The sequence below is a fragment of the Maylandia zebra genome, linkage group LG20, assembly GCF_041146795.1.
Source record: "Maylandia zebra isolate NMK-2024a linkage group LG20, Mzebra_GT3a, whole genome shotgun sequence".
Lineage (NCBI taxonomy): Eukaryota > Metazoa > Chordata > Actinopteri > Cichliformes > Cichlidae > Maylandia > Maylandia zebra.
Window position 1 is genome coordinate 22,453,580 of NC_135186.1, and position 277,795 is coordinate 22,731,374.

The window sequence follows — 277,795 nt, forward strand, 5'->3', positions numbered from 1 at the left end:
AGTGCTGGATGACCTGCAAATTATCTGAAAAACATCTGCAAATATTATAATAATAAATTAAGATTTCCAGCAGTTGGCTGAAAAAATGAGCTCAGAAAACACACAGTCATATCTTCACTGTTCTGACTGTTTAGATAGATTTAGAAATTATATAGGATGTTTAGGACTTTTTGGCTCAACACAAGTTATCAAGTTATGCGGCACTAATGAGACAAAGCATAGTCTCAGATCTCCTGCTTTTGTATTTGGGGCTTAACTGTTTTGGATTTCCCTCATTCTGGATCTGAGGTTTGCATAACGTTGTTTAAATTGCTTTTTAAAATGCATCTTTTAAAAAAGAAAAAGCATGCACATTTATCAGTGTTTTATTTCTGTCTTGTCTGATTTATTATTATGTTTAATAATATTTTAATCTCATATTATTGTTATATATGATAAGTTTTTATTTTATTGGATTTTAATTAAACAATGTGATTAAACTGTGGTTAAACGATACATAATTCTTTGTAACTTTATTTTGAAAGGTGAATAATAATTGTGTTTAATTGTAATTATTATTTGCATTGTTGTGGGAATGGGATGTGGAAGCAAATTAAATTTAAATTGAAACTGCAGTAATTATGAACGTCACCAAGCACAATCTTGTCTGGCATTTGGACACGTCTGATTAATGACTACTGCGAAAGTATTGTGATTTACACATTTGCCTAATAGGCAAAAGCTCTCTGGTTTGATCCTGTGACGAGACACAAATCTTTTGGGGTTTTGTGTTAGGAAGGACGTTCGGCATAAAAATTCTGCCAAATCAAACACATGGAGCTACCCGCTGTGGCGACACTTTGTGAATAAGGGAGAATCTAAAAGTAGCTTCTTTAAGTAAAACTGATTCACAGTTAGATGGATAATGATGTCAAGCAAGTTCTTTTGTGTGTGTGTGTGTGTGTGTGTGTGTGTGTGTGTGTGTGTGTGTGTGTGTGTGTGTGTGTGTGTGTGTGTGTGTGTGTGTGTGTGTGTGTGCTGCTGCCTGGAAGTACTTCCAGTTGTTTGAGCTACTCAATAAATTATAAAGAAATCTGCAGGACATCACTTTCTGATTTGTTGAGAAGACACAATCTTTGTCCATTCTAATTATATGTGGCAGCCCTGGATTTGTCTTTAGCATTTAACAGCTTTTTTAAAAAGACCTTAAAAAATATGGCCCAACAGACCAGCTGTTTTACTATTTACTTCTGCAGTAGCTGTACTGACTAGAAAGTAGCTTACAAAGTGTCATGCTGCTAACATGATTGGAGAGTGATTTGTTAGACTTTGAGAGACTTAGAGCTTTTTATTGTCATTGTGCAGTTTCTTGCACAGCGAAATTGGGTAGCTGGACCACAAAGGTGCTAAAGTAAGAAGAAGAAAAACCAATACACAACGAGGGGGGGAAAAATAAAAAATAAAATAAATAGAATAAAATAAAAAGCAGTGTATATGTATACATATGTGAGTGGAACTATATACATGGTGTACTGTATGTGTAGGAAACATTGAAACAGACTGGGACCAAAATAATTGCACATGAGCCAAAAATATTGCACAGAACATGGAAAGACTGAGATATTGCACATAGATGATCAACAGCAGTGTCAGGGTGGATGTGTTGGGGAAGTCTTTACACACTCTTAGTTTGCATTAAGAGTTCTGACAGCCCACGGGAAGAAGTTGTTCTTTAGTCTGTTGGTTTTGCACCTGATGGATCTGAGCCTTTTTCCAGAGGGCAGGATGTTGAAGAGGTGGTGGTTAGGATGGAGGTGGTCCTTTATAATTGCCCTGGCTCTGGAGAGACATCTTGAGCTGGCAATTAAGTCCAGGGAGGGGAGTGGACAGCCGATCACCTTCTCTGCAGTTCTGATGACCCTCTGTAGTCTCTTCTTGTCAGCTGTTGTGCAACCAAGGATGGCGTGCACCAGCACACTCTCGATAGTGGCACGGTAGAAGGACACTAGGAGTTCAGTTTGCAGCCTGTTCTATCTCAGAACCCTCAAGAAATGGAGGCGCTGCTGGGCTTTCTTTACTAGGGCTGATGTGTTCATCAGCCCTAGTATCATTTGTGACATACAAATGATTTGTGCATTTGTATGTCACTTTACTCCTCACCCCTTATTCCACATAATTACTGCTCTTCTACTTTGTGCTTGCACAGCTTTTATTTTAATATCTGTAACTTAGCTTTAGGAGTCAGTTTGATCTTTCAACACTTACCAAAGATGAAGGAAAAGAAGAGTTTTGTACTGCTCAGAACACTTTTGCATCATAGCTAAATGAGCACACATAGGATTAGCTTGCTCTTGCAAATTACCAGAACAGTCAAAAAGTAGTTCTGAAGTCGAACTGTTAATGCTTTTTTATTTTTTTTTATTTCATGCTTCTGCACGAATGACAAGCTTCAGAGTCCAGTGTCTGATGTCTACACTAACACTTTTGCTGTCAGCATAACTTGTGATTTTGTTTTCATAAGCACTGACCTGCGATGATGTACAGCAGAGGTGGATTCAGATTTGACAGAAGGATTGTGATAAATGTTTTATTTACAAGGGCTAGATGTTGGCAATAGCTTTGCACTTTCTCATGCGCTGTATTTAAACTGCATGTTAAACTGCATCAATACTATCCCATAAGATTTAATAATAAAAACTATCTCTGAGATGTTTTTCTCTCACCACTTCAGTGAGCTGTTTCGACACACCCAGACAGTAAATCATGATAGACAACTGCTGCTTTGAAGTTCTAGGTCAGTATTTATCAAACTGATTTCAAGTTGACAGTGCAGTACATGGAGAAATGAAATGGGCAGTGCAACAAGTTAATACGTAAAATTTCAGAAGCAAACACAAACAAACAAAGACAGAGTTAGTGGCAGTTTGGGAGTAGCACTTTCTGTAATTATACATACATTTAAAAAACAAGTAAATAAATAATAAAAAAAAATGTTATCCAGAACAAATCCAGTGTATTCATACATGTAGTTTCATAGTTTGAAGGGAAAACTGACAGATATGACAGATCCAATCTAAGCAATGTAAATCGTAAATGTGCTGTATTTATATAGCGCTTCACTAGTCCCTAAGGACCCCAAAGCGCTTTACACATCCAGTCATCCACCCATTCACACACTGGTGATGGCAGCTACATTGTAGCCACAGCCACCCTGGGGTGCACTGACAGAGGCGAGGCTGCCGGACACTGGCGCCACCAGGCCCTCTGACCACCACCAGTAGGCAACAGGTGAAGTGTCTTGCCCAAGGACACAACGACCGAGACTGTCCAAGCTGGGGCTCGAACCGGCAACCTTCCGATTACAAGGCGAACTCCCAACTCTTGAGCCACGTAATATCAGTGGTTTAAGACATCAGTATACATGTATTATGTGTATCATCATGCCTGAACATGTACCTACTGGCCAAGGGTTTAAGTAAAAAAACAAACAAGGAAAAACAGTCTTAGTGAAGAATCTCAGCGACTGTGAAAGTTGACAGGCCGAAAGAAAATCCATTTTTAAATCTTTGGATGCATTTCCAAGTATTACCTCTGCTTTGTGTAGGCTAAACTACAACGTGCTCTTTCGTGACCCTCGCAATTTTTTTTTTTATCAGACTTATTACTCCATAATCGTTTGGCTCCTGAGAAAGCATCGACAAGAATTGACATTTTCTTAAACATACTTTTGAAAAGTTGAACAAAGTTCTGAGTTCAACTTTTACATACAAAAGAATTAAAAGGCATTAAGTACGGATAAATCACACTGATATTTCTACTGTCTCTTTTTTGTCTCTTCATCTGTAACTTGAAATCAAACGTGGACTGTGTGTCAAATATGTGTTCTGGAATCAGAACATCATATTTTTGAAATCTTCACTTAATAGCATTTCACAGGTAATAAATGTAATCACTATTAAGCATGTTTTGTGTCATAAACACAGTATATAAGTTCACTGATTGAGGTTCTAAACTACTGTTTCAGATATTATTACAGAATGTAATTAACGAGCATGGACACCTTGTGCTCACTGTTTTTAGATTTTCCCATGTGTACTATTTTCCTCTTTGTCCAGTGGACTTGCACCTTGATTTCAAATAGCAGAAAAGTTGGACTGGTTTTAAAAACTTTGAATTTCTCAATATGGTCCTGGTTCAACATACTCCCCCTTCTTTGCTTCTTCTATTGACTCTTACTGGGGATTTATGCCTCAGCAGGAAATCTACATCTATAAATATGTCATTATAACAAACCCCTTTCAAACCCTACAAAGTAGCTTATGGTGCAACATGACATGCATCTCCCTAGAAATGCATGTCAGGTTACACTACCCTTTGGGTCAATGCATTTGTGATTGACCTCTTCTTTGCATTTCCAGGTTTTCGCCGCAGTTTTATAATTAATCAGTGAGAGAATACCAGTCGCTAATAACAATCAATATAAGAGTCAATATAGGAGAAAAACAATAAATATAAGAAAAAAATAATAATAGCATAAAAGTCAGAAAACTCCTGGAGAGAAATGCTGAAACAATTTCTCAGAATAGAAATAAGAGAATGTACAAAAAGAAATGGAAAAATTTTTGAGATGAATTTGTTTACCCCTATGAAATATTTGTATGTATTAATAACATTGTGGTCCTGCCAAAGTGTTTTATATGCGGTGCATGCCTTTGTTGTGATCAATTCAAAAACTGCAGTGATGAATTAGATTAGGTTCATTTTTTAGCATAGCAGGAACTGACGATACTGAACAAAGTAGTTGTGGACAGTATCGACCCAACATGCAGTTACATTTCTGGAGAGGTGTATGGTTGGTTAGACTGGAAGTTACAGCATAGGGTATCAGATAGGTTTGTGGTTACAATTTCCCTCTGAAGTATAAATCCCCAGTAAGTGTCAAACTTGTCAGTCCCCATTTACAGACGCATGCACAGACCCAGAAAGCCAGTGTTAACAAAGAAAGGTGATAACCCCTGTTATGATACTCGATCTTGGATTGCTTATATGGGATTTTGTTGAGTAGACTAACATGAAGAAAGCTTTCCTAGATCCCTAAAGGTAAATCAAAACAGTCACTAAAGGTGAGAAAAAATATGGGAAAAGGAAGTCAAACAAACCGGCCCCCATGAGGGTCAAGATCTTTCTGTTAGCCAATCAGTGCTGAAGGGATTCAATACAGTGTCTGGCTGATTGCTGAATAATAAATCATGTTTTATAGTTAAACATATAGCTGCAAAGATGAAAATAAAAATAAATACAAGACAATATTTCAGCATTACATTTGTGTTCTTGGAATTTCCCCTCATTTTCCCTTAACTTTATTTGTTTAATTGTTAAAGAGGTTCTTTTTTTATGCAGCAGTGATTCACAGATCAGTATTAAGTGGATAAATAACCAAAAATAACCCATCCCTCTCAAAATAATCAGGTACAAGAATTGGATGAAAATGGGTGAAAAGCAGCCAGTTTCCCAAATGTCTAGGAGAAGTTGCTCAAGATGACCATAAAACTATTTCAAAATCTGGCTCCTTGGAACCAATATTAAAAAACAAGGGGTGCATTAAGACTTTTGCACAATGCTGTATGTAAAAATGTGCAATTTGTTATGTAATGTGCATTATATAAGCAGCAAAGGAGCATTATGTATGTTGGATACAACAGAGTGAAAGTTCAACGTGAAGTATGTGTGTGTGTGTGTGTGTGTGTGTGTGCACGCGACAGTGGCTTTACATCTGTTGTTGAGTATAAGTTTAGGCCGTATAAGAGAGAACAAGAGAGACGGCTTGATTTTGCATTTCTTGATGCGTAAGAAACCCCTGACACGTTCTGAAAAAAATGAAGAGATGAGACATAATAAGATGGCTATAACAACCCAACAGAGAGCAAATAGAATTTGAAGAATTTGCTGGAGAGTGAGAGAACTGAGAGGCAGGGAACAAGAAGGAGATGCAGATCAATAGAAGCAGTCAGAAAAAGAGCTAAAACGCCTGAGTGATGTGTGGAAATGGAGTCAATGAAGGACAGATGTGCTGACAGAGAGTGAGACGAGGAGTGACAGCGGAAGAAGCCAAGACGGGGAGAGGGAGAGTGAGTGAGAGATTGAGGCTAGGCAGGAATAAAACGGTTGGATGAGAAGAAGGGTGGAAGAGGGACAGACCTGATGGCTACAAGTCAGACTTTCACCGAACATGAAAACAGAAAAACTATTTCCTAGATTCCTCCAAATCATCATCAGACCCATTCTGCTGTTGTACCACATACAATAATACTGTGAGACATCTAACACTTCATAAAAGTAAGAACAGTAACATAGAAATACAGATAAAATATGAGGAACAAAAAGGAAAGCTGAGAACTTAAACCTCAATAAACCTCAATAATCTTTTATGTTTCTTTGGCAAATGTTGATGCTTGCAAATCTGAAGTATATAAATATTGCAAATATTATACTGTGGCTTTTACAATCACCAGACAGAAAACATTTAATAGACTTTCTTAGACAGTAGCCTTCACACTTTCCATGTTTTCTTACTAGATAAGTAACCTTGTAAACCTAGATACACCTAGATACCTTGATAGAATTCATCCCTCGGCTACAGTTTACCATTGGTGCTTTTAATATTGGTAAGTGCTTCTTTTATTACAGAAAAAAAAGTAAATTTCCTTATTAAACACCCCTTGGTAGAAAACACCTTCAGCCTTGTTCTGCATTTTACAAGCTGTTTTATGTATGAATTTTTAAAGCAGACTACTTTAAACACACACATGGGGGGAGCAACAGCTGTGCAATAAAGGCAAACCTGGCTGCAAGGACACAGTGAAATGTATGTCCTGATCAATAAATATTCCATCATTATTACTATACTATTGATTATACTGTTATTGCTCTATAGGTGGCCCAAATAAAGTATGGCATTTATCTAGAAAAAAACTATTTCAGCTTACCAAGCAGCTGCATGATCAGCAACACAAGGAGGGGCCCATACAGTCTTATTTAACTCATATGGCAATGTTCTTCAGTAGTTTAATTTACTTTAGTGCCAGCTGTTCCTGTGTTGTTCTGGTCTTTGTAATATTGTGGAATAGAAATTGTGTGTGACTGAGTAAAACAGATTTCATTCATTACAGTTGCAGCTGATGCCTTGTGACTTCTAGTAGGTGGCACAGACCTAAAGTCCTTAGTGGAAACTTTAAGAGATTCAATTTAGTAACTACTATACTTCTCCTCCAGTACTGACGTACTTACGTTATTGTGCCCACGCAGTCAGAAATAGCATGAAAGGAGGAGCTATGGTGTAGAATGCATGCCGCCTAAAGCTTCTCATTTGTGTCTTCTAAGTGAGATTTATATTGGAGGATATCAGCTAAGCTATCACCTAATGATAGCTTAGCTGAAACCAGCTGACATGTTGGAGCTTGGCTTTGTTGTCTGCCTGAATGAACAACATGATGACCATGTGGAGTTGTCTGGTAAACAAATCAAAGTCAGGTTATACATAATTCGTGATACTGCAATTGTAGAGTAAAATAGAATAGAATAGAATAGCCCTTTATTGTCATTGTGCATGTACAAATTGTGAGCGCTCCACACCAACTGTGCCAGAATAAAATATAAATAGTAGACAGCAGGAATAAATAGCAAATGGGAGAAATATGTACAATCAAGAGGGATGTATACAAAAATAAGAGAAATGCACACACTGGAGAACAAAATAGTTGCAAAGTGCTCGGAGGAAGTGGAAAGAAAAGAATTGGTCTGAATTGGATTCATGTGTGAATGGCCAGAGTGATGAAGGTAACAGACCATGGCTCAGATTAGTGAGGTGGGTGGGCAGGGGTGGGGTGTCAGGGGATGGTGTTTGTTGACAGTCTGAATGGCCCTGGGGAAAAAGCTGTTTGTGAGTCTATTGGTGTGGGACCTGATTGACCTGAGGCAAGGATCAGAGGGCAGCAGGTTAAACAGGTGGTGGGTGGAGTACAGGGGGTCACCTGTGATGGCCCTGGTTTTCCAGACACAGGAGGATCTGGTGATGGTCTCCAGGGGTGGCAGAGGGCAGTGGATGATTTTTTTGGGCGGTGTCAATTTCCTTCTGCACAGCCTTCTCTACAGAAAGGTGTTTTCAACCACTGCTCCTGTGCAGTCCTGTCAAATCCCAACTGCATGTTGCTGGAATAGAGAAGAAATACCAAAGAAAAAATTCAGATAAAAATGCAGTGTGAAAGAAACAGACAGTGGCTTCAGTTCACACTTTTCTTTTTTTTTTCTTTTTCTTTTTCTTTTTTTTTTGCCTGTCCCGTTTGGCTCTTTTGCCATCAGAATTGTTGTCTAAAGGCAAAGAAAGATGCCCAACAGATTTACTTTACCAAACTGACCATCCCAGCCTTGCCGTAATGGTCCATTTGATTCACCTTTTATTGTTTATTTTATTTTCACTTACTGAATACGGGACAGACTTGACTGGGGGAAAGAAGGGGAGAAAGAAAGAGGGAAAGAGAAACAGCTGAGAAGAGGGACGGGGGAGAAGGGCAAAAGACAAAAACCAACAGAACGGGCAGAGAAAAAAAATGCATATATCAATCACCTGGATCACCTGCTGAGAAAGAAAAAAGAAAGCAAGCAGAAGCGAACAAGAGTAATAGAATAAACAACATCACAATGATATATGGGAATATGACAGTAAATACTAAATGTTAAACATTATTGTGCAGCACATAAGATCAACAGAACACAGTGTGCTTTGAGGTAGGAGCCAAAAAGGGTGTAGTTTGTGGGTGTGATCACCCGTGTGTACACCTGTGAGCATGGACGCGCTTGTTTTTTGTTTTTTTAAAAGGTTCCTTCATGTAATAATCTGCTAGAGGGTGTGGGGGGGCCACAGCCCCGTCCTCCAGGGCGTGAAGCAGGTGTGGAGGAGATCAAAACTCCAGACATCCAGAGGCCCCCAGAACACAAGAGACCAAGGAAGACCAACAGAGGGGCAGCTGCGCCACTGTCCCGGTAAGAGCTGAGGAGAGTCCCAGATGAGGGCTCACTCAGCAGCCGCGGAGCAGAAGCCAGGGGGAGTTGCAGTGACGCGCCCGTGAGCTCCGCCGGCAGCCAGCTGCGCCTGAGTGACCGAGCCCCAGGCCGAGAGGCCGGGGGCACCCCACCTCCGAAGTGGCCCGAGCGAGCCCCAGGCTCCAGGCCCCGATAAGCGGCCGCCAAGGAGTGAGCCGGTGTGTACCTGGACGCCCATCCCCGGACACAAAGAACCACCAACGCACCGATGTCTGAGGGGGTCCGCCACTGGCAGGGGAAGTGGTGGTAGGGGGAGATAGGCCTCCAAACCTTGGAGGGCCTGAGATGTCCCCAGAGAGGTGGCGCCTGACACCCAACCTGACATATAGACACAGACATACAGGCACACACAGATACAAACATCCATTCCCACCCTCATGCTCTCATATGCACTTACTCCACACTCAACCAACGTGGAGACAGACATAAAGAGACGTTGTACACACGATCACACTCCCCAAGCGTACTCTACAAACCGGGTCTAGGTGCCCCCGCCCCTGGAGGGGGGAACTGCACCCAGACCCAGGTGGTGTTTCCCTTTTCCCTGCGGTGGGGGGAGGCAGACCGCCCCGACTCCGCAGCAGCAGGAAGGCTCCACACTCCAGACCGCAGTCGGACGGCCAACTCCTCCTCCTAGTCCTAGCCCCCCCCGCTCCAGCAGGTCGCAGAGAACGGGGGTGAGAGAAAACTCCAAACCTCCCTCCACCCGCTCATTGTAATGTTGATGCATGTGTGTTCTAAGGTGCATTTAAAACCCAGGAGGGCTTGGAGCTACCTGCCAGAGAGCAGCAGGTAAGCGCATGGTCCCTCCTGCTAGCCCTCAATGTCTACGTGTATTTAAAATTGAGAGGTGGGCAACGATGCCAGGGGTGGGGTGTACACCCTGATGGTACTTTGGACTCCGTGTATCGTGCCCACGTATGTGTAATGAGAGTGTGAGTAATGTGAATGTCTAAGTTGTGGGATAAAATTGAGGCAGAGGCAGCCAGAAGGGGACAGAGGGGGGGGGGGGGGGGGGGTAGCCTCCTCTGCACCCTGGTGACATACCCCTACTCCAAGGCCCTGCATGTGTGGGTGGTTGTGGTGGAGCGGGAAGAGGGAGGCAGCTGGAGATGGGGAGGGAAGGAAGGGAGGGGCAAGTGACCCCTCCCTGGGGCCAGCTCCCCCGCTGACCCCAGTAGGCACCCCCATACTCCGCGACCCGCCAGGGAAAGGGGGCCCAGGCCCATCCAGACCGGGCCCAGTGCAGCAGCGCCGCCCGGCCCCACAGAGCCCGGGACAGTCCACCCAACCCCACCACAGAGAAAACTGCACCCACCCCACCATCCACTCATCTTCCAGACTACATAAGACAATAAACACCCAGGCTGAGATCTTCCTCCACCTCTCCTGTATCTCCCCCTCCTGCAGAGGGAGCTCCTGAGGAGAGGAAAGCTCCTGCAAGATGTGACAATCTCCCCCACCAGTTGAAGAGCCCCCCAGGTGGCTCGACGCACCGGCGGCACCCTGCTCCAGGGCTGGGCCCCCATGCACCCACCCGCCCACAACCCCGGCAACACACCAACCGGAGAGCCAACAGAGCCCCTAACCGGACATGACCGCTACCCCGGGTTGAGCCCCCCACTTTTCACTGTTTTAAACACTGTTCCACTCTTGACTTTACTCAGCACATACAAAAATGCTCTAAAACATGATTAAATTTGGCTGTTTTGACTGAATGCAGAGGTTTTTTTGGGTTAGCACTTTGGCCAAAAATATAAGATCCTAAGATCCTAATATGACAAAAACACACTGGATAGATTAATCAAATAAACCAAGAAAACAGGTGTTCTGTGTACTGTGTTAATGTTAGAATAATTAAGACATTAGCATGCAACCGCTGTAATGATGCATGAGATTATTTAATCATTTTGCATTAAAATTCATAAAACTATCAACTGTGTCTGTTATCTCAGATAGTGATTCCAGTAAATTGCCTCCTGTGTGAGAGGTTTCTCTCATCCATGCCCTTTATTCTCCTTCACATTATTCATGTCTTCTGTTGGGGTCACGTTTGCCTGAGCAAACGTGAAAAAAGATATGTTCAGTAAAAAGCAAATCAAGATAAGCTGTAGCTTGATGAGTGAGTAGAGAGATTAGGACCACAACTGCTCCACTAAGAAGTTAATTGTATAGCAGCTTGTAGTGGAAAGTAAATCCATATATGGGAGATAAGTTATATTCTGTCTGACAGCTGGAAGCCTTATCACTGCACTGTTGCATAATTAAGAGGGGATCATTTCTAAAGATCCCTATGATGGCAGTCAGAAGGGACACAGTGTGTTATGGAAAAATCTTCACTCTATTTATATCATGAGCAACTCTGTCTTTGCATCAGGCCACTTTACCAAACTTGTATTTGAGAGAAGAGCTTGCACATCACCAGGTTACTGGACATACTGGACATTTTAAGCTCATAGATTTTAATTTTTTCCAAATGAAAAGCTGCACACAAGTCATAGTTAATGTCTTCATCAAAGCATTTTTTTGTATCTTTGATATTTTATCAGAAACCAGATATTTTCTAATGGGGCTCTTTATCTTCTGTGCAGATTCAAGCAGAATATATTTATGACGTTTTTATTTTTTTTCTGCAAGTGCAAGAAATTAGAAATAACTAAATACATAATCATGCTTTTGATTCTACAGGGTGGGCCATTTATATGGATACACCGTAATAAAATGTGAATGCTTGGTGATATTAAAGTCCTGTTTGTGGCACATTAGTATATGTGAGGGGGCAAACTCCTCAAGATGGGTGGTGACCATGGTGGCCATTTAGAAGTCGGCCATCTTGGATACAAGTTTTGTTTTTTCAATAGGAAGAGGGCCATGTGACACATCAAACTTATTGGTAATGTCACAAGAAAAACAATGGTGTGCTTGGTTTCAACGTAACTTTATTCTTTCATGAGTTATTTACAAGTTTCTCTTTCTTCACAGCCATTGACATGTCGAAGAGGTTAACACATGAGGAGCAGATCGAAATTGTGTTGATATCTGGTGAACGCAGTAACCGGGTCATTGCAGCAGATTTCAATGCAAGACCCCCTACGAGACCACTCATCTCACATGCTACAGTTAGCAAACTGCTTGATAAGTTTCGTGAAACTGGTTCAGTGTTGGATTTGCCAAAACGTGGATGTAAGAAAACTGTCACTAATGAAGAAACATCAGTGCCTGTCCTAGCTTCATTCAGCAAGAGCCCAGTGTTGGATTCAGTGAGGACCAACTCCTCTGACTAAAAACCTCAAGTGACATATAGTGTCAGATTTTACAAATACCAAAAGTTTGCACATTTTTTTCCTTGTCTTTTTGCACAGTCTGTACATTCCCTTCAGATTTGCAGTAGTAAATCTGAGAGGTTACTCTGGGATACCACATAAACTAGGGGCTGCAATCGCTGCACATTCTTCAGGGAGCTACTGCACACCAGCTTATGACCTGCAAACACTCAAATTATGCATGCACAATTAAGCTTGTTGACAGTTTGTGTTAAGGTCTCGTTTTTGAAAAACACAGTGAAAATCAAAGTTCGACACCAGTAAAATTAGATGCCATTCTTGGTTTCAGTTTCTGGTGAAAATAGTCAGCACTGATACTGCTCTTTTATTCAGAACACTTTACAGTCACACCAAAACCACTCACAGCAAACAAGGGACTGTCATATTTATCAGAAGACTCTGGAGTTCTGCATTTCGTTCAGGGGCATTTTGACATGTGGACCGGAGGGGCTGCCCTCAGTTTTGGAAAAAGTGCTGCAATGCTCTGTCATCCAAAAACCAAACAGAATTATATTCAACTGTTCAAATAGAGCTCAGCAAGTACAGGTCTGAAACATGGATGTGCAGAAGGGCAGCATAAATAAATATTTTACTCTGTGTTCCATATGTTAAAAATGTGATTTCCTAAATATGATCAAAACAGGATGTGACTCATAACACGCGGGGTGAAAGTATGTCATTTAGAAATTCACTTGTAGTGTTATGAGTCATTACGGGGGTTGTGAATGCGGGGTGAAATTAAATGGGGAGCAAAAGAGAGGGACAGAAACAGAGACATATGGTGCTGTCACAGTAACAGACGGGGTGTAGACATGCGGTAAGTTGCGGATGTGAACAAAGATGCAGGGTTTCATACACACATACACACATACAAAAACCACATCTCTTCATCTTGCAAAGCTTCTGTATTTAAAAAGCATAACAATGCTCCCACTGACTGACAATAAGAACTGCTAAAAAGATTATTCAGCTTACTTTTCATTATGCACATTTTCTAAAATACAAACAGAGTGAATTATTGGGGTTTGGTTCTCTAACTCAAATCAAATCAAATCACTTTTATTGTTACATCACATGTGCAGGTACATTGGTACAGCACATGTGAGTGAAATTCTTGTGTGCGAGCTTCACAAGCAACAGAGTTGTGCAAAATACAATAATGTAAACAAGCAAAATACAAGAATGGCTACATCTGAAACTAATAAATATATGTACAATATATAATAGTATATGCATTTCTGGATGTGTATACTAAATGTTTTTCTACGTGTGTGTGTGTGTGTGTGTGTGTGTGTGTGTGTGTGTGTGTGTACACATATTTTACAAATTAAATAGCGTAAACAATAAATAAAATATATAAAATATACAGAGTGAGACATGTGCAAAACAGTGGCATTACTGTACAGTATGGAGTGCATAATGTTAAAGTTCCAGTAGTGAAGCTGAGGTGTCTATGACGTGTTCAGCAGTCTGATGGCCTGGTGGAAGAAGCTGTCTCTCAGTCTGCTGGTACGGGACCGGATGCTGCAGAACCTCCTTCCTGAGGGAAGTAGTCTGAACAGTTTATGGCTGGGGTGACTGGAGTCCTTGATGATCCTCCCCGCTTTCCTCAGGCACCGCTTCCTGTAGATGTCTTGGAGGGAGGGAAGCTCACCTCCAATTATCCGTTCAGAGCACCGCACTACTCACTGGAGAGCTTTGCAGTTGTAGGCGGTGCTGTTGCCGTACCAGGTGGTGATGCATCCAGTGAGGATGCTCTCAATGGCACAGTGATAGAAGGTCCTGAGGATGCGGGGGCTCATGCCGAATCTTTTCAGTCTCCTGAGAAAGAAGAGGCGCTGCTGCGCCTTCTTCACTGTTTTGTTTGTGTGTACTGACCACGTAAGATCCTCAGCCAGATGTACTCCAAGGAACCGGAAGCTGCTCACTCTCTCCACAGCAGCGCTGACTCAATGGCATTATTAGCATTATTCTTCCTGTTTGCATTCCCAAAGCTTCCAAATTATGGAAATAGTAGTTCCAAAAATCACAGCAAGATGATCCACCAACCATAAGTAATGCAAATAACAACAGGACTGGCAAGTCCCTTCATATTGTAATTTTTGTAATTACTCTCCATTATTATTTTTTCATATATTACTGTAACTGTAGCACTCTTATATATTAATTTCTAAAGTACAGCTGCTCTGCAAGGTTTCAGAGATTGATGGGGAGTGTGTTTGTGTGTGTGCCTGAGCGCGTGTGGTGGGAGGCTTTTCTAGACTTTCCAGAGCATACGTGACCCAAACTGACGCAAAAGCGGCCTCATGATCTGTCAGATCAGATGATGCATGAGCCTGGTTCATGTAAAATGACTGAGGCTAAAAACAGGGCAGTGATGGGAGAGATGAAAGGAGAGGCATTTACCCATTTTAAGGTCTCTGTGGAACAGTTTGAACCAGGGGTGTCGAACTCCAGGCTTCGAGGGCCGGTATTCTGCAGGTTTTAGATCTCACCCTGGGTCAACACACCTGAATCAAGTAATCAGTTCATTACCAGGCCTCTTGAGAACTTCAGGACATGTTGAGGAGGTAATTTACCCATTTAAATCAGCTGTGTTGGATCAAGGAAACATCTAAAACCTGCAGGACACCGGCTCTCGAGGCCTGGAGTTCGACACCTGTGGTTTGAACAGTGTGTCCTAGCTATACCAAGCATGCAAGAATTTCCATTCAAAATGGTCTTCTCAGTAACCAATAAGCTGTTGAATAATGGAACTCTTCTCACTTCAGAATTTGTTTCTCCAGTTAATATAAATTCATTGTCCTGTATAATACATGTAGCATTATATCAAAAATATTATACCTTTCCAGTATATAGGATTAATATCTATGTGTATGTCCCAAAACGGTTGATTCTGTTCATCTGGTCGTAGAGGTTCTTCACTTGGATGAGTGACGAACCGCTACGACTTACCTGGATGATTGAGCATACATCAATATATCTGATATGATCTGCAATGCGTGGAGGTATTATTAGATGCTTATTAGATATTATTACATTAAAGAAACCCCATGTAATATTAATTTAGTTGTTGTCTCCATAGCCCTGCTGTTATATACAGTAAAGGAAAATAAACATAGAATTGGCTGATACTGCCAAAGGATGCCTGCTCTGCAAGAGAGAGCCACTGTAAAATCACAGCAGGAGGCATCACAACCCTGCAGGGACATCAGGCAATTCCACTTCAGGCATAGCAGGACCAGCAGCTGCCAGACATGTATGTCATTTTATAATAAATTTGTTATCCATCTCCAACATTTGTTTGGCTGTGTGAAGGAAGTTACCAGAAGGCAGAATGCCTTGTACCAGTTACAGAGAGATTATAATAGAGTGGCAGAAATTCCCCTGAGACTTTCCCATGTGAGCATCTCCATCCCAGACTGAATGGGAATGTTACGCTCCAGCAAACGCCATAGTAGTATGTCCAATACCATTGCCATCCTGTGGCTATAGAGCACTGGATATTCACTCACCTGGAAATAAATAAAATTTTACTTTTTTTTTTTCCTGGCTGTCTTCAAGCCCAGATGGCATTCTGGCTCCTACAAAGAACTATTCAAAAGTTAAATGCTGTGTTCTAGAAATGCTGCCATGAGTTTCTCGAAGACTCCTCCAACGGTAAACCCTTTGGTGTGAAGACAGACACCAACTTCATGGCAATCGTGGTATATATGAGCAGTCAGCCATGTCTCGCATAAAGCTAAAACAAAGTGCTCATGTGAAAATATTACATCTACCAGAAAAAACTGAAAAAACTGTACTTCATCTGCAGAAAGCTTTTGCAATGTGTGGCATACCATAGAGATACACTCACTGTGCAAAAACTATGAAAGACCTTCAGAAAACCTCGAGAACAATTGTTTACTTGAAAAACTTACAAAAATGCACTGATAATTCTTGGAAGAAAAGCATGAAGAAATTAGGGATGGTTTAAGATTTTTTCACAATACAAGGCAAGATTGTGCCAAAAAATACTCTTTTGTTCATTGTTTTAGCATGCACACCCTCTCTTCAGAAAGTATTCATGGTACTTATTCATTTTTCAAGTTGTACCTTGACATAGAGATAATGGCTTATGTTTACAGAAACTGTTTTTCAGTGAAAAAAAGTGCATTTTTGTACCAGATATAAGAGGTACTTGGCTTCTGTGCCAAGTGCCTTTGATGGGCTTGAAATCATCACACTTCATCAGACATCAACCGGAGACCATTTAAAAAATTAAGGCCATGATCTTGGCCTTAATTTGTTCTGTCCTTAAGGACAGGACAAGCTTACAGTTTTAGTGACACGGAGATAAAGTGCATCAGATATCAGATCTTGTGCTCCAAATAACAGCAGATGTTTTTCATGCTAGTCAAAGAATCCTTTCTTATCCTGAATCAAATGCTGCATGCCTAAAATTAACAATTACCATGCCACTTACTTTTTTTTTAAGATTCTACAAGGAGATACAGATTAATTAGTTACTTCTGACTGATATGTTAAGCATCCAAATTTAACATGGTACATTATATTAATAAAAACATAACCAAGGTGAAGTAACATTTGTAGTAAATCAGTTTTATGTCAGGGGAATATAAATGTTGTTTATAGGAGGTGGCTTAGAAAGGCAGATGGGCTATATTTAAAATAGAAGCTATAACTCAAAAGAATCAAAGAAGCCATGATCAAGACAATCTTCTTGTCATATAATGCTGAATTGTACACTTAAGTCATGTGTGCAAATGCAAGCTAATTAGACTGGATGTTAGGTGAAACTGGAATGGCAGATGTGCTTTATGAGGCATGTCTGCCTACAGTGAGGACATTAAAACATTCAGTTTAAATCATAAAATGTTCTATAGTCTCCTCAAATAACACAGCTGACAAAGTATCTGTATTAAATCCTTTCTAGGCAAGTGGGACTTCAGCAGCTCATTATCTGAATCAAGCATCGTGGTGGCTCAGAGTGAGGCATTTCTGTGGGACTCTGCATGCAGGGCTGCACAAGAACTAGAGTTGGCCCCAGGGCATCTCCTAAGATCTCATAATGATGTAAACATTTCACACAAGTTGTAAGCATTTTTAAAAACAGGATTAATGCTATTCATCATGTTTTCTATCATGTCTAAGTAGTCAAAGAACAAAGGATTTTTAACAGTCCAGGGTGTAATTATTTTCTGAAGAGACAGCACTGTAAGCTGTGAATGTCCTCCACGTGACTGTGTGTGTTATCTCCAGGCACTTTTTCCTACAGTCCAAAGACATGTGGTTAGTCGGGTAAACTGGTGAGTCTAAACTGGCTGTAGGTGTGAATGTGAGCGTGAATGGTTGTCTGGCTCTCTGTGTTAGTACCGTGACAGACCAAGTGACCTGGGATATGCTCCAGCCCCACTATGAGCTGAAATTGGTTGAATGGATGTATGGAAGGTGTATCTGGTGTTGTTTGTCTCTTTAACCAAGAAAAAACCCATATAAACAATAACAATTTATAAATAATAAATAATAAAGCTAAAATAAATAATAATAATAATAATAATAATAATAATAATAATAATAATAATAATAAAAAGAAACAAACATGTTCTCTCACTGTGACTGTAGTGAATGTTGTTATTGTTTCTGCTGGTCTTTACTTCCTCCATTAACATGGTCTGACTTGTATCACCTGATTCATGTTAATGTACATGAACAGGGTTAACATTTGGAGGCTTGAGGCTAAAGACTTCAGAGTTTGATGTGTCATAAATTATTTTGTGAAATAACCATAGTCCCCACACGCAGCTGATTTACATTTCATTATCTGTGTTTAAGTTAAAATTCAGGGACTGACACTTTTTTCTCAAAGCTTTGGTTCTTGGTTGCCATGGTGATGAGTGCCCTGTGGAGAGTCTAAAGAAAAAGTACATGCTGCATGGATGAAACATACTTACTCTTGAAATACATTCATTGTTTGCTAACTGTATCCACCACATTGGTTTTTACACAGTCAAGATGTGATTGAAGTGCAGACTTTCAGCTCTATTTTAAGCAGTTTAACAAAAGTATTTTATAAACTTGACAGACATTATTGTCTTTGAAAACAGTCATTTTCAGAGGCTCAAAAGTAACAGGAAAATTGTATTGTATGAGTAGCAGAGTCCTTTTTATTCCACGACAAACTAGGCAGGCAAAAGATGTTGAGTTGAACTTTTTGTTAGCAGTTCACTGGAAGTCAATGATGCAGTTGATGCACATTAGGGAAACCATCATCATTAATCTGACAAAATGCAAAACAGAATAAACCTACTCAAGAACAATCAACAATCTGGTACATTCTCAAAAATGAATGAATGCACTGGCCATGATAACGGCCCAAAGCTTGGTGCAAAAGTGGCCCAAAAGTTTCTCAAGGCAAATAAATTAAATATCATTCAACGGCCAAGCATGCTTTTCAGATACTGAAGACAAAACTTAATGCAGAAAGACCCACAAACAAGGAGCAACTGGAAGTGGCTGCAATAAAGCAGAGCATCTCAAAGGAGGAAACACAGCATTTGGTTGTGCCCATCTGTTCTACGCCTCAGATGGTCACTGACTACAAAGGATTTGAATCTAAGTATGAAAAACAATCCTTATATTTAACATTATGTTTGTGTGCCCAATTAATTTTAAGTCTCTGAAGACAGTGGACTGAACTGGGTCCAGTTCCTCAAGAGTTAATGCAATATTTTGTTAAACCCTCTGCACGTCAATCACATCTAGATTGTCTTAGTTAAAATAAAAAAAATGTCCAAAAAGTTATGAACATAAAAGCTAAAACTCTTTATGGAATATTATGCAGAAACACAATATTCCTCAAAATGTCCCAAATCAGAATCAGAATCAGAATCAGAATACTTTATTGATCCCTGGGGGAAATTATTTTTTGTTACAGTGCTCCATTTTAAACCAACATTAAGACAAGACAGACAATACGCTAACTAAGAATAGTACAATATATACATATATATACATACATACATACATAAGTCACTTATAAATAAATATTTGGAAAAGAAACATGTGTAGCTGTAGCAGCAAACAGTGTGTTAAGTGGATGCGTTGTACAGGGAGATGGCCACAGGCAGGAATGATTTCCTGTGTCGTTCAGTGGTGCTTTTCGGTAATCTCAGTCTCTCACTGAACGAGCTCCTGTGACTGACCAACATGTCATGGAGTGGGTGGGAGGTGTTATCCAACATTGTCTTTATCTTGGACATGATGGTAATCCGTCAGACTGAGAGCTTAATTTACTGCTTGTTAGTAAACTGTTGTTGATTTGTGAATGAGTGGATAAAGGGATGATTTTGAACACAGTCCAGAGGCTTTATTAAATCAAGTAATCAGATTTTCACTAAATGCTATCATGAGAAAGTATAACGTGTTTGGCTGAAGACTGACAGAAGCTCTTATTCATCGTCAAATGAAATGTTTGAGAGATGAAACAGAGATATCAGCGGCGGAGAGAACATTTACTTTACCCCCCTAAACACTTACTTGCTTAGGTCCTGTTTTGATCCTGAAATGACCTGTATCCCCTCAAAAGGAGTCCTAGAAGTACACATACACACATCTGTTAGTGTTTAAGAGACTATTTTGAGATGCTCTCCAGGCTTAAATGTTTAATCCAGTTAAATTTGTACTTCTCAGATTGTTAAATCCACCATGTGGAATGTCAGCTGAGTGTACAAGGTCAGCAAAACGTTGAAAGTAATTATTCAGTGAAAGAGTAACACACTTTTTCTCCTGCTTCTGCCTCAGCCAGAACCAGTTAAATCTAGTTTCATTTACTGCCCCTACATGTTTTTCAGTAAAGTGAGCTTCTGCTACCTTTATAAATACCTTTATAAGCCTGTAATGATCAGAGCACCCAGAAAAAAAACAACACACCTACAGCAAAAGATGGATTACAAATTTAGACAACACTTTCAGACAAAAGAAACATTAAAACAAAAGCAGCCGTCACTTTCAGTTAATTAATAGTTAAATAAAATGAAATTTAATACAATATACTGTCGAGTGAGTTCATTTTTCTAGACATGTAGAAAGTTAAATCACCACCACATTTTAAACAGCTAACTAAAGGTCCGTGTGTTTTCCAGGTTCATAGAACAAATCTTGCAAAATGCCACCTGAAAGCAGTTGTGTGTTACATGAATGCATTGAACTGATAGATGTTTTTTTGCCTTTGTAAGTCTATGTTGAACCAACCCCTTTTTCTCGTACTACAGAAGTGACTTTCACTTTCCCACACTGTCAAGCTGATTGTGACATCATTGGTCTAATCCAATCATCTTTCTGCTGACCTTCTTCTGGCCAATCAGCCTTGACACTGCATAAATCTTACTTTGGATCTGTCATTCTCCCTTGCTGACGCATTTGTGCAACCCACCTCCTCCCCATCACCGCATCTCCATCATCACTCAGACTCCATTCAAGCCTCCATCTTCATCTCCAGCACCAACGTCATGACTCCAGGGAGTCCTGCACTAATTCCTATCACTGCTGGGATTCCATTCTGCTGTGAAGGTCCGTCGGAGTCTAACCACAAAATACTTCAAACTGAATTCTGTACATCAATAAATCATTTTCAGTTCCTTCTAATGGCCTCTACTTTTTGAAATACAAATACTAATAGTAAAAATGTTGTATTGTTTAAAAACTACACAAAAAACACTGAAAAGTAATAAATAAAGTGGAATCATTGTACAAAGAACAAAATGGAAACATTATTCATAGAACATTACTATTCATAGTATAGTATAAACAGTAAATTACTATCATGTTCAAAGATAAACTGAATGTAAAGTGTAATGTGATTCAACAGTAAATTATGTCTACTGCAGTTACAGAAACTGTACTAGACGGTTGAAGGACTTTAGCAGGAAGTTAAGCTCCTCCTTGAATCGCTACCTTATCGTGGTGGAGGGGTTTGTGTGTCACAGGGATCCCAGGGGCTATGTTGTCTGGGGGCTTTTGCCCCCTGGTAGGGTCTCCCATGGCAAATTGGCCCTGGGTGAGGGACCAGACAAAGAGCGATTCATAAGACCCTTATGAAAAGGACACCGAGGGAACAGTTTACCCTGCCCGGGATAGGGTTACCGGGGCCTCGCCCTGGAGCCAGGCCCGGGGAGGGTGCCCGAGGGCGAGCGTCTGGTGGCCGGGCCTTAGTCCATGGGGCCCGGCCGGGCACAGCCCGAAGAGGAGACATGGGCCCATCCTCCCGCAGGCCCACCACCCGCAGGAGGCGCCATAGGGGTCGGGTGCATTGTGTGCCGGGTGGCGGCCAGGAGCGGAGGCCCTGGCGGACTGACCCCCGGCTGCCAAGACTGGCAATAGGGACATGGAATGTCACCTCTCTGGTGGGGAAGGAGCCTGAGTTAGTACGTGAGGTTGAGAGGTACCGGCTAGATATAGTCGGGCTCACCTCTACACATGGCTTGGGCTCTGGAACCAGTCTCCTGGAGAGGGGCTGGACTCTGTCTCAGTCAGGAGTTGCCCTTGGTGAGAGGCGGCGGGCTGGGGTGGGTATCCTAATATCCCCTCGGCTTGCTGCCGGTACGTTGGGGGTACGAGAGGGTTTGTTCCCTGCGCCTTAGGGTCGGGGAACGGGTCCTGACTGTCATCTGCGCTTATGCGCCGAGTGGCAGTTCAGAGTACCCAGCCTTCTTAGAGTCCCTGGGGGGGGGTGCTGGAGGGTGCTCCACCTGGAGACTCTGTTGTCCTGCTGGGAGACTTCAATGCTCACGTGGGTAACGACAGCGAGACCTGGAGGAGCGTGATTGGGAGGAACGGCCTCCCTGATCTGAACCCGAGCGGTGCTCTGTTATTGGACTTCTGTGCTAATCACAGTTTGGCCATAACGAACACCCTGTTCGAACATAAGAGTGTCCATAAGTGCACGTGGCACCAGGACGCTCTAGGCCGTAGGTCGATGATCGATTTTGTAATCGTATCAGCAGACCTGCGACCATATGTTCTGGACACTCGGGTAAAGAGAGGGGCTGAGCTGTCAACTGATCACCACCTGGTGGTGAGTTGGATCAGGTGGCGGGGGAAGACGCTGGACAGACCTGGTGCACCTAAACGCGTAGTGAGGGTGTGCTGGGAACGTCTAGCAGAGGCCCCAGTCCGCGAGATCTTCAACGCACACCTCCGGCAGAGCTTCAACAGCATTCCGAGGGAGACTGGGGACATTGAGTCCGAATGGACCATGTTCAGCGTCTCCATTGCCGAAGCTGCTGCATTGAGCTGCGGCCGCAAGGTGGTTGGTGCCTGCCATGGTGGTAACCCCCGAACCAAATGGTGGACACCAGAGGTGAAGGGAGCCACTAGGCTGAAGAAGGAGTCCTATCGGGCTTGGTTAGCCTGTGGGACTCCGGAGGCAACCGACAGGTATCGACAGGCCAAGTGGAATGCGGCTCGGGCAGTGGCTGAAGCAAAAACTCGGGTGTCGGAGGAGTTCGGAGAGGCCATGGAAAAAGACTTTCGGACTGCCTCGAAGAGATTCTGGCAAACCGTCAGATGTCTCAGGAGGGGAAAGCGGTGCTCTACCTGCACTGTGTATAGTGCTGGCGGAGCGCTGCTGACGTCGACTGAGAAAATTGTCAGGCGGTGGAAGTAATACTTCGAGGACCTCCTTAATCCCACTGACACGTCTTCCGAGGAGGAAGCAGAGTCTGGGGATGAGGGGAATGACCCGCCAATTTCCGGGGGCGAGGTCACTGAGGCAGTTAAACAACTCCTTGGTGGCAGAGCCCCTGGTGTTGATGAGGTCCGCCCCGAGTTCCTGAAGGCTCTGGACGTTGTAGGGCTGTCCTGGTTGACACGCCTCTGCAATGTTGCGTGGAGATCAGGGGCAGTACCTGTGGACTGGCAGACCGGGGTGGTGGTCCCCATCTTTAAGAAAGGGGACCAGAGGGTGTGTTCCAACTACAGGGGGATCACACTCCTCAGCCTCCCTGGGAAAGTCTATGCCAGGGTGCTGGAAAGGAGAGTTCGTCCGTTAGTCGAACCTCGGATACAGGAGGAACAATGCGGTTTCCGTCCTGGTCGCGGAACACTGGACCAGCTCTTTATCCTCTCCAGGATACTTGAGGGTGCATGGGAGTTTGCCCAACCAGTCTACATGTGTTTTGTGGACTTGGAGAAGGCATTCGACCGTGTCCCTCGGGGTGTCCTGTGGGAGGTGTTGCGGGAATATGGGGTGTCTGGCCCATTGCTACGGGCCATTCGATCCCTATACAACCGTTGCAAGAGCTTGGTTCGCATTGCCGGCAATAAGTCGGACTCGTTCCCGGTGGGTGATGGGCTCCGCCAGGGCTGCCCTTTGTCACCGGTTCTGTTCATAATTTTTATGGACAGGATTTCTAGGCGCAGCCAAGTGGCAGAGGGCTTTCGCTTTGGTGGCCTCAGAATCTCATCTCTGATTTTTGCAGATGATGTGGTTCTGTTGGCTTCATCGGGTGAGGGCCTCCAGCTCGCACTGGAACGGTTCGCAGCCGAGTGTGAAGCAGCGGGAATGAGGATCAGCACCTCCAAATCTGAGGCCATGGTTCTCAGCCGGAAAAGGGTGGAGTGCCCACTCCGGGTCGGGGATGAGTTCCTGCCCCAAGTGGAGGAGTTCAAGTATCTCGGGGTCTTGTTCACGAGTGATGGGAGAAGGGAGCCGGAGATCGACAGACGGATTGGGGCTGCAGCTGCAGTAATGCGGACGCTGCACCGGTCCGTCGTGGTGAAGAGGGAGCTGAGTGTAAAAGCGAAGCTCCCAATTTACCGGTCGGTCTACGTCCCTACCCTCACCTATGGCCACGAGCTGTGGGTAGTGACCGAAAGAACGAGATCGCGGATACAAGCGGCAGAAATGAGCTTCCTCCGAAGGGTGGCTGGCCTCTCCCTTAGAGATAGGGTGAGAAGTTCGGCCATCCGGGAGGGGCTCAGAGTAGAGCAGCTGCTGCTCCACATCGAAAGGAGCCAGCTGAGGTGGTTCGGGCATCTGACAAGGATGCCCCCTGGGCGCCTCCTGGGTGAGGTGTTCCAGGCATGTCCCACCGGGAGGAGGTCCCGGGGCAGACCCAGGACACGCTGGAGAGATTATATCTCTCGGCTGGCCTGGGAACGCCTTGGTATTCCCCCGGATAAGCTGGAGGAGGTGGCTGGGGAGAGGGAGGTCTGGGCCTCTTTGCTTAGGCTGCTGCCCCCACGACCCGGCCCCGGACAAAGCGGATGAGGATGGATGGTTAATGAACTGAGATCTCCAAATTTTGACAGCATCCACCTCTCTACATCTGTATGCAGAGGGTAGAACTCCACCCTCAGGACTAAGCTATTGCCCACCTTCACCAGACCACAGCATAGAAAACAGCATTCACCACCACAGTGTTAAAACTTTTCACAGCATCTACTAAAGACTCACTTACTTATATTGAAATTTTGAGGCATTGCCTGCATTGAAGTTAACATTACAGCTAATATTACAGTTTTTATATTTCTAATCACTATTGTCTGTGGCCTCATATTTATAATAAAAGTACTATAGATAGATAGATAGATAGATAGATAGATAGACACTATCTCTACTTTCAAGATTAGGCTTAAAACTTTCCTTTTTGCTAAAGCATATAGTTAGGGCTGGACCAGGTGACCCTGAATCCTCCCTTAGTTATGCTGCAATAGACATAGGCTGCCGGGGGATTCCCATGATGCATTGAGTTTTTCCTTTCCAGTCACCTTTCTCGCTCACTATGTATTAACAGACCTGCATTGAATCATATCTGTTATTAACCTCTGTCTCTCTTCCACAGCATGTCTTTTATCCTGTCTTCCTTCTCTCACCCCAACCGGTCGCAGCAGATGGCCGCCCCTCCCTGAGCCTGGTTCTGCCGGAGGTTTCTTCCTGTTAAAAGGGAGTTTTTCCTTCCCACTGTTGCCAAAGTGCTTGCTCATAGGGGGTCATATGATTGTTGGGTTTTTGTCTGTATCTATGAAGCGCCTTGAGGCGACTTATGTTGTGATTTGGCGCTATATAAATAAAATTGAATTGAATTGAATTGAATTGAATAGATAGATAGATAGATAGATAGATAGATAGATAGATAGATAGATAGATAGATAGATAGATAGATAGATAGATAGATAGATAGATAGATAGATAGATAGGTAGGTAGGTAGGTAGGTAGGTAGGTAGGTAGGTGGTGGTGTGGTGGTTAACACTGTTACCTCACTCAGTACTGAGTTTGACTCTACCATCTCCACTACAATCCAGAGATGTGTAGTTAGTGGGGTCACGTTAAATGGTGATTCTAAATTGCCCATAGGTGTGAATGAGAGTGGTAATGGTTGTCTGTCTTTCTGTGTAAGCCCTGCAATAGACTGGCGATCTCTGGCCTTATGACTGTTGGGATAGGCTCCACCCCTGAAAATGTTGAATTGGATAAAGGGAAGAGAATGGATGGATGGATGTACTCTAGATACTTACATTCTTGATCTCTCATATATAAAGGGCTAAACATCCTTGAACTAATCAGTTATAGTGCATTTTAGGAGGCACACATACTTTCCCACACAAATTTCACAGGCTACGATTTAAGAGAAGGATTTAAAGATTAGAATGATGGAACAAGACAGATGGTCAACTATATAGCATTGCCTGTCCAGTCCTGATAATCACATCTGACACTGACATGCTATTATGAAATCATATCATCCCACTGCAAGAAAAATTCTGTTTCTGAACTGCATGAATACTGTTGATCGTTGCAAAATGATTCCTTGTTCCACCTTACAGTGAAAAAACAACGACCAAAAAACATGCAAATATTGCAGATAATCATCAGGAGGATTTACACACATCAATAAGTAACTGCAGGCACTGACAATAGTCTGCCCAAAGAGATGAAAAATACCTGCTTCTGGTTTCCAAATCTTACCTTATTCTACCTGAACATGACAGCATTTTAATGACCAATCATTTTCCCCGATCAAAGACAAGTGTCTACAACACCTATATTATAGATGTATCATTAATATTAAAGACATACAGTAGATTAGAGGCATTGGCACTGTCACACATCATTTGTAAAATTAGTTTTGAATGTCTACATGAGGAAAATATGCCCTGTCATTCAGTAACTAGGGGGAAATTACATAATGTCCATGTGAATAACAATAGGGGCTTCTCCAAATGTGGACCTTAACATGAGTGTGTATTATTAAAAATAGATCAGAAATGGCCTCTTTAAAGCCTGATCCATAAAACAATTGCCGGAAAAACATGTTTATTGATCACTCTGACAAATTAAAAAAATCTGGGGAGGGGCATCACACTGGTGATGTATGTAGAAGTGTCAAAACTCACAAAAAATGCCATATCAATATGTCACACATGGCATTGCAAGATTATACACCAGTATAAGCAGTATGGCAAACAGCAGTAATAGTATAAATAGATGTTTTTTCATTTGACAGCGGATTGCAAGTAGTTGTGGAGTGGTTGAGCAACATCCTAAACATCTGGTTACTGCTTTCAATCGATTTTAGATTTTTGTCTAATTCATAAACACAGACAGTGCAATCAGTCTGAGACGGTCTGCACCAATAAGTGCAGCTTGTCTGGGACATCTGCCTTTGCAGTGGGGGACTGGACTGAACAGGTTTCCAACAGGTTGGATTCTGATTATATTTCCATAAAAATGAAAGCTGCTGTGTGCCCACTATATGGTTTGGTTGCTACCAGCTGACCAACTTGCCAACCGGTCAGAGAGTAGACATGTTTCCTTGGTGATTGGAGGTTGCCAGGGGTTGCTGACTGGTCGCTTGGCTTATGTGACTAATTGCTTATTTAACTTCACTCAATCATGATTTATTGAAATTATTTAAAAAAGACCCTGTGGCTGCTTATTATATGGGAAATAATCACCAACCTTAAAACCAGAATATTTATTACAGTGTATTGTTTTTAATAGTCAGTGTTTTGGGCTCGAGTCTTAGAAAACCATTTAGCCTTTGGCACAGTTAATTGTACAGTAACCTCAGTGGCTGTGTTGTTATTGCAGCTGCAGACTGGTTCACTCATGTGTTGCACTCACATTTAAAAAATTTCTGTTTGTGTTTCTGTATATTTTAGGGCGAGTTACTGCAAACTACAATTTACATACTACATGCTATTTTCTAAAGCACCCAAAATGTTTTGGGAGTGTATAAATTAAATCTCATACCAATTAATCTGTCAGAGCAATAATTTGTAAGTCATGTACACATTATTTTCTTCTTTTATGCTCTTTGCTTAAGCACAGAAAGGTATGAGTTTTCTTCTGAAAGTCTGGTGGGAAAACATTAATGCTTAACACAAGCATGCTACAAAGTAGGCAGCATCTCACTCTGTCTGAGGCACAGGAAATATCCATAAAACCTCTCAGAGGTAGCAATTATCCAAACACACTGATGAGCTCAGAGCACTTTGAATATCACTTCATTTCTACACATATTCTCAAGATATTAACGTTTGTTGAAACATTCTGGGTAATCTTTGTGTTGAAAAATGTAAATCCTATTTAACTTTTCCTTGCAGGTTGGGAATGTAAATAAAATACATAGTGTGGCTTGGACCCAAATTTGATGTCAGGAAAATCTTCAGAATGAAACGAGTGATTCATTTTGGCTTCATATCACTGTCACCAGGGTGCAGGATCTTAAAAATGAGCTAACTGTTGTTGGCAATATTATGACAGATGTGACTAGAAGAGACATACTGGCCCTGGATGATGCTCAGGCAACTGAATGGGAAGATTAAAATGACAGTACTTCTTTGGTTTTCAGGTGGGTTCTTCTTTGTTCACTACCGCTGGAAGGAAACAAAAATAGTGTTTCTATTACAGCTTTTTAATTAACTCTCTGTCCTGCGTTACTTTCTTCCTCTTACTTGATTTGTGGCAGCATGCCTTGCAGGTACAGGAGGGGAGGTGTTGGCAGATGATAACACCTCTAAAACTGACAACACCTGAGCACAGTGATCCATTTAAAACAGTTCTTGAAGCTCAGTTTCTGTCCTAGCTGACACTTTTTTTGCACCATACTGCATCATACTCAACATTCTATCCCACCCATCTTCTCACAGCTTGTCTTAAACAAATTGGCTTGTTCAGTGACTTCTGCAGTGACAGACTTCTACTTTTACAAAGACAGCATACAGAAAGAGACCACCATTGTGTTCCTTTCTGAATTGGTTGGTTATTTCAGTTGTGTCTAACCTACTTTAATACTATTCCAGCCAGAAAATCTAATTAGACTAATATCCTGTGTTCGTGGATGACTTATTCATGTATGGGAGATTGGATGTTATTATTCATTGATGAAATTATTGTTACTGGCAGTGTAGTGTAGTTTGAGTCACTACAGCATGCAGACTGTGGAAGTGAAGACAAGGGTAGGGATTCTAAATGAATTTTAAGCAGGAAATGATGACTTGGCTTAGGTCTTAACGAGGACATTTTTCACATCATAAGATGTGGAACCAGGATCAAGAGAAGAAAGAATCCAACAAGTAAATAAAATGCGAGCATAAGTGTGAAAGCACAAAGGATTTGATCCCTGAAACTATTAAAAACACTGCAAGTACTGGCACTTGGAGAAGAAATTTATGATTAAAAGCTGTCCCTGAAACTGAAGCCTTGTTAAGATTAATTGTACTTCATTACTTTGAAATAAAGAAGGAGGAAAATGTAATAAATTCACATTTTGCTGCTTTTTGCTGACAGTGTATACAAGGACCTTGGGATTCATTTACATATGCTCAGCCCTGTTTACACAGCTAGTTCACTCATTATTTGGCTCACTGAAGTAAACTTTCACATAAAGGGACAACAGTCAGGCACCCTTCCTGGTGCCTTGGGCAAGATTAGGATTTGATGTGCAGCGATTTAGGTAATTAAGTAATTTATTATTTATATTCTTCACAAAACAAACCAGATGATGTCTGTTAATCTGGATTCTTATTGATCGACCAGCTGCAATTACCATCGTAACAAAGGCTGTGGGAAAGTTGCTAGATGATAGTGTTGTCAATGTGTCAGGACAAAAACGCGGAGGACAAGCTTGTTCCAGATGGAAAAAGTTTGCTTTATGTGTTTGAATGTGAAGTGAATGTGTGCCTATATAACCTGTATTTATTTATTTTTATTTTTAGTAAATCTAACCTCAAAGTTTCTGATAATGAAAACCTACAAAGTAGAAGGATGCATGAGATATAATCTTGTTCCTTCTAGCTGAAAATCCTAGTTTAAACCACCACCTCATGTGTCTCCAGTTGTAAACTTTGCTTAGTGTGTTTGTGCTTTCTCATTTGCATTTTGCTTTATTTCAAAGTACTACCCTGCGAGGGGAAAAACACTGCTAAAGGGGTACCCAGTTCATTGAAGTATAACCAAATGGGGTCAGAATGTGACGAGCCGGCAGTGAGAATGTGTTGACTTAGCTTCTGCAGTCACTCCACGATCATACTTGCCTCCCCATCCTGCTACTGGCAGAGTGTAGCTATTTTGGCAGATGGCGTTCAGCAGGGACATCTTGTTCAGGTGAGGTAGCCAGATCACGTCCATCTGTTTGCATGGAGTGCAACTGCTCTCAACTATATCTAAATCTGCAGGGTTAATGCAATAAGCCAGGTGTGCAAGGAAAAGAATGGGAAAAAAATGATGGGCAGAAACAACAGCAGCTGATAGTGTTTTCAATCTCCCATAAAATAAAATGGGGAAAAAATATTTGGCTTTTTAACGTTGTTTCAAGGTCAAAGATGTTGCTAAAACATAGATTTAAATATATGAGCTCAATTTTCCTTTTTCACGTTCATAATATATCCACGCACACAAGAAAGGAAGTTCATGTAAAAACCTCTCATTTTAGGTGAATAGCTGACAAATAATCACCACTGTCAGTCAGGATTCGTGTTTTGGAAGTGCACACCGCTGTTGTAAAAGTCAATTATGACTAAAAGTCCATGCCATCCTCTTAATGAAACCCCAATAAAACATGATGTACATGTTTGTGTGTGCACACAAGCAGGACATAATACAAGAAAATAGGGATAGACACAAGTTACAAGTTAGCAGAGACAGAGAGAGGCTGACCTTCACCTCAGGCAATGCTTTTCCTTAGAACATTTTTTTTCCTCAAACTGAAGGCTGATGCTCAAAAATACACGGATCAGTAAAGTAATCTAGTTGGCGGTCACTTGACAGGACCGTCTGAGATGTATGGCTACAAGCTGATATGACAAAAAGTCTATTATTGACCTTTGGCCTAGGGTACTGCAGTGACAAGTGCACTCATAAGCTACTTCATGCTTGAACATGATATTTGCGATAGCTTTTTAATGCTTAGTGCAGAACAATCAAAAGCTGCTATGTTTTAGGTCAGGGAGGCCAATCTTCCCATTACTAACCTCCATGTTTTTCTACTGAAGATGAATGAAATCCCCACATAAAGACAGATATATGGAACTACTACCATATTATGGTAAATGGCCTGTATTTGTATAGCGCTTTACTAGTCCCTAAGGACCCCAAAGCGCTTTACACATTCAGTCATCCACCCATTCACACACACATTGGTGATGGCAAGCTACATTGTTGCCACAGCTACACTGACAGAGGCGAGGCTGCTGGACACTGGCGCCACCGGGCCCTCTGACCACCACCAGTAGGCAACGGGTGAAGTGTCTTGCCCAAGGACACAACGACCGAGACTGTCCGAGCCGGGGATCGAACCGGCAACCTTCCGATTACAAGGCAAACTCGTGGTTGGTAAGATCCAGTAAGTTAAAGTGAGGTAAGGCTCTCCAGGAAAAACACCAGAAAAGCAGTAGTGATCAGCAGGGGCTTGTGGCTATCCCGTCACAACAAGAAGCCCTGCCTATGTCTGATGCCTGAACTGCACTGGACCCAGTTTCAGTGTTTATGGTTGGAGGACTAAGTTGTGTCTTTTAGGGCTCTGTGTATAGTATTTAAAAGTAGTTAAAGAAAACCCCAATTAAATACCAAATAATATTTATTTATCATTCCATTTTACTTCTGAACAAATGATATTGCATTGGCTAAATATATGTTACACTTTTTTAAACAATCTTTAATAATTTTAAAACAAGAAACAAAAGCTGTAAACATTTTCACAGTGCATCTGAAACATCACTGACAACAATGAGAATAATTTAATACATCTAACGCATTTGTTCAAGCCTATGTAGTTAGACAGAATTGTTTTCATATACATACATACAGACACACATATACATATTTACACAACACATTCAGCTTTGTTTGTGTCTAAAAAGCTGAAGAAAGGTGCATCAAAACTCCTGGTGTTTGTGTACTCATGAACAAAACTGCATCTCAGAAAATAAAAAGGGAAACATGGACTGATTTAAAGACTTGGCTGTTTTAGTCAGAAAATTCTAGTTGCATTGCTCAATTACATTAATCTTTATTTACAATGCATTAATACAGCTATTATAACACAGTGCAAACAGAATGTAACGTAATATTCTGACCAAGCATAGACTCAAAGGTTTTTGCCATGTTGCCAGGCTGTATCTTGACAGAATATAGAGATACAGAAGATACAGATACAGAAACCTTCAGAAAGAAGGTTAAGATTAATATGATTAGCAAAAGTTTTAACACACTCTAATGGTGGGAACAGGATTTATTAATGCAAGGACTAACTATAATTGCACCAAGCTTGAACTTTTTCAGACAGCTCAGACATATTGGCACTAAATGTAACCTCCCTCATTGTAAAATGCTCATATAAGCTTGTTTAACAACATTAAAGCCTTCAAAGTACTTAAATCTTTCAATTCAAGTTCACCAGATGCATGCACATTAACATCATTATAGATAAGTTTTCCACTTGGATAATGGGCTTTATATTATGGCCAATTGAATATCCAGCCTTTTTTCTCTTTTCTATAGACATTAGAAGGGGGAAAAGGAAGTAAGCAGCTCGTTTGGACTGAAACTTGTTTGGACTGCATTTAAAACATCAAGAAAATAAAAATCATCACCATTTCAAGACACTGCAAGGTGTTGCTCCATCTCTATTTTCATGTTTTGACTGATATTTATAATAACATACATCATAATTAGGCATTTGTACAAACACGTATTATCTTCATCCATGCAAACAATCGACATGAAATCCCTGACGTCAGATATATACAATGCAATATTATTTGAAGGAGTAAAGTCAGTGTAGATTACCCAGGTGAATGGCTAGTAGTACAGACTGCACACCTAGGTACTTGCAATATTTGTTCATAGAGTAGAACAGAATAGAAAAAATAGACATCAGAATCAGATTTTCACAGTTATGTTTCCTGTTTTGAATGTCCTTTTTTTGCCCAAAGACTGTGGGCAAAACAGAGCCTATCAAGCACTGGACTTGAAGCCGAGTCTTTGATATGTTGTTTTTCATTTTCTTTTCTTTTTTATTATGTTAACCTGGATATTGGTAGAAAAATATGACAGTCCAAGACAGTATTTTTTTTGGCTTTGACAGTTAGTGTAAAGGTGACTGTAACCTTTGGTTGCAGCATGACAAGCAGAAACTTCACACACTTCAGTTTTTATACTACTTTTCTCATGTTTAAAATGTTATAGTTACTATGAAACCACCATCATTAGTCACATAACAGAAAAATAAGTACAATCATTTGTTTCTTTCTAGGAAATGTTTACCATACCATCCTGCACACAGTTCAAAGGCTTTGTGTCACTTTTTTTTTTTCCAACCTGGAGGTTGTGGAGCAAGAAACAGCAATGAGCTGCTTACCCTGAACATCCAGGAAATCTTTGATATATAAATGAAAAGCTGAAGATAATGTTGTCTACAACATCCTCATAAAAAATAAAAAACTGACTCTATGAGTCCGTGGAGAGCCTGTTGTTGTCTTTGCAAAGGGAGCAAGTTTTCACATGTACATGAGTCAGCTGAAATAAACTCGAGCTCCAGACGGCCCGAGGCTTTCCTCACCTCATTTCACAGTTAGCTCCAGGTTCAAAAGATTCTCAAACTTGAACTTCACAACACTTGACGTGTATAACTCTTTTAATATGGCCAGACTCGAGATTTTCCATTGCTTTTATTCTCGTGAAACCTCACAAAATAGTTTTAAGAACAATCAGAGTTATATCACAGCAAATACTACAGATCTGGGCTTTGTAAACTCTGAGCTGAAGGTTGCCTGGGGTTATCCCACTTTAGAGACTGAAGCAGCTGTCATTTGGTGTTCAGCCAGGAAACAGCACTGCAGTAGAAAACGCAAAAGGCTGCACTGTTGGTGGTGTGTTGCATGAGGATGAAGACGCACCAACCTAGTATCATATCGCATTAAAGTACCTCCTGACTGATCTTTAGTGTCGGTGTGGGAGAGAGTTTTTATGCGATGCAGAAAGTGTTGACCTTATTAGCTTTGATTAGTCGCATAACCAAAATGGATACAATCATACTTATGGCCTTCCCTTATCTTAATGACATTGTAGTTAATGAATATTGTAGGAAATTATATATTCAATAAACTAATAAGATGTGACTAACTAATAAATAAAACTAAACTAATCATAAAGTCAGTAGTGGATCTGATTGAGTAACATATTCATGCAAAGCTGGTTTAAGTAATAGATGAGTCCCATCAGATGGCAAAAAACTGTGAAGTAATTCCTAACACCGAGACAAAAGTTAGAATTACAACACTATGAGACATGCTTCTGCAACCTACCTCTCTCATATTCTGCATTGCTGTCACATATTTAATGAGTATCTAGTGAGTTATCACATTTAATCACTATTCTGCCCTAACTTGTGTCTTTTCTTTGCAGAAGTAATTTCTTTAAAGGTGGAGAATCTGGCACTCGTTCATATCTGTGACATATATAAGTAAGTATGACTTACTTTAATTTATTCAAACTCCCTGGATTCACAGTGCTCATACGCGTTTCAGAAAGAATTCTGCTAATATTTTAAAAAATTCCTGGATTTTGAAATAGTTAATAAGTTTGGCAGTGTTTTTTGGGACAATTTTATTAAAGCTGCTTAATAAAATAAATTGGACTTCCCCCTCCTTTTCTTTCCTGGCTTGTCCAAGGTTATACAGTTTACTGCCTGTGCACAGTGCCAGAGCAAGTGAGGAAATACTGTGCAGCTGCTGTTTTCGGCATCATCCACATTTGAATAATATTGTGTGCGGCTGTGCATATTCATTTTCATATTCAATAGACCTCACCACAAAGTTTTACATGCACAACACCAAAAAGAGAAGTACATAATTCTGCTGAATCTCCCACGTATCAGTGTTCTAGCCTCAGCAAACTGAGCAATGCTAATGTCAGCCTGAACACAACTTAAGTTCACAACTGAGAAATAAGCCTTGAGCTAACAAGCGTCTAAGCCCAGGGCTAAGTGTCTTGTGAAAAGCCCATGTGGAGTATTATAGTTCAGGTGGTATTAGTAATTTTGAATCCATTTCTCAATAAACTGTCCCGACTGAGGCTAGAGGAGTTATTGTAGCAAACAGCAGAATGCACCACATGTGCTGACCTGGTTGTTTTGCATGACTTTAAGCTAATTATTCCATGCCAAACTGAACGTGAAAGCAGAAAATCTGAAATGCTTTTGTAGTTTTTGTGTGTGTGTGCGCGCTTGTGTGTAAACTGCACAGAACTGCAGTCTTCGGTCTCAGCCTTTCTGTAAGAAAGGAATCATGGTATCAAAGTCATGCCAGTTAATCACAAGTTGCACTCCAGCACATCCAATTAATTTTGCCCATGGCAGGTCGTTTTGTACTTTTGAGTTGATGGCCTATGCTGTCGGGAGGGAGGTGGTATAAAATTGCTTGTTGGACAAACATTTCAGTTAACCTCATCCATCCTCACTATGCTTTTTTTTTTTTTTTTTTTTAAATTAAAATAATGTTGATGGGTGCTGAGGCAAAGCCTTGTGTCTCTCACATTAAAAACAAGCAAAAGAAGTACTAAAGGCAAGCGTTCTATCCACAGGCAGGCTTTTTTCTCCCATTTTGTTAAAATGGCTCTGATTAAAAGATCGCTCAGCTTTATTACAATTTTGGGTCTTAGTCTCATAGGTTTGGTGCTCAGTGAAGCCAGTAATAATAACACACTAACTTGTTTATTTGCGGAAATTTGGAACAGGACAACATTTTTTTAGTACCCTGATTAAAGCCTCTTTCCAAGCCCTAAGGCAACCAAAGATAATGAAAAAGTTTGTTTTCCTAAAGTGCTTGTTTTAAACCAAATAACCATCTCACTTTTTCCTTGGCTAGTTGGGCTACATTGTAGAGATGCTTCTGTGACATGAAAAAAAATCCTAACCCAAAATATGAAAAATAAGCTTTTAAGTTCTAAATGCTGCAGGTGTTTGTTTTTTTCATTTTATTTATTTATTTTTTCTTCTTCTTTTTGAAAAGAATGAAAATATGACCCAGCTCTGCCACCAAAGGCAACCTTATAATCCCAGGCTCAGAATTCAAGATAAATAAATCATCAATCAGCCTTTTAATGAGTCTTTTCCACAGTTAATGTCATAAAAGATACTAATTCATTTGCAGCAGAAATTCTGCACAAAGAAATTTCTTTTTGCTCTTTTAAACTGGTCTTCAGAAAGTGCTAAAACCACCCAAACAGAATCACTGACAGAGTTCAATGTAGTTCTGATCACAAACAGTTAGTGTCCATAAGTATTTGGACAGTGTTTTCTTTTTTTTTGGCAATTTTGCCTCTGCACACCATCACGGTGAGTTTTAAATCAGACAAGAAGTTTAACAAAAGTAACTGCAATAACCTAAAGTTTAAGTTCAGAAATTACAGTCATTTTTATTGTATTGTATTTTATTTTATTTTATTTTTTCAACTTTATATGTCCCTCAATTTTAGAGGCTCAAATGTAACTGGACGATTTACTGTCAAAAGGTTTCATGCCCAGATGAGACCTGTTCCATCGTTACTCTACGACAAATTAAAATTGATGAAAGAATTGGAGTTAATTGCTGAACATGCTTTTTGGTAGCTGTTCACTCTAAATGTTGATATTTTCTTTGTAGATTAGCCTAAAAAGTCATATAAAATCTATCAGAGAGATAGTCTAAGGAGCTTGGAAAGAAAGTGGCTGAACTTCTTTAAGTTTTGTGAAGATGTTGCATGAAGACTTTTCACCTCTTCAGTTCTATCAGAAAAAACATTAGGACCGGTGAAATCAACAACCTGGTGACGTCCATGTTCTAGATTTCAGCCAATGATTGACTGCAGCGTATTTTCATCGAAGTATTGAAAACAATAAAATTATGTTAGTTAGTCCAATTACTTTTGAGTCACTGAAAAAGGGCTTATTATAAAAAATGGCTGAAACGCCTAAACAGCTGACACTCTCCACTCCATCAAAATCTTCTTGCCTGGACAGAGGTGACTAGGAAAAATGGAAATAGAAGACAACATCTCCTCCTTGCAGATGTACCTTCTGGACAAAAAGGTGGCTCACCAAGCCAAATCTTTCCCTAAGTGCTTTGTATTAACACCCAAAGTGTCTGCTTTAACTATAGGAGTAGAGGTTTTGATTTCTCCTCGACAATGAGGTGAAAGCACTCTTTTCATTTTAGATACAACAACAAAGACAACAACAACAACAATAACAATAACCCTGTGGTCCTTCAATTTGAGGCATACATAAATACATAATATTTAAATACAGTACTCATAATAAACAGATAAAATGTGGTTCAGGGAGTAGGAAGTTTCATCGTCAGTTCCTCCCTCCAAGCCCAGCGTAAAATGACTTGCATGGTGACTCTTCAGTCTTGGTTTACACTTGAACTGATCACATAGTTGCTGACACTTGTTCATTTGACCTGATAAAATGCTGATGCACACACCAGTGAAATGTTTGGCTTGCTTATCCTCCTGTATTGGCTTTTAACCACATATTTTTTTGGCAATATCACATATTTGAGGCATGAAAGTAGTTTTAAACTTTTTATTTCTTTTAAATCAGTCTTACCATTTTTGTTTGTTTGATTGCATTTTCACTTTCCCCCCAACTTGCACTTACTGTTATTTGGGCTTCATTCGTGCCACTTTTTGCTTCATACTTCATTTTCCACTTGTTCCTCTAGAGAAAGTCACTCTGCATCTCATTGGAGAGCTGGCTGACAGCCACTTCACTGTGTACGGATCCTTGAAGAATCCTGGCGGTTTGCTGAGGACTGTAGTCTATACAATTTTCTCTATTACCGTTGTCTGTTTCTGGGCAAGGACAGTGTCTGCAGGTCCTGTGGTTCTCTGGTAACCCATTGGATAACCTTGTAGAGTTGCATTCTTCTTTGTGATGGGACTGCCTGCAAATTCCCTTCTCTGCAGAGCCACCCTGGCACAAACATCCACAGAGTCTCCTTCTGCAATTCGCCACATCTCGACACAAGGACTTGCGAAAATTGGGCTTGAAAGCCAGGTAGACGATAGGGTTGTAAAGGGTGGAGGACTTGGCAAAGATAGCTGCCACAGCAAAAGCTATAGGTGGTACAGTTGTTGAGTTACCAAACGCTGCCCACATAGACACAATAGCATATGGACTCCATGCTGTCAGGAAACCGATGCAAACTGCCACTGAAAGCTAAAAAATAGACACAACACAGCAAATAAAATGCAATGCAAACATGAATTCATGAAGGAAATAATATTTAGTATAAGTCATTTGAAAAGAAAATAATGCACGTACCTTAACGATAAGCGCTTGTGCATTGGTGATCTTGTTCTGTGGGGACATATGCTGCTGCACAGCCTGGTGTGAGCCACGGACAGTCAGCAGGATGAATGTGTAGGAAAGAAAAATTATAGTGCAGGGCAAAATATAGCAGAAGAAGAAGAGACAGATGATGTAGCTCATAGCTGCAGAATTATAGTTCGGCGCATGCCAGTTGATGCAGCATGCTGTACCATAAGGCTCAGGCCCGTACTCTCCCCAGCCCGACAGGGGACCGACAGCAAAGACTCCAGCGTAGCACCAGATGCCTGCAACCAGCAGGCATGCATGGACATATGAAAACTTGTTACCTAAAGACGAGTGTGAGAAGGCAGAGGGAGGACAAGAGAAAAGAGTTTTAGAATTGATTATTGACAGATAAGGACATAAAGAAGATATAGTAGGCTCCATTTAAGATACACTGTGATTTATTAACATACTACAAGTAGTACTGCACTTATCCAGCAAATAAGGGGCTCAGAAAAAAATGCCAAAACAACCCTGGCAACTAGTGATGTGCGAGACCACTGATTTCCTTTCCGATCCGATACCAAGTAAAATTCAGGGTGGTATCAGTGATACTGATCCGATACCGATACTTTGTACAAAAACATATTTTATTTATTGTATCTTTTACTGTATCTCAAATTATAGCTTCATAATGATTACGGGACATCAGACTACTTGTTCTTATCGCTTAATAATGCAGAATTGTCATATAGAAATAAAAAAAAACTGAAGTTGTGCCTACTTGAAAACATTGCCTGTAGCACTAAAGGACTCCGTGAGAGACGTCTGTCTCCCTCTAGCACCACCTGTCCCTCTCCTCCTCTTCAGTTCGCCTCAACATACACTCGTCATATTCTGTGATACGATTTACTGTGAGGTGTTTGATGAGGTTAGTGGTGTTGCCACAACACCTCACTGTCTTGCCACATGTATCGCAAACCACGTCTCGGCTGTTTGTGGAGGTAAAATACATCCATGCATGACTCCATTTACGCTCAGTCATTGTTGTGAGTGCGCACGCCAAGGGGCTGCGACACATTTATACAGCCGTATTTCACACATGACTATGAAAGGCGGAACATGAAGTAGTTCCTTCAAAAGTAGACAATTATATAGTTTCTTTCCACTGTGTTCCTGTTAAAGATAAACTACAAATTTACCCTAAATTACCAAAATATCGATATTTTAATATGAGAATCGATTCTAGAACATAAATGACTGGTATCGGAGGAATCGATATTTCAGTATCGATTCGCACATCACTACTGGCAACACTCTTCTAAAGTTGTTGTGAGTGAAGTGAAGATGAGAACAGAGGAAACCTTACTCATGACACCACACAGCCCCTTCAGCAGGATGCCAGCCCTTTTTTATGGTTCAAGCTGATGGTGGGGGGTCATTTTGCCCCAAGGCACTCACTCAACTGTGTCAGCAATTACAGTTGGCTTTTATCTGATTTTGGCCACCCCTTTCCCAATCAGAACTCCAGCTATCCACGTGGCACATGAAGGAATTATTATTTCTAAGAAAGTCCTCAACTCTCCCTTTTATAGTCTAGCCCACTGGAAGCTATTAGAATCATTCTTACATAAAGTAGCGTGAGACCAAGGATTTCTGAGGCGCAAATATGTTGGAGGCTTGCTCTGAGTCAATAAATTACACTTATTCTTGGTCTAACCTTCTGCTAGCAGATGGGATAAGTTGGTGTGAAACTCCTGTCACTGCATGTTTGCAATTATTGTCTGGATCCAAACATCCACATTGTTTTGTTTGTGTGCTTGTTTGACTAGGAGGGCTGTGTAACAGTGTATAAAAGCAAGAAAACAACACATTTGAACAAAGTTTCTTGCAGGAAAAAATATATGACAGTGTAATTATTTGTGCTCATTTGCATTTCAAACACATTTGCTTGTGAAGCTTGTAGTCTCTTGGCTTTTATTCTCTGCATTATAGACTGTGCGCCACTGAAAAACAGACAAGAGGAGCTATTTCATAACACAGCCTTCAATTATAATGTGCCTATTAGCCAAAGTTAGGACAAATCCTGAAATATCTGCATCATATACTGTAAGTGGACACTTTTCATTAGATGTATATAATCTCCACCTGCATCTCATAACTCATCCTGCAGCACTACATTAGTTTTGTGCTCTCTGTGCTCTTTTTTCCATTTGTTTTGATTTTGTTTCTTGAACAGCTTGACCTGCTTTTCTATTATATTAAAGTACTAGAACATGCCTGTTAGGCAGGGTTTTACTTAGTGGACTATAAAGATGATCGATGCAGCCCCCAGTTCTGTGATCCCTGCAGTGTGTATGGGCAAGTGTGCAAAGGATATAAATGAGAATATTGCTTAAATCTGGCACTTAATCAGCACACCCATTCATCGAGTGAGGATAGTAATAAGGGTTCCTAATTAAAACTAAATTACAGGTTATCAATTAATTTATGCCTGCATATTCAGTGTTTTTTTAAATTATGATTTATGAATTATAAATTATGAATTATAGTCAAGTGCTGCTTCGGATTATCAAAGTTTCAAATATTAAAGAAAAGAATGGTTTAATGAAGCACATACAAGTAAATGATAAGTCTTGAAAATTAACCTTTATCAACCATGAATTCAGTGCTTTTTGGATGTGCTAACGGTGTATTGAAATGTTACACTGATCCAGAATCAGCTATTTGTGCTGGTTTGGCTTAGTCATAGATAACTGTGTAGAACAACAAATTCTCAGAGCCCACAAAACGTAACTGTGCTTTTTAACATTTTGTGGAGGAGTGCAGCAGCAGAATTTCCCTCAGTTTATAGTGTCCCATAAAACCCTTGGTTTCTATGGATTCAAGTGGAAAGGGCACCATATTACCATCAGATTTGTAGCAGTACAAACGCCAGCATGATGGTGAGAACTAAAGAGGTAAAATCCAGGATTAAAAACAAAATGCTAACTGTGAATAATTAATATATACAGCGGGGAAAATAAGTATTTGACACATCAGCATTTTTATCAGTAAGGGGATTTCCAAGTGGACTATTGACACAACATTTCCACCAGATGTTGCCATCAAGCCAAATATTGACGTCATACAATCAAATCAGAACATATAAGTATACAAGTTAAACCATAATAAATAAAGTGAAATGACACAGGGAATAAGTATTGAACACACTTTATTCAATACTTTGTAGAAAAGCCTTTGTTGGTGATTACAGCTTCTAGACGCCTCTTGTATGGATAGACCAGTCGTCTGCATTGCTCAGGAGTGATTCTGGCCCATTCTTCCACACAAACGGTCTTTAAATCTTGAAGGTTCCTTGGGCCTCTTTTATGAACTTTAATCTTCAGTTCTCTCCATAGATTTTCTATGGGATTTAGGTCAGGTGATTGACTGGGCCATTCAAGCAACTTGATTTTCTTTCTTTGAAACCACTTCATTGTTTCCTTGGCCTTGTGTTTGGGATCATTGTCTTGCTGAAATGTCCACCCTCTTTTCATTTTTAGCTTCCTGGTAGATGGCAGCAGATTTTTATCCAGAATGTCCCGGTACATCTCTCCATTCATCCTGCCTTCAATAATATGGAGTCTGCCAGTACCCCTTGCTGAAAAGCAGCCCCAAACCATGATGCTTCCACCCCCAAACTTGACTGTTGGTATGGTGTTCTTGGGGTGGTGAGCAGTGCCATTTCTTCTCCAAACATGGTGTGTAGAATGACTGCCAAAAAGTTCAATTTTGCTTTCATCTGACCATACTATAGTCGTCCAATAATCCACAGGCTTCTCCAAATGCTGTTGCGCAAATTTTAACCGAGCCTTGACATGCTTTTTGTTCAGCAATGGAGTCTTGCGTGGTGAGCGTGCATGGATGCCATGGCGGTTCAGTGCATTGCTTATAGTTTTCTTTGAAACAACAGTACCTGCTGATGCAAGGTCTTCCTGAAGTTCTGTCCGAGTGGTTCTTGGCTCTTGGAGAACCCTCCTGATTATTCTTTGGACTCCTCGGACAGGGATCTTGCGTGGAGCACCTGATCGTGGCAGGTTTATGGTGAACTGATGCACTTTCCATTTCCGGATAATGGCCCCCACAGTGCTCACAGGAACATTCAGCATTCTGGAAATGCACCTATAACCATTCCCATCAAAATGCTTTTCAACGATAAGATTACGAAGCTCTTGAGAGAGTTCTTTGCTTTTACCCATCATGAAGTCTTTCCTGTGTGCCTTCTGGGTAATGAGGAGCCTTTATAGGCCATCAATTAGGACTAAAGCAGCTGATATCAATTAGTACTGATAGGGGACAGGATTTCTCTATCAATACTGACAGATTTCAGGTGATCTCCTGGCTTTCTATGTCATTTTGCCCCTTGTTATCTCCATGTATTCAATACTTATTCCCTGTGTCATTTCACTTTATTTATTGTGGTTTAACTTGTATACTTATATGTTCTGATTTGTTTGTATGACGTCAATATTTGGCTTGATGGCAACATCTGGTGGAAATGTTGTGTCAATAGTCCACTTGGAAATCCCCTTACTGATAAAAATGCTGATGTGTCAAATACTTATTTTCCCCGCTGTATGACACAATGAAATTTTAACTGGTTTATACTGTCCAGCTACACAAACATGAATGTTGCAATAAATGTTTCTCTTCCCTAATTCTGTCCCTGTTTTGAGAATTTAATTTCAAAACTTCAGCATTTCTAAATCTGGTCTTTTTTTCAATAATCAGTCTACTTTTACCCTTTTACTGCTGCTAATTAGCAAATAGCTGAACCCTTTTAGTTGTGACTGGAAAAAATCTCATTATTCTATCTGAACTCAATGGGAATTTTATCTAAAACTTTTAGACTATGGATGCAAACCCACAAATAAAAGAAGGTGAGTAGAAGTATGATTAGTGAAGCTTCGCATAGCAATAACACTAAGACTCTATTGGTATATATTGAAAAAAATTACTCACTTTAACCTGTGTAAAGAGCTGATGCTTTGAAGACGAAACTATTATTATTATTATTATTATTATTATTATTATTATTATTGTTGTTGTTGTTGTTGTGCAGCCAACTCTATGATTACCTTAAGTACTTGTATGAATACGAAGCAGACCTTGAGTTAAGCTAATACAGATAAATAATAAAGAAACGGTGAAGAGGTTTGAAAGTGAACACGTAAGGACCATCGTAGCTGAACTAAAAGAGCTTTCAGACAAGCCTGGCACACAGTTTTGAAAGGTTGAGATCAAGGAATCAACACCTTGATTTTTAACCCAGAATAAAGATGCCTTTGATGCTTTCACGATATTTAGATAACTGAAATACTGAAATGTTACATTCATTACAGTTTTTAAGAACAATTACCAGTTTTTCTATAACATCTGAAGTGGTAAAAATGCACATGTGAACAACTAACATTTTAAAACACACAATGAATGACAGGAAACACAAACTTTTATGTATTACAATTATTTGGATTCATTCAATTCATCTATAGAAGCCTTTCTTGCTGCTAAAGCTGCAGTCATTAGTTGTTTTCGGACAATGACACATTTCGCGTTGTAATTTCTGTCTTTGTACACACCAGAGTGGATGATTAAATAAATTGTGACAAAAGCGCAGACTTTCAGCTTTAATTCAAGGGGCTTAACAAACCATTAAAATAGTACAGCTATTTCTGGCCTTCATAATCTTCAGTGTAACTACTAATATAAACCTTGAGGAAACCCTCTTGTTATCTAGTCATGAAGACATATATTGACTATAGACATATCTTGATTATAAACCTTAACAATGACACGCAAACTACCGTGGAGATGGAAGAGTTTTTCTTAACCATGGAAATAATTCTGTCATCACGCACTTTAGTTCTCTTCTGTGGTCTCTCGTGCCTTTTGGTTGTCTGGTGGTTTATTTCGATTTTTCAACCTATACAGTGGGGCAAAAAAGTATTTAGTCAGCCACCGATTGTGCAAGTTCCCCCACTTAAAATGATGACAGAGGTCAGTAATTTGCACCAGAGGTACACTTCAACTGTGAGAGACAGAATGTGAAAAAAACAAAAATCCATGAATCCACATGGTAGGATTTGTAAAGAATTTATTCGTAAATTAGGGTGGAAAATAAGTATTTGGTCACCTCAAACAAGGAAAATCTCTGGCTCTCACAGACCTGTAACGTCTTCTGTAAGAAGCTTTTCTGTCCCCCACTCGTTACCTGTATGAATGGCACCTGTTTGAACTCATCATCTGTATAAAAGACACCTGTCCACAGCCTCAAACAGTCAGACTCCAAACGCCGCCATGGCCAAGACCAAAGAGCTTTCGAAGGACACCAGGAAAAGTATTGTAGACCTGCACCAGACTGGGAAGAGTGAATCTACAATAGGCAAGCAGCTTGGTGTGAAAAAATCAACTGTGGGAGCAATCATCAGAAAATGGAAGACATACAAGACCACTGATAATCTCCCTCGATCTGGGGCTCCACGCAAGATCTCATCCCGTGGGGTCAAAATGATCATGAGAACGGTGAGCAAAGATCCCAGAACCACACGGGGGGACCTGGTGAATGACCTGCAGGGAGCTGGGACCAAAGTAACAAAGGTCACCATCAGTAACACACTACAACGGCAGGGAATCAAATCCCGCAGTGCCAGACGTGTTCCGCTGCTGAAGCCAGTGCATGTCCAGGCCCGTCTGAAGTTTGCCAGAGAGCACATGGATGATACAGCAGAGGATTGGGAGAATGTCATGTGGTCAGATGAAACCAAAGTAGAACTTTTTGGTATAAACTCAACTCGTCGTGTTTGGAGGAAGAAGAATACTGAGTTGCATCCCAAGAACACCATACCTACTGTGAAGCATGGGGGTGGAAACATCATGCTATGGGGCTGTTTTTCTGCCAAGGGGACAGGACGACTGATCCGTGTTAAGGACAGAATGAATGGGGCCATGTATCGTGAGATTTTGAGCCAAAACCTCCTTCAATCAGTGAGAACTTTGAAGATGAAACGAGGCTGGGTCTTCCAACATGACAATGATCCAAAACACACCGCCCGGGCAACAAAGGAGTGGCTCCGTAAGAAGCATTTGAAAGTCCTGGAGTGGCCTAGCCAGTCTCCAGACCTCAACCCCATAGAAAATCTGTGGCGGGAGTTGAAAGTCCGTGTTGCTCGGCGACAGCCCCAAAACATCACTGCTCTCGAGAAGATCTGCATGGAGGAATGGGCCAAAATACCAGCTACTGTGTGTGCAAACCTGGTAAAGACCTATAGTAAACGTTTGACCTCTGTTATTGCCAACAAAGGTTATGTTACAAAGTATTGAGTTGTATTTTTGTTATTGACCAAATACTTATTTTCCACCCTGATTTACGAATAAATTCTTTACAAATCCTACCATGTGGATTCATGGATTTTTTTTTCACATTCTGTGTCTCACAGTTGAAGTGTACCTCTGGTGCAAATTACTGACCTCTGTCATCATTTTAAGTGGGGGAACTTGCACAATCGGTGGCTGACTAAATACTTTTTTGCCCCACTGTACATATATCACACAGAACCTTTGGGGATGTATGATACAGAATAAGAAAAAAACCCTTCTGCAACAGTAATTTTTTTTGGTCTTCTTAGAGCTACGCTGGAATTAAGCTATATCTACACTGGAAGCATCATACAGCCAGCCCTTTGATTCCTTGACCAAGTCAAATAAATAAGGTAATGCTAGCTAAGAGGCCAAATGTGGATATCAGATATGACTTGTTCATCCTAAACTGTAACAAGAATGGAACAAAGTATTGAATCATGTCATTCAATGAAGAAAGAAGAAATATCTGTTAAATGTGCAGGAATGAAACAGGGAAAAAAGAGAGATGCATCAGTTAGGTCTCATTCCAAGGGCATGAAACACTGATGTTGTGTCAATTTGGTAGCATCTCACAGATATGCGCCACGTGTCGTTTTTTTTGTCAGCGCCTTATGTGCACAGTCTAGGCAGCAGTGAGACAAACCTCTCACTCACATGCTTGTAATAGACTCCTGCATATCATTTTAATGGAAGGGGTAAACACGCATTGAGGTAATTTCCAGTGCCAAAGCCTATTTTCTCTATCTTCGCCCAAGGAAGTACTCTATACAACACAACCTAACCAATGAGTTAAGTCCATCCATTCATTCTTCCACTCAATCAAATTCAGGGCTGGAGCCTATCCCAGCTGTCTTAGGAGAAGAGGCACCCTGGGCCTGGACAGGTTTCCAGTCTGTCACAGACCTAACAGTAGATTGCTCACATTCACACCTGTGAGCAATTTAGATTTACCAGTTGACCCCAATAATTGGATGTCTTTGGACTGTGAGAGAAGCCAGAGAGAACCCACACAAGCACAGGGAGATGCACATGCAAACTCCACAAAGAAAGGCCCTGGCCTGATGGTGGAATTGAACTCAGGACTGTCTTGATGTGAGGCACCAGTGAGTCAGGTGAGAATAAAAAATAGCCACAAATGAAATAAATAAAAGGGTTAAAACAAAGCCAAAGCTCCAAACTCAAATATCCAAAAGGAGTATAAACAAGAAACTAGCATACTCCACCACCACTCCTCTCAATGCAGACTTTTTCTAGTAACATCCAATAATGCTGCTGTTTTGGCAGCCACTTAAAAAGCAACAACGACAACAAAAAAGAACAAAACAAAAACACCTTCTGGGTTTGTTTGTGATGTTATCTGCGTCTAACAAAAGAATATTACTTGATGCACTGCAATGTGTACGTGTTGGTAGTGTATGTTGTCTCTCTATGCTTTTCTTTCTCTCTTCTTCTCATACTCCCCAATGGCTACAGCAGATTGCTCTCCCTCCCTGAGTCTGGGTCTGCCAGAGGTCTCTTCCTGTTAAAATGAGTTCTTCATTCCCACTGCTGCCAAGTGGCTGCCGGGATAGTTGGATTGTTAGGGGGCCTTGGAATAATACTGTAGAGTCTTTAGTTACAATATAAAGCATCGTGAAATAATTATTGTGAAGTGATACTGGAAAGAGGCAGGGACACTTGCATCTTATGCCAACTGCATCCTGAGAACTCCCATAGAGAAACAGTTTGACACAGCAAAGTGGTTCATGTGAGTGAGTGAGCATAAGTTTGGTTGTGATTCAAAATGAGTTGCAGAATGAAAAAATGTTAAATGGAAAACACCTGAAAAGTTGCAAAAGGTTTCTGTAGATCATCCATGGAAAACAACCAATAATGGAATTACATTTCAAGTAAACTCACTGAGATCACACAGAATCTTATTTCACTGGTTTCACAATAACCCTAAACAACCATGTCTTTGATTTTCTTTATTGCCTCAGTTTGGGTCATTCTCGCGGGTCACTAAATTCCTTAGTGTTAAAATAGTGCATTGTTTTGCAATGTAAAGCATTAAAAACTGGTGTTGTTACCGTAGTTAGGACAGCAGACCTTGAGCCAGCAGACACAGGAGAGCACTGTTAGGTTGGTCAGACTGCACAGGCCAAACAAAACACCACAAAAGGCATACACAGTACAGGCTGTCTCATTAAACAACCACCTGAATGGAGAGAGAAAGAAAACAGAACATGTGTTACTGTGTGATATTAAGTGAGAGTTTGCCTGCAAATTCCCTTTGGTGAATTTCAGTCAATGAGACTGCAATACATTTTCTGGTCTCCTGGATCATATTCAACTGTAGCATGCGGTGAAGCACTCTGACCCAATAATGGTGCATATGACAGCTATCAGCGGCGAATGGTCAGAGAATAAGACAGCAGGCAGACAATCATAGGAAGAGACAGAAGACAGACAAAGGTATTATGTAGGATGCATGAACAAAGGAGACATAAATGCTTTCCACATTATCTAAAACATTTTTATCAGTGCAACACATAGAAAATATTACAAAAATAGGAAACATGTTATTGTCCAAAGCTCAATGACAGTGGAGTTAAAAAGACATTTGCATTGTTTATTGTTTTTTGCACAAATACTACTTAAAATCATACACCTGGAAACTTCACACAGAGTTAAACTGAAAATTCTGGCTTTTCATCTGCACTACACAGGGCCTTGCTATGCTACTTGTGTCTTTTTCAGCATTTTTTCCAACCTTGAGTAGCATCTGTAGTCATCTTTTGAGGCTGCAGTTGGGCTCAACAACCTTGTAAAGCCTCAGAGGCAAAACTCTGGCCAAAAAGTCAGAAATCACTTACTGCTTCTTCCCAAGGTCTATGCTATGAGCACACAGCAAGAATTACAAGCAAAAATGATCTCAAAATTAGAATATCAACGTTTTCATAAATGTGGAGGGTTTTTTCAAATTTTGATTGCTGAAGTGACAATATCAGATATACCATTAATGTGTTGCAAATCTAGCATGATAGTATATTTCCACCTCCATTTTATACAAATGGAAAAATCACAAAATCCTTTAAAAATGCATTTATTTGTATTTTATCTGTCGTATCCACAAACAATCAAATATGATGAATTTATGTCTGCAAGCATCTGCTTACAAAACCTTAATTTGTCTTTTAATGCATGTCGTAAACTACTGCTCAGGCTGTTAAAGCCCTGGTTTTCGTCGGCAGCTACAGCCTTGCCTTTCAAACCACTCCTCTAACCTCACTCTTCATCTGTCTTTTTCCTTCTATCCTTGTCTCTCATGAAGATAAAAATGTGAAGATGACATAAAAGAGGACTAGATGAAATGTGAAAAAAAAATTGAAAACCTGAATTGTCACTCACATGTGTGTGTAGGTTGAAGGTATTGCAAATGGAAACAAGGTTACGGTCATGCTCAGGTCACTGATGGACAGGTTTACCACAAAGAACTCTGCTGGCTTCAAGGAGGACTTCTTTCTATAGGCCACGAACAGCAGGATGCCATTTCCAAGCACCGACAGCACACCTAGGACACAGAGCAATATAATGTAAAGAGCTGAAGAATTTGAGTCCACATTAAAAGGATTGACCTTGGGGGGATAAATCACTCACCAAAAATGGTGTAGAGCGTTCCCATGATGAAGTCATTGTCTTTTGATATTTTAGACATGAACAGAAATGTTTCGGAGGCATTTCCCATCTAGAACAAAAATAGAAAAACAGACGGGTATAATAAAAAGGAAGAAAAACACAGAATATGTGTTTTCACCCTCAGGCATAAAAACACAACGGCAAAAATATCTGCATTAAAATGTTACATACTGACATCTTTGGAGGATTGAACACAACAACAAAATAGTTCACCCTGATCAACACTGTGTAAATAGGAGGCCATATCAAGCATATTTCATCATTTACATCAGACAGTCATTAAACATATCAGCCACATAAGTAAGAATTCCTTGAAGTTGATGTGTTGGAGGGCAAAAATGGATAAGGATTGTAACTTAAGGTGACTTTACATGGGTCAAGTCATGTTGGGGGCTGCTACTAATTTTCATGGTTAGTACCTTCCAAAACTTGTCCAAGGAAGATCAACTGATGAAGCAACAGTGGGGACATTGGTGCCCAAGGAAAAGAGTGCCAAAACTGCATACTGCAAACCATTTTGTTTCACACTTAAATGTGCTTGTGATGGACATCAGGACTAGACCATAGGTCAACGAAAGACAGTGAGGGTGGTCTGATGAGTCATGTAATTCTTTTTCAGTATGTTTACAGGCATGCTGCTGAAGTGCTGGCTTGTCCTTTCAGTTCTCCAGATGTTAGCCTGGTCATGCATCCATTGGATGTGCAAAAAAGTTATCCTTGTAACTTATTTTTCTTGCTATACTTCAAGAGACCAAAAGTCTTTTGGTTGCATATTGTGATTCTACAGAAGAATAGGCAAGTGGCTTTAATGCTTCCCCCTGCTTCTTTTTGAAACCTTCAGAAAATTCGCGCAGTCTCATCAAAGACTAGAGCAGAGAAGAGAAGAGAAGATGGTGCAGAAATCCGATGCCACCCTTCACTTCATAATCACTCTTATCTTGAAAGGCCGGCAGAGATGTGCATACACAGCATGACCCACTGCCAATACAGTTTTCATTGTGACCAACACAAGTTGCTGATGTAAGCTTTCTACAGAAAATTATGGGCGGAGATAAGATGGAAATATATTCATAGCCTTTCTATTTACTCAATTACTTCACCTGTACTGAGGGGCACAGGCAAGTTAAATCACCTGGGGTTAAGAGTTGAGCTGCTTGTGTATAAATCCCTATAACCATTCACACTAGAATTTATCTTCAAAGAGCCAGAGATTTCTTTGTGTGGGTTTTCTAATTCAATTTTATGTGGCCTTATGTGGCCAAGCATAGCTTGTAAGTAGATACAGTCCTGCTCAAGTTTGTGTGTAAGTGTAAACACTTGCTTTAGTATTTGCATAAGTATTGAGATATGCAATTTCAGTATTTAAGTAGATTTTTTCTCATAAACTGCTGGATGTAATATGTGACAAGCTGTAGTTACTACATCAGCTGATATACTTTCAAGCCAGCCATGTTTTGTGACATATGATTTTTCGCCTTTTCCCTTTTAATTTGTTTTTTAAGATTAAATAGAAATATGACCTGAAACATCATATTTTAAAGTCCTAAAAGTTAAATGTGAGAACCTAATTAATCAAATTATGTGAAACCATTACACTTGTTCATTTACCTAAGAAAAATAATTATACACTTCACGTTTGCAAAGGGCCATAATAAGTGAATCCCAGATTTATCAGTATGTTTGGTTAAATTAGAATTAGGTGTTTTCAATGGCACTAGTGACAACTGTTCGTAGGAAACAATTTTTATTTAAGAAAGAAGGCTCTAAAAAAATTTGATCTTCACTTCATACCATGATGGTATCAAGATGGCGCCGAGTATGGCAGCCTCGTCGCGAGCTCCCCCAAGCAACGGCTTTCTTCTGTGTTTAATTTTACTTTTCCTTTATTTTTTCACGAGCAGCACTTGTCTCCTTGTGTACGACCGACAAACCTTACTGGACATAAAAGACGGTCTTTCTTATAACTTTCCGGAGTTCAAGTTTTGCAACACGGACGCTCCGTTTGCAGACCCCCCATTCATCTCACCTGAGACGCCTTTGTTCTCTGGCCCTGGAGGCCGCAAACGCCGACGCAGAGGGAGAAGATCTGGCGTTCTGGTTCGACTGAGACGGCGCACTTACAGACCACCGTTACCCAGTTTATTACTGGCTAATATGCAGTCTCTGGAGAACAAGCTGTGCGAGCTTCGGGCACGGATCTCATTCCAGCGAGAGATGCGGGACTGCTGCGTGATCTGCCTCACAGAAACCTGGCTATCGGACAAAGTACCGGACTCCGCAATACAACTGCCGGGGTTCTCTGTGCACCGCGCGGACAGGTCACAGGATCTTACTGGGAAAAGCAGAGGCGGTGGTGTGTGTTTCATGATCAACAACAGCTGGTGTGATTATGCGAACGTGCACCCGGTCAAATCCTTCTGCTCACCGGACCTGGAGTACCTGATGATTAAGTGCCGGCCATTCTGGCTACCGAGGGAATTTACAGCAGTGATTATTACGGCCGTTTACATTCCCCCACAAGCCGACACTGACCGTGCACTCAGGGAACTGTACAGCGCGATCAGCAGCGAGGAAACCGCACACCCAGAGGCAGCGTTTATCACAGCCGGAGACTTTAATAAGGGAAACCTGAAGAAAGTCTCACCAAAACTCCATCAACACATCCTTTTCAACACACGTGGAAACCGGCAACTCGACCACTGTTACACCTCTTTCCGGGATGCGTACAAAGCCCTCCCCCGCGCCCCATTCGGCCAATCAGATCACTGCTCCATCCTGCTCCTGCCCGCCTACAGGCAGAAGCTGAAACAGGAAGCTCCAACCCGGAGGGCGGTGCACTGTTGGACGGACCAATCGGAGTCTGCGCTGCGGGACTGTTTTGATCACGCGGACTGGGAAATGTTTCACGTGGCCGCCAGAGACATTGATGAATACACAGACTCAGTCTGTGGATTTATCAGGAAATGCGTGGAAGATGTCGTCCCATCCAGAACAGTCAAATCCTTCCCAAATCAAAAACCCTGGATTAACGGAGATGTTCGCGCGGCACGGAACACCGCCTTTGCCTCCGCGAACACATCGGACTACAAACACGCACATTACCAACTCCGGAAGACGATCAAAGCAGCCAAACGTGAGTACAGGGACAGGGTGGAACAACAGTTTGACAACCCTCGGAGTATGTGGCAGGGACTAATCAAGATCGCAGACTTTAGAGGGAAAACCAGCACACCGCAGACCACGGCCTCTCTGTGTGAGGATCTAAACGTATTCTACGCTAGATTCGACACAGCGAACACCATGAGACCGGACAGTGTGCGCACCGCGGATGACGTCAGTGCGCACACTGTGTCTGAGGAGGATGTGCGGAAGTGCTTCAGGAAGGTGAACGCACGCAAAGCTACTGGTCCGGACGGGATTCCCGGCCGCGTCCTCAGGTCATGCGCGGCTCAGCTGGCTGGAGTGTTCACACACATCTTCAACCTTTCCCTCTCCCTGTCTGTAGTCCCAGCCTGCTTCAAAATGGCCACCATCGTCCCTGTACCCAAATCCTCCACCATCTCCTCATTGAACGACTGGCGACCTGTAGCCCTGACCCCCATCGTAAGCAAATGCTTCGAGAAGCTGGTCAGGGACTTCATCTGCTCTGCACTACCCGACTCACTGGACCCTCTACAGTTTGCATACCGCCACAACAGGTCCACTGATGATGCCATAGCCCTGACACTACACACTGCCCTGTCACACCTGGAGAAGAGAGACACGTATGTGAGGATGCTGTTTGTAGATTACAGCTCAGCATTCAATACCATCGTTCCCTCGAAGCTGGACAGGAAACTGCAGGATCTAGGACTGAGCAGCTCCCTCTGCAGCTGGATCCTTAGCTTCCTGTCTGACAGACGCCAGGTGGTCAGACTGGGCAGCATCACCTCATCCCCCATCACACTGAACACTGGTGCTCCACAGGGGTGTGTACTGAGCCCTCTCCTGTACTCACTCTACACCTACGACTGCACGGCCACTAACAACTCCAACATCATTGTGAAGTTTGCGGACGACACTACAGTGGTGGGTCTTATCACCAACGGTGATGAGACGGCTTACAGGGAGGAGGTCAGCGCCCTGACCCACTGGTGTCAAGACAACCATCTCACCCTCAACGTCGCAAAGACAAAGGAGTTGATAGTGGACTTCCGGAGGTGCAGAGAAGTACACACCCCCATCACCATCAACAGCGCTGCTGTGGAGAGAGTGAGCAGCTTCCGGTTCCTTGGCGTACACCTGGCTGAGGATCTTACGTGGTCAGTACACACAAACAAAACAGTGAAGAAGGCCCAGCAGCGCCTCTTCTTTCTCAGGAGACTGAAAAGATTCGGCATGAGCCCCCGCATCCTCAGGACCTTCTATCACTGTGCCATTGAGAGCATCCTCACTGGATGCATCACCACCTGGTATGGCAACAGCACCGCCTACAACTGCAAAGCTCTCCAGCGAGTAGTGCGGTGCTCTGAACGGATAATTGGAGGTGAGCTTCCCTCCCTCCAAGACATCTACAGGAAGCGGTGCCTGAGGAAAGCGGGGAGGATCATCAAGGACTCCAGTCACCCCAGCCATAAACTGTTCAGACTGCTTCCATCAGGAAGGAGGTTCTGCAGCATCCGGTCCCGTACCAGCAGACTGAGAGACAGCTTTTTCCATCAGGCCATCAGACTGCTGAACACGTCATAGACACCTCAGCTTCACTACTGGAACTTCAACATTATGCACTCCACACTGTATATAAATGCCACTTGTTTTGCACATATTCAACTCTGTATATTTTATATATTTTATTATTATTATTATTATTATTATTATTATTTTATTTTATTTTTTTACTATTTAATTTGTAAAAATGTGTATACACACACACACACACACACACACACACACACACACACACACACACACACACACACACACACACACACAGGAAAATATTTAGTATACACATCCAGAAATGCATACACTATTATATATTGTACATATATTTATTAGTTTCAGGTTGGCCATTCTTGTATTTTGCTCGTTTGTGTTGTTGTGTTTGCACATCTCTGTTGCTTGTGGGGCTCGCACACAAGAATTTCACTCGCATGTGCTGTGCCAGTGTGCCTGCACATGTGATGTGACAATAAAAAGTGATTTGATTTGATTTGATTTGATGGAAAAAAAGGAGAAGGCTGGTCACGTAGTTGATAAATACTCCACTTAGACAGGGTATACACATGAAGGAAATTCAAGACTATTGATCTGCTCTTCATGAGCGATCAAACGTCACTCCAGAAAGAGTTCACAAGGAACTACAAGCCTGTCCCATATTTGCTAATGTTCATGTGTCAATAATCGTGAGAATACTGAGCAACAATAAAGCACTGCGTCCCAAAAAAGAGCACATGTGCACATCTGTTTTCTGCTAAAAATGAAATGATAGGCTTTTGGAATAATGTTTTGAGGACTGATGAGACATAGAGCGTATTGTCTTATGTCTAGGGAAAGAAAACCACTGCATTCCCATTTGTGGAAAATGGTAATGGTTTTCAGCCTGGAGCTTGAACACAGAGCAAGTTGGAGCAGGTTATACTGTATGTGGAGCATAGGCTACCATAGTGATATATCCTAGAGTGATCTACCCGAAGATACCAGACTAACGGTCTAACCCTGCCACACACTACAGGCCCATTTTGAAACTGAACCTTGACAGGGTCGTACAATTTGAAGGTGGAATAGAAGACAATACTAAAATAAAACTAAAAATGGGGAACAAGTATAATTGGGTGGACAGTAGCCAAAAGAGGGATGGTAACCAGGGAGTCAGGGACCAAGCTGAGAATTAAAAAGTTGATTGATATACAAATTAGTTTTTCAGAGATTCTAAAAAAAAAGAGGCAATCTTTTTTTGCATGTTTTATAATCAGGTGCAGAGAATGGTGGTTCAATTTTTGTATGATGAGCAGAGAGCTGATTACAGTTTTTAGTGACGAAAAAAATGGTCAGCATGCAAACATAGAGGTATAAAGGAACCCAGAGTGAATGTATGCTGACCTCAAGTCCAGTAGCGAGAGCAAGAGGAAAATACTTACCAATGAACAGCAGAATTAATGAATTAATGAAAATAAGTTGATGAACTTCTAGTGCATGAACTTCTTTAAATTAAGATGCATTTTTTAATGTTCATTGAAAACAAAGTGTTTTTTTTCTCTTGATAAGTGAACAATTACACAATAACAATTACTCTTAGCAAAAATAATTGTTAAATTGTCATCATCACTGAACACGTTGCTGTTAAAAAACAAAAACAAATTCTGCTTTATAGCTTGTCTTTTTATTCCATTCATGTAATGTGATCCCAAAGCAAAAGTATGCTGCATTTTCAGTCTCCTTGATTGACCTGAAATTTCAGAATCAGTTCAATAATCCACAGAATGCTTAAATCTTCTGCTTCTCATTCTCCTTCATCTCAACCTGACTCAAGTTTGACGACTTATCACCAAGGCAGCACCAAATGGATATCTCACACATGAAAAAAAACAAATGCATATTTATACCCTTTTCCTGTTTCGTGTAAAGCAAAACATCCCAAGACACAGCATTTGAAAATGAATGATGGAATAAATGTGCTCTTGTTGTGCACTCAGACTTTCAGACTACATTTTATGTGCAGTTCTGAGTATGTGCAACAAGTTAAGTGTACATGGGAGCCAAGCCAAACTTCCATTAAGGTTTTTTATGCCTTAATGAATAAACACTGAATATTCAGCATTCAGACATTTGTATTCAGACTTCATACCATGGCTGGACTATCAGCAAGTTGATTCTAAATGATTGCAAATGATAAAAAAAAAAATACTCTACCATCACATGTTGGAACAAAGTTTGTGCTAAAGCAAGGATATTTTCACATGGGCTGTCTATGTCTATGGCCCGAAGGGAGGTAAACTACTGTACTGGTCAACCTGAGTTGTTTGTGACTGCGATTATGGGTCATGAATGAGGAGATACTAATGATTTTATTGGCTAAAAAGAAGAAATAGTTGGTTAGGGTACATGAGAAGATGTGAGTTTGGACAAACAAATAGGTATGGACAAATACTTTATTTGTAATACTTGGGTGTTGCTGTTCACTCTCCATTATATCATTTTAAATTTATATTAGTCTTAATAAAAAAGTGTGTTGGTAGCTCTGGTTTCAAAAACATATATTTCAATTGGCAGTCAGTTCAGGAAATGAACCATTTAAATGAAGAATGTGGCAAAATTGAAAAGATCAAATAATGACATACAGCATACCTGGGCCTCAGAGACGCAGCTATGCAGACCTCTACTAAAATGTTAACAATTTAGTGTGATCCATTTTTAAAACATTTTCATGTTTGTTTTGGTTCTTTTGACGAGTTATTAATAGGGATGGGTATTGTTTAGGTTTTATCCGATACCGGTGCCAAATCGGTACTTTTGAAACGGTGCCGGTGCTCAAACGGTGCTCAAACCGGTGCTTAAAGAATGGAGAACACAAAATTGGTCCAAAAACCTCTCATGTTCAGCTGTTTTTTGTAAAAATATAACAATGTTAGCCTTTTCTGCAGCTATGGGGCATATATGGTATCACTCTTAGCTGGAAGCAGTGCTTAAACAATGGAAAAAACACAAACTTTGTCCTAAACCTCTCATGTTTAACTGTTTTCCACTTTTTCTTTGGTCATTTTAGCCTTTTTAGCCAGGGTGAAGGGAGTATCTGCCATCAAACAAGAGGACAGCCGCATGTAGCTATGATGATGTTTGCTAGTTCACCTTACATGCATTAATGTAATAACGTGGTTAGCCTACTCAACGTAAATTAGCTACTCACGCAGAGAAGAACGGCTGCTGCCACCATCATCCGTCATCATTTCTGCTACACTGGCAGGGCTAGGGGCCAGGACTCTCCTCTTCGTGTTTTTGGGGGATGTTGCATAACAGGCAACCCACCCGCAGTAGATGTGCTCGGTGTGAGGTCTCGCAGCAAGCTATCAAATACAGCGCATTTCTGGGCTTTTAAAAAAAAACGCTATGCGTCGCCAGGTGTTTCATCGGATTTGAGGTGTTACCTCCTTTGACAGTATCACAGTATCAGCTTAAAGCACTTGTTGCAGGCTGCTGAGTTTGCATCTTTTGCTGTGAAGTACAGCCAGACTTGAATGGGTGGATGACTGGATATGTAAAGCGCTTTGGGGTCCTTAGGGACTAGTAAAGCGCTATATAAATACAGGCCATTTACCATTTATTCCTTGTAAGGGGTAGAATTTGAAGTGTGATTTCATCTGGTCTACTCTAAAGAATGCAATATGCCAACAAAAAGAAACACTGAAAGAGCACAAAACAGAAAAGAAAATTCAGTACAAAAGGCTGAAAGAATGTAAAGCAGCTTTAATACGTGTAATTTTAAAGAATCTGGTTAAAGATAGACAATAACAAAAGCAATAAGGTTGCTCATTGTTTCAGCATAATAGGTGGTTTATGTCAGGTCTGAAAGATACCTAATAGCAGGGCTGAGCATCTGGGGTTGCCTAAGAAATAGATTAGAAAAGTTGTAAATGAATTCTTTACACAAGACAGGATTTGAAGGTTTCTTTATTGAAAAGATAAAATTGAAGGTTTTCTTTAGCACGCAAACAAACAAAACAAAACAAGAAACAAAACAAACAAACAAACATCTTTGCTACTGCTGAAGATTTATCCAAAAAATAAATAAAAAAATAAAAAATAAAAGAAATCAGACTCTAAATCTACTGCTATTGGGTCTACTGCTGAAGATTTCTAAATCCCTCATCTTTAATAGCATGTTTATGCTTTTGCAAATAGTTTGAAAAGAGCCAAAGAACGGACTGTTCAGTTTTTGTCAGACTCTTATAGGAAACAAATATAATAGTAGCTGCAGATTTGGAGCCAAGTTATGCAGTTATTCTCAAACAATTTCAAAATGTGAGAATATAAGCATTCTCACCCAGGCAAATTGGCCCTGGGTGAGGGACCAGACAAAGAGCGATTCATAAGACCCTTATGAAAAGGACACCGAGGGAACAGTTTACCCTGCCTGGGATAGGGTTACCGGGGCCCCGCCCTGGAGCCAGGCCTGGGGAGGGTGCCCGAGGGCGAGCGTCTGGTGGCCGGGCCTTAGTCCATGGGGCCCGGCCGGGCACAGCCCGAAGAGGAGACATGGGCCCATCCTCCCGCAGGCCCACCACCCGCAGGAGGCGCCATAGGGGTCGTGTGCATTGTGTGCCGGGTGGCGGCCAGGAGCGGAGGCCCTGGCGGACTGACCCCCGGCTGCCAAGACTGGCAATAGGGACATGGAATGTCACCTCTCTGGTGGGGAAGGAGCCTGAGTTAGTGCGTGAGGTTGAGAGGTACCGGCTAGATATAGTCGGGCTCACCTCTACACATGGCTTGGGCTCTGGAACCAGTCTCCCGGAGAGGGGCTGGACTCTGTCTCAGTCTGGAGTTGCCCCTGGTGAGAGGCGGCGGGCTGGGGTGGGTATTCTAATTAGTGCTGTCAAGAGATTAAAAAAAAATAGAGATTAATTAATTATGATTTTTAATTAATTGATCTAATTAATCTCTTTTTTAATCTCACCTAAAAATAGCTGAGGAAAGCCCTCAACTTATTGTGGCAGACCAAAAGACTGATATAACAAAGAAAGTGACTTTATAAAGTCATTTATTGTTTAACAAACGTTAAACAGATGCAACCATTTACATACTGTTGTATTCTTTTGTAAAATAAGTGGAAAAATAAATACAAATAAAATCAAATAAATTAAGTGCTGCAAGTTAGCACATCAGAGTTGCTCTTTTCTGAGCAATACAGCACTGAAATTCCTCTGCTTCAGATAATGAAAAATAAAACTGACATTGCAGTGCTGCAAGTTAGCACATCAAAGTATTCTTCCATCACAAAAAAAAGTGCTGAACATCAAGCAATCTATTCTAGTAGGCTACAAATGACACAGCAGCTATGCTGACCACATGTGTCTCATTTCTTCTTCCTCAGCCAGTCGCTAAGACACACCAGCCTGGTAACATTTTCTGGAAGCAAGGCTGCCCTTTTCTTTTGCACTATGTGGCCTGCAAGGCTAAAGAGTCTCTCACAGGGTACAGAGGTAGCTGGGGAGGCCAGGTACTTTTGTGCTAGGACTGACAGCTTTTCATAGACTCCTGAGTGAGCATACCACCACTGCAGGGGACAGTCATCAATACTGATGCTGGGTTCTGCTCTGTAGCGCTGCAGCTCTCCAGACTCAATTCCATCTTCTGAGTCAGAGTCAGACCCCAGAAGGAGTTCGCTCCTCCTCTTCTTCTGAGCTGGTCCATCATCCTCTGTGGAGGGCTGGAGACTATCTGCTCTTCTGGGCTCTGCTGCCTGGAGCATATTCTCCAGAATGGTCCACACCTGAATGAATGAATGAATGAATGAATGAATGAATGATTGTGATTAAAACTAAGTGCTTTTTTTTAATTTTATTTAATCTTGTAAAGAACTTTGTGTTCCATATAATAAATAAAAGTTTGATTTGATAATGAATTGGACTCATTAGTCCAGCTTAACCTTATTGTCCTACCTGTTCCCTCTTTTCTCTTGGAAGACATTTCAAATCCTTAAACCGTGGATCCAATGCTGTGGCCACCTCGAACCATATCTCGTTGCCATTAGCTCGTCGTGCTGCCAGATCCTTCTGGAAGGCATTCTTGAACTTCACCACGTAGGCAGGATCATCATCAGTAATGTCCATGACACGGTACAGATGGCGAAAAGCAGGCAGCACTACAGAGCAAGAGACGTAGGCCTCACCACCCAGCAGCTCTGTCACATACCTGCAGAGGTGGAGAGGTTTGCTAAATAAACCTAGCTGGATTCATTTAAATCAAAGTGTAACTGATTTCCAATTTAATTGTCCTTAAAAGTTCCTTGTTATGTTCATTAATTTTGATTTTACACATGTAACAGTAGTTTATATAATTAAAATGGGAAGGTGTTTATTTGAACTTACTTGCATGGTTCAAGCAGGAGCTCCAGCCTCTGCAGTTTCGCCCACTCAGCTTCGGTTGGCAAGACCAACCTGTGGTTCTGTTGGTCCAACGTAGCCTGGACAGCCTCTCGGTTACATAGGAGGCGTGAGACCATTGCGAGAGTCGAGTTCCACCTGGTGGGTACATCCTGTATAAGTTGATCGCTCTTCTTTCCGAGTGCTACTTGTTGTTGGTTAAGTTCTGTGGTACTCGCAGGGCTTTGTTTAAAATGACCAACAATCTTGCGGCACTTTGCCAGTACACCGACAAAACCACTGCTATCGAGACATACCGTGATGGTCCTCTGGAGAATGTGAGCATTGCAGGCGATGTGCTCATATGGAAGTGCTCTCATAGCAGCCAGCATGTTTGCTGCGCTGTCTGTGCCAATGGTGGATATCTTGTTTTCAATACCCCAGTCATTTGCTACCTTGAGGAACTGTTCGGCGCATTTATCAGCAAAGTGCCTGGTTTCTGTTCTCATGACGGTCAGTGCAAATGAGTTGAGGTTCCACTCACTATCAATAAAGTGTCCAGTCACCCCAAAATAGCTGTGGTTGCCAGCTGAGGTCCAGTGATCTCCGGTTATAGCAACACAGTTGGGAGAATCCTCCGCCAAAATCTCAAGTTTGTTTTTCTTTTCGCCGTCGTACATTTTGCTGATTTTGGTCGTTACTGTAGTCCTGCACGGCGGCTTGTATGACGGGTCATTGGACGCAATTTGCAACACCTCTGTCAATCCTTCGTCCTCTACTATATTTATCGGCCTACAGTTCATCGCTATCCACTTGGCAATAACATTAGTCAGCCTGTCGGTCGCAGACTTGCTCATACGAGGGGTATTCTCTAGTTTTGTTTGGCGAAAAGCTTTGCTCTGGCTTGCTATATTGCTAACGTCTTCACTGCTAGCTGTTGCTGCACTCGCGGCTGGGTGCTTTGCGTTGAGGTGATAGGCCAAACTTGAGCTGCTTCGGTGGTAAGCAAACTCCTTCTTACACTCTAGGCAGACCACTTTACCTTTGTCAATGGTGCCGTCGGGGCGTTTATGAAATACAAATTTCCCGTTCATTGGGCCAACAACTCTCAGATGCGCCTCCATATCCACACTGTAAGCTAATCACCACTTCTCACCTTGACCTCACGACGTGACTCCACCCCCAACAAGTCAAGCACAAGGAGCCCAGCACATAAAAACGGATTTTATAACATAGCAACTCTCATACAAAATCAATGACGTCAAGAGATTAAAAATTAGATTAACGAGATTAAAAAACATAACACGCTAAATAGCATTGTAATTAATTAATCGCAATTAACGCGATAATTTGACACCCCTAATTCTAATATCCCCTCGGCTTGCTGCCGGTACGAGAGGGTTTTTCCCGGTGGACGAGAGGGTTTGTTCCCTGCACCTTAGGGTCGGGGAACGGGTCCTGACTGTCATCTGCGCTTATGCGCCGAGTGGCAGTTCAGAGTACCCAGCCTTCTTAGAGTCCCTGGGGGGGGGGGGGGAGGTGCTGGAGGGTGCTCCACCTGGAGGCTCTGTTGTCCTGCTGGGAGACTTCAATGCTCACGTGGGTAACAACAGCGAGACCTGGAGGGGCGTGATTGGGAGGAACGGCCTCCCTGATCTGAACCCGAGCGGTGCTTTGTTATTGGACTTCTGTGCTAATCACAGTTTGGCCATAACGAACACCCTGTTCGAACATAAGAGTGTCCATAAGTGCACGTGGCACCAGGACGCTCTAGGCCGTAGGTCGATGATCGATTTTGTAATCGTATCAGCAGACCTGCGACCATATGTTCTGGACACTCGGGTAAAGAGAGGGGCTGAGCTGTCAACTGATCACCACCTGGTGGTGAGTTGGATCAGGTGGCGGGGGAGGATGCTGGACAGACCTGGTGCACCTAAACGCGTAGTGAGGGTGTGCTGGGAACGTCTAGCAGAGGCCCCAGTCTGCGAGATCTTCAACGCACACCTCCGGCAGAGCTTCGACAGCATTCCGAGGGAGACTGGGGACATTGAACATGGTCCATTCGGACTCAGAGTCTCCATTGCCGAAGCTGCTGCATTGAGCTGCGGCCGCAAGGTGGTTGGTGCCCGCCGTGGTGGTAATCCCCGAACCAAATGGTGGACACCAGAGGTGAAGGGAGCCACCAGGCTGAAGAAGGAGTCCTATCAGGCTTGGTTAGCCTGTGGGACTCCGGAGGCAGCCGACAGGTATCGACAGGCCAAGCGGAATGCGGCTCGGGCAGTGGCTGAAGCAAAAACTCGGGTGTGGGAGGAGTTCGGAGAGGCCATGGAAAAAGACTTTCGGACTGCCTCGAAGAGATTCTGGCAAACCGTCAGACGTCTCAGGAGGGGAAAGCGGTGCTCTACCTGCACTGTGTATAGTGCTGGCGGAGCGCTGCTGACGTCGACTGAGAAAATTGTCAGGCGGTGGAAGGAATACTTCGAGGACCTCCTTAATCCCACTGACACGTCTTCCGAGGAGGAAGCAGAGTCTGGGGATGAGGGGAATGACCCGCCAATTTCCGGGGGCAAGGTCACTGAGGCAGTTAAACAACTCCTTGGTGGCAGAGCCCCTGGTGTTGATGAGGTCTGCCCCGAGTTCCTGAAGGCTCTGGACGTTGTAGGGCTGTCCTGGTTGACATGCCTCTGCAATGTTGGGTGGAGATCAGGGGCAGTACCTGTGGGCTGGCAGACCGGGGTGGTGGTCCCCATCTTTAAGAAGGGGGACTGGAGGGTGTGTTCCAACTACAGGGGGATCACACTCCTCAGCCTCCCTGGGAAAGTCTATGCCAGGGTGCTGGAAAGGAGAGTTCGTCCGTTAGTCGAACCTCGGATACAGGAGGAACAATGCGGTTTTCGTCCTGGTCGCGGAACACTGGACCAGCTCTTTATCCTCTCCAGGATACTTGAGGGTGCATGGGAGTTTGCCCAACCAGTCTACATGTGTTTTGTGGACTTGGAGAAGGCATTCGACCGTGTCCCTCGGGGTGTCCTGTGGGAGGTGTTGCGGGAATATGGGGTGTCTGGCCCATTGCTACGGGCCATTCGATCCCTATATAACCGTTGCAAGAGCTTGGTTCGCATTGCCGGCAATAAGTCGGACTCGTTCCCGGTGGGTGATGGGCTTCGCCAGGGCTGCCCTTTGTCTCCGGTTCTGTTCATAATTTTTATGGACAGGATTTCTAGGCGCAGCCAAGTGGCGGAGGGCTTTTGCTTTGGTGGCCTCAGAATCTCATCTCTGATTTTTGCAGATGATGTGGTTCTGTTGGCTTCATCGGGTGAGGGCCTCCAGCTCGCACTGGAACGGTTCGCAGCCGAGTGTGAAGCAGCGGGAATGAGGATCAGCACCTCCAAATCTGAGGCCATGGTTCTCAGCCGGAAAAGGGTGGAGTGCCCACTCCGGGTCGGTGATGAGTTCCTGCCCCAAGTGGAGGAGTTCAAGTATCTCAGCGTCTTGTTCTCGAGTGATGGGAGAAGGGAGCCGGAGATCGACAGACGGATTGGGGCTGCACCTGCAGTAATGCGGACGCTGCACCGGTCCGTCGTGGTGAAGAGGGAGCTGAGTGTAAAAGCGAAGCTCTCAATTTACCGGTCGATCTACGTCCCTACCCTCACTTATGGCCACGAGCTGTGGGTAGTGACCGAAAGAACGGGATTGCGGATACAAGCGGCAGAAATGAGCTTTCTCCGAAGGGTGGCTGGCCTCTCCCTTAGATATAGGGTGAGAAGTTCGGCCATCCGGGAGGGGCTCAGAGTAGAGCAGCTGCTGCTCCACATCGAAAGGAGCCAGCTGAGGTGGTTCGGGCATCTGACAAGGATGCCCCCTGGGCGCCTCCTGGGTGAGGTGTTCCAGGCATGTCCCACCGGGAGGAGGCCCCGGGGCAGACCCAGGACACGCTGGAGAGATTATATCTCTCGGCTGGCCTGGGAACGCCTTGGTATTCCCCCGGATAAGCTGGAGGAGGTGGCTGGGGAGAGGGAGGTCTGGGCCTCTTTGCTTAGGCTGCTGCCCCCACGACCCGGCCCCGGATAAAGCGGATGAAGATGGATGGATGGATGGAGAATATAAGCAGTGAAATGACTGGACTTTGCATTGCTGCCACAAGATCTGGGCAAATTGGGCACTGAGCTGACCATGAATTCAGGTCAAAGTTCCTCTACAGCAATGTGAAAGACTGATATGGAAAAATAATACTTCAAGTTATTGCTGCTAAAAGTGCCTGTTAGTGTTCTTAGATTTCTATACACTGCTTTTGTACATTGGCTTAGTTTGTGTTAAATAAATAATCACACTGTGGACCAGATATTTTCTTATATGTCGTAATATGTAAAACTTTAGAATTAATGGAAGGTGTACTTTCTTTTTAACCATGGTTATACGTACTGGTTTTACCTTGAAAGATCAATAATGGAAATGTTCCACGTTAGGTTCTCTCTTTCTATATTTTAGCAATTTATTGGCAGTCTTGAGTCAAGCACTGGCACTGGAAGCTGATCTATATCACGCATGCTGATTTATGGAGGTGATTTATGGATTATATGTTATCAATGAGACCAGTATGAAGGTTCATAAGATCTCACAGAATGTGATCGTTTAGTGTGAAACCATTTCCTTAAATCGGGGTCACATCTAACAGAAAACATAACTCTCTGCTGACTTTTTATCAACACTGTGAAGGGTGCTAAAACTGTCTTGACTTCAGCTTGCCCTCTTTCCATACAAGTGACAAGCTTCAAAACAGAAGTACTGTACACAGAGAGAGAGAGAGAGACACACACACACACACACACACACACACACACACACACACACACACACCCACACACACACACACACACACACACACACAGAACAGACCTTCACATGACACCACGTCTGCCTGTCTTTGTGATTATTTACGTTACCTCCCACTTCCTCCCTTTTACAATCTGCTCTTCTTGCGGCAATGTCAGGGGTACAAGGGGCAAGACTGGATTAGCAGTCCGAGAAGATGAAGTCAAGGCAGAGACACTTAAAATGAGAAAATGAAAGGGGAGGGACGTACAGCAAGATAGGAATGCATGCTCACCCCCATTAGTTTGAAAAGGGGAAAGTGCAATAAAATGTAAGAGAAAGTCATAACATGATTGTCAGCTTCTAGCCGAGTTGTGGAATTGGAGCTAATCACTGTAGAGAACGTCTTGGACAGTTTAAGCCTTGCTGTCACACAACCGGAACTTACAGTCTTCACGAATTACATGTACAGACACAAGGTTCAACAACAAAGAGCAAGGGCAAAATTTTCAAGGAGACAAAGGGAGGTGGAAATGTTATAAAAGGATTGTAGGCTGGGACAAATAGGCAAGGACAAGTGTAGGATGAGGGAAATCCTATAACTGAAATTGTCAGAAGCATCGAGGGCAGAATGATGGAAATTAGTCAGAAGAAATATGAGACAAAGAGAAAATTTTGTAGAAATGAAAACATCCAAGCAACTCTCACATATCATTGAATCCCCTTGTGGAAAGAAAAGTGATTAAGAGAGCTGGACACTAAAGAGTCCAGCTTTTCTTCTGAAGTTATTTGGAAAACAGATGACTGTTTCTCATTCACTGATCCCCTGAGTCTGATATCAAAGACAGCAGTAGGGGAATAACAAGTTGCACATATTTGAATTTGCAAGTCTTGAGTCTTTGGAATAGTGGTGTTTAGCTCTCTATGGCATGGCGTCGCTCTCAGGCAACAAACCACATTTATTGGATGAAAAGAGTTTGACCTTTGACCTGAGTGTTTATTCTTCAGGAACCAAATCTGCACAGGATGCAATGTCAGCTACTTCTAACGCTAATATCATTTTTGAAATAAATATACAAAAACATATGTGCGTGTACATGAGTATATGAAGAAGAATATTTTGGTGTTTTAAAGACAAATTTTGATTTCATTTATTTATTCAAATAGCATATTTTTTTTAACCTTTGTGTTCCAACATTATGCAGTTGGAACACTTTTTTAGGGCAATGATGCTGAAGCAGTCAGTGATTGATATATCAATCCCAAGAACCTCAAGCTTCTAAAAATGAGGGTGAAATATTTTTTTCTCAGAAAAAGACAAAAACAAAATTTAAATTTTAGCTTTGAAAATTAGCAAAACCAGCCTTTCTTGAGTTGTTTATAATACTGTAAATTGCTTTATTTGTTCTTATATATGCTGCATGTAACAGACAATACATTTAACTCTACATATCTTGTTTCTCAGCAACACTGTGCTTTAATGTTACTCGCTACTGTGATAAGGACAGCGTAAATAAACAACATCACAATTTCCTGAGTGAAATGCTTGATTCACAATGAATAAAATTATCTAGGGAAGAGCTATTACACACATGATTGAATTAGCATTAGTGTTGCTCATAATTAAAACATGCTAATAAGAGGCAACCTGCTAACAGATAAATTGATGTTTTGTTTTGGAAGAAATTACTGCTTTAATCATCTTTGGTAACATGTAGTCTTCAATTGTTTGCCTTCTTTCTTCTTTGTGCAAAGGGTTTTGATATTACATACTGAAATTCTGCAACCTTCTATGCTGTGTTGTTAATTTTAAACTATCAAAGAACTTATTGATTATTGGTTTAATCGTTACTGAAGTATTATAACAGAATATGATTTGCATGTAAATTCTATGTTCACTTTTCAACATTTATTTTTTATCATCTTCTATATGTGGTGTGTATATGTTAAAATTGCTGTGACATCCCTTATGCCCCAGTTATGCAGGCCTAGCGACTGGTTAACTACTGCCTGGTCATCACTGGTTGCTAGGAAAATGTTTATTCCCTGACCGGTTGGGAAGTGGTTGTGGGAGGTTGTTAGCAGTATAGGTGAACTCAATCACAAAGGAAGAATACAATGTTGCACTGAAAACCTCAATCTGATTGCTTTGGTCACTTGCAGTTTGCTGTGGTCATCCTTAGTTAAAGATGCTGACTTTAATTCAATTCAATTTTATTTATATAGCACCAAATCGCAACAAAAGTCGCCTCAAGGCACTTCATAGGTACAAAGAAAAACCCAACAATCATATGACCCCCTATGAGCAAGCACTTTGGCAACAGTGGGAAGGAAAAACTCCCTTTTAACAGGAAGAAACCTCCGGCAGGACCAGGCTCAGGGAGGGGCGGGGCCATCTGCTGCAACCGGTTGGGGTGAGAGAAGGAAGACAGGATAAAAGACATGCTGTGGAAGAGAGACTGAGATTAATAACAGATATGATTCAATGCAGGGAGGTCTATTAACACATACTGAGTGAAAAAGGTGAGTGGAAAGGAAAAACCCAATGCATCATGGGAATCCCCGGCAGCCTACGTCTATTGCAGCATAACATAAATCTTGAAAGTAGAGATAGTGTCTGTCTCCAGAATCCAAACTGGAAGCTGGTTCCACAGAAGAGGGGCCTGAAAACTGAAGGCTCTGCCTCCCGTTCTACTTTTAAATACTCTAGGAACAACAAGTAGGCCTGCAGTGTGAAAGCGAAGTGCTCTAATAGGGTGATATGGTCCTACAAGGTCATTAACCCTTTAGAGCCGATCGGAGCGGGCACGCTCTGTTTTGCGTAACTATTTTTAAATCCCAGAAGCACTGCAACCACGTAAGCTAGCGCAAAAATTTTTTTTCATATGAAACCGGAGGAGTTGTACTTACATCTTATGCCATCAGCTTGTCCTAGGTCACGGTTTCCTTCCACATAAAGCTTTGCAAAAACTTCATAAAAAGCGCTTGCAGGAACAAAAACATAACATTCCAGAAACACGCTTTGCCGATCAGATCAGCTGTTCATAACACTTCCTACGTTGGAATAGACATCAGCGCGAACTTTTGCATTTCCGCCATTACCTGCCCGAAACCGGAAGTGACGTCATTTTCGCGGAAATGTAGTCTTTTTTTACCATCAGGGCCTCAGGGCCTATACTGGTCTTTTTAAAAGTTATCTTTGACTTTATGACTTTCTGTGTCGTTTCTGGGATGCTTAGGACTCATATTGCACTGCTGGAAATAGTTTATTTTGATGCATATGCTGCTTTTTTGCAAATTTGCAGTATAATATTTATTTTCGTTTTTCCTTCAGTGTATAAAAATTGGTGTATTTCAAAAATAAAACTATGAAGACACTCAAAATAAATTTCCTGTGGTGGGAAACTATGTTGTGCAACTTTTTTGTATTTACAGTATTGAGGGATAAGCCTCTTAAATTTCTTTAAGTACAAATATATGTTAAAAAAGCAAAAACGATTTTCAATTTTTTTGTAGTTTATTGCACTTTTTTGCAATTTATGTAATTACTATGCACTTAATGAATACATATTATTAAAATCTGGGCTATAATGGTTGTATTGATGTATAGCAACTTGAAATGCTCCCAAAAATGGCTCCACAGCATGTAAAAATATAATATAAGCTCTGGCGGACTTGGTTCTATGGTAGGTCTTAAAGGGTTGTGTATATTTCCAGTTTTTATCTGTTGTACAGTGTCCTTGGGTGCTTTGAAAGGCGCTATTTAAATAAAATGTATTATTATTATTATTATTATTATTAAGATAAGATGGGGCCTGATTATTTAAGACCTTGTATGTGAGGAGCAGGATTTTGAATTCAATTCTGGATTTAACAGGAAGCCAATGAAGGGAAGCCAAAACAGGAGAAATCTGCTCTCTCTTTCTAGTCCCTGTCAGGACTGTTGCTGCAGCATTTTGGATTAACTGAAGGCTTTTCAGCGAGTTTTTAGGACTTCCTGATAATAATGAATTACAGTAGTCCAGCCTGGAAGTAATAAATGCATGAACTAGTTTTTCAGCGTCACTCTGAGACAGGATATTTCTAATTTTAGAGATGTTGCGCAAATGGAAGAAAGCAGTCTTACATATTTGTTTAATATGTGCGTTGAAGGACATATCCTCGTCAAAAATGACTCCAAGGTTCCTCACAGCGTTACTGGAGGCCAAGGTAATGCCATCCAGAGTAAGAGTCTGGTTAGATACCATATTTCTAAGATTTTCATGGCCAAGTACAATAACCCCAGTTTGATCTGAATTAAGAAGCAGAAAGTTTTCGGCCATCCAGGTCTTTATGTCTTTAAGACATTCCTGCAGTTTAACTAATTGGTGTGTGTTATCTGGCTTCATGAGCTGGGTGTCATCTGCATAGGAGTGAAAATGTATGTACAGTGGGGCAAAAAAGTATTTAGTCAGTCACCGATTGTGCAAGTTCCCCCACCTAAAATGATGACAGAGGTCAGTAATTTGCACCAGAGGTACACTTCAACTGTGAGAGACAGAATGTGAAAAAAAAATCCATGAATCCACATGGTAGGATTTGTAAAGAATTTATTCGTAAATCAGGGTGGAAAATAAGTATTTGGTCAATAACAAAAATACAACTCAATACTTTGTAACATAACCTTTGTTGGCAATAACAGAGGTCAAACGTTTACTATAGGTCTTTACCAGGTTTGCACACACAGTAGCTGGTATTTTGGCCCATTCCTCCATGCAGATCTTCTCGAGAGCAGTGATGTTTTGGGGCTGTCACCGAGCAACACGGACTTTCAACTCCCGCCACAGATTTTCTATGGGGTTGAGGTCTGGAGACTGGCTAGGCCACTCCAGGACTTTCAAATGCTTCTTACGGAGCCACTCCTTTGTTGCCCGGGCGGTGTGTTTTGGATCATTATCATGTTGGAAGACCCAGCCTCGTTTCATCTTCAAAGTTCTCACTGATGGAAGGAGGTTTTGGCTCAAAATCTCACGATACATGGCCCCATTCATTCTGTCCTTAACACGGATCAGTCGTCCTGTCCCCTTGGCAGAAAAACAGCCCCATAGCATGATGTTTCCACCCCCATGCTTCACAGTAGGTATGGTGTTCTTGGGATGCAACTCAGTATTCTTCTTCCTCCAAACACGACGAGTTGAGTTTATACCAAAAAGTTCTACTTTGGTTTCATCTGACCACATGACATTCTCCCAATCCTCTGCTGTATCATCCATGTGCTCTCTGGCAAACTTCAGACGGGCCTGGACATGCACTGGCTTCAGCAGCGGAACACGTCTGGCACTGCGGGATTTGATTCCCTGCCGTTGTAGTGTGTTACTGATGGTGACCTTTGTTACTTTGGTCCCAGCTCTCTGCAGGTCATTCACCAGGTCCCCCCGTGTGGTTCTGGGATCTTTGCTCACCGTTCTCATGATCATTTTGACCCCACGGGATGAGATCTTGCGTGGAGCCCCAGATCGAGGGAGATTATCAGTGGTCTTGTATGTCTTCCATTTTCTGATGATTGCTCCCACAGTTGATTTTTTCACACCAAGCTGCTTGCCTATTGTAGATTCACTCTTCCCAGTCTGGTGCAGGTCTACAATACTTTTCCTAGTGTCCTTCGAAAGCTCTTTGGTCTTGGCCATGGCGGAGTTTGGAGTCTGACTGTTTGAGGCTGTGGACAGGTGTCTTTTATACAGATGATGAGTTCAAACAGGTGCCATTCATACAGGTAACGAGTGGGGGACAGAAAAGCTTCTTACAGAAGACGTTACAGGTCTGTGAGAGCCAGAGATTTTCCTTGTTTGAGGTGACCAAATACTTATTTTCCACCCTAATTTACGAATAAATTCTTTACAAATCCTACCATGTGAATTCATGGATTTTTTTTTCACATTCTGTCTCTCACAGTTGAAGTGTACCTCTGGTGCAAATTACTGACCTCTGTTAAGTGGGGGAACTTGCACAATCGGTGGCTGACTAAATACTTTTTTACCCCACTGTATGTCTTCTAATGATGCTGCCTAAGGGAAGCATGTATAATGTAAACAGAATTGGTCCTAGCACTGAACCCTGTGGAACTCCATAATTAACCTTAGTGTGTGAAGAGGACTCTCCACTTACATGTACAAATTGGAGTCTATTAGATAGATATGATACAAACCACTGCAGCACAGTACATGTAATACCTACAGCATGTTCTAATCGCTCTAATAGGATATTATGGTCAACAGTATCGAACGCTGCACTGAGGTCTAGCAGGACATGTACAGAGATGAGTCCACTGTCAGAGGCCATAAGAAGATCATTTGTAACCTTCACTAAAGCTGTTTCTGTGCTGTGATGAGCTCTGAAACTTGATGTTTGATATGAAAGGAAGTTGGAGATTGGCCTATAATTAGCTAAGACTGCTGGGTCTAGAGATGGCTTTTTGAGTAAAAGTTTAACTACAGCCAGCTTGAAGGCCTGTGGTACATAGCTGATTATTAGAGATAGGTTGATCATATTTAAGATCGAAGAATTAATTAATGGCAGGACTTCTTTGAGCAGTTTTTTAGGAATGGGGTCTAAAAGACACGTTGATGGTTTGGAGGAAGTAATTGTTGAAGTTAACTCAGAAAGATCAATTGGAGAAAAAGAGTAACTTAACAAGTACTACTAAAGTACTAAAAGTAGCTGTAGATAATGTTACATCTGTGGGATGATTATTGGTAATTTTTTCTCTAATGATAAAAATTGTATTTGTGAAGAAGTTCATGAAGTCATTACTAGTTAACGTTAAAGGGATGGTTGGCTCAAAAGAGCTCTGCCTTTTTGTCAGCCTGGCTACAGTGCTGAAGAGAAACCTGGGGTTATTCTTATTTTCTTCAATCAGTGATGAATAGTAAGATGTTCTGGCTTTGCGGAGGGCTTTCTTGTAAATCAGCAAACTATTTCTCCAGGTTAAATGATGATCTTCTAAATTTGTGGCACGCCATTTCCTCTCCAGCTTACGAGTCATCTGTACTGCAAACGCTCACCAACGAGTGCTAAAGAAATAGCCAAAATTGCAACGTAAACTGGAAACAGAGAGGGTTTGCCTTCAATCTCAGAATTGAACCTTTTGAGATAAGTTGGTTTCATTAGGAAGGTGCAATGCCAAGGTGTTAGCCAGATGTGCCACAGGGTTGTAACAGGGTCAGTTATAACAATTTCTGAGTTCCCATTTCTTTCATGTAATCTTTTCACTACGCTCTGTTTGTGAATATAGCAAAAACTTTTATTTTTCTTTTTTACACCAAAACCCAGTTTACACTGCACAACACGTTAGTAAATCTGTAATACCCAAACTATAGCAAACATCTCCACACAGCCAGTTAAGGACACCTGCTTTTACAGCACCAAAGCTGATAATGATTATGGTAAATGGCCTGCATTTGTATAGCGCTTTTCTAGTCCCTAAGGACCCCAAAGCGCTTCACACTACATTCAGTCATTCACCCATTCACACACACATTCACACACTGGCGATGGCAAGCCACATTGTAGCCACAGCTGCCCTGGGGCGCACTGACAGAGGCGAGGCTGCCGGACACTGGCGCCACCGGGCCCTCTGACCACCACCAGTAGGCAAACACGGGGTTAGTATCTTGCCCAAGGATATTTGGCATGCAGCCAGGAGGCAGCCTGGGATCGAACCACCGACCTTCTGATTAGTGGCTGACTTGCTCTGCCACCTGAGCTACAGCCACCATATTAGAACAAACTCACTAGAGAACTGGACTCACATGAATCTTTTACAGTTATGTTCTTTTCAGTGATGTATATTCTCTGCTACATTAAACCAACCCTATTGTTCTTCAATACTGGATGCCAGTATGAGATTAAATAATGATGATCGTGTTCATTTCCTTAGGGACTCATTCATCCAGCTGGCCTATATCCTTTTCAGCTTGAAGCCATAATTTATTATTGTATGCCTCATTTTGTTTTCATGCAGTTATCCTTCAGAAGCGCTATCTCCAGTATGCAGTTGGCATACTGTAGTAGACAAAGTTACTAGATGAACAGAAAATGAATGATTGCCTTTGAATGAACATTTCACCTTGGAATGAAGAGGATTGCAAAGAACTTTCCTGCTTTCCCCCCTATTTTATTATGATTTTCATACCTTTATCATAGTTTTTATTTATGCAGTCTCATTCAGAATAAAAATGCAATTTTCAGAGAGATCTAAGGTTGAAATTGCAACAATTATTACACACGTTAAGAAACAATTCAACTGACATTCAATACAGGCAATTAAATACAAAGATCTGATTCATGTGCAATTACACATGAAGAGAAAAAGCAACACTCGCCAAAAGAACTATTTAATCAATCCTTTAAAATGATTGAAAACTCATTACCAGTCCTGACAATGTGAAGTCCTTGAAACAGGACAAGCGTATTTAAAAGCCTTATCCCTCTTAAAATTATTCTGATTCTCAGGAGAAACATTTGTAAAATATTGTGAGAGCTGTGCTGATTGTACATTTTACACACATATGCAAACAGATTGGAAAGAAGCAGCCGAAGAAGAGATTTGTATATAAAATTCAACCAATGGGAAGGTCTGCAGACATACAGAGATGACCACTTAGCAGCGACATACATAGAACAGGGATATATACTCAATTTCCACATCCACTAATAAAATGTAAAGCATACTGGTCTCTAAACTCTTTAGGTTACTGACCAGGTGCATTCAAAAGAGCAGATCACAGTAATACAGTAAAGGTATAAATAACTAATAAATAAATAAATAGTAGAGACATTAAGTGTTTCCTTACTTGGAGAGAGAGAGAAACAAAGTCCTTAAAAAACAAGAAATGTAATTTAAGTTTCAGCTTGGACTTACACACTTCTTGTCAAAACACTTGGAGATAAAAGGACATAATGAAACACTGCAAACAATCCTTTGTTGAAAAAAGGCTTTTTGCCAACAAAAACATACACACTTTGGAATACTTTATTAAAGCAGTAATAACACAGTCATATATTTTAGGCAAAGCCAACAAAGTGACTCTAGGAGCCTGTGGCGGGGACTAAGGACAATAACGGATTATAAAGCACCAACAACCGGTATGACGAACGCGGCCGTGACTCTGGCAGACGAGCTGAACACTTTCTATGCTCGCTTCGAGGCTACAGCTAAGGACTCCAACAATGCTAGTGCTAGCGGCGCTAACGGCTGCAGACAGGAAGATACTGCCAGCACCGGAAACGTGCTCGTCATCTCCGAGCATGAAGTAAGGAGAGCCTTCAAGAGAGTGAACACCAGGAAAGCAGCAGGACCAGACGGCATCCCAGGTCGTATCCTCAGAGACTGCGCATACCAGCTAGCTCCTGTGTTCACTGAGATATTCAACATCTCTTTATCTCAGTCGGTGATCCCCACATGCTTCAAAGAGTCCATCATTGTTCCTGTCCCGAAGAAACCCCACCCTGCCTCTCTCAATGACTATCGCCCTGTAGCCCTCACCTCAGTAGTGATGAAGTGTTTTGAACGCCTGGTCAGAGACTTCATCATTTCTTCACTACCAGACACACTGGACCCACTACAGTTCGCTTACCGTCCAAATCGTTCCACAGACGATGCCATCTCTCATCTCCTCCACACATCACTCACTCACTTGGACACTAGAAGGGGGAATTATGTTAAAATGCTCTTCATAGACTACAGCTCTGCATTTAACACCATAATTCCCTCCACACTCACCACCAAGCTGGAGCATCTGGGACTCAGCTCATCTATGTGTCAGTGGATCTCCAACTTCCTAACTGGCAGACCACAGGCATTAAGGATGGGCGGACATGTCTCAGCCTCCACCACTCTCAGCACTGGAGCCCCCCAGGCAGGGCCGGCCCGTGGCATAGGCCGTATAGGCAAATGCTAAGGGCGCCGTCCATCGGGGGCGCCACGCCAGTGCCACAAATGTTGAAAAAAAAAAAAGTTGGTACTATTATTTCTAAATACATAAAATAATCCCACGTTAATTAAAATGCAAAGTAAAGCTTATTTAATAGAAATATTATTTGTTACAACATTACACTACACTGCTGATGTAGGGGGGCGCCACCTAAAATCTTGCCTAGGGCGCCAGATTGGTTAGGGCCGTTTCTGCCCCCAGGGGTGTGTTCTGAGCCCCCTGCTGTACTCTTTGTACACATATGACTGTGTGGCCACTACCAGCTCCACCACCATCATCAAGTTTGCTGACGACACCGTCGTGGTGGGCCTGATCTCTGATAACAACGAGACGGCCTACCTGAAGGAGATTAGGAATCTGGAGAACTGGTGCCAGAGGAACAACCTCCTTCTAAACGTCAGTAAGACAAAGGAGCTGATAGTGGACTTCAGCGCTAAGCAGGAGAGGAACTACCAGACCCCCGTCATCAACGAGTGCCCAGTGGAGAGAGTGGACAGCTTCAAATACCTCGGAGTTCACATCACGCAGGACCTGTCATGGTCCTGTCACATCAACACCGTGGTGAAAAAGGCCCGTCAGCGTCTCTACCACCTCAGACGCTTGAGAGACTTCCAACTGCCCTCCAAGGTGCTCAGGAACTTTTACTCGTGCACCATAGAGAGCATCCTGACAGGAAATATCATAACCTGGTTCGGGAACAGCACCATGCAGGACAGACGAGCTCTACAGAGGGTTGTGCGGTCAGCTGAGCGCACCATCCGCGCCGAGCTCCCTGACCTGCACTCAATCTACAGCAGGCGGTGCTGGACCAAGGCCAGGAAGATCGTGAAGGACCTCAGCCATCCCAATGTAACCTGGACGTGTGTCCCTCTATCTATAAAGAGATGATCTATACTGCTCGCCCAAGTGCAATGTCTACAATATCCGAATCTAGGTTTGGGAAGGAGATTGGCGGTAGCAACTCTGTAAGAGCAATGAGACTTCCAACCCACATAACACGCACGACCACAGGTTTATGAAACAAAGTTTGCTTTATATATTTTCTTTTGGATCAGTTCCCTTTGCTCATCCTCAATGTAGGGATACCTTCAAATGCAGTAACCATCTCAAATGCATCACAAAAATAATTGAAACAATCAAAATAGATGTAAGACAAGAAACACAATATTTCAACACCCCAAAGAAAAGGAAAAAGAAAAGAAAATAGCATGTGAGTGTCCAGTTCCTTATGGTGTCAGTTTATTCAGTTACCCACTGTCCTGGGTTAAGAACTGAAAACGACCTGAATCTCAGGCGGAGAAAAAGTAGCAAAGAAAATGATAAGGTATCTCTCAGGTGGGCTTCCTTTTGTTTTTTTCCCTACCGCCCTCCTGGTACGGCAGGCATCAACGTGTCGGCGTCCTGACACAGAGAAGGCCTCCACAGCAGCAACAGTGTCTTAGACCCACGATACCAGCTCCTCACTTGGCACCCATGGAACTGTACCTCAAAAAAAAACCAGTCTGCACACAAATACGCAGAATGTTAGATGTCCACATTCCTTAAATGTCCTTGTTCCTAATGTCCTTGGTTCTTTTGAAATATTAAAATAAATTTGCATCTTGTGACACATTAAAAGTAAATACACCGTATTACTGTGCATCACCCGCAGTTACAGTAACAGCACAGCTATTGCACGTGAACTGCGCATAACCACTTAGCTGGCCGCGGCTGAACTAGCAGGCCCAAGAAAGTAAAAACATTAGACACTCATAATAAACAAAACTGTCACAACATTGCAATACTATGAAAACACATCTTAAACATCATTAAACACATTTACTACTATTCTGACTGGTTAGTTATTTTTTCCAGTGCATTGAACTGCAATAGCGGTGCTAAGCGAGCTAGGCTAACTCACCAGAATAGTTCAAAAAGTTCAAAGAAATACTCCGACTCCTTTCAGGTAGGTACCCGTCTGTGGTTCACCGCTAACGACAGCTCTCTCACAAATGTTAATTAAACCTCTTTCCTCTCTTTCAACTGGAAAAAACCGTGCTCCGCGGCAGCATGGAGTTTTTCCTTGCCGTCCTTTTTCCTCTACACCACACCTTCACGCGCACGGAGCTGCAGATGGTGCCTTCAGGGCAAGCCCGGAAATTAAACTATCAGACAAGGACTACGATGCATTCAAAGAACCCTGTACTTCTGAATGCTGTAAATCTTACCAGGGTTACACCAACAACAGACTGTTCTCTCTGTTGAGGTCAGGAAAGCGATTCCGCTCCCTGAAGACCAACACAGAGAGACTGAGGATGAGCTTCTTCCCGCAGGCGATACGGTCTCTCAATCACACCACCACACAGTACTGACCCACACATATGGTTCTTACACACACACTGGACATTCTGGACATTGTTTTCACTTCATCACTTAAATCACTTTAAGCATATTTGCACTGCACAAGAGGATTGCACAACACTGGTGTTACGTTCTGGTCCCGGCAAGTAAATAAACGCCCAGTTAGCTCCTAGCATTTCTCGACAGCTCTGCCTCGTTTTTGACTGCCCGGGACATTTAAACAATGGATACCTCCGTATACAAACAAATTCATGCCTTTCTCCTCAACGGAGAATAACAAAATAAGAAGAATGGCGCCTAATTACAGACTTAATAATACAGACTTGGTAATATTACACGTGAAGACTCATCAGCCAGATTAAGTGTAGGGATGGGTACTGGTATCCGGTGCCATTATGGCCGGTTCTGACATAAACGGTAGTAACCAGACCGAAAAGCAGCGCACATTTCGGTGCTTTTTTTCTTGAGATGTCATTCTAGCCAATCATTTTACCTTTCCAAGGATAGTAGCAGGATAGCAGGTACGTACGTTCTTTTAGAGCAGAGCTACAGATTAAAAATGCCCAAGGCGAAGCAGTCAAAAGTCTTGCTGTACTTCACAGCAAAAGATGCAAACACAGCAGCCTGCAACAAGTGCTTTAAGGTGATACTGTGCAAAGGAGGTAACACCTCAAATCTGATGAAACACCTGGCGATGCATAGCATTTTTTTAAAATCTGAGAAATGCACCATATTTGATAGCTTGCTGCAAGACCTCACACCAAGCACATCTACTGCAGGTGCGGTGCCAACCCGTTCTCACTCCCAAAGCGTAACATTTTACGCTAGGTGACAAATCGTCACCATATTACGTTTTCGGCTACCCACCACGTTCCTAAATGACGACCTCGGAAAAAGAGGAAATATGAGAACCATCTGGACTGAACCTACACATGTTCGCTCTTTTTCTTCAAATCGCTTAGAAACACGCTATTTAACATCATTAAAGTCCTGGATAAGGTCAGGAATAAGGTTATGGTCAGGGCTAGGGATAAGGTTAGGTTTAGGGCTGGAATACAGGGCTGGAACGTCTACTACCGCGGGAGCGTCATTGCACTGGATTCCAGCCATAACCCGCCGCGTACCATAAGAACGCCGAAGGTCTCCTTTCGCGTTCCTCAGGAACGCCGTGGGACGTGACAAAACGTCGACATGTTACGCCTCGGGAGTGAGAACGCTCTGGCGGTGCCTGTTATCGGACCCGAAGTTAGCAACATCCCCCAAGAACCCGAAGAGGACAGTCCTGGCCCCTAGCCCTGCCAGTGTAGCAAAAATGATGACGGATGATGATGGCAGCAAACATCATCGTAGTTACGTGCAGCTGTATTCTTGTTTGATAGAGTGATATTATATATGCCCTATAGCTGCAGAAAAGGCTAACATTGTTATCTTTTTAGTAAAAAAACAGCTAAACATGAGAGGTTTTAAGACAAAGTTTGTGTTTTCCATTGTTTAATTACCGGTGTTGTATCAACAGAAAAATTTTGCAGAAAAAAAGAGACTGCTAAAACTAAAAACATAAGAGGTTTTTGGACAAAGTTTGTGTTCTCCATTCTTTAAGCACCAGTTCGAGCACCGGTTTAAGCACCGGCACTGTTTCAAAAGTACCAGTTTGGCACCGGTATCAGATAAAACGATAACCCTAAACGATACCCATCCCTAATTAAGTGTTTACTGACAATTGACAGTGATAGCGGACATCATCATCACAATTCCAACAATCCTCTCCACACAGACGAGCATAAACATACTCGACTATCACTAAATCAAATTTAACATGCATACACAAACACGATTTGTTATGACGCAAGTTCAGTTTACAATAGCGCTCGCTCATACGCTTTCTGGTTCACAAAAGTGGGGTGGCTGTAGATCAGGTGGTAGAACAGGTCATCCACTGATCGGAAGGTTGGTGGTTCGATTCCTGGCTTCCCCTAGTCTACATGCCAAATATCCTTGTGCAAGATACTAACCCCAAATTGCTCTCTGATGCATCCATCGGAGTATGAATGTGTGCAAATGTCACCTATGAAGCACTTAGAAAGATGTGCTTGTGCGAATGGGTGAATGCACAAGTTGTGTAAAGCACTTTGAGTGCTCAGATGAGTAGAAAAGCGCTATATAAGAACCAGTCCATTTACCATTTACAAAATAAACTTAACATATTTTCAGGCGAGAATGTGGGTGTGTAAACTTCAAATATCTGCTTGTTTTATCAAGACATCACATATATGCAGAAGTGCTCCGACGTTTTCGGACATGTCTGTTACCGACCACATCAATAGCTAGCCGGGGGTTCAAGGGTCACTAGAGCTGGTAAGAACAGCGGATTCCCGGCACATCATTTTCAGACCTCCCATGGTCCTTCACTTCTCAAGTTAAACATGATGTATAAGTCAATTAGATAACTTAAAAATATTATTGTTTGGCTTTTTTCAGTGTTTTATTTGTTCCTGAGTAAATCGGTTTGGCTGACATTAAAGTTATTAGATTCGATTAAATAAAACTTTATTAATCCCTTGGATGGGTTCCTCCGGGGTTTTCACACGGCTGAGTAAACATCAAACAGAAAACTGATTAAACAGAAGTGTGAAATGGTCGAGAATTTACACCAGTGTCCTGTTATATTTTAGATAATAAGGAGCAGACGGCTGAATTTATTAAACTCCACCAAGACAATGGTACGCAAAGACAATGGTACGCAAAGACAATGGTACGCAAATCTGAAGGCTAGACCATCCCATTTCACAGCCTCGTACTTCTGGCCTTCTCAGTCTTCGAAGGACCCAGTCCACGTAGACTGAGAAGGCTGGGTCCTCCGAAGGATGCATCGTAGGTTTTTGGACACAACTTGTGTCTTTACGGTTTTTCTAGCTTAGCTTACCTTGTAGTCAACTCGCTAGTAGACCTCACACCGGCACATCTACTGCGGGTGTGGTGCCTGTTATCGGTCCCGGAGTTAGCAACATCCCCCAAAAACCCGAAGAGGAGAGTCCTGGCCCCTAGCCCTGCCAGTGTAGCAGAAATGATGACGGATGATGATGGCAGCCGTTCTTCTCTGGGTCAGCAGCTTAATGTCGTTCGTGTGTAATTTATGTTGAGTAGGCTAACCACATTATGTATGTAAGGGGAACTAGCAAACACATCATAGTTACATGCGGCTGTCTTTGTGTTTGATGGCAGATACTCCCTTCACCCTGGCCAAAAAAGCTAAAATGACCAAAGAAAAAGAGGGAAACAGCTAAACATGAGAGGTTTTTGGACAAAGTTGGTGTTTTTTTCCCCCATTGATTAAGCACTGCTTCCAGCCAAGAGTGATACCATAAATCCCCTATAGCTGCAGAAAAGGCTAACATTGCTATCTTTAAAAAAAAAAAAAACAGCTAAACATGAGAGGTTTTTGGACAAAGTTTGTGTTCTTCATTCTTTAAGCACCGGCTCGAGCACCGTTTAAGCACCAACACAGTTTCAAAAGTACCGGTTTGGTACTGGTATCGGATAAAACCTAAACGATACCCATCCCTACTCGCTAGCAGCATGGCCTCTTCACGTCCCTCCTGCACTTTCCTGCTCAATTGCGTCAGATGTTTAGTTACTCCTTGGCAATAATCATACCTGTAATAAGTGTAGCCTGTTTGCACCTCTGGAGGTCAGGATCACTGAATTGGAGACCTGGCTTTGCACCCTTAAAAAAAACCCATAACTAGCCAAGCCCCTGTGGCTGGTGCAGCCAAAGGTAGTGCAGGCCCCACTAGCTGCCCCCCCCTCGAAAGACTGTCCTGAGCAGCTGGAGAAACAGAATGGCTGGGTGAGGAGGAAGCATAATCCTCAACAGAAGTCCCTGGTACACCACCAGCCCATTCATGTGTATAATTGTTTTTCCCCACTTTCAAAAGTGCCTCAGAAAGGAGAGACATCTAAGGCAAGAAGAGGGGTCCCTATTTGCCTCCAACTCTCTCAACAACACCAACGACCAGGACAAGGGACCACGACCTTCCCCAGTCTCCCAAACCCCTGACAGGCCATCACCCTCCTCCCCCTCCCTTTCTCCCTCCTCCCCACACCTGAAATTCACTGAGGAGATGATGGAGCGGGTCAATGCTGGGCTCAGATCTACCCCCCGTCCCAATCCCTTTTTGTCCCCCATAAACCCCCCACCAGAGCGGCCAAAGGTTCGCCATCGAGCCCCACCCTCAACAGAGCAATCGAAGTCACATTGCCCAGCCTCGCCCCCCTTAGTTCCTCTTCATGCCCTGTCTCCGCAGTCTGATGCGTGATGTGTGAAGGGTCCGGGCTGTGAGGATTATGGCAGTGATGACTTTTCCCAGGAGAAGCTGGGACCCTGTTTACTAGAAGGTTTTAAAATTTCTGTACTTTTAGGTGACAGGAGACATGTGGCCTGGTCAAAACACAGAGAGCTGCACTCTAAAAGATCTTTAAACATAGTAAACATACCTTGTGTGCCACAGACTGCTCCCAAACACGAGGGGACAAGTAATACCTCTAAAACACTTACCGTAATTGTCGGGCTATAAGCCGCTACTTTTTGCACAAGCTTTGAACCCTGCGGCTTTTAGTCAGGTGCGGCTTTTCTATGGATTGTCCATGAGCGGATTTGTTTTGTTTGTTCCGCTGTTGTATGGCACTACGTTGCCTGGCGGAAGGATCGGAGTTCAAGAGTGGTATGTTAGTCACATGTCCATCCGCCAGGCAACGTAGTGCCGTACGAAGTAGCGCGAAAAACAAACTTCAAAGTAGCGCTACGCGTTCAGCTGGAGGCGTGGATGATGAGCGGCGATAAACTTGCAAAAAGCAAGTTATGCCCAACTCCACCACTGGATTCTGACAGCGTGGGAAAGTGTGAAAACATCCACGATCACCAACGGATTTCGAAGGGCTGGACTGCTGCCTGATGGAGAGGAGGCTCTTCAGAAGGTGTTCGACTCTGACACTGACAATGAGGATTTCTTTGGTTTTGAAAGTGACAACGAAAGAAAGGAGCTGAGAGTGGATGATGAAGCCACCCTGAGCCTGTTCGTTTCCGACACTGGAGGAGAGGACTTTGGTGGTTTTAGTGCGCAGGAAGAAGAGAAAGATGGTGGTGAATGACTGACTTTTCTTCTTGTTAAAGCCGTGTCACTGCACCTGAGCCTAAAAGGTAGTCTGAATCTATTTTTCTGGTGTGCTGTAGGTTATTGTTATGTACTACATTTGTTACTCATTTATGAAGCACAGTACATGTTTTGTACTTGTAATTACCACTACTTGTACACATACCCTAAAAGGTTATGCAAATATGTACCCATAACTTGTTTTTCAAAATATTAATAAAAGTGGTGTGTCTCCAAACAGCCATCTCTTTCCTGACAATTCGATTTGTGCATATTCTCTTACATATGATAAGTCAACATTGAAACACCTGCGGCTTTTAGTCAGGTGCGGCTAATGTATGTACAAAACAGGATTTTCCCCTGCTTTTAGCTTGTGCGGCTAATATTCAGGTGCGCTCTGTAGTCCGGGAAATACGGTAAGTTGGCTTTATTAAACATTAGATCTCTAGCTGGGAAAAAATTTTTAATTACTGATTTAATCACTGAGCACAGCCTTGATTTTATGTTTTTAACTGAAACTTGGTTGGACCAAAGTAACAGTGGAGCTGTTCTCATCGAGAGGACCCCTCCTAACTACAGTTTTATCAGTGAGGCCAGGGTGAGCAGGAGAGGAGGAGGGGTTGCTGTCTTATTTAATGAATCATTTCAATGTAAGCAGCTATCTCCTGGAAGTTTTCAGTCTTTTGAATATGTGGCTTTACAGCTGAAGGCCCCATCCAAAGTTGTGTTTCTTAATGTTTACAGGCCTCCCAAATACTGCACAGACTTTTTTAATGACCTCAGTGAACTGCTGTCTGTGATCTGTGTTGATTTTGACTGTGTAATTATTGCTGGGGATTTTAACATTCATGTGGACAACCCTCAGGACAAAGGGACTAAAGACCTGAGTAACACTCTGGGCAACTTTGGGCTGACTCAGCATGTAACAGAGGCCACACATAATAGAGGACACACTCTTGACCTACTGATCTCCAAAGGCCTGAGCATTTCAAAGGTTACTGTGTCTGATGTGGGCCTGTCTGATCATTACTGTGTTTTCTTTGAAAGTAAAATCTCAGCCCACACAAATATATCAACAACAGTGATCACAAAACGGTGTATAACTGAACACAGTAGTGCAATTTTTAACCAGGTCTTCCCATTAACACCTGACCTGTCCAGAGGGTCAGTCAATGAGCTCGTCAATAGCTTCAATGCTAACATGTTAAATGTAATGGACACTATTGCTCCCATTAAGGTGAAGGTTATCTCTGGAAGGAAAAAGTCTCCATGGAGAAACTCCACACTGGTGAAAAATGAAAAAAGAGAGTGTAGGAAAGCTGAGCGCAGATGGAGAAAAACAAACCTCCAGGTTCATTATGACATTTATAAAGAGAAACTTCACAATTATAATTTACAACTGAGGAATGCAAGGAGGTCCTACTTCTCTGACATCATCACTAAAAACAGCCATAATGCTCGGGTCTTATTTTCTACAGTTGACAGGCTAACAAACCCCCCTGTGTCAGTGGCAGCTGAACTTCATTCGACCATGGCCTGCAATGACTTTGCCAAATTCTTCACTGAAAAAATCCAAAAGATTAGACAAGCAATTGGTACATCAACAGCAGATCCAGGATATGTACTGTGTCCACCAAAAAACTGTTTAAACACCATGAAACAGTTTCAACCTATTAACAGCAAAGACCTGGAGGACATCTTAGGTCAACTGAACTCCTCCTCCTGCTGTTTAGATGTCCTGCCAACAAGTTTTTTCAAAAAGGTCTCAAAGACTTTAGAGTCAGACCTGTTACAGATCGTCAACTTTTCTTTATTATCAGGTGTGTTTCCAGAATCACTAAAAACTGCTGTAATCGAACCTATACTGAAAAAGGACAATCTTGACAAGACACAAATGAACAACTACAGGCCGATCTCAAATCTCCCGTTTTTAAGTAAGATCATTGAAAAAGCAGTTTCTCAACAGCTCAGTTACTTCTTAAAACAGAATAATTGCTACGATGCCTTCCAGTCAGGTTTTAGACAGAACCACAGCACTGAAACCGCTCTGACCAAAGTGTTTAATGACATATGTCTGAATACAGACAGTGGAAAAATGTCAGTCCTAGTTTTACTGGATCTCAGTGCAGCATTTGATACAGTTGACCACAACATATTACTCAAACGACTGGAGAACTGGACAGGTCTTTCAGGAACTGTACTAAACTGGTTCAAAACATACGTAGAAAACAGGAAATACTTTGTATCAATAGGTAACTTCACATCTGAGCAGACAAGTATCACATGTGGAGTTCCCCAAGGTTCCATCTTGGGACCCCTTCTGTTTAACATCTACATGCTCCCACTGGCACAGATTATAAAGAACAACAAAATAAACTATCACAGCTATGCAGATGACACACAAATATATATCACAATGTCACCAGGAGACCGAGGCCCTGTACAGGCTCTTGGTAAATGCATTGAGGAAATCAATGACTGGTTGTGCCACAATTTTCTCCAGCTAAACAAAAACAAAACTGAGGTAATAGTCTTTGGCGCCAAAGAAAAACGATTACAGGTCACCAGAGAACTTCAATCTATACATCTAAAAACCACAAACCAGGCGAGAAATTTGGGTGTAGTGATGGATGCAGACCTAAACTTAGAAAAACACATTAAGACAATAACAAAGTCAGCTTACTATCACCTCAAGAATATATCAAGGATAAAAGATCTGATGTCTCAACAGGACCTGGAAAAACTAGTCCATGCATTCATCTTTAGTAGGCTTGATTACTGTAACAGCATCTTTACAGGTCTACCTAAAAAATCAGTCAGACAACTACAGCTCATTCAGAACTCTGCTGCTCGAGTCCTCACTAAGACCAAAAAAGTGGACCACATCAGTCCAGCTCTGAGGTCCTTACACTGGCTGCCTGTCTGTCAGAGGATAGACTTTAAAGTTCTGATGCTGGCCTATAAAGCTCTGAATGGTTTAGGACCAAAATACATCAATGACCTCCTGACCCAGTATGAACCTTCCAGATCCCTCAGGTCATCTGGATCCGGTCTTTTATCAGTTCCCAGAGTCAGAACCAGACACGGAGAAGCTGCATTCAGCTTTTATGCTCCTTATATCTGGAACAAACTCCCAGAAAGCCTCAGATCAGCTGAAACACTCAGTTTATTTAAATCCAGGTTGAAGACTCACCTGTTCTCAGCTGCATTTGAATAAAGCACCAAATCCACACTTTAAGCTTAAATTTCAAAACTTACATTTAACTACTGATTTTATCTACTGTTCTGATTTTATCTGTTTTGATTTTATATACTGTTGTTTGTTTGTTTGTTTGTTAATTAGTTAGTTAGTTTATTTGCTTGTTTTAATCAATTTTAAATCATGCTTTTTATTTGTTTTTGTTTCTAATGTCTCTGTAAAGCACTTTGAATCACCTTGTTGTTGAATTGTGCTATACAAATAAACTTGCCTTGCCTTGCCTTGCCTTGCCCACTATGTGACACACCCACTGGAGATCAAACTCTGGTACGATTCTGGACTGAGACATGTGAAGCTACAAACATCAGCAACCATAGTCAATTGTCTTCCAGGGGCCAGAGCAGGCGACATTGAAGGAAATTTAAAACTGCTGGCTAAGGGTAAACGTAAATTCTGTAAAATTATAATTCATATCAGCAGAAATGACACCTGGTTACGTCAATCAGAGGTCACTAAAATCAATATTGAATCGCTGTGTTACTTTGCCAAAACAATGTCAGACTGCAGTTTTCTCTGGTCCCCTCCCCAATCTGACCAGGAGTGGTATGTTTAGCCGCATGTTCTCCTTAAATTTTCTGAGTGGTGTCAAAAAAACAATGTGGGCTTTGAAGAAAATTGGGAAACCTTCTGAGGAAAACCTGTTTTTTTAGGAGAGACAGCAACCATCCCACTTTGGATGGAGCATCTCTCAATTCTAGAAATCTGGCTAAATTCATTAACCCAAAATATGACTATTGGGCCTCTCTGCAGTTTCTCTCCTCCTGTTATCCCCACAAAACCCTTTAGAGACTGTATCTGCTCAAAAAACCAAAAAAATCACAAAGAAAGAACAATATTGTATCCACAGCTGCACCAAAGAGTAAAACACTGAAATGTGGATTATTAAACATTAGATCTCTTTCTTCGAAATCCCTGTAAGTACATGAATTAATAATTGATCAACAAATCAATTTACTCTGCCTTACAAAAACCTGATTACAGCGTGATGATTATGTTAGACACAGAAACTGAACCCCCTATGAGGGTTCAGTTTCCATGATGATATGAGTATTGGGATTTTCTCTGTTTTCTTTGTATTATTGTAGGGTCTTTACCTTACAATATAAATTGCCTTTAGGCAACTATTGTTGTTATTTGTTGCTATATAAAAATTAATTGAAATACAATTGAAAAATAAAATAAAATTGAATTGCTGTCGGTTAATTTATAAAGGGTATCACACTGGCTCACTACTGCACAATCACATACAGCAGTACAGGTAATACTGCTGATGCTGCCAAGCTCAAGGCAACATGCATGTGATGTAGAGAAAGTTTTATGACTAGACCATTAACCAGAATTTTTTTTTCCTTTTCATTTCTTTCTTGCACATTTTTATTCTGCTTCACTTTGTTGTCTGGGTACTCTTAAATATAAATAAGCCCACTCAGTGTAGGCAGAGATAAGTGTTAAGTTATTGGATTTTGATAAAGCTACACAGCTGCATACTGGATCAACTGGTCTTTCTGGTTTGTACATCAGTCCAGCTGTAAAGTAAAAAGAATTTACAAGTCCATTAAAAGACAGAAAAGAGAGGAAACAGGCGCGCGCACGCGCGCACACACACACACACACACACACACACACACACACACACACACACACACACACACACACACACACACACACACACACACACACACTCCTAGTAGCTGTGTGAGGTCAAGCAACTAGAAGCTTGGCACTTACCGAGCCATTACAAGCCTAGTTTAACTTATTATTAATAATTGCAAATCTTGCTACATTGACCCTAAAGTGTGTATGCTTTAAATCCAAATGCACAAAAAGGAGCATAAATAAAATACCCAGCCCGAGGGATGCATCTTTGAGAACTGAGCAGAGTCTAAACCAGAAGGAAATGATACAGTGGGAGCTTGTTACAACAAATAAGCACGATTATGTAAACAGGACATGAGTGATTATCTCCCAAAGCCCCCCTCCTCCCCCCTACATCCAGATAAGAAAGCCATGGAACATGAAGAATCCAGTCCTATGATTGCCCCCCCCCCCCCCCCCCCCCTTTTTTTTTCTTTCCCAGTGTTTGTGTCTTACCCTTCTATGATTAAAAACTCATCAATCATTCTTTACTCCGTAACCCAGTAACAAAATGCTGATGCATTCCTTGCTGCTTTCCATTTGCAACACATGAACTTGTTTAAGGTGTGAAAGGTGACCCGAGCTCCCTCTGGTCACATCACTGGTAGATTTTGAAAAATCACGGTTGTCAGAGAGCCAGAAATGTGGATATAACACATCATAACTCACAGTAAGTGTCACTGTGAATGCAGTTTCATACTTGCAACATTAGCAGTTAAAGCCAGCAGTATTTTCAGTGTCCAGTGATGTAGCTCAATCCAGGCTTGAGCTACATCACTTCTGACAGGGCCACTTTATCAATAACATACAATACTGTGCAAAAGTCACGAGTCAACCCACATTTCTTTATACTTTGCTTCCAAGGAGCCAGACTTTCTGTCAATATTTAAAGTGTACGTGAGTAATAGCTCTCCAGGCACTCTGGAGGTTTTTTAAAGTTTTTCTTTGAACATTTGCTGCTTTTACGACTCATTTTCACTCTTGTCCTTGTGCCTGACCATTTTGAGTGGAACGCTTTTTTTTGTTTGCTGAACACTGACCTATGAATCATTCAAGCGCAACATCCAAAGAAGAGCTTTGTCCTTGAAGAAGCCTTGAGAAGATTACTAAAAGAAATTACAAGATAGTTTAGATAAGAACAAAGGTGGTCATACAGAAAGACTTTAAAGCTTAGTAGAATTGAACAAACTCTGTTTTTTTGTAGTTCCATAGATATTTGCAGATGTTTCCCTAGAAAAACATAAAGAAATGAAACGTGACTGCACAGTACTGTGTATCAGTTATTGAGGACAGAGGATAAACTACCCAAGACAAGTTCCATTTGGGGTTATTCCCTTCATTCCTCAACTCTGTTCCTGTTGTTGCTTCCTGCAATATGGTTCTTGATGAGCGAAAGAGAACGAAAAGAGAAAGAAGTTAAAATGTTTGTAGATGTATCCCATTGCTCCTCTTCCCTACCACAACCTCCTGTCTTCATCATTTAACCTGATGTTCCATTATCCCTAAATGCTATTCATTCCTCTAGCACCCTATTTCAGCCTGTTTCTCTTACATAAATATGGTTTCATTCTTTTTTCATCAGCCTGATATCAGTTCCATTGCTGTGAAGGCAGAGTAAAAAAAAATTCCATCGATATCTTCTGTTAATATGATGTTAAAATGGGGACAAGGGTTGAAATGTAGCAACAGCCATAAACTCTATGTGCAGCACGTCAGTTTCATTCTCCATACTGGAACTACATTAAACTGCATTTTTCCTTTTAAATAAATAAATAAAATTAAATATCGTTAAACTGAAAACAACACTCATAGAGACAATAGTTTAGTGTCTGTGTGAGTGACTGAGTATCTTGAGGATTGAATTTGTAGGCCACTGAAAATCACTGGTGTGTTTTATTGACATAATCTGTCTCCATTCCTATTCATTAAGTTTTTAAGATACCTGGTGGTGGGGGAGTCTATGAATTTGTCCAAAATATGCAGAATCTGTGCAATTAAAGAAAAAATCTTCTCTGAATACCAACACATGTATTGTTGTGTAGTTTTAACAACAATATATTTTAGGTAGCATTTTAAGCAGATTTATCAAGTTTTTTGTTTATTTTTTGTCTTTTTAGATGATGATGGTTTAGCTTTATAATTGTCATATTTTTGTCGGATTATTACTGAGAGAACTACTATATTTCTTGATACCAGTTGTTAGAAAATCTAATAAACTGTAACTGTTAGAACAGAGGAGTTTAAATTGTGAAGGAAATGCTTCCTTGGTCTTGTTCTTCACTCGTATACATATCTTAGTATAACATGAACTGTTGATGAATGAAATGTAAAGGAGTGCATTGTTTCTTTTTTGCAAATGGGCTGAAAGGTGCACAAGGGTGGCACTGTCAGAACCCTGGAAATAGGTAAAGAGCTGTTCCCTTATTTCATCCCACGTGTAACCTGCTTTCCTGTCATCTTCCGCGACCACTTTTTGGGCCTTTTTTTAAAAATTTGTATTAGTTTTGCCTGTGCATTTCCACTTGCCACCCTGTGATTAGGTATGAATAATTACTTCAGTATTAGTACATAAATGTACAGCTCAATCCTAAAACACAAGCAAACACACACAAGTAAAAAAGAATTAATAGGGAGGCAATTACGCTGACTTAAATTGATGGTGAGCGAAGACTGTGTTGTTGTGCCCTGCTGGGCACCAGTGCAAGATGGCACACTGGCATGCTCCATCATTGAGTAAAACTCCTCAGCGACAGTTTGAGCCTTGGGGACTGATTCACAAGGCTCTTGAACACTTGAAAATCAATTTAAAAAATAAACAAAGTCAGATTGCTCCAGGTCCCACTCCTACCCTGATACAAAGCAGGCATAGCTAGCCTATGCAGCCCAACATTGGGAATATTATCAGTGATAATCCTTGAAATGAAAGTCAGGTCACTTTGACAAAGAACTCGTTTGCTTTCTACCCAGGTCGGTGATTCTCATGCACAAAGGGACAGAATGGGAATGCCTGGAGGAACATGTCTAGATTGCTAAATGCATAGCTGCCATGTGATCAGCTGATTAGACATTTGCATTAAAGAGCAGTTGCTCAGGTGTACTTCACAACGTGTGTAAGTAGTGTGGATTTTTGGCCATGTTTAGTGTAACTGATGTTAGCTGGATGCATCTGTTTCCTGATGTCTTAAAGCCTTTCTGGGGTGACAAAGAAAATAGAGCAACAGGAATATCCCACTGTGCTTCAATTAATTCAGTTACCAGTAAATATCAGTAATTATAATTTAAGTAAATATCAGTTGACTGGCACATTTCTCTAATGAGCAACCCAGGACCAAACTTAATCTTAGGTTATGAAACATTGCCACATGAAAATACAGGTTTGCATGTGGGGGGTCGAGTAACAGCAGAATCCAAAGCTTTGATCCTGCTGGTTCCTTTTTAAATGAGAATAGCTGATGGCAAGACTTGTAGACTGAGAGCTGCGCTGGCACACAGCCAGTATGCTGTATAAACAACTGAATTTCATGAAATTAATTACTATATGCAAATGTGTAGTTAATATATATTATATGTAAATCATTTTCATCTTGAAGTTGCAGTAATTTCAGACTTTTTCACTTTGAAGTTACTGTAGGGTGTACTATTTTAGCTATTAGCAGTTGGCTAATCATTTAATTAGATCCTGGACTGGACTGGACTCGCCACAGATCCAATACAGTGGGTCATATTTTAAGTTAACTAAACTTAAAATTAACAAACCTTTTAAAGTAACAAAACTTCAGTTATTAAAGATAAGTAGACTGTACTTAGTTCCTACATGATATTTTACAACGTACCTGTTCCTCTTTTTGCACATCCCTTCTTCCCTTTCATTGTGCCTGTTCCCCCTTTGATCCACAACCTGCTTTTGACGTCCCTGACAGTATTCCTTTGTTGGATTTGTTTGCCCCCACTACAAATCCACCAGGATTTGTAGGATCCCGCACCTGGCAATAAAGTCTTTGAACTGTTCCTGCTTCTTAGATAATCATTACTTCAGCCACGTGTCAGGTACATTCGACCAAGACATGATTCTGTTTGATTATTTTTGCTTAAGAAATCTTAGGTAATGCTGACTGTTTATTTAAATTACTTTAAATTAATGTGGGAAATCGAAACATGTTGTCTTTTAATGGCTTGTCCAAGAACAAGTGAACTATGACATTTAGGTAAACCATGTTTGTAGTTGTACTACACTAAATCTTTTTTTTTCTTATATTCACACCGATCAGTAGATAAGTCTGTCTGATCTTTTAATCCCTGCAGATAACTGAAAAATAAAACATGCCCTGCATGTTTACCTGCTCCCCATGCAAGAATTTGAGTTTTGGAAATAACTTCAACGCCTCTACACATGACAGCCATCTGTGTTTGTATTTACTATGTCCAAATGCTTCACACATTTCAGTAGACTGCTGCAGCTTCCTGTTCCTGTTTTTTGTAGGGGGCACCGGATTACAGAAGCAAATCTGTTTTGTATCTTATTGCTTCTTTTTTGAGCTTTTTGTAGCAAAAGTAACATGTTTAATAAAAGGTGTGTTAAAAATTCAACATTTAAAAGTAAAATCTAAAAAAAATGATAATTAGATTACAACAGAGAAAGTAAAGCTTTAGTGCATGGTGATGTAGATGATCTCAAGACAGTAATGTAAAAACAACAGAATTCACATTTTTCTTGAATCCCTTGAAAGCGAGTGATTCCAGCTCATGGTCATCTGGTCAGCTGAGGACTCAGATGACTGAACTTATCACTTGTTGCCTCTGGTAGTGAACAACTGCTACGGTTGACTCTTTTGTTATGTCACCTCAAGATAGCCTGCCTGTCAGTGTCATGATTACCAGTGTAGTGAAAGCAAGCTCTAGGTTGGGCAGATAAAAACCTGAAAAATGGTCTTAAATTATGAAAAGAATAAGCAGGGTGTTACAGAGATTTGTCTTCAGTTGATCTAATAGAAAATGACATGATAGCGATCATATAATATGCTGTAAGCTGTATAAGTGACTCTAAGACCATGAAATGCTTTCAGATCCTAAAAAGTACATTTACTCCTTAGCTAATAGAGTGAAACACAGTCATATTATTAAAAACAAAAAACTGTGTTTTCTTTTTTGATGGTGTGAGTAAATTCACACAGCATGTAGTGATGTTCATTGTCCAAAGGTGCACAACCTTCCATAGTGCATGACACCATGTGTGTGTTACTCCAAACAATGAAGCTCATGTAAATCAAATCCTTTGCTAGGGTTGCTTGCGCTACACATATACTCTGACTTCCACCTGTTATATCTCCATCTGTTCACCAGTTTGTCTCTGACAAATTTCAAATGGCACAACAACACTCATCATTAGTGATTCCTCTTGGTGTTCTTACTTTGTCTGTAATATCAGTGAATCCAACAACTCTTTCTTTACTGAGACAATAGACGGGGGCGATCGTGGCTCAAGAGTTGGGAGTTCGCCTTGTAATTGGAAGGTTGCCGGTTTGAGCCCCGGCTTGGACAGTCTCGGTCGTTGTGTCCTTGGGCAAGACACTTCACCCGTTGCCTACTGGTGGTGGTCAGAGGGCCCAGTGGAGCCAGTGTCCGGCAGCCTCTCCTCTGTCAGTGCGCCCCAGGGTGGCTGTGGCTATAATGTAGCTTGCCATCACCTGTGTGTGTGTGAATGGGTGGATGACAGGTTGTGTAAAGTGCTTTGGGGTCCTTAGGGACTAGAAAAGCGCTATACAAATACAGGCCATTTACCATTTTACTGTCCCATCTTCTCACCTCAAGTTAAGCTTTGGGGTGCTGTAAACACAAGGCTTGGGTATTTATTTACACAAGGGTTTTTTTCTTTGTGGCAAAGACATATAGATGTATCTTGTTTGTTTGTTTTGTGTGTGTGTTTGTGAGTGCAAAGGAACAGGCTAGACTTGGGCTTCATTTCTCATAGAAACAAGAAAAGAGTTTTTGATTGTTTACCTCCGAAAACCAGGGTTCAAGCAGCATCATTCAGAAATGGCAAGTTCTGCCATGTGTACGAAAGAGTTTCAGGCTAAAGGAGAACAAAGATTCTTCTCCTCCTTCATAAATCATCTTCATGTTGCTGGCTTTTTCCTACAATGTGGTCTCTTTCCAACCTCTGAGTTGAAAGGCAGCAAAGAAATATACTTATGAATAATTGTCTGTTTAAATTTCAGTAGGTTAATCTAAATATGATAATTGCATGGCACAGAAAGAAGGAAAACATTTCAGTTTGATGGGCAGTTCTCCAACAAACCACCACTGCTGAATACATCCCAAACAACATGCAGGTGTTTGGTAAAAAGACACAGTCAAACCTGAATCTCATTACATGCTGAAAGAGCAGCATGCAAAGAAAAGGGATAAGGAACAAATCTGTCACAGGTGAAAAGGAGACTGCCAACGAGAGAAAAATGTTTATGTCCCAAAATGCAGTTTCACAAATTAGAAAGCTGATACGTTTGCTTCTTTCCAACTTTCTACAAAATGTTAAACATTCGTTTGAGAAAATCGTGATTAATGCGGATTGATGTGCACTTAATGAATTATCAGTTACTGTTAAAACCAGTTTAATTATGATACAACCAGTCTTGTTGCAAGGCAAACATTAATGCTGTATTGTGTTCAGGGGAAGTGCTCTAAATATTTTAACAACAGGAAAGATCAAAGGAATGGGTTACTGGATGGAGGGAGAAACATTTTCCAATGCCGTATCCCTTACATAACATATTTCAAGTGCTTTGAGTGTTTCAAAATAAAGTTTCCATCTTTAGTTGGCGTGAGTGTACATATTTCAATTTTGCAGGAAAAACGAAAGACATTTTTTCATGTTCAGAATATATATAGATTTAATAATTTTCTAACATGGCAGATACCTTTTTTAATGATGTATTCTTATGTTAATATATAAAAAAGTCACTTCTCATAACATACTTGCTGCTACAAATTTCCAGTTTCTCCTCCAAAAATAATTACAGGAGACAGATTTGCCGGAGGAGGGTTTTGTTCAGATTGGTAAACAAATTTGTTGTTGTTTGTTAGTTTGTTTTTCAATGCTGTCTTCAATTAAACGACAGCAGTGAACTACTTCCTTCATCTCTTATGGGAGGTTTGTTTAGTTCATTGCACAAATGTGCCACCATATAAACACAGTATTGTTGCAATGAAACTCTCTAGAACATCATACACACTTTAAATACACTGTGAATATGTTTACCGTTTCTATTACAATGCATATACTCTTGCTGAGGGTTTGCTCAAGTTTAACTGGTTGACGGTAGGCATATATGTTCATTTTAAAACTTAATGGAACATTGTGCAGTATGGTGGTATTTTTAAAACTTCAGGGTTTTGCTCGTTATTTTCCTGCATGCCTGTATCCACCATCCACCTGCTGCCACTGTTGGCAGCTTTTGAGAAGCTACACTTCAACCACAGCATGCATCTGTCGGGTCTGAGTCTTGTGTCCTAAAGGTAAATTACGTGAGGTTAAAGTCGAGTTGCACATATATATTCCATGTGAGTTGGTTATGTTAAATACATTTAACTGGCCTCATGCATGCTGTATCACATTAATATTTACATTATTTATGAGCCTTTAGGAATTCCTGCTTCTTTGCAAACCTACATTTATGCAATTAAAAGAAAACACTGAATGAGACTAAGACTGACCATACATCCATCTGCTAAAGGAGACATCACAACCGTTATGGAGACCAGTTTTAGTCCCTCAAATGTGAAAGCTAAACCTGAAGACTTATTGTCATAATATCAAGAGTGTTATCCTTGTTACAAAAAACAAAAACAAAAAAAAACAACAACAAAAAAACAAAAATAAATGAAAACAGAAACAATTTAGAAAAAAATAAAAACTAGTCCAAAGGAAATGAGGAGTAAACTAGAACATCCAGGGAAGGCATGCCAGCAGGCAAAGACCACAGTACAAATCAGCAAAGAACAAGAGGATGACTAGGCTGTTTATACACAGACACATAAACAGTGGAAAGAAAACAGATGAGTAATGAGAAGCAGTGATAACTATCAGAATACAGTGAACACAGAGACAGGAAGTAAAACTTACACACAAAATGAAAGAAAACAAACCTTCCAAAGTAAAACACTGTAAAACTGAGGAACGCTAACACAGACATTCATACCAATACAACACAAAAACAACCTACAGGATACATACTGAACACGACCACATGAAGACTTACACTACACCTAAACATAGAAATGACACACACACACACACACACACACACACACACACACACACACACACACACACACACACACACACACACACACACAGAGAGAGAGAGAGAGAGAGAGAGAGAGAGAACAACTAATACCACAAATATTAACAATAACTATATTTGGATGAAAATCAAACTAGTAATCCAAACCCTAAGAATAGAAAGCCTATAATATAGCAAAGACTCTAGATTCAAAACAATGCGGGAATAATGATAAACAGAGAAAGACTAAGGGTAAAACAGAAAGAGAAATAAACACTGCAAACAAACTGTCAAAATTAGGAAAAAGTAAAAAAAACTCAAGGTTACAAGTACAAATATAAGCACATGAGGACTCCAATCAGCAAATATCAAGAAAAATAATGCTACAAAACCCAACAAACAGACCAAAAGTACATGTAAAGGATGCCTGCTAGGTTATAATTACCCAAAGAAACAAATACCATAAGCATAACTAGCTCTTACAAAGGTCAAACTTTAGATATGAATCAAATCTAAAGTGAGAACTGAACTCCATAAAACTTGAAACCCTGGAAGGAATAAAAACTTCACTAGAAATAAATCAAAAACCAGAAACTAAGAAACAAAAAGCCCAGAATCCAAATATTAAAGAATACTAAACTCAACACCTAGTGACACATGCCACCAGTGCACTATGTATAAAGTTCAGTTTGGTACAAGACAAAATGAATAAGTTTAACATTTGTGTAACATTGGCGTATTAGAAACACTAAATCAATCTCTAATAATATTTTTTCTTAAATTCTATAAGAAGTCAATTCATTATCGACAGATTAACTTGTTGATCTCTGGGATTTTGAATGTTTTTTTGTCTTCCATTCTCAGCTTTTGACCACTTCTGGCTCTGTGATAAGGGTCAAGAATACAATGTAGCTCGCAGTAATTAAGCACACACAGTCTCTCACCATTTATCATTGTGGTCAACATCTGGTTTACAGTAAAAACAATGCAAATCAGAAGAAAATAACTAACAAAAAAATAAATAAAAACAAAAAACTTGCATGACTGTCATTTCTAATTCCTCATCTGTCAGAATCCAAATTCATTTCCCATTTCCATAAAGTAGAAGCACACTTCTGTGTGTCCTGAAAGGCCGCACGAAACAACTGTGAGAAGAGCAAAATACATGCACACAAGGTAGAGATTAAAAAGAGCCATGTCTGGAGTGCAAGTAAAATATATAACTTTGTTTAGAACTGGTAATTTTCTTAGAAGTCCTTGGGCTTTAAATAATGAAATAAAGATAAGACAGTGAAGGCAGCGTGTCTCTGCTTCTGTTTCTGGCATGTGGCTGATGGCAGCCCAGACTGCGCTTCTATTCTCTAGTTGATATCCTGAGATCTCAGTGCAAATAAAAAAGCTTTCAGAAACACTGCACCACTCCTCAATATACAAACAACACACACATAACACAGCCTGCAAGATTAGCTTTGAAAGTTCATTTTATCAACAAGCGCGAGCCAAGCTGAGAGACAGATATAGGTACGGCAATGAGACAAAGAAACATACTTCCGCACTGCTAGACAGGACAGGTGTGTATTTGCCCACATGCTTTGCCTAAACAGTGTATCCATATCTCATAAAAGAATGATTTGTTACTAATTACAAGCATGATTCATTACTAATCAAAAATGTGAACATGACTCGTCACCACATGCCCTGCTTGTTTGTCATGGCATTAGGGTATTTTTAATTCTAGATATAGTGATTGAAGACATGTTTTTCACTTGGAGTGCTTAAACTTAGGGGTGGGTTTTTATAATCGATTCATCGATTAAAATCGATTCTGGCTTGGATAACGTAAAATCGATTCATTAAAATCCTGAATCGATTTTTTTAATATAAATTTATTTTGCCCGAAATGCCAGAATCTCTGGTGACAGCTCGCTGATTCTGATCTGTCGGCGGGTCCGCGCTTTGTGAGCCGATTCTAAAGCTGTTAGTTTGATCTCTCTCCAAACAATATTGACCGAACCAGCAGCAAAAGAAAATCCAAACGCTTCACATAAACATCGTCATGAATTCACTCTGACTTTTACTGTTTTTCTTCCACCGCGATGCACAGCTCTCTCTCTCTCTCTCTCTCTCTCCCTCCCTCTCTCTCTCTCTGTACTTCAACAACAATTTCCCCGTCTAAAAATCTATTTTCTTCATTATTCGCTTGCTTGTTACGCACAAGTCTACTGTTGTTTACAGTGCTGTCAGCCGCTGTTTTTTTCCCTTTTACATTCTTCCGAAAAGAAAGCCTAATTTCTGCCGTTCATTACTGAACAAATTTAAACTTTTTAAAATTATTCAAAATGCAAAACGCTCAGCTGTGTCTCTAATAAAACCACTGTAACTTCAGAGATAATGTTCATATGTTGATTAATGGTTTTCTTTCGTTTTTGATGTACTGCAGAATATTTTTATAAAATCCCAGGCCAGGAAAATCACCTTCATGTTTTTCTGTGTTTTATCTTCAGCTACTTTGACACAAAGGCATCTGCTGTGACGCTCACACCTTTGATAAAGTCTTCCGTGTGTCAGCTTCCTTTTTATTGATACAAAAATATGTAAATGTACTGATCTGAATTATAATATTTCTGACTGTCAAAATTTCCCAGATTTAAATCGAATCGAATCGAATTAAATCGAATCGTGGATCGAATCGATTCGGGACCTTGTGAATCGGAATTGAATCGATTCTAGAAATTAGTGACGATACCCAGCCCTACTTAAACTGTGCCTTTACTGTCACAGCGTGGCCATCAGGAACAATAAGTGGACCCAAGAGCAGATTCAGAATGGAGGCTTGGTAGCATGAACTGAGTGCTTTGTTTACAAAGTGAACACAAGAAAGGCATCTTGAAAACATGAACTAAAGCTCTGAACATGATTATGAATGATTAACATGAACTATGAGATTCTAGACCGAGATTAACTAAATGCAATACACATGGACAGTGAGGTTCTGGGCTAGGGCGACTGGATTCAGGTGCTCGAACTTGACAAACAAAATGCGGATCGAGAGCTGGTGGTCTAGGCCACTGAAACAGAGGGGGTCAGGGCGGTTCCAAGGATTGAATGAATACTGTTCCGGTTGTCTGCAGGTGAAGTGATGCAGGAGGAGGAGGACGTGAGGTAGAGACCTGGGTGAGTCCAGTGGAGAATTGTTCAAAGGTTTTCAAAACAGAGGAGTAGGGAGGCAGGCAGGTGAGGCTGAAGAGCATGCAAAGAAATGTTACCAGCTGTGGGTAAGCAGAGGAGACCAACATCCAGGCGTCAGAGGCTATGGCAGTGGTTCCCAAACTTTTTTTGCTGGGCCCCCCTTGTTTTACAAGAAAAATGTTCGCGCCCCCTGTCTCGCGCGTGCACGAGCACAAACACATTCTCCAACCACACACACCCATATTTCACACCTCAAACATTTAGTAAACAATTAAGCAAATACAAGTAATCTGCAATAAATTACAGGTAGTAATAAAATAAACTACTAACTATGTCCACACGTACACGGGTATTTTTGAAAACGCAGCTGTTTCGTCCACACGTAAACGGCGTTTCAAATCACCGAAAACTGAGATTTTTTAAACTCCTTTTTTGCATTTACGTGTGGACGAGGAATACAGAGTTCGTCACGCAACGTCAAAGGGATGTGCCTTTTTTTCACGTCACGCTGTGCGCAAATTATTTTTTACATGAGATGAATTGCAGAATGGCAGATAGAGACAAAATACTGTTAATCTGACTATTTTCAGGTTTTACACGCTTACATATACACACGCAGTTACTGTCCCTCCTAGGGATGGGTATTGATAAGATTTTAACGATTCCGATTCCATTTTCGATTCTGTTTAACGATTCGATTCCTTATCGATTCTTTTTTTTTTTTTTAAAGGAGAACACTAAAGTCGATTAGCTTAGAACTGTGTTTTATATCTTCTCTTTGAACAAGATAGAAATTTAGGAGTAACATGGCCTTACAAACCCAACAGTGAGATCTTAAGAGAGCCACAGCCTACGGCTCTTCAATGGGGTGTCACAGGGTCCCCAGGAAAAAAAATGTATATGTAAAATAATAAAATAAATATTCTCCTGTAGCAATAACAAAGTTTAACATAAATTATTCTGTAGCAATTACACAAGAATATCCAGTAATGTCCTGCCTACAATTAAACACATTCACTTACCAAAGTGAAATCGGGGGCATCTGCTGTGGCAAATGGGTGCAAGCCTTTGACCACAAACTTAGACACTGCTCGGTGACATTCGTCTATCCTGGCCTGAAAGGAGACGCTACCGGTAGACTGCAGCGAGAACTGCCAGCATCTGAGCCAGCCAGACTCTGTCTCTCTCATCATGGTTATCTAAATGCAACGCACAGTAATAGCAGGTTTTGTAATAAGGTAAATCGCGCTAACATAATATGCAATGCTAATTGATTAGTTACCTGCAGTATAGAATAGAATAGAATAGAATAGAATAGAATAGAATAGAATAGCCTTTATTGTCATTGTACAGAGTACAACGAAATTGGAGTGCCACTCCCTTGGTGCAAGTTTCAACAATAAATATAAATGTAAAATATAAAAAGTACAAAAAAAACAATCGTAAGTACTCAAACAATAGTATGTACAATATATACAGGATAGCAGCATTAATATAATGACAGTATGAATAGCAGCATAATATAATGACAGTGACGGTATGGAATAGGTTCAATTGTTTTTGTGCTTATTTACTACGGTGATAGCTCTGGGAAAGAAGCTATCCCTGAATCTGTTTGTCCTGGTTTTATGTGACCTGTACCGTCGGCCTGATGGTAATAGTTCAAACAGTTGGTTGCTGGGGTGAGAGTGGTCCTTGATGATATTGCCAGCTCTGCTGAGGTACCGAGAGTTTGCAGTGACCTCCAGGCTGGGCAGAGAGCAGCCAGTGATCTTCTGGGCTGTGTTGATGACCCTCTGCAGTACTTTCCTGTCTGCAGCTGAGCACCCTGCATACCATGTTGTTATGCCGTACGTTAGGATGCTCTCTATGGTGGCTCTGTAAAATGTCACCAGCAGCCTCTCCTCCAGGTTGTTCCTCCTGAGCACTCTCAGAAAGTGGAGACGCTGCTGGGCCTTTTTAACCACCGCTGTAGTATTTGCAGTCCAGGAGAGGTCATCAGATATCTGCACGCCCAGAAACCTCATGGAGTGTACCCTCTCCACACAGCTCCCGTGAATGTAAAGTGGGGCCGGGTCTGCTCTGCCCTTCCTGAAGTCCAAGATAAGTTCTTTAGTTTTCGTGGTGTTCAGTTGGAGGTTGTTAACTGAACACCACTCAGTCAGTCTGTTGACCTCATCTCTGTAGTCCGACTCATCCCCCCTTGAGATGAGTCCAACCACTGTGGTGTCATCCGCGAACTTTATGATGGTGTTTGAGAGATGGGTAGGGGAGCAGTCGGATGTGTAGAGCGTAAACAGGAGGGGACTCAAAACACATCCTTGTGGAGACCCGGTGCTGAGTGTGATGGTGCTGGACCGGTGGGGGCCGAGTCTGACAGACTGTGGTCTATTTGTCAGGAAGTCCTTGATCCAGAGGCAGATGGGGGTGGAGAGTCCCAGGTGAGACAGTTTCTGGACCAGGATCTCCGGGATGATATGATTGAATGCTGAGCTGAAGTCCAGAAAGAGCATTCTCACATAGCTTCCTCGGTGCTCCAGGTGACTCAGCGCAGTGTGGAGTGCTATGGTGATGGCGTCCTCGGTGGAACGATTTGTCCTGTAGGCAAATTGGTGGGGGTCCAGAGTGGGAGGCAGACCGGCCCTGATGTGCTGACAGACCAGTCTCTCAAAGCACTTCATCACTACAGGCGTAAGTGCAACAGGCCTGTAGTCATTTGGGCTGGCCACAGCTGTCTTCTTGGCGATGGGGATGATGGTGGAGGTTTTGAGGCAGGGCAGGACGGTGTTTGATGACAAGGAAAGGTTGAAGATTTTAGTGAAGACTCCGGTCAGTTCGTCAGCACATGCTCTGAGAACCTTTCCATGTATTCCATCAGGACCTGCCGCCTTCCTGGGATTCACTGACCTTAGAACACACCTCACTTGGTGCTCCCTAAGTGTTAGTGTGCCAGTGCTGGGGGTGGGTGGAAGTGGTGTGGCAGCTGAGGGCTTGGTCGTCTCAAAGCGGGCGAAGAAACGGTTTAGATCCTCAGCCAGTGAGGCATCAGTCCTAGATGTTGCCTGGTTATTGCTTCTGTAGTTGGTAATGTGATTGATCCCCTGCCACATTTTTCTGGGGTCGTTGTCAGCAAAGTGATCTTCAATCCTCCTCCTATAGGCAGCCTTAGCTTTCCTGATGCCTCTACTCAGGTCTGCCCTGGCCGCCCTATACGCAGCCCTGTCCCCTGACTTGAAGGCAGTGTTGCGGCTTTTTAGGAGGGATTGCACTTCGCTATTCATCCAGGGTTTTTGATTTGGAAACACCCTGACCCTTTTGTTGACGGTGACATTGTCAACACAGTTCCTGATGTACGAGAGTACAGTGTCCGTGTACTCCTGGAGGTTGTGGCTGGAGAATAAATCCCATACAGTTGTTGAGAAGCAGTCCTGCAGTTGAGAAAGGGCTCCTTCAGGCCAGGTTTTTATTGTCTTTGTCTGGGGCTTTGTTTTTCTCAGCAGGGGGGTGTAGGTGGGGGTGAGGGACATGCAGAGGTGGTCAGATCCAGCCAGGTGGGGGAGGGGTGTCGCTCTGAAAGCATGCCTGATGTTTGAATAGACATGGTCCAAAGTGTGTTCTCCTCTCGTAGCAAAGTCCACGAACTGGACAAATTTAGGAAGCACAGTCTTTAGGCACGCTTTGTTAAAGTCGCCGGCGACAATAAAAACCCCATCGGGGTGGGCAAGCTGTTGTTTGTTTATGGTGTTGAGCAAGAGGCTGAGAGCCATGCTAACGTTAGCATCCGGCGGTATATAAACAGCTATCACAATAACTACTGTAAACTCCCTCGGGATGTAAAAAGGTCTGCACGAGACTGCCAGAACCTCCAAATCAGGAGAACAGTGTGTGTGAATGATCCTGCTGTTACAACACCACTCGTTATGCACGTAAACACATAGCCCCCCTCCTCTGCTTTTACCTGAGTTGCTGTTTTGTATTTTTGTAAACAGTATTAACGGGAGAGGACGTGGAAACGCTACCGCTGCTGCTGGGTTGAGCTTCGCTAGTCCGGAGCGGATCAAAAACACGACATTCGTTGAAAGCAATCGCGTGTTTTTTGAGCAAATGCTTTTGCATATTCGTAGTGTTTCCTCCCTTTGATGAAATCTCTACTTTGCAAGTATTGCAAGTTGCCCTGTTGTCATCCTTTCTCATAAAGTGTAACCAAACTTTTGAGCGTTTGTGCCGCTCAGGCGCCGTGTTTCCTACTGGGTAAAAGACGCTACTCAACGTGATGACGTCATTCGGGGCGACTGGAATCGATAAGGGAATCGTTTTTAAAAGTGGCAAACGATTCCAAGGAATTGAAACAGTGGGAACCGGTTCTCAACAAGAACCGGTTTTCGATACCCATCCCTAGTCCCTCAATTTAGAAAGGCAGAGGCATCACGGTGTAATTATTTTACGTGTAGTTTTTTTTTTCATGTGTAATAATATTCAACATTGCTGTCAATACATTTTTCAAAAAATGCCTCTCTGTGCAAAATGGGTTTAAAAACAAACAACTGTGGGATAATGTTTGTCTGTGATTTGAACAGCCCAGCGCTGCTCCCGACGAAGGAAAAAACATTTCTGCAGGGGAGACCTACCTCGGCACTTCTGCAGGTGAAGCCAAAGGGAAGATATGCTTCACCATATTTTCTAGTCTTTGGCTTAGAATGAAGTTGGTTTGGAAACATATTCAGATATGCTTCATCTCATGCTTTGCGTTTCTGTGGGCGCCCCGTGCTAGCAGTGTCCAAGCGTTTTGTCCCCCCCCCTCTTTCATTCCGCGCCCCCCCTGCAATGGCTCTGCGGGCCCCTGGGAAGGTCTGGGTTATGGCAAGGTTGGTTAAGTATTTTCCATGATCCGAATTGGTTAGCAGACAATCTGGCAAAGGCTGGTTGAGAACAGTCGTCTTAAATACAGCTATGAAGCGATGAAGGCTCCACCCAGAGGGGGAATTACTGTGACTCACCCAGACTATGATATTTACTTGTTTTTGCTAATGAAGAAAGGTAGGCCTAAGAAGTACAACAAGCTGTTCATACCTGAGGCCTTAGAAACTCCCAAGAAAATACTCACAGCCTTGACAAGCTGTTCTCCACTGAACCATCCGAGGTGTACTCTCAGTAAAAATCTGAAAACAGCCCCACCAAGGCTGGAGACGGAGCAATACTGGAAGAGCATATTGGAGGACACAACCCATAACAACAACGCCCACAGACCACAGCAACCTTCCTGAACAGAATCAAGTAACCACCATAGCTGCAGACATCCAAGAAAGAATCTCAAGCATGAAGAGTTGGACAACACTAGGCCCTGACAAGATTTACCTCTTGGCTTAAGAAGCAAACTGCACTCCATGAGAGTTCGGCAACAGAAATGAACCAATTGCTAATGGATGAGACACACCCAGAGCTGCCAAAAGCCAGACAGTTCTGATCCCCAAGGATCCACAGATGTGATCAGTCAATAGCCTCAGCACGGCATGCAAGCTCCTGTTGGACAGGCACATTGCTCAGTCATTACATGAGCAGCGTTGAGAAAGTGGCAAAACACCAGAGGGAAAACACAAACTACTAATAGACTGATAGAGCACCCACTGAAGAGTGTAAGACCAGACTGACCAATCTGTGCATCTTGTGTACTGACTACAGTAAAGCCTCAAAAGAATGCCTCACACATTGATCCTGGAGAGTCCAAAACTATACATCAGGGGTGCTCAATACGTCGATCGCGATCGACCAGTCGATCGCAAAGGTAGTATTGGTAGATCGCATGGCATTAAAAAAATAGATGCCAGCCTATCATCCATCCCGTCACTTGATTGATACAGGGAAGCCAGTCAGATGACAGCAGATTTTTTCTGACGCTTAGGTCGCTGCGCATGCGCAAACAGCGGCGCGAAGTGTAGTAAAACTGACAAGCTAGTCAGCGAGTTAACTCCAATTTTTAGCTCTCGGTTTTTTCTCTTAAACCTGGCCGTCAGCAGCTACTGTCCGGACTATGCATCCCTGGCTGATTCAATTCAGTGCAAGTCATCAGAGTAAACTCAGGTAATGACAAAAAATTTACATAGTTAATTGTGTTGTGAAATATTGGATATTGCGGTTATGCATGTATATACATTGTAGATATAAAGAATCCTCAATATATTTATAAATAAGTATATGTTTTGGATTTTTGTAGTGGGTAGATCATTTTGACTTGGTCATTTTATAAGTAGCTCACATGCGGAAAAAGTGTGAGCACCCCTGCTATACATGATCAACAGGAGCAGTCTCTTGGTCTACCACACCAGGAAAACCCCCAGACAATCCATCACATGCACATACTGTAACAGCAGGGTTCAAGATGCTAGCTGGCAGGGCATCCAAGATCTCTGTCCAGAAGAGCGCAGTCCTCAGGAAAAGTAAAGACAATGCAAAGACAAAGAACAAGTCAGGGATGAAGCAGGAATGACCTGACTTTTAATGAGTGCTTTATCAATACTAACTTCTGATCCAAAATTTAGATAATGTTGATACCAATTGTATACTAAAGAACTGATGGAGAGATAATATTTAATAAATGTAATAATTCACAATTTTCCCTTTATTCATTTGTCATTTCAGACATACAAATTATTTTGAATCATTTTATCCTGAAGTGTACAACCATCTCGTGTTTTCAGAAGGACTAATGGCATTGACCATTCCTTTTAGTTTATTCGTACTGTGCTTACAAGATAAGTTACAAGGTAAGTTATTAACTGTGCCCATAATTCAGTCATATTGCAATTCAGTCAGAGCATGCTGGAAAAAAAACTTTAGCATGCACCCATGGCTTACTCTGAGGCAATGAGTATAATGTGAATACTTTTTAGTACTTTACATATATTTAAACGTTTCTTACTTGTTTTTATTTCTTTACCTTGTATAACTTATAATGTAGATATAGCTCCGAGCAGAAAATACTTCTCCTGGGACTGCAATAATAAACGGTAAAGCAGAACAGATAGCAGATCACTCTTTCAAACTTATTTTAATTTAACTGTGTAACCCACAGTGTTAATTTCATTTTGTATAGCCTGCAGCAGCTCTGTTTGTAATTACACCCACTGTAATCAGTGCATAAAAACTTGCATTAATTCCAACATTATGTTCCTCAAGCCTTGTATGCTCCATCTCGAACGCTAATATTAAAAAAATAAATGTTTTGCTGAAGTGAAGTAATGAATTAATTAGGTTTTGTAATGCACAGTTTTAAATACCACACCCCTGAAAACAATATTTTGTACTCTTAAATGTTTTCATGCGTGCAAATAAAAATAATTATGTTATTCTGGCCAATTTATTATAAAATAGTTCACTTTTTATGACTGTTATTTGACTGTTATTATAGCCAGCCAGCAGTTTAGGAAATTGTTTTCTGATAGATTTTCACTGGGTTATCAGCTGGGAGTTAAAGAAGACTGTTCACTCTTGCAGACAGAAATAGGCCACTGGCTTCCTTCGCTAAGAGTTAGAAACAGTAACTCTAGTGAGCAAATAACAGCATCAAACTGTGGCTGATCATGTGGATTTTATGGCAGATCTGTGCTGTTTCGATGTGTTCACAAGGGGAAGGTTTTTGACATCTGAACAGAGCGCCTTTCAGGAGCACTCTCTGACCTATGGAGAAAGGAAAGAAACACGGGGACAGTCTCTTCTCATATTTTTTTGGATTTCTGGATGCACAACTTATTATGGTAAAAAAAAAAAAAAGAAAAGAGAAAAGAAAAAAGAACGAAAAAGTGGAATTTGAATAATATGTCCCCTGTGAATAAGTAAATGCCTACCTTATCATCTCAGTGTTTTCCAATTTCCTTGGCTTGAAGGACATTTGTGGTGATGGCGTGTGAAGATTAAATATCAAAGTTTAGTTGCTAGAGCCTGGGTTTGTTTTCCACATCAGGTTTCTTTAAAAATAATCAAACTCTGAACAGAAGATGATTTCTGTGAAGCTGTTTTAGTAACTGGCCAGTTTTGTTTATTATTATTGTGAAAAAAAGAGGGTCTCAAATGAGACATCAACTGATACACTCTTCTGACTGGGCTATCATGCACATAAAGTATCGTGTGCATGATATTACAGAGACTCTGTATCTGGCTATTAAAGTAATATTGTTTGTTTGCAAAACATGAATTTAACTGTACAAATGCATTAATGAAAAGCTTAAATTTAATAAAACAATCTTCGCCCATTTAATCTTTTGCTTGCTTCCAAAACTTCAAATGTCTTACTTGCATGTACAAAATTACACAAAAACGTCCATAAGGTTCAAGGCAGTATAAAGAAAAAGCCTTCTTCTGTTCTGTCTGCAACTTTTTAAGCTAATCTGTTGAGTGCAAATGCCAGCCCTTGTGACTGGAGTTGAGGAGCAACTTTGGCTCAGTCAGGACATATAATGGGTGCTCAAGTCTCCTCTTGTCTGGGCAGGAGACTGAAACCTTAGTTGCCCCTGATGCGACTGATGTGTGAATTTTAGATTAAAAGTGCTCAGATGTTGTACAAAAATCCTTTGAGGGCTCAAATAGAGTTGAAAAGTGCTACACAAGTACCAGACTATTTACTATTTAGTACACTTAATATAGCATGAGTCATCTGTTGGACATCTGGTAGATCATGACTCTATTGCATCTGACAGGCCAGTTGGGCTATTGATGTCACATGTGACATCAATAGCCAACCCCTTTTTGACATTTCAGTATTTGAATGTGTGCTGGGAATACTTTCTAGAGGGCAGCGGATGTGTCAGACAGCTGCAGAAAGTTAACATGTGATTAGTTAAATTAAAAAGCTGTCAGTGTCTGCTGTGCAGTGGGGTTTTTCTGTCTTGTTAAGGTCAATATTCATATTACTGCAACTGTGTACTGTCAGAATATTAGATTTAAAAAAAAGTCTTGCAGTTGTCAGTGTTTTGTGGTCTTTGTGGGCATGGATTTTTTGCATGTGTGTGTGCCTGTGTGCATTGCTCATTGTTTTGGTGCTCTGCATTGCATTAAGTGTTTTGGGAATTTAGGGTTTCAGCCTTTTTCCATTATGCTTCTGCACGAAAAGAAGTCAAACAGTGGCATTTGGTGCAGAGAGAAGCACAAGTCTCAGGTGTTATTTTATTCTGAGTGGTAGAATGATGGTGGTTGATGGTGATTCTAACTATGAGTGATGGACAGGTGTTTATTTCTAACACCTGCTCTCACCTGCTCCTCAGCACGCAGAACTGTTTAAGTCAAATCCCCAACTGCAGTTTTGTTCAGGATTATTTTCTTATGCACCTCTGAACTCTCTTTATTAGTGTGAATGCTTGAAAAGCATTCACAGTATTGTTCTTCTAATCTTTATTATTAGTGTGAATGCTTGAAAAGCATTCACAGTATTGTTCTTCGAATCTTTATTAGTGTGAATGCTTGAAAAGCATTCACAGTATTGTTCTTCTAATCTTTATTATTAGTGTGAATGCTTGAAAAGCATTCACAGTATTGTTCTTCTAATCTTTATTCTATTTTTTTATTTATTATTATTCTGTATTCCGTACGTTTTTTGTAATCTATCTCCTTCAAAACCGTTCAACTTAGAAAAACCATTCAAACACCGTTAGATTCCTATTCTTTTGGACAACACTGCTTCTATTTTTCTCATTTTTAACATTTATATTTTTTATTTTATTCAACTTTATTTAACAAAAATTTATAATGTATTTCAATGGAGAGACCCTTCAAATTCTCATTCAAATTCCTCCTCTTTAAACTGTATCTACTTCCACATACATTGACATAGAGCCACCATTCAAACTTTAAAACGAAGACAAGACATTCAACTATTCAACTTGTATTTATCTTTTCAATATCTATTATACTTTTTCTTCAGTTCCAGTTTAAGTTTCATGATGTTTTTTCAGCCGTTTCAGAGTTTATAATGGGTGTGTATGGGACGGAATGTTGGGGCTAGAGTGAGACAGCTCAACTGCTAGAGTGAGAGGAGCAAAAAAATTAATCTTAAAATCTTTTTTTAAAACTGCTGCTGTGTCCGCAGCGTTTGCTCTACAGGTATGATTTTACCCTCAAAACGTAGCCATGGCTGTCCTCTTTCATCCAATGTGTTTACTATTGTTCTAGGTGTTATGGTTCTTTCATAAATGTCACCAATGCGCAGCCTCCTCCCTCCAACTCTTCCATAGACTCTAATGTTAAAATGGCTCAGAAGGTTCGTTTGAAAATCAGAAGAGCATGGTGTCTTTACACTGTCACCACGTCCATATAATAAACTCCACAGGCATGAAAACTGAGAATTTGGTAGACTAGACATTGCTGTCGCTCACGGTGAAAGAATTTTGTCAATACGACATGTACTTTTCATTTGGGAAGAATTTGTTTGGGCCTGACTTTTCTGTTCATTTTAAGCAGCAAAAGTGAGGTGCATGTCTGTGTCGTGTGTATGGAGCCATTGGGTGCAGTCACTATAGCAACCAGGCTCACACCTGCCTGCTTAACGAGCTCTCTCTCTCACTCTGCCAAGATTCATCTTAAACACTTCTCTTTCAACTGCTGCTGTCTCCACAGTGTTACAGCCATCATTTTACCCTCAAAACGTCGCCATCGTTGTTCTTTTTCCAACATCTTGTCTTTCAAAGCTCAGAGATGTAAACTTTTTAAACTGTGTGGGTCCAAGTGGAGGGATCACATTTGAGTCATTCAGTGATTCAAAGAATATGACCTTTTAATATTCATTCAGATGTTTTCTGACTCTAAATGTTCTTTTCTCATTTCTTAGGGTTTTCTAATTTACATTTAAAACATTTTCAGTTTTTTTCCAACTTCTTCTTCTGTGTAACCTTCAGCTTTTAGCAGTTCAGCACCTTTGTTTTCAGGTTAAATTCAGGTTGTTGTTTTTTTTTTTATCTCATTCAAAATTTTTAACTCAAAATTCAGCAATTAATTCATTTCAGTCCATACATTCAGATTCAAGCATTCACACTGCAGTTTCTTCAGAAAATGCACTTTCTAGTTATTTTCTATTCCGTACGTTTTTCGCCGACTATCTCCTTCAAAACCGTTCAACTTAGAAAAACCATTCAAACACCATTAGATTCCTCTTCTTTTGGAATGGTGTGCTTCTATTTTTCTCATTTTTAACATTTATATTTTTAATTTTATTCAACTTTTTTCAACAAAAATTTCCCATGTATTTCAATGGGGAGACCCTTCAAATTCTCCTCCAACTCACTCATTTTTAAACTCTTACTACTTCAACATACGTTGACATAGAGCCACCATTCAAACTTTAAAACGAAGACAAGACATTCAACTATTCAACTTGTATTTATCTTTTCAATATCTATTATACTTTTTCTTCAGTTCCAGTTTAAGTTTCATGATGTTTTTTCACCCGTTTCAAAATTTATAATGGGTGTGTATGGGACGGAATGTTGGGGCTAGAGTGAGACAGCTCAACTGCTAGAGTGAGAGGAGCAAAAAAATTAATCTTAAAATCTTTTTTAAAACTGCTGCTGTGTCCGCAGCGTTTGCTCTACAGGTATGATTTTACCCTCAAAACGTAGCCATCGCTGTCCTCTTTCATCCAATGTGTTTACTATTGTACTAGGTGTTATGGTTCTTTCATAAATGTCACCAATGCACAGCCTCCTCCCTCCAACTCTTCCATAGACTCTAATGTTAAAATGGCTCAGAAGGTTCGTTTGAAAATCAGAAGAGCATGGTGTCTTTCCACTGTCACCACGTCCATATAATAAACTCCACAGACATGAAAACTGAGAATTTGGTAGACTAGACATTGCTGTCGCTCACGGTGAAAGAATTTTGTCAATACGACTTTTACTTTTCATTTGGGAACGATTTGTTTCGGCCTGACTTTTCTGTTCATTTTAAGCAGCAAAAGTGAGGCGCATGTCTGTGTACGTGTGTATGGAGCCATTGGGTGCGGTCACTATAGCAACCAGGCTCACACCTGCCTGCTTAACGAGCTCTCTCTCTCTCTCTGCCAAGATTCATCTTAAACACTTCTCTTTCAACTGCTGCTGTCTCCACAGTGTTAAAGCCATCATTTTACCCTCAAAACGTCGCCATCGTTGTTCTTTTTCCAACATCTTGTCTTTCAAAGCTCAGAGATGTAAACTTTTTAAACTGTGTGGGTCCAAGTGGAGGGATCACATTTGACTCATTCAGTGATTCAAAGAATATGACCTTTTAATATTCATTCAGATGTTTTCTGACTCTAAATGTTCTTTTCTCATTTCTTAGGGTTTTCTAATTTACATTTAAAACATTTTCAGTTTTTTTCCAACTTCTTCTTCTGTGTAACCTTCAGCTTTTAGCAGTTCAGCACCTTTGTTTTCAGGTTAAATTCGGGGGTTTTTTTGTTTTTTTTTAATCTCATTCAATATTTTTAACTCAAAATTCAGCAATTAATTCATTTCAGTGCATACATTCAGATTCAAGCATTCACACTGCAGTTTCTTCAGAAAATGCACTTTCTAGTTAGTGTGAATGCTTGAAAAGCATTCACAGTATTGTTCTTCTAATCTTTATTAGTGTGAATGCTTGAAAAGCATTCACAGTATTGTTCTTCTAATCTTTATTCTATTTTATTCTTCCGTACGTTTTTTGAAAGCCTACTCCTTCAAAACCGTTCAACTTAGAAAAACCATTCAAACATCGTTAGATTCCTATTATTTTGGACATGACTGCTTCTATTTTTCTCATTTTTAACATTTATATTTTTAATTTTATTCAACTTTATTCAACAAAAATTTCCCATGTATTTCAATGGGGAGACCCTTCAAATTCTCATTCAACTTACTCATTTTTAAACTCTTACTACTTCCACATACATTGACATAGAGCCACCATTCAAACTTTAAAACGAAGACAAGACATTCAACTATTCAACTTGTATTTATCTTTTCAATATCTATTATACTTTTTCTTCAGTTCCAGTTTAAGTTTCATGATGTTTTTTCACCCGTTTCAAAATTTATAATGGGTGTGTATGGGACGGAATGTTGGGGCTAGAGTGAGAGAGCTCAACTGCTAGAGTGAGAGGAGCAAAAAAATTAATCTTAAAATCTTTTTTAAAACTGCTGCTGTGTCCACAGCGTTTGCTCTACAGCCGCCATTTTACCCTCAAAACGTAGCCATGGCTGTCCTCTTTCATCCAATGTGTTTACTATTGTCCTAGGTGTTATGGTTCTTTCATAAATGTCACCAATGCACAGCCTCCTCCCTCCAACTCTTCCATAGACTCTAATGTTAAAATGGCTCAGAAGGTTCGTTTGAAAATCAGAAGAGCATGGTGTCTTTCCACTGTCACCACGTCCATATAATAAGCTCCACAGGCATGAAAACTGAGAATTAGGTAGACTAGACATTGCTGTCGCTCACGGTGAAAGAATTTTGTCAATACGACTTTTACTTTTCATTTGGGAACGATTTGTTTCGGCCTGACTTTTCTGTTCATTTTAAGCAGCAAAAGTGAGGCGCATGTCTGTGTACGTGTGTATGGAGCCATTGGGTGCGGTCACTATAGCAACCAGGCTCACACCTGCCTGCTTAACGAGCTCTGCCTGCCACTGTACCAAGATTCATCTTAAGCACTTCTCTTTCAACTGCTGCTGTGTCCACAGTGTCACAGCCATCATTTTACCCTCAAATTGTCGCCATTATTGTTCTCTTTCCAACACCGTATCTTTCAAAGCTCAGGCATTTAAACTTTTTAAACTGTGTGGATCAAAGTGGAGGGATCACATTTGAGTCATTCAGTGATTCAAAGAATATGACCTTTTAATATTCATTCAGATGTTTTCTGACTCTAAATGTTCTTTTCTCATTTCTTAGGGTTTTCTAATTTACATTTAAAACATTTTCAGTTTTCTGTGTAACCTTCAGCTTTTAGCAGTTCAGCACCTTTGTTTTCAGGTTAAATTCGTTTTTTTTTTTTTTTTTTTTTTTAATCTCATTCAATATTTTTAACTCAAAATTCAGCAATTAATTCATTTCAGTGCATACATTCAGATTCAAGCATTCACACTGCAGTTTCTTCAGAAAATGCACTTTCTAGTTATTATATTTTCTTATTCCGTACGTTTTTTGAAGTCCTACTCCTTCAAAACCGTTCAACTTAGAAAAACCATTCAAACACCGTTAGATTCCTATTCTTTTGGACATGACTGCTTCTATTTTTCTCATTTTTAACATTTATATTTTTAATTTTATTCAACTTTATTCAACAAAAATTTATAATGTATTTCAATGGGGAGACCCTTCAAATCCTCATTCAACTTACTCATTTTTAAACTCTTACTACTTCCACATACGTTGACATAGAGCCACCATTCAAACTTTAAAACGAAGACAAGACATTCAACTATTGAACTTGTATTTATCTTTTCAATATCTATTATACTTTTTCTTCAGTTCCAGTTTAAGTTTCATGATGTTTTTTCACCCGTTTCAGAGTTTATAATGGGTGTGTATGGGACGGAATGTTGGGGCTAGAGTGAGACAGCTCAACTGCTAGAGTGAGAGGAGCAAAAAAATTAATCATAAAATCTTTTTTAAAACTGCTGCTGTGTCCGCAGCGTTTGCTCTACAGGTATGAATTTACCCTCAAAACGTAGCCATCGCTGTCCTCTTTCATCCAATGTGTTTACTATTGTACTAGGTGTTATGGTTCTTTCATAAATGTCACCAATGCACAGCCTCCTCCCTCCAACTCTTCCATAGACTCTAATGTTAAAATGGCTCAGAAGGTTCGTTTGAAAATCAGAAGAGCATGGTGTCTTTACACTGTCACCACGTCCATATAATAAACTCCACAGGCATGAAAACTGAGAATTTGGTAGACTAGACATGGCTGTCGCTCACGGTGAAAGAATTTTGTCAGTACGACATGTACTTTTCATTTGGGAACGATTTGTTTCGGCCTGACTTTTCTGTTCATTTTAAGCAGCAAAAGTGAGGCGCATGTCTGTGTCGTGCGTGTGTATGGAGCCATTGGGTGCGGTCACTATAGCAACCAGGCTCACACCTGCCTGCTTAACGAGCTCTGCCTGCCACTCTGCCAAGATTCATCTTAAACACTTCTCTTTCAACTGCTGCTGTGTCCACAGTGTTAAAGCCATCATTTTACCCTCAAAACGTCGCCATCGTTGTTCTCTTTCCAACATCTTGTCTTTCAAAGCTCAGACATTTAAACTTTTTAAACTGTGTGGATCCAAGTGGAGGGATCACATTTTAGTCATTCAGTGATTCAAAGAATATGACCTTTTAATATTCTTTCAGATGTTTTCTGACTCTAAATGTTCTTTTCTCATTTCTTAGGTTTTTCTAATTTACAATTAAAACATTTTCAGCTTTTTTCCAACTTCTTCTTCTGTGTAACCTTCAGCTTTTAGCAGTTCAGCACTTTTGTTTTCAGGTTAAATTCGGGGTTTTTTTTTTTAAATCTCATTCAAAATTTTTAACTTAAATTCAGTAATTATTTCATTTCAGTGCATACATTCAGATTCAAGCATTCACACTGCAGTTTCTTCAGAAAATGCACTTTCTAGTTATATTTTATTATTTTTCCGTACGTTTTTTGAAAGCCTACTCCTTCAAAACCGTTCAACTTAGAAAAACCATTCAAACATCGTTAGATTCCTATTATTTTGGACAACATTGCTTCTATTTTTCTCATTTTTAACATTTATATTTTTAATTTTATTCAACTTTATTCAACAAAAATTTCCCATGTATTTCAATGGGGAGACCCTTCAAATTCTCATTCAACTTACTCATTTTTAAACTCTTACTACTTCCACATACATTGACATAGAGCCACCATTCAAACTTTAAAACGAAGACAAGACATTCAACTATTCAACTTGTATTTATCTTTTCAATATCTATTATACTTTTTCTTCAGTTCCAGTTTAAGTTTCATGATGTTTTTTCACCCGTTTCAAAATTTATAATGGGTGTGTATGGGACGGAATGTTGGGGCTAGAGTGAGACAGCTCAACTGCTAGAGTGAGAGGAGCAAAAAAATTAATCTTAAAATCTTTTTTAAAACTGCTGCTGTGTCCGCAGCGTTTGCTCTACAGGTATGATTTTACCCTCAAAACGTAGCCATCGCTGTCCTCTTTCATCCAATGTGTTTACTATTGTCCTAGGTGTTATGGTTCTTTCATAAATGTCACCAATGCACAGCCTCCTCCCTCCAACTCTTCCATAGACTCTAATGTTAAAATGGCTCAGAAGGTTGGTTTGAAAATCAGAAGAGCATGGTGTCTTTACACTGTCACCACGTCCATATAATAAGCTCCACAGGCATGAAAACTGAGAATTAGGTAGACTAGACATGGCTGTCGCTCACGGTGAAAGAATTTCGTCAATACGACTTGTACTTTTCATATGGGAACGATTTGTTTCGGCCTGACTTTTCTGTTCATTTTAAGCAGCAAAAGTGAGGTGCATGTCTGTGTCGTGTGTATGGAGCCATTGGGTGCAGTCACTATAGCAACCAGGCTCACACCTGCCTGCTTAACGAGCTCTCTCTCTCACTCTGCCAAGATTCATCTTAAACACTTCTCTTTCAACTGCTGCTGTGTCCACAGTGTTAAAGCCATCATTTTACCCTCAAAACGTCACCATCGTTGTTCTCTTTCCAACACCGTGTCTTTTAAAGCTCACACTTTTAAATTTTTTAAACTGTGTGGATCCAAGTGGAGGGATCACATTTGAGTCATTCAGTGATTCAAAGAATATGAACTTTTAATATTCATTCAGATGTTTTCTGACTCTAAATGTTCTTTTCTCATTTCTTAGGTTTTTCTAATTTACAATTAAAACATTTTCAGCTTTTTTCCAACTTCTTCTGTGTAACCTTCAGCTTTTAGCAGTTCAGCACTTTTGTTTTCAGGTTAAATTCGGGTTTTTTTTTTTATCTCATTCAATATTTTTAACTCAAAATTCAGCAATTAATTCATTTCAGTGCATACATTCAGATTCAAGCATTCACACTGCAGTTTCTTCAGAAAATGCACTTTCTAGTTATATTTTATTTTTCCGTACGTTTTTTGAAAGCCTACTCCTTCAAAACAGTTCAACTTAGAAAAACCATTCAAACATCGTTAGATTCCTATTCTTTTGGACAACATTGCTTCTATTTTTCTCATTTTTAACATTTATATTTTTAATTTTATTCAACTTTATTCAACAAAAATTTATAATGTATTTCAATGGGGAGACCCTTCAAATCCTCATTCAACTTACTCATTTTTAAACTCTTACTACTTCCACATACATTGACATAGAGCCACCATTCAAACTTTAAAACGAAGACAAGACATTCAACTATTCAACTTGTATTTATCTTTTCAATATCTATTATACTTTTTCTTCAGTTCCAGTTTAAGTTTCATGATGTTTTTTCACCCGTTTCAGAGTTTATAATGGGTGTGTATGGGACGGAATGTTGGGGCTAGAGTGAGACAGCTCAACTGCTAGAGTGAGAGGAGCAAAAAAATTAATCTTAAAATCTTTTTTAAAACTGCTGCTGTGTCCGCAGCGTTTGCTCTACAGGTATGATTTTACCCTCAAAACGTAGCCATCGCTGTCCTCTTTCATCCAATGTGTTTACTATTGTCCTAGGTGTTATGGTTCTTTCGTAAATGTCACCAATGCACAGCCTCCTCCCTCCAACTCTTCCATAGACTCTAATGTTAAAATGGCTCAGAAGGTTCGTTTGAAAATCAGAAGAGCATGGTGTCTTTCCACTGTCACGACGTCCATATAATAAACTCCACAGTCATGAAAACTGAGGATTCAGTAGACTAGACATTGCTGTCACTCACGGTGAAAGAATTTTGTCAATACGACTTTTACTTTTCATTTGGGAACGATTTGTTTCGGCCTGACTTTTCTGTTCATTTTAAGCAGCAAAAGTGAGGCGCATGTCTGTGTACGTGTGTATGGAGCCATTGGGTGCGGTCACTATAGCAACCAGGCTCACACCTGCCTGCTTAACGAGCTCTGCCTGCCACTGTACCAAGATTCATCTTAAGCACTTCTCTTTCAACTGCTGCTGTGTCCACAGTGTTACAGCCATCATTTTACCCTCAAATTGTCGCCATTATTGTTCTCTTTCCAATATCTTATCTTTCAAATCTCAGGCATTTAAACTTTTTAAACTGTGTGGGTCCAAGTGGAGGGATCACATTTGAGTCATTCAGTGATTCAAAGAATATGAACTTTTAATATTCTTTCAGATGTTTTCTGACTCTAAATGTTCTTTTCTCATTTCTTAGGGTTTTCTAATTTACAATTAAAACATTTTCAGCTTTTTTCCAACTTCTTCTTCTGTCTAACCTTCAGCTTTTAGCAGTTCAGCACTTTTGTTTTCAGGATAAATTCGGACTTTTTTTTTTTATCTCATTCAAGATTTTTAACTTAAATTCAGCAATTAATTCATTTCAGTGCATACATTCAGATTCAAGCATTCACACTGCAGTTTCTTCAGAAAATGCACTTTCTAGTTAGTGTGAATGCTTGAAAAGCATTCACAGTATTGTTCTTCTAATCTTTATTATTAGTGTGAATGCTTGAAAAGCATTCACAGTATTGTTCTTCTAATCTTTATTATTATATTTTATCTATTCCGTACGTTTTTTGAAAGCCTACTCCTTCAAAACCGTTCAACTTAGAAAAACCATTCAAACACCATTAGATTCCTATTATTTTGGACATGATTGCTTGTATTTTTCTCATTTTTAACATTTATATTTTTAATTTTATTCAACTTTATTCAACAAAAATTTCCCATGTATTTCAATGGGGAGACCCTTCAAATTCTCATTCAACTTACTCATTTTTAAACTCTTACTACTTCAACATACGTTCACATACAGCCACCATTCAAACTTTAAAACGAAGACAAGACATTCAACTATTCAACTTGTATTTATCTTTTCAATATCTATTATACTTTTTCTTCAGTTCCAGTTTAAGTTTCATGATGTTTTTTCACCCGTTTCAGAGTTTATAATGGGTGTGTATGGGACGGAATGTTGGGGCTAGAGTGAGGCAGCTCAACTGCTAGAGTGAGAGGAGCAAAAAAAAAAATCTTAAAATCTTTTTTAAAACTGCTGCTGTGTCCGCAGCGTTTGCTCTACAGGTATGATTTTACCCTCAAAACGTAGCCATGGCTGTCCTCTTTCATCCAATGTGTTTACTATTGTACTAGGTGTTATGGTTCTTTCATAAATGTCACCAATGCACAGCCTCCTCCCTCCAACTCTTCCATAGACTCTAATGTTAAAATGGCTCAGAAGGTTCGTTTGAAAATCAGAAGAGCATGGTGTCTTTCCACTGTCACCACGTCCATATAATAAACTCCACAGACATGAAAACTGAGAATTTCGTAGACTAGACATTGCTGTCGCTCACGGTGAAAGAATTTTGTCAATACGACTTTTACTTTTCATTTGGGAACGATTTGTTTCGGCCTGACTTTTCTGTTCATTTTAAGCAGCAAAAGTGAGGTGCATGTCTGTGTCCGTGTGTATGGAGCCATTGGGTGCGGTCAAGACAGTGTGTCTACAAAGACCAATTCTGACAGTGTCAAACAGGCAGGTCAACATGTTCCTGCACATGTACAACAGGTATCTTATGCTGATGCTGTAAAGAGTGGACTGCAGCATAAAGTTAATGAACAACATGAGGTGTCAAGTGCCCCACAGGTGGGTTATGCTGACTTTTTGAAAAGAGGCTGTCACAGTGATGTGGCAGGACCATCTCATGCAGAAAGAGTGAACCTTGAAAACCAGCCCTCTATTACACTTGTCTGTGCATCTCACAGCCAGGCACATCCTAAATATGGAGACTCCAGAAACAAGCAGTGCACATGCAACTCACTCACATTTCTTGCATTCCTTCATGAGAATGAAAACATGACTACAGCTGACCTTAATCTGGTCTTGGATAAAGGTGATGTGATGTACAAAGAGGCCAAGAAAAGATTTCCTAAAAATATTCATTTGGCAACCGATGAGCTGCCAGACAAAGTTGATGCTCGCTGGTCTATGTATGATGTCGACATGACACAGCCTTCCCGGTATGGGACATTTGAAGAACCTCCAGAGGAGGCAGTAGATACCTTTCTCAGCTTAGAAGCAGGACTGAGCTGCCTGTTGTCAGATGTGCAGTATGCCTTATTGATTATGAGTGGATTGTGTATCGCAGTGTTCAGATCCACATCAGGCAAATATGGTTTCTTTGATCCACACTCCAGAACACCCAGTGGTCTTCCTCTATTACTACAGTCACGTAATCGTGGTACAGCAGTGATGCTGAAATTCACACTCCTCAGTGACATGATTAAGAGGATCCAAGATTCTTATGAAATGATGGAGATATCACCCTCTTGTAACTATGAACTGAAGCCTGTGCAGTTCTACAGTATGAACACAGTCAACCTGAGTGATACTATCACAGACACAGTCTGCAGACCAACAGCTGCCACTGCTGTGGCACCTACTCACTCTGATACAACTGTTGATGAAGCAAACTCCTCTTCTCCAAGGAGAAACACAACGACTGATCTGACTGAGAACATCTTTTGTCAAATGTCCATTTGTACGCCACCGGTGAAACAAAAAGAAGTTCACGTGACTCAGTTCACATCATATGAAGATCAGAATGAACCTCCTAATATACCAACTGAAGAACTATGCAGTGAATTAAGTTTCCTTCCATCAAGGGATGCTTTTTTATGTCAGTCAAATGCTGCAATAACAAATGTTGCTTCCTGTGATCTTTCTGATATAGTTTTACAAAAACTGAAAAAAGTTAATAAACAACAAAGGCACAAAATGAAAAGAAGATTAATGGCATCAGTGAAACCCAGAAATCAGAGAAAAGAAAACCAAAAAAGGAAAGAACGACAAAAGTATGCTTCAAACAAAGAGTACAAAGAAAAGAAAAAGTCTTGCACAAGCGAGGCATATAAAAACAATCCTGAAGTCAGACAGAAAAAACAACAGTATATGAAAAGACGTTATTGTGAGAATGATGAATTGAGACAGAAACAACAGAGATATATTAGAAGACGTTACTGTGAAAATGATGAATTCAGAAAGAAACAAAAACAATATGTTAAAAAACGTTTTTCTGAGAATGCTACAGTTAGAAAGAAACAACAACAATATATTAAAAGACGCTACTGTGAGAACGATGAATTCAGAAAGAAACAACAACAATATATTAAAAGACGCTACTGTGAGAACGATGAATTCAGAAAGAAACAACAACAATATATTAAAAGACGCTACTGTGAGAACGATGAATTCAGAAAGAAACAACAACAATATATTAAAAGACGCTACTGTGAGAACGATGAATTCAGAAAGAAACAACAACAATATATTAAAAGACGCTACTGTGAGAACGATGAATTCAGAAAGAAACAACAACAATATATTAAAAGACGCTACTGTGACAATGCTGAATTTAGACAAAAACAAAAAAACTATATAACTAAAAGGTATCAAGAAAACCCTGAATTCAGAGAGAGACAGAGATCTCGAGTGACTCAGCGTTATGCACGTGATAACGCATTCAGAGTAAGACACAGACAACTAATGAAAAAACTAATGCGAGACAGGTATCAAAGTAATCTTGCATTCAGGATTATGCACAACATGAGATGTGCAATGAAAATAAAAAGGAAATACAGATGGGTGAACAGACAAACCCAAGAGAGTGACAACAGTGTGATCAACGAGGCCATATCTGTGTTCAAATCACAAATCAAAGCTGGACCATCATACCCATGTACTGTATGCTTCAAGGCTTCATTTCCAAACCAAGTACGACCCTGCAGAAGGTCAAATTATGTCAAAAACCCACATGTGGTTGCAACATGTTTGACAGGAAAGTATGTTCATGTTTGTGATGAAAACTGCAGAAATGAGCAGTGCAATGTGCCCGATGAGAGAAAGAGAGAGTGGATTTGTCACACCTGCCACGATCATCTTAAAAATGGATCCATGCCAGCACTTGCTGTTGCCAATAAACTGAATCTTGCTGATATTCCAGCTGAATTGTCTGATCTCAACATACTGGAGAGACATCTCATAGCCAAGTGCATACCATTTGCCAAGATTATTCCTCTTCCCAAAGGCAGACAAAGAGCAATTAGAGGAAATGTGGTCTGTGTCCCATCAGAGGTACAGGAAACTGTTGAAGCACTGCCTCGATTGAGAATTAATTCTCAGGTGATGAGAATAAAATTGAAGAGACGCTTGTCTTACAAAGGTCATCAGCTGTTTCAGACTGTAAGCTGGTCTAAACTTGTGCAAGCACTGCATAAACTCAAGCAGATTCATCCACAGTATAAGGATGTGAGCATCAGAGATGATCCTGAGCTGTGTGACCCAACACTTCCTGATGAAGATGATGAGGAGGAGGATGATGAAAACATGAATGAGGACGATTATGATGAGGCTGATTTAATGGAAATTGACAGCTGTGAGAAAAATGCACTGAGTGAAACACAAAATAAAAATGAACAGGATATTGACATGTTACCCTGTGATGGTGAACAATCGCATGAACAGATGAGAGATGATTCAGAGCAAGCAGATGGACTGACTAATGGTGGTTTTGCACTCGAGTCCTGTTTGCAGCCCCCTGATGTGGCTGAGGAGATATTATGTTTCAGTGAAGGAATCTACTCTGTTGCTCCTGCAGAGAGAAACAATCCAATAAGTTTTTTCAAAACACCTAAACTGGAGGCCATGGCCTTCCCTGTGCAGTTTCCTACAGGCCAAAACACACTTGATGAAAGAAGGCTGATCAAAGTATCCCCCAGTGGGTATTTCAAATCAAGACTTTTCTGCATTGATGATCGTTTTGCCAAAGACACAAACTATTTGTTCTTTGCACAGTTTGTGACTGAAATACACTTGGCTACATCCAGCATGACAGTACAGTTAAGGAAGGCAAAGCCTCTGACCAGAGATGGTAGAAAAATAACCTCAGGCATGTTACAAGATAAACATGAGGTGGAGAAACTGGTGCGAAATAAAGATGCAGTGAGATTCATGCAGCCTCTGAGAGGAACCCCAGCCTATTGGGAGAAAACAACAAGAGATCTTTTTGCCATGATCAGACAGTTGGGAACTCCCACGTTCTTTTGCACATTTTCAGCTGCTGAAATGCGCTGGCCTGAAGTGATCGAGGCAATAACAAGGCAGCAAGGTGAACAAGTGAATTTTGAAGGACTCGACTGGTCAGCAAAGTGTGACATCCTGAGAAGCAATCCTGTCACAACAATGCGCATGTTTGACAAGAGAGTTGAAGCATTATTCAGAGATTTACTCTTATCTCCCGCAGAGCCACTTGGCAAAGTCATTGACTACTTTTACAGAGTTGAGTTTCAGCACAGAGGAAGCCCACACATACACTGCCTCCTGTGGGTAGAAGGTGCTCCTGTGTTTGAGGAGGATGATGAGCAAACTGTTCTTGATTTTATAAACAAATACATCACAGCTCAGCTGCCTGATCCACATAAACAACCTGAACTGTACAAAAAAGTAACAGAAGTGCAAAAACACAGTAAGAACCACACAAAGACGTGCTTTAGGAGTTTAAGCTCCGGGTGCCGTTTTGGTTTTCCCAAACCACCCTGCAATGAGACAATGATCACAAGACCCAGTGAGGATGATGCACTGGAAGTAGAAACGGCAAAGAACAAGCTCAGACCACTGAACCAGCTGCTGAATGAACCTGAAACTGCTTCCATGAGTTTAGAGCAGCTCTTGGAAAGATGCAAGTTGACACATGCAGAATATCAGAGATACCTGAATAAAATGAACATGAGGAGTACGATCATACTAAAGCGTGATCCAAAAGACTCTTGGATAAACGGCTATAATCCACATCTGCTTGAAGCCTGGAACAGTAATATCGACATAAGCTTTGTTTTAGATGCTTTTGGTGCTGCAAATTATTTAATGAAATATATATCAAAAAAAGAGAGCGGGCTATCTGAGTACCTGAAAACTGTCATTGAGAACTCCCATAAAGACAGTGTAAATGAGTGCGATGAAATGAGAGCCGTCATGCAGGCATATTCAAAGAAGCGAGAGATCAGTGCACAGGAGTGTGTTGCTCGTGCATGTGGTCTTCACATGAAGCAATGCTCACGTGCTGTAATATTCATTCCAACTGATGATAATCCTGTGAAAATGAGTCGTCCCCTGTCAGTTCTGGACAACACAACACCTGAGTCTTCCAATGTTTGGATGACATCTTTGAATGACAAATACAAAGCCAGACCTGAAACACCAGAGTATGAGGAGATGTGCATGGCAGACTTTGCTGCTACTTGCAGGATTGTCTATGGCCAACAGAAAAAAGGTAAAGATGTTTTGCCCCTTCTCAATGAGATGGGGTTTGTGCAAAGGCGCAAAAACGATAAGCCTGCTATCATCAGATTTCACGGCTGCTCACAAGAAAAACATCCAGAGCAATATTACGGAAGACTGCTTAAACTGTACCTTCCTCATCGTTCAGACCACGAACTGAAAACACCATCGTTGCCAACCTATCAGGCTTTCTATGGTGCTGGCTGTGTACAGCTACCAGGTACTGACCATCTTGAGTACGTGCAACACATTGTCAAAAGAAACAGAGAAAAATATGAGAAAAACAGTGAGGAGATCGAGAGCGCTGTTGAGGAATATGAGCAGAACAGAGGTGTGACTGACGAATGGTGTAATCTGGCACCTGAATCAGATCTCGTAAGGTTGCCACTTGTCGAACAAGAAAGAGAGCGAGACAATGAAAATGAACAGGAAGATGTGCCCGACTACAGCCGTCAGGCTGATGCTTCAACAGAAGTCAGAGCCATCAGGGAACCCCCTGCTATTGATCCCACATTGTTACGTCAGATGTTTCAGAATCTGAACAAGAAGCAAGCCTGCATATTTTATGCAGTTAGAGACTGGTGCATTAAAAGAGTCTGTGCTCTAAATCCAGAGCAGTTTTTCTTTTATATTAATGGTGGTGCTGGAACAGGAAAATCACATCTTATCAAATGCATCTACTCAGAAGCATCTAAGATACTGAGCAAAGTGCCCAGATATGCAGACGACGTTGACATATCAAAACCCACTGTCCTGTTAACTGCTTTCACTGGGACTGCAGCTTTTAACATTTCTGGAACAACACTGCATTCTCTTCTCAAGCTGCCGAGAAGCTTAAAACCTCCCATTCAGGGACTTGGCAATCAGCTGGATGAAGTCAGATCAGAACTTTTGAATGCTGAAATAATCGTCATTGACGAAGTGTCTATGGTGTCAAGACATCTCTTTGCATATGTAGATGCAAGACTCAAACAGATCAAAGGGACTCGGAGACCCTTTGGAGGCATGTCAGTCATTGCTGTCGGAGACTTCTATCAGCTACCCCCAGTGCGACAGTCTAAACCTCTCTGTGTGCACGACCCGTCCGAGATCGACCTGTGGCGGGAGCATTTTCAGATGATCACTCTGACTGAGATTATGCGTCAGAAAGATGATGTTGTCTTTGCAGAGATGCTGAACAGAATTCGTGTGAAAGGAAAGTTGGATGAGCTTTGCGAAGCAGATAGAAATTTGTTGTCACAGGCCATAACTGAACCAGCCCTTTGTCCAACTGATGCGTTGCACATTTTTGCAACTAATAAAGAAGTGGATGCACACAACTCTGCAACACTGGCTCTGCTCCACACTCATATCATTGACATCCATGCAGATGATTATAGAAAAGATCCTAGAACTGGCAGAATGGCACTTCAAGACAGACCATTGAAAGGAGGTAAAAACGAGTTACCAGACACACTGAAAGTTGCAGAAGGAGCTCGTGTCATGCTCACCAGAAACATTGACATACAAAATGGTTTGGTTAATGGAGCTTTTGGAAAACTACTTAGAGTAGTTCACTCTGAAAACGACCAACACATCATCAAGCTTGGACTTAAAATGGATAATGAGACATCTGGAAAGAATAACCGCACACCAGCAGACGACATGGTGTACATTGAGAGAGCAGAGGAGAATCTGAAGCAGAAAGGAGTGGTACGAAGACAGTTCCCAGTGAAGCTGGCCTTTGCATGTACAATACATAAGGTACAGGGTATGACAACTACATCAGCTGTTGTCTCTCTTAAGAGCATTTTTGAGCCCGGCATGGCCTACGTAGCTGTCAGTAGAGTGACGTCTCTCAGTGGACTGTATCTTCTTGATATGGAGGAGAAAAAAATATTCACCAACCCAGAAATCACTGCAGCGCTTGAGAACATGAGACAAGCCAACCTTGATGACATGATGCCTCTTCTACACGTGAGGCAAACACTGAGCAGGTCAGAGGTTTTCACCATTGTTCATCATAATACAGAGGGACTGCCAGCTCACATTAATGACATCAAAAGTCACCATGAATTGTGTCTAGCAGATGTTTTGTGCCTAACAGAAACACACCTGCGGGGCTCTTTTGTCGCAGAGAGTCTCCACTTGGAAAATTACAATTTGTTCAAACGCAACAGACACCTGTCCTACACAAACTTTCCCCAGGTGGCAAACAGAAGTGGTGGTGGAGTTGCTGTTTATGTGAAAAGTGACATTCAAGTGCATGAAAAACAGTACATCCATAATGTAACTGACCTTGAATTTCTGGCTTTAAAGGTTGAAGCACCAGTCAGTGCTCTGATTGCAGTTGTATACAGACCTCCAGACTACACTCTGAGGCCATTCCTGAAAAACCTGGTAAGCCTATTAGACTCATTGGAGATCATGGACTGTCATCCCATCATAGTTTGTGGTGATTTTAATGAGAATGTTTTATCCAGTGCAAACAAACCAATCCTGGAGCTGTTTGAGTCTAGGGGATACGCACAGGTCATCACTGCCCCTACCACAGAGAAGAACACACTGCTTGACCTAATTTTCATTTCTCAGTCAGATCGATGTCTCCATTCTGGAGTCATGAAGACATACCATAGTTACCATGACCCAGTATACTGTGTATTGTCCTGTGATGATTCATGATCTAGATCTTTGAATACAGTAAGTAATTTCTATATTTTTGAATGACTTAAGAAAGTAGAGCGATATTTAAAAGTTGACGCCCTGCATTGCAGTATAATGGTTGAATTGTTTACATAAAATACAATTACATGAATTAAGTAATGATATCAGTAAAAGATGACAATTTTATTTATTACAGAAAATCTAAAATTCACTAACAGTAACCTATAAATGTCAGAAAAATCAAATATAGCAGTTTGAAACGAACAGTGTAGGCATATCCTCTCTGCAGCCAGGCTTCAACATCCTGCCAGGCTGCCCCAGTCTCACCGTGGCTGGGAGGGAGGGAGGGTGGACCAGAGGATTGCCTACACAACACATAAATGTTCAACAGCTTCTTCATTGTTTCTGAGAGAACAATAATGACTAAAGGTTGCTTTTTAAAAAAACAAACAAACAAACAAACAAACAAACAAACAAACAAACCTAATTACAGCAATAATGACAGTTAAGCCACTTTATGTGTGCCTCTATTTTGAAATACTATTTACAAAAATGTTATTATTTTGGTTTGTTATAAACTTTAAACTTTTTCAAAAGTATACGATTATATTTTTGGACAAATCTTTCGATGAAACATACATTTTTATGAGCTTTTATCATGTTTCGGCCAGTGCAATCATCAGGGTGGGTCTGGGTTGATAACTGCACATTTCTGGCCAGAAATGTTTCAGCAGTGTTACATATGTAGTGCATATGTTACACTTGCTTTCTGTTACCAGCTGATACCCTACATTTGTATAGACATTGGATGGTGTGAGGTTGGGGAGTTGAGTGGGGGGGGGGGGGTTACGGTGGGAGCTGAGGGGGGGGGTGTTAGGTTTCCTTTTTTCTTTTTCTTTTTTAAGAGAGACACAGTCCTCCTGTGTCTTCTCCAAGCTTCACATGTAAGATCCAACAGTGTGAAGCACATAGCAGCTAGAAACTGTAATGCCACAGATCAGAGAGGCTTCATCATCACCATCTTCATCGCCGTACGATCAGAGCGTGAGACTTCACATCTGGAGCACAGGAGACATTCTGTGATAAGTCCTCCTTCTAGCTTGTCCCACAAGCAGTCGGTGAGATTTACTCACAACAAAAAGGGTTAATGACATAATTTCCATGAAAACATGTATTCATTCTTTGTAAAGTGTTTAAATTGTGTTTTCACTTGACCTTAGGAGTGTTAGAGTGTATTGTAATGTCTGTACTCAGGTGTTTCCCTCTGTGATCCATCCCCATCAGAGCTGAGACACTCAGGACTGAACAGACTGCACAGTTTCTGTGACCGAGCCTCCAAAACACCTTCTTTGAAACCACTCATGATAGAAGGGCTTCATATTTGCAGCAGCACTACTACAGGTATTCAGTTTATTACAGGATGTGTTTGTTTCTTAGGACCAGCTCTGAGTGCACACTACCTAACATATACACCTTTCTGTTCATTACAAACCAACTACTCTGGATCATATGGCCAGTTGGCAGGAATGTTGCTGCAGGAAAACATCCCTGGAGATCACCATCATTGTCAGACTGACTGTGCCTCCTCTGTGCAGTGTCAAGATCCTCTCTAAATGAGTGTGTAAGTTAACATTTTCATTATTTTATTCCCTTTGACAAGACAAGTATCACTGATATTTACATTTACAACTACATATGTTCCCGTTTTCTGCTCTTCTTTTAAAGTCCTCAGCTATCCCGCTTCTGTGCTGCTTGCCACACATCAAACACTGGCCGGATGACAGGGAGGATCCACTCTGAAGTCACTGGACATGATGAGGATCATATGGGACTTCATAGTTTCACAGAAACATTGTGCTCTGTGATTACAGGTTTTAAATGGACATAATGACTGCCTCTCTCTGATCAACAGGCTAAAGGATTGTTTTCATTGTTAGTGCTCTGTACAATGTATGCTTATTTAATATTTCATCACAGAGCAAACCTTTATTTATTTAACATTTTTTTATTTTGTTTTAATGTTGAATTAACTGTGGGGATTTTTTTAAGTGGGCACTTGGGATGTCATATGACCAGAAATGTGGTAACTGGAATTCAACAGTATGGAAGAAAAAATCTGCTGAGAACGAAACACATACAAAAACCCCCAAGAAAATTCAAATTCATTCCATGTAATCCAATCTAAAACATTTTAAACTGCTGAACAGCAACACAAACAGTGTTAAAAAACAGTGTTAACAGAATGATTATGATGATTTTGTACCAAAGTTTCAGGTCACATGGCACACCTAGTGTGTAGTGTGGGGTATCAGCTGGTAAGTATAGGTTTTTTCATATTTGTGTCCTTAGAGTTTAGATAGATAAAGCCTTGTGTATAATAATTAGTCATAACCACAACTCAAAGTCAGGGACTAACTAAATTTGGGACTTTGTGTCTGAGCCCAGGTTAAAACAATGTGTAAAAAAGCATTTAGCGGCATGGCTGAACAATGCTGTAAACTATTGATACTTATTTATCCATGTTCACAAAAAGGACTAATGTGTTTATTTGATTATTTGCATGTGTTAAACTGTGTCACCACCTTAGGCTTTCATTTGAGTTTACTCACAAATCTCTATACAGTTCTCTTTTACCACTGTGTGGACTCTGTTTACATTAAAACATAAAAAAGAATGAGTAATAAAAAGATGTGTAGACAGATCAGAAGATTAAGTAGACCGATAGAAACAGCTGTTCAGCCATGTTCTAAGAAACCAACACAATTTAAAGGTTCAGGATTGTGGTTTTAAAAGTTGAATTTTCATGTATTTCATATGTTGCTCATTATTTTTTATTTAGTTATTTAATTTAGTTATTTTTCTTTATTCTACCAGTCCTTTTCAGAAAGAAGCTGTAAAATATGACTTAAGATTTTTATGTTATTTTCTATGACATACAAAACAAATTGATGTATGTAATACTATTAAACATGATATACACATGTGTATATGTCTGAAAAACATCATGCTGTATATTAAAGTTTGTATTTTCTGCAGAATGTTTGTTCATCTTTTAAGTTCATTTCAATTAGAAGAATATGAACTTTTAATATTCATTCAGAGGTTTTCTGACTCTAAATTTTCTTTTGTCATTACTCATCTTTTTATTATTTACATTTTAAACATGCTTAGCTTTTTCCAACTTCTTCTGTGTGAACATCAGCTTTCAAAGGTTCTGCACTTTTATTTTCAGGTTAAAAATTCTGTATTTTCCAGCTCATTCAGATTTTTAACTTAACATTCAGCAATTAATTCATTTCAGTGCATACATTCAGATTCAAGCATTCACACTGCAGTTTCTTCAGAAAATGCACTTTCTAGTTCCATTTTATTATTATTATCTATTCCGTACGTTTTTTGAAAGCCTACTCCTTCAAAACCATTCAACTTAGAAAAACCATTCAAACACCGTTAGATTCCTATTCTTTTGGACATGATTGCTTGTATTTTTCTCATTTTTAACATTTATATTTTTAATTTTATTCAACTTTATTCAACAAAAATTTCCCATGTATTTCAATGGGGAGACCCTTCAAATTCTCATTCAACTTACTCATTTTTAAACTCTTACTACTTCAACATACGTTCACATAGAGCCACCATTCAAACTTTAAAACGAAGACAAGACATTCAACTATTCAACTTGTATTTATCTTTTCAATATCTATTATACTTTTTCTTCAGTTCCAGTTTAAGTTTCATGATGTTTTTTCACCTGTTTCAGAGTTTATAATGGGTGTGTATGGGACGGAATGTTGGGGCTAGAGTGAGACAGCTCAACTGCTAGAGTGAGAGGAGCAAAAAAATTAATCTTAAAATATTTTTTAAAACTGCTGCTGTGTCCACAGCGTTTGCTCTACAGCCACCATTTTACCCTCAAAACGTAGCCATCGCTGTCCTCTTTCATCCAATGTGTTTACTATTGTCCTAGGTGTTATGGTTCTTTCATAAATGTCAACAATGCACAGCCTCCTCCCTCCAACTCTTCCATAGACTCTAATGTTAAAATGGCTCAGAAGGTTCTTTTGAAAATCAGAAGAGCATGGTGTCTTTCCACTGTCACCACGTCCATATAATAAACTCCACAGGCATGAAAACTGAGAATTCAGTAGACTAGACATTGCTGTCGCTCACGGTGAAAGAATTTCGTCAATACGACTTGTACTTTTCATATGGGAACGATTTGTTTCGGCCTGACTTTTCTGTTCATTTTAAGCAGCAAAAGTGAGGTGCATGTCTGTGTCCGTGTGTATGGAGCCATTGGGTGCGGTCACTATAGCAACCAGGCTCACACCTGCCTGCTTAACGAGCTCTCTCTCACTCTGCCAAGATTCATCTGAAACACTTCTCTTTCAACTGCTGCTGTCTCCACAGTGTTACAGCCATCATTTTACCCTCAAAACGTCGCCATCGTTGTTCTCTTTCCAACATCTTGTCTTTCAAAGCTCAGAGATGTAAACTTTTTAAACTGTGTGGATCCAAGTGGAGGGATCACATTTGAGTCATTCAGTGATTCAAAGAATATGACCTTTTAATATTCTTTCAGATGTTTTCTGACTCTAAATGTTCTTTTCTCATTTCTTAGGGTTTTCTAATTTACATTTAAAACATTTTCAGCTTTTTTCCAACTTCTTCTTCTGTGTAACCTTCAGCTTTTAGCAGTTCAGCACTTTTGTTTTCAGGTTAAATTCGGGTTTTTTTTTTTTATCTCATTCAAAATTTTTAACTTAAATTCAGTAATTATTTCATTTCAATGCATACATTCAGATTCAAGCATTCACACTGCAGTTTCTTCAGAAAATGCACTTTCTAGTTATTATATTTTATCTATTCCGTACGTTTTTTGAAAGCCTACTCCTTCAAAACTGTTCAACTTAGAAAAACCATTCAAACACCGTTAGATTCCTATTCTTTTGGACATGATTGCTTGTATTTTTCTCATTTTTAACATTTATATTTTTAATTTTATTCAACTTTATTCAACAAAAATTTCCCATGTATTTCAATGGGGAGACCCTTCAAATTCTCATTCAACTTACTCATTTTTAAACTCTTACTACTTCAACATACGTTCACATAGAGCCACCATTCAAACTTTAAAACGAAGACAAGACATTCAACTATTCAACTTGTATTTATCTTTTCAATATCTATTATACTTTTTCTTCAGTTCCAGTTTAAGTTTCATGATGTTTTTTCACCCGTTTCAGAGTTTATAATGGGTGTGTATGGGACGGAATGTTGGGGCTAGAGTGAGGCAGCTCAACTGCTAGAGTGAGAGGAGCAAAAAAAATAATCTTAAAATCTTTTTTAAAACTGCTGCTGTGTCCGCAGCGTTTGCTCTACAGGTATGATTTTACCCTCAAAACGTAGCCATGGCTGTCCTCTTTCATCCAATGTGTTTACTATTGTACTAGGTGTTATGGTTCTTTCATAAATGTCACCAATGCACAGCCTCCTCCCTCCAACTCTTCCATAGACTCTAATGTTAAAATGGCTCAGAAGGTTCGTTTGAAAATCAGAAGAGCATGGTGTCTTTACACTGTCACCACGTCCATATAATAAACTCCACAGACATGAAAACTGAGAATTTGGTAGACTAGACATTGCTGTCGCTCACAGTAAAAGAATTTTGTCAATACGACTTTTACTTTTCATTTGGGAACGATTTGTTTCGGCCTGACTTTTCTGTTCATTTTAAGCAGCAAAAGTGAGGCGCATGTCTGTGTACGTGTGTATGGAGCCATTGGGTGCGGTCACTATAGCAACCAGGCTCACACCTGCCTGCTTAACGAGCTCTGCCTGCCACTCTGCCAAAATTCATCTTAAACACTTCTCTTTCAACTGCTGCTGTGTCCACAGTGTCACAGCCATCATTTTACCCTCAAAACGTCGCCATCGTTGTTCTTTTTCCAACATCTTGTCTTTCAAAGCTCAGAGATGTAAACTTTTTAAACTGTGTGGGTCCAAGTGGAGGGATCACATTTTAGTCATTCAGTGATTCAAAGAATATGACCTTTTAATATTCTTTCAGATGTTTTCTGACTCTAAATGTTCTTTTCTCATTTCTTAGGTTTTTCTAATTTACAATTAAAACATTTTCAGCTTTTTTCCAACTTCTTCTTCTGTGTAACCTTCAGCTTTTAGCAGTTCAGCACTTTTGTTTTCAGGTTAAATTCGTTTTTTTTGTTTTTTGTTTTTTTATCTCATTCAATATTTTCAACTCAAAATTCAGCAATTAATTCATTTCAGTGCATACATTCAGATTCAAGCATTCACACTGCAGTTTCTTCAGAAAATGCACTTTCTAGTTATTATTAGTGTGAATGCTTGAAAAGCATTCACAGTATTGTTCTTCTAATTAGTGTGAATGCTTGAAAAGCATTCACAGTATTGTTATTCGAATCTTTATTATTATTATTATTATTATATTTTATCTATTCCGTACGTTTTTTGTAATCCTATAACTTCAAAACCGTTCAACTTAGAAAAACCATTCAAACACCGTTAGATTCCTATTCTTTTGGACAACACTGCTTCTATTTTTCATATTTTTAACATTTATATTTTTAATTTTATTCAACTTTATTCAACAAAAATTTATAATGTATTTCAATGGGGAGACCCTTCAAATCCTCATTCAACTTACTCATTTTTAAACTCTTACTACTTCTACATACATTGACATAGAGCCACCATTCAAACTTTAAAACGAAGACAAGACATTCAACTATTCAACTTGTATTTATCTTTTCAATATCTATTATACTTTTTCTTCAGTTCCAGTTTAAGTTTCATGATGTTTTTTCAGCCGTTTCAGAGTTTATAATGGGTGTGTATGGGACGGAATGTTGGGGCTAGAGTGAGGCAGCTCAACTGCTAGAGTGAGAGGAGCAAAAAAATTAATCTTAAAATCTTTTTTAAAACTGCTGCTGTGTCCGCAGCGTTTGCTCTACAGGTATGATTTTACCCTCAAAACGTAGCCATGGCTGTCCTCTTTCATCCAATGTGTTTACTATTGTACTAGGTGTTATGGTTCTTTCATAAATGTCACCAATGCACAGCCTCCTCCCTCCAACTCTTCCATAGACTCTAATGTTAAAATGGCTCAGAAGGTTCGTTTGAAAATCAGAAGAGCATGGTGTCTTTCCACTGTCACCACGTCCATATAATAAGCTCCACAGGCATGAAAACTGAGAATTAGGTAGACTAGACATTGCTGTCGCTCACGGTGAAAGAATTTTGTCAATACGACTTTTACTTTTCATTTGGGAGCAATTTGTTTGGGCCTGACTTTTCTGTTCATTTTAAGCAGCAAAAGTGAGGCGCATGTCTGTGTACGTGTGTATGGAGCCATTGGGTGCGGTCACTATAGCAACCAGGCTCACACCTGCCTGCTTAACGAGCTCTGCCTGCCACTGTACCAAGATTCATCTTAAGCACTTCTCTTTCAACTGCTGCTGTGTCCACAGTGTTACAGCCATCATTTTACCCTCAAATTGTCGCCATTATTGTTCTCTTTCCAACACCGTATCTTTCAAAGCTCAGGCATTTAAACTTTTTAAACTGTGTGGATCAAAGTGGAGGGATCACATTTTAGTCATTCAGTGATTCAAAGAATATGACCTTTTAATATTCATTCAGATGTTTTCTGACTCTAAATGTTCTTTTCTCATTTCTTAGGGTTTTCTAATTTACATTTAAAACATTTTCAGTTTTTTTCCAACTCCTTCTTCTGTGTAACCTTCAGCTTTTAGCAGTTCAGCACCTTTGTTTTCAGGTTAAATTCGTTTTTTTTTTTTTTTTTATCTCATTCAATATTTTTAACTCAAAATTCAGCAATTAATTCATTTCAGTGCATACATTCAGATTCAAGCATTCACACTGCAGTTTCTTCAGAAAATGCACTTTCTAGTCTTTATTCTATTTTATTATATTTTATTATTATGGATTCCGTACGTTTTTTGTAATCTATCTCCTTCAAAACCGTTCAACTTAGAAAAACCATTCAAACACCGTTAGATTCCTATTCTTTTGGACAACACTGCTTCTATTTTTCTCATTTTTAACATTTATATTTTTTATTTTATTCAACTTTATTTAACAAAAATTTATAATGTATTTCAATGGGGAGACCCTTCAAATTCTCATTCAAATTCCTCCTCTTTAAACTGTATCTACTTCAACATACATTGACATAGAGCCACCATTCAAACTTTAAAACGAAGACAAGACATTCAACTATTCAACTTGTATTTATCTTTTCAATATCTATTATACTTTTTCTTCAGTTCCAGTTTAAGTTTCATGATGTTTTTTCACCCGTTTCAGAGTTTATAATGGGTGTGTATGGGACGGAATGTTGGGGCTAGAGTGAGGCAGCTCAACTGCTAGAGTGAGAGGAGCAAAAAAATTAATCTTAAAATCTTTTTTAAAACTGCTGCTGTGTCCGCAGCGTTTGCTCTACAGGTATGATTTTACCCTCAAAACGTAGCCATCGCTGTCCTCTTTCATCCAATGTGTTTACTATTGTACTAGGTGTTATGGTTCTTTCATAAATGTCACCAATGCACAGCCTCCTCCCTCCAACTCTTCCATAGACTCTAATGTTAAAATGGCTCAGAAGGTTCGTTTGAAAATCAGAAGAGCATGGTGTCTTTCCACTGTCACCACGTCCATATAATAAACTCCACAGGCATGAAAACTGAGAATTCAGTAGACTAGAAGCTGCTGTCGCTCACGGTGAAAGAATTTCGTCAATACGACCTATACTTTTCATTTGGGAACGATTTGTTTCGCCCTGACTTTTCTGTTCATTTTAAGGAGCAAAAGTGAGGCGCATGTCTGTGTACGTGTGTATGGAGCCATTGGGTGCAGTCACTATAGCAACCAGGCTCACACCTGCCTGCTTAACGAGCTCTGCCTGCCACTGTACCAAGATTCATCTTAAGCACTTCTCTTTCAACTGCTGCTGTGTCCACAGTGTTAAAGCCATCATTTTACCCTCAAAACGTCGCCATCGTTGTTCTCTTTCCAACACAGTGTCTTTCAAAGCTCAGAAATGTCAACTTTTTAAACGGTGTGGATCAAAGTGGAGGGATCACATTTGAGTCATTCAGTGATTCAAAGAATATGAGCTTTTAATATTAATTCAGATGTTTTCTGACTCTAAATTTTCTTTTCTCATTTCTTAGGTTTTTCTAATTTACATTTAAAACATTTTCAGCTATTTTCCAACTTCTTCTTCTATGTTAAACGTCAGCTTTTAGCAGTTCAGCACTGTTGTTTTCAGGTTAAATTCAGTTGTTTTTTTGTTTTTTTTTATCTCATTCAAAATTTTTAACTCAAAATTCAGCAATTAATTCATTTCAGTCCATACATTCAGATTCAAGCATTCACACTGCAGTTTCTTCAGAAAATGCACTTTCTAGTTATATTTTATTCTGTATTCCGTACGTTTTTTGTAATCCTACTCCTTCAAAACCGTTCAACTTAGAAAAACCATTCAAACACCGTTAGATTCCTATTCTTTTGGACAACACTGCTTCTATTTTTCATATTTTTAACATTTATATTTTTAATTTTATTCAACTTTATTCAACAAAAATTTATAATGTATTTCAATGGGGAGACCCTTCAAATCCTCATTCAACTTACTCATTTTTAAACTCTTACTACTTCCACATACATTGACATAGAGCCACCATTCAAACTTTAAAACGAAGACAAGACATTCAACTATTCAACTTGTATTTATCTTTTCAATATCTATTATACTTTTTCTTCAGTTCCAGTTTAAGTTTCATGATGTTTTTTCACCCGTTTCAGAGTTTATAATGGGTGTGTATGGGACGGAATGTTGGGGCTAGAGTGAGACAGCTCAACTGCTAGAGTGAGAGGAGCAAAAAAATTAATCTTAAAATATTTTTTAAAACTGCTGCTGTGTCCGCAGCGTTTGCGCTACAGGTATGATTTTACCCTCAAAACGTAGCCATCGCTGTCCTCTTTCATCCAATGTGTTTACTATTGTACTAGGTGTTATGGTTCTTTCATAAATGTCACCAATGCGCAGCCTCCTCCCTCCAACTCTTCCATAGACTCTAATGTTAAAATGGCTCAGAAGGTTCGTTTGAAAATCAGAAGAGCATGGTGTCTTTACACTGTCACCACGTCCATATAATAAACTCCACAGGCATGAAAACTGAGAATTCAGTAGACTAGAAGCTGCTGTCGCTCACGGTGAAAGAATTTCGTCAATACGACTTGTACTTTTCATATGGGAACGATTTGTTTCGGCCTGACTTTTCTGTTCATTTTAAGCAGCAAAAGTGAGGTGCATGTCTGTGTCGTGTGTATGGAGCCATTGTCACTATAGCAACCAGGCTCACACCTGCCTGCTTAAGAGCTCTCTCTCACTCTGCCAAGGTTAAACCTAAAAATGTTAGATTGTAGTAAGATTAACTTTTTCAAAAGTACAATAAGACAGATTTGACAGGGTTTTGCCACAGATTAATAGTTTGTCACTAGTTAGTATATGCCAACTAAGTAGAGCATTGTGATTGGCACAAAGGTTTTTCAGATCTGGGCAGTTGGAGTCAGTTGATGACTTCAAAATCATCCTTTCTGACTGGATAATTAAAGCTCTCAGCATCTATCGGTCTGTAGTTAATTTCCCCACCTTTTAACTAACGTTTAACTAACCTAATCTCATTTAATGTCTCTGTTTATAGTCTGTATAGTTTATCTCCCCACGAATACACTCAAAGTAGTCTTAAAATAAAACCCACAAAACAGTTCAAGATTTAATACTTTTTATTTGCTCATTTAATGCCAGTTGCCCTGTTTTTCTGTATGTCACTCATTCGCTTATACTTGGGCAAAAAGGACCAATTTTTACACTAGTATAGTGTATTTTTTCCCTCTATCTCTCTATGTCTGTCACACACAGAGACCAACACACAGACATGTATATGCTCATTATTGCTGTTCAAACTGATGGTCAAATTTCCAAGCACCACCTGAACGCCTCATCTGTTTTTAACCTATCACTGGACCAACTGTCGTCATTCCGCTTTGCTCTCTGCTGTGGTAAGTACAGTACACTCAGTACTGCAGTGTTTTATTTTTATGATGGAAAAAATACATGTTTGACATTTAAACTCACATATCAAGTCCAACAGAGTTAAAAACAATTCAAAGAAGAAAGAAAGAAAAAAGAATAACCTTCGCTATCATTTATATACGTTTATTACGTTTTGCTGTTAGCAGCAGTGCTAACGCTAGCTTCAATGCTAATGCTAGCAACAATGCTAACGCTAGCTATAGTGCTAACACTAGCCTTAGCAGTTGTTAACTGACAAAAATAATATTCCTGTGATATTTCTTGCCGGTCAGTGAGACAAAAGTAAGAAATTAGCTTTATTATTGCCATTGTGGCTCAGTTTTAACAGTAAGAGTGCTAGCGCTAGCAGCATTGCTAGCGCTAGCAGCATTGCTAACGCTAGCTGCAATGCTAACGCTAGCTGCAATGCTAACGCTAGCTGCAATGCTAACACTAACTGAAGTGCTAATGCTAGCCGGAATGCTAGCGCTAGCAGCAATGCTAAGGCTAGTAACAGTCTAACAGTAGCCTTACATAAGTGGCAATACTTCAGTTAACTAGTTTGAATTGTAAAATGACTGCTGTATCAGTTGGTGTGCTATATTACTCTATAATTACCCTGCTGACTAGAAGTTCAGTGTATCATGTCGTGTGGGCTTTGTATTTCTGTTAGTCTGATAACACTGTACAGACAACTAACGTATTATTTCTCGTTTCTTTCAGGAACCTGACTGACACTGTGCTTTGCCTGGTAGGTGTGCACATACTGTAAGAGAAGTAGACCAAAATAAAAAAATTATATGACTAATATAAGCTGTAAAGTGATGGGTTCAAACTTTGTGCTAGACCTTTTAAACACAATTTTATAATAAATACACATAAGTGCAGCTTAACAATTGGGCTAAAATATTTTTTTCGTACATTTTTGTAGTCATACTACATGTGATTAATTAATGATTCACTCAATCATATTTGTATTTAAAAATATTATTGCTGAATTTAATTAAATATTTATTCTTTTAAAAAGTGCCCAATTATGCAACTTTTTGCACATGGCAGCCGACAACAGTTTAGCTTGAATATTTGTTTTGTCCTTTTGCAGTAGTCACATTTAGTTCATACAATTACCATGTGATATAATTTTAATAAAATTATTTTTTTTTCTTGTTTTTTGTTCAGAGTGTGTAGAAGAAGAAGAACAAGGACCAGATCTCCAGTCTTCTCTCTCACATCCCAACCCCCCAACCCCTCTATCCTCTGTCCTGCTCCACCTATTGTCTCTGCCTTCTTTCCATCTGTATTTCACTCTGTGGTTTGTGAGAAATTTTGCCAAACCAACAATCCTTTTGCGGTTTGATTTAAAGCCGTGTCTCTCCTGCTCTGTCTGTTCTCTCTGCTAAATTTTCTCTCTACCTGTTTTTCACTCTTGGCTTGCTGCTGAAAAACGCCAAGCCAACAAAGCAATAAAGAGTGCATATTTTGCCTCAACCTATGAACAAACTGAACAAACAAAGAAAAATCTGCGGTTTGATTTAAAGCCGTGTCTCTCCTGCTCTGTCTGTTCTCACTGCTAAATTTTCTCTCTACCTGTTTTTCACTCTTGGCTTGCTGCTGAAAAACGCCAAGCCATTAAAGCAATAAAGAGTGCATATATTGCCTCTACCTGAGAACAAACTGAACAAACAAAGAAAACTAATTCACGGTTTGATTGTGATTTCCCAGCCGTGTCTCTCCTGCTCTGCCTGTTCTCTCTTCTAAATTTTCTCTCTACCTGTTTTTCACTCTTGGCTTGCTGCTGAAAAATGCCAAGCCAATAAAGAGAGTGCATAATATTCTCTCAACTGAAGAACAAACTGTCAAACGAAAGACAACTGTTTAAGACAAATAAAAACTGAAATATAAAAACAAAGACAACATCTCCTGGTGTGTGCCACTCTTATCTTGTGAACATATTTTCTAAAGACTAAGAAACACTTGCAGGTGTGTGAAAATGCCAAGGAAGCAGAAAAAGTCACAAGCTGCAAAACAACGCTGGAAGAAGTTTCATGAGTTTCACAAAATACCAACATGTGAACAAGCTGAGTTTGATTTTCCTCAGAGCTCTGCAGAAGACAGTGTGTCTACAAAGACCAATTCTGACAGTGTCAAACAGGCAGGTCAACATGTTCCTGCACATGTACAACAGGTATCTTATGCTGATGCTGTAAAGAGTGGACTGCAGCATAAAGTTAATGAACAACATGAGGTGTCAAGTGCCCCACAGGTGGGTTATGCTGACTTTTTGAAAAGAGGCTGTCACAGTAATGTGGCAGGACCATCTCATGCAGAAAGAGTGAACCTTGAAAACCAGCCCTCTATTACACTTGTCTGTGCATCTCACAGCCAGGCACATCCTAAATATGGAGACTCCAGAAACAAGCAGTGCACATGCAACTCACTCACATTTCTTGCATTCCTTCATGAGAATGAAAACATGACTACAGCTGACCTTAATCTGGTCTTGGATAAAGGTGATGTGATGTACAAAGAGGCCAAGAAAAGATTTCCTAAAAATATTCATTTGGCAACCGATGAGCTGCCAGACAAAGTTGATGCTCGCTGGTCTATGTATGATGTCGACATGACACAGCCTTCCCGGTATGGGACATTTGAAGAACCTCCAGAGGAGGCAGTAGATACCTTTCTCAGCTTAGAAGCAGGACTGAGCTGCCTGTTGTCAGATGTGCAGTATGCCTTATTGATTATGAGTGGATTGTGTATCGCAGTGTTCAGATCCACATCAGGCAAATATGGTTTCTTTGATCCACACTCCAGAACACCCAGTGGTCTTCCTCTATTACTACAGTCACGTAATCGTGGTACAGCAGTGATGCTGAAATTCACACTCCTCAGTGACATGATTAAGAGGATCCAAGATTCTTATGAAATGATGGAGATATCACCCTCTTGTAACTATGAACTGAAGCCTGTGCAGTTCTACAGTATGAGCACAGTCAACCTGAGTGATACTATCACAGACACAGTCTGCAGACCAACAGCTGCCACTGCTGTGGCATCTACTCACTCTGATACAACTGTTGATGAAGCAAACTCCTCTACTCCAAGGAGAAACACAACGACTGATCTGACTGAGAACATCTTTTGTCAAATGTCCATTTGTACGCCACCGGTGAAACAAAAAGAAGTTCACGTGACTCAGTTCACATCATATGAAGATCAGAATGAACCTCCTAATATACCAACTGAAGAACTATGCAGTGAATTAAGTTTCCTTCCATCAAGGGATGCTTTTTTATGTCAATCAAATGCTGCAATAACAAATGTTGCTTCCTGTGATCTTTCTGATATAGTTTTACAAAAACTGAAAAAAGTTAATAAACAACAAAGGCACAAAATGAAAAGAAGATTAATGGCATCAGAGAAACCCAGAAATCAGAGAAAAGAAAACCAAAAAAGGAAAGAACGACAAAAGTATGCTTCAAACAAAGAGTACAAAGAAAAGAAAAAGTCTTGCACAAGCGAGGCATATAAAAACAATCCTGAAGTCAGACAGAAAAAACAACAGTATATGAAAAGACGTTATTGTGAGAATGACGAATTGAGACAGAAACAACAGAGATATATTAGAAGACGTTACTGTGAAAATGATGAATTCAGAAAGAAACAAAAACAATATGTTAAAAAACGTTTTTCTGAGAATGCTACAGTTAGAAAGAAACAACAACAATATATTAAAAGACGCTACTGTGAGAACGATGAATTCAGAAAGAAACAACAACAATATATTAAAAGACGCTACTGTGAGAACGATGAATTCAGAAAGAAACAACAACAATATATTAAAAGACGCTACTGTGACAATGCTGAATTTAGACAAAAACAAAAAAACTATATAACTAAAAGGTATCAAGAAAACCCTGAATTCAGAGAGAGACAGAGATCTCGAGTGACTCAGCGTTATGCACGTGACAATGCATTCAGAGTAAGACACAGACAACTAATGAAACAACTAATGCGAGACAGGTATCAAAGTAATCTTGCATTCAGGATTATGCACAACATGAGATGTGCAATGAAAATAAAAAGGAAATACAGATGGGTAAACAGACAAACCCAAGAGAGTGACAACAGTGTGATCAACGAGGCCATATCTGTGTTCAAATCACAAATCAAAGCTGGACCATCATACCCATGTACTGTATGCTTCAAGGCTTCATTTCCAAACCAAGTGCGACCCTGCACAAGGTCAAAGTATGTCAAAAACCCACATGTAGTTGCAACATGTTTGACAGGAAAGTTTGTTCATGTTTGTGATGAAAACTGCAGAAATGAGCAGTGCAAAGTGCCTGATGAGAGAAAGAGAGAGTGGATATGTCACACCTGCCACGATCATCTTAAAAATGGATCCATGCCAGCACTTGCTGTTGCCAATAAGTTGGATCTTGCTGATATTCCAGCTGAACTGTCTGATCTCAACATACTGGAGAGACATCTCATAGCCAAGTGCATACCATTTGCCAAGATCATTCCTCTTCCCAAAGGCAGACAAAGAGCAATTAGAGGAAATGTGGTCTGTGTCCCATCAGAGGTACAGGAAACTGTTGAAACACTACCTCGATTGAGAATTAATTCTCAGGTGATCAGAGTGAAACTGAAGAGACGCTTGTCTTACAAAGGTCATCAGCTGTTTCAGACTGTAAGCTGGTCTAAACTTGTGCAAGCACTGCATAAACTCAAGCAGATTCATCCACAGTATAAGGATGTGAGCATCAGAGATGATGCTGAGCTGTGTGATCCAACTCTTCCTGATGAAGATGATGAGGATGATGATGATGAAAACATGAATGAGGAAGATTATGATGAGGCTGATTTAATGGAAATTGACAGCTGTGAGAAAAATGCACTGAGTGAAGCACAAAATATAAATGAACAGGACATTGACATGTTACCCTGTGATGGTGAACAATCGCATGAACAGATGAGAGATGATTCAGAGCAAGCAGATGGACTGACTAATGGTGGTTTTGCACTCGAGTCCTGTTTGCAGCCCCCTGATGTGGCTGAGGAGATATTATGTTTCAGTGAAGGAATCTACTCTGTTGCTCCTGCAGAGAGAAACAATCCAATAAGTTTTTTCAAAACACCTAAACTGGAGGCCATGGCCTTCCCTGTGCAGTTTCCTACAGGTCAAAACACACTTGATGAAAGAAGGCTGATCAAAGTATCCCCCAGTGGGTATTTCAAATCAAGACTTTTCTGCATTGATGATCGTTTTGCCAAAGACACAAACTATTTGTTCTTTGCACAGTTTGTGACTGAAATACACTTGGCTACATCCAGCATGACAGTACAGTTAAGGAAGGCAAAGCCTCTGACCAGAGATGGTAGAAAAATAACCTCAGGCATGTTACAAGATAAACATGAGGTGGAGAAACTGGTGCGAAATAAAGATGCAGTGAGATTCATGCAGCCTCTGAGAGGAACCCCAGCCTATTGGGAGAAAACAACAAGAGATCTTTTTGCCATGATCAGACAGTTGGGAACTCCCACGTTCTTTTGCACATTTTCAGCTGCTGAAATGCGCTGGCCTGAAGTGATTGAGGCAATAACAAGGCAGCAAGGTGAACAAGTGAATTTTGAAGGACTCGACTGGTCAGCAAAGTGTGACATCCTGAGAAGCAATCCTGTCACAACAATGCGCATGTTTGACAAGAGAGTTGAAGCATTATTCAGAGATTTACTCTTATCTCCCGCAGAGCCACTTGGCAAAGTCATTGACTACTTTTACAGAGTTGAGTTTCAGCACAGAGGAAGCCCACACATACACTGTCTCCTGTGGGTAGAAGGTGCTCCTGTGTTTGAGGAGGATGATGAGCAAACTGTTGTTGATTTTATAAACAAATACATCACAGCTCAGCTGCCTGATCCACATAAACAACCCGAACTGTACAAAAAAGTAACAGAAGTGCAAAAACACAGTAAGAACCACACAAAGACGTGCTTTAGGAGTTTAAGCTCCGGGTGCCGTTTTGGTTTTCCCAAACCACCCTGCAATGAGACAATGATCACAAGACCCAGTGAGGATGATGCACTGGAAGTAGAAACGGCAAAGAACAAGCTCAGACCACTGAACCAGCTGCTGAATGAACCTGAAACTGCTTCCATGAGTTTAGAGCAGCTCTTGGAAAGATGCAAGTTGACACATGCAGAATATGAGAGATACCTGAATAAAATGAACATGAGGAGTACGATCATACTAAAGCGTGATCCAAAAGACTCTTGGATAAATGGCTATAATCCACATCTGCTTGAAGCCTGGAACAGTAATATCGACATAAGCTTTGTTTTAGATGCTTTCGGCGCTGCAAATTATTTAATGAAATATATATCAAAAAAAGAGGGCGGGCTATCTGAGTACCTGAAAACTGTCATTGAAAACTCCAATAAGGACAGTGTAAATGAGTGCGATGAAATGAGAGCCGTCATGCAGGCATATTCAAAGAAGCGAGAGATCAGTGCACAGGAGTGTGTTGCTCGTGCATGTGGTCTTCACATGAAGCAATGTTCACGTGCTGTAATATTCATACCAACTGATGATAATCCTGTGAAAATGAGTCGTCCCCTGTCAGTTCTGGACAACACAACACCTGAGTCTTCCAATGTTTGGATGACATCTTTGAATGACAAATACAAAGCCAGACCTGAAACACCAGAGTATGAGGAGATGTGCATGGCAGACTTTGCTGCTACTTGCAGGATTGTCTATGGCCAACAGAAAAAAGGTAAAGATGTTTTGCCCCTTCTCAATGAGATGGGGTTTGTGCAAAGGCGCAAAAACAATAAGCCTGCTATCATCAGATTTCACCGCTGCTCACAAGAAAAACATCCAGAGCAATATTACGGAAGACTGCTTAAACTGTACCTTCCTCATCGTTCAGACCACGAACTGAAAACACCATCGTTGCCAACCTATCAGGCTTTCTATGGTGCTGGCTGTGTACAGCTGCCAGGTACTGACCGTCTTGAGTACGTGCAACACATTGTCAAAAGAAACAGAGAAAAATATGAGAAAAACAGTGAGGAGATCGAGAGCGCTGTTGAGGAATATGAGCAGAACAGAGGTGTGACTGACGAATGGTGTAATCTGGCACCTGAATCAGATCTCGTAAGGTTGCCACTTGTTGAACAAGAAAGAGAGCGAGACAATGAAAATGAACAGGAAGATGTGCCAGACTACAGCCGTCAGGCTGATGCTTCAACAGAAGTCAGAGCCATCAGGGAACCCCCTGCTATTGATCCCACATTGTTACGTCAGATGTTTCAGAATCTGAACAAGAAGCAAGCCTGCATATTTTATGCAGTTAGAGACTGGTGCATTAAAAGAGTCTGTGCTCTAAATCCAGAGCAGTTTTTCTTTTATATTAATGGTGGTGCTGGAACAGGAAAATCACATCTTATCAAATGCATCTACTCAGAAGCATCTAAGATACTGAGCAAAGTGCCCAGATATGCAGACGACGTTGACATATCAAAACCCACTGTCCTGTTAACTGCTTTCACTGGGACTGCAGCTTTTAACATATCTGGAACAACACTGCATTCTCTTCTCAAGCTGCCTAGAAGCTTAAAACCTCCCATTCAGGGACTTGGCAATCAGCTGGATGAAGTCAGATCAGAACTTTTGAATGCTGAAATAATCGTCATTGACGAAGTGTCTATGGTGTCAAGACATCTGTTTGCATATGTAGATGCAAGACTCAAACAGATCAAAGGGACTCGGAGACCCTTTGGAGGCATGTCAGTCATTGCTGTCGGAGACTTCTATCAGCTACCCCCAGTGCGACAGTCTAAACCTCTCTGTGTGCACGACCCGTCTGAGATCGACCTGTGGCGGGAGCATTTTCAGATGATCACTCTGACTGAGATTATGCGTCAGAAAGATGATGTTGTCTTTGCAGAGATGCTGAACAGAATTCGTGTGAAAGGAAAGTTGGATGAGCTTTGCGAAGCAGATAGAAATTTGTTGTCACAGGCCATAACTGAACCAGCCCTTTGTCCAACTGATGCGTTGCACATTTTTGCAACTAATAAAGAAGTGGATGCACACAACTCTGCAACACTGGCTCTGCTCCACACTCATATCATTGACATCCATGCAGATGATTATAGAAAAGATCCTAGAACTGGCAGAATGGCACTTCAAGACAGACCATTGAAAGGAGGTAAAAACGAGTTACCAGACACACTGAAAGTTGCAGAAGGAGCTCGTGTCATGCTCACCAGAAACATTGACATACAAAATGGTTTGGTTAATGGAGCTTTTGGAATACTACTTAGAGTAGTTCACTCTGAAAACGACCAACACATCATCAAGCTTGGACTTAAAATGGATAATGAGACATCTGGAAAGAATAACCGCACACCAGCAGACGACATGGTGTACATTGAGAGAGCAGAGGAGAATCTGAAGCAGAAAGGAGTGGTACGAAGACAGTTCCCAGTGAAGCTGGCCTTTGCATGTACAATACATAAGGTACAGGGTATGACAACTACATCAGCTGTTGTCTCTCTTAAGAGCATTTTTGAGCCCGGCATGGCCTACGTAGCTGTCAGTAGAGTGACGTCTCTCAGTGGACTGTATCTTCTTGATATGGAAGAGAAAAAAATATTCACCAACCCAGAAATCACTGCAGCGCTTGAGAACATGAGACAAGCCAACCTTGATGACATGATGCCTCTTCTACACGTGAGGCAAACACTGAGCAGGTCAGAGGTTTTCACCATTGTTCATCATAATACAGAGGGACTGCCAGCTCACATTAATGACATCAAAAGTCACCATGAATTGTGTCTAGCAGATGTTTTGTGCCTAACAGAAACACACCTGCGGGGCTCTTTTGTCGCAGAGAGTCTCCACTTGGAAAATTACAATTTGTTCAAACGCAACAGACACCTGTCCTACACAAACTTTCCCCAGATGGCAAACAGAAGTGGTGGTGGAGTTGCTGTTTATGTGAAAAGTGACATTCAAGTGCATGAAAAACAGTACATCCATAATGTAACTGACCTTGAATTTCTGGCTTTAAAGGTTGAAGCACCAGTCAGTGCTCTGATTGCAGTTGTATACAGACCTCCAGACTACACTCTGAGGCCATTCCTGAAAAACCTGGTAAGCCTATTAGACTCATTGGAGATCATGGACTGTCATCCCATCATAGTTTGTGGTGATTTTAATGAGAATGTTTTATCCAGTGCAAACAAACCAATCCTGGAGCTGTTTGAGTCTAGGGGATACGCACAGGTCATCACTGCCCCTACCACAGAGAAGAACACACTGCTTGACCTAATTTTCATTTCTCAGTCAGATCGATGTCTCCATTCTGGAGTCATGAAGACATACCATAGTTACCATGACCCAGTATACTGTGTATTGTCCTGTGATGATTCATGATCTAGATCTTTGAATACAGTAAGTAATATCTATATTTTTGAATGACTTAAGAAAGTAGAGCGATATTTAAAAGTTGACGCCCTGCATTGCAGTATAATGTTTGATGACAATTTTATTTATTACAGAAAATCTAAAATTCACTAACAGTAACCTATAAATGTCAGAAAAATCAAATATAGCAGTTTAAAATGAATAGTGTAGGCATATCCTCTCTGCAGCCAGGCTTCAACATCCTGCCAGGCTGCCCCAGTCTCACTGTGGCTGGGAGGGAGGGAGGGTGGACCAGAGGATTGCCCACACAAAACATAAATGTTCAACAGCTTCTTCATTGTTTCTGAGAGAACAATAATGACTAAAGGTTGCTTTTTAAAAAAACAAACAAACAAACAAACAAACAAACAAACCTAATTACAGCAATAATGACAGTTAAGCCACTTTATGTGTGCCTCTATTTTGAAATACTATTTACAAAAATATTATTATTTTGGTTTGTTATAAACTTTAAACTTTTTCAAAAGTACACAATTATATTTTTGGACAAATTTTTCTATGAAACATAAATTTTTATGAGCTTTTATCATGTTTCTGGCCAGTGCAATCATCAGGGTGGGTCTGGGTTGATAACTGCACATTTCTGGCCAGAAATGTTTCAGCAGTGTTACATATGTAGTGCATATGTTACACTTGCTTTCTGTTACCAGCTGATACCCTACATTTGTATAGACATTTGATGGTGTGAGGTTGGGGAGTTGAGTGGGAGGGGGGGGGGGGGGGGGGGGGGGAGGGTACGGTGGGAGTTGAGGGGGGGGGGGTTCCTTTCCTGTTAGGTTTCCTTTTTTTTTTCTTTTTTTTTTTTTAAGCAAGACACAGTCCTCCTGTGTCTTCTCCAATCTTCACATGTAAAATCCAACAATGTGAAGCACATAGCAGCCAGAAACTGTAATGCCACAGATCAGAGAAACTTCATCATCACCATCTTCATCGCCATACGATCAGAGCGTGAGACTTCACATCTGGAGCACAGGAGAGATTCTGTGATAAGTCTTCCTTCTAGCTTGTCCCACAAGCAGTCGGTGAGATTTACTAACAACAAAAAGGGTTAATGACATTATTTCCATGAAAACATGTATTCATTCTTTGTGAAGTGTTTAAATTGTGTTTTCACTTGACCTTAGGAGTGTTAGAGTGTATTGTAATGTCTGTACTCAGGTGTTTCCCTCTGTGATCCATCCCCTTCAGAGCCGAGACACTCAGGACTGAACAGACTGCACAGTTTCTGTGACTGAGCCTCCAAAACACCTTCTTTGAAACCACTCATGATAGAAGGGCTTCATATTTGCAGCAGCACTACTACAGGTATTCAGTTTATTACAGGATGTGTTTGTTTCTTAGGACCAGCTCTGAGTGCACACTACCTAACATATACACCTTTCTGTTTATTACAAACCAACTACTCTGGATCATACGGCCAGTTGGCAGGAATGTTGCTGCAGGAAAACATCCCTGGAGATCACCATCATTGTCAGACTGACTGTGCCTCCTCTGTGCAGTGTCAAGATCCTCCCTAAATGAGTGTGTAAGTTAACATTTTCATTATTTTATTCCCTTTGACAAGACAAGTATCACTGATATTTACATTTACAACTACATATTCCTGTTTTCTGCTCTTCTTTTAAAGTCCTCAGCTATCCTGCTTCTGTGCTGCTTGCCACACATCAAACACTGGCCGGATGACAGGGAGGATCCACTCTGAAGTCACTGGACATGATGAGGATCATATGGGACTTCATAGTTTCACAGAAACGTTGTGCTCTGTGATTACAGGTTTTAAATGGACATAATGACTGCCTCTCTCTGATCAACAGGCTAAAGGATTGTTGTCATTGTTAGTGCTCTGTACAATGTATGCTTATTTAGTATTTCATCACAGAGCAAACCTTTATTTATTTAACATTTTTTTATTTTGTTTTAATGTTGAATTAACTGTGGGGATTTTTTTAAGTGGGCACTCGGGATGTCATATGACCAGAAATGTGGTAACTGGAATTCAACGTTATGGAAGAAAAAATCTGCTAAGAACAAAACACACACAAAACCCCCCAAGAAAATTCAAATTCATTCCATGTAATCCAATCTAAAACATTTTAAACTGCTGAACAGCAACACAAACAGTGTTAAAAAACAGTGTTAACAGAATGATTATGATGATTTTGTACCAAAGTTTCAGGTCACATGGCACACCTAGTGTGTAGTGTGGGGTATCAGCTGGTAAGTATAGTTTTTTTTTTTCATATTTGTGTACTTAGAGTTTAGATAGATAAAGCCTTGTGTATAATAATTAGTCATAACCACAACTCAAAGTCAGGGACTAACTAATTTTGGGACTTTGTGTCTGAGCCCAGGTTAAAACAATGTGTAAAAAAGCATTTAGTGGCATGGCTGAACAATGCTGTATTGATACTTATTTATCCATGTTCACAAAAAGGACTAATGTGTTTATTTGATTATTTGCACGTGTTAAACTGTGTCACCACCTTAGGCTTTCATTTGAGTTTACTCAAAAATCTCTATACAGTTCTCTTTTACCACTGTGTGGACTCTGTTTACATTAAAACATAAAGAAGAATGAGTAATAAAAAGATGTGTAGACAGATTAAGTAGGACGATAGAAACAGCTGTTCAGCCATGTTCTAAGAAACCAACACAATTTAAAGGTTCAGGATTGTGGTTTTAAAAGTTGAATTTTCATGTATTTCATATCTTGCTTATTATTTTTTATTTAGTTATTTAATTTAGTTATTTTTATTTATTCTACTAGTCCTTTTCAGAAAGAAGCTGTAAAATATGACTTAAGATTTTTTTTTTATTTTCTATGACATACAAAACAAATTGATGTATGTAATACTATTAAACATGATATACACATGTGTATATGTCTGAAAAACATTATGCTGTATATTAAAGTTTGCATTTTCTCCAGAATTTTTGTTCATCTTTTAAGTTCATTTCAGTTAGAAGAATTTGAACTTTTAATATTCATTCAGAGATTTTCTGACTCTAAATTTTCTTTTGTCATTACTCATTTTTTTATTATTTACATTTTAAACATGTTTAGCTTTTTTCCAACTTCTTCTGTGTGAACATCAGCTTTCAAAAGTTCTGCACTTTTGTTTTCACTTTAAAAATTCTGTATTTTCCAGCTCATTCAGAATTTTTAACTTAACATTCAGCAATTAATTCATTTCAGTGCATACATTCAGATTCAAGCATTCACACTGCAGTTTCTTCAGAAAATGCACTTTCTAGTTAGTGTGAATGCTTGAAAAGCATTCACAGTATTGTTCTTCTAATCTTTATTATTATATTTTCTTATTCCGTACGTTTTTTGAAAGCCTACTCCTTCAAAACCGTTCAACTTAGAAAAACCATTCAAACACCATTAGATTCCTATTATTTTGGACATGACTGCTTCTACTTTTCTCATTTTTAACATTTATATTTTTAATTTTATTCAACTTTATTCAACAAAAATTTCCCATGTATTTCAATGGGGAGACCCTTCAAATTCTCATTCAACTTACTCATTTTTAAACTCTTACTACTTCCACATACATTGACATAGAGCCACCATTCAAACTTTAAAACGAAGACAAGACATTCAACTATTCAACTTGTATTTATCTTTTCAATATCTATTATACTTTTTCTTCAGTTCCAGTTTAAGTTTCATGATGTTTTTTCACCCGTTTCAAAATTTATAATGGGTGTGTATGGGACGGAATGTTGGGGCTAGAGTGAGGCAGCTCAACTGCTAGAGTGAGAGGAGCAAAAAAATTAATCTTAAAATCTTTTTTAAAACTGCTGCTGTGTCCGCAGCGTTTGCTCTACAGGTATGATTTTACCCTCAAAACGTAGCCATCGCTGTCCTCTTTCATCCAATGTGTTTACTATTGTACTAGGTGTTATGGTTCTTTCATAAATGTCACCAATGCACAGCCTCCTCCCTCCAACTCTTCCATAGACTCTAATGTTAAAATGGCTCAGAAGGTTCGTTTGAAAATCAGAAGAGCATGGTGTCTTTCCACTGTCACCACGTCCATATAATAAGCTCCACAGGCATGAAAACTGAGAATTAGGTAGACTAGACATTGCTGTCGCTCACGGTGAAAGAATTTTGTCAATACGACTTTTACTTTTCATTTGGGAGCGATTTGTTTCGGCCTGACTTTTCTGTTCATTTTAAGCAGCAAAAGTGAGGTGCATGTCTGTGTGCGTGTGTATGGAGCCATTGGGTGCGGTCACTATAGCAACCAGGCTCACACCTGCCTGCTTAACGAGCTCTCTCTCTCACTCTGCCAAGATTCATCTTAAACACTTATCTTTCAACTGCTGCTGTGTCCACAGTGTTACAGCCATCATTTTACCCTCAAAACGTTGTTCTCTTTCCAACATCTTGTCTTTCAAAGCTCAGAGATGTAAACTTTTTAAACTGTGTGGATCCAAGTGGAGGGATCACATTTTAGTCATTCAGTGATTCAAAGAATATGACCTTTTAATATTCATTCAGATGTTTTCTGACTCTAAATGTTCCTTTCTCATTTCTTAGGGTTTTCTAATTTACAATTAAAACATTTTCAGCTTTTTTCCAACTTCTTCTGTCTAACCTTCAGCTTTTAGCAGTTCAGCACTTTTGTTTTCAGGTTAAATTCGGACTTTTTTTTTTATCTCATTCAAAATTTTTAACTCAAAATTCAGCAATTAATTCATTTCAGTCCATACATTCAGATTCAAGCATTCACACTGCAGTTTCTTCAGAAAATGCACTTTCTAGTTATTATATTTTATCTATTCCGTACGTTTTTTGAAAGCCTACTCCTTCAAAACCGTTCAACTTAGAAAAACCATTCAAACATCGTTAGATTCCTATTCTTTTGGACATGATTGCTTGTATTTTTCTCATTTTTAACATTTATATTTTTAATTTTATTCAACTTTATTCAACAAAAATTTCCCATGTATTTCAATGGGGAGACCCTTCAAATTCTCATTCAACTTACTCATTTTTAAACTCTTACTACTTCAACATACGTTCACATAGAGCCACCATTCAAACTTTAAAACGAAGACAAGACATTCAACTATTCAACTTGTATTTATCTTTTCAATATCTATTATACTTTTTCTTCAGTTCCAGTTTAAGTTTCATGATGTTTTTTCACCCGTTTCAGAGTTTATAATGGGTGTGTATGGGACGGAATGTTGGGGCTAGAGTGAGGCAGCTCAACTGCTAGAGTGAGAGGAGCAAAAAAAATAATCTTAAAATCTTTTTTAAAACTGCTGCTGTGTCCGCAGCGTTTGCTCTACAGGTATGATTTTACCCTCAAAACGTAGCCATGGCTGTCCTCTTTCATCCAATGTGTTTACTATTGTACTAGGTGTTATGGTTCTTTCATAAATGTCACCAATGCACAGCCTCCTCCCTCCAACTCTTCCATAGACTCTAATGTTAAAATGGCTCAGAAGGTTCGTTTGAAAATCAGAAGAGCATGGTGTCTTTCCACTGTCACCACGTCCATATAATAAACTCCACAGACATGAAAACTGAGAATTTGGTAGACTAGACATTGCTGTCGCTCACAGTAAAAGAATTTTGTCAATACGACTTTTACTTTTCATTTGGGAACGATTTGTTTCGGCCTGACTTTTCTGTTCATTTTAAGCAGCAAAAGTGAGGCGCATGTCTGTGTACGTGTGTATGGAGCCATTGGGTGCGGTCACTATAGCAACCAGGCTCACACCTGCCTGCTTAACGAGCTCTCTCTCTCTCTCTGCCAAGATTCATCTTAAACACTTCTCTTTCAACTGCTGCTGTGTCCACAGTGTTAAAGCCATCATTTTACCCTCAAAACGTCGCCATCGTTGTTCTTTTTCCAACATCTTGTCTTTCAAAGCTCAGAGATGTAAACTTTTTAAACTGTGTGGGTCCAAGTGGAGGGATCACATTTTAGTCATTCAGTGATTCAAAGAATATGACCTTTTAATATTCATTCAGATGTTTTCTGACTCTAAATGTTCTTTTCTCATTTCTTAGGTTTTTCTAATTTACAATTAAAACATTTTCAGCTTTTTTCCAACTTCTTCTTCTGTGTAACCTTCAGCTTTTAGCAGTTCAGCACCTTTGTTTTCAGGTTAAATTCGTTTTTTTTTTTTGTTGTTTTTTTTAAATCTCATTCAATATTTTTAACTCAAAATTCAGCAATTAATTCATTTCAGTGCATACATTCAGATTCAAGCATTCACACTGCAGTTTCTTCAGAAAATGCACTTTCTAGTTAGTGTGAATGCTTGAAAAGCATTCACAGTATTGTTCTTCTAATCTTTATTAGTGTGAATGCTTGAAAAGCATTCACAGTATTGTTCTTCTAATCTTTATTAGTGTGAATGCTTGAAAAGCATTCACAGTATTGTTCTTCGAATCTTTATTCTATTTTATTATATTTTATTATTATGGATTCCGTACGTTTTTTGTACTCTATCTCCTTCAAAACCGTTCAACTTAGAAAAACCATTCAAACACCATTAGATTCCTATTCTTTTGGACATGACTGCTTCTATTTTTCTCATTTATAACATTTATATTTTTAATTTTATTCAACTTTTTTCAACAAAAATTTCCCATGTATTTCAATGGGGAGACCCTTCAAATTCTCATTCAACTTACTCATTTTTAAACTGTATCTACTTCCACATACGTTGACATAGAGCCACCATTCAAACTTTAAAACGAAGACAAGACATTCAACTATTCAACTTGTATTTATCTTTTCAATATCTATTATACTTTTTCTTCAGTTCCAGTTTAAGTTTCATGATGTTTTTTCACCCGTTTCAGAGTTTATAATGGGTGTGTATGGGACGGAATGTTGCCGCTAGAGTGAGACAGCTCAACTGCTAGAGTGAGAGGAGCAAAAAAATTAATCTTAAAATCTTTTTTAAAACTGCTGCTGTGTCCACAGCGTTTGCTCTACAGGTATGATTTTACCCTCAAAACGTAGCCATGGCTGTCCTCTTTCATCCAATGTGTTTACTATTGTACTAGGTGTTATGGTTCTTTCATAAATGTCACCAATGCACAGCCTCCTCCCTCCAACTCTTCCATAGACTCTAATGTTAAAACAGCTCAGAAGGTTCGTTTGAAAATCAGAAGAGCATGGTGTTTTTACACTGTCACCACGTCCATATAATAAACTCCACAGGCATGAAAACTGAGAATTAGGTAGACTGGACATTGCTGCCGCTCACGGTGAAAGAATTTTGTCAATACGACTTTTACTTTTCATTTGGGAGCGATTTGTTTCGGCCTGACTTTTCTGTTCATTTTAAGCAGCAAAAGTGAGGCGCATGTCTGTGTACGTGTGTATGGAGCCATTGGGTGCGGTCACTATAGCAACCAGGCTCACACCTGCCTGCTTAACGAGCTCTGCCTGCCACTGTGCCAAGATTCATCTTAAGCACTTCTCTTTCAACTGCTGCTGTGTCCACAGTGTTACAGCCATCATTTTACCCTCAAAACGTCGCCATCGTTGTTCTTTTTCCAACATCTTGTCTTTCAAAGCTCAGAGATGTAAACTTTTTAAACTGTGTGGGTCCAAGTGGAGGGATCACATTTTAGTCATTCAGTGATTCAAAGAATATGACCTTTTAATATTCTTTCAGATGTTTTCTGACTCTAAATGTTCTTTTCTCATTTCTTAGGTTTTTCTAATTTACAATTAAAACATTTTCAGCTTTTTTCCAACTTCTTCTTCTGTGTAACCTTCAGCTTTTAGCAGTTCAGCACTTTTGTTTTCAGGTTAAATTCGGGGTTTTTTTTTTATCTCATTCAAAATTTTTAACTTAAATTCAGTAATTATTTCATTTCAATGCATACATTCAGATTCAAGCATTCACACTGCAGTTTCTTCAGAAAATGCACTTTCTAGTTATTATTATTATATTTTATTTTTCCGTACGTTTTTTGTAAGCCTACTCCTTCAAAACCGTTCAACTTAGAAAAACCATTCAAACACCGTTAGATTCCTATTATTTTGGACAACACTGCTTCTATTTTTCATATTTTTAACATTTATATTTTTAATTTTATTCAACTTTATTCAACAAAAATTTATAATGTATTTCAATGGGGAGACCCTTCAAATCCTCATTCAACTTACTCATTTTTAAACTCTTACTACTTCCACATACATTGACATAGAGCCACCATTCAAACTTTAAAACGAAGACAAGACATTCAACTATTCAACTTGTATTTATCTTTTCAATATCTATTATACTTTTTCTTCAGTTCCAGTTTAAGTTTCATGATGTTTTTTCACCCGTTTCAGAGTTTATAATGGGTGTGTATGGGACGGAATGTTGGGGCTAGAGTGAGGCAGCTCAACTGCTAGAGTGAGAGGAGCAAAAAAATTAATCTTAAAATCTTTTTTAAAACTGCTGCTGTGTCCGCAGCGTTTGCTCTACAGGTATGATTTTACCCTCAAAACGTAGCCATGGCTGTCCTCTTTCATCCAATGTGTTTACTATTGTCCTAGGTGTTATGGTTCTTTCATAAATGTCACCAATGCACAGCCTCCTCCCTCCAACTCTTCCATAGACTCTAATGTTAAAATGGCTCAGAAGGTTCGTTTGAAAATCAGAAGAGCATGGTGTCTTTCCACTGTCACCACGTCCATATAATAAGCTCCACAGGCATGAAAACTGAGAATTAGGTAGACTAGACATTGCTGTCGCTCACGGTGAAAGAATTTTGTCAATACGACTTTTACTTTTCATTTGGGAGCGATTTGTTTCGGCCTGACTTTTCTGTTCATTTTAAGCAGCAAAAGTGAGGCGCATGTCTGTGTACGTGTGTATGGAGCCATTGGGTGCGGTCACTATAGCAACCAGGCTCACACCTGCCTGCTTAACGAGCTCTGCCTGCCACTGTACCAAGATTCATCTTAAGCACTTCTCTTTCAACTGCTGCTGTGTCCACAGTGTTACAGCCATCATTTTACCCTCAAATTGTCGCCATTATTGTTCTCTTTCCAACACCGTATCCTTCAAAGCTCAGGCATTTAAACTTTTTAAACTGTGTGGATCAAAGTGGAGGGATCACATTTTAGTCATTCAGTGATTCAAAGAATATGACCTTTTAATATTCATTCAGATGTTTTCTGACTCTAAATGTTCTTTTCTCATTTCTTAGGGTTTTCTAATTTACATTTAAAACATTTTCAGTTTTTTTCCAACTTCTTCTTCTGTGTAACCTTCAGCTTTTAGCAGTTCAGCACCTTTGTTTTCAGGTTAAATTCGGGGTTTTTTTTTTGTTTTGTTTTTTATCTCATTCAATATTTTTAACTCAAAATTCAGCAATTAATTCATTTCAGTGCATACATTCAGATTCAAGCATTCACACTGCAGTTTCTTCAGAAAATGCACTTTCTAGTTGTGTGGATGCTTTAAGCATCCACACTATTGAGTTCCTGTTTCTCTTTATTCTTTATTATTATTCTAGTTGCTTCCGTACACTTTTCGCCGTTTAACTACTTCCACAATTTTTGTGCTATTTTCACCGTTCAAACTTTAAACTATTCAGCTATTTTTGCTAATTCCTGCTACGATTTTTGCTATTTTTAACTATTATACTTTTTAAAATATTAAGCTTTTTTCCTTTAATTTGTCCCATTGAAATGAATGGGAAACTTCTGCAATTCTGCTAAATTTTGCCTGTTTTTGAAACTTAACTACTTCCTCATATTTTTACCTAGAACAACCATTCAAATTTTAAAATGTTCACAAATTATTTGGCTATTCAGGTATGATTCAGCTTTTTCAAATCTTCTACTGTTTTACTTTTATGCCTCTTAAAGTTTTGAGTTGCAAAATTGTGATTTTTCACAAAATACATGTGTTGTTATGGTTGCTATGCTCTTGGCTTCCAGTGTGCCACTGAAGGTTTTGCAATTTTCACTTCATGTCCGAACAACTTCCTGCTACTTGCTCAATTTTCACTCAACTTCCACAAATTATACATCAAAACGTAGGTATTTTTGCTGGCTTTCAGAAAATGTCACTATCATTGTTGTGGGATTTATAGAATTTTTGCAAATCTCCTCAGACTAACACAAGGTCAGAAAACTCTCCATATAAAGTGAATGGAGAGCTTGTTCAAAATCACCGCTGCATTTCTGTAATGAGAGGCATATTCGAATCGTCATATCTCCTTAACGAAGCAAAGTTAAGACATGAGGCTTGTCCCCGAATATCTTCAGACACCCCTGACGCTCACAATTCAAGAATTTCTTTCTCACCTATTACCGTTCTGAAATGAGTTGGACTTGTTTGAGGGTAGGAAATTCGTCCTTCGCTCAGATTTCTTCAGATTTAAAACTGTGGAAATGAACCACTTTTTTCTCTCGTCATAACTTTTTGTTGGATTTCCACAGAGACCTGAAAATTTCCATGATTGTTCACCAAAGCCTGCTGTCTCTTACGGTGAAAGAATGATATCGATACTCCAAATAGATTTCGAGTTAGAAAGCGTTGTTTGAGGGCAAGTCAAGGCAGTTTTTGCTTCGCTCTACTCAGTTATGGTGCATTAGAAGTCAAATATCTTTAATAATTCATATTTTAATGATAAATTGTAAACACTGGAAGATTCCCCCATCTCTTCTGAACAAAACGGTGTAAGAATGACCGCTCTAGCCCCTACGGTTTGGAAATTATGGTCATTTGTTTGAGGGGAGTCCTCACTATGAGAAATAGGCTGCAATAATCCTGTGCCTCTCTGTGCTGCGTGTGTAAAAAGAGGCACATGTTTTGGCGGGAAAAAGTACACAGGCTCTCTGATTGGTGGATTCAAATTCAGCAGCTCCCAGGCTGACCTAGAAACTTACTTCTCTCTCCCTGTGCATTTTTTTGCTGATTTTTTCATTTAACAAGTATATTTGAGGGACCCTCAGCATGTTCAGCATTTTTTCAGCTGTCCATTTTGCTTTTCCAATTTTTCTGTTTAACTTATTACTATTGTGCTAAATAATACTATTTCTGCTATTTTATAAGATTTGTGCTTAATATAGTATTTCTGCTAAATTATAGTATTTCTGCTTTTTATACTATTTGTGCTAAAACATAGTATTTCTACTAAATGTAGTATTTATGCTTAATCATACTATTTCTGCTTTTTATAGGATTTTTGCTCAAACATAGTATTTCTACTAAATGTAGTGTTTATGCTTAATCATCCTATTTCTGCTTTTTATAGTATTTGTGCTAAAACATAGTATTTCTACTAAATGTAGTATTTATGCTTAATCATAGTATTTCTATATATTTCTGCCAGGTCCCCAGGCAGCCAATCCTCTGTGAGGACTGAGAAATTCAAATTTTCAAATCAGGGCCTGCACGGCTTCCCAGCCAATCATATATGTGTCCTGAGGCATTCAAATTTGCATATTGGGGCCTTCATGGCTTCTAAGCCAGCCAATCATATCTGAGGGCTGAGGAATTCAAATCCACAAATCAGGGCCTGCACGGCTTCCCAGCCAGCCAATCATATATGTGGTCTCAGGCATTCATATTTGCATATTGGGGAATTCGTGGCTTCTAAGTCAACAAGTCATCCATGTCATATATCTCTAAAAATTCACATTTTAATGATAAATTGTTAACACTGGAAGATTCCCCCATCTCTTCTGAACAAAACAGTGTAAGAATGACCGCTCTAGCCCCTACGGTTAGGAAATTATGGTCATTTGTTTGAGGGGAGTCCTCACTATGAGAAATAGACTGCAATAATCCTGTGCCTCTCTGTGCTGCTGCGTGTGTAAAAAGATGCACCTGTTTTGGCGGGAAAACGTAAACAGCCACTCTGATTGGTGGATTTAAATTCGGCAGCTCTCTCCCTCTGTGTGTGTGTGTGTGTGTGTGTGTGTGTGTGTGTGTGTTTAGTGGGAGAGAGAGGACCCTGCCCTTATTTGGCAGCATGTCATTGTAGGATTTAAATTGAATATAGTTAGACTGGTTGACTGGATTAGAGCCTGTGTTTGTGTGTCCCTCTGTGCATTTGTGTTTCAATATGCCTCCATATTTGTAATTTTGTAAGTTATTACTTTTCTGCTAAATCATAGTATTTCTGGTACTTTTCGGTACTTGTGTTAAATACAGTATTTCTGCTAAATCATACTATTTCTGCTTTTCATAAGATTTGTGCCTAATATAGTATTTCTGCTAAATTATAGTATTTATTATTTTTATAGGATTTGTGCCAAACATAGTATTTCTGCTAAATTATAGTATTTCTGCTTTTTATACTATTTGTGCCTAATATAGTATTTCTGCTTTTTATAGGATTTGTGCCTAATATAGTATTTCTGCTAAATTATAGTATTTATTATTTTTATAGGATTTGTGCCAAACATAGTATTTCTGCTAAATTATAGTATTTCTGCTTTTTATACTATTTGTGCCTAATATAGTATTTCTGCTTTTTATAGGATTTGTGCCTAATATAGTATTTCTGCTTTTTATAGGATTTGTACCTAATATAGTATTTCTGCTTTTTATAGGATTTGTGCTTAATATAGTATTTCTGCTAAATTATAGTATTTCTGCTTTTTATAGTATTTGTGCTAAAACATAGTATTTCTACTAAATGTAGTATTTATGCTTAATCATAGTATTTCTATATATTTCTGCCAGGTCCCCAGGCAGCCAATCCTCTGTGAGGACTGAGAAATTCAAATTTTCAAATCAGGGCCTGCACGGCTTCCCAGCCAATCATATATGTGTCCTGAGGCATTCAAATTTGCATATTGGGGCCTTCATGGCTTCTAAGCCAGCCAATCATATCTGAGGGCTGAGGAATTCAAATCCAAAAATCAGGGCCTGCACAGCTTCCCAGCCAGCCAATCATGTATGTGGGCTCCAGGTATTCAAATTTGCATATTGGGGAATTCGTGGCTTCTAAGTCAACAAGTCATCCATGTCATATATCTCTAAAAATTCATATTTTAATGATAAATTGTCAACACTTGAAGATTCCCCCATCTCTTCTGAACAAAACGGTGTAAGAATGACCGCTCTAGCCCCTATGGTTAGGAAATTATGGTCATTTGTTTGAGGGGAATCCTCACTATGTGAAATAAACTGAAAGAAGCAGGTCTATGTCTCTGTGCTGCGTGTGTAAAAAGATGCACCTGTTTTGGCGGGAAAACGTAAACAGCCACTCTGATTGGTGGATTCAAATTCAGCAGCTCCCAGGCTGACCTAGAAACTTAGTCCTCTCTCCCTGTGTGTGTGTGTGTGTGTGTGTGTGTGTGTGTGTGTGTTTAGTGGGAGAGAGAGGACCCTGCCCTTATTTGACAGCATGTCATTGTAGGATTTAAATTGAACATAGTTAGACTGGTTGACTAGATTAGAGCCTGTGTTTGTGTGTCCCTCTGTGCATTTGTGTTTCAATAAGTTATTACCATTCTGCTAAATCATAGTATTTCTGGTACTTTTCGGTACTTGTGCTAAATACAGTATTTCTGCTAAATCATACTATTTCTGCTTTTCATAGGATTTATGCCTAATATAGTATATCTGCTAAATTATAGTATTTCTGCTTTTTATAGGATTTGTGCCTAACATAGTATTTCTGCTAAATTATAGTATTTCTGCTTTTTATAGGATTTGTGCCTAACATAGTATTTCTGCTAAATTATAGTATTTCTGCTTTTTATACTATTTGTTCTAAATTATAGTATTTCTGCTTTTTATAGGATTTGTGCTTAATATAGTATTTCTGCTAAATTATAGTTTTTCTTCTTTTTATAATATTTGTGCTAAAACATAGTATTTCTACTAAATGTAGTATTTATGCTTAATAATAGTATTTCTATATATTTCTGCCAGGTCCCCAGGCAGCCAATCCTCTGTGAGGACTGAGACATTCAAATTTTCAAATCAGGGCCTGCACAGTTTCCCAGCCAATCAAATAAGTGTCCTGAGGCATTCAAATTTGCATATTGGGGCCTTCGTGGCTTCTAAGCCAGCCAATCATATCTGAGGGCTGAGGAATTCAAATCCACAAATCAGGGCCTGCACGGCTTCCCAGCCAGCCAATCACATATGTGGTCTCAGGCATTCAAATTTGCATATTGGGGAATTCGTGGCTTCTAAGTCAACAAGTCATCCATGTCATATATCTCTAAAAATTCATATTTTAATATTAAATTGTCAACACTTGAAGATTCCCCCATCTCTTCTGAACAAAACGGTGTAAGAATGACCGTTCTAGCCCCTACGGTTAGGAAATTACGGTCATTTGTTTGAGGGGAGTCGTCACTATGAGAAATAGACTGCAAAAATCCTGTGTCTCTCTGTGCTGCTGCGTGTGTAAACAGATGCACCTGTTTTGGTGGGGAAAAGTGCACAGCCTCTCTGATTGGTGGATTCAAATTCACCAGCTCCCAGGCTGACCTAGAAACTTACTTCTCTCTCCCTGTGTGTGTGTGTGTGTGTGTGTGTGTGTGTGTGTGTGTGTGTGTGTGTGACAGAGAGAGAGAGAGAGAGAGAGAGAGAGAGAGAGAGAGAGAGAAAGGCTTTTAATGGGATGATCTCATTCTAAGATTTAAATTCAATATATTTAGACTGGTTGACTGAATTGGATCTTGTGTGTGGGTCTCTCTGTGCATGTGTGTTTCCTCATGTGTACATATTTGTGATTGTGTGGCTGTAATAAATTTTTTTGCAGATTTTTGTCATTTAACAAGTATATTTGAGGGACCCTCAGCATGTTCAGCATTTTTTCAGCTGTCCATTTTGCTTTTCCAATTTTTCTGTTTAACTTATTACTATTGTGCTAAATCATACTGTTTCTGCTATTTTATAAGATTTGTGCTTAATATACTATTTCTGCTTTTATTTCTTCTTTTATAGGATTTGTGCTTAATATAGTATTTCTGCTAAATGTAGTATTTATGCTTAATCATACTATTTCTGCTTTTCATAGTATTTGTGCTTAATATAGTATTTCTGCTAAATTTAGTATTTCTGATTAATTATAGTTTTTCTACTAAATCATAGTACAGTATTTCTGCTTTTTATGGGATTTGTGCTAAAACAAAGTATTTCTACTAAATGTAGTATTTGTGCTTAATCATACCATTTCTGCTTTTTATAGGATTTGTGCTTAATATAGTATTTCTGCTAAATTATAGTATTTCTGCCAAATTATAATATTTGTGCTAAAACATAGTCTCAATTTAAAATTACAATATTCATAGTTCATCACAGTGTCTCTGGTAAATCACAATATTTCTGCTCTGTTGTACTATTTTTCTAAATCATAGTGTTTCTGTAATGTTTAAGTATTTTTGGCTAAATATATTTTCTGTTATCTTATACTATTTCTCCTAAATTCTTGTATTTTTGAGAAGTTATCATGTTTCTGGTAAGTTACAATATTTCTGCTAAATTCTGCTATGCTATTGTATTTCTGCCAAGTATTATGTTTCCTCTAAGATATTGCAGTTCTGCTAAGTTATTCCATTTTAGCAAACTTTTTTTGCTTCTGCAAAGTTTTTACAATTTCTGCAACTTTTCAGCTTTTTCAGCTACTTTTTGCATACAGCTTCAGCTTTAAGCATCCACACTGCATTTTCGCAGGAAATGCAAATTTTTCTAGTTATTATTATATTTTATTTTTCCGTACGTTTTTTGAAAGCCTACTCCTTCAAAACCGTTCAACTTAGAAAAACCATTCAAACATCGTTAGATTCCTATTCTTTTGGACAACATTGCTTCTATTTTTCTCATTTTTAACATTTATATTTTAAATTTTATTCAACTTTTTTCAACAAAAATTTATAATGTATTTCAATGGGGAGACCCTTCAAATTCTCATTCAACTTACTCATTTTTAAACTCTTACTACTTCCACATACATTGACATAGAGCCACCATTCAAACTTTAAAACGAAGACAAGACATTCAACTATTCAACTTGTATTTATCTTTTCAATATCTATTATACTTTTTCTTCAGTTCCAGTTTAAGTTTCATGATGTTTTTTCACCCGTTTCAGAGTTTATAATGGGTGTGTATGGGACGGAATGTTGGGGCTAGAGTGAGACAGCTCAACTGCTAGAGTGAGAGGAGCAAAAAAATTAATCTTAAAATCTTTTTTAAAACTGCTGCTGTGTCCACAGCGTTTGCTCTACAGGTATGATTTTACCCTCAAAACGTAGCCATCGCTGTCCTCTTTCATCCAATGTGTTTACTATTGTACTAGGTGTTATGGTTCTTTCATAAATGTCACCAATGCACAGCCTCCTCCCTCCAACTCTTCCATAGACTCTAATGTTAAAATGGCTCAGAAGGTTCGTTTGAAAATCAGAAGAGCATGGTGTCTTTCCACTGTCACCACGTCCATATAATAAACTCCACAGACATGAAAACTGAGAATTTGGTAGACTAGACATTGCTGTCGCTCACGGTGAAAGAATTTTGTCAATACGACATGTACTTTTCATTTGGGAAGAATTTGTTTGGGCCTGACTTTTCTGTTCATTTTAAGCAGCAAAAGTGAGGTGCATGTCTGTGTACGTGTGTATGGAGCCATTGGGTGCAGTCACTATAGCAACCAGGCTCACACCTGCCTGCTTAACGAGCTCTGCCTGCCACTGTGCCAAGATTCATCTTAAACACTTCTCTTTCAACTGCTGCTGTGTCCACAGTGTTACAGCCATCATTTTACCCTCAAATTGTCTCCATTACTGTTCTCTTTCAAAGCTCAGGCATTTAAACTTTTTAAACTGTGTGGATCAAAGTGGAGGGATCACATTTGAGTCATTCAGTGATTCAAAGAATATGACCTTTTAATATTCATTCAGATGTTTTCTGACCCTAAATGTTCTTTTCTCATTTCTTAGGGTTTTCTAATTTACATTTAAAACATTTTCAGCTATTTTCCAACTTCTTCTTCAGCTTTTAGCACTTCAGCACTTTTATTTTCAGGTTAAAAAATTTTTTTTCCAACTCATTCAACATTTTTAACTTAGAATTCAGCAATTAATTCATTTCAGTGCATACATTCAGATTCAAGCATTCACACTGCAGTTTCTTCAGAAAATGCACTTTCTAGTTATTATTAGTGTGAATGCTTGAAAAGCATTCACAGTATTGTTATTCTAATCTTTATTATTATTATTATTAGTGTGAATGCTTGAAAAGCATTCACAGTATTGTTATTCTAATCTTTATTAGTGTGAATGCTTGAAAAGCATTCACAGTATTGTTCTTCTAATCTTTATTATTATATTTTCTTATTCCGTACGTTTTTTGAAAGCCTACTCCTTCAAAACCGTTCAACTTAGAAAAACCATTCAAACATCGTTAGATTCCTATTATTTTGGACATGACTGCTTCTATTTTTCTCATTTTTAACATTTATATTTTTAATTTTATTCAACTTTATTCAACAAAAATTTCCCATGTATTTCAATGGGGAGACCCTTCAAATTCTCATTCAACTTACTCATTTTTAAACTCTTACTACTTCCACATACATTGACATAGAGCCACCATTCAAACTTTAAAACGAAGACAAGACATTCAACTATTCAACTTGTATTTATCTTTTCAATATCTATTATACTTTTTCTTCAGTTCCAGTTTAAGTTTCATGATGTTTTTTCACCCGTTTCAGAGTTTATAATGGGTGTGTATGGGACGGAATGTTGGGGCTAGAGTGAGGCAGCTCAACTGCTAGAGTGAGAGGAGCAAAAAAATTAATCTTAAAATATTTTTTAAAACTGCTGCTGTGTCCGCAGCGTTTGCTCTACAGGTATGATTTTACCCTCAAAACGTAGCCATCGCTGTCCTCTTTCATCCAATGTGTTTACTATTGTCCTAGGTGTTATGGTTCTTTCGTAAATGTCACCAATGCACAGCCTCCTCCCTCCAACTCTTCCATAGACTCTAATGTTAAAATGGCTCAGAAGGTTCGTTTGAAAATCAGAAGAGCATGGTGTCTTTCCACTGTCACCACGTCCATATAATAAACTCCACAGGCATGAAAACTGAGAATTCAGTAGACTAGAAGCTGCTGTCGCTCACGGTGAAAGAATTTTGTCAATACGACTTTTACTTTTCATTTGGGAACGATTTGTTTCGGCCTGACTTTTCTGTTCATTTTAAGCAGCAAAAGTGAGGCGCATGTCTGTGTACGTGTGTATGGAGCCATTGGGTGCGGTCACTATAGCAACCAGGCTCACACCTGCCTGCTTAACGAGCTCTGCCTGCCACTGTACCAAGATTCATCTTAAACACTTCTCTTTCAACTGCTGCTGTGTCCACAGTGTTACAGCCATCATTTTACCCTCAAAACGTCGCCATCGTTGTTCTCTTTCCAACATCTTGTCTTTCAAAGCTCAGAGATGTAAACTTTTTAAACTGTGTGGATCCAAGTGGAGGGATCACATTTTAGTCATTCGGTGATTCAAAGAATATGACCTTTTAATATTCTTTCAGATGTTTTCTGACTCTAAATGTTCTTTTCTCATTTCTTAGGTTTTTCTAATTTACAATTAAAACATTTTCAGCTTTTTTCCAACTTCTTCTTCTGTGTAACCTTCAGCTTTTAGCAGTTCAGCACTTTTGTTTTCAGGTTAAATTCATTTTTTTTTTTTTTTATCTCATTCAAGATTTTTAACTTAAATTCAGTAATTAATTCATTTCAGTGCATACATTCAGATTCAAGCATTCACACTGCAGTTTCTTCAGAAAATGCACTTTCTAGTTATTATTATTATTATATTTTATTCTGTATTCCGTACGTTTTTTGTAATCCTATAACTTCAAAACCGTTCAACTTAGAAAAACCATTCAAACACCGTTAGATTCCTATTCTTTTGGACAACACTGCTTCTATTTTTCATATTTTTAACATTTATATTTTTAATTTTATTCAACTTTATTCAACAAAAATTTATAATGTATTTCAATGGGGAGACCCTTCAAATCCTCATTCAACTTACTCATTTTTAAACTCTTACTACTTCCACATACATTGACATAGAGCCACCATTCAAACTTTAAAACGAAGACAAGACATTCAACTATTCAACTTGTATTTATCTTTTCAATATCTATTATACTTTTTCTTCAGTTCCAGTTTAAGTTTCATGATGTTTTTTCAGCCGTTTCAGAGTTTATAATGGGTGTGTATGGGACGGAATGTTGGGGCTAGAGTGAGGCAGCTCAACTGCTAGAGTGAGAGGAGCAAAAAAATTAATCTTAAAATCTTTTTTAAAACTGCTGCTGTGTCCACAGCGTTTGCTCTACAGGTATGATTTTACCCTCAAAACGTAGCCATCGCTGTCCTCTTTCATCCAATGTGTTTACTATTGTACTAGGTGTTATGGTTTTTTCATAAATGTCACCAATGCACAGCCTCCTCCCTCCAACTCTTCCATAGACTCTAATGTTAAAATGGCTCAGAAGGTTCGTTTGAAAATCAGAAGAGCATGGTGTCTTTCCACTGTCACCACGTCCATATAATAAACTCCACAGGCATGAAAACTGAGAATTCAGTAGACTAGAAGCTGCTGTCGCTCACGGTGAAAGAATTTTGTCAATACGACTTTTACTTTTCATTTGGGAACGATTTGTTTCGGCCTGATTTTTCTGTTCATTTTAAGGAGCAAAAGTGAGGCGCATGTCTGTGTACGTGTGTATGGAGCCATTGGGTGCGGTCACTATAGCAACCAGGCTCACACCTGCCTGCTTAACAAGCTCTGCCTGCCACTGTACCAAGATTCATCTTAAGCACTTCTCTTTCAACTGCTGCTGTGTCCACAGTGTTACAGCCATCATTTTACCCTCAAATTGTCGCCATTACTGTTCTCTTTCCAACACCGTATCTTTCAAAGCTCAGGCATTTAAACTTTTTAAACTGTGTGGATCAAAGTGGAGGGATCACATTTGAGTCATTCAGTGATTCAAAGAATATGACCTTTTAATATTCATTCAGATGTTTTCTGACTCTAAATGTTCTTTTCTCATTTCTTAGGGTTTTCTAATTTACATTTAAAACATTTTCAGTTTTTTTCCAACTCCTTCTTCTGTGTAACCTTCAGCTTTTAGCAGTTCAGCACCTTTGTTTTCAGGTTAAATTCGTTTTGTTTTTTTTTGTTTTTTTTTAATCTCATTCAATATTTTTAACTCAAAATTCAGCAATTAATTCATTTCAGTGCATACATTCAGATTCAAGCATTCACACTGCAGTTTCTTCAGAAAATGCACTTTCTAGTTATTATATTTTATTCTGTATTCCGTACGTTTTTTGTAATCCTATAACTTCAAAACCGTTCAACTTAGAAAAACCATTCAAACACCGTTAGATTCCTATTCTTTTGGACAACACTGCTTCTATTTTTCATATTTTTAACATTTATATTTTTAATTTTATTCAACTTTATTTAACAAAAATTTATAATGTATTCCAATGGGGAGACCCTTCAAATCCTCATTCAACTTACTCATTTTTAAACTCTTACTACTTCCACATACATTGACATAGAGCCACCATTCAAACTTTAAAACGAAGACAAGACATTCAACTATTCAACTTGTATTTATCTTTTCAATATCTATTATACTTTTTCTTCAGTTCCAGTTTAAGTTTCATGATGTTTTTTCAGCCGTTTCAGAGTTTATAATGGGTGTGTATGGGACGGAATGTTGGGGCTAGAGTGAGACAGCTCAACTGCTAGAGTGAGAGGAGCAAAAAAATTAATCTTAAAATCTTTTTTAAAACTGCTGCTGTGTCCGCAGCGTTTGCTCTACAGGTATGATTTTACCCTCAAAACGTAGCCATGGCTGTCCTCTTTCATCCAATGTGTTTACTATTGTACTAGGTGTTATGGTTCTTTCATAAATGTCACCAATGCACAGCCTCCTCCCTCCAACTCTTCCATAGACTCTAATGTTAAAATGGCTCAGAAGGTTCGTTTGAAAATCAGAAGAGCATGGTGTCTTTCCACTGTCACCACGTCCATATAATAAACTCCACAGGCATGAAAACTGAGAATTCAGTAGACTAGAAGCTGCTGTCGCTCACGGTGAAAGAATTTTGTCAATACGACTTTTACTTTTCATTTGGGAACGATTTGTTTCGGCCTGACTTTTCTGTTCATTTTAAGCAGCAAAAGTGAGGCGCATGTCTGTGTACGTGTGTATGGAGCCATTGGGTGCGGTCACTATAGCAACCAGGCTCACACCTGCCTGCTTAACGAGCTCTCTCTGCCACTGTACCAAGATTCATCTTAAACACTTCTCTTTCAACTGCTGCTGTGTCCACAGTGTTACAGCCATCATTTTACCCTCAAATTGTCGCCATTATTGTTCTCTTTCCAACACCGTATCTTTCAAAGCTCAGGCATTTAAACTTTTTAAACTGTGTGGATCAAAGTGGAGGGATCACATTTGAGTCATTCAGTGATTCAAAGAATATGACCTTTTAATATTCATTCAGATGTTTTCTGACTCTAAATGTTCTTTTCTCATTTCTTAGGGTTTTCTAATTTACAATTAAAACATTTTCAGCTTTTTTCCAACTTCTTCTTCTGTGTAACCTTCAGCTTTTAGCAGTTCAGCACTTTTGTTTTCAGGTTAAATTCGGGGTTTTTTTTTTTAAATCTCATTCAAAATTTTTAACTTAAATTCAGTAATTATTTCATTTCAGTGCATACATTCAGATTCAAGCATTCACACTGCAGTTTCTTCAGAAAATGCACTTTCTAGTTATATATTCCGTACGTTTTTTGGCATCTAACTCCTTCAAAACCGTTCAACTTAGAAAAACCATTCAAACACCGTTAGATTCCTATTCTTTTGGACAACACTGCTTCTATTTTTCATATTTTTAACATTTATATTTTTAATTTTATTCAACTTTATTCAACAAAAATTTATAATGTATTTCAATGGGGAGACCCTTCAAATCCTCATTCAACTTACTCATTTTTAAACTCTTACTACTTCCACATACATTGACATAGAGCCACCATTCAAACTTTAAAACGAAGACAAGACATTCAACTATTCAACTTGTATTTATCTTTTCAATATCTATTATACTTTTTCTTCAGTTCCAGTTTAAGTTTCATGATGTTTTTTCAGCCGTTTCAGAGTTTATAATGGGTGTGTATGGGACGGAATGTTGGGGCTAGAGTGAGACAGCTCAACTGCTAGAGTGAGAGGAGCAAAAAAATTAATCTTAAAATCTTTTTTAAAACTGCTGCTGTGTCCACAGCGTTTGCTCTACAGGTATGATTTTACCCTCAAAACGTAGCCATGGCTGTCCTCTTTCATCCAATGTGTTTACTATTGTACTAGGTGTTATGGTTCTTTCATAAATGTCACCAATGCACAGCCTCCTCCCTCCAACTCTTCCATAGACTCTAATGTTAAAATGGCTCAGAAGGTTCGTTTGAAAATCAGAAGAGCATGGTGTCTTTCCACTGTCACCACGTCCATATAATAAACTCCACAGGCATGAAAACTGAGAATTCAGTAGACTAGAAGCTGCTGTCGCTCACGGTGAAAGAATTTTGTCAATACGACTTGTACTTTTAATTTGGGAACGATTTGTTTCGGCCTGACTTTTCTGTTCATTTTAAGCAGCAAAAGTGAGGTGCATGTCTGTGTGCGTGTGTATGGAGCCATTGGGTGCGGTCACTATAGCAACCAGGCTCACACCTGCCTGCTTAACGAGCTCTCTCTGCCACTCTGCCAAAATTCATCTTAAACACTTCTCTTTCAACTGCTGCTGTGTCCACAGTGTTAAAGCCATCATTTTACCCTCAAAACGTCGCCATCGTTGTTCTTTTTCCAACATCTTGTCTTTCAAAGCTCAGAGATGTAAACTTTTTAAACTGTGTGGGTCCAAGTGGAGGGATCACATTTTAGTCATTCAGTGATTCAAAGAATATGACCTTTTAATATTCTTTCAGATGTTTTCTGACTCTAAATGTTCTTTTCTCATTTCTTAGGTTTTTCTAATTTACAATTAAAACATTTTCAGCTTTTTTCCAACTTCTTCTTCTGTGTAACCTTCAGCTTTTAGCAGTTCAGCACTGTTGTTTTCAGGTTAAATTCAGGTTGTTTTTTTTTGTTTTTTTTATCTCATTCAAAATTTTTAACTCAAAATTCAGCAATTAATTCATTTCAGTCCATACATTCAGATTCAAGCATTCACACTGCAGTTTCTTCAGAAAATGCACTTTCTAGTTATTATTATCTATTCCGTACGTTTTTTGAAAGCCTACTCCTTCAAAACCATTCAACTTAGAAGAACCATTCAAACACCGTTAGATTCCTATTCTTTTGGACATGATTGCTTGTATTTTTCTCATTTTTAACATTTATATTTTTAATTTTATTCAACTTTATTCAACAAAAATTTCCCATGTATTTCAATGGGGAGACCCTTCAAATTCTCATTCAACTTACTCATTTTTAAACTCTTACTACTTCAACATACGTTCACATAGAGCCACCATTCAAACTTTAAAACGAAGACAAGACATTCAACTATTCAACTTGTATTTATCTTTTCAATATCTATTATACTTTTTCTTCAGTTCCAGTTTAAGTTTCATGATGTTTTTTCACCCGTTTCAGAGTTTATAATGGGTGTGTATGGGACGGAATGTTGGGGCTAGAGTGAGGCAGCTCAACTGCTAGAGTGAGAGGAGCAAAAAAAATAATCTTAAAATCTTTTTTAAAACTGCTGCTGTGTCCGCAGCGTTTGCTCTACAGGTATGATTTTACCCTCAAAACGTAGCCATGGCTGTCCTCTTTCATCCAATGTGTTTACTATTGTACTAGGTGTTATGGTTCTTTCATAAATGTCACCAATGCACAGCCTCCTCCCTCCAACTCTTCCATAGACTCTAATGTTAAAATGGCTCAGAAGGTTCGTTTGAAAATCAGAAGAGCATGGTGTCTTTCCACTGTCACCACGTCCATATAATAAACTCCACAGACATGAAAACTGAGAATTCAGTAGACTAGACATTGCTGTCGCTCACGGTGAAAGAATTTTGTCAACACGACATGTACTTTTCATTTGGGAAGAATTTGTTTCGGCCTGACTTTTCTGTTCATTTTAAGCAGCAAAAGTGAGGTGCATGTCTGTGTCGTGTGTATGGAGCCATTGGGTGCAGTTACTATAGCAACCAGGCTCACACCTGCCTGCTTAACGAGCTCTCTCTCACTCTGCCAAGGTTAAACCTAAAAATGTTAGATTGTAGTAAGATTAACTTTTTCAAAAGTACAATAAGACAGATTTGACAGGGTTTTGCCACAGATTAATAGTTTGTCACTAGTTAGTATATGCCAACTAAGTAGAGCATTGTGATTGGCACAAAGGTTTTTCAGATCTGGGCAGTTGGAGTCAGTTGATGACTTCAAAATCATCCTTTCTGACTGGATAATTAAAGCTCTCAGCATCTATTGGTCTGTAGTTAATTTCCCCACCTTTTAACTAACGTTTAACTAATCTAATCTCATTTAATGTTTCTGTTTATAGTCTGTATAGTTTATCTCCCCACGAATACACTCAAAGTAGTCTTAAAATAAAACCCACAAAACAGTTCAAGATTTAATACTTTTTATTTGCTCATTTAATGCCAGTTGCCCTGTTTTTCTGTATGTCACTCATTCGCTTATACTTGGGCAAAAAGGACCAATTTTTACACTAGTATAGTGTATTTTTTCCCTCTATCTCTCTATGTCTGTCACACACAGAGACCAACACACAGACATGTATATGCTCATTATTGCTGTTCAAACTGATGGTCAAATTTCCAAGCACCACCTGAACGCCTCATCTGTTTTTAACCTATCACTGGACCAACTGTCGTCATTCCGCTTCGCTCTCTGCTGTGGTAAGTACAGTACACTCAGTACTGCAGTGTTTTATTTTTATGATGGAAAAAATACATGTTTGACATTTAAACTCACATATCAAGTCCAACAGAGTTAAAAAGAATTCAAAGAAGAAAGAAAAAAGAATAACCTTCGCTATCATTTATATACGTTTATGATGTTTTGCTGTTAGCAGCAGTGCTAACGCTAGCTTCGATGCTAATGCTAGCAACAATGCTAACGCTAGCTATAGTGCTAACACTAGCCTTAGCAGTTGTTAACTGACAAAAATAATATTCCTGTGATATTTCTTGCCGGTCAGTGAGACAAAAGTAAGAAATTAGCTTTATTATTGCCATTGTGGCTCAGTTTTAACAGTAAGAGTGCTAGCGCTAGCAGCATTGCTAACGCTAGCTGCAATGCTAACGCTAGCTGCAATGCTAACGCTAGCTGCATTGCTAACACTAACTGAAGTGCTAATGCTAGCCGGAATGCTAGCGCTAGCAGCAATGCTAAGGCTAGTAACAGTCTAACAGTAGCCTTACATAAGTGGCAATACTTCAGTTAACTAGTTTGAATTGTAAAATGACTGCTGTATCAGTTGGTGTGCTATATTACTCTATAATTACCCTGCTGACTAGAAGTTCAGTGTATCATGTCGTGTGGGCTTTGTATTTCTGTTAGTCTGATAACACTGTACAGACAACTAACGTATTATTTCTCGTTTCTTTCAGGAACCTGACTGACACTGTGCTTTGCCTGGTAGGTGTGCACATACTGTAAGAGAAGTAGACCAAAATAAAAAAATAATATGACTAATATAAGCTGTAAAGTGATGGGTTCAAACTTTGTGCTAGACCTTTTAAACACAATTTTATAATAAATACACATAAGTGCAGCTTAACAATTGGGCTAAAATATTTTTTTCGTACATTTTTGTAGTCACACTACATGTGATTAATTAATGATTCACTCAATCATATTTGTATTTAAAAATATTATTGCTGAATTTAATTAAATATTTATTCTTTTAAAAAGTGCCCAATTATGCAACTTTTTGCACATGGCAGCCGACAACAGTTTAGCTTGAATATTTGTTTTGTCCTTTTGCAGTAGTCACATTTAGTTCATACAATTACCATGTGATATAATTTTAATAAAATTATTTTTTTTCTTGTTTTTTGTTCAGAGTGTGTAGAAGAAGAAGAACAAGGACCAGATCTCCAGTCTTCTCTCTCACATCCCAACCCCCCAACCCCTCTATCCTCTGTCCTGCTCCACCTATTGTCTCTGCCTTCTTTCCATCTGTATTTCACTCTGTGGTTTGTGAGAAATTTTGCCAAACCAACAATCCTTTTGCGGTTTGATTTAAAGCCGTGTCTCTCCTGCTCTGTCTGTTCTCTCTGCTAAATTTTCTCTCTACCTGTTTTTCACTCTTGGCTTGCTGCTGAAAAACGCCAAGCCAACAAAGCAATAAAGAGTGCATATTTTGCCTCAACCTATGAACAAACTGAACAAACAAAGAAAAATCTGCGGTTTGATTTAAAGCCGTGTCTCTCCTGCTCTGTCTGTTCTCACTGCTAAATTTTCTCTCTACCTGTTTTTCACTCTTGGCTTGCTGCTGAAAAACGCCAAGCCATTAAAGCAATAAAGAGTGCATATATTGCCTCTACCTGAGAACAAACTGAACAAACAAAGAAAACTAATTCACGGTTTGATTGTGATTTCCCAGCCGTGTCTCTCCTGCTCTGCCTGTTCTCTCTTCTAAATTTTCTCTCTACCTGTTTTTCACTCTTGGCTTGCTGCTAAGTTGTGCCAAGCCAATAAAGAGAGTGCATAATATTCTCTCAACTGAAGAACAAACTGTCAAACGAAAGACAACTGTTTAAGACAAATAAAAACTGAAATATAAAAACAAAGACAACATCTCCTGGTGTGTGCCACTCTTATCTTGTGAACATATTTTCTAAAGACTAAGAAACACTTGCAGTGTGTGAAAATGCCAAGGAAGCAGAAAAAGTCACAAGCTGCAAAACAACGCTGGAAAAAGTTTCATGAGTTTCACAAAGTACCAACATGTGAACAAGCTGAGTTTGATTTTCCTCAGAGCTCTGCAGAAGACAGTGTGTCTACAAAGACCAATTCTGACAGTGTCAAACAGGCAGGTCAACATGTTCCTGCACATGTACAACAGGTATCTTATGCTGATGCTGTAAAGAGTGGACTGCAGCATGAATTTAATGAACAACATGAGGTGTCATGTGACCCACAGGTGGGTTATGCTGATTTTTTGAAAAGAGGCTGTCACAGTGATGTGACAGGACCATCTCATGCAGAAAGACTGAACCTTGAAAACCAGCCCTCTGTTATACATGTCTGTGCATCTCGCAGCCAGGCTCATCCTAAATATGGAGACTCCAGAAACAAGCAGTGCACATGTAACTCACTCACATTTCTTGCTTTCCTTCATGAGAATGAAAACATGACTACAGCTGACCTTAATCTGGTCTTGGATAAAGGTGATGTGATGTACAAAGAGGCCAAGAAAAGATTTCCTAAAAATATTCATTTGGCTACCGATGAGCTGCCAGACAAAGTTGATGCTCGCAGGTCTATGTATCATGTCAACATGACACAGCCTTCCCGGTATGGGACATTTGAAGAACCTCCAGAGGAGGCAGTAGATACCTTTCTGAGCTTAGAAGCAGGACTGAGCTGCCTGTTGTCAGATGTGCAGTATGCCTTACTGATTATGAGTGGATTGTGTATCGCAGTGTTCAGATCCACATCAGGCATATATGGTTTCTTTGACCCACACCCCAGAACACCCATTGGTCTTCCTCTACTACTACAGTCACGTAATCGTGGTACAGCTGTGATGCTGAAATTCACACTCCTCAGTGACATGATTAAGAGGCTACAAGATTCTTATGAAATGATGGAGATATCACCCTCTTGTAACTATGAACTGAAGCCTGTGCAGTTCTACAGTATGAGCACAGTCAACCTGAGTGATACTATCACAGACACAGTCTGCAGACCAACAGCTGCCACTGCTGTGGCACCTACTCACTCTGATACAACTGTTGATGAAGCAAACCCCTCTACTCCAAGGAGAAACACAACCACTGATCCGACTGAAAATATCTTTTGTCAAATGTCCATTTGTACGCCACTGGTGAAACAAAAAGAAGTCCACATGACTCAGTTCACATCATATGAAGATCAGAATGAACCTCCTAATATACCAACTGAAGAACTATGCAGTGAATTAAGTTTCCTTCCATCAAGTGATGCTTTTTCATGTCAATCAAATGCTGCCATAACAAATGTTGCTGCCTGTGACCTTTCTGATATAGTTTTACAAAAAGTGAAAAAAGTTAATAAACAACAAAGGCAAAAAAGGAAAAGAAGATTAATGGCATCAGAGAAACCCAGAAATCAGAGAAAAGAAAACCAAAAAAGGAAAGAACGACAAAAGTATGCTTCAAATAAAGATCACAAAGAAAAGAAAAAATCTTGCACAAGCGAGACATATAAAAACAATCCTGAAGTTAGACAAAAACAACAACAGTATATGAAAAGACGTTACTGTGAAAATGATGAATTCAGACAGAAACAACAGCAATATATTAGAAGACGTTACTGTGAAAATGATGAATTCAGACAGAAACAACAGCAATATATTAGAAGACGTTACTGTGAAAATGATGAATTCAGACAGAAACAACAGCAATATATTAGAAGACGTTACTGTGAAAATGATGAATTCAGAAAGAAACAAAAACAATATGTTAAAAAACGTTTTTCTGAGAATGCTACAGTTAGAAAGAAACAACAACAATATATTAAAAGACGCTACTGTGACAATGCTGAATTTAGACAAAAAAAAAAAAACTATATAACTAAAAGGTATCAAGAAAACCCTGAATTCAGAGAGAGACAGAGATCTCGAGTGACTCAGCGTTATGCACGTGACAATGCATTCAGAGTAAGACACAGACAACTAATGAAACAACTAATGCGAGACAGGTATCAAAGTAATCTTGCATTCAGGATTATGCACAACATGAGATGTGCCATGAAAATAAAAAGGAAATACAGATGGGTGAACAGACAAACCCAAGAGAGTGACAACAGTGTGATCAACGAGGCCATATCTGTGTTCAAATCACAAATCAAAGCTGGACCATCATACCCATGTACTGTCTGTTTCAAGGCTTCATTTCCAAACCAAGTGCGACCCTGCACAAGGTCAAAGTATGTCAAAAACCCACATGTGGTTGCAACATGTTTGACTGGAAGATTTGTTCATGTTTGTGATGAAAACTGCAGAAATGAGCAGTGCAATGTTCCCGATGAGAGAAAGAGAGAGTGGATTTGTCACACCTGCCACGATCATCTTAAAAATGGATCCATGCCAGCGCTTGCTGTTGCCAATAAACTGGATCTTGCTGATACTCCACCTGAACTGTCTGATCTCAACATACTGGAGAGACATCTCATAGCCAAGTGCATACCATTTGCCAAGATCATTCCTCTTCCCAAAGGCAGACAAAGAGCAATTAGAGGAAATGTGGTCTGTGTCCCATCCGAGGTACAGGAAACTGTTGAAGCATTGCCTCGATTGAGAATTAATTCTCAGATCATGAGAGTAAAACTGAAGAGACGCTTGTCTTACAAAGGTCATCAGCTGTTTCAGACTGTAAGCTGGTCTAAACTTGTGCAAGCACTGCATAAACTCAAGCAGATTCACCCACAGTATAAGGATGTGAGCATCAGAGATGATGCTGAGCTGTGTGATCCAACACTTCCTGATGAAGATGATGATGATGATGAAAACATGAATGAGGACGATTATGATGAGGCTGATTTAATGGAAATTGACAGCTGTGAGAAAAATGCACTGAGTGAAGCACAAAATAAAAATGAACAGGACATTGACATGTTACCCTGTGATGGTGAACAATCACATGAACAGATGAGAGATGATTCAGAGCAAGCAGATGGACTGACTAATGGTGGTTTTGCACTCGAGTCCTGTTTGCAGCCCCCTGATGTGGCTGAGGAGATATTATGTTTCAGTGAAGGAATCTACTCTGTTGCTCCTGCAGAGAGAAACAATCCAATAAGTTTTTTCAAAACACCTAAACTGGAGGCCATGGCCTTCCCTGTGCAGTTTCCTACAGGCCAAAACACACTTGATGAAAGAAGGCTGATCAAAGTATCCCCCAGTGGGTATTTCAAATCAAGACTTTTCTGCATTGATGATCGTTTTGCCAAAGACACAAACTATTTGTTCTTTGCACAGTTTGTGACTGAAATACACTTGGCTACATCCAGCATGACAGTACAGTTAAGGAAGGCAAAGCCTCTGACCAGAGATGGTAGAAAAATAACCTCAGGCATGTTACAAGATAAACATGAGGTGGAGAAACTGGTGCGAAATAAAGATGCAGTGAGATTCATGCAGCCTCTGAGAGGAACCCCAGCCTATTGGGAGAAAACAACAAGAGATCTTTTTGCCATGATCAGACAGTTGGGAACTCCCACGTTCTTTTGCACATTTTCAGCTGCTGAAATGCGCTGGCCTGAAGTGATCGAGGCAATAACAAGGCAGCAAGGTGAACAAGTGAATTTTGAAGGACTCGACTGGTCAGCAAAGTGTGACATCCTGAGAAGCAATCCTGTCACAACAATGCGCATGTTTGACAAGAGAGTTGAAGCATTATTCAGAGATTTACTCTTATCTCCCGCAGAGCCACTTGGCAAAGTCATTGACTACTTTTACAGAGTTGAGTTTCAGCACAGAGGAAGCCCACACATACACTGTCTCCTGTGGGTAGAAGGTGCTCCTGTGTTTGAGGAGGATGATGAGCAAACTGTTGTTGATTTTATAAACAAATACATCACAGCTCAGCTGCCTGATCCACATAAACAACCCGAACTGTACAAAAAAGTAACAGAAGTGCAAAAACACAGTAAGAACCACACAAAGACGTGCTTTAGGAGTTTAAGCTCCGGGTGCCGTTTTGGTTTTCCCAAACCACCCTGCAATGAGACAATGATCACAAGACCCAGTGAGGATGATGCACTGGAAGTAGAAACGGCAAAGAACAAGCTCAGACCACTGAACCAGCTGCTGAATGAACCTGAAACTGCTTCCATGAGTTTAGAGCAGCTCTTGGAAAGATGCAAGTTGACACATGCAGAATATGAGAGATACCTGAATAAAATGAACATGAGGAGTACGATCATACTAAAGCGTGATCCAAAAGACTCTTGGATAAATGGCTATAATCCACATCTGCTTGAAGCCTGGAACAGTAATATCGACATAAGCTTTGTTTTAGATGCTTTCGGCGCTGCAAATTATTTAATGAAATATATATCAAAAAAAGAGGGCGGGCTATCTGAGTACCTGAAAACTGTCATTGAGAACTCCCATAAGGACAGTGTAAATGAGTGCGATGAAATGAGAGCCGTCATGCAGGCATATTCAAAGAAGCGAGAGATCAGTGCACAGGAGTGTGTTGCTCGTGCATGTGGTCTTCACATGAAGCAATGTTCACGTGCTGTAATATTCATTCCAACTGATGATAATCCTGTGAAAATGAGTCGTCCCCTGTCAGTTCTGGACAACACAACACCTGAGTCTTCCAATGTTTGGATGACATCTTTGAATGACAAATACAAAGCCAGACCTGAAACACCAGAGTATGAGGAGATGTGCATGGCAGACTTTGCTGCTACTTGCAGGATTGTCTATGGCCAACAGAAAAAAGGTAAAGATGTTTTGCCCCTTCTCAATGAGATGGGGTTTGTGCAAAGGCGCAAAAACAATAAGCCTGCTATCATCAGATTTCACCGCTGCTCACAAGAAAAACATCCAGAGCAATATTACGGAAGACTGCTTAAACTGTACCTTCCTCATCGTTCAGACCACGAACTGAAAACACCATCGTTGCCAACCTATCAGGCTTTCTATGGTGCTGGCTGTGTACAGCTGCCAGGTACTGACCGTCTTGAGTACGTGCAACACATTGTCAAAAGAAACAGAGAAAAATATGAGAAAAACAGTGAGGAGATCGAGAGCGCTGTTGAGGAATATGAGCAGAACAGAGGTGTGACTGACGAATGGTGTAATCTGGCACCTGAATCAGATCTCGTAAGGTTGCCACTTGTTGAACAAGAAAGAGAGCGAGACAATGAAAATGAACAGGAAGATGTGCCCGACTACAGCCGTCAGGCTGATGCTTCAACAGAAGTCAGAGCCATCAGGGAACCCCCTGCTATTGATCCCACATTGTTACGTCAGATGTTTCAAAATCTGAATAAGAAGCAAGCCTGCATATTTTATGCAGTTAGAGACTGGTGCATTAAAAGAGTCTGTGCTCTAAATCCAGAGCAGTTTTTCTTTTATATTAATGGTGGTGCTGGAACAGGAAAATCACATCTTATCAAATGCATCTACTCAGAAGCATCTAAGATACTGAGCAAAGTGCCCAGATATGCAGACGACGTTGACATATCAAAACCCACTGTCCTGTTAACTGCTTTCACTGGGACTGCAGCTTTTAACATTTCTGGAACAACACTGCATTCTCTTCTCAAGCTCCCGAGAAGCTTAAAACCTCCCATTCAGGGACTTGGCAATCAGCTGGATGAAGTCAGATCAGAACTTTTGAATGCTGAAATAATCGTCATTGACGAAGTGTCTATGGTGTCAAGACATCTCTTTGCATATGTAGATGCAAGACTCAAACAGATCAAAGGGACTCGGAGACCCTTTGGAGGCATGTCAGTCATTGCTGTCGGAGACTTCTATCAGCTACCCCCAGTGCGACAGTCTAAACCTCTCTGTGTGCACGACCCGTCCGAGATCGACCTGTGGCAGGAGCATTTTCAGATGATCACTCTGACTGAGATTATGCGTCAGAAAGATGATGTTGTCTTTGCTGAGATGCTGAACAGAATTCGTGTAAAAGGAAAGTTGGATGAGCTTTGCGAAGCAGATAGAGATTTGTTGTTACAGGCCATAACTGAACCAGCCCATTGTCCGACTGATGCATTGCACATTTTTGCAACTAATAAAGAAGTGGATGCACACAACTCTTCAACACTGGCTCTGCTCCACACTCATATCATTGACATCCATGCAGATGATTATAGAAAAGATCCTAGAACTGGCAGAATGGCACTTCAAGACAGACCGTTGAAAGGAGGTAAAAACGAGTTACCAGACACACTGAAAGTTGCAGAAGGAGCTCGTGTCATGCTCACCAGAAACATTGACATACAAAATGGTTTGGTTAATGGAGCTTTTGGAAAACTACTTAGAGTAGTTCACTCTGAAAACGACCAACACATCATCAAACTTGGACTTAAAATGGATAATGAGACATCTGGAAAGAATAACCGCACACCAGCAGACGACATGGTGTACATTGAGAGAGCAGAGGAGAATCTGAAGCAGAAAGGAGTGGTACGAAGACAGTTCCCAGTGAAGCTGGCCTTTGCATGTACAATACATAAGGTACAGGGTATGACAACTACATCAGCTGTTGTCTCTCTTAAGAGCATTTTTGAGCCCGGCATGGCCTACGTAGCTGTCAGTAGAGTGACGTCTCTCAGTGGACTGTATCTTCTTGATATGGAGGAGAAAAAAATATTCACCAACCCAGAAATCACTGCAGCACTTGAGAACATGAGACAAGCCAACCTTGATGACATGATGCCTCTTCTACACGTGAGACAAACCCTCAGCAGGTCAGAGGTTTTCACCATTGTTCATCATAATACAGAGGGACTGCCAGCTCACATTAATGACATCAAAAGTCACCATGAATTGTGTCTAGCAGATGTTTTGTGCCTAACAGAAACACACCTGCGGGGCTCTTTTGTCGCAGAGAGTCTCCACTTGGAAAATTACAATTTGTTCAAACGCAACAGACACCTGTCCTACACAAACTTTCCCCAGATGGCAAACAGAAGTGGTGGTGGAGTTGCTGTTTATGTGAAAAGTGACATTCAAGTGCATGAAAAACAGTACATCCATAATGTAACTGACCTTGAATTTCTGGCTTTAAAGGTTGAAGCACCAGTCAGTGCTCTGATTGCAGTTGTATACAGACCTCCAGACTACACTCTGAGGCCATTCCTGAAAAACCTGGTAAGCCTATTAGACTCATTGGAGATCATGGACTGTCATCCCATCATAGTTTGTGGTGATTTTAATGAGAATGTTTTATCCAGTGCAAACAAACCAATCATGGAGTTGTTTGAGTCTAGGGGATACGCACAGGTCATCACTGCCCCTACCACAGAGAAGAACACACTGCTTGACCTAATTTTCATTTCTCAGCCAGATCGATGTCTCCATTTTGGAGTCATGAAGACATACCATAGTTACCATGACCCAGTATACTGTGTATTGTCCTGTGATGATTCATGATCTAGATCTTTGAATACAGTAAGTAATTTCTATATTGTTGAATGACTTAAGAAAGTAGAGCGATATTTAAAAGTTGACGCTCTGCATTGCAGTATAATGGTTGAATTGTTTACATAAAATACAATTACATGAATTAAGTAATGATATCAGTAAAAGATGACAATTTTATTTATCACAGAAAATCTAAAATTCACTAACAGTAACCTATAAATGTCAGAAAAATCAAATATAGCAGTTTAAAATGAATAGTGTAGGCATATCCTCTCTGCAGCCAGGCTTCAACATCCTGCCAGGCTGCCCCAGTCTCACCGTGGCTGGGAGGGAGGGAGGGTGGACCAGAGGATTGCCTACACAACACATAAATGTTCAACAGCTTCTTCATTGTTTCTGAGAGAACAATAATGACTAAAGGTTGCTTTTTAAAAAAACAAACAAACAAACAAACCTAATTACAGCAATAATGACAGTTAAGCCACTTTATGTGTGCCTCTATTTTGAAATACTATTTACAAAAATGTTATTATTTTGGTTTGTTATAAACTTTAAACTTTTTCAAAAGTATACGATTATATTTTTGGACAAATCTTTCGATGAAACATACATTTTTATGAGCTTTTATCATGTTTCGGCCAGTGCAATCATCAGGGTGGGTCTGGGTTGATAACTGCACATTTCTGGCCAGAAATGTTTCAGCAGTGTTACATAAGTAGTACATATGTAACACTTGCTTTCTGTTACCAGCTGATACCCTACATTTGTATAGACATTGGATGGTGTGAGGTTGGGGAGTTGAGTGGGGGGGGGGGGGGGGGGGGGGGGGTTTACGGTGGGAGCTGAGGGGGGGGGGTGTTAGGTTTCCTTTTTTCTTTTTCTTTTTTAAGAGAGACACAGTCCTCCTGTGTCTTCTCCAAGCTTCACATGTAAGATCCAACAGTGTGAAGCACATAGCAGCTAGAAACTGTAATGCCACAGATCAGAGAGGCTTCATCATCACCATCTTCATCGCCGTACGATCAGAGCGTGAGACTTCACATCTGGAGCACAGGAGACATTCTGTGATAAGTCCTCCTTCTAGCTTGTCCCACAAGCAGTCGGTGAGATTTACTCACAACAAAAAGGGTTAATGACATAATTTCCATGAAAACATGTATTCATTCTTTGTAAAGTGTTTAAATTGTGTTTTCACTTGACCTTAGGAGTGTTAGAGTGTATTGTAATGTCTGTACTCAGGTGTTTCCCTCTGTGATCCATCCCCATCACAGCTGAGACACTCAGGACTGAACAGACTGCACAGTTTCTGTGACCGAGCCTCCAAAACACCTTCTTTGAAACCACTCATGATAGAAGGGCTTCATATTTGCAGCAGCACTACTACAGGTATTCAGTTTATTACAGGATGTGTTTGTTTCTTAGGACCAGCTCTGAGTGCACACTACCTAACATATACACCTTTCTGTTCATTACAAACCAACTACTCTGGATCATATGGCCAGTTGGCAGGAATGTTGCTGCAGGAAAACATCCCTGGAGATCACCATCATTGTCAGACTGACTGTGCCTCCTCTGTGCAGTGTCAAGATCCTCTCTAAATGAGTGTGTAAGTTAACATTTTCATTATTTTATTCCCTTTGACAAGACAAGTATCACTGATATTTACATTTACAACTACATATGTTCCCGTTTTCTGCTCTTCTTTTAAAGTCCTCAGCTATCCTGCTTCTGTGCTGCTTGCCACACATCAAACACTGGCCGGATGACAGGGAGGATCCACTCTGAAGTCACTGGACGTGATGAGGATCATATGGGACTTCATAGTTTCACAGAAACATTGTGCTCTGTGATTACAGGTTTTAAATGGACATAATGACTGCCTCTCTCTGATCAACAGGCTAAAGGATTGTTTTCATTGTTAGTGCTCTGTACAATGTATGCTTATTTAGTATTTCATCACAGAGCAAACCTTTATTTATTTAACATTTTTTTATTTTGTTTTAATGTTGAATTAACTGTAGGGATTTTTTTAAGTGGGCACTTGGGATGTCATATGACCAGAAATGTGGTAACTGGAATTCAACAGTATGGAAGAAAAAATCTGCTGAGAACGAAACACATACAAAAACCCCCAAGAAAATTCAAATTCATTCCATGTAATCCAATCTAAAACATTTTAAACTGCTGAACAGCAACACAAACAGTGTTAAAAAACAGTGTTAACAGAATGATTATGATGATTTTGTACCAAAGTTTCAGGTCACATGGCACACCTAGTGTGTAGTGTGGGGTATCAGCTGGTAAGTATAGGTTTTTTCATATTTGTGTCCTTAGAGTTTAGATAGATAAAGCCTTGTGTATAATAATTAGTCATAACCACAACTCAAAGTCAGGGACTAACTAAATTTGGGACTTTGTGTCTGAGCCCAGGTTAAAACAATGTGTAAAAAAGCATTTAGTGGCATGGCTGAACAATGCTGTATTGATACTTATTTATCCATGTTCACAAAAAGGACTAATGTGTTTATTTGATTATTTGCATGTGTTAAACTGTGTCACCACCTTAGGCTTTCATTTGAGTTTACTCACAAATCTCTATACAGTTCTCTTTTACCACTGTGTGGACTCTGTTTACATTAAAACATAAAAAAGAATGAGTAATAAAAAGATGTGTAGACAGATCAGAAGATTAAGTAGACCGATAGAAACAGCTGTTCAGCCATGTTCTAAGAAACCAACACAATTTAAAGGTTCAGGATTGTGGTTTTAAAAGTTGAATTTTCATGTATTTCATATGTTGCTCATTATTTTTTATTTAGTTATTTAATTTAGTTATTTTTCTTTATTCTACCAGTCCTTTTCAGAAAGAAGCTGTAAAATATGACTTAAGATTTTTATGTTATTTTCTATGACATACAAAACAAATTGATGTATGTAATACTATTAAACATGATATACACATGTGTATATGTCTGAAAAACATCATGCTGTATATTAAAGTTTGTATTTTCTGCAGAATGTTTGTTCATCTTTTAAGTTCATTTCAATTAGAAGAATATGAACTTTTAATATTCATTCAGAGGTTTTCTGACTCTAAATTTTCTTTTGTCATTACTCATCTTTTTATTATTTACATTTTAAACATGCTTAGCTTTTTCCAACTTCTTCTGTGTGAACATCAGCTTTCAAAAGTTCTGCACTTTTATTTTCAGGTTAAAAATTCTGTATTTTCCAGCTCATTCAGATTTTTAACTTAACATTCAGCAATTAATTCATTTCAGTGCATACATTCAGATTCAAGCATTCACACTGCAGTTTCTTCAGAAAATGCACTTTCTAGTTGAAACTGCTGTTTTTACGTCTCTTAGTGGAAGTCTTGCAATGTGCCTCTGCAATGGGTGCTGGATCTTCTCTAGTGTCAAAACAGCAAGAAAAATAGTAAGAAAGATAGTTACGGGTAGCTAGCAAACGATTCAGCAGGAATTTTAAAAAATTGTGAAACTGTCAAATGTTCTCACCAGGGGTGATTTTAGCCAAAATGAAGTACCCCCAAAGATATCTTCCTTTTTTTCACAATATTTGCTGTTTGTGTGACACACTACTAAAAATATAAAAAGATTACAGTACTTGGTTGAAACGTAACATTTCAACAACGAAAGTATAGATACACCCCCCCCCCCACCCCAATGTTCCCTCTAGCTTTTCATGTGTCTGAGCGAACACACAAACTCCCTGAGCGGTCCCTTGGATCACTATGAGCGACATCAGACGTGTGCGCTGTGGTCACACCGGCATCTAATCCATCCAAATTACATGGTTTATTAAAATAATCAAATTACACCATTTACATTTATGTTAGACTATTTTTAATTAACTGCTTTAACCCACTTACAATGAAAATTTAAAACAAAATCTAGTCATTGACCTGTGTAGCATGTTACTAATATTGGAAGTAAAAATAACTTGAACTCCAATTTCGAAAACACAACTTACTTTTTTCTTTTCTTTTCTTTTTTATAAAGCTCTGACTTGTATTATGAGTATGAGTCTGTGGTCTGGGAGAGGGTCCTGTCTGCAAAATATAGTATATAATGACCAATGCTGGGCAATTAATTATATAGTTACTTTTTCAAAAAAGTAACTCAGTTTGGCAAACAGCAAAGTTTTTTGCAGCTATATTTTTTTAAATGCAGCCAAGGCATTTTTAAATAAACATTTCAAACTATTTACAGAACAATCAGTTGTTCTGCGTCAAATTTGATGCCACACAAATCATTTGTGACACTCCAAAAAATATTTCTGTCCACTATGAGATAAAGGAGAACAACAGTCTGATACCTGCTGATACCTGCAGGCCTGACAACAGGAGATGTGTCACCTGTAACATTCAGCAGTCGCCTCATTGTTCTGACACACAACAAAACTACACTACACACTAACTACACAAGATTTGCGCTAAACGTCTTAAATGTCTCACATCTCAAAGCACCGCCGTCACTCCTAAAACTTCCCCCCGTTTCTTAACAACTAGATGCCACGTTGCCATATCATTTTTTGATTGGTCGACATGGTACTTTTTTGGACGAATAGGAAAGGGAGAGGGGGGTTGAGTTTGTTTTTGCTCACAGGTGGAGAGCGCTTTCGAGCCTTTTTTCTTATAAAACGCAGTTTTTACCGTTTCTTCCCGCAGTAAATATAAACAACGGTAGTATTCAGCAAGGAAACCAAACATTGCAGATATTTTTTATCATAACTCTGGTTTTACGTGGCCTATCAACACAATTTAAAAACTGGTATAAAGTCCACACTTTTTCCGTCAATTGTTCCATCTGTCCTGCTCACACATCTCCAATGGTTGTCCACGTTGTTATTAACGTGGCTTCACTCCACATCAGCCACGCCGCTTTGCTAGCTAAAACACGGGTGTCGGCACATAAGGACGCTGTCATAGTCTGTCAACGACGTTGATTAGCTGCATATATACAAATGTAAATCGCATTACAAGGGTTACAAGTTAGTTGACTGTTGTGTTATCAGTGTTTTGTGTTCAGAATTGCCAGTTACTTATGGCATTTGGTACCAAACCAATTGGTACCAAGTGTGCTGTGACGGGGGTGGAGGAACGGCCATCCAGTCAGAGGCTGGATGCAGCGGAGTGGAGACGTCAACAGGAGGAGGATGCTGACATCAAGCCAGTGCTTGGGTGGATTGAGGAACAGCGACAACCCCAATGGGAGGAAATCGCCATGTTGTCACGGGCCACAAAGGGACTCTGGTCCATGTTTAATGCCTTGCGGCGGCACAATGGAGTGCTGCAAAGGGACTGGAAGGAACCGGCTACGGGCGAGACGAGGTGGCAGCTGGTTGTCCCGCGGGCCCTGCAGGAGATGGTGCTTCGCGCAGTGCATGGGGCCCCAGGGTCTGGCCACTTTGGTGTCACCAAAACACTCCGCCGCCTCCGGCAGGGGTTCTATTGGGCCCGACATAGACGGGATGTAGAGGACTTTTGCCGCCGCTGTGACAGCTGTACAGCACGGAAGGGACCCACAGCCAAATCCCATGCCCAACTGCAACAGTTTCCTTCAGGGTACCCTATGGAGAGGGTGGGGATGGACATCCTGGGTCCTTTTCCCCGCACAGAAAGGGGAAACCGCTATATCCTCACAGCTATGGACTATTTCACAAAGTGGCCAGAGGCATACAGTTTACCTGACCAAGAGGCCGAGACAATTGTGGATGCCCTGGTGGAGGGGATTTTCAGCAGATTTAGGGTGTCTGAAGTAATCCACACGGACCAGGGCAGGAACTTTGAGTCCCGTGTGTTCGCGGCCATGTGCGAGAAACTAGGCTCCCATAAGACCCGTACAACTCCCCTCCACCCACAGAGTGATGGACTCGTTGAGAGATTTAACCGTACACTGGCAGAGCAACTGGCGCTAGTGACGGCTAAACACCAACGTGACTGGGACAGTCATGTTCCCCTGGTCCTCATGGCATATCGTTCGGCGGTCCAAGACTCCACTTCGTGCTTCCCTGCCCTTTTGATGTTGGCCAGGGATGCTGATGGGGACCAACCAGGTCCTGACTATGCGAGGAAGCTCCAGGATCGCATGGATTCTGCTCATGACTTTGCTAGGAGGAAACTGATAAGTGCGGGGGCGCGGCAGAAGAGGAACTACGACGTCCATTCCAGAGGCCGACATTTTAAGGTGGGGGAACTGGTCTGGGTGTGCAGCCCCCAGGGGAAAAAGGGCAGATGCCCTAAGCTGAACAGTGACTGGGTTGGACCCTGTAGGGTCTGGAACGTCTGGGGGAAGTGGTGTATAGGGTAACTGCCCCCAAGGGGACGGAGAGTCGCCCTGCACCGGGACAGACTGGCTCCCTATCGGGGTGCGGCCACTTCACTGGCACAACAGGGTGGGCCGCAGACGGACATGGACTCCACCCATACAGACTCTGCCACCACCATTGGGACAGCCCCTACTGTGAGTCCTGTGAGCCCTGGGCCCACAGCCACTTTGGGCGTGGCCCCTCCCCCACCTCCCTCCGGGCACCTTCGCCCAAGGAGGCACCATAGAGTGAGAGACTTTATCCACCCTCGTGGGCGAGGGACTTTGACGGGTCGGGGTAATGTAACGGACTGGGTTACAAGTTAGTTGACTGTTGTGTTATCAGTGTTTTGTGTTCAGAATTGCCAGTTACTTATGGCATAGTTGGACCACACCCGCAGCATGGTGATTTACTGAGTGTCCTTGAATGTGCAGTAGTCTAGAGGCCGGTTGGCCTGTCAATCAGATCAGCTACCAATGACAGAGAGTCTGGAGGAGAGCAGGTGTGTGGTTGGCTGAGAGTGTTCGGGGGGTGGGGGTTAGAGAGTGTGTGTGGCGGAAGAGAAGGAGAGTGTCGGGGGTTGTGCTGTTGCTGAGAGGCACTTTTTCGCTGTTGTTTTGGCGTTGGCTACGGCCCACAGTAGCCCGTGTTACTCTTCTAAATAAACACCGGTAACTGGAACGCTGATCGTCTGTGTCTTCTGTCGAGGGACGCTACATTACTTTCAATTCAGGTTAGATTTTTTTGTGCGCAACGCAGATTTTCTGTGCGCAGAGACCGTGCCAGCAGTGCGCAATTGCGCACGTGTGCAGCTTAGAGGGAACATTGCCTCCCCCCTTCCCAAAATGGTTTGTTTTGCGGAGCAGAGGTGTGAGTGCCTGGCTTAAAACAGGACATATTAGCTGCATTTAACCTTCAGTTACTCTTTATATAGTTAGGTTGGAGTCAGAACATGTTTCTTTTTGTCATGGTCCTGGGTCGGTGACCCAGCGCTTTTAGTTATCATTTTCTAGTTTATGATGATGATTATTATTGTTTGAGTTCTATGTGTTATATTTGGTCTGCCTTTGAGTCTGTGTCTCTGTCTGTCTATGGTGTCACCCCATCTGTTTGTGAATCTGTCTGTTTAGTTCAATGTCTTGTCTGGTTCCATGTGTCTGAGTTTCCTGTTTTATTGTGAAGGTCTGTCGTATGTGAGTGTGCTCAGTTTACGTTTCCCCTGTCTCGTCAGCTGTGATTTCTCCCAGGTGTGTTCCCCTCCTGTCTCTCATCCCTTGATTACTGCCATCTGTGTATTTAAGCCCTGTGTTTCTCTGTGTCAGTGTCGCGTCGTACCCTCAACATGCAGACCTCGTGTAACCACACCAGCCCAGGACCTCCACATCCAGCAGGTTCACCTCCAAGATCGTCTGAGACCAGCCACCCAGACAGCTGCTGGAACAATTGGTTTGCACAACCAAACAATTTCTGCACAAACTGTCAGAAACCGTCTCAGGGACGCTCAACTGCATGCCCGTCGTCCTCATTGGGGTCTTGACCTGACTCCAGCTCGTCGCCGTAACAGACTTGTGTGGGCAAATGCTCACATTGCTCACATGGCGTCTGGCACGTTGGAGAGGTGTGCGCTTCACGGATGAATCATGGTTCACATTGTTCAGGGCAGATGGCAGCTGAGAATGTCCCAGTTCTTGCATGGCCAGCATACTCACCGGACATGTCACCCATTGAGCATGTTCAGGATGTGCTTGACCGGCGTATACGACAGCGTGTACCAGTTCCCACGAATATCCAACAACCTCGCACAGCCATTGAAGTGGAGTGGACCAACATTCCACAGGCCACAATTGACAATCTGATAGACTCCATGCGACGATGTGTTGCACTGCATGAGGCAAATGGTGGTCACACCAGATACTGACCGGTTCTGGGTCCCCAGACCCCCAATAGCGCAAAAAACTGCACATTCCAGGGTGGCCTTTTGTTGTGGGCAGTCTGAGGTACACCTGTGCACTACTCATGATGTCAGATCAGCATCCTGATGTGGCACACCTGTGAGGTGGGATGGATTATCTCAATATAGCAGATGTGCCCACTACCACACATTTGGACTGATTTGTGACCACTGTTTGGGAGGGATGGTTATATTGTGTATCTGGAATGAATTTTAGGTCTCTACGTCCATCCCATGGGGAATGGGAGCAGTAACAAAGGTGTTGCGTTTATATTTTTGTTGAGTGTATGTTCCTAGTGTTTGGTCTCCTGCTCCAGTTTAGTGTTTCTTTCCAGTGTTTCAGTCCTTGGTTCCTCTGTTCTGACTTTTGGTTTTCTTTTGGTGAGTTTAGTTTGTAGGAGGTTTTTCCCAGCAATAAAGCTGCGCTTTAAGTTTCACTTCCGTGTCTGAGTTCTGCATTTTGGGTCCACCACTCCTGCTTGCCTGCCACACAGCGATTCATGACACTTCTTAGCTGAAAAACATTACACCCAGGTAACCTGCAGTGTTGAAAACGACGATGTTTGCTACCCTACAATCCGTCCTGCTCTGTAGTAAAATCAGCGACATTTGACCGTCCTGTTGCTCCCATTGAAATTTATAAACTATTTAAAATCTAAAACCTAAAATTGTCCTTAGCCTACTGTTGTTACCACTGTCCTGTTTGAAATGGATACTGTGGCGTGGGTGTGGTCTCTGGCCGGCTGCAGAGGAGGGGTGACGCAGTGAGCTCCCGGGGTGGCGCAGGGGCGGGGTGAACAGGTGTGCTGAGAAGTGAATGTGATTGTCACTCTTTATATGTTCACAGTGACAGTCGGAGGTGGAAGGGCGGACGTGACAGCAGAGAGCGGGAGTGACTGTGTCCCAGTGAACTGAAAACCACAGTATTAATAAAAGTATTGCTGTCCTCACACCTGTGTCCTGTGGCTACTTTACAGGACAGTAGCTAACTGACTGGATGCCCATTAACCTCATAACTCCTGTTGTGTGTGTGTGTTTGTGTAGAGAGAGACAGCCAGGTTTATAATGGATATAAGGAAGTCACATTCAGGTAAAAGTGTAAAATCAAATGATCCGTCAATCAAGAATAATGTTGGATCAGTGTTTTAATATTTATATCTTTTATTAGATGTTCATGTGGTTTGGTTATTTGCCTTTTGGTTGAAAGTACACTGAGAGAGGACTTTTTGTTAGTGAGCTTAATAGTTTTTTTTTCATATTAATGTCATTTTTCATCTAATTGAATACAATCTGTGTATGATTGTCAGTCCGAACAGGGAGAGAGGAACGAGGGGAATGTGAGGAGAAAGGGCAAGGTCAGGAAGAACCAGGTAAGAAAACAGACAGGGAACAGTGACAGGCAAAACAAAAACTGTTAAACCGACAAAGTGAAAAAACCTGATTTTACTCAACACAATCTGGAAGTTGTGTTCTCCCTATATTAAAGCTGCTATACAGAATCTGCAAAACAAACTGGGTTGAAACATTTTGACCCTCTTTAACAACATTCCAACATAACATTATAATTGATTGGGGAGATGAAAATTAATGATATATTTTTATGTGGTTCAGCCACAACTCTACTAAAACCTCAGCCAGTAATAGGTAGGCCAACTTTTGGACCGTCCAGTTGTCTCTATGACTGCCGCAGTACGTACGTGAGGAGCTGTAAAGAGAAGCAGAGTGCTCTGTTTATAGTCTAGCTAGCTTGTTTCAAAGACTATGTACAGCAGCTTTAAATGTTTTCCAAAAGCACACATACACTTACTTTATCAGTGTTTCTCAAACTTTTTACAGTGTGTACCACCTGATAAAAAATGTCAAGCTCTCCTAAGTACCACTATGAAAGCATGAAAGTCATAAATCTTACAACACAAAATTAGTATTATTAAATTAGTCAAATTAGTATCTGCAGTAAAGATTTTTTCATGCATTGTATACGTTCACCACAGGCAAAGTTGCCTTTATTTTTATTTTTTTTTTTCTATATATTTTGTAATAATTTATTTGTAATAATTTATTCTGTTTTGGGAGTGTTTTTTATGCATCTGTATTGGATGCATAACTGATGCAGGGACTGACAGAGACAGGGAAGAAGTCTCATTTAGGGCTGGGTATCGTCACTTTTTCCTAGAATCGATTCGATTCCGATTCACAAGGTGTCGAATCAAATCGTGGATCGAATTGATTCAATTTGATTTAAATCTGGGAAATTTTGCCTCAGACAGTTAGGAATATTATAATTCAGATCAGTACATTTACATATTTTTGTATCTATAAAAAGGAAGCTGACACTTTCCACACTTTATCAAAGGTGTGAGCATCACAGCAGATGCCTTTGTGTCAAAGTAGCTGAAGATAAAACACAGAAAAACATGAAGGTGATTTTCCAGGCCTGGGATTTTGTACAAATATTCTGCAGTACATCAAAAACAAAAGAAAACCATTAATCAACATATGAACATTACCTCTGAAGTTACAGCGGTTTTATTAGAGACATGGCGTTTTGCATTTTGTATAATTTTAAAAAGTTTAAATTTGTTCAGAAGACTATTGAACGGCAGAAATTAGGTTTTCTTTTCGGAAGTAAGTAAAAGGAAAAAAACAGCGGCCGACAGCCTGTAAACAACGGTAGACTTGTGCGTAACAAGCAAGCGAATAATGCAGAAAACAGATTTTTAAATGGGAAACTGTTCTTGAAGTATACTGAGAGAGTAAGAGAGAGAGAGAGAGAGAGCTGTGCATGAAGTGTGGAGGAAGCAAAACAGCAAAAGTCAGAGGGAATTCATGACGATGTTTTTGTGAAGTGTAGTTGGGATCTTCTTTTGCTGCTGGTTCGGTCAGTATTGTTTGGAGAGAGATAAAACGAACAGCTTTAGAATCAGCGCAAAAAGGGCGTAAACACAAAGTGCGGACCCGCCGAAACATCAGAATCAGCGAGCTGTCGGCTTTCAGCCCCGACCGTGTCCGTGCCGTCGGGTGAGAAAGGTGGCATCTCACTGATTCTGATCTGTCGGCGGGTCCGCGCTTTGTGTTTACGTCTTTGTGCAGAATCCGTGTACCTGCTCTCATTTACTGTTTTAGCTGTTTGGTGGTTGTTGAAATTTTGTGAGGTTTAACCTGAGATTCTGGCGTTTCGGGCAAAATCGATTCAGGATTTTAATGAATCCACATCACGTTATCCAAGCCATAATCGATTTTAATCGATAAATCGATTATCAAAACCCACCCCTAGTCTCATTGTGACAAGTAAAGTGTATCTTGGCTGGCTGGGCAGCTCTCTGGGTGCTCAGCACCCCCAAAGCTCTGATCCTAGAATCGCCCATGGTTCTCACCCTTCACCTTCTACACTATGGTGGGCTGTTTAACTGAAATGTTTTTGCTGTAAACGATTCTCAGTGATCATCCTTCACATTAAATTCAGGTCAGTTTGAAGCAGAAGTTGGAAGTGGTGCAGCAGTTCAAGTGGTTAGAACGTCCAGGGAGTATCATAAAAATAAGAACCACCCTGGAAGCTTTCTGGACATGTCTGAGAAGATAACCACACACTTTTGAAATGCCAACTGTCTGCAGAGAACCATTTCAGATTGGAAATCAACATTTTTGATATGCACACATTTCTGTCATGACAAACGCAAAGCATAAAGGAACCAACTTAAATAAGTTACAAATACTAAGGACTTTTATGGGGAATATTTATTCTGTTTGGGTATTCAAACTGTATTGTATAGTACTGTATGCACACCAGCCACACTATCAAAACCACTGACGGGTCAAGTGAATAATGCTGATGCTGAAGCTATTTTCTGCTGGATATTCTTGGTTTCTGGCATTCATGTCTATATTATTTTGGCATGCATCTAAACTCCATTTCTCCCCAAGCAAACCCACTCATGGGAATGGCATTCCCTGACACTAGTGACCTTCCTCTAGCATGATAATGCACCCCACCACACTGCTCAAGAATAGCTAGAAAAAACAGCACAGCAAAACTGCCCTGATCCCCATCCGACCGAGTGTACAAGTGATGCACCAGAACAACCCTGATCATAGAAGACTTTACACACAGATCTGCTGCAAACATGTGACACCCACTGTGGATGTTATCAGTCCAGATCCTGTATCCACGTGTCAATGTGTGAGGGGCTGTTTAGTCATGTAACATGACCAGTGAGGACAATGACTGCATTATTTCACATCATCACATCACCCAATGACAGTATTCTGGTAAAATAAAAAGCATTTCAAAAACAGGATCACTTGCAAAGGAAACACTTTTAAGCATGTCATTGCAATTACCATGTAAACCACATCTCTGCAAGCCACCACAACTTTCAGTAATCCGTTTCCCCGATTCGCTACAAAATGCTCTGTTGTTCCAAAATAAATAAATTATAAATTTTTTTTTATATTACATTACAAGTTAGCCAGTCATGAACTTCAGCATAACGGCCTTCAAGGCTCTAACATCCTGATTGCAATGGAATGAACAGAAAACAAAAAAGCAAAAGACGACTTACTAAATTAATCCAAGAAGACATTATCACTGTAACCTCAGGCAGAGTCACTGCTCTACAGATCTCCTTAGATGAGGTCAAGATAGATAAGATTGAACACTTCAGATCAGTGCTTTATTTTAACCTCACAATAAACAACAAATGAAGTATTTGGCCTGCTGTTTTCCACGAGGATATCACTGAGGAAGAATAAAACCAAAACACACAATAGCATTTTTGTTTGTTTTCTATGAACTGCTGAACTGACCAGTTACACAGAGAGAGGGGAAAAGGGGGTCACAAATGCTTTTATAATATACAAGGAGCCTTGTGTAAGACAACAATGAAGAAACTGTTTCAAAAAGTGTACAAATTTCATAAGACACTGCTTAATTTTGCAATTCAATAAGTAAAACTTTAATGACAATCGCATATTTACGTACATCAAACCCATGTTTATATCATGGTTAAAAGTTACAAGTATCTCCATATTTCACTGGTTATAAGAACAGGCTGTGAAGGATTACCAAAAAAAAGGGCCCAAACATACAAACACATCCAAAACTTGCGTGCCATTTTTATATACCATTTTCCTTGTTTGATGGACACTGTTAAAAATGTTTTCTTAAACTCTTAAACTATCTCTTTCTTAAACTATCTATGCATTTAATCAATAAGATAAAAGAGAAAGAAGGACAATTTCAACAGCATCTCTTAGTTTCTACGTGATAAAGAAATGCTCCTGTAGTGAATGAAAAAATTGTAAATTTACTTCCTAAATTGTAAGCAGTAAAATGGAAAATCACAGAAATCTATAAATTAATTATCTTGGTGTATTGTGAATGGCTATGGGGGAAGTCCAAAATTTGTCCTACTTCATATTGTCCGAAGCCATCCAGCGGACCAAAATTGAATCTTTATCAGACCAATTCTGACCCCCGGACACTAGATTTGACACCCCGGCTATTCACCCCTAAGAAAAAGATTATGGAAAGAGGACACCTTTATAATAAAACACAAGACAAAAATATCTCATACTTGAAGGAACGTATACCTTTACGTGTACCTTTATGTACTCTCGAGTACTTGATAAGAACACTGCATATGAAGGATTCATGCATTCAGGCTATTGTTTAACGTCCACATGGGAGCTGAACAATAGGCTATACTGTGTCATAAGAGTTCAGCCAAAGGAGTCTTCTTGAACTATAATAGTTAATTCAGTCAGCTGATGACAGAATGAGGACATTAATGGGATCCTTTTTTAGCAGTATTACACAATCAATGACTTTATTCAATGATGTGGTTCTTTCCGTTACAAAGAAAACTCAAATCCTTGTTTGGCACAGTACTTTCTTCCCTTTTTCCAGAACCTTGGCACTGAATATGTCATACACTTTAAGTTATAAAATATGTATGATGATGTATGCGGTTCTGCTTCTCAACCGAAAACACTGACTTTCAATCAAAGCAATAAAAATATATTCTATTGTAGTCAAACTGTCGAGTTTGTACTTAAAACTTTTTGGTTTTTTATTTTAAACTAAATGTCAGCATGCTAATATACACACTTTGCAATTATGCTGATGTTTACAGCAGGAATAGAGATTACAATGCATTTTGCATAGTGAAGATCACAAACCACAAACAATTAAAGCAGATGGAGTCATGGAGTCATGTTTTGTACACAACTTGCTATGTTCCATAGTGCTGGAAAGAATGCAGACCCGCTGATGGCTCTTCCTGAAAAGTCAAAACCTCTTTTAAGTTGTTCTTCCTGAAGGAAACAAAAACTTCTTTTTTCTTATTCTTTTTTGTGGGTTGCAACAGCAGAGTCATCTACCTCCATTTCACCCTATCCTCTTCTGTCACGCCAACCCTCTGCATGTCCTCCTTCATTACATTCATGTATCGTCTCTGTGGTCTTTCACTTTTCCTCCTTCCTGTCAGCTCCATTCTCACATCCTACACTTAAAACAGTCATAACACCTGAAATAAGATTTAAGTCTGCTTTTATTGTACAGTGCAGTGAAGAAGAGAAAGAGAGTGGGGGAAGAAAAGAAAACAAAGGGCCTCGGGTTGGAGTCAAACCCTGACTGCCTTGCAACCCAAAGTCACCTGCTAAGCCTGTGAGCCCAGCCAACTCCCTGGAAAAAGGATATTTTAAGGGTTTTCAAGAAAATGAAATTTATCTGTGGGTAAGGTTGCAATTGAACTTAACTTTTAATTTATTTACAATATTCACACACATAGTCAGACTTATGGAGTCTCTCACCACACTTCTTTTTCTCTTTCTATTTACAAACAAGGGATGTTTCCATATTCTCTCCACCTGTCTAAACGAAACACCCAGCATACATCATTAGACATACACGCACAATTAAGGGCATGCTGAGGTTTGTCACATGGAATGTAAATGGAGCTGGCACCAGAGGAAAGAGGTTAAAAATATTTAACCAGCTTAAAAAACTACAGGCAGATGTTGTTTTATTCCAAGAAACTCACAAACCTGTCACAGGTTTAAATGAACTTAAAACACCTGAGTTTCCTAACGTGTTTGCAGCCAGTTATAATTCTAGACAACGGGGAGTAGCAATTTTAATACATAAAAATGTTAATTTTACAGTACTCGATACAGTTATAGATCCAGAGGGTAGATTTCTAATTATTAAACTATCAATATTGAACAAAAAACTATGTATTGTTAGTATATATGGTCCAAATGTTGATGAACCCTCATTCTTCCACGGTTTTTTTAGTGCACTCTCTGAACACCTTGATTGCACACTCATTCTTGGCGGTGACCTCAACCTTGGACTAAATGAAGAAATGGATAGGCTCAACACAACAGGAACTCAGCGTAATTGGCAGTCCACAAATATAATCAAACAGTATATGAACGACTTTGGTCTTTGCGATGCATGGCGCTCTCTTCACCCCACCAGTAAGGAATATACTTTTTTCTCGCATGTTCATCACTCTTACTCTCGTCTGGATTATTTTTTGGTCAGCAGCTCACTGCTGTGTGACATTTCAGACACTGAGATTCATCCTATAGCTGTCAGCGATCATGCTCCTGTATCTTTAACACTAATGCACAAGAATAATACTACGCCAAGTAAAAACTGGAGATTTAATATATCACTACTTAAAGATGAAGACTTTATTAAATACTTTAAAAAGGAATGGACTTCATATTTAGACTTTAATGACACTCCCAGAATATCTGCTTCTGTTCTATGGGAAGCAGGGAAAGCTGTGATGAGAGGTAAAATAATTTCTTTCTCATCACACAAAAAGAAAGAAGAAAACAAAAATATTCAGGAATTAGAAAAAAACATCAAATCACTAGAAGAAGCCTACGCGTCCCACCAAGATCAGGAAACATTGAACAAAATATGCAAAACAAAACTAGAATTAAATGAAACTATCAATAAAAAAACACAATTCCTTATACAAAGACTTCGCTTGCAGAATTTTGAACACAGTAACAAATCAGGTCGATTTCTAGCTAACCAGCTAAAAATAAATAAAGAAAAAATAACTATATGTGCTGCTAAAGATTTATCGGGGAACACAATATATGATCCTGGAAGAATAAACAACATTTTTAGGGACTTCTATGACACTTTATACTCACCACAAATAAACCCATCTAAAAATGAAATTGATCTGTTTCTTGACAACGTAACTCTTCCAAAATTACTAGACAGTCAAGCAATGGAACTGGATTCGCCACTGACGCCAAGTGAACTCCAGGAAGCCCTGATAAGTATGCCCAATAATAAGGCTCCAGGTCCAGACGGCTTCCCTGCAGAATTCTACAAAGAATTCTGGACAATTTTGGCACCAGTATTCCACAGCATGTTGCAGGAAATCGAGGAAAAGGGCAGACTACCACCAAATATGAATTCTGCCAACATTAGTCTCCTGCTAAAACCAGGCAAAGACCCTTTATTCCCCTCAAGCTATTGTCCAATTTCTCTTTTAAATGTAGACCTTAAAATAATCTGCAAAGCTCTCTCAAAGAGATTAGAGAAAATGACCCCCCTCTTAATTCATCCTGACCAAACTGGTTTCATAAAAGGTCGGCACTCCTCAACAAACACTCGTAGATTACTTAATTTAATAGACTACTCATACGATAAAAACATCGAAACCATAATATTATCTCTAGATGCAGAAAAAGCATTTGACAGAGTTAATTGGAAATTTTTATTCGCAACTTTACACAAATTTGGTTTTGGAAACTCTTTCATAAACTGGATAAGAATATTATGCAATTCCCCAACGGCTCGTATCAGAACAAATGACCAGACATCCTCCAGCTTCTGTCTCCTGAGGGGCACCAGACAGGGATGCCCACTCTCCCCTTCACTTTTTGCAATTTTTATCGAACCTCTAGCAGCAGCATTTAGACAGGCTACAACAATTAAGGGCATAAAATGTAAGAACATAGAACATAAAATCAGTCTCTATGCGGATGATGTGTTGCTTTTTCTGCAAAACACACAAACCAACCTCTCTGAGGTAATTACTTTAATAAACTGGTTTTCAAGAGTTTCAGATTATTCAATTAACTGGCCAAAATCTACAGTTCTCCCCATTAACTGCTCCTTCCATAATTCTTCCTCTGCCCCACTGCAATCCGGAAATATTAAATATTTAGGTATTAATGTCTCTCCTAAGCTTTCAGACTTAACTAAACTAAACCACATCCCACTTCTAAAGAAAGTAGAAGGCGATCTGACTAGATGGAAATCTTTACCCATATCACTCATGGGAAGGGTCGCCACTATAAAAATGATGATCTTGCCAAAAATAAATTACTTATTTTTGATGATCCCTAACAAACCATCACAAGATTGGTTCAGATCTCTGGATTCATATATTTCCAAATTCCTTTGGAAAGATAAACCCCCGCGTATTAGCTTAAAAACGCTACAAAGAACCAAGGATAGAGGAGGATTAGATCTGCCTAATTTTCACCAATACTTCTTAGCCAACAGGCTTCAGTTCATCTCAGAATGGTTAAAACATACCTTCTTAGTTGAGCCCTGGCTAGATGTTGAACAGGCACTATGCAAGGATCTAGAGATTTCAGACCTACCATTTATTAGCTCAAACATCAAAAGACATGAATGCTTTAAAAGTATCAACATCAGCTTTTCTCTAACAGCATGGTGGGAGTTTCTAAAAATAACGGAGTCTTCATTAATCCCATGCAAACGTACACCTATCTGGAATAACCCTGACATATTACAAAACAATAATATGATTAATTTCCCAGAATGGAGTTGTAAAGGAATTAAATACTTAGAACATATATTAGAGGGAACAGAATTTATTCCATTTGACAGACTAGTTGCACAATATGGGATCAACAAGACAAGGTTTTTAGAATATCAACAAATTAAATCCATAGTAAAAAAGAAATTTAACCTCAGTCAAGTTGAATTACAAACACCACTAAGTGCGGCACATTTTCTTACTCTTAAATCCCCCAAATTATTATCTAAAATATACAGAACACTTTCTAAATTAGATGAATCAATATCCCTTCCTACTGCAAAGTGGGAAGCAGATTTATCAGTCAACCTAGACCAAAACTTCTGGTCTCAGATTTGCTTAAAAACTTTTAAATTAATTAAAAATCCCAGTCTGCAATTAATACAATACAAAATACTTCATAGAGTGCACTATACAGGTCATCGGATGTTCAAGATGGGCTTTACATCTTCCAACAACTGCTCACACTGTCAAGGCAATACACCAGACAATTACATCCACGCTCTTTGGTTCTGTCCACCAGTGCAAAAGTTTTGGCGCGAGATATGTGAAGACTTATCAAAGTGTCTGAAATGTAACATTCCAACTTCCCCCTTAGTGTGTCTACTGGGCAGCTTAGATAATGTCACTTCAGAAAAGAATATAGCCCATATGATCTTCACTGCCCTATGCATAGCCAAGAAAACAGTCCTCATGAACTGGAAAAATAAAAATAATCTTAATTCTAACCAATATAGAAATTATCTATTAGATTACATTAGTCTCGATACAGCCTCTGCCACCACATTAGATCAATTGCTCTGGGCCCCTTTTATCAGCTCCATCACCTAGTGGGGGTGGGGGGTCATAGTTTGGTCCCGCCTTCACTGTTGTGATTGGTGAGGGGGTAGGGACAGGCTTAGGGCGTCGGGGGGTTCCCCGGAGGCATCTTCCTTGGGGGGCTCAACCCGGGGTAGCGGTCACGTCCGGTTGGGGGCTCTGTTGGCTCTCAGGTGACTGTTTCCTCGCGGCTGCGTGCAGCGGGGCTAGGGGAGGGTCTGTGCTGACGGACGTGGGTTACGGACCTGGCAACCTGGCTGCCCCTGGGTGGGTCCGGGATGGGCGTGAGGTTCTGGGGGCGCTCCGTCTCTGGGCTGGGGCCCGGGCCGGGCCTCGGGGGCTTGGGTCCTGGTTGGTGTGTTGCCGGGGTTGTGGGCGGGTGGGTGCATGGGGGCCCGGCCCTGGAGCAGGGTGCCGCCGGTGCGTCGAGCCGCCTGGGGGGCTCTTCAACTGGTGGGGGGGATGGTCACATCTTGCAGGAGCTTTCTTCTCTTCAGGAACTCTCTGCAGGAGGGGGAGATACAGGAGAGGTGGAGGAAGATCTCAGCCTGGGCGTTTACCGTCTTATGTAGTCTGGAAGATGTGTGGATGGTGGGGTGGGTGCAGTTTTCTCTGTGGTGGGGTTGGGTGGACTGTCCAGGGCTCTGTGGAGCCGGAGGGCGCTACTGCACTGGGCCCCGGTCTGATGGGCCTGGGCCCCCCTTCCCTGGCGGGTCGCGAAGGGTGGGAGTGCCTACTGGGGTCAGCGGGGGAGCTGGCCCCAGGGAGGGGTTACCTGCCCCTCCCTTCCTTCCCTCCCCATCTCCAGCTGGCTCCCTCTTCCCGCTCCTCCACAACCACTCACACATGCAGGGCCTTGGAGTGGGGGTATGTCACCAGGGTGCAGAGGAGGCTACCCCCCCCCCGTCCCCTTCTGGCTGCCTCTGCCTCAATTTTATCCCACAACTTAGACATTCACATTATTCACACTCTCATTACACATACATATAGGATCTTGGGGGTGGGCACAATCACGGAGTCCAAATTACCATCAGGGTGTATACCTCACCCCTGACGTCGTTGCCCACCTCTCAATTTTAAATACACTTAGTCATTGAGGGCTAGCAGGAGGGACTATGCTAGCTCCATGCCCTCCTGGGTTTTAATTGCACCTTAGAACACATATGCATCAACACTACAATGAGCGGGTGGAGGGAGGTTTGGAGTCTTCTCCCACCCCCATTCTCTGCGGCCTGCTGGAGCCGGAGGGCTAGTAGGAGGAGTTGGCCGTCCGACTGCGGTCTGGGGTGTGGGGCCTCCCTGCTGCTGCGGAGTCGGGGTGGTCTGCCTCTCCCCACCGCAGGGAAAAGGGTAACACCACCTGGGTCTGGGTGCAATTCCCCCCTCCAGGGGCAAGGGTACCTAGACCCGGTTTGTAGAGTACGCTTGGGGAGTGTGATTGTGTGTACAGCGTCTCTTTATGTCTGTCTCCACGTTGGTTGAGTGTGGAGTGAGTGCATATGAGAGCATGAGGGTGGGAATGGATGTTTGTGTCTGTGTGTGCCCGTATGTCTGTGTCTATATGTCAGGTTGGGTATCAGACGCCACCTCTCTGGGGACACCTCAGGCCCTCCAAGGTTTGGAGGCCTATCTCCACCCACCACCACTTCCCCTGCCGGTGGCGGACTCCCTCAGGTGTCGGTGTGTTGGTGGTTCTTTGTATCTGGGGGTGGGCGTCCGGGTACACACCGGCTCACTCCTTGGCGGCCGCTTGTCGGGGCCTGGGGCCTGGGGCTCGCTTGGGCCCCTTTGGAGGTGGGGTGCCCCCGGCCTCTCGGCCTGGGGCTCGGTCACTCAGGCACAGCTGGGGGCCGGCGGAGCTCACGGGCGCGTCACTGCAACTCCCCCTGACTTCTGCTCCGCGGCTGCTGGGCAAGCCCTCATCTGGGACTCTCCTCAGCTCTTACTGGAACAGTGGCGCGGCTGCCCCACTGTTGGTCTTCCATGGTCTCTTGTGTTCTGGGGGCCTCTGGATGTCTGGAGTTTTGATCTCCTCCATACCCACTTCACACCCTGGAGGACGGGGCTGTGGCCCCCCCACACTCCCTAGCAGATCATTACATGGAGAAACCTTTGGAATGCAAGCATGCTGATCCACACAGGTATGCACACATGGGTATTCACAGACGCGGACTAAAGCTTTCTTGGCTGCTGCCTCAAAGCACACTGTGCGCTGTCTATCTTGCGTGCTGCACAATATCGTTTATTATTTAGTAAATATTGATATCTATGACTAGCTAGTTTATTGTGATGGTGCTTTGTTTTCTCTATTATTATGTTGCTCTTTGTTGTTTGCTGTCTCCTCTGTTTGTTTTTTTTGTTTGTTTGTTTTTTTCTCCATACAGGTGACCCAGGAGTTCTTTTTTTTTTTTCTCTCTCTTCCCCCCCCTTCTCACCGTCTCTTCTCCCCTTTGGTTTTCTTTCTTTCTCTCCCCCTCTTTCTCTCATTCATTCCCCCTGTCCTATTTATTAAAAAAAAAAAAAAAATGACAAAGGATGAACTGAAGCTCTGCCATCACGTAATGTCGCATACTGCTGTTTCTGATGTCATTTAAAAAAAAAAATAAATAAATAAAAAAATTTATTTACATCTAGCTTCATACATTAAATATGAAGCTAGATGCTGAAATCCACACACAAATCGTCTGACAGTTATTATAATCACATTTATAGTTTATAAGCATTTTACCATGTTGGCTTGGCACATTAGAATACCAACATTGTCCAACACATAGTGCAGTTTCCCAATTCATCCTCTGGCAATGATAAAAGCCTGTGTTACACTTAGAGTACTGACAACCCACAAAAGATATTCCAGTTAAATTAAAAAAAAATCAGACTTGCTATGGTATAGTAAAAAAAACATATCAAAGGTCTCAGATGCAAAACAATGCATCCAAGTTTTGACAAAAATCACCCACAGATACTGACTTTTAAAGGGGATTAGCTGGGAATTATATGACTGGTACTTTATGAGAGCTTAGGGAATCACACATAAGCTTAGGTATTAAACCTGTATGCTAAATATTTGATGTTTTCTCTACTTCAACCAATATATAACACAAATCGTCATATAAAAAAAAGATGTATGTAAAACGTATGACTATAAAAACTATACAATTTTTACATTTTTATCCAGTTGTAGCTGTGTGTTTGGTGAGTATATACTTTAACAGCGATTTGTTCCCTTTGAAATGGCACAGCCGCACTATTCTCATGTTGCAGAGTGAAGAAGTCATTTATTATAGCATGCAGTGACCCAGAGGAAGGCTTACACTGAAGAATCTAATTTTGGTTAATCAAATGGCTACAATGGAGAAAAGCTACACCTCATTTGCATTGTCTGTTGGCTGATCCACGGTAATGGAGTGAAAGCTGCAGAACATGTGCATGCCAAAAAGCTTCAAGAGAGATAAAGTGCTGGCAGGATGCCAGTGCTTGCTCATAAATGTAATTTACACCCACCTCAAATCAAGGTCAGACATCTATAAAACAAATATTTCACCAATGTTTCACTTCTAATTTCAGACCCTTTCTAAACTCCCTTCTAATTACTTTACAAGCTGGGTTATATTCAAAATTGTGAGTTCCATGGCAAAGGAAATAGGATTTATGGTGACGAACAGCTTGACCCTGAATCTTGATATGAAACTGACCAAAGGAAATGAAGTAATTGATAAAGGGGGGCAGAAGGGAAGAGATCATTAGACTGATTCAGTGGAAGATTATTTCTTGGACAGATGCTGACAGAATACTGAAATAAACACATTAAACTAGACTCTTGAGACTGCTCATTGAGTAGATTTACCAAAGTAAAGCCATTGACTTCCAAGCATTTGCTGTACCTTGAATCCAGGGCTGTAACCAGGGAATTACTGAGGTCCAGAATTTTGCTTCTTGATGCGTCATATTTCAAATTTAGCACCTGTTGTCCAATAAAAAATGGATAAGGCTATACTTCTAAAGAGACAAGGTCCTAGAGATGCAATATAATCAAAGCCAGAAATTTAGAAAAGTCTGAGGGACTTTATTTTACACAGTTTCCCACTTTAGCTGGAGGAGCTGTTTATGTAGAAACATGGAAGATGAGTGTTTTTTGTATAAAACAAGGAAATAAAGTAAACCTTAAAAAGTTATTTATTCACTTGAGATTTAAGTAGCTCAAGAGCAAAAGTTATTCAATGTCTTTGACCCTACTCATTCCCTCCTGGCATCTAAACCAACCAATTATCATTCCTCATGAGTCATGCGTCAACCTAACCCTCTAAATACAATCAAATTAGAGGCACTGTGGAACAGGACATAATTTAGGAAAATTCCTGTTGAGTCTTTTCAAAGTAAAAGCTATCTCAATCCAGATGGATTATTTACCAGGTAGCTGAGGGAAAATATATATCCACAATGACAATGTTACAGTTCCACTATACCTGAATAGAGCACTCACTCACAGCTTGTCACATACGTTGGCTAATAAAAAAAACTTTGAAAAACTTTTATTTAAGAAATTATAGTCCATTTCAACATAAAAGACCCCCCCCCTCCCCCACAAAAATTCAGTCATTGGTGATTGGAACACAAATAAGCTGTTGTTCCAATGTTAGCACGAGTCAAATCTTAAAACACTGGGTACCCTTTTTGCAATGTACAGTCCAATGGATTTCAGCAGAAGTCTATTAGATGTTGCCTTAGGCAACTGTTCTCTACTCGTAGTGTCAATGTTACAGTGAGTGTTGGTTAAAAGAAAGCCAGGAAAAAAGGCTTGCGTTTGTTCAAAGTTGTGACAGGATGCATTAAACTGAAACTATGATGCGTTTGGTTGTCTAGTGAGGAATAATTTCATTCATTCATTCATTCAGTCAGCATTTGTATCCTGCAGCCCAAAGACCAGTCTGTAGTCAGTGCATTAAAGCAAAATTATTAGTGGCCATGAAGATCTGTGTTAGACAAAAACAATGCTTGTCTAGTTTCTTATTGAACTTATCTGACATTAATGTATGCACTGTTTTCATGTTGTGTTAAATGAAGATACTTATTACATATAGGGAGAGAGTTAAATGTCTACAGGTGGATGGTAGGATGAAGGTGGAGGGGGTGTGAGAGAACTGTCAGATGGAGAAATTTGAAACTTTGCAGCCTAAAAACAACACCAAATTGTAAGGCCCGAAGAAACTGCATGTTACCTATGTATGATGCAGTGCAGCTTGGGATGTCTGCCTGAAAAAATCTTCAGGCTCACTCCATTTTGAATATCCAAATACAAACTGTTTAACCGCCAAAATACAAGTCAATAAACATCACAAATGTAGTGTAGCGTTGTTTTTGAAACAATCTAAGAAGCCAAAGGAAAATAGATCATGCAGCTCTGACCTCTCTGTTACTGTCGTTAAGAGCTTTCACTACAATGTGAGGAAGTGATATTGCTGAAAAACTGATAGAAAAAAACTAAATGTCACAGCTTGCCTTGGCAGACCGTGTTTAGGGTCGAAGAGGACCCAAATGCAGACACTTAGAATAAAACTATAATTTCACAAAAGGCGAGCAGTTTATTTGTGGCCGGGAAAAGGTACAAAGCAAAAGGCAGAGGTAAACTGAGGCAAACCTAACTAGAACTAAACTGGGAAAACTAAATGCTAAACACAATAGACAAAGAATAAAACCTTGAGCATGATAAGAACCTGGACATGGAAAAACCTGGATAAATGATGGCAAGAACTCGACAGAGGACTTAAATACACAGAAGGGTAATGAGGGAAGTGGAAACACCTGGGGAAACACAGCTGACACAAATGAACACTGCTCGCACTACAGGCTTGCTTGTTGTTCCTAGAGTAAGTAGAATGGGAGGGAGAGCCTTCAGATTTCAGGCCCCTCTTCTGTGGAACCAACTTCCAGTTTGGATTTTAAGATTTTAAGATTAGGCTTAAAACTTCCCTTTTTGCTAAAGCATATAGTTAGGGCTGGATCAGGTGACCCTAAATCCTCCCTCAGTTATGCTGCAATAGGCATAGGCTGTCGGGGGATTCCCATGATGCATTGAGTTTTTCCTTTCCAGTAACCTTTCTCACTCACTATGTGTTAATAGACCTCTCTGCATTGAATCATATCTGTTATTAAGCTCTGTCTCTCTTCCACAGCATGTCTTTATCCTGTCTTCCTTCTCTCACCCCAACCAGTCGAAGCAGATGGCCCCGCCCCTCCCTGAGCTTGGTTCTGCCGGAGGTTTCTTCCTGTTAAAAGGGACTTTTTCCTTCCCACTGTCGCCAAAGTGCTTGCTCATAGGGGGTCATATGTTTGTTGGGTTTTTCTCTATATCCACTATTGTAGGATCTACTGTACAATATAAAGCGCCTTGAGGTGACTGTTGTTGTGATTTGGCGCTATATAAATAAAATTGAATTGAACTGTATTGAATTGAACATGACACCACAGAGGAAGCAAAACTAAACACACTGAACATGGAAACAAGACTTTCAAAATAAAGCAGGAAACATGGAGACACATGAACTGGAACATGCAAGCTTGACACAAGAGACAGAGAGAGGGGCAGGAGAGGAGGAGGGACACAGAGGAGAGAGACACAAGAGGAACCTACACAGACAAGGAGATAATACATGATAAACAGAAAAAGACTCAAGTAGACATGGAGGATAACATAAACTAGACTAAACTTCAACTAAGACGAACTAATAATAACCCCTGAACTTAACCTTATCTCATAAGTAATCAAAAATGACAAAATAACTCAAAATGCTGGGTCACAGACCCAGCCCCTTGACACAAATATTCCCCTTTGAAATTGTCACAAGGCAGATGCTACTGTCACTCAAAGAGCACATTTATCCACTCAGATCTGATTATCTGTCTGTCAAGTTCAGTTATTCTCCACTTAATTCTCTGACTCTCTGACTATTCATAAACAGTAAATATATAAATTTGTCTTAACCTTTTAGATGCTGCAAACAGAGGATTCTCAATTCATGCTAGTCACAGAAAGTAGGAAGTAGCGGGAGATTATGAGACTTTGTGGCTCGGTCAAATGTCTCAGCAGTTTTATGTAGATAAATAGAGTCTAAACATGTTTGACACTGTATCTGAACTTGTTAAGTCAAACCTAAGGAGTAAAACAATACACTGGTGAAATCATATTGACTATGTGCATGAGAAAATGCTAACTTCCTGGTTTGAGACCGGATGTGGGGTTGTGCATTTCCGGCAGCTTTACTTTGCGGTCAATCGCTACTGCGAAGATATACTCCAAAATCATGTCCAAAACTCGAAAACGGAAAGATTGCGTTAAGTTACAAAGAGCAGAAGGTGGGAACACTCACTGCTGTTGTGTCATAAAAAATCTAATGATCAATTTTGACGTTTAAAGAGTTTAGATCGATCAGTTGTTTACATCACTCAACAGCAGAACTGCATTACTGCAGCAGAAGACACATCGTCCACATTCAGAAGCACATCTCTGTATAGTGACTGGTCTTATGATTTAAACAGGCAAATGTTCAGCATTCAAACTACAGGTGAAGAATAGTCAAACCAGATGTTTCCCCCGTTATGTCGATATCAGCTAGTCAAGTACACAGCTACACAGCATATTAACAAACCGTGAAAAAAGCCACACAAAAATGAACGATTGCTGGTAACGGTTTCTATACATTAGTATTTATGAAGGGTATGTTGTGACTTACCTTCAAAATTACAGCGGTCCCTCGCTATAACGCGGTTCACCTTTCACCTCGCTGTTTCGCAGATTTTTTAGTGCAAGTTTGCACGTTTTTTTACGTCACATTGTGTCCTGCGACCAGACGATCTCCTCCGTGACGTCTCTCCCGTACAGTACAGAATCGCTGCATCGATCGCTAGCAGTGTGACTCTGAAGTGCAGTACTGTATGTCCACAATGTCCACGAAACGTTTTGTACCGTCAAAAAATAAAATTGGCTACTTGATTTCACCTATCGCTGGTTATTTTTAGGACATAACACCCGCGATAAACGAGGGACAGCTCAGAAATATAACATTTGAATCCCTTTTCTCTTTTGCTCTGAGGCGCGGGGCAAAAATATCGACAAGTCGATGAACATCATTTACAGATATATTGGGTAAATACTAGAGATGGACCGATCCGATATTACGTATCGGTATCGGTCCGATACTGACCTAAATTACTGGATCGGATATCGGAGAAAAATAAAAAATGTAATCCGATCCATTAAATATCACGAAAGCACCTCACAAAACTTGCAACACACCGTAACTCACCTCAGGTTAGCACGTCGGAGCAGTATGCATCACGTGATAGAGTGGCTGTGGCATGCGGGACCTGTCAGTGGTCTGGATAGCATGTGGAGCTTCGCTAGCAACCCGGCATTTCATCTCCGACAAAGTTATCCCGAGAGAAGTAAAGCAAGTGTGTAAGTCCATCTCTGAATGTTTGTAAAGCATTCCTGCGTTAAGCTTAACAAGCGACTGCCTCTTCTTGCTGCTACTTCAATCATGAAACTGCTTAACGATCAGCTGATCGGCTTTTCTGTCGCTAGTCCGTGTCTCTAGTTTGCTTTTGGCCCACTTTGCACCAGAAAGAGGAAACCAGCGGCTGAACAACAGCAGCACGTTTAAGCTTGATCAGCTATTGTTAGAATGTATTTAATCTTACTTTCTACTCCAGGATCTTTTTCTACGTAGCTGACGGCTGGTAGCTGTGCAGGGGCGGATCTAGCAAAGTTTAGCCAGGGGGGCTGATAGGGCATTAACAGGGAAAAGGGGGCACAAAGACATACTTTTCTTTCTTATTCTCATTTAAAATGTCTAGCTTTTAATAAATAATTATCTGACAGCCAAAGTTTTAATTTGATGCAAAATGAATAGAAGTCCATTACTGTATATAGTAACTATTAACCCTTTAAGACCTACCATAGAACCAAGTCCGCCAGAGCTTATATTATATTTTTACATGCTGTGGAGCCATTTTTGGGAGCATTTCAAGTTGCTATACATCAATACAACCATTATAGCCCAGATTTTAATAATACGTATTCATTAAGTGCATAGTAATTACATAAATTGCAAAAAAGTGCAATAAACTACAAAAAAATTGAAAATCGTTTTTGATTTTTTAACATATATTTGTAGTTAGAGAAATTTAAGAGGCTTATCCCTCAAAACTGTAAATACAAAAAAGTTGCACAAAATAGTTTCCCACCACAGGAAATTTATTTTGAGTGTCTTCATAGTTTTATTTTTGAAATACACCAATTTTTATACACTGCAGGAAAAACGAAAATAAATATTATACTGCAAATTTGCAAAAAGGCAGCATATGCATCAAAATAAACTATTTCCAGCAGTGCAGTATGAGTCCTAAGCATCCCAGAAACGACACAGAAAGTCATAAAGTCAAAGATAACTTTTAAAAAGAGCAGTATAGGCCCTGAGGCCCTGATCGCAAAAAAGACTACATTTCCGCGAAAATGACGTCACTTCCGGTTTCGGCCAGGTAATGGCGGAAATGCAAAAGTTCGCGCTGACGTTTATTCCAACATAGGAAGTGTTTTGAACAGCTGATTGGACCGGCAAAGCGTGTTTCTGGAATATTATGTTTTTGTTCCTGCAAGCGCTTTTTATGCAGTTTTTGCAAAGCTTTATGTGGAAGGAAACCGTGACCTAGGACAAGCTGATGGCACAATATGTAAGTACAACTCCTCCGGTTTCATATGCAAAAGAAATTTTTGCGCTAGCTTACGTGGTTGCAGTGCTACCGGGATTTAAAAATAGTTACGCATAACAGAGCGTTCCCGCTCCGATCGGCTCTAAAGGGTTAAGTCTAATATACCCTAGTAAGCTATACTACTTTTTCCTTTGGGAAGGTACCATCTGTGCAGTCTGCAATTTTGTTGAAGAAAGATGTTGAATCTATTTAATATTTCTTGAAAAATAATTGATTTCTGTGCATTTTTTTTCACACTGCATCAAATTAAGGTTGATTACGTCGATTAAGCATCATGAGGTGGAGCGTGAGGGGTGGTTCCCTATTTTTTATTTATTTATTTTTGTTGTTGCTGGGAGTTGGAACCCTATTAGTTAGGTTGCTTAATATTTATGCTAAGTACTCTTTAAAATACCAGAATAGGGAGGATGGTGTAGGTTTAAGTTTATTAGATTGATCAGTATTGCTGTACTATGAAATATTTTTTTTTGCATACAGGTATAACAGAATAGCTTTAGTGTAGTTGTTGTTTTAAACTTGAGTATGAACTTATACAAAATGCAGCAAGATATTTAAAAAACAGTTTTGTTGATTAAAAAACACCATATCGGATTCATATCGGTATCGGCAGATATCCAAATGTATGATATCGGTATCGGTATCGGACATAAAAAAGTGGTATCGTGCCATCTCTAGTAAATACCCAAGACATCTATAGAAATGTAAATCGCCGCTTGATTCATTCATTTGCTTAACTTGTTTTGGACCTTAAACCAGGCGCGAATAGGACACCGGAAACAAAGCTCCCCACAGGAGTTTCCGCACCGGAAGTAGCATATGCTAATGTGCACATAGTCAATTAGTGTCACTGTTATTTTGTATTGAATTGTAGCCTCATATGAATTTTGATCCATCCATCCATCCATTCGGTTCCGCTTATCCTTTTCAGGGTTGCGGGGGGCACTGGAGCCTATCCCAGCTGTCATAGGGCGAGAGGCAGGGTACACCCTGGACAGGTCGCCAGTCTGTCGCAGGGCCAACACACAAGGACAGACAACCATTCACACTCACATTCACTCACAAATTCACACTTAGTGGCAATTTGGATTATCCAATTAACCTATCCCCACAAGCTGCATGTCTTTGGACGGTGGGAGGAAGCCAGAGTACCCGGAGAGAACCCACGCAAACACGGGGAGAACATGCAAACTCCACACAGAAAGACCCCGACCTGATGGTGGAATTGAACTCAGGACTTTCTTGCTGTGCGGCAACAGTGCTAACCACCGTGCCACCGTGCTGCCCATGAATTTTGATATGAATTGGTTTTTGTATATATGCGTTGGCGTCCTAAATGGTGCACAGCTCCAAGAGACAATGGATTGATTGGAAACATTGTATACAGTGTATATAAATGGCATCAATGACACACATATTCCTATCAATGCCCCAATGATACTGCACCAGCCAAAAGCAAATAGAGGGGGTGACACTCTATTTTCCTCCAAGCCATTGTCACAAAAGCAAACTCCACAACCTCCTTTACTATCATTTGTGACATGAATGTGCTATATTTCTTGATCCCTAAACTCCCTAAAGTGTTTTTGCTGACCACAGGTTCACAGATTTGTAAGTGCATTGCTTGAATGATGCTATATTTTGTTCAACTCACCCTTCCACAGAAATGCAAAAGAGAAGGTGGCAGTAAAATATGAGTCTCTAATGCCGGGCTCACACTGTGCGATTTTGTCAGTCGCGCGATTCAGCTCCTGCTCAAACTGTACGATTGACTCGCAGGAGTTAGAAGTTCGTAGGTCACGATGCAGGGTCTCACACTATACGACCCGATGCTCGGATGCGACCTGAGTGCTCACACTGTGCGTCCATAAAAGGTCCATGAAGGTTATAACAGAAATTCTGTCGCTCCCTCTCCCTCTCTGTCTTTCACTCACACAGACACGCACACCACCACCATCAACTTTGCTAAATTGCTAATGAAAAACATTGATCAGGCAGCTGTGATTGAGCAGCAATGTCTATCCAACTATTTTCACGGTTGTTGTGGTCGTGATAATTTTGTGAGGCCACATCGAAAAGGCTCGGATGAGCTTTCCAAAGTTCTACAAGTGCCTCCATCGCTTGTGTCCAGATCACACGCTGCACTGCCGTGCTGCGCCGTCTTTTTCGCTGACATTTGTGTTTGCGCGTGCGCAGTGTGACAAACTGCGGTGACACCCTCACCTCAAACAGGTTTGAAATCCTCACGACCAAGCGATTGATGATCGGAAGCTGGTCGTGAGGTGTTAATCGCTTCTCGTTACCCCATGTATACTACATGATGCACGACACACGATGAAGGCCAAAATCGGGCCAATCGCCAAAACGGTCGCACGACTCAAAAATCCCCTCAAAATGGGCCAAAAATCGCACAGTGTGAGCCCGGCATAATATGAGATACTGGAGGTTGTATTCTTGTCTAAAATATACTGTTTATTCAGTGACTTGTATTTTTACAGTATTTTTTTGTTTTTCCACTATATAGAATAACATCATAAGAATATATCAGTCACAAGCTTTGTACAACAAACAATGTTCATTACACAAGACAAACTGTGAAAGAGTATTTTTTTCTTTTACTTTCTCTGTGTCTGCCGCTGTGATGGTTTCTGGATCCTGGGCCATCGTAAGACCTCAGGCACCGGCGGCTTGGTGTATTTTTAGGCAGCCCTTTCTTCATCACACCTTTCTACAGATCTGACAGTTGGCTAGCTTCTCTCTGTGCTACCTTGATCTTGGCCATCATGGGAGTTACTGCTGCTGGGTACTGTTCATCTTATTGCCAAGCTTCTCAAGAATCACTGTTGCCTTGGTGTAAATCAGCTACTTTGGTTGCAGTGATGGATTGGCCTTAAAGCAGCATTCACATCTTCATGTAGTCTTGGTAGTATATAGACTCTTTAAATAAGTAAATTGTGAAATTCTGATACATTGGCAACAGTGACAGATTTCAACAACTAGAAATTACACCCCTGCTGCAGGTGGTTTTAGCACTTCTATGAATTTCTACAATTTATGGGTTCCTGGAGAATTTTGGCATGATGACATTTATAACTTTTTCCTGTGAACACTAATTAATTTTTGCTGCCTCGTGTCAAGAATTAATCATAAAACTTAGCTGACGTATGACTTCTCCAGGCCTCTGTAGCACTTTCATGTCTCTTATCTTTACGGTATGGTGTGAAGGCTTTTTAATAATATTTTTTGTTCTGGATGTTTTAGATTAGGAAGACATGAAGTCCTGAGTACCTTTGGTAAATGCCAAATCATTAGGTACAAATAACTAGGTAATACCTGAAACTGCATAACTTTTGGAGCATTTATGGTCAGCAGGGATATTTTTTATGAGTAATTTTCTACAAAAACCCTGACGTCAGGGTTTTGTAGAAAGGTTTTGTAGTTTGCTGATAAGCTGTTGATGTCATACACCAACAGGATCCTGCCTTATACATTATACAGGACTTCTTTGTGATTTTCAGCTTTTATTTTTATAGCATGAAAACGAGTATTTTTAGCATATTGGATACAGGCAGTCATGTTTTTCCTAAACGGTGTAGTCTTTTAAAACCCTATTCATGTGTTTGGAACAGCCAGCGAAAGCTGTTTTTCCTGACCTTGAAATGCATTTTTCCCTTGTAGAAAAATACATGTGTGGATGACTGTTTTGTGCCAGTAGGATGTCCAGTGCACAGACTGGAGGTGAAAACAGGTAGGAGGTTCATTCATATCAGCAGGTACAAAGTGAGTTATTTGTATATTGGTGGAAAATGTCTGCTGCAGTGTGAGTTTTTCAACAGTTGGGTTATTTTCAAATTCTGGTTCTTTATCTGAAACTGGTGAGCATCATATTACTACATTTTTTAAAGAATTCAGAGTGTGTCACCCTCAGACCTGACACAAATGAGGTGGTTATAGGTTGATAGAAGGTGTGGGGTGGTACTGGGGATTTGGATCTGTGTCAGACATGAAAAGGGAATGGCAAGAGGGAGAATAGCACAGAGATGTAATGTAATCTTTCAGAGGAAAAGAATGTGAGAGATGAAGAGGCGACACTGTAAGATATGTGGACTGTTCTACTAACTGCTTGTCTGAATCCTAAATGAATCATCTCGAAGTTTATGGCAATGGAAAGCCTGTGTGCATAACGCATGTGGGAGTTTGCAGTGCACAGAGTTTCTCCACCTGAATCTGGTATTCTTGGTTTTATATATTTAATCTTATAGGTGTTGCTGATGCTTTGTTCTGAATGACTGGAGGGAGGATTATGAAAGACAACAAATGGGTACTTCCCATTTTTGTTGCCATGGATGCATCTTGGGAACAAATTTGTTCCTTTTGCAAATTGATTTTACTTGAGTGATTGGACTTGCTTTTCTTTGAAGATGGCAAAGTAGTAAATATTTAAATATATCCATATGTATGTGTGCGTGTGTGAGAGAGAGTATTTCTGTTTGTGTGTATGGATATGGATTTACAGATAGAAGAGAACTGAAAACCAGACAAAAGACACATACTAAAAGGATGCTACATGCTCCAGCTGTAAAGACATGATAATCAGTTCTAAATCCAACAGTGTGTTGATTTTGTTATACTTGCTGGCTAGGTTGTTGGATATGTCTATTCAGCTTGCCAACTTAAATGTGCTTGCCTAACATTAGTGTAGACACATTTTAATAATCACATATAGACAATATATGACACACGCTATATGAAACACAGTAATATAGTTATTGTATTGTAGCTTCTTAAGTGTGGGAGATTACAGCACCATATTTAAAAAGGAACGGAGACAGACATCTGGCAAGTATGAACACAACCTATTAAATTACCAATATAACTCAGTGTGTAAATGTGATGGAATTTAGCACACAGGTGTGTGTGTGTGTGTGTGTGTGTGTGTGTGTGTGTGTGTGTGTGTGTGTGTGTGTGTGTATATATATGTGTTTTTATTTATGCATTTGCTAGTGTACTGGTGTATGTGTGCAAAATCATGTTCATGTTGTCCTTATAGTCTAAGCTGAGAGTGACAGCCTCATACATAATGCATTAAGAACATGAGGATAAGGATAGTTGACATTTGGTTGCTCGTCATTTAGGATATTTCTTCCCTGGGGGGGACTACGCTCTCAGATAATCACACATGGGTATTAATACACACACACACACACACACACACACACACGTTGCTGTACATAAGCCAAAGTATACAGTATTTCTCATCCGGGTACTGTAAATGGCAGATGTTCAAGTCAGAGTCAAAGGCTGGATTCAGCTCTGTGTAACCGTATTAAACAATAGCTGATTAAACAGCTTAAAGCACAGTGTGCATGCAGCATGGGCTCATGTGTCTACAATGCTTAGTGAAATGTGAGAGTTACAGTCAAATATGTATAATTCAAGCATTTTTAATTCTTATTCTTTGGTTGCAATTACGACACAGTTACATTTTTTTTTCATTTTTATAATATTTGTCCAGAATGTAAAGTGTAGCCACACTGCATCAGTTATGGTATTTAGACCAGCATGTTACATAAGTTCATGTTGTCTACTGAAGCATATACAGTACATAACACACATAACTCGGTGACACAGACATGTAGGAAGCAGCTGCGCAGCCAGGGCTTACTGCTGCAAGAACACTTTTATTTTTAAACCGTCTGTTTATTTCATCAAGAGGAGATCAAATGTGGGGAATGATATGAGCATGTCACAACAAAACTTAAAGAGCTGTCTGAACATTTTAGATTTATGTTTGTCAGTCATTTACCGGTTTACTGTTTTGTATAGTTAACTAAAACCGTGCGTTGGGTGAACACTTTTGATTATAGAGTTATAAGGTTAAAGTTTGTGCCAGAAAAGATTTTTATTTTCAACCTTTGACTCACCTGAGTTAATCTCCTTGTAATGTGAGTAAATTTAATTTTAAAAAGGCAACACAGCACATGAATATTGTGCCACTTGCGATAATGTCAATATTGCACCATACTAAATACATCAACACTTAAGTTGTGTTCGCGCTGAGGGCAATTTTTAATAGCCAGGGAACTTGTGACTATGGGCGAGACAACCACAAGAGAAGGGAAGTGGGTTTGGAGCTGAACTCGATTAACAGGTGAATATCAGCTTCAACTCAAGTAGCAATTTTGCTTTTCAAAAAGAAAACTATGCTCAAGAAAGGCTGTAAAAAAAAAAGAAAGACAGAAAGAAAACAAAGGCTGTACGACAAGCCGAGGAATTTCAGAAGAGAACGGTATACATGCGAACGGTGTGACGCAGTGTTTAGAGAAAAAAAATTAAAAGATACCCTCCACTAAAGGTGGTTATAGTGTGAGCATTAGGCTGAGAGTTGAACGCCCTAATTTGACACAGTTGGGTATTTAAGGCATTTACCATTGTCATAATTAGTACCAGTATAGTCTGGTACTATTTGCCCTCAGTGAAAACTTTACCTGTGACATCCTCAAATCCCAATTAATCTCTTAAGCCCCAAGCCTACCTGATCTCCTGCTTTTTGCCCCCGTATCAGGGGGCGTTGGGGCTTAAGAGGTTAAAAATGATACCAATTAAAGAAACATGAAAATTACTTCTGTGCTGTTTAAACTCTGAAATGACTGTGAACACAGAAGCTTTTTTTTTAATGTTGTACACAGACCATTTAATGTGGGCAATTACTGTGGCCACAGTCTCAGCCTGGTAGATAGAATTTAATTCCACATCACATGATCTGTTTTTGTAAAGCTAGCAAGCAAGACTGTTTTTTCAGTCAACTTTATGAACATTGTGTAACCTGGAAATTTTTGTATAATAATTTCAATATAGAATTGAATATACGAACATACCAAAAGCCACTAAGCAGCCACTGAAATTCCTCATGGATTTCTTAAATTCACTGACTACAGCAACCATTAGGTTAACAATTCACAGTATAGGACTGACTGAACATGTGAGTCTTTATACTGCAGGCAGTAGTTGGCTGATGCTATTACTGTAACTCTGCAGAGTTTTGGAAAACTAAACCCATAACCAATTTGCAGCTACACAGCTGAGTAAAAACATTCTATTTGGACATCTAACTCTGATTAGCTGCTCCTAACAAAACAGCTTAAATGGTTCAATGCTGGAAATTACACAATTCTAGGGGAAGCAAAAAGAAATTGCTAATGTTTTGATGAGAAAGGGAGAGAGCAATTGGCATTATTTCTTTATTCAGGGAACCATTATGATCTGATTTTATGCTGAACGTGAGCCTGTGAAACAGCAGGGCACAGTCAAAGGAGCTGGTTACCTTGCTCAGAAGTTGGATTCCGACTGTTGCCTGCAGCTCTTCATCTACACCTCAGTGTGGAAGGTCCTTCTTGTTCCACTTCACCCTGCATCATCTTAGACTGATTCACTGTTAAAATTGTAGAAAATGCCAGTTTTTTTGTTTTGTATGCAGTTTCAGTGATATGAGATCGCTTACAAACACACTGCAAAGTTTCCCTCTGACTACTTCATAATACAAATGCTTTTAAATATAGCTGTTGTTAAATGTGTTCAGCAAGATTTCTTTTGAAATCCTGACTGTTTAATTAGCATGACTAAAAACATTTTGTATGAGAGACTTCAGCTTGTAGTACTGTAAATTTTGCAGCATGTTTATGATAGGAGCATATTCTCAATCACTCTTTGGCAACAGTGTAAGTTTATTTAGTCAATAATTTAATTTTGACATTTTAATTAAATTTCATTCATTTTTTTTATTTAATACGTATTTAATCGTAATTTGCAAATTTAATTTTAAAGACTTTAAAATTAATTAATTAGTTAATTAATTAATTTTTTAAAGAATTTAGTTAAAACTCTTTTCTCATCCAGATAATTTCAGGCAAGGCCTTGCATAAACAACATACTGCAGCCTTTCGCCAACTAAAAATATCTGGTGGCATTTGCATGATGAAACAAATGGATACAGCTGGACTGTTGAGCAGCTAGACTTCTCTATCAGAAAATAATGGGACAACATTCCTCTCCCAAAAGTCCAGCAGCTCAGTACCCAAACATTTACGTACTGTTGTTAAAAGAAAAGGGGAAGCTAAAGATGGGCAAACATAGCTCTATTTTTGAGACATGTTGCTGTCATCAAATCGAAATGTCCCTACTTTTTTTTTTCTTTCTTCAAATGGTGCATTTTCCCAGTTTAAACATTTGACATCTTAGTCACCCTTTCTATTATTGCTCGGTAATAAAGTGGTAAAAGTAGGGTAACAAGGCAAAAATGAAATCTAAATAATTACAGCTCAATTACCAAAGTAATAACCACTGAATATCCAAGTATCGTGGCAGCAACAGTGGTCACATTTGAGTAACATTACACTAAAATGAATATAATTGGATAATAAAGGGCCAAAAACTGGGTGTAATAATGTGGCTGCACTGCTCGGTAATAAAGTGGTGATAGTAGAGTAACAAGAATGTCATAATGTGTGATTTCTAAGTTATTACCACTAATTACCTGTGGTAGTTTCTGTGTGATAAGCAGGAACCACAGCTGCAAAATTGCCTTTAAAGTGATGCACACTCACTATTGACTTAATTAAATCTAAAACCGTGGTAAAAAAAATAAAATGTTCTGTGTACTTTTTTTTTTCAGCCATAGAAGCACATCATCTAACGTGTAAATCTCTAACATCCACTGAATCAAGCAGTCTCCTTCTGTGTGTGTTGCTGTACTTTTTCTGAGAACCGATTATCCAGGCACACTGCTGGGGACTCAAGTAAGTGCACCCTGAAGTTAGAGGTCGGCGGTCTCATTTTAGGTGCCTTTTCGCTGTTGCTAGGCAATGGGTGTAGCCTGTCACTCTAGTTGCTAGGCATCATCACAATCAAAGGCAAATTATTTCATGTGATGATGTCACACCTAGTATTGTAGGATATGGTAACTCAGAGAAGTGATTTTTTACTAAGCGTTTTAAAGAACCATTACTACCTCAATGAGTTGTCAATGAGTTGTCACAGCTACTGTCAAATTACAGCCACTCAATGTCAATTGTTTTATTGGCGGGCATTTGACTCTTGCCTTACACAGTGTATATTCAGCTTTCAGAGTGTTAACATCTGATGAGAAGCAAGAAGTGCAATGTGTCTGTCTTCAGCAAACATTAGGTGTAAAATGCATGCAAATTATTACCAATTCAATAACTGATATTCATTGTAGGTTGGAGAATTGAGAGGCTTTTCCTTGTGTTTGTTTTTACTTGAGCCCGCAGCTGCAACAGAGCAGATAGTGAGAAGCAAACATGATTTCCCCATGCAGCAAAAGTAAAAAGTCAAGACATGGTTAATGAATCACTTTGGTAACTCCAAACTGGATTCATTCAATTAATGCTGTTAAACTGCATTCCTACACACAAGTTGCAGATTAGGACACTAAATTGCAAAGAAATGCTTCTTTGGACACACTGAGGAAGTCAAGAAATTCTTAACTTTTATTAGCTCTTTGTGTTTGTCCTTAAAATGCAATTTCATATGGTCCACATACAAAGCATAGAGTAGAGATAGTGCTGCGTACAAGGAAAAGCTAAGGATTTCAAATGAAGTAGTCTATAAATAGACTAAAGAGAGAAAAAAAGGGTCTTTTTGATGTAAATTGGGGTTCTCAGCCGTTCTGTGTATTTGTAATGTATTAAACTCTCAATGTGGTAAGAAACAATTGAGAATGAAAGCAAAGAGGGTATTGTGCTCTTCGGTGTCACATTATCCCTTGGGCATGTCCTGTGATTTCTGCTGATTTGTGCTGGGAAGAAGGGGAAATCTTTGACAAAATTGTTATGGTCTTTAGAAGCTCTGAGATCAGACTCCAGCTAAAAAAGCCTGTAAAATTTCATATAAAGGATAAAGATTATAAAAAGACTGTTTGAATTTTTTTAACAAGCGATAAATAATTTTGACCTTTATTACTTTGACTGTAAGATAATAAATATTATTGCTGCATTAGACCAAACAGAGTAATAAAAAAAACAAGTTGCCGTTCTATCACCCAAGACTTGGACTGATTGTAATAACACAAAAACACTGCACAGTAGACTGTCCGTATACACTGTAACTGACTAAATGCAATTATAATTCAATTATACCAATGTAGCTAATTATGGTAGAAGCATATTAAGATGTACTAATACTAGTGCTGTCAAAATTATCGCGTTAATTGTTAAGATCAACGCGAAATGTTTAATGCATTAAAAAAATTTAACGCTGATTTTGTTTTTTTATTAATTTCCTGTAATCTAAGACCTTTAAATTCATGAGCACCTCTGGAGGAGGGGGCAACAGTGTGCTATGCTGGCGTTTGGCCTGACAGAAATGATTAGAAGAAGAAGAAGAAGTGACACCATGCTACTATCTAGCTAACACTAGCTAACACACGCAAGCATGGACGAGGGCGGACTTTTGGGTGGAAAGTTTCTCTTTAAGAAGTTGCCTGATGGCTTGTTGGACAAAACGAGAGTAAGATGCACAATTTGCAACGCTGAATTCAAGTACTACAGAAGCAGTTCATCACTGGCGTATCACCTGAGAGCAAAACACCCAACTGAATCCACCTCTACGGGACCTCGCCAGTCTACACTTCAGGAGTATGGTGCTTGTGGACGAATAACAAAAAATGTGAGAGAAAAGGTAACCAATTCCTTGGTTGTTTGGATAGCTAAAAACTGCCGACCAGTTAGCATAGTAGAAGATGATGGACTGAGAGAAGTCATTCGTGCTGCATCAGGAGATGAGTGTTACAATCTGCCCTCGAGAGGAACCATTGTGTCGAGACTGCACACTTTGTATGGGGACCAGAGGGCTCAGCAGTCCAGCAAGCTTGTGCAAGTAAGGAATGTCGCTCTCACCGGAGACCACTGGACTTCGGTGAACAACGATAATTACTTAAAATATAAAGAATAAAAAAATGTAATTGGAGCCAGGCTATTAATAAAGTAATTGAGATTAATCGCAATTAATAACAGAAAATTGTGAGATTAGTTAGTTAATTTTTTTTAATCTATTGACAGCACTAACTAATACATCAACTACTAACAGTAGATTATCATTTAATTTCCTGTCAGATTCTCAAACATTCATTCTGCATCTTCATTAAATGTGCAAAAAGATGAAATTCAAATGACAGACATCAAGTTAGCAAAAGTAAATGAAACATGATTTAGTTGGCCCACAGCCACACGCTTGGTCTTACTAGTTAATGCAGTGGTTCCCAAATTAATTTTTGCTGGGCCCCCCTTTGTTTTACAGAAAAATGTTTGCGCCCCCCCCCCCCCTGCACGCGCACACACACAAACGCACGCTAACACTAACGCACGCTAACACTAACGTACGCTAACACATCCTCCAACCACACAAACCCATATTTTGCTCAATTGCGGTTTATTTCACACCTCAAATATTTAGTAAACAATTAAGCAAATACAAGTAATCTGCAGGTAGTAAGAAAATAAACTACTAACTCTTTTACGCTACGTCCGCACCTACACGGGTACTTTTGAAAACGCAACTGTTTCGTCCACACGTAAACGGCGTTTGGAATCACCGAAAACTGAGATTTTTTAAAACTCATTTTTTGCGTTTACGTGTGGACGAGGAATACAGAGTTCGTCATGCAACGTTAAAGGTATGCGCCTTTTTTCACGTCAGCTGTGCGCCACGTTATTGTTTACATGAGATGAATTGCAGAATGGCAGATAGTCAGATTAACAGTATTTTTGTCTCTATCTGCAGGTTTTACACGCTTACATATAAACACGCAGTTACTGTCCCTCTATTTACAAAGGCAGAAGCATCATGGTGTAATTATTTTACGTGTAGTTGGGTTTTTTTTCTGTGTAATAATATTCAACATTGCTATCAATACATTTATCAAAAAAAATGTCTCTCTGTGCAAAATGAGTCTAAAAACATAAACAGCTGTGGGATCCTGTTTGGAGAGCCAGGCGCGTGCTCCCGACGCAGGGAAAAACAATTCTGCAGGGGAGACCTGGCACTTGTGCAGGTGAAACCAAAGGGCAGATATGCTTCACCATATTTTCAAGTCTTTGGCTTAGAATGAAGTTGGTTTGGAAACATATTCTGCGATGCTTCATCTCCTGCTTTGCGTTTGTGTGGGGCGCTCCATGCTAGCAGTGTCCAAGTGTTGTTTTGGGGTTTTTTTTCCCTTTTCATGCCGCCCCCACCCCGCAATGGCTCTGCCTAGGGGGCGGGCCCCACACTTTGGGAAGGTCTGAGTTAATGGATCAATGAGCCTTTCCGCCAGTTTGTGTGTGAACATAATAACCACATGTGTGGCTTTCCACTGGAAATATGATGAATCTTCATTCATAATGCACTCCTATACACCGTCAGTGACCTCTTCCACTTACATCTCACCATAAAAACAAGGGTAATAAGGCTTTTTTTGAGTGTGTGCGTGTTCATGTGTGTGTGCATGCCCTCTTTATTCATAATCAATGACGTAACCTTGACTATCGTTCTAGCATGCTAGCACTTTCCCCAACTAAATAGATTACATTAATTTGTTCTGGCAACTCTTCAACCCATTTTAAAGGAAAGATGTAAAATAACAGGAGCAAATAGAGTAAAAAGTAGTAGTCCGGAAACATCAGGACACCAACATGATGTAATCACCTTGAAGAAAGAGCAGATGTGGTGAGTGGTCAATATAAAATATCACCTTCCTAATACAAAGGTACTTGGGAGTTCTCCTTCATCTGCTCCATAAACCTGATTTATTGTGGACTCAGCCTTTCACACCCACTGGTACGTCACTGCAACCCGCCTTCCCTCCTACATTGATGTGGAAACTGATGCTTGAAATGACACCTCCATAAAGTCACAGAGTGCGACTAGCTGGGTTATATCATGGGTTATAAATAAATAAAGTCAGAGTCAGATGACACATACATACACGCATTCATCCACACACGCTAAACATGTGCCACAAATAGGTGTATACTTTCATAATAAGTAGGGCATCAACCAGCGATTATTATGAGGATCTTAAATGTCAGAAATGAAAGACAAAAAGATTCACCATTCACTGAAGTCAAAGGGATGTCTTCATAACTTCATGTTAGACCTGCAACTAATAGCTCAATTTTTAAGATTAAAGAATCATTTGGTCTTTAAAATGTCTGAAACAAAAACAAGGTCACAAAGATCTTTGAGGATTCATAAATAATTTCTGATAAGGCTGAAATTCTTGCCAGTCTGAACTAGACTTTCATTTTCTCTGATTCTCTTAACATTACTTATCAGATTCCCTCTAATGTTTGCTCTAATGATAATATTCTCAGAAGTTATTCCTTTAATTTTCTTCCAGAGACAGTCCCACAGGTGCATAAAGCCCTCAAACATTTGGAAGCCCACAAGCCAGGAAGTCGGCAGGTCCTTTTAACCTCAAACTTTTACTTTTTAAAGCTAGCAGTGGATTTTATTATTCTGCTTTTGCCATATCTTTTTAACCCTCTCAAGGCAGGCGTTGCCGATTTGCAACAGTTAAAAACTAACAACCTGATTACCCCACATACATATTTTATTTGAGTTTTTTTTACTCAGAAGTACCACTGCAGGACTTGGTTGTGCATTAGCAACAAAAAGTTTACTTTGAGCCTGAGAGGGTTAATCTCTCTGTGGCAACTTATACAATTTATCCAGATAAAAAAACAGCATGCAACATTGAGCTTTTTATTGACATCTATAAAGCTTTTGACTCTGTGGATCAGTTTTAAACTGAAGACTTGAAGACCCATGTAGGAAGGCTTTGAATAATATCCTGTTGGGCAGATTTCAATGCAATCGCCCAGAGTACCACTTCTAGCTTCCTGGGCTCATCTGAAGATGTGCCCCAGAAATTGGTCCTCATCTCGGACTGATCTTTCTATTCATATTGATTAAAATATTTGAAATTCAAACGTCAGCTTTTTCACATAGAAGTCTACTTTGCAACTGCCTCTAGTCAGGTTGTTTAAGTCCCACTACAAATCAATACTCCACAGAATTCCCAGTTTGATTTAAAACCCTGCATTGTTCTCAAATGCTAAACCTTCCACTGAAATTCACTGAAACTTTAATTTATCAGTACTTTTTATGTATCTCAGATGTTTATCATGTTCATTTTTAAAATCACTACTGTGGCTACGTAGTGTTTTGTTTGCCTCTGCTGATATCTTATCAGTGGAGGCGTTTGTGGTCCTTGAATTCTTAACATTAATCTTTTCCCATGTCTGATCCTCATCATTACATATACAATTACCAGCTACTGACAGGTGAGATTAATTAATACTGTTTCAAAGGTGTCAGTTATGTGAAGGGGGTGGAAGCTGGGGTATATATCCTATTAGACACAGTCATTCCTTGGAGAGCTAAATGTGGGTAAGTGATAGGACCTAAGAGATTTTTGAAAAGAGACAAACTGTGATGGGTAGAAAGGGTCAGATGGCCATGTTCTGCAGAGGTTAGTGGAAGGAAGGAAAACCAATGCATAGGTGACAGGGATGTGGGCATAGTGATGTGCATTGGAAGTAAAGGCTGGCTCTGATCTCTAATGTTGTCACACTGCAAGAGCTGCTGAGGAATGGTTAGAGGACACACCAAAGACTTCTAGGCATTGACTTGTTTTCAGTTTGATGTATCTTCTGTGCTGTAAGAACAACCTTACAATGTGACTGCTGCTAAAGTCTTAGTGCCTAATGCTACAAGTTGCCTTTAGAGTCTTTGTTTGTTTTACAAGTCAAATATTATGCAGCTGGTTTGTATATAGCCTCCGTAAGTAATTAAATATCTTTGCTTTGCCTGTCAGGCTTTTCTAGTCTAGCGATGCTGTGATCATCAAATTAACAGATGCACAAGCGGTTAGATTTCTCCCTGTGATACTTTTGTTTTTATCTTTAGCACTAAACACCTTTGATAAAGATTTTATTGAGCTGTGATTAAATTAGAGAACCAAAAAGCTTGAAGGCAATCACATTTGATTTAGCTATTTGGGCAAGCTTTTGCGTCATACAACAGTTCAAGAAGGCATCATTGTAACTGAGCAGAATTGATTAGATAAAATCAAATCGAGTATTGTTTGGTTAGCTCATAAGATAACCAACATAAAGGATTTGTTCTTAGCCCATTAACACGAGAAAGTCTTTATTCACATTTGACCTTTCCGTGTCAAACTCTGATGGTAAACTCACCATAAAACACCAAAGCAAATAGAGTTAGACACACTGGAGTCTCAACATGAGGCACGCAGAGACAGAGAGAGATTCTGATAGATACAGCTGGCATTACTGAGGGAGCAACGTATCTTTGGTCAAGCTCCTCAGGAGAGACACTGATGATCCCTATTTATGTTTTATGAGAGTCTTCACTACAAGTACATTCACTGACACAATTTACAGACACATCAACCGGGAAATCCGAGTCGCATGTATGGCAGGGGTACATTTTGCTCCATGTTATTCAAGGTTAATCAAAGTTTAATAGAATCTTCATCTTATAAAATACACTCGGTGTACAGAGTAAATGACTCAAAGGTGTTTTAGCCATAGCTACTGTGATTCACATGACATATTTAAAGTGACTTTAATTCAATAGATGATGAAGCAAGAAAACCAAATAACTCAACAGCTTAATCTTTTAAACCTACACTTACACGCTCACCCAGTCACCTTTTATTGCTTTAACTCCTTAAGGAAAAGAGTTACTCTTGGATGTAAGAACATATAGTAGGATTGTGTCTTCGTTAATTCGGTAATGTAAGAGCTTTGGGATTTCAGCACTTGATATAAGCAAGTCTATAAAAATGTGTGTACATGTTAAGCAGGTCAGACAATAAACAGTGAAACTTGAGCTTGGAACAAGCTTGGGACAAGCTCAAGATGTACTTGGCTACATGTAGTTTCTTTATTTAAAAAAAATATTATTCTAAATTTACAAAGCTTGTACAGCAATACTTTATAATCAGAAATTCAGTATTTGAGCAAAGAAACAGAAAACTTGTACGAGTCTGGTTACAACACCAAACACATCCAGTCAGTAAAATAAATGATCTCCTTACCTTAATGAGAGGGTATGCCAGGGTTGGCTGGGGATCATGGGTGTTGAGTCAGGTCCAGTGCAAAGCTGGTTAAATCTTCTCACACGTGTGGTAGTGCTATGAAAACCAGTAGAGTTGAACATGCATTGCCACTGGTAAACTCTGGTGTATACTACGCGCTCAAGCGCTCCCTCACCGAGTGAGCACACAAGTCGTCAGCAGCAGCAGCCCGACAGCTGTGCTCGGGGAGATCCAAGAGTCGTCAGATAGAAACAGACATGCTGCCTTGTGCTGCCGGTCTCTGCTCTCCAGCACTCTCCTCTGTCTCTCTGTCTGCAGCTCCCACTCTCTCACCAGTCTGTGTTGCTCTGCTCTGTCTCTCTCTCCCCCCTTAAATCTCGCTCTTGTACACACATGCATTTTCCACACTGCATCTGCTGCCTCGCTTTCTCTCACAAACACACACACGCGTACATCTCTCTCAATTTTTATGTTCCAGCATTTTTCTTAACACACCACGTTCTCCTTGTAGTTACCCCAAATACTCTTTAATGGTTTTAATGTCTCTATATTTTCCAATTCATTCTAGTTACTTTTCCCTCTTTACAATCTCTCCTCCCAGTATTTTTTTCTGTTATCACATTTTCACTTTTAGCCCTAACCCTTGATGTACATTGGATTTTAGAGATTTAACATACTATACAGGAGAAAGACAGAGGCACTGAAGAGAGAAAGATGAAAACAGAAAGCTAACCGTGAGAATGCAAAGGCACAATGACACACGCGCACAAAATGAATATCTTGATGTGGGGAGTTCTCGGGAGTGGACTGGGGCACAGGTTTGACTTTGAAGTGCAACTGAAAGCAAAATGTCATGCTTAATGTTCGCTCCCTTAGCACAGTTTATTGCTACCAGCAAAGTCACACTAGTGTGGGTGCATTTGCTCCCCAAGTTGCTTGAATAGAATTTCACAAGGCTGGAGAAAAAGGGGTCCCAAAAGCTGCAACAACACAGAATTTGCAGACCACACTAATTATAAACTATTTACATTTTCATACACAAGATAAAAATTTGTCTCAGCTGGAGTTAAAACACATGAAAATTTCAGAAGATTGTGTGACGGGGGTGTAAAGTGGGAAACGATTAATTTCCAGTGCCCCTTATTCAGCATTCATGGGTCTGAGCGAATGCATCTCAGCAATAGCAACATCACCATGTTAACAAAATCTATCCACATACAGGCAGATATATACAGTGGGGCAAAAAAGTATTTAGTCAGCCACCGATTGTGCAAGTTCCCCCACCTAAAATGATGACAGAGGTCAGTAATTTGCACCAGAGGTACACTTCAACTGTGAGAGACAGAATGTGAAAAATCCATGAATCCACATGGTAGGATTTGTAAAGAATTTATTCGTAAATCAGGGTGGAAAATAAGTATTTGGTCAATAACAAAAATACAACTCAATACTTTGTAACATAACCTTTGTTGGCAATAACAGAGGTCAAACGTTTACTATAGGTCTTTACCAGGTTTGCACACACAGTAGCTGGTATTTTGGCCCATTCCTCCATGCAGATCTTCTCGAGAGCAGTGATGTTTTGGGGCTGTCGCCGAGCAACACGGACTTTCAACTCCCGCCACAGATTTTCTATGGGGTTGAGGTCTGGAGACTGGCTAGGCCACTCCAGGACTTTCAAATGCTTCTTACGGAGCCACTCCTTTGTTGCCCGGGCGGTGTGTTTTGGATCATTGTCATGTTGGAAGACCCAGCCTCGTTTCATCTTCAAAGTTCTCACTGATGGAAGGAGGTTTTGGCTCAAAATCTCATGATACATGGCCCCATTCATTCTGTCCTTAACACGGATCAGTCGTCCTGTCCCCTTGGCAGAAAAACAGCCCCATAGCATGATGTTTCCACCCCCATGCTTCACAGTAGGTATGGTGTTCTTGGGATGCAACTCAGTATTCTTCTTCCTCCAAACACGACGAGTTGAGTTTATACCAAAAAGTTCTACTTTGGTTTCATCTGACCACATGACATTCTCCCAATCCTCTGCTGTATCATCCATGTGCTCTCTGGCAAACTTCAGACGGGCCTGGACATGCACTGGCTTCAGCAGCGGGACACGTCTGGCACTGCGGGATTTGATTCCCTGCCGTTGTAGTGTGTTACTGATGGTGACCTTTGTTACTTTGGTCCCAGCTCTCTGCAGGTCATTCACCAGGTCCCCCCGTGTGGTTCTGGGATCTTTGCTCACCGTTCTCATGATCATTTTGACCCCACGGGATGAGATCTTGCGTGGAGCCCCAGATCGAGGGAGATTATCAGTGGTCTTGTATGTCTTCCATTTTCTGATGATTGCTCCCACAGTTGATTTTTTCACACCAAGCTGCTTGCCTATTGTAGATTCACTCTTCCCAGTCTGGTGCAGGTCTACAATACTTTTCCTGGTGTCCTTCGAAAGCTCTTTGGTCTTGGCCATGGCGGAGTTTGGAGTGTTTGAGGCTGTGGACAGGTGTCTTTTATACAGATGATGAGTTCAAACAGGTGCCATTCATACAGGTAACGAGTGGGGGACAGAAAAGCTTCTTACAGAAGACGTTACAGGTCTGTGAGAGCCAGAGATTTTCCTTGTTTGAGGTGACCAAATACTTATTTTCCACCCTGATTTACGAATAAATTTTTTACAAATCCTACCATGTGGATTCATGGATTTTTTTTTCACATTCTGTCTCTCACAGTTGAAGTGTACCTCTGGTTCAAATTACTGACCTCTGTCATCATTTTAAGTGGGGGAACTTGCACAATCGGTGGCTGACTAAATACTTTTTTGCCCCACTGTATACATCTGCCAAACTACTCTCTGTGCTACTTTTAGCTACAGCAGGTGTCTTCAGATCCGCATTTTACCACTAGTACACAAACACAGAAAGACAGACTGAAAACAATGCCGGCCATGCTGTCGCAGCTGGTTGAGATGTCACATCTGTCTTCATGACTTGAATGTGTGACATGACATACTGATGGGCGATGGCATTACAGAATTTTTCCAGTCTTTTGCCCTTGACCCCACTTTTTTAATATGCATCGCTTGCAGTGTATTGAAAATGTAGCTATGGTTATGAAAAAGATAATATTTCTCAAATTAAAATTTCATATTTAGTCTTTTTCTTTCAGTTATTCGTCTTTATCATCTCCCTTCATCTTACCCTATTCCTAGCATCATCATGCTGTCACACCAACCCTGTGCAAAACACTTCTGAAGAAGAGTTTTGAATGTCCTTCAAGAAGTCCAGAGAACTATTCTTGAAGACTACGTATAAATATTACAAAAAAGCTTATCTAACAGAGTTCAGGCAGTGTTGAAGAATAAGGGTGACCAAACTAAATGCTGACATTGAAGTTATTTAAAATTGTAAAACCCTTGCTTTATTTCCATTTATGTCTGCACCTATTTCCCCTTTTCCTAGAAAAATAAAAATACATGAGGGAGGATTTTAGAGTTTTGCATACTATTTTGCAGAATAAGACAACTGTTGAAAGCAGAGTTCGTTCCATTGTAGACAGACATAGAGACAACACAGTGTTGGACAGGTGCATACTTGACATGTAAACTGTAACGACAGATGAGACAGGCTGTAGGTAACAAATGCTGAGTGCACACATGGTGATACCCCATAGCCCATCACTGATAGCCCATCTAACACAAGAATAAGGATGTGCAATTCTTCTCTAGTACAGGGCAGAAGAGGGGCTAACAGTGGCTACCTGTCACCCACAGCAAAAACGATCTGCATTTGAATCTTCTGCAGATGGGCCCTTTGGTACGGAGTTTGCATGTTCTCTCTGTGCCATGGGTACTCTGGCTTCCTCCAGAATAAAGTGCTGTATGGGCAAATGTTTCTTGTAGTCTAAAGTCCTTTGAATGTAATGATTTATTTATGAATGAATTGTAAAAATTTGCATGCAGCGAAGGATTGCTGATCAATGAATTTTTTGTTTATTCTGGGGGAGCCAACGTCTTCTTCATCATTATCAGCACATTTTTTAATTTTAGTACAAATACTTAAAAGTGTAGTAAAAGTAATCAAAGTGATAAAGTACAGACTCTGAAATGTACTCACAGTAAAAAGTCTTTAGAGAACATTTCTACTAACTATTTTTGTGCAAAGAGAACAAACAAAAATAACTATTTTTGTTATATTAGTATTTGTCTCCACATCTAAACAGACTCCACACAGCCACTCTGCACCAGGGCAACACAATGTTTGGCTCTAAATTCAAGACAAGCTAATCTGTTTGTCCTAATGTTACACGTGAGCTCTAAATTTCCAATTTAACAGATATTGCAGAGAAGTCCTCAACTTTAAATGTAACCTCTCTTCTTCCTCTCCTGTCCTGCCTTTCTTACATCTTTCACCTTCTGTGAGTGAAGCCATCTCACACTCTGTTCTCTTCCTGGGAAAAACAGCACCTGTAACTTTAGTTGGCAGACAAACTGTGTGAGAAATTGCACAATTCTTTGCTTTGTTTCTGAAATTTGTTGAATTGTTTGAACAATTGCATTTTAAATTACCTGCCACTTAAAAAAAACATTGCTCTCTTTGTGCTCGCTCCTCTTCTGTAGCGCTAGCTTGTTTTCCTCAGTATTCACTATTTTCCACATTAGTACCTCCTGTTGCTAGCCTGTCACACAAACTATATCTGCTGTTGATACAAGATAATTACTTGGATACAAAAGTGGTAATTAATTGGTAAAAACTTACACATTACTGCTCTCCTTGTTTCCACTTTATTACACCACTATTACCACATTATCACCGAGTTGTGTTGCCAGGTCCTTACTCGAATTAGAAAGTAATGTCACCACAAAGTCATGAACCCACAGTCAAAATATTTCCTTTCCACCTTCATTCCTGTCATTAGCTCAAGTGTTTGCATATAAAGAAAAATCACAGCCACCATACCCTGTTTATCCTCAGAATCTAGCAAACTAAGGATTTGATTGCTTTCCTGAGGAAGCAGGTTATTACAAATATACCATTTCATATAGAACATATAGAGTGAAGTATGTGATCTATGTTCCTTCACATGTTCTCATGCCAGGCAAAAAAGAAAATCTAAGGACAAATAAGCAAAAAAACAACACAAGTCTGCCAGACAGCCGAAAGGCTGGATCAAAAAAGGCGGACCCAAAAGCAGACTCAACAGAAGGGAAGTTTCACAGGAATGGAAGGTTTATTACATCTTTTTCTCAAGAGACTGAATCACAGGGGAAGGAAAGAGACAAGAGTCTCCTTACTTTGTTTGGCAGAGCTGTGGAGCTTTGAGGGGGAAGGGGAGTGTCCAGGTAAGTGCTGAGGTGTCCAAACAGAGAAGGATACAGGAGGGGAATTCCTTCGACAGGTGTTTGCTGGAGCAGAGAGCCGGGCAGGTGAGTGATCTGGGGAATCCTGAGAGCAGGTGAGTGGTACAGGAGCCGTGGATGTTGCAAGAATGGCCAAAGGGACAGTGATCCAAGGAGTTATTGAAATGTAGGAAAATATGTCCTTAGGCGTGGAGACTGTAGCACAGGGAGACGGAATATTAACATTTGGAAAACAAACTTGAACTCATACATGGAGGCTGATTTACCACTGGGAGTAGCAGACGATCTGGCAAAGAGTGGAAATCAGCGCTGGCCTTAAATGCAGGACTGCTAATTGCTGCCAATGGCTTGCAGGTGAGACTGGGCTGGCCCTGGTGCCAGACTCCGCCCAAGACCAGCGAAGCCAAGGTGGAGGAGCCGAGTGGAAAAATAACAGAAACACAGCACTTCCCCAGATAATGGCGAAGTAAGCTTGTTTTTTCTGTACGGAGTATTTAGTGACTTTTTCCACATTTCAGATCCAAACTTGATCCATGAATATCTGAGAACACTGATTGGTTTACCTGCTTGAGTTATCGGAGTCAGCCTCACTGGTTTGACAACAGGAGCTGAAGCAATGTTTGTAACTTCCAGCTGTTTCAGTTAATGAAATATGGCGTGACACAGCATGCGAAAGCATTATCCATAACTATTCATTATTTCAAGTCAGAACTATCAATTACTCCCGAGATAGATTCTATCAGGACCTAACAGCAAATAAACGTTCCAGCTTTGAGCTTTTTGGTTTGGGCTGTTTCACCTCTCATCCGAGAAGCTTCTTCAGTTCTAAGATCAAATGGTGGGGAGTCCCAGATTTAAGCCTAGTGGGAGTGACCCCCCAAAGAGGGACAAAAGGACCCCTTGATGATCCTCTAATCGCCTGAGCCAAGGTGTGAAACTGGGTGTGGGTCCCAATCAGCCAGAGTTTCAGGTGAGCTCTTTGTGAAACCTGGCCCCACCTTATCATGCAAATTCCTGAGATCAGATGGCCCAGGATGTGAGTGGGCGTTAAGGCGTCTGGGGAGGGATCTCAAAACTGGATTATAGATGGCAGAGAGTTGGTGTCGTAAACCCCCGCCTCTGTTCAAAGATGGTCGCTCACAGTGGACATAGATGGCTTCTTTCACTCCTCTTTCAAACCATCTGTCCTCTCTGTCCAAAATGTGAACATTGGCAAGAGTGTCCTTTATCCTTAAGATGCAGATGGACTGCTGAGTCTTGTCCTGTGGAGGTGGCTCTTCTGTGTTGTGCCATGCGCTTGTGAAGTGGCTGTTTGGTCTCTCCAATGTAGAGGTCTGGGCATTCCTCGCTGCACTGTACAGCATACACCACATTGTTAAGTCTGTGTTTTGGAGTTTTGTCTTTCGGGTGAACCAGTTTTTGTCTGAGCGTGTTGCTGGGTCTGAAATGCACCGGGATGTCATGCTTGGAGAAAAACACTGAAGTAAATCTATTATAAAATGTCTTCAAACAAATAAAACCCTCCTTTTGTAGCCAGCCATAGGCCAGAGATGAACCCAGTACACATGCTGTAAAATAACCTTGAGACAAACACTTACAATAGAGAATGTTCTCCTCAGTATTGTAAAGCAACACACTCCACACACACTACACAGCTATCTCTATTTATTTAAATATTGTAAGGCTGTTGAGCAGACAAGGCCTGTGCATTTATTAAATCCAAGTGTAAATTTAATAAAAAATGCAATAAAAAGCAGCAACTGTCACCACTGAGCTATATATTCATATGTTTATATTTTTTCTCTTTTTGTTTCCATTTCTTTCCAAAATTTCCTTTTTTTACTTTTTTTTCCTTTAAATATTTACACTGAAAATGTGCAGAAGAAAAGGTGGGCGGACTAATGAGCTATAACTGCAAAAAATATGTTTGTTTTTTTTTCATTCAAGTCGTTGAATTTGACCTGTCATCACCCATGAGGAACACTTTATTGACTTGGCATGGATGAACAGTAAACTAAGCGTTGGTTCTCACAATCATTGTCACTGTGTAGGCAGAGTGCTACACACAAGCATGCCTAGAGCCGCTGAGATGTGTCAGCCTTTCTCCCTGTAACACGTAAAAAAAATGTCAAAACATTACATCCTTCAGAATAACAGTACTAGCACCATAATACACCATTAGCGTAACTAATCTGTCTTGGGCAAGTTTCCAACATGCACACAAGTTCTAGGAAGATATCACTCAATGCAGAAAAGCAGAACATTATATAGATTTGGAAAATGCCAAGCAGGCGATATACAGCTCTTTTATTGTGATATATAGACGAGCAATAACGTGGGCTTTGCACAGGCCACATACTGTAATGTAGTCATGACGATGATGAATTTGAATGTCAGTTCATCCAACTGAAACAAAGTGATAAATCACTAATTGAGTTTTACAACTTGACAAAGAGATAAGAGTGACCTTGCACTGGAGTAAACAAGCAAGCGTGTCCCGAGTGTGATCAAAGACGCACACATGCTAATGACTAGTGTGTGGATGTGGATGTGCTCCTACATCACGGAAACATAAACATAGCTAACATTCTTTAAATAGTTATAGCAGCATAAATATCCTTAAGAGTTTGATGCATTTTGATAATGTACAGTTAATGTGTTTGCTTGACACACATATGCTTGTTTACGTGGTTGAATTTTTTTCTCTTTAAGTATACTGAGGACAATAAAACAAACAAACAAAAAAATCCCAACAAGCTTGTCTCAGTTTTTGTTTTTTCAACCACACCACATCTCAGTCAGTCAACCCTTCCAGAGCTTCTCTGCATGTTTTGATGATTATTTCTGACACTTTCTCAATCCTCTGGCTCATTTTCAGTCCATGTCTCCATGTCTGTCCTCTATGTAGGTCACACATGCTACTCTAGCCACTAATTTGTCTTATGTCAGATAGTTGGTTCCAGTTAATGAAGCAGAAAGCTTTGCATCTATAGTTTGTTTCTTTTTACCCTTTTAGAAAGAAGAAAATGTTAAGGACAGTTTGTAAAAAAAATAAAAATAAGGACGCTTGTGAGTAGGGATGGGTATCGTTTAGGTTTTATCCGATACCGGTGCCAAATCGGTACTTTTGAAACGGTGCCGGTGCTCAAACGGTGCTCAAACCGGTGCTTAAAGAATGGAGAACACAAAATTGGTCCAAAAACCTCTCATGTTCAGCTGTTTTTTGTAAAAAGATAACAATGTTAGCCTTTTCTGCAGCTATGGGGCATATATGTTATCACTCTTGGCTGGAAGCAGTGCTTAAACAATGGAAAAAACACAAACTTTGTCCAAAAACCTCTCATGTTTAACTGTTTTCCACTTTTTCTTTGGTCATTTTAGCCTTTTTGGCCAGGGTGAAGGGAGTATCTGCCATCAAACAAGAGGACAGCCGCATGTAGCTATGATGGTGTTTGCTAGTTCACCTTATATGCATTAATGTAATAACGTGGTTAGCCTACTCAACGTAAATTACACACGAACAACATTAAGCTACTCACGCAGAAAAGAACGGCTGCTGCATCATCATCCATCATCATTTCTGCTACACTGGCAGGGCTAGGGGCCAGGACTCTACTCTTCATGTTTTTGGGGGATGTTGCATAACAGCCAACCCACCCGCAGTAGATGCGCTCGGTGTGAGGTCTCGCAGCAAGCTATCAAATACGGCGCATTTCTGGGCTTTTAAAAAAAACGCTATGCGTCGCCAGGTGTTTCATCGGATTTGAGGTGTTACCTCCTTTGACAGTATCACAGTATCAGCTTAAAGCACTTGTTGCTGCTGAGTTTGCATATTTTGCTGTGAAGTACAGCCAGGCTTTTGACCACTTCGCCTTGGACATTTTTAATCTGTAGCTCTGCTCTAAAAGAACGTACGTACCTGGCCCCGCCTACTATCCTCGGAAACGTAAAATGATTGGCTAGAAGTGTATCACAGCTCAGGAAAAAAAGCACCGAAATAAAGCACCGAAATGTGCGCTGCTTTTCGGTCTGGTTACTACCGTTTATGTCAGAACCGGTGCCATCATGGCACCGGACACCGGTACCCATCCCTACTTGTGAGTGGGTGGCAGAATGGTTCTGTGGTTAGCACTGTTTCCTTACAGCCAGGATGCATTGGGTTCAAATGCAGCCTGGGGCCTTTCTGTGTGGGGCTTTTATGTATTCATCGTGTCTGCATGTGTTTTGTCCAGGTACTCCAGCTTCCTCCCACATTTTAAAGACATGCACAGGGTTAGATTAATTGGTGAATGTGAATGTGAATGGTTGCCTGGTGCTATGTGTTTGTGATAGATTGGCCACATGTACTTGGGTCTACCCTGCCTCTTGCCCTATGACAGTTGGGAAAAAGCTCTAGCTCAACTACTGTGCTGAATTCGGTAAACAGAAGAAAACAGATTGCTGGATATTTGTAAGCATTCACAGCTTTTCTAAGGTCTTGCCATAGGATGTCAGTCATGTTGAGATCTGGACTTTGACTGGACCATTGCATCGACTTGATTTTTTTTCTTTGCTGGCATTTTATTTATCTGTCAGACACACATTCTACAGCTAGTATAAGTTGTTTGTGCTGATATGCGGTGTTTGGATTTTGCCAATGTGCATTACTGTCAGGGTCTGCGGAGGCAGACCGTGCGGAAACGTGTGTGGTGGACCCAGGTGCGAACACAGGCGAGGATGCAGGAGTGGATTTAAACAAAAGCGAGCCGTTTATTATGGCTGATGAAAAGGAACAAAACAGAGTGAAGGCAGCATAAGAGTAACCGTTCAAACGAAAACCTAAACTGGAAATAAACTAAGGAAAAGCTATGGCTTGGAATACGGAACACAGAGGTGGTAACACAGACGACGCGACACAGACTGTATGAAACACAGAGACTAAATACACATGAGGGATGATCAGGGGAAGTGGATGCACACGGGGAACACAGGTGACACTGATAATCATAACAAGACACGGCAGGAGTGAACGTAACACTGATGGGAGATGGGCAAAGTAAAACAGGAAGTACACAGAGGTTCAAACAGGAGGGGAGAGAGCACGGGGAGAACGCAGACATAACGGGCTGGGGAAAACATAGAATAAAACACAAAGAGAGACGAGGGCTCATAAATACACAGAGGGGCACACAGGGGGTGAGAGTCACGAAGGGAAAACACATAAGGAACAACGTAACAGATCAACCCAGGAAGCATGGCCTAAATAAAGAACAAAATACAAAAATACATGAAAACTAAGAATACTGGGCCCACATGGCCCAGGACCATGACAATTACATTGCCAGACTTGTTCAGTTGTTTTCTGATTGCACTCTAACATCCTAACTGAAGCCAGTAGAGTCTGAGATGTAGTCTGTTTTCTGTTTTCTTTGAGCATTGCAGGGTCTGACCTTGCAGTGAATTTGCAGGAATGTCCCCTCCTGGGAATATTGGCAACTTATTGTTTTGAATGTTTTTCCAATTGTAAATAATCTTTCTCACCGTAGAATAATGGCCTTCAAATCATTTGGAATGGCCTGATGACCATCCACAGACTGGTGTGGAACAACAATTGTTTCTCTGAGGTTATTGTTAATGTCTGGCATTGTTTTAAAACACACCGTAATGCTCCAAACCCCATAACCTCCCCAAATCACTGCTTTTAGAGTGGTGTTCATGCTTATTGATGATCAGCTTGTCAAGTATACAGTATTTGAACTACCAGTGCCTGTTTGCTACTTACCCTCTTAATTTCTGTGGAAGTTATAGCTGTAAGGATGTAAACTTTCGTGTGCATGCGACTGCATCTAATACTACTTATTAGCTTTTTGCCAGTCTACAGGGAGTCCCAGTTCCCTACTGAATCTTTGCAATCATCTGGATAATCATAGTCCTAAACATCTTGATTTCTCAGTGTTCTAATAAGAAACAACTCTCATATTGCATTTTTCTTTCATCTTGCAGTCCCCTGACTCCAAATACAACAGTGCATCTCCAGGCACTCCGTTCTCAGTCTCTGCACGTAACTGGATTGTTTGGTTGCTGCCTGTATTTCAGTAACAGACTTACTGTCTTATAGTTTCGTAAAATTTGCTGTGGACAATTTGCACTGCAAGCATTGAAAGCTTGATTTATGAAGTGAAAATAACTGACAACATTATCCTCTGTCAGTATGTGCAGGTGTCATAAATGAAAAAGCACATGGTGTCCTTATTGTGAATAGGGCTGTGTGTGCTCTTGTCTCTCTACTCTCGTGTAAAATACAACTCTGCTTGAGCACGTCTGGCTCTGTGTTATGAGTAATGTTGGGTGAAAGTTAATTCAAAGTTTCCCACTGAGCTCTAAAATGTTCTGTCTGCTTATCTCCACACCTACACCAGCCAGATCTGCACCTTTCCTTTGTTTCACTCACCAATTCACACACGCATACAGAGATTTTTGTTTTATTGTTATAAATTCTGTTGTGTTTTAATAACATGTTCTGAAGCCATCTCACTGCCATTTCACACTTTTTTCTATGTAATGTCATGGGTTAGCTCTAATATAATCACAACTGGCACCCATCATTTTATCAGATTTTTTACTTAGTATAGTGTTTTTAGGATTTCAAGACCCAGAGTTAATGATTTATGAGAATGATTAAGCCAATAAAGTGACTGGATTTGCATCTCTTTATAAATGAAAGCTCTACAATCTGGGTTTAATCTTTCATAAGTTTCAGTTATTAGATTTGGCAGTTCCTTAAAATTAAGGTGGTGGCTTTCATTTTTAAATAATATACTAGTAGTGGCTTTGCAGTACCTACAAAGCAGTATGAGTTTATATTTCTACTGTAGTGTACCATTGTGCAAAGGTCTTTTTACCTCAGTTTCCTTTACTTCTTAGTATTTTGCTTAAAGGAGACAGACTTTCTTGTTCATTCATTTTCAGTCCACTCTTTGTAACCAATCATTTTCAGGGAAGTATTTTTTGTTTGTTTGTTTTAAGCTACGTAAAAGGTACCCAAGTCAATGGATGAATCATTGTTTTGTCTTTTTATCTTTTGACATTTTGTTACTATTCAGTTCAATTCAGTTTTATTTATATAGTACCAAATCACAACAAAAATTGCCTCAGGACACTATATTTTAAGGAGTAAAGATCTTACAATAATACAAAGAAAACAGAGAAAACCTGACTAGTAATTAAATGAAGAGAGGTGTATAAACACACAGTGAGTGGAGAAGGTGACTGAAGAAGAAATCCTCCAGCAGCCCAGACGTATTGCAGCATAACTAAGGGAGGATTCAGGGTCACCTGATCCAGCTCTAACTGTACACTTTAGCAAAAATGAAAGTTTTAAGCCTAATCTTACAAGTAGAGATGGCGTCTGTCTCCCAAATCCAAACTGAAGGCCAAACAGAAGAGGGGCCTAACTAATAATTAAATGCAGAGAGGTGTTGTGACAAAGTGGGTGAGAACACCATTTGTCCAAAGTCTTAGTTAACATTCTCTTTTTGATTTAGCCATATCTCATATCTATACTGTGTTAGTGCAAAACATCTATCCCAGGTTTGTTTATGTTTTGCACTTTTACAGATTATATAACATAACATCTTGGTTTAAATCAATTCTGACAAAGTTTGTTAAGTTAAAATGTTATTTATTTTAACTGTTAATTTGTGCAGTCTGAACTCACCTTACCTACCTGTGTTCCAGGAACAAAAGGAGGAAATATGGTTTTATTTCCTATAGTACTTCCTGGTTAATCTGAGGTCACAGGAAGAGACCAGGTGAAGAAGGGAGAATCTTTGTAATTTAATAAAGCTGATTTTAGAGTGCTTGTAGAGAAATGAATTTGTTGTAATATGTATTGACTATACCTTAGAGTTTTATTGCTAGGAAGGAGTAGCAGTATAGGTTTGAGTATTGAAATGTTTGTCTCACCTACCTAATGGAATAGTCCAGGGGTGAATGGACTATTTAAGCAGATGAATGCAGGTGTTTAGGGAAACGACCAGGTCAGTGTAGCTGTGTGCATTTTGACCTTAGTTTAGTTTGGTTTAAGTTCAGTTATGTTTATTTGTACTGAGTTAACTATGGAGCTGAGTTTCTTATTTATTTTTGTAAATATTGTTTGGTCACAATATGGTGAATGAATCACTTTCTACACTGGACAGCATCTGTCTCCTGCACTTCTTTGGCTACTTAAGTCAAGTTCTACCACAGGTGTATAAACACATAATGAGTGAAAAAGGTGACTGAAGAAGAAAAACATTTAGTGCATTATGAGAATCCCCCAGCAGCCTTGACCTATTGCAACATAACTAAGGAAGATTCAGGGTCACCTGATCCAGCCCTAACTTCACGCTTCATCAAAAAGGAAAGTTACTAGCACCCTATAACAAAAACACAGAATTTGCTCCCATTTCCTACTTTAAAAGTGCCAATGCTAACACAGTTTGACAGTCATGAAGTATTATTTTTGCACCAACAAGGTGATTCCAAAAGAGTAATTAGCTGAAAACCTGGAATTGCACTGTGCCCTTAAAAAAATGAGGTAAGTGAAGGATAAAAGAAGAAGTGGCACCCGTAATAAATGATCTACACTAGATGAACAGTATCTGAAAGTCATGTCCCTGAAAATTCCAGCATCCTGACGCAGGACCTGAGAGACACAGTTGACCTTCAGTTGATCCATCTGCTGTTTGCTGAAGCCCCATCAGAAATGCTGAATCTTTTTTTTTTTTTTTTTCTTTTTGCCTGTCCCGTTTGGCTCTTTTGCCATCAGAATTGTTGTCTAAAGGCAAAGAAAGATGCCCAACGGATTTACTTTACCAAATTGACCATCCCAGCCTTTCCGTAATGGTCCATTTGATTCACCTTTTATTGTTTATTTTATTTTCACTTACTGAATATGGGACAGACTTGACTGGGGGAAAGAAGGGGAGAAAGAAAGAGGGAAAGAGAAACAGCTGAGAAGAGGGACAGGGGAGAAGGGCAAAAGACAAAAACCAACAGAACGGGCAGAAAAAAAATAAAAAGAAAAAAATGCATATATCAATCACCTGGATCACCTGCTGAGAAAGAAAAAAGAAAACAAGCAGAAGAGAACAAGAGTAATAGAATAAACAACATCACAATGATATATGGGAATATGACAGTAAATACTAAATATTAAACATTATTGTGCAGCACATAAGATCAACAGAACACAGTGTGCTTTGAGGTAGGAGCCAAAAAGGGTGTAGTTTGTGGGTGTGATCACCCGTGCGTACACCTGTGAGCATGGACACGCTTGTTGTTTTTTTTTTAAAGGTTCCTTCATGTAATAATCTGCTAGAGGGTGTGGGGGGGCCACAGCCCCGTCCTCCAGGGCATGAAGCAGGTATGGAGGAGATCAAAACTCCAGACATCCAGAGGCCCCCAGAACACAAGAGACCAAGGAAGACCAACAGAGGGGCAGCCGCGCCACTGTCCCAGAAAGAGCTGAGGAGAGTCCCAGATGAGGGCTCACTCAGCAGCCGCGGAGCAGAAGCCAGGGGGAGTTGCAGTGACGCACCCGTGAGCTCCGCCGGCAGCCAGCCGTGCCTGAGTGACCGAGCCCCAGGCCGAGAGGCCGGGGGCACCCCACCTCCGAAGTGGCCCGAGCGAGCCCCAGGCTCCAGGCCCCGATAAGCGGCCGCCAAGGAGTGAGCCGGTGTGTACCTGGACGCCCATCCCCGGACACAAAGAACCACCAACGCACCGATGTCCGAGGGGGTCCGCCACTGGCAGGGGAAGTGGTGGTAGGGGGAGATAGGCCTCCAAACCTTGGAGGGCCTGAGATGTCCCCAGAGAGGTGGCGCCTGACACCCAACCTGACATATAGACACAGACATACAGGCACACACAGATACAAACATCCATTGCCACCCTCATGCTCTCATATGCACTTACTCCACACTCAACCAACGTGGAGACAGACATAAAGAGATGCTGTACACACGATCACACTCCCCAAGCGTACTCTACAAACCGGGTCTAGGTACCCTTGCCCCTGGAGGGGGGAACTGCACCCAGACCTTTTACCCTTTTCCCTGCGGTGGGGGGAGGCAGACCGCCCCGACTCCGCAGCAGCAGGAAGGCCCCACACTCCAGACCGCAGTCGGACGGCCAACTCCTCCTCCTAGCCCCCCCGCTCCAGCAGGTCGCAGAGAATGGGGGTGAGAGAAGACTCCAAACCTCCCTCCACCCGCTCATTGTAGTGTTGATGCATGTGTGTTCTAAGGTGCATTTAAAACCCAGGAGGGCATGGAGCTACCTGCCAGAGAGCAGCAGGTAAGCGCATGGTCCCTCCTGCTAGCCCTCAATGTCTACGTGTATTTAACATTGAGAGGTGGGCAACGACGCCAGGGGTGGGGTGTACACCCTGATGGTACTTTGGAGTCCGTGTATCGTGCCCACCCCCAAGATCCTATATGTATGTGTAATGAGAGTGTGAGTAATGTGAATGTCTAAGTTGTGGGATAAAATTGAGGCAGAGGCAGCCAGAAGGGGACAGAGGGAAGGGGTAGCCTCCTCTGCACCCTGGTCACATACCCCTACTCCAAGGTCCTGCATGTGTGGGTGGTTGTGGTGGAGCGGGAAGAGGGAGGCAGCTGGAGATGGGGAGGGAAGGAAGGGAGGGGCAAGTGACCCCTCCCTGGGGCCAGCTCCCCCGCTGACCCCAGTAGGCACCCCCATACTCCGCGACCCGCCAGGGAAAGGGGGCCCAGGCCCATCCAGACCGGGGCCCAGTGCAGCAGCGCCTCCCGGCCCCACAGAGCCCGGGACAGTCCACCCAACCCCACCACAGAGAAAACTGCACCCACCCCACCATCCACTCATCTTCCAGACTACATAAGACAATAAACACCCAGGCTGAGATGTTCCTCCACCTCTCCTTTATCTCCCCCTCCTGCAGAGGGAGCTCCTGAGGAGAGGAAAGCTCCTGCAAGATGTGACAATCTCCCCCACCAGTTGAAGAGCCCCCCAGGTGGCTCGATGCACCGGCGGCACCCTGCTCCAGGGCTGGGCCCCCATGCACCCATCCGCCCACAACCCCGGCAACACACCAACCAGGACCCAAGCCCCTGAGGCCCGGTCCAGCTGCCTCCGGAGTCCCACAGGCTAACCAAGCCCGATAGGACTCCTTTTTCAGCCTGGTGGCTCCCTTCACCTCTGGTGTCCACCATTTGGTTCGGGGATTACCACCACGGCAGGCACCAACCACTTGCGGCCGCAGCTCAATGCAGCAGCTTCGGCAATGGAGATGCTGAACATGGTCCATTCGGACTCAATGTCCCCAGTCTCCCTCGGAATGCTGTTGAAGCTCTGCTGAAGGTGTGCGTTGAAGATCTCGCGGACTGGGGGCTCTGCTAGACGTTCCCAGCACACCCTCACTACGCGTTTAGGTGCACCGGGTCTGTCCAGCGTCCTCCCCCGCCACCTGATCCAACTCACCACCAGGTGGTGATCAGTTGACAGCTCAGCCCCTCTCTTTACCAGAGTGTCCAGAACATGTGGTCGCAGGTCTGGTGATACGATTGCAAAATCGATCATCGACCTATGGCCTAGAGCGTCCTGGTGCCACATGCACTTATGGAGACTCTTATGTTCGAACAAGGTGTTTGTTATGGCCAAACTGTGATTTGCACAGAAGTCCAATAACAAAACACCGCTCGGGTTCAGATCAGGGAGGCCGTTCCTCCCAAGCACGCTCCTCCAGGTCTCACTGTCATTACCCACGTGAGCATTGAAGTCTCCCAGCAGGACAACAGGTGGAGCACCTTCCAGCACCCCACCCAGGGACTCTAAGAAGGCTGGGTACTCTGAACTGCCACTCGGCGCATAAGTGCAGATGACAGTCAGGACCCGTTCCCCCGACCCTAAGGCGCAGGGAATAATGTATTATAATCCAATAACAGTTAATTAACCTTCCTCAACTAAATAGATAACAACAAAATAATAACAGCCTTTAAGGCAAACATTTATTAAAACCAGAGAGTACCATTAAAATTTTTTTAAATAAAACTAAGGCTTGAAAAGCAGTAGCCGTAACCCTGCAGTGGTTTAAAATACGTCTTTAACGCCATCCCCAGGTGCATTTTCAATTTAACTTAAATTTCAACTTAAAAAAAAAAAACGATTCATGTGGACGTTGTGATTTCAGAGCACAATCAACTGTTTGGGGGACATTAAATCATGAAGACATTTAAAGGGTTTACCTTGACTGCTCATAAAACAAACGACCCCACCGGTCGGGCTCAGAATTCCAACTAGAACCAACTGTGTTGTAACATGTCATTTGTGTAGCTCAACCAAAGACGATTATTAGTGTTAATGAATCTAGGGCACCTAACTAGGGATGGGTACCGGTATCCGGTGCCATGATGGCACCTGTTCTGACATAAACGGTAGTAACTAGACTGAAAAGCAGTGCACATTTCGGTGCTTTATTTCGGTGCTTTTTTTTCCTGAGCTGTGATACACTTTAGATTCTAGCCAATCATTTTACGTTTCCGAGGATAGTAGGCAGGTCCAGGTACATACGTTCTTTTAGAGCAGAGCTACAGATTAAAAACCCGTCCCGTGAGATACAGACGCAGACCGAATATAACACGTAGAACTCAAACAATAATAATCATCATGATAATAAACTGGAAAATGATAATAATAAACTTAAAGCGCTGGGTCACCGACCCAGGACCATGACAGTTCTTCTCTGCGTGAGTAGCTTAATGTTGTTCGCGTGTAATTTACGTTGAGTAGGCTAACCACGTTATTAAATTAATGCATGTAAGGTGAACTAGCAAACATCATCATAGCTACATGCGGCTGTCTTCTTGTTTGATGGCAGATACTCCCTTCACCCTGGCCAAAAAGGCTAAAATGACCAAAGAAAAAGTGGAAAACAGTTAAACATGAGAGGTTTTTGGACAAAGTTTGTGTTTTTTTCCATTGTTTAAGCACTGCTTCCAGCCAAGAGTGATACCATATATGCCCCATAGCTGCAGAAAAGGCTAACATTGTTATCTTTTTACAAAAAAACAGCTGAACATGAGAGGTTTTTGGACCAATTTTGTGTTCTCCATTCTTTAAGCACCGGTTTGAGCACCGTTTCAAAAGTACCGGTTTGGCACCGGTATCGGATAAAACCTAAACGATACCCAACCCTACACCTAACTAAACATTTTACATACTTTAACTTTAAAAGTGACCATAAAGTTGCAGTAGAAACAAGGAGAGCAGGAAGGATGAGGTTGTTACATGGGTATTTATGTCTGTCCAATATGTTCAATTACAATTACAGGTTAGTATAACTGCCTTGAGTTTCTGTTGGTTACATTAATTATACTCTATATACTCTATAACTATGCATTAACTGTCTATACTTTGCTTTCTGCTGTGGTGAATGCTGCTCGTGAATTTCACTGTATATCCTGTTTTCAATTTTGAAACTCATAATGTGCCTCACTCACACTGACATATAGAGGTATAGAGAGGAGCATGGGAATTATGACAGTAGGGCATTGGTAACACACTCTACTTCTTAAGCAACTATTATAATACATCTGTATAATCTTTGCACTGGACACACTATTTCCCAAACAAATGCCCCACGTGTGGGACTAATAAAGGTTATTTTATCTTATCTTATCTATGTTGTTTGATATTACAGTTAGTTTACTTTTATTTTTAACAAGCTTATAGGAGATATCCAATGTATGATTACCAGTGTTGGTCAAGTTACTTGAAAAAAGTAATCAGTAACTAATTACTGATTACTTCCCCAAAAAAGTAATCCCGTTACTTTACTGATTACTTATTTTCAAAAGTAATTAATTACTTAGTTACTTAGTTACTTTTTAAAAACACGATTTACAACCTGAAGAGGTGATAAAGCGATAGATCTTTCAGCCCAATTCTACTTTTTCTACATAATCCATCATACAAAATGTAATCAAATGGAAAAGTCTCTTTTTAAAACTTGTTTTATTAGTTTTAATCTTTTAACTTTATGCATCAAGCAAAAATTTAATTATATGCAACATTCTCTGACTTGAATAAATGAGTTTAACATTTAAACCTATTTTCTGCACATTCCAGCACATAAAATAATATATTTTTTGTGTTTACACTCAGTCTTTCAAATAGATGCAAGTAAAACACAGCAGAAAATAAATAAAGTCAAAGACTCAGCGGTCCTGTTGCTCTATTTTCACCTGTAAAGCAGGACTGCAGTAGGCGGAGGTTTACCCTGGTGCAGGTGTGCAGCGGTCAGTGGAAGGATACGGCAGTGTCTCTGTGAGTTTCCCATTACGTCGTAGCTACTCGGTGCTTGTTGGAAGTTTAGGGGTTTTTTTCGCTGTAAAAAGAAGTTTTCTTCCCACGCACAGCGGACACTAATGTTTTTGTCACTTTTTATGGAATCAAACTCAAAGTAAGGTCAGTACTTCCACGCTTTAAACGCTGCATGCTCACACTCTCTCTGCACTCGATATATGATCCATTGTTGATCTGCACACAGCTGTTGTCACTAACGGCGCACTCGCTTACGTCACTGTCGTGAGACACTCTGGCAAAAAATCACGGTTTTAGTAACGCAGTAACGCAGCGTTCCTACGGGAAAGTAACGGTAATCTAATTACCGATTTTGCAATAGTAATCCCTTACTTTACTCGTTACTCGAAAAAAGTAATCAGATTACAGTAACGCGTTACAAGTAACGCGTTACTGCCCATCTCTGATGATTACAACAGACTGGAAACAAATCAATAAAATTACCTGTATAAAATTTTTCCTGCTTCATATTCAACGTCATCTTTTCAGGCATGTCCAGACAGTTTCCACCACAGCTGTTATTTTCATATTGTTTGCTGGAAAACCTGTTTCAGCTGCTTACATTTAGCACATTTCCCTTTCACCAGAAATTGAAAATGAACAAAATAAAACATTGAAGTATAAGGACAACTTAACAGCAAATAAATAACAAAATTACAGTATGTATTAAACAGTTCAATACATCACAGAATTAAAAGTCAATACATCATATAATTAAAATCAAACAGAAGAGGCCAGAGAAGATGTGTTTTAAGGCTGGGAGACAGGGAGACTTCAATATTGCAAATGCAGTGTAAAAGAGAGTTCCAAAGAAGAGGGACCAGTTAGCTTGCAGCTCTGAAGCCCATGGTGGTCAGGTGAGCAGATGGTACAATGAGACTAACAGAGGAGGAGGATCTTAGAGTATAGGAAGGAGTGGCAATGTGCAGAAGATGACAGAGATATAGAGGAGCGAGATTATGGAGAGACTTAAAAGTAAGAAGCAGAATATTAAAATTAACCTGATATTGTATAGGCAGTGAAGAACTTGACAGTAGTTCTGTGGAGCTGGTTATGGTGTTGACATGATGCTCTTAAAATGCAATTTTTGCCTCTTTTTTTTTTTTTTTTTTGCATGACTGATGATCATTTTTGCGCTCCACCTTTATCACTCGCTGGATTTCATTACCAATTTCATTCACCTTTTCAAGAATGAAGATCAAGTTGAAGACTCACTGTTTTGACATACTTGAGATCAAGTGCACATTGCGGAGGCACAAGTGCAAGGGGAAATAACAGGACTTCCAACGAAAAATCTAAAAATAGCAGCTGTGCTGACTGATCCAGAGGTGCATGAGATAATGACCTTGAATGTGAGATCAGCCACATTTAAATCAGCCAAGGCTTTTGATATTCATGGACCTGTCCTCACAATTCTTTGATCAAAACCTGTTGAAAGACAAGACCCCATTTCTTTGTGACACTGCCGCTGATTGGATGGGGACTTGTCTGAATTGTTTGCGTAATCTTTTTTTGTGATATTTCTCTTTTCATGTATAGATATCATCAAACTGCCTCAGTGCTCCCACTTTTTTCAGGTTTTACCTCTATTTGAAGACAGTCTTCTAGCACATCCGTTTTACTGTTTCTTACAAGAAACTCACATAATTTATGTGAAATTCTAATTTTATTATGAATAATTGTTGGACACAGATCGGTAAGTTTCTTTTTAGATCTTTGCCTGGTGTTACCCAAGTTGCCAAATTGTCTGTAAAACAAAGTGAAGTGTAATCTCAACGCATCTGTTACAGGAATTAGCGACCCAATATAAGGACCACATGCACAGCTGAGCAATTTGCAGGGAATGTTAAATAGACACATACTAAATTTGAACTTCACATGACAGTTATGCATAAGCAAAGTTAGTGTTTCATTCAAATTGCAGTAGATTCTCTGAGTGTGATGGATAGTAATAGCCCCTCTGTTCAGCCACCTGTGAAAGAACACAAATGCTGGCAGTTATGACTAACAGTGATGAAAAGCTAATGTGTGATCTGCGTCAAAAATGCATCCATAAATCTCAAAAGCAAAAAAGCTTCTCAGAACCAGTTCTTAAAATTTTACCACTCTGGAGAGTTACAGTATGCTTGCAGACTTTTAACCCCTTTTCACTACAGACGCAATATGAGCTTCCATTTATGATTGGCCTGTGCAGTGCACTTTCTGCTGTTTTGCAGCAAAAATGATGGTTAAGTCTGTTTTTTGTAAATCTGAAGACTTAGTGTGCAAACAAAGGGATGTCACTGATATTAAAAAGAAGCTATATGGAGATTTTAAATCTGTGAATCAATATAGCTAAGTAGCAACATTTTTGTCACCATATCACTTTTGGTTTTTGATATTTACAGTTTCTCTTCTCTTTGATGGGATCACTGATGGATTGTTTCATGGGGACTAATCCATACGTCCTTGGTTGTGATACAGAATACTTTTCATGGGTTCTCAGCTAGTGCAATTTTGTGTGTGAAATGTATAAATTTGATGGCATGAACAATGCATTGAGCCTGCTGCTATTAAGGTGAGATGATGAAACCTTCTTAATTAATTAAATTAAATTAAATTAATTAAAAGTCAAAGGATTAGTCTGACCTCAGAAGAATCACTGCTTTCTTAAACTTGTTTAAATAATTGTTCATAATTGTTTATTTTCATTTTCATTACCAGAAAAATTTTGTTATGGGTTTTCAAGTCTATTAAAATGCTCTCCATCAATTTTCTGCTACTCATCTGGGTCTGGGTCACCAGGACAGGAGTCTGAGAAGACGTCTTTCCCTCTTCCTGACCACCTGCTCTAAAACACCAAGGTATTTCCAAGCAAGTCAAGAGATGTGGGTTTGACTCGAGGGAGTTTCAATAGCATCCAACTGTCAAGGCTTCTGCCTTTCATCTTTTGTCTCCATCCCTTTTCCTTTGACGTTGTGTTTTGACCGCCACCCGATCCACATTGCATGGGAACCTTACTTCCCTTCTTGAAGGTGTTGGATCCACAGGAGGGCTGGCCCATGGACTATGTTACCTCTGGGTGCGGTAACATAGTCCACTGTTTTTTTATACCATAAATGCCTTGTGAATCACATTTAGTTTGACCTCTTCACCCAGGTGTTGAAAAACACTAATCTTAACCTTTGTGATCGCAACAGAACATGGGGCAGGTGTTGAGTGGATCATCTACCAATCTGAAGGTCAGTGGAGTGATTCTGAGTCATGCAGCTTGCTGCAGCTTGTGGAAAAGGATCCTTAGTCAAGATACTGAACTCCGAGTTAACAACAGTGCATTCATCAGTTTGTCCTTAGGTATAGATAAAAGCATTGTATGTATATTGAATGTGTGTGTTTGGGTGAATGAGACTTGAAAGTGCATTGAGTGGTCAAAATTAAACACCAGTCCATTTATCATTTATAAACCTGTCAACTACGGTAAGATGGCAATTCATAGAATTCGGTTAATTTTGTTCTATGTACAGACAGAGGTCTTCTGTCTTTCAAGGCAATAATTTCAATTAAATAGTGTTTTCAGCACAATGCAAAAACTTCAAGGACCACATACTTCTCTCACTTTGAGCATGCAATTTTTAAAGGTCTTTTTTTATGGTTCTCGAAGTATAGCAGACAAAAGAAATCACTTGACTTCTGCTTCTTCCATAAATTAATCGCATGACTACCACTTTCACTAACTGCACTGACTGAACCGGTGACGAAGGGCAGTTGACATCTCACCTTCATCAACGAGCAACAATTACACTTTCTTTCACTTCTTTGACAGCTGGCGTAATTCTAAGGTTACCGCCACACATCACTAACCGCAGTATTATTAAAGCAAGGCCAAGAAAAACACTACTGTGGTTACTAACGTGAATCATCCAACATCAGCTCAGACGTTTAGAAAAGTAAGCCGGTACAGGGCATGAGCATATCCATCCAGCTCACAAAGACACTGAAATCACCAATGCAATCGCATTGCAAATCGGCCGGGGATAGGCTGTCTACTAAACACAGTGAGTAACCAAGGCTTCAGGAAAATTGTGAACATGCTGGATGAAAGATGCAGTTCTTTTTCCAAAGTGGAAAAACCTGCACTACTCATCATAGGGGGATATACAGAGGGCTCTTACAGCTGTTGAGTACATTGCTACAAATTTCAGTCACATCTGTCATGCAGGTATACTGAATGAAGTTAAACATTTGATTTTTTGCAGACAAATACAGTGTTTATTCACATGAATTTCAGTGCATTTCCTGGAAGCAAAGATGTTTTCATTAACAGAAATGTGACGCAATGTAAAAAGTGAAACAGAACTGTGGATTAAATTTTCTGATAAGTGTATTTTTCTTCTGAAAGATGCACTAAAGGTGAATATGGAGGAACAAATTTGTCATTGTGTAATGATGTGAAAGCAGTGTTTATCTTGCATGAAAATGTTATATGAAGGCTGTGTGCATGCAGGAGTGGTAGTAGGAGGACCCAATTTGCAGACACTCGGAGGCGGAATGTGAACTCAAAAGGGCAACAAAACTAGGAATACAAAAGACACTTACGTGGACAGCACACACAGCTAGACAGTGTTGGTCAAGTTACTTGAAAAAAGTAATCAGTAACTAATTACTGATTACTTCCCCCAAAAAGTAATCCCGTTACTTTACTGATTACTTATTTTCAAAAGTAATTAATTACTTAGTTACTTAGTTACTTTTTAAAAACACGGTTTACAACCTGAAGAGGTGATAAAGCGATAGATCTTTCAGCCCAATTCTACTTTTTCTATATAATCCATCATACAAAATGTAATCAAATGGAAAAGTCTCTTTTTTTAACTTGTTTATCAGTTTTAATCTTTTAACTTTATGCATCAAGCAAAAATTTAATTATATGCAACATTCTCTGACTTGAATAAATTAGTTTAACATTTAAACCTATTTTCTGCACATTCCAGCACATAAAATAAAATATTTTTTGTGTTTACACTCAGTCTTTCAAATAGATGCACGTAAAACACAGCAGAAAATAAATAAAGTCAAAGACTCAGCGGTCCTGTTGCTCTATTTTCACCTGTAAAGCAGGACTGCGGTAGGCGGAGGTTTACCCTGGTGCAGGTGTGCTGAGGTCAGTGGAAGAATCCACGAGTTTCTCTGTGAATTTCCCATTACGTGGTAGCGCACTCGGTGCTTGCTCGGAAGTTTAGGGGTTTTTTTCGCTGTAAAAAGAAGTTTTCTTCCCACACACGATGGACGCTAATGTTTTTGTCACTTTTTATGGAATCAAACTCAAAGTAAGGTCAGTGCTTCCACGCTTTAAACGCTGCACGCTCATACTCTCTCCCACAATCGATATGTGATCCATTGTTGATCTGCACACAGCTTTTGTCACTAACGTCGCACTCGCGTTACTTGTAACGCGTTACTGCCCATCTCTGCAGCTAGATAAGGGTAGATCGCGACACCGACAAAATGAAACACAGGGCTTAAATACATAGAGGGAGCAATGAGGGAATATAGGGAAAATAATTGTGACAATTAATGTGCAGTCCTATATAAATTGTTCCAGAGATTTAAAATATAGGATTGCACTTTTTAAATTAAATCTGCAGGAAAGACTAACATACCTTCAGTGCAGGATTGATTCCAGTCTGAATAATAGTAACTTACACATGAGCCTTTAAAGCTGGCAACCACACTGATAAGATCCTGACGATGACCCACAGTAAGTCTGACTGTGCACTGGTCTTACACTGAAAGTATTCATTACACGTGTGCTTGGAGTTCTTACCTTTAAGCGACTGTGAATTCCTCACTAATGTGCTATTTCCTGTTGCTATTCCTTACACACAGCAACACAGCTTGAGCGTGAGATGACGTTAAAACCATTAGAAAGAAAATCCATCAAACACACACGCCACTAAATACTTTTGATGGTGCAGGGTTGTTATAATTCTGAGTGCAAATGAAAACCTCAAATTGCAGCTGCCAGCTATTTTCACAGTCAAACCAGGACATGATAGCTTTGTAAATAGTAAAGTAAATAACACACAACTTCAGTCATGCATCTAGCAAGCTTCTTCCAACTACGGTTTCTGACTCAAATAATATACAAATGCAAGCAAACATATTAACTGCAATTTGTCTGGAAATCCAAATATGATTAGTGGATGACAGTTATTTGTTTGACAGTTTAGCCTTCAGCAAGAGTATTTTATACATATGCAGCAAGAATCTAATAGCCGTCCCCTATAAACGCCCATCGGCTCTAGACTTCAGCTAGGATTGTCTTCTCATATGCAGTGCACGGTTTGATACACAGCCACACCACAGGGAGCATCTCTACTGGTCTATGCATGGCTGAGCACCATCTTAACCACTGTCAATGTAAAGAACTATCAGCAGGCATTTAGTCCTAATTATGTCCCATCATTGTAATTATCCCGTGTGTCAGTCACAGAGACACGGCAAAAGACTGCAATACAAAAGTGTCCTTACTCATGCAGTCTGTATTCCTATATTTAATGCCATCCATCATTAATGTGATCACTGTGTTACATATGAAGTTAAATCATGTGATCTGGGTCGCCATGCACTCATGTAGTTGCAGTAAGTGTGGTCTTAATATACAAGAACATATAGTATTAATATAGTCAGCTGCATTAAAACTGATTCAGAGTGCTGAGATTGATAGTGTCATTATCAAACAGTCAGTGTAACAGATGTGGCGATCCATCCTCTTCATCTTATTAAAGATGTGGCAATGCAGCTTTCATTATTTAACCTCCCTGACTGGCAATAGCTGCTTGTTGAGTGACATAGGTGACAAGAAGATTCATTTCAAAGGATTCTTCTTGTGTACATCAGTTCTTACGAGTAGATGGAAAATATTTCATACTGTACAACAAACCGCTGTCATTCTCGAAGCAACACATTATGAGTGTGAGATGCGGGTATCTCAGATGTGCTTTAGGCATTCTTTGGCATCTGCATTAAGATGTTTCAGATGGGTCATCCAGTCCCAACTGGTACATATGGACACTTTTAAAGGGCACTTTGGCATCAGATTTAAATACAGTGAGTAACCACCATCTTTAATGCAAAGTTTAAGCTTTTTCAACTTGATTTTCACCATAACGAGAAGAAAAATAGAAGCTATAAAAACAAGTCTAGTGATAACACTGAAGGGTTTAAATGTTCTTTTCCCAAGTATTTCAATCACATTTACCCTTTATCATAAAGGGTAAATGTGTCAAGTGTTGTTAAGGGATGCATTTTAACACAATCCACTCTCTAACCCTGTTAAATCTCTTAAATAATTAGGTGCAGATCTTTTAACTAAGAATTAGATCTAAGTGTTAGAATTTGATCTAAGTGACCTAAACTTTTTTCAAGTTACTTTGGTCTTGTTCTTTGGATCTTTGGAACAAGCTGCCAGCTGACCTGAGGTCAAATACAAAGTATTTGTGTGTGTGTGTGTGTGTGTGTGTGTGTGTGTGTGTGTGTGTGTGTGTGTGTGTGTGTGTGTGTGTGTTTGTCTTTAATGTTTACATATAATGAAAAAAATATATAAATAAAATGGGCTTTGCCATCTTGTTCACCTACAACTAACAGTAATTTTTGGTGCGTGAACCTTTTAGTTTATAGCTGAAGAAAAAATGAAAAAAAAGGAAGAGAAAAATAAGCAAGTGAAAGCAAAGCACAACAGTATAAAGTGCAAACTTCCCAAAAAGTGTATGACCCATAGTCTATTGGTTAAAAAAAAGATAGCTATCTCCTGGTATCTAATATTATAGCTGCTGTTACATCAAGCCATCAACACCAGGGACACATTGTGTATATGTTAGTGTTAGTACTGTTATTTGAAAGTATTATTTAAAAAAAAAAGAAAAACTGTTTTATTGTAAAAGTTCTACTAGGGCATAAATTTATGTATTTAAAATCTTCTGTATTCTGTTTTCTTTGCATTAGGTATTGTTACAGTGTCAAAAAAAAGAAAAGAAAGAAAGACACAATTACAACGAAATACAAAACTTAAAAATTGATAACAATCACAGGAATCTTCACGATTCACCTTTTTTCACAGAAATTTTCATTCACAGAAATGATGCAGTGACGCATTCAAACATCATTGACAGCATAGGTGATTATAACAGCTGGCTGTTCTCTAAGTTTGCTGCTTTTAGTGGAAAGGAAGCATTAGACAAGACAGGAAAGGAAAAACTGGTGGAAGGAATTATGATAATAGAAGAAATGACAAAGAAAGAAGGACAATCAGAAGTGAAAGACATAAAGAAAATATCACAAGAGATGCTGCATCCAGGTGCCAATAACTCTAACATGCCTCTTAAAATGCAGTGCTATTCACAGTGTGGGGCTAGGATATGATAAACAGCAATCACCTGCAGACAATGTGCCTGAAAAGGAGCAAAAGGTAAGATGCTTTTTTAAAGGGTTTTTACCAGAGAAACTGAATCAATCAAGCAACCATATAGATGTTGACTGGGTACATAAGTCTTCTCTTTCCGCCTTCACATTCTGCCTTCACATTTTAATTATGAAACATTTTCCATTAAAATCCAGTCAGCTGCATATGGAAGCCAGCAGTTCCACTGCATGTGCCGTGCAAGTGATGAGAGGAAGCCAGGTATTGTGTGTGCACATGCACTGGTGTATACTATCCACATTTATTAAGCCTTCAATATTATATGGCTAATTGAACCGACAGAGTGTGAATTCAATAACCAGGCCACTCTGAGGATGTGTTGACCTTTAATGCTGATACAGCAGCCACACTCCATGGATGGATTGTGTTGGACTGTAATCGACATGTGAGAGGTTTAAACAGCTTTGGAGACTGAGGTGCAATAAGCCTCTTTTCAAATACGCAGATAGCTTAAGGCACACAGTCGAGTGTTTGTGCATAGGTGTTTGCAGGCGTGTATACTTTTGTTTGTGTTGCAGCATCTATGGGTTTTCAATTTTACTTAGAAATGGATTTCAGATGCATTGTCCAGTGTTTTGATGGGGTAACTGGGATGTGTATGATATAAACACAGGACTGATGGAAGCGTTGAGTGAGTGATGCCTTCAAATAACCATTGTCAGTTTTTAAATTGGTTCTGCTGATGCATTTCTTCTTCTCACTGAGCGTAGAAAGGTGTGAGTGTGTAAAGATAGAGGGGGTGCGGTGGGTAGAGCTATTAAACCAGACATTTAATTTAGCAGTTAATAAAAATACACCAGTCATGACGTAAATGGCCAGGAGTATCAAATTCATGCAGCATAGGCGACATTCGCAGAGAACTCAGACGAAGTCCTATTACACTGGAGAATGAAATCTTATTCTCACAGTCGATGCATGCGAAGGCATGATAAACTTCAAGCAACACATAGAGTGATGCCATGAGGCAATTATTATTACTTTAGCTTATTTTACTTTGTATTTGTGTAAGATAGGAGCAAAGGTGGGCTTGGAATATGAGCACAATGTACTTACAGTTTGTAATTTTCAGTTTTCTTGGGAATAAAATATGTTTTTGCACTGTTTCCTGATAGTTGGTAGTTTATCTTGTTTTTACTTGTTTAGACCAACTGAATGCATTATAAACCAATCTTATACATGCTCGGAGACAACTGGAACACAACATCTTTTATGAAATTTTAAATGCAAATACCAGTTTGAGACCATTTGTGTGGATGTATAAAGACTAGAAGTGTTATTTTGACTCTGCAAAAACAGCAGTAATGGCAGAAAAGTCCATTTCTTGAGGAAGTTTTTAACTATCAGAATACACTTCATTTCAGTTTGGAATGATAAAATATATTTCAGAATCTGAACAAGTTATTGCCTACAAAAAAGAAGATAATTTATATTTTACTAAATTAATTATTCTGAAAGTAGAACAGTGGAACTTTATCACAGCATCCATAGCTGCCTCCTTTTCACCAGACCTCTTTATCTGTCATCCAACATCCACTCTGCAATCCTTCACCTGTTCAGCTCTGCTCCTCAAGGCCTGAAACCCATCCACATGTCTCTTTTTTTCCATGTGATGAATAAACATGAAAGATGAAAGATGATGGGGTTCTATTCTTGCAGAGTTTATGATTTTAAAATGGCAAAGAAGTTTAGCAGTTTGAGTATTACAGAGAATTTGGATGTCAAGTTGACCTGTTATTTTAATGCGTTTTTTTCATCAGTCTACAACGCCCGGTCTTGCCACTGCCAGGGCATTTACAGCTATTTATCTTACAGAGAGAAGGCTATTATGTGTCGTTTTATCAGTTTTTTCTCCTCTCCAGTTCTCCGTCACACATTTTGTTATGCTGATATTGGTTGTAAGTTTATCCAACTGTGTCCAGAGGCAAACTGAACTCAGGGCTTCCACATTTAGTCACATTTGTACATTTGTCTGGTCATGTCAGACTATGGAGAGCTCTCATTTGTTCAAACAAAATCAGTGTGAAATCAGGACAATCCCATGGGGTCTTTCATGGACCACACAAATTTTATGAAAAGTGTAATGCTGTCCACATTTTAAAATACAGAATGAGTTGTTAGGATGTAGTGTATAATTGCATATCAGCTCTGTAGAATGCATGTTGATTCTTTTGCAAACTCCAATCCACTCAATCCAGTGCAATTAAGCATGCTGTTCTGTAAATGTGTCTGATAAACTTATCGCAGTCAGTTCTCCAGGGTTTTAAAAAAAGCAAGTGATTATAGTGTAATGAGCTAAAGCACGCTGGAGACAAAGCTCACAAATGGCAATTCAATAACCTGTCCAATATATATATATATACACTCAACAAAAATATAAACGCAACACCTTTGTTACTGCTCCCATTCCCCATGGGATGGACGTAGAGACCTAAAATTCATTCCAGATACACAATATAACCATCCCTCCCAAACAGTGGTCACAAATCAGTCCAAATGTGTGGTAGTGGGCACATCTGCTATATTGAGATAATCCATCCCACCTCACAGGTGTGCCACATCAGGATGCTGATCTGACATCATGAGTAGTGCACAGGTGTACCTCAGACTGCCCACAACAAAAGGCCACCCTGGAATGTGCAGTTTTGTCTCACAGCAAAATGCCACAGATGCCACAAGCAATGAGGGAGCGTGCAATTGGCATGCTGACAGCAGGAATGTCAACCAGATCTGTCGCCCGTGCATTGAATGTTCATTTCTCAACCATAAGCCGTCTCCACAGGCGTTTCAGAGAATATGGCAGCACATCCAACCGGCCTCACAACCGCAGACCTCGTGTAACCACACCAGCCCAGGACCTCCACATCCAGCAGGTTCACCTCCAAGATCGTCTGAGACCAGCCACCCAGACAGCTGCTGGAACAATTGGTTTGCACAACCAAACAATTTCTGCACAAACTGTCAGAAACCGTCTCAGGGACGCTCAACTGCATGCCCGTCGTCCTCATCGGGGTCTTGACCTGACTCCAGCTCGTCGCCGTAACAGACTTGTGTGGGCAAATGCTCACATTCAATGGCGTTAGGCACGTTGGAGAGGTGTGCGCTTCACGGATGAATCATGGTTCACATTGTTCAGGGCAGATGGCAGCTGAGAATGTCCCAGTTCTTGCATGGCCAGCATACTCACCGGACATGTCACCCATTGAGCATAGGGATGGGTACCGGTGTCCGGTGCCATGATGGCACTGGTTCTGACATAAACGGTAGTAACCAGACCGAAAAGCAGCGCACATTTCGGTGCTTTATTTCGGTGCTTTTTTTTCCTGAGCTGTGATACACTTTAGATTCTAGCCAATCATTTTACGTTTCCGAGGATAGTAGGCGGGGCCAGGTACGTGCGTTCTTTTAGAGCAGAGCTACAGATTAAAAATGGCCAAGGCGAAGCGGTCAAAAGTCTGGCTGTACTTCACAGCAAAATATGCAAACTCAGCAGCCTGCAACAAGTGCTTTAAGCTGATACTGTGATACTGTCAAAGGAGGTAACACCTGAAATCCGATGAAACACCTGGCGACGCATAGAGTTTTTTTTAAAAGCCCAGAAATGCGCCGTATGATAGCTTGCTGCGAGACCTCACACCGAGCACATCTACTGTGCGTGGGTTGCCTGGGTGGGTGGGTTTTAGGACCAATTTTGTGTTCTCCATTCTTTAAGCACCGGTTTGAGCACCGGCACCGTTTCAAAAGTACAGATTTGGCACCGGTATCGGATAAAACCTAAACGATACCCATCCCTAATTGAGCATGTTCGGGATGTGCTTGACCGGCGTATACGACAGCGTGTACCAGTTCCCACGAATATCCAACAACCTCGCACAGCCATTGAAGTGGAGTGGACCAACATTCCACAGGCCACAATTGACAATCTGATAGACTCCATGCGACGATGTGTTGCACTGCATGAGGCAAATGGTGGTCACACCAGATACTGACCGGTTCTGGGTCCCCAGACCCCCAATAGTGCAAAAAACTGCACATTCCAGGGTGGCCTTTTGTTGTGGGCAGTCTGAGGTACACCTGTGCACTACTCATGATGTCAGATCAGCATCCTGATGTGGCACACCTGTGAGGTGGGATGGATTATCTCAATATAGCAGATGTGCCCACTACCACACATTTGGACTGATTTGTGACCACTGTTTGGGAGGGATGGTTATATTGTGTATCTGGAATGAATTTTAGGTCTCTACGTCCATCCCATGGGGAATGGGAGCAGTAACAAAGGTGTTGCGTTTATATTTTTGTTGAGTGTATATATATATATATATATATATATATATATATATATATATGTATATATATATATATATATGTATATGTATATATATATATATATGTATATGTATATATATATGTATATGTATATATATATATATATATATATATATATATATGTATATATGTATATATATATATATATATATATATATATATATATATATATATATATATATGTATATATATATATATATATATGTATATATATATGTATATATATATGTATATATATATGTATATATATATATATAAAGGTCTTTTTATTTGGCACTCAGTAACTCTTACAAGAAATGTAAAAATAGCAAATTTCTGAATCACAAATTCACAATCTACAAACGGTCATGTGACACAAAGATGGCATATAGACAAAAGACTCATCCAACTCATCCATTCTTCTTGACATACAGTACTGTGCAAAAGTTTTAGGCAGGTGAAAAAAAATGCTGTAAACAAAGACTGCTTTCAAAAATGTAAGTGTTAATGATTTATTTTCATCAATCAACAAAATGCAGTGAATGAACAAAAGAGAAATCCAAATAAAATCAATATTTGGTGTGATATTTGCCTTCAAACAGCATCAATTCTTCTTGGTAGACTTGCAGAGTTTTTGAAGGAATTTGGCTGGTGGTTGTTGCGACTCTACAGTACGCAGCGGTAGCATCTCTTCCACAATGTAGCCTGCAATCATTTTTTAAGCTCACCTTCAGATGCTTTCTGTGCTGCTGAAGTAAAATCAAGTTTTGCCTGCTTAGCAGGAGTTGCCGCGGTGTTATCCATGGATGATGAACAAGGATCACTCAGAAGTGTTCGTCTATGCTCTCGTGTCAGGCGCTTCAGTAGATTACTGATGCTATTAACAGCGGCCGATAGTTTTTTCTCCCCAGGACATAGCTTACATTTTACTGTAATGTTCTTGTCTGCTTGTTTCAGAAAAGTGAAGAGACGGGAATATGTCCATTTCAGCAAACAGCCACTCGCTTCAGCCGAGTCCGACATCTTCCGCTTTAGAATACGACTATGCAGCAAACTGTCGCGAAATGACGCGCACCTGCACTACAGCGATGTTAAAGCGGCAGAGTTTACTTTTACGTTTAGAAGATAAATTATTGAAATTAAATAATGATATTCAGCGAGTTTAATTATTTTACAATGTAATGCAAGTACATTGTAAGTAACTGTAATTAAAATACCTAAAAATGAACAGTAATCAGTTACTCTACTTTTTCAGTGGAAAAGTAATTTAAATACTAACGCGTTACACCCAACACTGCAGATCTTCTGTGGATGTAGGCTTCCTCACATCCTTCCGACTCTTCATGTAATCCCAGACACATTCAATGATGTTGAGATCAGGGCGCTGTGGGGGCCATACCATCACTTCCAGTACTTCTTGTTCTTCTTTATGCTGAAATAGTTCTTAATGACTTTGGCTGTATGTTTGGGGTTGTTGTCCTGATGCAGAATACATTTGGGGCCAGTAAACAATCATTTATATTTCTGAAAGCATTCATTTACAGCATTTTTTCACACCTGCCTAAAATGTTTGCAAAGTACTGTACATGCTAATCAAATCTATGTAATCTGTACTTCACAGTTTTGTTTGTTGCTACAATGAAAAAACATTTTAAAATGCAGTTTAAAGTTTTATTTCAACTTTTTAATTACACCAGTCATTACGGTACACACCATATCACCACACACATAGAGGGAGGGTTCCCACCAAGACCCTGGTTCGTACCAGGGTGGCCGGCCTCTTGGGTGCCCTTTGCCTCTGGTCCTCTGGGACTCTCACCCTTTGGCCGTGAGTACCCCATCTGGGCCCTCCCTCCTTCTTCTGCTGGGATGGATGTGTGGATGTCACTGAGATGTGTGGCCTCGGGTCTTCGGTACTCTTGGGGGCCTGGTTCTCCTGGATCTATCTTTTTCCACACACATACAGGTGCTGTATGTTTGCTTTTCTTATAGGAGTTGTTGCTGATACGCTGTGCATTTCTATGTGTACTCTATCCTTTTATTATATTTCCCCCTATTTTCTCCCCCCTTCCCTTTTTTTCCCTACCTGCTGTAGACACTGTCATACCATATCACACATAATGTAATAACTGAAATAACACAAATACAAAACAGCTCTGATTGGATTAATATATGTTGTGACCATTTGCTTATACAGAGTTTTAGTATCAACATTTGGATTCTGCGAATGGTTTCATTGTTTTGCTTCATTTCTAGTTGTATTTGGGTTTATGCTGTTGGTCAAGTTCCTTTTAATTTTGTATTGTTTTATGTGGCAGACATTTCCTGGTTGCTTTCTTTATGCTTATATTCTCACTTTTAGTTGTTGGTACTTTTTGACATATAGTAGTTACTGTTTGAGTTTCAGTTTATGCTGTTTCCCCTGTGTTCTTTTATGTATTGCTGTGAAGTCTATGTGCTCCATGTTTTCCCTGTATTCAGTGTTTTCTTTTGGTATTAATTTTTCTCTTATGACATCTATTTCATTTTCCTTTTGTGTCATTATCTCACCTAGTTTCAGTGATATCTAGTTCCCAAGAGGTCTCCTTATCCTCAGTGTATATAAAGCCTCAGTGTCTGTTCACCCCAGTCTTGTGTGTCTCTTCTTGTGTCCCGATGTGCTTTTGGTTTGTTTTTAAGCCTGCCTTGTGAGTCCTGCATTTGCATCCTTTTCTATTCCCTGCTTCACACCCCAAAATGGCAATCATTTTTGGGTCTTTTTGAAAGTATTTCCCACTCTACCCACTGTCATCCTGACCCAGTCTTCTTTGAACTCTTCACATGTAATAGATTTTACATTTTAAGAGCAGGAAAGAACAAAATAAAGAATAAAGATAATGATTAAAATGGATAATGATGAGGTAATTCATTTATTATGGAAGATGGGAAAAATAAAGTTTTGTTGCACGGGTCCAAAGAGCCACCATACAATGCTTTTATTCTTTGATCGTGACATTAAAATCTGTGGTTCCATTAGGATTGGTAATGACTAAATCAAATGTCAGTCTGTTCTTAAGCGTACTCTGCTTTGCTACACCTGCCTCACCCTGTTGCTATGCTTTTATACTAACAGCAGGGCTGTCAGAGCTGTCATAGTAGTTGCAAAATTGCAGTACTGAACTAAAACATTATGCATGTGCATTAAGATAATACTATGATTATTATAATTGAAGTAAAAATATAAATGCCAAATGGCAACTGTGCAAATAATGGTTGAAGTTCTTAAAGACGGCAAAAAATGAGTGTAGTTTTGCTACTAGTTTACTTTCCTTATTAATATTTAAGAGTCATAATGGGGAGAAGTTATCTGTCATTTTCGAGTTCAATAACTTTGAGACTGACACCCATTGGTTTGTCCTTGCTAAGTGGAAAACAGCTCGGATAATTTGATTGTCTTCCTCCCCATCTTAAAACATTAAACATTTGCAATTTTTCTTTAGCATTCTTTCCTTATAATTTGCTCTTGATCAAAACATAAACAGACCATCCGTATTGAAAGGTAAAAGGAGCCATCCTCAAAAAAGAAAAATCCCACCTGTTACTGTGGAGTTGTCACTGCTATTGGATACTCTGCTGGAACACAGTAAAGCTGTGGGTTGTGGGATGACCCATAATGTTTTATCTAGGGGTCTAGATTTATGCCTGAAGTGCACTGCCATGTAAATAATTTACATTTGCTGAATATGTACTGACTGAGTACCACTGTTCAAAAGTTGAATAAAGAAACAAACTAATTTTTGCCTTTTTAAAAAAAATTCAATTCAATTCAATTCTTTATTTATTTGTCACATGTAGTTATACCTGGTACAACATACAGTGAAATGTTTTTCCTGGCTAAAAAAGTACTCCCCCCGACTGTGCAGACATGCTAAAAAGGATTTTACATAAACTAAAAAAAAAGGGGGGGGGGGAAGAAACAAAAGTTAAAAAGTAAAAAATAATATAAAAAACAATGTAAAAGTCCATATGTTTGTGCTCAGGGGCGGAGCGTGGGGGTGGCTTACTGGGCTTAAGCCCGGGTTGTTTTGTCAGAAGCCCGGGGTATTTTGGAGTGCAATTTTTTCATAGTTAGATGCCTGGCTGACAACTGTATAAAACAAAAAGTACACACAATATTCGAAGCACATAGTGCACACTGTGGGAATTTACGACTGTGCGTGAATCCCCCCCTGATATTGGTATGATCCAAGCTCAGGCACTAAGCGACTGAGCGAGGGGGCGGGGCAGCTGCTGCCCGTCAGTGCGCTGTTGGAGAGACGGAGCCAGCCATACTAAGGAGAGCTTAAGTTTGACCAGGTACCAAAGCAAATCATTCGTACTGTACAAATAATGTAAATATGACGGTGCATCACGAAAGATTGATATCAAACTGATCACTTGACCAATATTACGTTACTTGCTCTTCAAGTGAATCAACAAATGGCGAAATGAAAAGCCGAACAAATGCTATTTTTTTTTAGAGATTCTTAGCTTACGTGTGTTTATTTCATATTTTCAGTTCTTACCCTCCCCGACTAATTCGGTTTCAGTTATGTACTGAAATATAAGAATGGACATTAGAGGCTTCTTTCAAAGAAAAACTCAGGTAAATGTTATTTTATATATTATGCTTTGTATGTTGTTCAGTATATTTGTATGCAAAACGAGGAATTTCAGTACACAGCAGGATATTCACATTTGTAACCAGATATTTACACTTTAGGGAGAAAACATAAAACATTTTTACTGCACAACATCAATTTAGAGTAAACTTTTGTTTTAGATAAATATTGAAATATCTTTTGAATTAGTTAAATGTCAGAATGAAGAGAGACAGAGCTTTCTGTTTTTTATCACTTTCATCAAATTTAGGAGTACATGTACACTAAGTTTATTGTTAATTAATAAGAAAACTCCAGACGATTCCATTCTGAGCTGAAGAAGCTTCTGATAGGTTAGTAGAGTCCATGTGAGTAAACAGGTGGCACAGCTGTGGATGCATATAAGGCAAAACACAGAGCCTGTTTCTGTGACATGGGAAAATCAAGAGATGTCAACCAAAACACCAGGAAAAGAACTGTGGAGCTCCATAAGTGTGGCTCAATTTTGAATACAATTTGGTGCCATTTGCAATTAAGAAATACAGATAGTTTCTCTCTTTACTCTCAAAGTTAACAAATATGTTTTTTATATTTATCAATCTAAAAAAATAAACATTTAGTCTGATTTGACCTTACAATTAAAAAGTGTTTGTGTTTTTATCTGAAGAGTTTGTAAATATCTGTATATTTGATGATTGTCAGCACAAAGAGGGAGAGAGAGGAGAATGAGGACAGAACAGAGATGAACAAGAGCAGGTGAGACACACATGTTAGTCAAATGGTTGTTTACCAAAAGTATCACCGTATCATAGGTACTCATGTATCTCATACCTAGTGTTTCTTTTTAGGTTTGTTATTTTTCAAATTCTATATTTATTAAGTTATGAAGGCTTGTTTGCACAACAAGGCTAAATAATTATATAAACCTTTCTCAATCTAAATATTGTACTTTGGTAAAATTAAAAAATAAATGTAGTGCAGGTCTATGATGATTTTTAGTGCTACTATCATCTAGTTCTGATTCTGGTTCTGTCTTGGTTAAGTCCCAAGTAGTCCTGATTTTGAACTGTTGTAGTCCTGTTTTAATTCTGGATCAGTTCTTGGTCTGGTTGAATTGGGGTTTAGTCCCTGTGTCTTGATACAGCCCTGATTTTGTTCTGCCTTGCTGCTTAATTAAAAAACTAGTTTAAGGTGTTCTGCACATGTGATATATATTTTTCCCTATATGAAGTCATTCTTTTTTGAACAAAACTCAAAACAGAGCCAATTAATCTTTCAGTCATTTCTACCCTCCCCCCCCCCCCCCCCCCCCCCAAGGGAAAAAAAATCCCACATGCATACTATCCTTTTGGGCTAACCCCCGGGTGTTTCAAATGTCTGGCTCCGCCTCTGTTTGTGCTTATAAGTATATATCCATGACGTGCAGGATATTGTACTGTAATAATTTAAATGAAAAAACTATAAAAATATACATTATTTACATAGTACAGATATATATAATAAGGTACGGATAAGGTTCAGAGAGAAAAGTAAAATGCAAATTATGTACTGTGTGGGAGATTGTCCATCATGTCGTCCGGTTTGTGTTTTGGTTGAGGAGTCTCACTGTTTGTGGGTAAAAACTCCTCCTGAACCTTTCTGTTCTTGTTTTCAGGCTACAGAGGCGCTTTCCTGACCTCAGTAGCCTGAACAGTTTGTGGGCGGGATGGCTGGAGTCCCTAATGATCCTGATGGCCCTGGATCTGCACCTTTCAGCATAGATGTCCTGCAGTGCTGGTAAAGATGTTCCCATAGTGCGTTCAGCTGTGCGCACAACCCTCTGCAGGGCTTTCTGTTGCTGTACTGTGCAGTTCCCGTACCACACCATGATGTTGTTGCACAGGATGCTCTCAATGACACCAGTGTAGAATCTCCTCTGTATATTCTTGGAGATCTTAAACCTCCTTAGACGCCTCAGGTGATAGAGGCGCTGTCTGCCTTTACTAATGAGAAAGTCCGTATGTGTAAGGTCCTCGTTGATGTGGACACCGAGGTATTTGAAGTTGGAGACTCTCTCCACAGGGGTTCCATTGATCTGAATTGGGGTGTGAGTTTTCTCACCTCTCTGTTTTCTAAATTCAATCACCATCTCCTTTGTTTTACTGATGTTCATGGAGAGGTGATTTGCCTCACACCACTTTGCTAGTCCATCCACCTCACTCTGGTAGGCCCTCTCGTCGTTCCCAGAGATGAGTCCCACCACCACTGTGTCGTCAGCAAACTTCACAATGGAATTAGTGGGGTGTCTGGCCGTGCAGTCCGTGGTGTAGAGGGAGTAGAGAAGGGGGCTCAGTACACATCCCTGGGGGGCCCCTATGTTCAATGAGAGTGTATGGGAGTACACATCCCCTATTCTCACTGACTGTGGTCTCGCGGTCAGGAAGCTATAAATCTACCTGCACAAAGATGTACTGAATCCCAAATCTTGGAGCTTACCCGAGAGGGTGTGGGGCACTATGGTGTTGAATGCTGAGCTGTAATCTATAAACAGCATTCTCACATAGTTCCCACATCCCTCATCTAGATGGCTCAGTGTGGTATGCAGGACCTGTGCTACAGCATCTCCGGTAGATCTGTTTGTCCGGTATGCAAACTGCAGTGAATCGAAGTCGGGAGGAAGAAAGGAACTGATAAAGGGTTTCATGAGCCTCTCAAAACACTTCATCACTACAGATGTTAGGGCTACTGGGCGATAATCATTTAGGCTAGCTGGGCGGGTGTTCTTCGGGATCGGAACAATCACTGATGTTTTAAAGCAGGTGGGGACTACCTGCTGAGCCAGAGAGGCATTGAAGATACTAGTGAAAACTGTGGTCAGCTGATCTGCACATACTCTTAGTGCACGTCCCGGTATGCTATCTGGTCCCGCTGCCTTCCTGCAGTTTGTTGCCCTCAGAGCTCTCCTCACATCATGCTCAGAGAGTATCAATGGTGCTGGTTCAGCAGCGGGGGCAGGTGCAGAGCTCTGAATTGCCGCCACAGCAGGCACCTCGAAACGCGCAAAAAAGGCATTGAGGTCGTCAGCTAATTCCGGTTTCATACATCTCACAGTGCTGGGTTTATAATCTGTGATTTTTCGTAGCCCATCCCATATGCGTCGGGAGTCACCATGTTGGAAGTGCGACTCCACATTGTCCTTGTAGCGCCTCTTAGCCGCTTTCACAGTCTTCCTTAGACCATAAGAAGCTGCTTTGTAGCTGGTCATATCGCCCAATGTGAGCCCATTTTTATAGGCAGTGGTCCGTGCTTTGAGAGCTCTCCTGACAGTAGAATCAACCCAAGGTTTTTGATTGGGAAAAATCCGGATTGTAGCCGAGGGGATGATGGTATCCACTAGCATTCCAATGAAGCTAATCGCTGTGTCCGCGAACTCGTCAATGTTTGCGGAAGTATCCTGGAATACGTCCCAGTCTACGTCACCGAGTGCGTCCTGCAGCGTCGCCTCTGATTGGACAGTCCAGCGTCTGACCTTTCGCGTCACCGGGGCTTCCTGATGAAGCCTTTGTTTATATTCCGGTGCGAGTAAGATGGCGGCGTGGTCCGATTTCCCAAAAGCCGGTAACGAGATGGCTTTGTAGCCACCTTTAAAAGGGCTGTAACAGTGGTCCAGCGTGTTGTTGCCTCTGGTGGGACAGGTGACATGCAGGTGAAAGTTAGGCATGACCTGTTTTAATTTAGCCCTATTAAAATCCCCTGCCACGATGAGGGCGGCATCTGGATGTTTAGCCTGATGGCCGCTCAACACATCATGGAGGTCCGATAGCGCCTTGTTGTTGTCCGCTTGTGGCGGGATGTAAATCGCAGAGATGATCACAGCAGTGAACTCCCTAGGGAGATAGAATGGCCGACAGAGGATGGTGAGAAGCTCCAGATGGGGTGAGCATGACCGGGACAGGACCGTGATATTCCAAGGGTTACACCATCTGTTATTGACCATAAAGCAAACCCCTCCACCCCGCAATTTGCCGGACTCCGCGGTTCTATCCGTGCGGAAAACAGAGAATGATTCCGCCGGGGTTATCGCGTGGTCCGGCACAGAGCTGGTCAGCCAGGTTTCGGTCAGGCAGAAGATGTTGCAATCCCTGATGTCTCGCTGGTACCTGGTTCTCGCCCTAATATCGTCCAGCTTGTTCTCAAGTGACTGGACGTTGGCTAGCAATATGCTAGGCAATGGAGGACGGTGTGCTCTGGTACGCAGTCTGTTCCGGACCCCTGCTCTTCGACCCCTGTGTTGCCGTCTCCTTTGACTCCGGCGACCTCTGGGGTCATTGTTCTCATTACGGAGGATCTCTTTCGGCCATGACATTGTATCAAGCACCGTAGCAGAGGTAAGTGAGAAGTATTGTCCTATGTCCAGTAGTGTGCCACGGTCATATTGAGTCAGACCCTGTGCAGCACGAGCAAAAAAACCAATGAAAAACATAGATAAAACAAAATAAAAGCACAGTCGTCGCGACTGTGCTTTTAAAACCCCTTTGTAGAACATTACATCAGTTACAATGTAGAATCCATGTTGTTTATAGTTTACAAATGACAAAATGTTTACGCAAAATCATGACAGCGTTTACATGATATCACCCACTACTAACACTACTTCTGAAAAATTACCACTATTTATACAGCACAAGACTTAAGAATATTTAACAGGAGCAGGTTTCATTTTTCCCTGGTTTTACTACCACACTGTTCACCAAAACGCAGCAAACCTTCACCATCTTATCCAGGAGGGTCACCTCGTCACCCTGACATGGAAGAAGTAATCTGATTGGCATGGTGGTATGTTTGAAGCAGGTCCCTTGTGTAGCGCTGGAACCCAGTCACGATGTGTTTCATCGACTGGTTTGCTGCAATAATGCCAAATAATTAGCAACTCTATAAATAGAAGGTAGTTCAGCAAAATCACTCAGTAGGATGTTTGTTCTAATTTGCTATGAGCTCAGAGTGCGTCAAAAATAAAACTAATAGGCTATAAAGAGTGATATGAACATATTTAGAACTTACCGGAATGAAAATGTGTGGAGCACCAACAGATATTTGGAGATGGAAGAGAACTGGATATCTGCTCGTCTCACAGCGGCTAGCCAGACTAGACGCCTTCTTTTGGTAAGGTCCGCCAGGTTGGGAAAGAATAAAAAGATATACCATTCTCAAGCTTATTCCCTTGCCGGTCGTGCGATCTACCACTACAACCGACCGCACAGCAAATATGAACCATGGCTGATGTATGTGCTTTCGCTCCTCTTTCGCTTGAGCTTTGTTTGGCCCAGGAAGATGGCGCCTCAACCAAAAATCCTGGCCACACCCCCTCTCGTGACATCACACTCCAAAGCCCTATATCTTCTTTTACAATCTAAACAAGTGCATTAAATGGTGGATAAATGGTGATTCTAAATTGGCCACAAGTGTGAATGAGAGTGTGAATTACTGTCTGTCTTTGTGTGTTAGCACTGTCCAGAGTGCAATACCATCTTGCCCTGTGACATCAGAGCTGTCTCGATGAGGGTTGTACTCTGAGTGCATTTCGGGGTTGTTGTTGTTTTTTCTATTTTCTTGCTTCCAGTTATCTGAAGATTCACAGCTCTGCATAAGAAACAGCCGTGAATGCATTTTCTGAAGTTAACTCATTCACTGCCAGCCATTGGCAGTGAATGAGTTAAACCCATTGACTCATTCACTGCAATTGACGGCTATAGACGTCAATTGCAGTGAATGAGTTAACAGCCACGTTTTGACACCTTGTAACTTGTGTCATTAGATGCTATTAGCTGTATTTACTGGCTAAAATAACTGGATTTCTATTGGGGAAAATGCATATGAATTTATATAGCGCCTTGAGGCGACTTATGTTGTGATTTGGCGCTATATAAATAAAATTGAATTGAATTGAATTGAATATACAAGTACGTGTATTTTAATTGTGTTTTGGGATGGGGCTTTTGTTTCCTAATACTGCAGTATTTGGGTCCATCTTCATTAATATGAAAACGAAAAGATATTTCACACACACACACACACACACACAAACATATTTTTCTGTGTGCTTTCCATATGTCAGTTTCAGTCATGTTTGTATCTACGTCCCAGTGAACAAAGTTGCATAATCAAAACCCCAACAGAGAGAAAGAAAAAGAGAAGAAAACATAACAGAAGTCATTACGAGATGAGGCTAATTCTCCTCTTGGCTCAGGCCTCTGATGAGATTCTGAGTTGCTTAAAATAACCAGAGTCAGCAGCATCCCACTGTGGACCAAAGTCAGAGAGAGAGAGTGATAAATCAGCAGCCTGATGTGGCAAATGCAGAGTGTAGGCAAGTCACCAGGCTGTACAAATGCAATATGTGTGGTTACATTAGTGGGAAGCATTAATAAGTATCATATTAAATCTTGATACCTTTTGGTGTTACTTATATTTATTTTTATTTTATTCTAAAAATAATCCAAGGAAATTTTTACTTTGGTATTTGGATTGCATAAAGTACTTAATTTCAAGAAAGTAATGAGATCTAAAGTGTAGATGGGATGCAAATATGAAGTGGATGAAAAATATTGTACAGGTCAGTGGAACGAATGTATGTCAGGCACAGGAGAGGGAAGGCGAAGCCACAGAGAGCACAGAGGAATCAGAGCACAGCAGTTCTTGTTTTGCCTGATATCCTCCTCAGTGACACCTTCTTCCTCAGGGTATTGTGACGTCCAGAGGACATGTCTAAGCAACTCTTATCAGGCTTTACAACACACACACACACACACAAACAGTATGATCCCCACTCAGGCCCCAGCTTAAGAAAAGTGTCCACTGTGTGGGTGCATGATAACAAAACTGTTCTATTTGATGCCTTCCTCTTTCAGTACAGATCTGTTACTGTTATTTGTCTATTTATTTGTTGCAGAGGCTTCATGCTCAGGCTAATGGCGTAAGTGTGACCTCTACAGAATCTCTTCAAACATACATATGTGGACTGCATCATTAGGATGCCTCTCTGTCTTCAGATCCCCAGTAAGCTTGGGACCATTCATGGTTCATTTAAAGGCGGGCTATTTCTGTGCTGCACATCATGCGTAACGTAACATGCATGAAGGCATGGCATGCTTTTGGCCTTCATGGCACTTAGATTACATGGCACTGTTGGGACTATATGTGGCTGTAGCTGAAGTGCAGATAAATGTCACTGCAGGTTTAGGCAGCCTGCCATGTGGGTATATGACAGATGAAGGTGACATGGTAAGTAGACGAGATCGGGTTGTTATTGTTGTAATGTTAGAGTCTGTTTGGTTAGAAGACCTGACCTAAAAAAATGTATTCTTTTAGGTTTTTGTTTCACACTACAGTAGACGTGTTTTCCATTCTCAACCCAGAGGGACAGCTCAGGTTGAGCGATTTCAAAACAAAAAGTTAGAGAAGCAAGGCTGGGATGGTTTGGTACAGATAAGGATTAGGGCCACACACACAAAAAAAAATATGGGCACGTCTTTTTTTCTTCTTTTCCAGAATTCTGAGAAATTATTCAGAAATCTGACTTTTTTCGCAATATTACCCAGTTACACTAGTTTTTCCAGAATTCTCAGATTTCTGGAAAAGAATTCTGAGAATTTTATTTATTTATTTTTTTGTGGCTCTAATCCTCTTCCTTAGTTTGAACATGTACAGAGGAGGGAGAGTGGATATATATGAAAAAGCTTGTAAAAGATGGAGATGCCAGGGTGGGGGAAAAGAGGAAGACCCCAGAGAAGATTCATGGAGATAGTGAAGGAGGGCATGCAGAGGGTTGATGTGATAGAGAAGGATGTAAGGATAGGATGAGATGAAGGCAGATGATCCACTTTGACGACACCTAAAGGGAGAAAGAAGAAGAAAAAGGCGAGCATGTCTGTGTGATTCCCAGTCATCCACATTATGGTAGTCTCAGGAGAAAGAAAGCAACTGTATCAAGAAAAATCAAAATTACCCAGATACACTAGTTTTAATACCTAATTAATGCTTTACTAATGTGTGAGATATTAATTTATTGTCTTTGTAATCGAAAACATTTACTTTCAAATTTAATATACTTTAATTAAACACATAATTTTGTGTTTTCATCTCATGTATATTGTACTTAATTTAATAATCTATTTTACAGATCTTCATTATATTTTTAATTAAAAGTCCTGGAACAATATTCAAGCTTATTCTAGTCTACTTTTGTTAGAGTAGTTTAATCATGGAGCAACTGAATAAAAGACTACATTTTTTAAACCTCTGAAAATTGTCTAATAAAGTGCAGCTATCTTAAAAGTATGCTACTTCATATAGGAGAGGGTTAAGTGTATATACATCAGGGCAGATATCCCAACAGCAGACCATGATGCCTTTCAGCCATAGACTGTTTATCAGAAATGGATGTATTTATTATGACATCAACCACTGGTTAGTGAAATCCTGTCTTGAAGCCTTAAGCTCAGTCTTTTCGTGGTGTTTTGATACAGAATATGACAAGCAGGGTGGATGTGACTGAAAAACAAAGTGACGCTGTACACCCGTGCTACAACAGTATATCCGGTGCGACAACATATCCTGCTTTAATAAAGCTTGAAACTAACAACTGAGACCATAAACTCTTGAAGTAAGGCTGTGTTTGTAAATGGAGTGAGCCGCAGGGTTATTCACACAAACATTTATCATTTTTTAGCTAGAGGATCGGTCACCTGTGCGTCACAGAAGTTATCTTTTATACGCTCTAAGCTTATAGCACCACATGAATGGGATTTTAATACATTTATCTCTTAAAAATGTTTTGTCACAATACATGTAACTGAAGGTTAAATGTTTACAATAAAATCTGGACTGTATTAAATCAAACCCTGAATATGTGTAATGAATGCATATGTTCAGGGCATGTTGTTGAATACGCTGGGCAATAGTCAGAATAGATTTAGAGTAGAGTTTTGATAGATGTGGCCAGCAGAGAACACCATCAGGAAGAAGGAGCACTAGAAAACATCAGTGTACAATGGGATGAAGCAACAACTGGAGCAGATGTAGAAGGTACAGTCCAAAGTTGTCCCAGTGGTAGTAGGAGCATTAGGAGGTATAACCTGTCTCCTGCAGATTCCAGGCACATTAGCTAAGATACACTAAAACTGCCAAGCCTCTGGTAGAGAATCTGAGCTTGAGGAACATGCACATGCACCCTCACCCAATTTATTAAAAAAAATGTAAATACAATTTTTATGCCTGTTTTTTTCTCTTGTATTTTTGAATCTATTAGAAGACACAAATTGAGGCGATGCCCTTAAGCTGGCCAAAGCTCTTGCTGTGAGTCCTGTGTTTGTGCCAGAGATGTGGTCTTATGGGCAGGAGAACATAATCTAACGAGTTTGTTACACTGAAAGGCCAATCTATGGCTGCCATAAGATAATGACCATTCACCTTTGAATCATGATTAAATAGTAATTAATTTTTATTTTTCATTGATGCAAAGCTAATCTAGTAGAATTCAAGAATATTTTTTATAATGGGCTCACTTACGAGTACCTCAAACAGTACTTGAGTTAATGTACCACTGCTTTTGCTTCCATTTATTAATAGTAAAGTAATGTAAAGCCAATCCAGTGAGGGACCTCTATCAAGCATTTTATATTCACTGCAAGATATTTTAGATGAGGGTGCATTTACATATAAATATCAGTTCACTCTCCATTTACATTATTTAATGACACAGACACACAAATATGCAAAAAAAAGGGAAAAATGATTAATTGGCAAAAATTAGATGTGGAGAAAAGAAAAGGAGTTGATGAGAATAAGGAGAAAGCACAGGCATTGCGAGGCTTTCTATTGAGTGTGTGCTAGTGCGAGTGGAACAGCTGGAGGGAGCAGATGTTACATGGTGTCCCAGGGGTTGCAAAAGGCCACGCACCATCTCGCATCTCCCAGTACTTACAAAGACAGGCTGGCTTAAGGTGAGGACTAGACAGGCTGAATGCTGCAGGGGCAGCGCAGAGAAACACGCTCACTCATCACTGACTCTAATGCTGAGAGATGCAGTGCTGCACACCAATCTCCAGCTTAGCTCATTAAAATGGCCAGCTCCTCTGCCCTGTTTTACTCATTCCTGCTTGGTCTCTTTGATTTTTCTTTTTGAAAAGATCGACCTTTTTTTTTTCATTTTTACATATTGGTCCAAATAATTTTTTAAATACCCAGTTTGTCTCTAATGATTTCAAGTAGTTTTCAGTTCCAGGAATTTATTACATTTCTTTCATAAGGTTCCATATCCTGGAATCTAGTTCATAAGGTTACCAGATTCCAGGATATTTCCATAATGCAAGTAATTAAGAAGAAAATATTGCAGCATGAAAAAAAGAAGCCGTTATTCAGACTTGATTGCTCTGAAATTAAGCACAGTCTTAAAAATGATCATTTTGAGAAAAGGTAAATGTGACTCTGGCAGCAGTCATATTTTCTGAACACCTGGCTTTTCAGAACTCCTTTTTTGTGGAGCCTTTTGTCTGCTTTCTTTCCTAATAGTTTGCAATTGAAAACACAACATTTTAGTGATAATAATACAATTGCTGCTTGCAGCTGCAGCTTTTTTGTCCTCTTGTCTCTACAGTCATCCTGGTGCACTATTCTGCCTAGAGTACTGAGTGGCTTGTTGATGGGGAGTTTTAAACCTTACAATTGAGCACAGTCATCCACAGACCTTGTGACATGTATTTGATACATGTAGAAGAAAATGAATTCTCATCGCCTACTGTGATCACATACATACTGTGAGAAGACTGTATTTTTAATCAACCACATGAACAAAACAAAAGCAATTCTCTGAAATCCATCAGGTACAGGCCAGACCTTTGCAGTTGAACTTTAAACTATTTCAATTTAGGTAGATCCAAACACAATGCGAGAAAAGCTTTTTAACATGTTTAAATTGTGTTTATGATCTTAAGCTGAAGGTAACTGACTTTTTTTAGGCTCGTGAAGACATTTCACTTATTATTCAAGGGTATTTAACCTCCAGCAATGTGGCCACCTTGGAGTTTGAAGGTTGTTGACACATCCTGCCACCACCGAGTAATTATGGTCAAATGAGTCAAAGTGTGAGTGGAGATTTAATATCTCAAGACTGCATTATAGACTGCACTGATGGTCGGTGTCAAAGCTCCCACCTGTATTCATTGATGGTCTCTCTGTTTAAAATGTGAACATTAGTACCCTCAAAGGACTGCCTGCCCTCCTTTAAGTACAAAGGAGAAGTGTCTCTCCATGTTGTGCTGTGCATCTGTGGAGTCGATGTTTTGTCTCTCCCTGTTTTGCGAGTTTCGTGCCTTATTAAAGTAGAGTCAACTCAGGTGTGCATGACTATCCTGAGCTGGATCACTGAGAACCTGAAGATGGAAATAGTGACAAATAAATGAGGAGCAATAAATTAAGTTAGAGGATAGAGGATGTGGTTTTATAAAGGCCTTGTGGCGTGGTCCCGTGTCCAAATTCCTATAAAACCTTGTGCAAATATACTTTTTCTGTTATGTATTGAATGACAAGAGTATTGTATTGGTGCATGTTATATTCCCATTCCATCCATTTTTATTATAGCAGGTAACTAGCACACTATCACCTCGTAACGTGTGACCAACTATTCATTTCATACTAATTTACCCCAGGGGGTGTATATTTCACAAAGCATGGAAAATGCCTCCGAAGGTCTGTGATAAGAGTTCACAGTATGGAGTTATAATGCCACCACCTGACTTTCTTAGCACCTGACTCATTGTAAGTCACATCGCTCCTCATAGTATTTTAGTCAGGCAGCACCCTGCACTCACGGTCAATTACAATCCCTCTGCTGCTTTATGGGGTGTTGTTTGGTAGGAATGCAACGGGTGTTTATGTTCAAGGGCAAGTTCGTGTAGAGTAAATGACACCAATCTCCACCCATCCCCTCCAAACCTGTTTTCCTTTATCATTTATCCACAGATGACTCAATAAAGTTCCTTACTGATTTCACTGAGCAAAGTAACAACTTTCAAACAAACAAAAAACAAAACAGAAAAAACCAACCTGTCCTCGAAAGAAACACAAAGATAATCCTGTTTAACTTGTTGTAAACACTCCTGTCATGTCAAACATATCAGCAGACCAAAAACATGTTAATTAATTCAATTATTATAAAAATTAAATATTTAAATGAAAGGCAATTCTAGAAAAGAGGTGACAAATGCGTAAATTGCATGAATATTGCTGGTTTGTTTATAAAATCTGCCTAAATAACAAAACATATGACAGTACTTTAAGCACTTCCTGATATGCCTGAGCGCATTCAGGCATTCTTCATAGAATATTTGCATTAACAGGGCAATTTGTATACAGTGTGGTCGTTAAGAAAAGCTTGAAAAGGCATATGCAGTTCCATTTCCTTTTTGCCTTTTCAACAAGAACCTATTAATTTTTGCAGTAGCATGGGATCATGACACACTCAGGAATTACCATCAATGGCTTAAAAAAAATTCCTGAGCACCTTTATATTAACATTAACTTGCTGGGGGTGCTTAATGTTCATATGGCTGATACAGACTTAATTTTGATGTGTTTACACAAGAGTGTGTTGAAAAAAAAAGAAAAAAAGAGGAAAGAAGAATCCAATATCTATACATTTTCAATGCTAAACCATGCTGAGGGGTTCAGGGTAGGTGGCATTTTCTCTCTTGTCAATACACAGAACCCCACAGGCTCTCAAACACAGTGTCTGCAATAAAAAATAAATAAAAATAAAAAGGGGTGGTGGGTCTATAATTTGCTAAGCAAGATTGCATATTTTGAAAGACCTCATGGGGGATGTCCATGTATTGAAAAGTTTCAGCAAATATGCCCTTGGTTAGATCAGCACCCTGGACAGCAGCCAAGCAAACCTCTTGGATTAGTGAAGCAACATCGACATGCAACATCTGCACAGAGATGCAATTAGGAGTGTCTCGCTGGCATCTGGGTAGTTTTGCTGTCCTGACCTGGTCAATAGTGCTTCTTTTTCTGCTATCAAATGCTCGCTGAAAAACTGTCAAACACTCTAATGTATGTTAATGCGTCCTCCTTTCCATCATCTCTGCTTCACTTTGTTCTGCTGCATATAGAAACACAAGTGGCAGCTTTGGCCTATTTAAACTGCTGTAGCGATAAGAGGTGCAGCTGTGGAGCTGTGTCTGTTATTAAACATCTATTACAAAATGCTAAAGGAGTTGTTTAACCAGTAGAGACAACTCGATCCCCTTAATTCTGAATAATAAAGGTATTAAACTGGAAAATTGAAAGAATTTTAAGTTGGGGATTTGTGCTGTTGATTTGAGCAGACTGGCTGGTTTCATAAATTCCTTCTCGACACCTTCTTACAAAACAGCCGCAGGTGTTATCCCTTTAAAGGTGTGCAGTTGTTTTTACATATGTTTTCACTCTTCTTTTTCCCAACAGGGAAGTGTTACATGTGTCCTTAACAGGCAAGATACTGTTTAACATTTAGATGAATTGCATGGACCCATGACCTCGATTCAGTATCAAGTTCCTTTTATTTAGGAGCAGAACAGTAAGGCTGCAATTTAATACTGACAATAAAAGTACGAACTTTATGCAAAGTTACACCCTTGATTTATTGTTCTGAAAAAGAACAGCTTCATCTAAAGGATGTCAGCTGTGAGCATGACCATGAGCTTATGTGACACTGTCGCCTTCAGAGGGAAAAACACATTTCTCTCACATTCTCTGCTTTGCTCTCATTATTATTGTGCTTTTCCTTTATTCCTCATTCTGTCACTCTTCATTTCCACCTCTGCTTCCTACTGACTCACACACAGTAGCCCTGTCGTGATGCACACTATAGCACTTTGCCATCGTGTTAGATAAAGGGGCAATTTGTTGATGATGCACATTCCAAGGTTGTTTTACCACTCGTGGTGCTTGTCAAAGAACATTTAAAATATACAGCCAGGGCTTTGTGTTGAAAAACATGGCTGCTAATTTATTATCTAGTGTACGTATTTACACATAAATCCTGCTTTATGCTTTGGAGGTGAATCCCCAGAAAATTGAAACCCTATCTAAAGGGTAATGAAAATTTCACATAGATAATAAATGCGTAAATACAGGTTTTTGCTCAGTTGTCAGTTGCAGACATTGAGCTGCTTTATTTATGTGCACCTGGCTTAGATGGCGGTCACTGACCTTATGAATGCCCTTGCCTGCCAGTATTTGATAAAACTAATCTATCCATGATGAGAATTACTCATGCTCATCAGCGGGCTGTACTTTTCCAGCTGACGATTCCAGTTAGAACTCCTCAAAAAAAGAAAAAAACAGACACAACGTTACCCATTTCATACTGGTCCAAAGTCTAAAGTCTGATCTTTTTTGCAAGCCAGAAATTCTAAGTTTATGGGTTAGGGTGTTCTATGAAGATGTCATTTATAATGTAGCAGAACGAATGTCTATGATATTCAGTCACGACCACCTTGGTTTGCAGTGTCCATCCTTCGCATGTCACAAAAACAGCTCCAACATTCCGAAGAATGGGCTCCAAAAGGGTGGAGCTGAAGGATGCCCATCTTTCAACAACTTGATGCTGGCTCGTGTTGTGTCCCTTCTTTGGACCATTGTTGATTGATACTCATCACCATCTAGCCTTAATGTTTCAGAGATGCACAAATTAAGTTAACCGACCATAAAAACGTGACCTTTTTCCAAAACTGGTCAGTCTTCACTCCTGCCAAACATCAAATCGGCTATCCCAAACAAAAGTTTT

The 277,795-nt window shown here is 40.2% G+C and overlaps 3 protein-coding genes and 2 long non-coding RNA genes across 7 annotated transcripts; 3 read left to right on the plus strand and 2 right to left on the minus strand.

Moving 5' to 3' along the window:
* Positions 1–31,499: 31,499 nt before the first annotated feature.
* opn7b (opsin 7, group member b) lies at positions 31,500–226,188 on the minus strand. 2 transcript variants are annotated; one of them, XM_076878380.1, is made up of 7 exons: positions 225,894–226,188; positions 217,098–217,205; positions 49,248–49,335; positions 48,999–49,161; positions 47,678–47,805; positions 38,217–38,551; positions 31,500–38,111 (listed from the first exon to the last, which is right to left on the minus strand). In XM_076878380.1, exons 3-7 carry the CDS (start codon positions 49,333–49,335, stop codon positions 37,611–37,613), a joined length of 1,215 nt encoding a protein of 404 aa, XP_076734495.1. In that variant the 5' UTR covers positions 217,098–217,205; positions 225,894–226,188; the 3' UTR covers positions 31,500–37,610. The 2 variants fall into 2 exon arrangements, with proteins under 2 accessions (XP_076734495.1, XP_004546036.2); XM_004545979.6 differs by lacking the exon at positions 217,098–217,205.
* On the minus strand, positions 59,003–61,636 carry LOC143414368 (E3 SUMO-protein ligase ZBED1-like). The gene is made up of 3 exons (XM_076878612.1): positions 60,350–61,636; positions 59,921–60,173; positions 59,003–59,751 (listed from the first exon to the last, which is right to left on the minus strand). The coding sequence occupies exons 1-3, from the start codon at positions 61,465–61,467 to the stop codon at positions 59,335–59,337; spliced, it is 1,788 nt and encodes a 595-aa protein (XP_076734727.1). The 5' UTR covers positions 61,468–61,636; the 3' UTR covers positions 59,003–59,334.
* LOC143414361 (uncharacterized) lies at positions 136,541–139,048 on the plus strand. Its single transcript, XR_013094960.1, has 2 exons — positions 136,541–137,979; positions 138,408–139,048. It is a non-coding gene; the product is annotated as an uncharacterized LOC143414361 (long non-coding RNA).
* LOC112434177 (uncharacterized) lies at positions 147,544–149,637 on the plus strand. The gene is made up of 3 exons (XR_003023940.2): positions 147,544–148,035; positions 148,152–148,255; positions 148,358–149,637. It is a non-coding gene; the product is annotated as an uncharacterized LOC112434177 (long non-coding RNA).
* LOC112435298 (uncharacterized) lies at positions 177,282–184,049 on the plus strand. 2 transcript variants are annotated; one of them, XM_076878514.1, is made up of 4 exons: positions 177,282–180,811; positions 182,356–182,470; positions 182,587–182,690; positions 182,795–184,049. In XM_076878514.1, the coding sequence occupies exons 1-3, from the start codon at positions 177,338–177,340 to the stop codon at positions 182,643–182,645; spliced, it is 3,648 nt and encodes a 1,215-aa protein (XP_076734629.1). In that variant the 5' UTR covers positions 177,282–177,337; the 3' UTR covers positions 182,646–182,690; positions 182,795–184,049. The 2 variants fall into 2 exon arrangements, with proteins under 2 accessions (XP_076734629.1, XP_076734628.1); XM_076878513.1 differs by having other exon boundaries at positions 182,356–182,690.
* Positions 226,189–277,795: the final 51,607 nt, after the last annotated feature.

Coding starts and splice junctions, on each gene's coding strand:
- LOC143414368 (XM_076878612.1), bottom strand. CDS start 61,467: ATGGAGGCGCATCTGAGAGTTGTTGGCCCAATGAACGGGAAATTTGTA. Junction 60,174..60,349: donor CTCCTGCTTGAACCATGCAA/GTAAGTTCAAAT, acceptor CCACCTCTGCAG/GTATGTGACAGAGCTGCTGG. Junction 59,752..59,920: donor CAAGAGAAAAGAGGGAACAG/GTAGGACAATAA, acceptor TCATTCATTCAG/GTGTGGACCATTCTGGAGAA.
- LOC112435298 (XM_076878513.1), top strand. CDS start 177,338: ATGCGCATGTTTGACAAGAGAGTTGAAGCATTATTCAGAGATTTACTC. Junction 180,812..182,355: donor GGCCATTCCTGAAAAACCTG/GTAAGCCTATTA, acceptor TCCCCATCACAG/CTGAGACACTCAGGACTGAA.
- opn7b (XM_004545979.6), bottom strand. CDS start 49,335: ATGGGAAATGCCTCCGAAACATTTCTGTTCATGTCTAAAATATCAAAA. Junction 47,806..48,998: donor CCTTCAACCTACACACACAT/GTGAGTGACAAT, acceptor CTCTCCATTCAG/GTGGTTGTTTAATGAGACAG. Junction 38,112..38,216: donor CACAAGCGCTTATCGTTAAG/GTACGTGCATTA, acceptor TCTATTTTTTAG/CTTTCAGTGGCAGTTTGCAT.